The sequence below is a fragment of the Equus przewalskii genome, chromosome 32 (genome assembly GCF_037783145.1).
Source record: "Equus przewalskii isolate Varuska chromosome 32, EquPr2, whole genome shotgun sequence".
Lineage (NCBI taxonomy): Eukaryota > Metazoa > Chordata > Mammalia > Perissodactyla > Equidae > Equus > Equus przewalskii.
Genome location: NC_091862.1, coordinates 9,273,498 through 9,561,199, shown reverse-complemented (window position 1 = coordinate 9,561,199; position 287,702 = coordinate 9,273,498). Strand labels below are relative to the sequence as shown.

General features: G+C 46.5%; 4 protein-coding genes and 1 long non-coding RNA gene across 20 annotated transcripts; 2 read left to right on the top strand and 3 right to left on the bottom strand.

The window, feature by feature from the left end:
* The first annotated feature begins 25,114 nt into the window (after positions 1-25,114).
* TMEM181 (transmembrane protein 181) lies at positions 25,115-98,322 on the top strand. 3 transcript variants are annotated; one of them, XM_070602856.1, is made up of 18 exons: positions 42,990-43,092; positions 46,826-47,124; positions 55,388-55,491; positions 63,623-63,678; positions 65,702-65,792; positions 68,316-68,437; positions 71,741-71,851; positions 82,528-82,608; positions 83,799-83,898; positions 84,470-84,600; positions 84,845-84,936; positions 85,931-85,988; positions 88,862-88,964; positions 89,549-89,600; positions 92,208-92,290; positions 93,503-93,592; positions 94,485-94,551; positions 94,969-98,322. In XM_070602856.1, exons 2-18 carry the CDS (start codon positions 47,045-47,047, stop codon positions 95,045-95,047), a joined length of 1,500 nt encoding a protein of 499 aa, XP_070458957.1. In that variant the 5' UTR covers positions 42,990-43,092; positions 46,826-47,044; the 3' UTR covers positions 95,048-98,322. The 3 variants fall into 3 exon arrangements, with proteins under 3 accessions (XP_070458959.1, XP_070458958.1, XP_070458957.1); XM_070602858.1 differs by lacking the exons at positions 42,990-43,092; positions 46,826-47,124 and adding an exon at positions 25,115-25,434; XM_070602857.1 differs by lacking the exon at positions 46,826-47,124 and having other exon boundaries at positions 42,948-43,092.
* Positions 98,323-99,030: 708 nt separating this feature from the next.
* On the bottom strand, positions 99,031-105,816 carry DYNLT1 (dynein light chain Tctex-type 1). 2 transcript variants are annotated; one of them, XM_070602859.1, is made up of 5 exons: positions 105,701-105,815; positions 103,144-103,185; positions 100,234-100,357; positions 99,755-99,832; positions 99,031-99,457 (listed from the first exon to the last, which is right to left on the bottom strand). In XM_070602859.1, exons 1-5 carry the CDS (start codon positions 105,725-105,727, stop codon positions 99,387-99,389), a joined length of 342 nt encoding a protein of 113 aa, XP_070458960.1. In that variant the 5' UTR covers positions 105,728-105,815; the 3' UTR covers positions 99,031-99,386. The 2 variants fall into 2 exon arrangements, with proteins under 2 accessions (XP_070458960.1, XP_070458961.1); XM_070602860.1 differs by lacking the exon at positions 99,031-99,457 and having other exon boundaries at positions 99,757-99,812; positions 105,701-105,816.
* A 7,556-nt stretch (positions 105,817-113,372) lies between these two features.
* On the top strand, positions 113,373-199,630 carry SYTL3 (synaptotagmin like 3). 12 transcript variants are annotated; one of them, XM_070602848.1, is made up of 20 exons: positions 113,399-113,443; positions 116,889-117,054; positions 117,888-118,075; positions 121,514-121,610; positions 123,076-123,138; positions 123,219-123,702; positions 125,743-125,961; positions 141,264-141,328; positions 159,753-159,804; positions 161,070-161,139; positions 162,885-162,963; positions 165,184-165,308; positions 172,213-172,347; positions 182,964-183,142; positions 190,349-190,451; positions 193,228-193,398; positions 195,022-195,127; positions 196,138-196,243; positions 197,053-197,258; positions 198,277-198,664. In XM_070602848.1, the coding sequence occupies exons 6-20, from the start codon at positions 123,593-123,595 to the stop codon at positions 198,384-198,386; spliced, it is 1,836 nt and encodes a 611-aa protein (XP_070458949.1). In that variant the 5' UTR covers positions 113,399-113,443; positions 116,889-117,054; positions 117,888-118,075; positions 121,514-121,610; positions 123,076-123,138; positions 123,219-123,592; the 3' UTR covers positions 198,387-198,664. The 12 variants fall into 12 exon arrangements, with proteins under 12 accessions (XP_008523158.1, XP_008523153.1, XP_070458954.1 ...); XM_070602849.1 differs by lacking the exon at positions 117,888-118,075; XM_008524935.2 differs by lacking the exons at positions 116,889-117,054; positions 117,888-118,075 and having other exon boundaries at positions 113,385-113,443.
* Positions 198,972-249,771, bottom strand: EZR (ezrin). 2 transcript variants are annotated; one of them, XM_070602855.1, is made up of 14 exons: positions 249,590-249,771; positions 248,023-248,110; positions 223,328-223,411; positions 219,556-219,651; positions 218,390-218,664; positions 217,373-217,456; positions 216,333-216,479; positions 208,643-208,739; positions 204,350-204,513; positions 203,738-203,868; positions 202,862-203,022; positions 202,434-202,526; positions 200,665-200,916; positions 198,972-200,432 (listed from the first exon to the last, which is right to left on the bottom strand). In XM_070602855.1, the coding sequence occupies exons 2-14, from the start codon at positions 248,032-248,034 to the stop codon at positions 200,268-200,270; spliced, it is 1,761 nt and encodes a 586-aa protein (XP_070458956.1). In that variant the 5' UTR covers positions 248,035-248,110; positions 249,590-249,771; the 3' UTR covers positions 198,972-200,267. The 2 variants fall into 2 exon arrangements, with proteins under 2 accessions (XP_070458956.1, XP_070458955.1); XM_070602854.1 differs by having other exon boundaries at positions 249,490-249,659.
* A 9,572-nt stretch (positions 249,772-259,343) lies between these two features.
* Positions 259,344-265,880, bottom strand: LOC139080749 (uncharacterized). The gene is made up of 2 exons (XR_011535490.1): positions 265,774-265,880; positions 259,344-260,741 (listed from the first exon to the last, which is right to left on the bottom strand). It is a non-coding gene; the product is annotated as an uncharacterized lncRNA (long non-coding RNA).
* Positions 265,881-287,702: the final 21,822 nt, after the last annotated feature.

Sequence of the window (287,702 nt, the reverse complement as noted above, 5' to 3'; positions counted from 1 at the left end):
ACATTGTAGGTCAGAGTTTTCACATATAGTCTGGCCATTGTCCACTTGTATATTCAATTGCTCAGTTTAAATAAGCAAATTTCCAATTTTCCTGAATATTATCATCATAAGAATGAACCTACGCCCAGTGAACAATGGGTTAATTGACATAATAAGAATATCTTACAATTGTGTGCTCTTAAATACACAAGAAGTTACAAATGCTGTCAAGTCAACGTGCATCTTGCCTCAGTGTCTAATTTGACCTTGCCAAAGTGGGAAGGGCATGCCGAATGATAGGCACATTCGGAGACAATCCTGAAGGGAAAACATTTTAGAAGCCACTAGAAGTAACATGAGAAAGATAATTACAAAATACTCTGTAGATCATATTCTAGGTACGATAACATTTTATCACAAACCTCATTTTCATTTTATTGCCTTGTTTGCCCCCAAGGAACACAGAAACAGTCCCTGCAGTGCTCGTGGTGAGTTCTCGAAATCTTCGAATTTTCCGTGCCAGAGTTGGAACAATGCTTCTCTTCACTAATAGAAATTAATTCAGGAAAAGCCTGCTCAGCCAGTCACAGGGCGTGCTGTTAGCTACCAGGTCACTTGCTTTTGAAATGTTTAAAGAGGGATTCGCCCACCTCTAGATAGTAAATACCATTCTGAGGAGGAAAATGGATTCTGAATCCCACTGCAGGGAGGGAGGGGAGGTGGCATAGCAGCTTAGAGAGAGCTTAGAGCACCTGAATGTTAGCGCCAGCGTGTTCTCAGAAATTCGCGGAGCATCTAATTCCCCACCGATCCAGTCACCATACCTGTGACTCTCTCTGTAGAAGGGATGGTAAGGATGACATATAAAGGGCGACGTTATCAGAGCTCTGACTTCTCAGTCTTCCCATTGCAGTAATTCAGCCCCGCCACGTCCTGCTGCTGGATTAACACGATCCTCTCCACCCCTGCCCGTGTGTGTTCTGTTGTTTGGGCATTGTCCCCTTCATGGTACCCTCTTTATGAGAACAATACTTTCAGCAAGGGTCGAATTCAGTGGCCTGCTGGTACATGCTGAACCAGCTGTCCAGAAACAAAGTCCTGAATGCATAAATATACAGACATAAGCGTTATAAATTATCACAAAATAAAGGCTGTGAAGCACACCATTACAAATAACGGAATATGCAATATTCTTTGTTACGACTCCAAATAGCCAATTGATTCTCACAGAATGCTATTGTTGATTTTTGCCAGACGCTTGGGTCCACAGCCAATCTATAGATGCAATTGACAAACGAGTATAATTCCAACATGAATGTTGATTGACATTTTCATTTACCTTTATGAACAAGACAATAGTGAAACGACCAAGACGTATGTTCAGTGAAATGTCAGAACTTTACTCGTACATTAATGACGTGAACAGTTTCTCTGCTGAGTTGGGTAATAGTTTTTGAATAATGGAAGAAAACTTCCTCAATTTTTTATGCTACTCACAATATAATGGCTACAGACATGATACACTCTTCAACTTAAACTGCATTGTTGACGTTATCTCCATCACTTTCTTAAGTCTAGAGCCTGGACTTAAGACAATAAACAAAACTAAATCAGCCCCCGATTGTTGGCTTTTGCTGAATTCCGTGGTGGAAATCTTCCCAAGAGAACCAATTTCAAGCCACCAACGTAGTGTCACCGAATGAGGAGTTGGAAAGTGATGTGCAGTGAGGAGCGATTGAATGTTCAATGATGACTGAGTTTAGCAATCAGCTCTCGAGATGCCTGGAAATTTATCCATCAGCCGTCGTGAGCTAAGTACCGGCCAACTCCAGCACATCACTGGTTGCGTGTGTTGTTTTCGGAACACAGAAGAAGCCCAGCGTCAGACTGGGTGACACCATGGGGATGGTTTCATCCAGGGCAGCGATAGGCTTCACCCAGAGTTACTCAGCTGGTGGGTTCAGAACATAGAATTTTTATTGTTCTTCCATTAATTCAGCCAATATTTATGGAACATCTACTACATACCAGTCAGTAAGATGCCTGTTGAGCCAGGTGATCCCATGGGGAATCCAGCAGGCACAGCCCTCCCTCACGGGGTGCACGGTCCCCACTAGTTCCCTGTCTATCAGATTCTGCTGAATCCCTTCTCTCCCAGGTCGACTCACGCTCTCCGATCAGGGCCTCATGTTCTGGAGCCCAGAGGAATGGCTTACAGTTGCGCCAGACAGCAAGGAGCCAGCCTTGACCGCTCCCTCTCCTTCCTTTTCCGTTGCAATTCACCACCAATCCTGTCCGTTTCTCCTCTTACCCGAGCTCTCAGGCCCTCCCACTGCTCTCCACTTCTGCTGCCTGGAGCAGGCACAAACCATCATCATCTCTCACCTTGACTTCTTCAGGAGCCTCCTAACTTCCTGCTCCCTCTTCCCCGAGTTGTCTCTCCACTCAGCAAACAGGGTGATTCTTTTTTAATAAAAACCCTGTGTTTATATCATTCCTCGCCTTAAAACCCTTAAACGGCAGTTGAGAACTGTCGTGAGAGGCATCACCTCTGGATCCAGCCTGCGTGGGTGTGTTGCTCACCAGCTCGTGACTTGGTACAAGATTATGTAGCAGCGCTGTGTCTGTTGCCCCATCTGCAGAATGAGGATGATGTAACACCCATTGAATAGGGCATTTTTGAGGATTAAATGATGAGCATTTATGAAGTGCTTGGAACACTGCTTCATCTTTATCATCATCATCATCATCATTATTAGGATAAAGACCAAACCCCTTACCTGCTCCTGGCTACTCTTCCAGCCTCAGCTATCAACACTTGCCCCACTGCTCTGTGTTCCCGAAACCCAGTCCCTCTCTGCAAGGTCCTCACCACACTGGCCCTTGCCCAAACTCATCTCACTGCCCGCCATGCCTCCCCTCACCCACCTTTAACTCAATTCATCCCCCAGAGCTCCTTCAAGATCACGTCTTCAGTGAAGCCTTCCCTCAACCCAGTCTAGATCAAGTCTTTTGTTACATTTCTTTGGAGCATGTGTTCCACTGGACTCACACATTCATTAGGATACGTATATAACAGTTCACGTGCCATATACACTGTGGGCTCCCTGAGAGTTCCCAGTGCCTTATGTAGTGCCTGTAATATGGTAGGTGCTCTGTATATATAAAATCTCTGCAATGAATAGGGCTTATCTAAGACCCATCTGAGAGCCCATTCATCACAGGCAATGCCTCATTCAGCCAAATTCCAGTATGAGTTAGAAAGTTTGGCTGTATGCCTGGATTTGACTAATGATGGCATTTGGCATCAACTCTTCACCCTATTACTCTCATTTCCCAAAACTTCCAAGGGCCCTGCTTAGCTTCTGCCAAGTGCTCAGCATGGATGGGAAAGAGCCAGGATGATATCAAGACTTTGGGGGCCTTGTCAACGTATTTGACCCTATAGAGTTGCTAGCTGTTGAGCAATCTCGACTTCCCAAGGCCATTCCTAGAGATTCCAGTGTGTAAGTAGTTATCACAAACACTCCTGAACACCCAGTGGATACAGGAGGTCATAGCAGCTGCTTCCGACGAGAGACTGAACTGGAGAGGGGGTCAGCTTCCCAAAGGAGAACTTGAAAACCATGGAAGTTCACCTTGCTAAGATCGAGCAACTCTTCCCTTGTGGGTGCCTGACATCGTGGCTGCAACATATTTTGTTGTGTGTTTTAAGTCCTTATCTATTAGAGAAACATACTAAAGTATTGAGGTGAAGTGTTATCTGGGATTTGCTTTAAACTCTCCCAACAAGAATGGCAAAATGTTGGTAACAGAAACTGGGTGAGGGGTGATGGCTGTGTGGACAGGAAGTGAGTGAAGGGATTCATTAGACTAGAGTCTATTTTTGAGTGTGTGTGAAAATTTCCATAACCAAAGTTTTTAAATAGCCTCAAACTATATAAATCAAAAATTGATAAAATATAGGAATTCATTGGCCAATTCACCACTGTGGTGGGAGCTTACAACACACTTCTTTCAATTATAGATAGATCTAACAATCAAAAGCTTAATTTCATGGGAATAAACTTTGGCATTCAACAACTAGAGAATTCAAAATATTTGGAAACACACATGGACCATTTATAAAAATTGATCATATACTTAAAAAAAGCCATAAAGCAAGTATCAACAAAGTTCAAAGACTCTGTACCACATAGACTATGTTTTTGGAACACAATGCAATGAAGGTATAAATCAATAATAAAAAGACAAAACTCTAAATATTTGAAAGCTTGAAATGCATTCTGAATAACCCATAGGTCAAAGAAGAAGTGCCTGGTAATGAATGAAAACTTGTGAAATGCCATGAAAGCAGTACTTGGAGATAAATTTATAGCTGTAAATGCTTGTTTTTACCTGAAAATTAGTGAGCAAACCCACATCGTCAGACATTGGAAAAGTAACAGCAAAAAGGTTTTTTAAAAAAGGAAACAGATAAAGATAAGAACAGAATTTTATGAACATAAAAACCAAAAATATGTTTAAGAAGGTTTATGATGTCCAAATCAGTTCTTGGAGGGAGTGACGTCAGCATCATGGCAGAGTGAGCTCTTCCCTTAGCCTCTCCCTGATAAGACACAATGAAAAGGACATTCATAAGTCAACAGAGGACATTCACACAACACAGTAGACGTCTGAGAGACCCACGCAGCCACACGTCTCAAGGTGGGGGTGCTGGACCCCCCAGGAGGCAGTGGAAGGAGGTAAGCAGATCTCCTCTCCCTCCCACAGTGGCAGCAGGAGGTGACCTAGGGGGTGGGACCTCACAAGGCAGCTGGCGCACAACCCTGAGAGGAGAAGGGGGAAAAGGAAGCTGTCTGCAGGATCGCTTTTACTCTCAGAGCTGCCTCCCAGCCTGCAGGAACGTTCCACACTGAGGCAGCTAGGCAACTGTGGGGGCATTCCCACCAAACCAAGCTTCCCAGGCAGGCTGACAGGGAGTGCAGAGTGGCATTTATATACTCTAATAACAAACTAACATAAAGAGAGCTCAAGAATACAATCTCACTTACAATCACAATGAAGAGAATAGAATACCTAGAAGTAAATTTAACCAAGGAGGTGAAAGACCTATACACTGAAAACTATAAGACATTATTGAAAGAAATCAATGATGACATAAAGAAATGGAATGATATTCCATGCACATGGATTGGAAGAATAAACATAATTGAAATGTCCATACTACTAAAGCAATCTACAGATTCAAAGCAGTCAGAATCCCAATGACATCCTTCATGAAAATAGAACAAAGAATCCTAAAACTCATATGAGGCAGCAAAAGCCCTAAAAGCTAGAGCAATCCTGAGAAAAAGGAGCAAAGCTGGAGACATCACAATCCCTGACTTCAAAACATACTGCAAAGCTACAGTAATCAAAACAGCATGGTACTGGTACAAAAACAGACACACAGACCAATGGAACAGAATTGAAAGCCCAGAAATAAAACCACACATCTGTGGACAGCTAATCTTTGACAAAGGAGCCAAGAACATACAATGGAGAAAAGAAAGTCTCTTCAACAAAAGGTATTGGGAAATTGGACAGCCACATGCAAAAGAATGAAAGTGGACCATTGTCTTTGGGTATACATAAAAATTAACTCCAAATGGATTAAAGACTTGAAGGTAAGACGTGAAACCATAAAACTCTTAGAAGAAAATGCAGGCAAATATAGTCAAAGAGTACACTCTTTAACTCTTTGAATGGAAAGATGTGTTATATATACACAATGGAATCGATGTGTATATACCAATGGAATACTACTAAGCCATAAATGGAATACTACTAAGCCATAAAAAAAGACAAAAGTGTCCCATTTGCAACAACATGGATGGACCTTGAGGATATTATGTTAAGTGAAATAAGCCAGATAGAGAAAGACAAACACTGCATGATTTCACTCATCTGTGGAAGGTAAACTATCACATGGACGAAGAGAACAGATGATGGTTACCAGAGGGGAAGCAGGGTTGGGGGTGGACGCAAGGGGTAAAAGGGCACATCTATGTGGTAACTGACAAATAATAATGTACAACTGAAACTTCACAATGTTATAAACCATTATGACCTCAATAAAATAATTTAAAATTTTTTTCTTGGAAAAGATTGATGAATTTTACAAAATATCTGGCATGATGTATGAAGAAAAAATAGGATAAATCAATGGTATTGAAAATGAAAATTGGACATAACTTCAGATAGAGATTTTTAAAAGCTAAGAGAATAAGAATACTATGAACAATTATATGCCATTAGATTTGAAAACTTAGAAATGTAACCATTAGTAAAAAATCTTGCTACAAAAAAAATACCAAGCTGATTGTGGTAAGTGCCATCAACTCTCAGGTAACTTTTCCCTCCACTCTTATACAAACACTTCCAGAACATTTTCTTTAAACAAGAGCAAACACTTCTCCCCCACCGTGAGGCTGATACATTGATACCCAAACAAGACAAGGACCAAATCAAAAAGGAAAATTCCAGGCCATCTCTTTTAAGAAATGCCTGGCACATTTTCATTTCGTTTTTCTTTCTCCTTCCCTCTAAAAATTGGTATTTCAACAGACAAATTTCATAGCAGCCAACATTTAATCACTTAAGCGCAAATTTCCTTGTTTGGATTAACTCAGAAAAACTTAGGCAGACCAGTCTAACGCTTAAGATTGGTCTCAAGGTCCCGTTTATTTCGCCTACCTAAATTATTCTTGGTTTAGCATTTTTCACGCTATTCTTGGTTTCAAGCAAAAGGAGAAACAAGTTAAAACAAGTAAAAACAAGTTAAACTAACCAATTTTGGTTGTCAGTTACCCTCTGCTTCTATCCTGCCTGGACTGTCTGGATGGGCTAGCGTCCCTTCCCAGAGCAGGAGTGGCTTGGAGGGGACCTGGCTCAAGCGAGTGGAGTAAAATGCCTCTTAATTGAGTAAAAAGGGCATAACTGCTTTATGAGCCCAAATACCAACTCCCAGAACACTTCCTTGCCATTAGAAAGTGCCAGACCCATAAGTCTCAATAAATATTTGTTGAATAAATGCAGTACAAGGCAGATTTATTTCTTATTTATTCTCTCCTCTGGGGAAAATTAATTCATAAGTAAAGTCTGTATTTCTGAAAAATAGTTAGATAACACACATTTCTGGGGAGGAAAAAAATGCTTAGCTACGTTATATAGTAAGATACCTTGATGAACTCATAATTTAATAAAATCCAAAAAAAGAGAGGGAGAAGGGAAATTTAAACCTGTTAAATGAAAATGCTTCTTAATGTTTTCTAGGAATAATCTAGAAATCCATTTTCTATTGCATCAGAAACAAAAACCACAGGATGTTAAGCATTCTTGCTTAGAACGCCAGTGCACAATAATGTCAAATTAAACAGCTATACATTAACTAGTCTAAATTAAATGAAAAATCAGTCTTCAATTGCATGCCTAGAACTTTATGGATGAGAAGGTATCAAGGAGGCAGGTAAGCCCCAAGTACAAATGCTGTGGTTGACGTTATGAACTGACTCTCCATCCATAATGTCAAGATAAGTGGGTAGGAATGAACGGCTAAAATAAAATGTATGTCTGGAATTAAATTTTGATGTGTCACTGCCAGCAGAGATATAACACAAATGAATCAGTGAGCTAAGTTATGTATGACTTGGAGAACTGAGAAGAATGTTTTCTCCTGAGTCTTGTTTCCTGCCATGAAATAATTGGCCCCTCATTTATTGGCGTGAAATAGAGATTGGGCATAGAGCTAATCATCGGAAACAAGCCCATTCTATTAGGTTGATGTGAATGAAAGTCATTTTTGAGGGTCAAAATGACTGACTATTGGCAAATCTGCCTGGTTCAATATAATACACCCCTGAGCTATTGATCTGAATGTGAGCCATGTGGCATTGTGTGTGGCTTATCTGAAAGTGGCGTTTAGCTGTCTTCACATCTAGAAGAGCATTGAGCTGTGGACAGGGAGGCCCCAGCAGAAAGGAGCTGAAGAACCAGACAACACAGAGCACAATGTGACCAGAGCACAAACGACCACAAAAACCCAGTTAGTAATGGCTACAAAGGCCAAACACAGGGTTCAAAAGCCAAGATGTACAAAATAAGTAGAAGAGAAAGAAGCAAAAAGAGATCCAGGTGAAAGAAAACAAAAGGATTTTTTAAAAATGAACAGGAAGGAAGGGCAGACGGAGGCAGCCACAGAGGGTGGAGAGCCCCAGCCCCACCACAGTGATGAGAAGAAACAGCTGAGACGGACGCGAGAGGCCAACTCCAACAACTCTGGGGGCTGGGGCAAGTGGCGGACACATCCCTTACTGTCTTGATGCCACACTAATTGTCCAATTGCTCGTAGATATATGGGGACATTTGGTGACTATACAAGCTAAGCCTGCCCCCTTCAGTGGCCTCTGGGGGCAGGACATGTCTCACTGATGCCCTGTGGTAATAGCTGGGGGCTAAAATGAGGCTGAAGTGACCCAGACCAGGCAGAGGGCAGAGCTCTAGTTGGCCACATATGGCTTCCACTCCTCCTCTGGGGAAAGCAAAGGGCAGAAGCACAGGAACACTGCCAACCCTACAAGAGCAAATGGACCGCTCTCCAATCCTGGAAAATGGTGAGAACAGGAACACATCTCTCAATACATCGTCTACTATGACATTCCGTATCATAAAGATAAATAGTCAAGTCTTTTAGATTGTCTACCAAAGGCATAGATCCCTGCCTCACCATGGCAGAGGATGGCACTAGAGCACCAGGCCACGCTGCCTGACAGGGGTCTCCTAAGAGGATCGGAAGCACAGTTCTGTCTCTGTGGTGCAGCTCACAGATGCTGCCCACCTGCAGCATCCAAACCAAAGTCACCATCATCCCCAACAACTGACACTGCACGATCAGTCACCCAAGCCGGATAACAGAATCGCCCACGATATCTCCTCCTTTCCCACCCAGTTCCAGTCTTGTAAAGTCCACCTTCTAAATGTCTTCCACACCACTATCCACTGTGTTCCATCACCACTTCTTGCCTGGACCACTCTAACAGCCTCCTAACTCACCTCCTTGCCCCTGTTCTGCCCTCCTGCTCCCCAGAAACTTTCTTTCTCAAACTCATTTAATCCAGCCACTCTCTTGTCCGAGGTTCTAAAATGGCTCCCACTGCATTCAGGACAAAGCCCAAACTCCTTATCATGGTTTAGGCCCCCCATGGGTCCTCTGCCTACTTGACTACACTCATCTCTTGCCACTCTGTAACAGACCCTGCATCCACCCGTGCTGAATTATTGCTGATTTCTGAACACATTGCTCTCACATGAGCTGTGTCTGTACATACTCTTCCCTTCTTGGAATTTCTCCTCCCCTTATCCACTCAGTGAATTCTTCATTCCTGGTTTCTCAACACAGGCATCACCTCCTCTGTGAAGTCTGTCTAGATTCACATACCCTGGACTCACCTTCACTATAGACTTAGTCACGTCACTTGGATCCATTTACATGTGTCTCCTCCACCAGACTATGAATCCCTAGTGGGCTGGAACTGATTCTTACTGGATTTTGAATTTCTAGTACCTCATATTGTCTGGAACAAATGAGCACTTAATGTTTATCAAGATTAAAATGAAATTAAAGTGCTCAGTTCTGCCTCAATATTCAATTGAAAAATCAAGACTGATCTTTTATCCAATGTTATTTGTGCAGCTGCCCGTGGATTCCAATGAGTCGCCTGGGCGTTTCAATGTGAGAGATGGCGTTCGTGGTGATGGCTGATGAGAAACGATCAGCAAACCATGAAGTCAGGGAGCTTCACGTACTTTACATGATTCAGTTCTGAGCCCACAATCTCCCTTGGCAAAGTGGTGATGTCAGAGTGTCTTGTTCTGCTGACTAACAACCATCTCAGCCGATGGCGCCCATGAATCAGTCTTTGAGCCTCAGCTGTAAAGAACAGATTGGCTAGAGAGCGCTTAAGTTAAACTTCAGTGGGAGGATATTTTTATTCCTCTCGATCTTTCTAAATTGTTCCTTACGAACAACCAGTCAAAGCATAGCTAGACGAAGGCTATTTTCTGTCATCTTTGCATGCTGTCAGTGAAAGATCATCTGGGGACCACACACTTACCTCGGAACGCTGCCCTTTCCTGCAACAAGGAAACCACAGAGCTCCTCTGAGAGCTACGAAAGTGATGGCAATTCCTTTACCACCTCCTTGCCCACCAGTGTCTCTCAGTGATTGCATCCCCAAACCAGAGAGCTCGTCCTTCTGCAAAACATGATTAGGTAAAACTTCCCTGAGGAGTTTGTCATCACAAAGCGCCATTGTTAATTTCATCATAAGACACATGGTGCCATTTTCCTGTTGCTTGTTGCTGAAACTGTGCTAAAATGAAATGTAACAGAAACTTTAGGGGAAACTTGGCTTTGCCAGAGGTGTCTGGTGATGGTGAAGAAGAATGTGAAGCCTGATGGGGCCTAGATATGCCTCGAGCGCTTTTCGGAAAGAGTGGAGTATTAGCAATATGTTAACCATCCTGCAGCGGGAGTCAGGGAGACGGGGTCTAATCGCAGCTCTGCCACCGACTGTGCTCTCGTATGAGCCACTTAATCCTGTTGGGCCTCAACTTCCTCATCCTGCAGTGTTGATCTTGTATTCTATTCGATGGCTTGTAAGCCTTTCTTCAAATGCTCCAGCACAGATTCATGAAAGGGGACAATAGCTCTACTGTGGCCCCAGTGCTGTCCTGGCTCAGCTAGCACCCTTCCCTCTGAGCTGAATCTACTCCTGGGGCTGGAAAAGGGGGCAGGATTTTATTCTTTTAAATCGTATGTACTCTCTACCATCAAGCAGCAAACCTCATGGGTCCACTGACACCGGAGGAACATTCTGTGAGCAGGGTATGCTGAATATTCTCTTTGGACCCCTCCCCAGATCCATGTGCGCCCCTTCTCTGTCTAGTTCTGTGTCCCAGGAGGCTGGCATCTATGAACTGCAACACCCAACTCCCTTGCTCCCTGGATTGCTGTCAGGTTTGGTCAATGGAAGGCACTGGCATGAGATTGGCAGGCCAGAGGGCATGAATACTGCTGTTGATGAATGCATATGCATGACTATCACTATCTGTTCCAACTGTAACAAGACTCTAGAACTTTTAGCCGCACTTGTCCTCAGTCATAGGGTATATCTTCAATGGATTGTGTGATGCTACATGAAATCAGGGAAATGGAACCATTTCTTAATGGAGCTACAATACGTCAATCTCCAAACACAACTGGTCTTTAATGGGGTGCCTCAGTAGAGGCTGTAACCTATGTTGGGTGAAAGTAAATTCACTGAAGTCAGACACATTTGGGATTAAATATCACTCCTGTTACTTGCTGTGGAATTAAGAGCAGATACTCAACGCCTCTAAGCTTCAATTATTTCAAAATGGCAGTAAGAGTAGTAGCCACTTGTGATGGTTAATTTTATGTGTCAACTTGACTGGCCACGGGGTATCCAGATTAAACACTATTTCTGGGTGAGTCTGTGAGAGTGTTTCTGGATGAGATTAGTGTTTGAATCGGTGGACTCAGTAAAGTAGATTATCCTCCCCAGTGTGGGTGGGCATCATTTAATCCACTGAGGGCTTGAATAGGACAGAAGTTGGAGGAAGGAGGAATTTTCCCCTTTTTTCAGCCTCCCTGCTCAAGTTGGGGCATCTCATCTTCTCTGGACCTCAATTTAGCACTTAGACCATTGGCTTTCCTGGTTCTTAAGCTTTAGACACAGAGTGGAAGTATACCACCAGCTTTCTTGGTCTCCAGTTTGCAGAGCAGATCATGGGACTTCTCAGCCTCCTTAATCATGTGAGCCAATTCCTCATAATAAATCTCCTTATATGTTTATATATCCTATTGGTTCCTATTGGTTCTGTTTCTCTGGAGAACCTGACTAACACACCACCTCATAAAACTGTTGTGATTACTGAATAAAACAATATCATCTGTGCTCATTACAGTGCCTAGCACATAGTATGTGCTCAATAAAATAGGCCTATTATTGTGGTTATTGATAATAAAACTACCATTAATAATGCATCCAGGGAGTATCTCAGTTAATCGCCAGAAAACTTACTGTGCGATTTCTTTGAGGAGCTGAGAAAGAAGAGCACATTTGGCTGTTTGTAATTCAGCAATAATAAATTACACCAACCATATTCATTGCCCTTCCCATCTCATCTTCTAGTTAGATTTCCTTATGACCTTGCTTTACTTTATCCCTCTCAGAGGATGAAAATGATCTGAAGAGTATTTTTGATTAGAGGATTCTCTGCAAAGGCCCTTACACTCCCAGAAGGAGCACTGCCCTTTAAAGCTAATCAACAAAAATCAAGCCAGTGACCACAGGGAAGTCTGCACAGAACATAAATATGTGTCACTCTGAGGTCTCTTATGATCTCATATTTCAAAAGGACAGTGATGCAAAGGTTTAATTTTAAGTGGTATTTCTTCTCTTTTGCTACCAACATCTTTTAAAGATACATCAAAATTGTAAAGATTTACAAACTGTATATTCACTTCATTTTCATTTAGATGAACGAGGTATTTCATTTAGACAATGTGTACAAGTTGCTGGTCTCAAATATTTTTCAAAACCTCATTAACATGACTTTGATTTTTAATTGAACGTTGGGGCAGAAGTGGGGCACTTGAATTTTATTTTGATCTTAATAAACATTAAATCCTCATATGTCTCAGACAGTATTAGGTACTGAAAATTCAAAATTGAGTAAGAATCAGCCCCTGCCTTCCAGGAGTTCCTAGTCTAGTGGGAAAGACACATGTGTGATCAGATCCCAAGGATGTGGTTAAGTCTAGAAGTCTACCCTGTCAGTATGCTAGGATGTTTCCACCAGGTTTAACCAAATCAGAAAAGGAGCCCACTAGCTTTCTAAGGGTCTTTAAGGCAGCATTTATGTTTTATTGATGGTCTTATGATAACTCGTTAGTCTGCATCCCTGGCTGAGACCTATTGTCTCATGTCCCCAACCCAAACATGAGGCTTGAGTATTATTTAGGTGGAAAGAAAGCATGGACATACTCTTACAAGCCACCATGCTCACTCAGCTTCCTGGAGTGGCCTGGAGTTCACTGTAATCATATTAAAAGGTAGATATTAATAAAATGCCTAGCCAATTGACTTTCTGTATGCCTATAAACTAATTTTCATTGGTATTTGCATAAATCCTTTTAGTGTCTCCTATTCCTGGCTGGATGTCTGTTTGCAGATAAAGTTCAAGGAGTGTTATATTATTCAGCTAATTGGCAGTGTTTATTGAACACCTGCTTTGGGGCCCAAAGATGAAGGGGCAGCCTTGTTGGTAGAACAAGTGGTTACCTATTTTGTGTCACTTGAGAGGCATTAACAGGAAGCTCCCTCTGCTACAAAAAAGAGCCTCCTTTCCAATGCATTTTAAACCAGGAACATTGCCCTAAATTCCACCATTAGAGATTCATTATTTTGGTTTAGCAGGCATGTTCTTTAAATGTCAATTCCAGGTTGAAGCTGGTTGATAAGCACACAGGGTCCATTAACTCTCCTCTCTCTATGTTTGAAATTTTCCATGATAAACATTCTTTTTAATGTTTACACTCTTTTTGACCTAGTAACTTCCTTTCTGATCCTAAGGGTATAATCTGAAATTCAAAGATTTGTGCACGAAGATGTTTATTGCAGCATTATTTATAACAAAAGCACCAAAACAACTAAGCGGCCAAGAATAGGGGGACAATTAAGTGGATTATAGTCCTTCACTGAGCTAGCACACTATACAACATTAAAAACTATATTTAAGAAGGGTGTGTATAATGGTGTGTCACTTATATTCATAAGTGAAAAAGCAGGATCTCAAATAATTTAAATGATATGGTTCCAATCATGTAATATGTTAAGGATTGAGGGAAAACAGAGTTCTAGGAGATAACAGCAAGCCCTGGCTGTGACATTTGGAAAGTAATACGTATGCTGTTTCTATGCTAGATTATACAGAAAGATGCGCAAGGACCAGGGACGGAATGAATGAGGCCACTTAGACACACGCTGCCCTAGCTTGAGGGTGAGATGTATTTTTTTTGTTCTGTCTTCTTCTTAAAAGAGAAATTGAATAAGTGGAGTGGCAAGTGAGAGTTGACCAGCCTGGTGACATCCATATTAATTATAAAGAGACTGGATAGGGGCGGTACTAATAATTATTTGAATGGAAATGACCAATTCTAAACCTGCCATGTCCTGGCTGTAGAGAAGATGGTTTCGGCTATCACGTTAGCAATGAGGGGCTGGGTATTAATGTTGGCATAGAGAGTTTCTCTAATAAACCAGTCAGTATGGTTTGAGTTTGTGCTTTTCCTAAGACATGGAGACATCCCAGCCAATCACTAAAGACACTTGGGCAGTAATTTAATGTATTACACGTATGACAAGAAAGATATTTTAAAATGTTAGCAGTTATCGCTCAGTTATAGAAGTAGGGATGATTTTCATTCTCTTGCCTAAGCTCCTTTGTGTTGTGTAAGTTTCTGTGATGCTTTCTCATCAGTAATCTCGGGGGTGGGGGGCAATATATGTAAATACCCCTGGGAGAGTCAGCCCATTAGTGAGCACTTACTATGGACCAGGCATTGTATTAAGAGCTCTCAGAATCCTCTGTACAAACCCATGAGGCAGCCAGCATGGTCAGCCCCATTTTAGACACAAAAGCAACCGAAATTTAGAGATATTAAGTATTTAGCATTAGCTCACATTACTAAAAAAGTGGTAGAGACACATCTTTCTGATTAAAACCTGTGCCCTTAGCCACGCCTGAACGAACATGCTTTCTTTCTCCCAGGTAGATAAGAGCATGACTGTAAGGTAATGGTCCTTTTGGTGGGTGAAAAACCAGAAGGGGTAATTTGAGGGCATTCAGTCAATGTGTTAAGTACCTATCCGAGCTGGGCACCAGAATCACGTTATGAATAAGACATGGCCAAGATGAAGGTGGACTGTTGAACACACATCACTTTTGCTAAAACCCCCATAAAACAACAGTAAAGAGATTTTTTTAAAAATTCATAAACCCGGGGTGGGACCAAGATGGCAGAGTGAGTGGTCATCTTTGTCTCTCCCCTGTCGAATCCACAACTAATTGGACATTCACCGATTAGCAAAGGATATCCAGATAGCATATCAAGATGCCTAAGAGTCTCATGCTACTATATATCAGAAGGCAGACGGACTCCCCCCCGGGAGGAGGTGGAAATAGGTGAAAACTCTCCAACCCCCGACCCCCGACCCCCGGACAGCTTAGTTCCTGCAGGAGGCTCTCTTCCAGCGGACTCCCCCATAGCATCGCCACACACCAAGGGCGGGAGTGTGCACTCACCAGCGGAGTGATGGTGGAAACAGGTGACAACAGCCCTACCCAAGCCCCCTGCAATTACACCTAAGCCCAGGGGGAATCCCCAGGGTCCTGCACCCACCAGCAGGGAAGGCCTCTGCTCACCATTAGCAGGGAGGCCTCACCCAGAATCCAGAACAAAGGGAAGCTCCTGGTGGGCAGATTCCCTGGCATGGCACCAGACCGCAAGCTGCTGCTGGGCCCATGGTTTCTGGCACACGGGTCGGTGCAGGGGGCACCCGGACTTCCTGTGGAAGTGCTTGAGGACAGGGTTGGAGCTCCAGTGCCCGGCTCTGCAGCTCGGGGGGAGGCTCCAGGGTCCCGCACCCCCCCGGCAGGGAAAGCCTCTGCTCGCCATTAGCTGGGAGGCCCCGCCCAGAATCCAGAACAAAAGGAAGCTCCCAGCGGGTGGATTCCCCAGCACTGCACCAGACCGCCAGCTGCTGCTGGGCCCACGGTCTCCGGCACATGGGTTGGTGCAGGGGGTGCCCAGACTTCTCATGGACACACTTGGGTACTGGGTGGAGCTCCAACACCTGGATCTGCGGCCTGGGGGGATGCTCCAGGGTCCCGCACCCCCCCCCCCAGCAGGGAGGGCCTCTGCTCCCCATTGGCAGGGAGGCCCTGCCCAGCATTCGGAACACCTGGAAGCTCCCTAGAGCAGAATTCCCCACAAGTCAGCAGCTTACAAGCCACCGCCAGGCCCACGGATTCTGGCCGTGTCCCAGATGAGGCAAGGGGCTCCCAGAGATCCCGTGAGAGTGGAGTGGGGCAGAGTGGAGCTCCAGTGAAATGGCTATGTAGTCCAGGGGGAACTCCAGGTTCCTACAGCAGCCTCAGCGAAAGCCTCTGCACAGCACTAGTGGAGAGGTCCCGACTGGCAATCGCAAGGCGGGAAGGCCCTGGGGCAAAAGTAGCACAGCTAGGTGAGCTAATGACAGACTGCAGAAGATACCCATAGCTCTGCTGGGACCTATAGTGGACAAGTGTGATCTTGTGGGCTCTGTTAGGGACAAAGCAGCGATTATAGGTGATCCTGCTCCTGGCTACTTGGAAAGCCCACAACACCGCTGCAGACCACAAGGAGGGAGCGCGTCTAAGTGGGCTGCAACAGTAGGCACCAGCAGCCTGAGGCCCCCTTGCGATTGCCCCCACAACTGACGAGGGACCCCACAGGACCACTGTGACTACGAGGAGGGGTCCAGGTCCAGTCAGTAACAGCTGACAGGGTTCCTGGTTGGTGCAGTCTAAACAGCTGCCCCCCCCACACACACCAGTCGCAACAAGTGGAAGCAGTGACTAAACTCTATCTCTATGCGGAAGCACAAATCCACGGCATCAAGCAGTATGAAAAAATATATTAAATCTCCAGAACAGAAGAAAAATAAGCACCCAGAAAACAATTCCAAAGACAATGAAATCTATAACCTAAATGATGATGATTTCAAAACTGCCATTATTAAAAAGCTCAACGAGTTAAAAGAGAATTCAGATAGACAACTCAATGAGTTCAGGAGCTATGTCACAAAAGAGCTTGACACTATAAAGAAGAACAATTAGAAATACTGGAGATGAAGAACACGATGGAGGAGATTAAGAAAAATCTGGACTCTCTGAACAGTAGGGTCGATAATATGGAGGACAGAATTAGCAATTTGGAGGATAGGAATATAGCAATGCTGCAGACAGAGGAGGAGAGAGAACTAAGACTGAAAAGAAATGAAGAAACTCTCCGAGAATTATCCGACTCAATTAGGAGATGCAATATAAGGATTATAGGTATACCAGAGGGAGAAGAGAAGGAGAAAGGGGCAGAAGGCCTGATCAAAGAAATAATAGCTGAGAACTTTCCAAACTTGGGAAGAGAGATGGAACTTCGTGTGACAGAAGCCAATAGATCTCCAAACTTTATTAACACAAGAAGACCAACCCCAAGGCATATAGTAGTGAAACTAGCAAAAGTCAACGACAAAGACAAAATACTAAGGGCAGCCAGGCAGAAGAAAATAACTTACAAAGGAAACCCCATAAGGCTATCAGCAGATTTCTCAGGAGAGACCTTACGGGCTAGAAGAGATTGGAATGAAATATTCAAAACTCTGAAGGACAAAAACCTGCAGCCAAGAATACTCTACCCAGTGAAAATATCCTTCAAATACGATGGAGAAATAAAAACTTTCCCAAATAAACAAAAGTTAAGAGAGTTCATCACCACAAAACCTCCTCTTCAAGAAATGCTCAGGAAGAACCTCATTCCTGAAAAATCAACAAAAGGAAAGGGGTTACAAAATCCAGAACAAAGGAGAAAAGCAGAAGGACAATAACACAAAGTAACAGCTCTCCATCAGGACAAAATGCAAAAGAACCGGAATACAAGTGATAAAATGGCAATGGTAGGCTCCCATGTTTCAATAATCACTCTAAATGTGAATGGATTGAACTCTCCAATCAAAAGGCACAGAGTGGCAGGATGGATCAAAGAACAAGATCCAACAATATGCTGCCTCCAGGAAACACACCTCAGCCCCAAAAACAAACACAGACTCAAAGTGAAGGGATGGAAGACAATACTCCAAGCTAATAATGAACAAAAGAAAGCAGGTGTTGCCATACTTATATCAGACAAAGTAGACTTCAAAGCAAAACAGATAAAGAAAGCCAAAGAGGGCCAGTATATAATGATAAAAGGGATGCTCCACCAAGATGACATAACACTTATAAATATATATGCTCCTAACACAGGAGCACCAAAATTCGTAAAGAAACTATTAACAAAACTAAAAGGAGACATCAACAGCAATATAATAATAGTAGGGGACCTAAACACCCCATTAACACCAATGGACGGATCATCCAGACAGAAAATCAACAAGGAAATTATAGAATTAAATGAAAAATTAAGTCAGATGGACCTAATAGATATATATAGGACACTTCATCCAAAAACAGCAGGTTACACATTCTTCTCAAGTGCACATGGAACATTCTCAAGGATATACCATATCTTGCGAAACAAAGCAAGCATCAATAAGTTCAAGAGGGTTGAAATAATATCAAGCATCTTTTCCGATCATAATGCTATGAAACTAGAAATCAACTAGAAGAATAAAGCTGGGAAAGGGCCAAAAATGTGGAGACTAAACAACATGCTACTGAACAAACAATGGATTATTGAAGAAATTAAAGAAGAAATCAAATATTATCTGGAGACAAATGAAAATGAAAACACACATTACCAAATGATTTGGGACGAAGCAAAGGCAGTCCTAAGAGGGCAATTCATTGCAATACAGGCTCACCTCAATAAGCAAGAAAAATCTTACATAAACAACCTCAAATGACACCTAACAGAATTAGAAAAAGAAGAACAAACAAAGCCCAAAGTCAGTAGAAGGAGGGAAATAATAAAAATTAGAGCAGAAATAAATGATATTGAAACAAAAAAGACAGTAGAAAGGATCAATGAAGCAAAGAGTTGGTTCTTCGAAAAAATTAGCAAAATTGACAAACCCTTAGCCAGACTCACTAAAAAAAAAAGAGAGAAGTCTCAAATAAATAAAATTAGAAACGAGAGAGGAGAAATCACAACAGATACCAAAGAAATACAAAGGATCATAAGAGAATACTATGAAAAACTATATGCCAACAAATTGAACAACCTAGAAGAAATGGATAAATTCCTAGACTCATACAACCTACCGAAACTGAATCAGGAAGAAATAAAGAATCTGAATAGACCAATCACAAGTAAAGAAATAGAAACAGTAATCAAAAACCTCCCCAAAAATAAGAGTCCAGGACCAGACGGCTTCTCTGGAGAATTCTACCAAACATTCAAAGAAGACTTAATACCTATTCTCCTCAAGCTGTTCCAGAAAATAGAGGAAGATGGAGCACTCCCTAATACATTCTATGAAGCCAACATCACCCTGATCCCCAAACCTGACAAGGACAACACAAAGAAGGAAAACTACAGGCCAATATCACTGATGAACATAGATGCAAAAATCCTCAACAAAATTTTGGCAAACTGAATACAGCAATATATCAAAAAGACTATACACCATGATCAAGTGGGATTTATACCAGGGACACAGGGATGGTTCAACATCTGCAAGTCAATCAACGTGATTCACTACATTAACAAAACGAGAAAAAAAAACACATGATCATCTCAATAGATGCAGAGAAACCATTCAACAAGATCCAACATCCATTTATGATAAAAACCCTCAATAAAATAGGTATAGAAGGAAAGTACCTCAACATAATTAATAAAGGCCATATATGACAAACCCACAGCCAACATCATACACAATGGACAAAAACTGAAACCCATCCCTCTCAGAATAGGAACAAGACAAGGGTGCCCACTTTCACCACTCTTATTCAACATAGTACTGGAGGTTTTGGCCAGAGCAATTCGGCAGGAAAAAGAAATAAAAGGAATCCAAATAGGCAACGAAGAAGTAAAACTCTTGCTGTTTGCAGACGACATGATCTTATATATAGAAAACCCCAAAGAATCCATAGAAAAACTATTAGAAACAGTCGACAACTACAGCAAAGTTGCAGGGTATAAAATCAACACACATAAATCAGTAGCATTTCTATATGCTAACAATGAACTAACAGAAAAAGATCTCAAGAACTCAATCCCATTCACAATCGCAACAAAAAGAATAAAATACCTTGGGATAAATTTAACCAAGGAAGTGAAAGATCTATACAACGAAAACTACAAGACCTTCTTGAAAGAAATTGACGACGACATAAAGAGATGGAAAGACATTCCATGCACATGGATTGGAAGAATAAACATAGTTAAAATGTCCATACTTCCTAAAGCAATCTACAGATTCAACGCTATCCCAATCAGAATTCCAATGTCATTCTTTACAGAAATTGAACAAAGAATCCTAAAATTCCTATGGGGCAACAAAAGACCCTGAATTGCTAAAGCAATCCTGAGAAAGAAGAACAAAGCTGGAGGCATCACAATCCCTGACGTCAAAACATACTACAAAGCTACAGTAATCAAAACAGCATGGTACTGGTACAAAAACAGATGCACAGATCAATGGAACAGAATTGAAAGCCCAGAAATAAAACCACACATCTATGGACAGCTAATCTTTGACAAAGGAGCTGAGGGCCTACAATGGAGGAAAGAAAGTCTCTTCAACAAATGGTGCTGGGAAAACTGGACAGCCACATGTAAAAGAATGAAAATCAACCATTCTTTTTCACCATTTACTAAAATAAACTCAAAATGGATCAAAGACCTAAAGATTAGGTCTGAAACAATAAGTCTTCTGGAAGAGAATATAGGCAGTACACTCTTTGACATCAGCTTCAAAAGAATCTTTTCGGACACCATAACCCCTCACATGAGGGAAACAATAGAAAGAATAAACAAATGGGACTTCATCAGACTAAAGAGCTTCTTCAAGGCAAGGGAAAACAGGATTGAAACAAAAAAACAGCCCACTAATTGGGAAAAAATATTCACAAGTTATTTATCTGACAAAGGGTTAATCTCCATAATATACAAAGAACTCACACAACTCAACAATAAAAAACCAAACAACCCAATTACAAAATGGGCAGGGGACATGAACAGACATTTCTCCAAAGAAGATACACGGATGGCCAATAGACACATGAAAAGATGCTTATCATCACTAATCATCAGGGAAATGCAAATCAAAACTACACTAAGCTATCACTTTACACCTGTTAGAGTGGCAAAAATATCCAAAACCAAGAGTGACAAATGTTGGAGAGGCTGTGGAGAAAAGGGACCCCTCATACACTGTTGGTGGGAATGCAAACTGGTGCAGCCACTATGGAAAACAGTATGGAGATTCCTCAAAAAGTTAAGAATAGAAATACCCTATGACCCAATACATATATATATTGAATAAACATATATACATGAATATATATATGAATATATATAATTTCCATAATCTATATACTTAAAATTGTGCACTTTATGTATGTTACACCTCAATTTAAAAAAAGAGGCTTGATTGAAAGTCTGAGAAGCAGTAAACTTTCCAAATCTTTTCCCACTCTGTGCAAGTAGACAAATTCCATTCCCTAACACTGGCAGGAAGCTAGAGGTTGATTCCCAGGGACTGTAAAATAGAGGGTATCTGGACTGGGACAAACTGGCCACAATCATGGGCAGGGAAGCTGTGCTGAAAACAGGGTATAGAAGATCATCTTTGAAAATGGCCCCAAACCATCCCACTCCTCCCTCTGTGGGCATGATGCTACTGCCATCATGTTGAGTCTGTAGAATCTGGGCCGGGCCTATACTGCTTCAACCTATAGGATGCAGGAAGTGACATCCTGGGACTTCCAAGCACTGGCATTAAAAAGGCCTGTCAGCATTCACTATCTCCTTCTGAGAACCTACTGCCATGCTGTGAGGAAGCCCAAGCAGCTGCATGGAGAGGCCGACATGGAAGAGAGTTGGGCCCTTCTCCCAACAGTCCAGCTGACCTCCCAGCACCAAACTGCCAGTCATGTGAGTGAGCCATCATGGAACTGGATCGTCCTCTGGGTGAGCCATCCCAGCTGATGTCACAGAGAACAAACATAAGCTGTCCTTGCTAAGCCTAGCTCAAACTGCAGCATTGTGAGTAAATACATGATTGTCATTTTAAGCTGCTAAGTTTCACAGCACAGCAAGAGATAGTTGCTGTTCCTCAGCAAATCAGGAGTTCAGGAGTTCCTCAAGGAAGTAGCTCAGCCATATTACGTACAACAGAGCCCTCTTCCTACACACACTCACACACACACACACACACAAACACAGAGCTTTTGAACATTTTAGCGTTCCACTCTTAAATAGGAGCATTCAACCAAATCATAGGATAGATGATGAAAACTTCTAATATAAAAGATAGAGATGCAAACAAATGTAAAAAGCAACTTGGAGAAAATATTATAAAGGAAGAAAGAAACATTTCTTAACTATCATCAATATCCTCAGAGAGAAAGAGAGAGATGATATTGCTTTCATGAAACAAGAGCAGGATGTTCTCTAAGAAGGAACGTTCAGTGAACTAATCAAGGCTCTTGGAAACTAAAAGTCATCATAGTAGAAATGAAAATCTTAATAGAAAGATTGGAAGATAATGTTGAATAAAAGTAAATAGACAAAAAATGTGAAAACTAATAAAGAAATTAGAGAACCAGTTCAAGATGACCAACTTCCAACTAATAGAAGTTCAAGGAAGAAACAACAGACAAAACAGAGAGGAGGACATTATCCAGGAAACAAGTCAAGAAAACTTGTCCAAATTGAAATACTCGAATTGCCAGGGAAAAAAATCGTTCCTAAAGTCCAGTTGAATGGATAAGAACAATCCCACATAATCTTGAAATGTCATCACACCATGCACAAAATGAAGCTCCTACATGCTTCTAGAGAGGAAAAAATTGATCTATACAAAAAGGATCAGGATTTATAATGGCTTAAGACTTCTAAACAGCAACACTAGAATCTAAGAGACAATGGAGAGATGCCTTCAAAATTTAAAGGGAAAATTATTTCCAACCTAGAGTTCTCTTTCTAGCCACACTATCAAGAAAGTGTAAGGGTAAAAGAATTACATTTTCCTACATTTAACACCTCAAAAAACTTGCATCCCATGCACCCTTTCTCAGAAGGCTCCTAGAAGATGTGTTCCACCAATAAAGAGTGAGCTATGGGATCCAAACAGAACAGAAGGGAGAGAGTCCCCAAAATGATGGTGTGGAGATCGCTTAGATTTCTCAGGCAGCCATGCACCAGGCATCGGACAACCCATCCACAGCTGGTCAGAAGGCCAAGAGGAGCCTTTACAAAGATGAAACTGATAGAATGCATCATGTGCCTGAATATCTTAAGAGAGGAATTACACGATTGATGTGGGGCCTGAGGTTGAATGAATGATCAATACACAGAAAACTAAGCCATAAAAAAGACATTAATTCTACAGGAAATAAAATGTACAGAAAAGATCAAGTAATTATAGTATACTATATGGCTCGGCTGTGCATAACATTTACAGAGTCATTATACATGTATATGCATATGTGTACAAGTAACATTTTATCTAGCATTTCTAGCTCTTTGTGGTGAAAGAGGTAACAAAGTAGATTAGTACCTACAATGCTGGAGCCAGAAGACCTGCACTGTCCTCTAGAGGCTACTGTAGTTCAAAGGGAAAAAAAGTCTAGGCTGGAGAAGCTAGGGAAGGCTTCCCAGAGGACTTTTAAGTGTTCTGGGGTATCTTTGAGATTGGTTAACATTTTCCCTAACGATAAGCCCTCTGTAGCCAATTATAAAATATTTGAAATATGGCACAGGCTGGTCTCACAGTCTGTATCTTGTTTTAGAAAACAAATCTGTATTTGTGTTTTCTGAATGAGCTCATCTTAGCATGTCTCTCTCTGCACTTTGTTTTGGGTGTAGCCAGTTCCAAGTGCCAATTTTTGTCCTCCTGAGATGAGTAGATACAAATGTGCACGTTAATGAATTAGTGCTAAAACCTAACTGCACAGTGGAGGATGAGCAGAAGTTATGGGAATATTTGCAAAGCCTGACAGGAGAGCTTGACTAGCGGACAAAAAGTTGCTTCAGAATGTAAAGGGAGGGAGGAAATAAAATATACCATAAAAATAAAGAGCAAGGCAGAGTGGGTGACATTAGAGCGTAGCTAAAACATGGGAATTCTGAGAATGTCTAAACGTGAGTGATCGTTAGACTCACCTGGGGAACTTAGAAAAAATACAGCTTTCTGGGACCCATATTCTATAATTTAGATTCAATAGTGTAAGTTGAGCTCCCAAAACGTATAATTTGTAAAAGGTTCCAGCATCGCATACAAGATCAGTCTTGCACGGAAACCTGACCTGGCTTTAGGTGGAAACGCACCGACATCACCCAGAACAACTGTTTCTGCACTTACTATCAGAAAAATTCACAAGAGGAGACGACACTATCTTTGGCTAAGTAGTCCCACGGAGGATGTGTTGATTTGTGAGTTTTTCTTTTGCACTCTAGTGATGAGCTTTGTAGAGGATGAGAAACTGCCTTGCCCGGAATTTCTTTCTTTCTTTCTTTTTGTGTGTGTATGTGGGAAGAGACATCTCATTCGGGCACATTCCTTTATCTTGAAAAAATAATATTTATTATGGTATAACCATAATGGGCTCTGTTTTAAATGTTTTTGCATTAGGCCAAGTGTAACCCTAAAAGGAAGGGGTGGGGGGGGGGGCAGGGGGCGGTTGGAGAAGCATCCAGGGAGCTGTCCGTGGTGCTGAACGAAGGAGCCGCCTCCAAGCCTTGGACCTTCCCAGCAAGAAGGGGCTCTCGGGTCCGTCCTGCATTTTCCTTTCTGCTGTCACCTCCAGTTTCTTCTCTTCCCCAGGACGAGCAGGATCGAGAGTGGCCCTTTATACTTTTTCCTGGGCAGCAGATGACCTTCTGTTGGACTCCCCCGCTCGTCTCCCTCTCCCTGGGCGGCCGCAGATGCGCCCGGCCCCTTCCCCCACTTAGGCCCCTTCGGCGGGGCGGGGCCAGGACCCCATCCCCCTTCTCGCGCCCTCCCCGGGCCAGCTTCCCGCATCCCCGCGTCGACGCGGCGGCGCCCTGAGCGCGCCCGCCGGCCCCACCTCCCTCCGCGCCCCCTCCCCAGCTCCCAGCCACCTGCTCCTCCTCCTCTCGGTCCCGCCCAGCGCGCCGGCAGCCCCCGATCGGGAGCCGGGAGGAGAGAGCGGGCGAAGGCAGCAGCACAAAGGGCGGAGCGGCGGAGCAGGGGACGCGGGCCCGGCTCCGGAGGGCGGCGGCGTCTGGCGCGGGCGGGCGGGCGCGGGCATGGACGCCGAGTACCCTGCCTTCGAGCCCCCGCTCTGCAGCGAGCTCAAGCACCTGTGCAAGCGGCTCCAGGAGGCGTACCGGGACCTGAAGGAGGACCTCACGCCTTTCAAAGATGACCGCTACTACAGGTAGGGCGGAGCGGGCCGCGCGGAGCGGGGCGCATATCCGGCCTTCAGCCGCCCCCCCGTCCCGGACCCCCGCTGCGTTCCCCGGCGTGGCGGGCTCCCGCTCCTCGGCCGCCCCCTGTTCCTGGCGGGCGCGGAGGCTGGGGAGGGATGGGAAGCGCGGAGAGGGTTGCAGATCCCCGGGTTCTGGCTGCGGCGCTCGCATCCTGGGGGTCAAGGGCAGATCGGGGAGCCGGGGTGAAGAGCTGTTTTCCATTGCCTAGAAACCTGAGCCGCGATTCTCAAATCCCGAGAAAGGGACCCATGGGCACGGTCCCTGCTTCGCTCCTCCCTCTTTCCCTTCTTTTGCTGTCATTCTCCCCGCCCTCCTCCTCCGCAAGCCTACCGCCACCGCGGTCTTGACTCAGGCCTCTCTGAGTCCTGGTTTGGGGAGACAATCAGTTCCCCCCAAGCGCCTGCTAGGAGGGTTCTCCTTGGCCTCTCCTCTGAGTTACTCAGGCCCCTGGGCTTTGGTGGAAATCTTTGAGGCTGGGGTGCTGCTGAGGGTTAAGGCAGGTGGCCTCAGGGCTGAGCGTGGCACCTTGGTGAAGATGCTGTGGGAAGCCATGTATCAGCACTCCCAAGGAGCTGTTGGTTTTGGCTTGTCTCTGTTCATCTCTGTCGCCCTCTCCTGTAGCCAAGGTGAGAGCAGTGGGGACCTCTGGGCACCTGCCACTTCCTCCCTGTGCTTTGCGGTTCTGAGAGGGAATTATGTCCGTTGCCCATGGCTGGACCTAGCTGATGTGTTGTGGTTTAAAGAAAGGACCCTGTCAGCAGCCAGAGACTGGAGCTGGATTGATTTTATTACCAACCAGCTCTGTGAGCCTGAGAAAGTTACCTGCTAACTCTGCACTTCACGCTCTCTCATCTGTAAAATGGGAAGCTTGGGCCAGAAGGTTTCTGAAAGTCGAGAACTCTCATAACCATTTACCCACTTCTAGGCTTAAGGATGGCAGGTGTATTGCGCGGCTATCTTTGAAGGGGTGGTAGTCATTTTTGTACAGCCCGCCCTGTGCTACGGGTCATATATGCATGGTCAGAAGAACATGTATCACATTTATCATCAAATCTTTTCAAAAGTCCAATGGCTTCTCAGGGGCTAATTAGCAGTATATTGCTGAACAATGTATTGGTCACAATTACTGAGTGGAAAAGCCCATTTAAAAAAAAAGTAATCCCAAGATGACATGATGTTGCTTTTGGAATAGCCTCACAATCTATTTAATGCAGCCCCCGGAAGACCTGACAGTATAGTAAAAAACAACCCACAGATAGTTTCAAATCATTATTTTTGGTATATATTCCAATCTCTTTTGCCACTAATTTCCCCCCTCACTCTCGTTGGTTTTTTTTTTCCCCTCCATATTTTGTTTTCTTGGGAATGTTTCTTTGGCAAAGCAGCTAGTGAATAGGGAAATGGTCTTAATTCAGGCAGCAGAGAAGAGAGCAACGTCGCTGTTCTCTTAACCGCATCTGAGTAGCCACATCACTGGTTAATCCACAATTGGATTATCCTTTATTCACTCACCCATTTATTCAGCTTAATAGTTAACTGAGCATCTCCTATGTTGCTGCTGTTCTAGATGTTGAGGATACAGTGGTGAGCAAGACAGACAGGACCCCTGCTGTCATGGGGCTTGTAGGTAATAAATAAGTGGTTGCATAGTGCAATGGGTATTAGGATGATAATAAACTGACACGATAAAGAGTGGGGGGTGCTATTTCAGAGAAGGCGGTCAGGCAAGGCTCTTTGAGAAGGTGACATTTGACTGTGAACTGAAGAATGTGTTGCTCACTAGACAATGAGCTGGGGAGGAAAGTTCCGGAAGAGGAAGGTCAAGTGCAAAGTCCCAGAGGCTGTAAAGACATGGTGTGTTCAAGGAACAGACAGAAGACCAGCATGTTTGGAGCAAAGTGGTCAGAAAGATAGAGAAGGCCCAGTCATATAGGGCCTTGAAGGCCAGACTGAGGAATATGGATTTCATTAGAATTCCAACGTGAAGCCACTGGAGGGTTTTAAGTGGGGAAAGTAACATGAGCCCTTTGACGGCCTGTCCTACAGCAAGCATTTGAGTCTTTGCTGCAGGTGTAACTTCATCTGTTGAGCTGGATCCTGAAGACAAATTCACCACGGTTGGAAGGGGACAGTAATGAATTCTGTCCCCCTGCCACGAGAACAAGTTGACTGCAGAATGCTTTACAGTATTGTGTGTTGGCAGAGCAGTTAGGCTGAATCACAAAGACTATTTTAGAGTGAGGAGGTTTTAGGTCACTGAACTATCTTCCACTGTTCCATTGAATTTTCATATCAATGGGTTGTACCTTTACAAAACTAGGTGAAATACTCTTGGGTTTCGAAGTTGGGAAGCTGATAGTTACAGCTCCTGCATCTGCCTAGCTGGGAGATAAACTTGCTACTATAATTTGTGCTCCCACTCTTCTCACCATCTTCATTTCCTCATTAACGATTTCTGACTAAAAGGCACCAATCCTTTTTTCCATGGAGGACTGGGGACTCGCCTCTTGTTGCCGACAGTTTCCTCATAACAGGCCCAGCAAGGAGACAGCTGCTAATGCTCCATTTTCAAAAGATGGTTGGCCCTTCCGTTAGCTGGCATGGCTATTTGCATATTAGCCACGTAATTTGGCATCAATGAAAAACAGCAGCTATGTGATCAAAGGACTCAGTCATTTTCACAAAATGAGAGATGGCAGTTGTACTGCATAGTAGGAAAGGGGGAGCCAGCATGAGGTAAATGGAAAGCAGTAGGCTGGGCATTTGAAATCCTAGGTTCTTGTCCCAATGCTACCCTTTGCTAGCTGCCTTGCCTTGGGGAAATCATCAAATTTCACTGGTGATCAGTTTCCACATCAGAAAAATGAGGCAAGGATGTTGTGAGGCTCACATGCTTTATGAAGATAACGCTAAAGATGCTTTCCGATACAGATGCAGAAAAACCAAAGCAACCAGCCTAAACAGTAAGGTAATGGATTGAGTTGTTGATCCAGCAGCTTAATGATGTCATCAAGTTCTTTCTTTGTAACTGAGTAGCAACTAGCTGCTAATAATCATTTGGGCTGTTGCTTCTCATTCACATTCATGGGGAGAACTGGCTGGCTTTCTATAGCTCTGTCTAAAAGAGAAGGAATAACTTGAATTCCACAGCAAAACTCCTTGAATCTTCTCTATACCCCCACCAAAATGGAAACCATGAAGAAGACAGATGTGTGTTGGCAAGGACATGGAACTTTCATCCACTGCAGGTGGGAGGGTAAATTGGTGCAAACATTGTGAAAAGCTGTTTGGCAGTATCTACTAAAGTTGAACATACACATTCCATTTGGCCCAGCAATTCCTCTTCAGTATAAACCCTACAGAAATGTAGACATTGGTCCAGCAAAAGACAGGGACTAATGTGTTCATAGCAGTACAACTTGCAATACTCCTAAACTGGAAACCAGCCAAATACTCATCAACAGTAGAATGGATAAATTTGGCTTATTCCATAACAGAATATTACACAGCAATAAAACTAAACAACTACACACAACAATAAAATGAGTCTCACACACACACATAATGTGAACAAAAGAAGCCAGACACAAGGAGGCCATCCTTTTTGATTCCACTTATATACAAAAATATAAAATTGACAAGATGACTCTACACTGTTAGAAGTCAGGAGAGTGGTTCCCCTTGAGGGGACAGTGACTGGAAGGGGGCAGAAGAGGGTTTTCTGGGTATTGGTAATATTTTGCTTCTTGATTTGGGCTCTGGTTACACAGGTATATTCAGTTTGTAAACATTTATCAAGCTGTGCTCATGATGTGTACACTTCTCTGAGGATGTATTATGCTTCAATAGAAAGCTGAAAAGAAAACCAACTCCTGTGTCTCATTGATGAGACCCGGGCCCTTGCCCTTGTTTGAGCACAGACAGTCAAGAGGATGGAATTAGACTTGGGCAGCTCAGAGAGCCCCAGGAGCTGAGGGTGGAGCCAATTTCCCCTAAGCCATAGGTCTTCAAGGGAGGAGGGGTAAACAGCTGAACCAAATTGGGGTTCTGTTAGGAAGAAGATGTGGAGAATGGATGCCTGGTGGGCAATTAACTATGTCCGTGGCATAAATGGTAAAGAGCTAAAGAAATGTGAAGGACAACAGAAATGTTCTTTCAAAGCTCAGTTCTTGGAGAATTTGTGGTTGGCCATTTTGCTGATCCATCCTTTGTTTCTCGTGTTATTACTTTACCTCTGTAAAATATAGAAGCAATCAAGTTGGACTTGAGTTTTCTTGGCCAGTGAAGTGATGTCCAGGGGTGTCCTCATCCAAGAGCCTTCTGGAAGCAACATTTCAGAGCCTCAGTGAATTCATAGAGCCCTGGGGCTGGCCCTCAGTCTTGCTGGCTTACTTTAGCCAGCACATTGAGAGAAGAACCTTTGAGTGAAGTGAAGTCTTCACATTTACCAAGCTCTGGACTAATGGAGAGAGTCAGAATACCATTTTAGTTAATTGGCTGATGCAGACCCATGAGAACACAGATAATGGTGGGCCTGGCAGCAGAGCCAGGGGAATTAGGTTCTCAATGCTGGCCACACATCAGAATTACCTGGGGGAGCTTTTAAAAATACAGATGCCCAGGCCCCACCCTCAAGGATTCTGATTTAATTGGCCTGGGCTGATTCTCAGCCAGGATGGAGCACCCGTGAGGGGTGAGCAGAATGTTTCAGAGCATCATGCTGAGAGAGCCTGCTGCATCCATCTCCTCAATGGGATGGATATGCCATGGGCACAGAAGTATTGGAAGTCATTAGTCAAGGCTCCCTCCCCGCTACGCAAAGCTGAATGGCCACTGCAGTGGTCACCTTGGCTAGTTTTCCCTTTTCTACCCTTCTAGGCTGATTAACCTCCCTTTTGGGATTAATACATCTGTCATGTTATGGTCAGGTTTAAAGGTCTGAGAACCATTTTTTCTATTTAAGGCAAACGTGCATATCTCTACCATGACCCATCTGTACTAATTTTAATGTTACTGTGTCAAAGGGCTAATGTTTCTCTTTGTTTGCAAGTTATTAGAGACAACGTACTGTAACTACGGTTGTGTGTCACTTAACGATGGGGACACGTTCTGAGAAATGCGTTGTTAGGCGGTTTTGTCTTTGTGCCAACATCGTAGAGTATACTTACACAAACCTGGATGGTACAGCCTACTACACACCTAGGCTGTATGGTTCGCATCTTGTGGGACCACCATCGTATATGCGCTCCATCGTTGATCGAACCATCATTATGGGGCGCATGACTGTATTGAGTACTAACATCTCTGTCTGTCTTTTGTTTCCTTTTTGGTGGGAGGAAACAATGCGTGTCCCTGATGAGACTGTGATTTTAGAACCAGCTTCTCTATCTCTTATCATTTCAAAGTTGGAAAAATAATTTTATTAAGCTTAAATGCTTGAGAATGTAGACTTAGGTACAAATCTGGCTCAGTAGGGGAGGCTGGTTTTCTACTGGGGGCAAGATAAAGGCTCCGGATGGGCCATGGACCAAGGGCCTGAGCAAACACATGTGTGAGGGTGATGGTGGATGCCAGGACAGGTCAGTTAACCCCAGATGGATCCACGTCTTCATACAATCTCCCAGAGCAGCCCCTCCGCCTCCTGACTCCTCAGTGCTCGCCTCTCCCATCCTCTGGGATCTTCCTCCATCAATTATCCCCCCTCGTTCTCATGTCTCAGTCTTTCCCTCGATTCAGACTTCTTCCCTTCTGCTTACAACTCTTTGTCCAAACTTCCCTCAGCCCAGCCTCCTTTGGGAGCGACCACATCATCTTCAACATATGTTGGTCTGGCTTCTTCCCCCACCACGTTGTCATTAAATGAGTTAAAGATGGTCCCTGCATAGGAGCTTCCGTATTGCCTACTTCTTATTAGCTCAAAGCCCACTGGCGCCAAACTCAAATTACTACACATCCAATTGCTTTAAATATAGCCCAACTAATTTTAGCCCGCTTTGCATACCCATGAAACTGCATCCAACACCTGCTAGCCATAGGTAAGACCAGCCCTGTGGCTATAAAGGACCCCAAACTGCTGCTGCTTTTGGGAGCTCTCTGTCCCAGAGACTCCCCACCTGCCTGCTGAGCCACATCGCCTGGACATGTAAGCCCCCTCTCCGGTTCGAGTTCCCTTGCCCACTTCCCCTTCTGGGTGGTGGCCCTGAACATGTCTCTGGAGGGTCTCCTGCTCTAGGCAACTCCCACCCCCCTGTATGCAAAAGCTTCTTGTGCAACACTGCCACCTCATGGTCCTGTCTTTTCTTTGCTCAGCCTCACAGCCCTCAAACTTGCCACACATGTCCTGGAGCCGCTCTTGCCCAGGTCACTGGCCACCTCTCAGCATCAAATCCAGTGGCCCCTTTCAGGCCCCTGCACTGAGTGATCCTGAAGGATTAGGCCCTGGAGCTGGGACTCTCTCCTGGAGCTCTTTGGCGCTCCTGGGGCTCCAGTGATGCTCTTCTCTCCGGTTCTCCTCCCACTTCCTCGTCCTCTACATGGTTTCAAAGCCTCTTAGGCAGAGTCTCTTCCTGTTTATTGTTTGAACTTAATTGGACCCTACATTTTCCCAAAGTCACAGTGCAGTGATGGACACCAGTACACATCCCTGGCAACAGTCCTTGGGAACACTGTTATTCAGTGCTTCAAACCACCTGCTGTGGGGGTTACACCTACTACGAATCACCCCTTATTTCCTCCATGCAGTATTGTGGTGTGAATTGAGAAAAGTTGTATCGTGTGAACCAGACACCGGCAGCTCTCATCGCCTGTCTGGCAGCCTTCCAGGTCCAAAGGAGACGGGGAGCATAGGTTCCCAGAGGCCGGAGGTCGAGTTGGATCTTTGTCACCCCTGAAACCCCCAGTTAGGGCATCAGGACCTGCCCCTTGTCTTTGCACAACTTGTGAGAATTCCTGTTCTTTTGTCCTTGGGATTGTGTCTTGATGTCAGCTCAGATGGAAGGACATTTGGGGGTGTTTCTCCATCAGCTATATGATCCACAAAATAGAATACTCCTGGGATTCAAAATTGAAGTCCCAGGCCAAATCTTTTAACCTCTGTTGTATTGGTCACTGTGAGGGGAAGACAGTGTGGCACCTGCTCTCGGCATCTCACCGCGAGTCAGAGGAAGATCCGAAGCTTGGGGAGGCTTCTGACATCCTTATCTGGCCCTGGAAGGACATGGATGTTCTGTTTCTCTGGAGTGAGGCCCCGGGTGGGAATGGAGGTGTGCGTCATTTCCAAAAGACCGAGTCGCCTTCCTCTGCCTCTGCCTGTGAGCCGTCACTGGTGGGGTCTGAGTGTGCCTTCCGGTTTTCAGTGTTTCAATTTTTGTAGTTAAGGCTTGAGCTTTGTTTCTCTTTCCTTGGCCCTGGGCTGCCACAGGCATGTTCCAGAGGACGGCATGGTGACTTACAGAGGGTCTAAAGCAGGGGTTCTAGGGAGATTTCTTGACACAGGGCAAAGACCACATATTGAGTTATGAATGGCACTAAAGATGGGATCCATGGTTTATACAACATGAAGACTCATCTCTGCATTCTTTAGGTATGAGACTTATTTTGGGGGGATCATGGGATCTGAGAATACGCAAGGTAGAGGGTGTTTTCAATGTCTGTACTTTACAAGGAACCCCTATTGAGAATATATGAAGAAACATATATTCACCACCACCACCACATGGCAAAATATCCAAGAATGGGCAAAACATCAGAAGAGAAAGTTTACAGATTAGGAAACCCAAAAGGCATATGAGGAGATGCTCCAGGAAACAGGGAAATGCTAATGAAAGCGTTAAAACTAAGAGACGAGATTGACAGTTCAGTAAACACTGCATTGGATGCTCTGCTTTTAAGCTTCACCAGGATTCTGGCTGATACCTGATGCAGGAAGGCCCAGGGCCGTGTCCCAGAGTGGGAATCGGTGACCCAGTGGCACCAACCTCCGTCTCTCCTCGGCCAGCCTTGGGTGATGCCCTCCCACCATCACATCAGCGCCATTTTGTTCCTCTCACTCTGGTGCTCTGCACCCTGATTATGGATTTCCAAACACACCGGGTACCTTTTCAGCTGTAGAGCTAAGACCCCCTTTTTTAAGTGTTGGACAAATGATTCCTTTCTAGAGTCCAGCTTTCCACCAGGTGCTTTGAGTACAATCCCAAGAGGCCTGGGAGAGGGCCAGTTTGCTGGGTGGCATGAGGTCTCACCCCTGTGTTGTGTACTTGTATGCACCATGTCACTTTCTTAGCTGGGACTTCTCTGCTCAACAGCTGTCTACTCTGTCCCCGTCACTGAGGCATGATGAAGGCATAATTAGGCCAGGCTTGAAACAAACCTCCCCAGGGGAGTGGTAGCCTTCTTGGACCCACAACACCCACCAGACCCATTTCACGGTGCTTTGTTTCATTCATCATTTGTTGTTTCCAGGTGGCACAACTCTGTGCTTGCAGGACGTCCAAAATACCTTGAACTGGCTGCTGGCATCTGTATTGCATCTGGAATTCAAACAACAAAGGTGCTATACACTTATCAGAGCTCTTCTTGGTGGCTCACCCAAGCTTAATTATTTTTATGTGGACCTTAATGTGAGCAGAGCTGTGTCCCCCTCGGCAGAGTTGTTTAGTTCTCTTTTCTTCAAAGCTCTATCTTGCTCTGAATCAAGAGGAAAAGATAAAGATATTCATTTCCTGGAGAGCAGAGCGGGTATAAGCACCCCATCGATTCTCCAGGGCCCCGGTCGTCCCTGGGCTGCAGCAATGGCTCAGCTCTTGCAGCAGAAAGAGCATCATCTGCCAGATGAGGACAGGCCTCCGAGCTGGGGCAGGACGTCCGAAGCTTGAAGCGCGCCTCATCCCTGAAATATGCACCTGGGGATCCAGATGCGTTTCCTAGTGCCATCGCAACACAGTGCCACACACTGGGGGCTTCAACAACAGACATTTTTTCCCTCACAGTTCCGGAAACCAGCATTCTGAGATCAAGGTGTTGGCAGATTGGTTTCTTCTGAGGCTGTGAGGGAAGGGTCTGTTCCAGGCCTCTCTCTTAGCTTCTGGTGGCCTCAGATGTCCCTTGCCTTGTAGATGGCCATCCATCTTCTCCATCTCCCAGTGTGCCTACCACATCTCTCTCCCTCCCTGCCCAATGTTTCCTTGAGTGTGCGATTTAGGACACACTTAGAAAATCAGGATCAAACCCCTTGTTCTATACGTGCAAAGCCAAAGCAGAGGATTTCTTTAGCCCAGTGACCCACCCACCTGCAGCTGGACAGCCCCATCACGTGTCTGGAACTGGCCCCGTCTGCATTTATCCTAACTTGGCTGTTTACGGCAAACTGTGGCCCTAATTTGAGCAGCTTGGTTTGTTTTGTAGGAAGTGGCTTGGGTGGAGGCCTGGTTCCCGGGTGAAGCAGAGCTCTGAAGGTGACAGGCAGGCCCTGTGGTGAGCCATGTCCCCTTGTGCATTGCACACAGGATTAGGGGGACGTGGACAGGTGGGGGCGTTGTCCTGCCCGTTCTGTCTCCTAGAGGATGAGGGAACCAAATTGAACCTGGACAAAATGCCATAATGTGGAGACAGCTGTGCTCTTTCAATTCTTTTTAATACACTCACATGGCTGGGAAAGTGCCCTTCTGCTGTATTCATGGGGCAGTGCATCTAACAAATTACGTTCATGTTCAACCATCAAGCCTGGGAGCACTTGAAGTTGGGGTGATGTTCCCATGTGGAAATGTTTACCACTTTCCCCTGGGTTGTCTGTCTAGTATTTCTGACGTGTAACCCCATGCTCTGGGGGAAAGAGAGCCCTCAGTTTCGGATTCAGGCCAACAAAGATTACTTACAAGTCAATTTGGAAAGGGCAAGTGCCTACTGCCCAGTGGGGACTGATCTAGGAGCACCGGACCTGCCATTCTTCTAACGGCAGCCCATACTCAGCTTCCTGTGGGGCAAAATGCAAAATCAAACCCCATTCCTTCAGGTTGCAATAGGAATGATGACTTCGCTGTAGTTCTCATTGTTGAGAGCAATGTCAGGGACACTTAGGGACATGAATTGTCACTTTATAGAGATATAGTATGATAGCACTTAGGACTATTGGTGGCAAGTATTAATTTCAGTCCAAAAAGAAGGAATTTATTCCAGAGATACAGGGATAATTTATAGAATCAAAGGGCAAAAATGCAACTGAACCTCAGGAAGGAGCTGGAACTGAATCAGCATAGATTCTGTGGGTCTATCTTTTTAACCTCTCTTACCATGTCCAAAACCACTGGTTATCAAATTTCCTGCACATTAGAATCCCTTTGGGGACCTTTAAAAGTGGCTGATGCCTAAGTCCTACTGAAGATTCGGATTTAACTGGTTGGGGTTCAGCCTGGGCAATGGGACTTCTTTAATTTCCCCAAGTGATTCTAACTTGAGCAAATTTTGGGACCTGTTGTCCTAAATTGAGCTGCTCCTCTGACCTTTTGTCTCAGCTTCCAGGGAGCCCTCAATCTTTGATCAACACCAATATTCTCTTCTTTGTGCTTATGCCGCTCATTTGCAGGAGGAAATCACCACCAGGCAGGCGTTAATGGGAGTCACCAGATGAGATCAGGGACCTCAGCTGGGGCCTTAATGAAGTCCTAAAATCCTGCTAGGTTTTCCCAGGCTGCTCATTTCCCCAGTCTTTGCCATGATTTCAAACCTTCTCCACCTCTTTGTACTGGATCCAGTTGACAGGTCCCCCGAGATCCACTGGGCCCTGCCCATATCCACCCACCCCCACCCCCACTGTCACCTGGGCCTTGCTTCCCACCTGAACTGTCCTGGTGAAGGTTCACGTAGTTTCCAGACTCTGCTGCCTCTGCCCCACAGACCAGGGAGCCCCCCGTGCTGACTGATAAGGGCAGCTAGTTTGCCCCACACCCACTGGACTGGGGCCCGCAGGCCCGGGCTCCCCATGGCTGCTTGAAGGGGCCAGGGACCATAACCTGGATTTGCAGGTCAGACTCTGACCTGTGGGAGACAGACGGCAGCAGAGAGCCAACAGATGGTTTCCAGACACCCTCATTTCCCTCCGTCTCTCTGGAGCTATCCTGCAAGACTGAGCAAGCAGCTGTGTTGGTCGGGAAGCTGTGGGCAGCTTGCACGGCCTTGAATTTCCTCTTCTGAGTCCCTGCCACGCTTCATTCTCTCTCTTTCCTCTTTCCAAGATTGTACTTGCTCCCCATAAAGTTTACATGGAGACTTTCGCCTTAGGTTCTGTTTTTGAGGGACCCAAGCTCAGACAGTCTATAAACGTTAAGACAACTTTGCTCAGTTAACTCAGAGAAAAAATATGAGCCGGAGATAAGGTGACCAACAGTCCTGGTTTGCCTGGGATGCAGGGGTCCTGGGACATAGGACTTTCAGTACTAAATCTAGGAAAGTCTCAGGAAAACTGGACCAGCTGGTCACACTCACCAGAAGGCAGGAGTGTGCCCAACTTCTCCCTTCCAAATGATACACCCATGGTCCCCGCAGCCTCCTTCCCTGGCCTGCCATGGGAAGGCGCTCCCCCATTCTCTAAACTATGGGAGAACACACGGTATATTACCAGTCGTCTAACAAGGCCGGTTGTCATTCGTTCAATACACATGTGTTGGATGTCCTCTGGACCAGGCTGGGTGCCAGGCCCTGGAAAGCTGAGGACAAAGGCCAGCATAGTGAAATCAGAAGGGTGGTGGAGGAATGGTACTGCCGAAATGCTGGGAATAAAATGAAAGACATGTTTCCGTCTCATAAATTGGGACTGATGCTTAAAAACTCCTAAACTTCCACAGGCAGAGAAGGTGAAGGGTATCGGTATGCTGGGCACTAATTCCTGGTGAGTGGAAGCACCGCAGCCTGTGAGTAAGGGATGTGAGAGCCAGGGATGGGCACGGGCAGGGCGCTTCTGCTTCTACGCACTGGGCGTCGTTGCAGATACCAACAGGTACCAAGGAAAGAGAGGGTATTTGTTTTAATGGTGCTAAGAGGCTAGAATGAGATAATATACATAAACTCCTTACCATGGTAGTAAACTTAACAGTGATTCTGAAAGTTCTGTGAATAGTTATCTTACCCTTGGAGATGAAGAAAGGAGAGGAAGCAAATATTATGTTGCAAGCCCATGGCAGCTAGTCTCCAAAGATGGTACCCAAAGAACCATTCCTCCCAGGATTCAAGCTCTTTTCTTGTCCGTTGCCCATGGATCTGGGCTGGCTCCAGCTCTTTGTTTGCCAACGGAACGTGGTGGTAGTGATGGTAAATGACCCCTGAGCTAGGTCGTAAGAAGCCCTGCAGCTTCTGCTTTGGTGTCTTAGAGCAGCATTTTAGAAGAAACCAGCTACCACGTTTGAAGTCTGACTTCCCTGAGACCTATGAGGAAGCCCAAGCTAGCCATGTGGAGAAGCCACATAGAGAAGACTGCCTGGCCAGCCCCCAGCTTTCTAGCCGTCCCAGCTCAGGCACCAGACATGCAAGTGAAGATGCTGTTTCGGATGTCCAGCAGTCAAGCCTTCAGATGACTGAAGCCCCAGAGGTCATCTCACTGCATTCACAAAGGAGACCCCCAGCAAGAAGTGCCCAACTGAGCTCAGTCAACACACAGAACCAGGAGAGATGATAAACTGTTGTTTCAAGCCATTGTAGTAGGTACCATCTAAAATGGCTCCCAACAATCCCCACCTCCTGGTATTCACACCCTTGCATGATCTCCACCCTGTCAGTGTTGGATGGACTGGTGGCTTGCTTCTAAAGAACAGAATAGAGCAAAAGTGAGGGGATGTTGCTTGTGACCTTGAATTATAATAGATCGTGACTTTCATCTTGCTCTCATGCTCTCTGGTTCTTCTCACTTGCTCACCAGATAAAGCAAAGCTACCATGTTGTAAGCTGTCCTATGGAGAGCCCCATGTGGCAAGGAACTGAGAGTAGCCTCTGGCCAACAGCCCATGAGGAACTGGATCCTGCCAACAGCCAAGTGCGTGAGCTTGGAGGCAGATCCTTGCCCAGTCGAGCCTTGAGATAACTTCAGCCCCAGCTGACACCTTGACTGCAGCCTATGAGACACTCTGAGCCAAAGGAGCCAGTTAACTGTGCTTGGATTCCCGACCCACAAAAACTGCAAGATAATAAATACTGTTGTTTCAAGTCACAAAATTCTGGGGTAAATTGTTATCTAGTAATAGATAACTAAAACAGCTACTATATGTTAGGGTAGTTTCTTATTCCACAATAAATAATGGGAACAAGCACAATGATAAGAAAGCAAAAACAACAGCCTCCTATTGTCAATAACTACTGAGCTGAGTTTCCTGGTATTGCTAAACTTGATAAGCAAGATGAAGCATTTGAATCAATAAGAGACCCTTGCTTCTAATGGTCTGTTCTTAGAAGGAAAGAAGACGGTGAGAAGTAAGCTCCCATGTTTGATGCAGCAAGTGGGCCAGAAGGCTTGTTGAAGGAAGGAAGGCCAGAGGCAAGTGAGCCTTCCTTCAAATGATGGGACGGGGAAGGCAGACAGTGAGAGAACTGAGCCACGGATGGGAGTACCTTAGTTCATGCTCTGCTTATTGGAGAGCGGAGGAGCCAGCTGAAGATGGGTGTCCAGGGGCTGTGAAAACCCAGGCCAAGGGATGTCACTAACGTCAACTGTCATCAACTGCAATCAGGCTTACGGGGAAGTCCAGACTGAGATTTTCCTGCCTTGGAACGAAGAACAGGCAATTAGAGTTGTTAGTACTGATTCCTCTATTCTCTGCACTGAATATATAAGTCAATTTTCCTTTTAAAGAAATCTTCTATTTAGGGGTGTTATGGATAGAATGTTTGCATCCTCCCCAAATTCATATGTTGGAGCCCTCACCTTCGGTGTGGCTGTATTGGGAGTAAAAAACTAACTAAGGTTAAAGGGGAGGAGATCACAAGAGTATAACTACAAAACGCGAGATGAATGTCAGTCATTAAATTAGGAAGGGAGTTTGAGTCCCTTGGAACAGACTGTTGACTTCCTAGGGTATCAAGACACTTGCAGACGAGCCTCTTGAGTTGTCGCTGTCAACTGTGAAACATAGTGGTGAGTGGGAGTCAGCAAACTACAGACTGGGGGACTTGACGTTGGTCCTGTTCTAGAAGGAAGTTGTTTAAAAGGATAGTTTGTTGGCCCTTAGAAAATGAAATGACTGTTAGGTATGAATAGGAGTTCTTCTAAGAATAGGTGGTGTCGGACCAATCTTATTTCTGACATCATGATCCTTTTTGAAACAAGGTTGGTTGCAAATATGTACACACTCACACACACATCAAATTTCCAATCCAATGGGATTACTGGGGAATGCTGTGGACATAGTATATCTGGATTTTAGAAGGCTTTTTAATAAGAACAAAGTTGATAAATGTGGGCTGAGTGCCTCTGAGGTTAGAGAGACTACAGCTGGCGGCCCATTTGCACCCGGCCTCTGCTGGTCACCATGTCCCTGTCACATTCCACAATGCTTGGGACATCAAATGGAAGAGCATGGGCTTGGGTTAGGTCGTCATGAGTTCTTATCAGTCATCCCTGAGAAAATCACTCAACCTCTTTAGGCCTCAGTTTCCTGTCTGTAAAATGAGGATTGCGACCATTGATGAGTCATCAAGTTGTTAAGAGAGTTCCTTGGCTCAGGCCTTAGACTTTGCAGATGCTCAGTAAATGCTAGTTATTCTCACTGAACGGCATGACCCTGAGCCCAGAGCCGAATAAGTGTCATGAGAGTGGAATACTGGGCCGAATGGGTCGATGCTGCCAAAATATGAACTCATTCTCAGGCTGGTGCAGCCCTCACCTGAAATGTGTTCCATTCTGAAAGAGGAAGCTTGCCAAACAGGAGCATGCTCTGAGGAGGGGAGCCGGGAGGGGGACTGGAGGAGTGTCACATGAGGGATGGCTGACGGACCAGACAAGCCTTCTCAGAGCCCCAGAATATGTGGGGTCCCTCTCCCTTCGTCACATACATGGTCACAGCACCTTCCATGTCCTTTTCCATCACAGTTGTAACTATGCCGTTATTCGGTTAGTATTTGTTTGCTGGCGGTGTCCCTCACTGGAAGGTCGGTCCCAGGAGGACAGGGACTTGTCCGCGTATTCACGTCATGTTTCCACAGTTGAGAAGAGCGCCTAGCGTGCACTGAACACTCAGTTAATGTTGGAAGAACAAATAAGTGAGAAAAAGTGATCTAAGAGACACTGGACAGCAGCCCAAGGGAGAAATTACCAGGAGGCAGTTTGGGCCTCAAAGATGTGAACTCTTTTTAAAACCTGGAGTCATAGGATAACAGCTAGGGCTCCGTGGGGGCGTCTCAGGAGAGGCCAGGCAGCTGGCACCTCCTCGGAGCAGGCATTTCTGCACCAGGTAAGCCCATTTCAGATCGGAGGTAAAAACTGGCTGCCTTGGGGCAAATGTAGCTGGCAAATGTGTTTTGTTTAGTCCTCTCGGAGTTTAAAATATTTTTCAAGTTAGTTTCCAGCATTTCAGAATCAGAATGTATCCCATAAAAAATCATATTTGACGTCAGACTCTTTCAAAGCGTTGAGTGGCAGCTGCCCATTTAGACGATGCACACTGTCTAGTCCACAGTACCCACCTGACCTACGTCCCTGTCACCCACCTGTGCCCGCAGGCACTGGGGCTTATGTTTCTTGTTCTTGTGGTCATGAAGAGCCCTTTGCCTCCAAGTGTCTACGGAAAGAATTCAAGAAATAATCTTTTGTTATCATTCCTTTAAGAGCTGCGGTTTAGGATGCAGAGTGCTAATGGAATTTCTTGTTGTAATTATTTGGTATTCAGGCTGTTGCTTTGCCTGGCATCCTCGCTTCCTTCCCACTTCCCAACCTCCCGCTCCCCCTGGAGATCAGTCCAAACATCACGGCATTCTCTCTCCTACTCCCCCCAACCCCTCCCCAGGTGAGTTAGGCGCCCTTCCTCAGTGCCAGTGTAGCAATCTGTGCTGGTCACATTTGGTTTTGGTAACATATTTTGTAAGTTTGCTGAGGGCGGAAACTGTATCTTATTCATGTTAGTATCTTCCCCCCAATACCAAGCTTGTTGACAGCTTAGTGACGAATGAGGATACACTAGGAAGGAAGCTTGAGTCTTTTATTTTCCTCATTCATATTGACTTTAAACCCACAGCAGCGTGGGGAGAGGGGACCTTTTGACCAATGCTCCAAAGAGAATCTCGGAGACATCCAAACCGTGGCTCTCATCTGTTCTTGATTACAGAAATGTAGAACTGTGAGCCAAGGTCCTAAATCAAGAAAGCGCTTTTGGTCAGCTGATCCCTTCACGCTGTCTGGAAACAATTTCAACAGCCATGGGCCCCTGACATTTGCTCCTGTTGCAGCACCTTGGCAGACCCAGGAGGCACCATCAGTTACATCTTCAGCTCTGTGGGATGCTGGATGTGGGATCTATACCAGCATCCTCCCTGAGGGACAGTGCTTGTACCAAGGATGGAGAATCTGCACAGCATGGTAGCTGGAGTTTAGAAAAGGTTTGGGGGAGAAGCTACCAGAAAAAGCCAGGAAAGCTCTCCTGTCATCACTCAGCCGTGTCAGAGGTTTGCCCTGGCTTTTAACCTCTTTGAGGTCACAAACCTCTTTGGGAATATGGAAGGTTGTAGATCCTACCCCCAGAAAAATGCAGACACCCAGAGTGTCTTTCAGACAACTGCAGGGCATTCATGGACTCCCACGGTCCATTCTTATGCCCTGGTTAAGACACCCTGGAAGCAGGGGGGTGAATGAATTAATGTGCTGTCTCCTCAGCTAGGGACAAGGGGTAAAGAGTGTAGTCATTCATTCATTCATTCATTCATCCACTCTATTGTGAACCCTTGACTAAGCCCCAAGTTCAGGGCCGGCCTCTGTGCTCGCGGGGTGCAGGGGAGGTAGATGCGCTGCTGCGCCTCCTTCCACGGGGCCTGGCTGTGCGCTGTCTCCTGCTCCCAGATTGCCCGCACCGCACGCCCCGCCCCCGGCTGGTCGTCCCCATCCCCGGCCTGTCGTGGAGGGCGGGGGGGGGGGGGGGGGTCCCCTCACTTCGCTCTTGCACCGCCTTCCCCGGCCACGCACCTCCCACCTCCCCTGGGCGCGCCCCACTTTCACCCGGGCCGACAGTACCCCCAACTCGGGCCATGCGCCCCGTCCACTGTCCGCGCGCCACCCCCGTCGCCCATGCGCCCACACTCCGGCCCCTCCCCTGGCCACCTGACCCCCTTCCCCCCGGCCGCCTGTCCTCGCTTCACCCCTGCCGTGCGCCACCGCCTCGCCCGTGCGCTCCACCCCGGCCCCTCCTGCGGCCGCGGCCCGGCTTCCCCCGTCGCGCGCCCCCCGGCCGGGGCCCCTCGGGCCGCTTCCGCGCACGTGACGCGGCCGCGCGTGCTCGGACGAGGCCAGGGGCTCCGGCTGCGGCTCCGGCTCCGGCAGCGGCTCCGGCTGCGGCTCCGGCTGCGGCTGCGGCGGCTGCTGTGCGGCACCGGGCGGGCTCGGGGCGCAGGCCGGGCCGAGGGCCGGCCGCCGCGATGGAACCGTGAGTGCTGGCCCGGCGGGCGGGGCGGGGGTCCCCGGGCGCGTGGCCGGAGTCGGGAGCCCCCGGCGGGGGCCGGCCACGTGGAGCTCGGGGGCCGCGGGAGGAGCGCCGCCGGGGCTTCGTGGGGGCTCCTGGCGCAGGGCTCCGAGCCACCGGCTGGAGGGAGCAGCGGAGACGGGGTCGGGGTTCCGGGACCGGCCTCGGCCAGAGCGCGCCCGGGGAGGGCCCTTCGAGGCCGGCTCTGGCCCTGCTGCTTAGGGGAACCGAGTGACCCCCGTCCCTCCCCAGGGCAGCCTCATTGGGATGGCCTGTCCTTTCCGGAGCCTCCTCGCCGCCTTCCTTCTGGCGGCCCAGCCTCCCCTGGAAAGGCGGTGGCCCCTGCCCCGGGCGGTGGCCCTATTCATCAAAGCGCCCAGAGCGCCCCGCTCTGCGTTTTGCGAGGGGGCCCAGCTCCGGGGAAAGTGAGATGCTTTCCTAGGGCTTTTTGATGATGTTGGCACGTTGGGAGGCAGCCACAGCCTCTTCAGATCTCTGGGAGGCCCAGTTTATGAGTTACAATCTGCTGACTTTGGGCCCTTCTCCCTCTGTGAAGTTCAGGGGTTTTAATGAGGAAAAACCTGTCCAGGGCCCCATAGACGCTGTCCCTAAAGCTTGCTTTTGACGCAAGAGTGTCACCTGGGTGTCCTCCAGGGGCCATCCGGAAAAGAAGGAGAGAGAATTAGAAAGAAGTTTAGCTCTTGGGTTGCAGTCCCGGAGGAGTGCCTGGCGTCTCTGCTGCGTGGAGCAGCGGCTGTGACAGGTTTGGAGGGCAGGTTCCCACAATTGTAGGCAGCCTTACGACGGTACCGTGTGAGTGTCTCTGTGTCTTTGGGGTTTTAGAGGCAGAAAAGGTTTGCAGTGGACCTCTGCTGATTTCCCTGAGGACAGAGGGAAGTAAGGTCCGGAGGTGGTGCCTGAAAGCAAACACAAATGATGTGAGGAGAGTTTTTTCCTCCTTCCTCGGGAGGTTCTGGCTTTGGTTAATCACTTTAGTACAGCATAGAAAACCAGACTAGTGTAAAATGTCAGTCCGAGATCGATGTTTTAAAGGTCTTTCTTTTGATTAAACCCCAGGCAGAGATGGGTGAGCAGTCGCCTCTCACCCATCAAGTGACACGATTCCTTTGTGGTGTGTGTGAATAGCACCTTTGGAATACTTTGCGAAGGTGCCTTTTGGAGTTGTGCCAAGTTGTGACCCTGTAGCAGAGTGACAGTCAGCATGTTTTAGGAGTTTCCCCGTGTTGTCCCTTTGACTCAGACTAGAGAGGCAGAGTTTGAAGTTGGTGTGGGCGTGAGCCCGGACTTCAGTCCGGTCTCCTGCGGGAGTCCTGTGCTGCCTGTTACACGACGGGGAACTAGACCACGCGGGGGCTATTAACTAAAGGAGGATTTGCAAAACCACAGTTCGAATGAAGGATTTTAGTGGAGCATTCGAGTTTCTCCCGCTGCAGAGCTGTAGGCAGCACGGATGGTCTCCTGGAAGCGGGGCTGCAGGCTCTGCTGAGCAAGGGGCTGGGGTGGTGGGTTGTGGTGACCTGGACGTCAGCCCCCACATCGTCCAGCGTTCGGAATGGCACGGACCTAGAAATCGGAAAAAGTCTTTGGCAGCGTATAAAAATCCTACAAGAAAACAAGCCTGACTATCTAAAGTGTGTACAAGACTTAGGTGCCTGGTCAAAGTGCTCTTGTTGGCAGGTGTGAGAGAGGGTGTCACGGTGGGAAAGGTAAGAAGTGACAGGGGCAGGGAGAGACGCCAGGGAAAGAGTGGGGTGGGGAAGACTGGAAGAGAAGAGAGGGGTCTGGGGGAGCGGTGGCACTGGTTGGGGTGGGGGTCAGTGTGGGCTCTGTCGCCCTGCAGATCCTGGCCTTGTGACCTCACTGCTCACATGAGGCCCAGCCTCCTCTTTTTAAAAGGGCCATTTAAAAATTGCCATCAAAACCTGTCAGAGTATGGAGTTCTCAGTTCTTAAAGCTTTATGCATCAGTTTCCTGCTGACTCCATTCGTTTTCTGGTAATGCTGGGGAAGGGAGAGAAGCCAGGAGTTCGGGAGGAGAGGATGGTGCCGGGCGGGTCTCAGTCGCTAATGGGACTTCCTGTTTGAGCTGAGGGCTACCCCTGGTTGAGGGTGCCCAGGTTCCTTTGTTGCTTTGCTGTCACTGTAGCATTGCTCTGCAAACTTAAATCAGGTTGGCATTTTGTGTGTGTCTTGCTGGTTCACCCATCTTTTAAAGAGTGTATTTTACGTGTCAGTTTTCTCCAGGAGCATGTAAGTGTAGAAGTGTATTAGTTCGACTCCTCTTCTGCCAGCAGTGAAGGGGTGGCACCGACAAATTAACATAGTGGAGCCTTGCTATGGTGTCTGCGTCCTGGTCCTTGAGGGGACACCAGGCCCGGGTCAGTACCCTATTCCTGCAACCAGAGTCATTTAGGATTGTGTCTCTTAGAATTTTTTTTTTTCCTGAACCAAAATGATCTATGTACCAGGTACTGTTGTAAGTGCTTGATATGCGTCATTTCATGTAATCCTCACAGCCGCCCTCCCCATAGGGAAGTTTCTTTTATCGTTCCCATTTCACAGATGAGGGAACTGAGGTGCGGAGAAGTCAAGTGAGTTTCCCAAGGTCACAGCTTCTAAGTCGCACAGCTGAGACTGAAGCCCAGGTAGTCGGCTCCGGAGCCCACACTCCTGATGTACAGTAGTCCCCCCTTCTCCGGGGGGAATGCGTTCCAAGACCCCCAGGGGATGCCTGAAATCACAGACAGTACTGAGCCCTATGTATGCTATGTTTTTTCCTGTACGTAGATACCCAAGATAAAGTTTAATTTGTAGATCAGGCACAGTCAGAGATTAACAACAGTAACTAATAATAAAGTTGGCTTTGGGGCCTTTATTAAGTAAAGTAAGGGTTACGTGAGCACAAGCCCTGTGACACGGCGACACTTGATCTGATAACCGGGATGGCTGCTGAGTAACCGACGGGCTGGTAGGTGTCCAGCGTGGATCCTCTGGACAAAGGGCTGGAGCAGGACGGTGCGAGATTTCGTGACGCTGCTCAGAACAGCATGCAGTTTAAAACTTATGGGTTATTTCTGGAATTTTCCATGTAATATTTTCGGACCACAGTTGACCGTGGGTAACTGGAAGCGTGGAAAGTGAAACCTTGGGTAAGGGGGCACTACTGGGTACTCTGCTGCCTCTCAGTAGCAGCTGGCGATGATGGGCGCTTAGCACGGGCTTTCGTGTCACAACTCCCTTCACTGTCCCAGCAACCGTAGGTGGTGGGGTCCCTCAGTTTCCTGAATTTTACAGGAACCAGGGTCCCAAGAAGTAAAGTGTCTTGCCCCGGGTCAGCCTGCTGGTCAGGGCTGGAGGGGCCTTCCAGCCCAGACAGACAGCCTCCAGAGCCCCAGTTCATAACCACTGGGCTACACAGCCTGGAGCTGGGTGGGGGTGCTGCCTGAGCTGACCAGTGTGTGGCCTGCTTCCCTGTTCTGTTTGCCCTGGGAAGGGTGTTCGATGACCCAGCCAACACGGTCGTGGGGGTGAGTCACTGGGCTTGCGGCCTGGCGGGGATCCAGGTGAATTCATGGTTCTTTGAGGAGCTTAGAACATTGTTCATTAAAATGCGTTAGGAGCTTGTTGGGCTTTGAGTGCTTGCGCAGTGGCCTTTTTTTCTTTTTTTTTTTTTTAAGGGAGATTGGTCCTGAGTTAACATCTGTGCCCATCTTCCTCTACGTATATGTGGGACGCCTGCCACAGCATGGCTTGATGGGCGGTGCCATGTCCACACCTGGGATCCGAACAGGTGAACCTCAGGCCGAGGAAGCGGAACATGAGAACTAAACTGCTGCTCCACCCAGCCGGCCCCTACACAGTGGCTTTTTTGAAGTGCTGAAGATAAATTATTTGTAATGTATTTAAGTTGGCTGATTGAAATGTCAGAGTTCTTCTGTTCTTCCCCTCAGAGTGTCTTCTCAAAACCCACTAAATGGTAGGTTATTTAAAAAGGAAAGATTTTGGTGAGGGGTTGAAGAGTGAGTGTGATGGGCCTCTTTTCCCCCCTGACCTTGTGGGTACAGATCCCACCTCCACCTCCTGCTGACCAGGACCTCAGAGTGTGTCCTGCCCCAGCCTCTGTTTTCCCCTGTGTGAAATGGGCTGATCGCCCCAGGCTCCTGGGGAGCCTCCTGGCCTGTACCAAGCAGGTGCTTAGGGAACGCGAAGTCCTCCTGCCCTGCTGTCAGTTGGGTTCTGAGCTGGAGTGGGAGATTGCACAGTGGGTCTTCAGAGATATTGGTGGATGTAAACTGAGATTCTTTTAAAAAGAAAAAGTACGGGCCAGCCCGGTGCCACAGCAGTTTAGTTTGCACGTTCTGCTTCGGTGGCCCAGGGTTCACTGGTTCGGATCCTGGGTCTGGACCTACACACCGCTTGTCAAGCCATGCTGTGGCAGACCTCCCACATATAAAGTAGAGGAAGATGGGCACAGATGTTAGCTCAGGGCCAGTCTTCCTCAGCAAAAAGAGGAGGATTGGCAGCAGATGTTAGCTTAGGGCTAATCTTCCTTAAAAAAAAAAAAGAAAGAAAAAGTAGAGGGAGAGAAAAACACAGCTATTACTCCTGAGAAGTACCTTGGTTGAGCTCGTCCTGCCTATTCACACTGTTCTGAGCACGTCCTTATTCGCTGATGCCCGTCCACAGTCCTGTGGGTGTTGTGCTGTGTCTGACTCCCAGATGAGGAGACAGACCCTGCGTGGTCCTTGGCTTGCCTGCCGTCGTCTGCCCAGGAAGTGGGGGAGCCGGGATCTGAACCTGCCCGACAGGCACCAGGCCGGTGCCCTGGCCACGGGAGAAGAGATGATTTTTATACAGCTTATGAGAAAAAGAAAGTCTCAGTGAAAATGTGAGAATGGACCGAGAGATTGAAGGTCCCTTTCCACTGCCCAGATTCTCATTTTTTCATTCGGAAGTGGGAAATCCGGGTATGAGTCGAACAAGGGGCAAAATTTGTAATTCTGGAATATTTTCTGTCTTGTCCACGTACTGTATTTGTGACTCCATGACACGAGATAAGTACATGTCAATAGAAACCCGTCGGTCTCCTGGACACCGTTGTCTCCTGCTCCACCGCGAGTGTGGGTATCCCTGGGGTCCTGGGAGGGGCAGAGGCTGTTGGTGCTGGGTTTTCTTCCATCTCTGCCCCATTGCTTAAAGACAGCGCCCCGAGGTGTTTTCTCGCCTTCCTTGCCTGCTCACATTTGTCCATTTCCTGGTCCTTCTGCTTCAGGCCCATGAGGAGTCAGGCACAGGGAGGGCGGCCTCCCCGCTTCTCCTTCCAGGGCTGTGTGAGGAACTCTTGTGAGGCCTGCGTGGAGGGAGAAGTGCTTAGTGGGAAAAGTGGTGTTGGCTCCAGTGGCCCTGGAGAGGAAGGGCATCCCGCTGAGGTATGTGGCCTGGACTGTGCCCACAGAAGGCACTTGCTGAGAGGACAAAGGCCAGAGCCACAGAAAACGTTAAAGGGCAATGGTGGGAGAAAAAGGTTAAATGTGCAGTTCAGTGGTCGAGAATTGATCATAGCAGGAAGATACGAGAACATGGAGGAAAGCAGAGTCAGACCAGGGAAGTGGGCGCAGGAATGGAAGGAGGCAGTAGTTGTTGTGCACCTGCCGTCGTAAGGCACAGAGAGGAGCGTGGAAATGTGTGAACAGTCGTCACCCGCGATGAGATCTGGAAACGGGCGTGTGCCTCCTGACCTGCAGTCGAGGAGACATTGCTTCCTCAGGGTGGTTGGGGTGGCTTCATGGGAGGCAGGCCCACAGCTGAGGACTACGGGAGGGCAAGGATGCAGTGACTCGGGGAGTAGGCAGGGCAGCGCCCAGTGACAGGGCTGCTTGGTGACTCTCACGTTCTGAAAGGACAGGTGCAGGTGGCTGAGCTAGGAGGCTTCCATGCCTGCGTGACTGGCTATCTTGAGTTTCGTTTTTAATCTTGGTCTGTTTTGGGGGTATGTGTATTGATGGGAAGCATTTGATGCTAATAGAGTATCTCATGAGAAAGGACTTAAAGCACAAGAGTGTCCAGAAGACCAGGTCGGCATGTCCAGGGTTATTCGACGGCTCTGGGTGCCTGTGACCTAGATGGTTTCCGTCTCTCGGCTCTCTGTCCTGGGCTATTGGCGGTGTCCACCCTCTTAGGTGTGGTGTGGCTTCAGTCACTCGGGCAGTTATGTCCACTGAGGTCAGAGAGGGTTTTCTTCTCATCCATCTCTTCGTTAGGCAGGAAATCCTTTTCTAGCAGCGCCTGGCTGAGTTCCCTCAGGTTCTGCACCCTAGTTGGGAGGAAAGCTGGGAGGGCGAGGGTCTGGCATTTTCAGCCTCTGTTACAGGAGCCTGGTCTGGTGGGCAGGGGATCAGGGTGGGAGGGCGGCAGGAATGGCCCTGACAGACAGCACGTGTGCTTCTGTCCCACCCCCAAGAAAATCCCTTTGTCTCCCGTGGCTCCTGTGCCTTCTTTGGAGTGAAGTGGGGGTGATAGTGGAACAGTTGTGTCAAAACAAACAAGCAAACACCCATCCACGTGTGACAGGCATGCCAGTGACAGCTGGTTGTGAAGTGTTTGGCTGTCACTCTGAGTGACAGGGAAGTCACTGGAGAGTTTTGAACTGAGAACGAATGCACTGGCTTTCATGGGAGTGGCTAGAGGGAGAGCAGAGCGTGGGATGCTGAGGGTGGAAGCTGGAGTAGGGAGGCTACTGCAGTCCAGGGAAAGAGGGCAGAGGCTCCATCGGAGAAGTGAGAAGGGTTGAGTCTCCATGTATATATATATTTCTTTTTAAAGCTTCAGTGTGTGGTTGTGTATCCTGGCTATTAGTTTAGTTCTCTATGTGAGCCACTGCCACAGTATGACAACTGACAGACACGTGGTGTGGTTCCACTACCGGGAAATGCACCGGGGCCGTGGTGGTGAGAGTGCCATATCTTAACCATGAGACCACGAGGGCTGGCTCTGGTCTCCATATATTTTGGAGGCCTTGTTGATGGATCCTATGTGGGGAGTGAGGAGAAGACAGATGTCAAAGGTGACTCCCCGGTTGTCGGCCTGAGAACCCAGAAGGTTGGGAAATGGTTATGAATATGCATAATGAAGGGAAGGCAGGGTTTATAGTGATTTGGATTATGGCTGCAATTTTTTGGGTTGGCTTTCCATTAAGGTGTTTTTAGTTTCTCTAGGAATTATTTCCGTGATATTTTAAATCACCCATGAAATAGAGATTAATTTAGAAGGGACCTGGAGAGTCCAAGGTGATGCTAAGGGAACAGTCTGTTCCATTGCATTTGAAAGGTCTTCCGAGGACCTGGGGGCTCCAACTGGGCCAGAATTTTAGAGTGTGTATTAGATGCCTGAGTGTGAAAAGATATATGGACCTGGAGAGAAGGCTGGTATATGGGTCCCATCAAGAAAAGAAAACAGGAGAGACACTCATTGTGAACTGGCAAGATGTTGTAGGAAGACATCTTGCCCTGGTTATTCAGAGAGATTTCATCAGCTGCTGTGCTTGACTTGGCCAGGGTGTATGGAGCAACGGGGAGCCCTTTCCTGCCCCCTACCATCTCACCACCAGCTTGAGGGAACCACATGAACACTTTTGAGATAACTGATGAAAGTCGAGCTGAGTAGGTGTTTTCTGAATGCCTCCCATGTGCCGAGCCTGGTGTCCATGCAGATAGATCGGTACCTTGTCTTTGGGCACTCAGCTGTGTAGTGCAGACCACATCCATTGTCGTGGTTTAAAAACATGGGCGGCGTGATGGAGAAGTGAGGGAAAGCTTCATGGAGGGGGTGGGACGTACAGGTGACCCTGAGTGCTGGGTCAGATTTAGATGGTTTGGTGGGGAGAAGAGAGAGCATTTCATATCAGGAGAGCAGTGCGGGAATGGGCTGGTGTGGGGTCTGGCTTGACTGTGTTGGGAAGCGTTACAGAATTTAAGCACTAGAGTCTGATGCTTGGGTTTGAATGCTGCGTCTGCCACTTAGTACCTTTGTGATCTGGGGCAAGTTATCTACTTTTCAAAGCCTGAGCTTTCTCGTCTGTGAGATGGGGGCACTAGTGGTACCTACCTCAGAAGGTAGTTGTGATGACTAAGGGAGGCAGTAACTCATGTAGGATATGTACAGGGTTGGATTTGGGGGGACCTTGAAAGCTGTAAAGGAGGAGTTTGAATTTGATCAAGTGGCTCTGGGGAGCCACATGGGCTTTCTGTGCAGGGGTAGCATGTTAAAAGTTCTGTACCACCCCCAGAGGAAGATGCGTCTGGAAGGCTGCTGCCTACTTGTGGTGGGAGTTACTGAGGGCTTGGACCGCGGGACTGGCGTTCTGAGATGAAGAGAAGTTAGGACGCAGGGCATCACCTCTTCCTGGCTGGCGGGATGGGTGGGATGCATGAGAGATGGGCGTCATTCATCAGTGATGACTTCATGGACGGGCATCATTCATCAATGATGACACCATTCATCAGTGACTCCAAGACTTCAGGATCGGGGCTGGAGAAAGGGTAGAGGCAGGAAGGGGGCAGTGAGAAGCAGTCTTTCATTTACGTTATTTTATTTTTTAATGGGTTCAATTTTAAACCTATCGACTGTAACGTGATGTGAAAGACATTCTAAGTGAAAATGTCTCGGGAGACCCTGTTTTGGAGGGAGTCAGGGCGGGCAAGAGGTTGGGGATGGTTCCTGGAGGCAGGAAGGACTGGTGAAGAGGAAGCAGGAGGTCCCCAGTATTGGAAAGCCTGTATAGTGTGGGGTCTTGAATCTGGCTGGAGAGCTGCCGGAGGAGGACGGGTGACAGTAGAGGGGCAGATGGGGGATGGGTTAAGGCCTCTGGGTCCGAGACCTCTCAGTGGCTGGCTGTGTATATTTTCTACTTCACAGTCTTGCCTCTGAGCCTTTACACAACTATTCCTCCTGTTGATGACCAAGGCTTTCTGCTCACCAAGACTTGCCCGGGCTTTGGTTAGTGTAGGTTCACTGAATTGTTAGAAACACGCTGGCATTTCAGCCAGGAGGTGAAATGGGAAGTAGGCAGAGAAATCACCGTGCGCCGGGTTCAGGGCGGGAAGCAGGCTGGGAGGCAGCTGGGAGTGTGAGGTGTGAAATCCCGAGCTCACCTCACGCCGTGGCCCGGACTCCTGGCTGCTGCCTCTTCCATGTCAAAGTTTTGTTGTTTTGATCAACAGTGTAGATGTGCGATTTGTCTGGAATAGGGTGATGTTCCTGAGGTTTCAGAAGTCTCTAGTTTGGCGGTGAACTGTTTCAGAGCTCTTAGACACTGAGAGCAGGACGAACCGTGGAGAGGAGGGCGGCATCACGTCTCTGTGCTGTCCCACGACCCATGACACCCTGTGGCTGGAGAGGGTCTGCGGACCAGACCTCCCAGAGCGAGGATGCTCAGAGAGGTTACCGTCTGCCAGGGGCCTCGAGACAGAGCGGAAGGGGGCTCCTTGCCCACCCTGTTCCTGCAGGCCCAGGTCCGCGAGGGTGGCCTTTTCTCAAGCAGGGGACTGAGTTTCCTTTCTCTGTGTCTTTTTCCCATCGAGGTGAGTGAGGCTTGATTGTTGAACTAGGAAATCTTCTAATAAATTGGATTTAGGTGGATGTTTTAAGGAAGGGGAAACAATGGATGTTATCACGCCCTCCGAGGAGAATTGGATGCTGCCCTGGGCGGGTTGTATGCTGCAGAAATTTGATCTTGTGCCGTCGTTCCCTTTCTTAAGTCTCTTTTTCAGTGTTCCTGCTCGCCTGCCAAATAACTGTGCTTTATAATAAACCATTGGTAATGTGTTTTACCAGTAATATGTTTTAAAAATCAAAATTTTAAGTATTCTTATTCTTATTCTGTTTTTCTTGCTTCCAAGAAGCACTTCTGTGCTCCTGCGTCTGCTGGGGAGCCCTTGGTGCCCCAGGCCCTCCATACCAGGCCCGCTCCTGGGGTGGGTGGCAGCAGAATGGGGCGCCGTGGATGACTTTGTGCAATGTTTTTAAGCAACTTCAGATTCACAGAAGAATGGCAAAGATGGTGCAGTGTTTCTGCGCAGCCTTGCCCAGCTTCCCCTCGTGTTCGCGTCTTGGAGCCATGGCCCGTTCGTCGGAGCTGAGAGGCAGCGTTGGTACAGTACTGTTAACTGCAGACTTTACTTGTGTTCCACAGCATCGAGGCGTTTGGCTTGTGTAATGTTTTTTCAGGGTGACAGTGCCCTGTGCAGCTGTGTAGAAATCTTCCCTTCTGCAGAGTGTATGAAACAGGGCATGCAAAACAGCCACATAACAGCCTCCACGCCTGGGGATCACAGAGGAGTGACCAAGGAGGCCTTGTCTTGTGCCAGCCCTGCCTTCCACAGGGCTTCCCCCAGGAGGGAGTCCCGGAGGTGGGTCCCTCAGCTCCTTCCTGCTTCCCAGAGTGTCCTTCCTGGGGAGGGGCAGCTACCACCAAGGGGCAGAGCTAGGACGTCTCAGGCAAGTGTCCTGCCATCTCTGAACCTCAGATTCCCCTTGTGCAGATCAAAGGTGTAGGGCTTCCTCCGTGAGGTAGTGTCTGGCTCTAATATTTTAAGGCTCTCAGGCCTCTTATACAATCTTTTGGGTCTAAAACCTGAGTTGGGATCAGGCCACTTGATCCACCAGCTCTCGCTTCTCACACACGGCAGGGTCCGTGGTTCAGCGGCTGGACTCGAGTCCCAGAGGAGAGGATGGAGGTGCTCGTTCCTTCCGCTCCTCGCTGGCCTGTCCTTCAGGGAGCACGGGCCTGGAGGTTCACCCACCGAGGGCCTGCCAGGTCCTGCTGGTGAGAGACAGCTGGGTATCAGCAAAGCCACGTCAGGGCCGCGGCGGCTGGGGGGCCCCACCCTTGCCCTGTGTGCGATAGCGCCAACTGCTTTCCTGCTCAGGAGCTGGAATCTTCCGCCGTGTAAGGGAGAGCTTGTGTGTGCACACATCCCGTGTGAGCTTCATACCACAGAGCAAATAACCTTTCCCTCTGTTTCTGGCTCGGAGCCTGTTTCTCCCCCTGGGTGTGTGTGTGTGTGTGTGTGTGTGTGTGTGTGTGTGAGTGTGTGAGTGAGTGTGTGTTGCCTCCTGTTCGTGAGGCATGAGAAATTCCTTCCTGCTATCTCAGCTGCCAGACCAGGAAATGTGAGGGGGATAAAAAGAACGTGGAAAGCAAAGCAAACCAAAACCCCCACTCGCTCTCATCTCTGGGTTTCTGGGTCTTTCTTCAGGTTGTAGGGTAGGGGTCAGCCACCGCGGGCTAACCTGGCCGGCCCCCTCTCTGTAGGAGGGTTGAACGTTTATGTTGTGTCTTGGACTGCTGACAGAGCAGCGTCGAGGATGTGTGACAGACTGTGTGGCCCGCAGGGCCTCAAACACGTATCATCTGGTCCTTTGTAGATCTGTCTTTTGTTTGCTGGCCTCTGAGGTGGGGAGTTGTGAAAGAGAAGTGATCTCGAGCCCGCTGCCGTTTTGTTCTGACCAGAGGAGAGAGTAGGGATGCCCAGGAGGGGCCCTGATGGGGGAGGGGAGGATGGATCCTTGAATGGGTTTTCAGATCGGTGTGAGGCACGGGAAACCGCGGGCAGCTTGCTTCGTTGCATCAAAACCTGACTCTGGGCTGGGCGTCACAATGACGGGGTGATGCAAGTGAGGGGTCTTAGACTGTGAGGGTCCCTGGACAGGAAAAATAAAACTGTGGGCTAGCGGGAAGAGTGGATAGAAGAATGTGATGCTGGTGGCACCTGGAGTTCGCAGGCTGGGCCTGATGGTGACAGCGAACAGTGAAAGCTGTGTGTGTGCGCATGTGAGTGGGGCAGCGTCCTCCATGCACCTGGGCTCTGCTCTGGCAGCTGGAGGTGGGATGTGTGTGGAGGGGGCCCGGCCACCACTGATGTGGTGTGCTGAAATGTGTCCTAAGGGGGCGTGGAAGCCACCACGTGCTTCCCGCCATCAGGAGAGGTTTCACTGGCCCTGTGCAGACCAGGGTGGCAGGGGCCCTCTCCACCAAGCGCTTGACCCAGAACATACCAGAATGTCATCCCCACCGCCGTGGTCACTGAGCCCATTGGGACTGTTTTGTCAGAATAGGTCCGCGTCGGAAACGAGGGCTGGCAGGTGGGGAGGGGTGGCCCAGTGTGGCCTGTGTGCGGTGGTGGTCTGGGGACCGAGCCCTCTGCCTGCCGGCCCCTCACCCACGGGCTTCTGCTCCGCAGGCTGGCGCCCATGCGGCTGTACACGCTCTCCAAGCGCCACTTCGTCCTCGTGTTCGTTGTCTTCTTCATCTGCTTTGGCCTGACCGTCTTCGTCGGGATCAGAGGTAAGGTGCAGTTTTTGATCATTTTATCGTTTACGGTGACCTTGGTGCAGCACTTCTCAGCCAGGCCCAGCCATACCCACTTGCTCTCACCTGCCAAGGGCCCCGTCGTGGAGGGTGAAGCCCTGCTTCTCTCTGAACCCACTGGGCGGAGGGGTCCCCCTGGTCCTGCCCCGCACGGCAGCTAGGGCCTGAGTTCAGCATGACAGCACCAGGAAGCCTTATATTGGACATCAAATATTTCTGGAGAGTCTTCTGTGCACCAGGACCAAGCCTGGGTGCTGGGGAATCCAGACATGCTGGCTGATGGGGGAGACGGGCCATCTAAATGGTTCAGGTGCAGTGAAAGGTGGGGACGGTGTGAGATAGCCGTGAGCATGGGGCTGGGGTGGCCGCAGAGGAGCGGGGAGGCTGCCCTGGTGACGCCCGAGCTCTTGGCAGGAGGGAGCCTGCAGGTCAGCTTTTGCCCTGTCTTTGGGGCGCCAGGTGCCCTGCGGGTCCACAGCACGCAGTTCGAGGGGAAGAGCCATGCCATAACGATTTCAGCTTTGAAAATGCCTTTGAAATTGTCCAGTCCCACCCCCTTTCTCGCAGACAGAAAACTGAGAACCTGAGAAATGAGCTGTGTTTTTAAGAGTCCCAGAACCCCGTCTCTTCGGTCCTCTCCCAAGGGGCCAGAGACCAGGAACCTGACTTAGGCTGTTCCTTCTTTTCCTCGTAAAGACCTTTTTCAGTGAGGGTGGTTCCTGGTAGGTGTTTATTTAATAGAGGCACTTAACATTACCGTGCAAGTGACAGTTAGGCTTAACCTGTCCCAGAGGCGTTTGTGCCTCAAAAGGCTAGTTTCTTAACCTACACTGAAACCTGGGTTGGTGAATGGACTGAGGAAGCTGGGGGAGAGTGCCGCTATTCGGGTGCTCTTTGCCTGATGATGGTGAAGATGAGATGGTGACAACAGCAACCGCAGCCAGCCTCTTCTCTTCCTTCCTCGGAAGTCACCAAGGAGTAACAGTTACGTTAATCACAGCACAAGACATCTCCATTATCTGACTTGATTTTTACAACTGTCCTTTAAGATTGGGGGTGGGGGGGTGGGGGGAATTAATAGGCTCATGGTCTCCAGTCCCAACAGGACCTTAGCCAACCCTTGTTTCTTTAAGCCACTGTCTGTCTCAAACGGCCATGATTACCTTCAGCCTTCTCCATCCTTGCAGAAATGAAAAGTGATGCACCAAGGCTGAGATCAGAAAAACAATGTCAGGATTCCCACATCCCTTTCCTTCTTCCCATAGAGTACTGGTGTTAGTCAGTTCTCCGGAGAAACAGACCAACAGGATGTGTGTATATATATATATGGAACTGAACCAATAGGATAGTAGGGAGGGATTGTAGGGAATTGGCTCACAATCCTCTTTATTGTAGGGAATTGGCTCACACAATTATGGAGGCTGAGAAGTCCCAGAGTCTGCATTCGGCAGCTGGAGACCCGGGAGAGCCCGTGGTATAGTTCCAGGCCGAGTCCCAAGGCCTGAGAAGCAGCAGAGCTTGGGGTCTGAGTTCCAGTCTGAGTCCAGGTGTGAAGGCAGGAGAAAAGCCATGTTACAGCCCGAAGACGGGCAGGCAAATAGAGCAAATTCTCCCTTACTCAACCTTTTGACTGTCTTCAGGCCTTCAGCAAATTGGATGAGGCCCACCCGTGCCAGGGAGGGCAGTTTGCTTTCCTCCTCTGTCCGTTCAGTGTTCATCTTGTCCAGAAGCGCCCTTACACACGCTGGGAATAATATTGAATAATAGTGTTCAAATGTCTGGGCACCGTGTGGCCAGAGACTCACCACTCCATCCCCAGAAGAGGAGGTGGAGTCTTTGAGGGGTGTTTACTCTCCTCTTTGGTGTCCTATAATTTAAATACTATGATATAAAATTAACAATACTTAGGAACTGTGATATAAAGTCAATACATCTTATGTTACTTGATAAGGGAATAAGAGAAGGAAGAAAACAAAGATATTTGCTTAGAATGTATATTTATATGTATGTATGTACACACTCATGCAAACATATTCGTGACAAAATAAGGAAGAAATGCTCATGACAATTACAGTCCTCGTGTCTATAACTGGTCACATGGTCGTAGCTGGTACTTATAACTGCCTTCTTCCACTACCCATCCCATATTCCCTTCGCCTTTAGCAAGCACTTCAGCTGGTCGTGGTTCTTTACTGGGTGGGGTCACCCTAACCTTCATTCTTGAAGGATCTGAGCCATTCATAGTCCTGCCTGGATTGGGATGTAGTTTTGCATTGGCCGTAATCTCAGGACATGGAAATACTAAGAGAGACCCTAAAGGATCTCCTATAATCCAGACATGCTCTCCCTTGCTTCCACTGTGGGGTCGCACTCCAGTTTCCCCTGTAGTCAGGATCACTCACCCCAGCCAGCACAGTCACTCCCTGCTTTGCCGGTTGATTCAGAGGCATGAGGAGCCCAAGGTGGCCGGGCGACAGCCTTGACTTCCGGTTCAGTGGAATCATTGTTGTATCTCCTGGTGGAAGCATTCCTCCCTTTGGAACTAAGACTTCTAGGCCAGCAGAGTGTCAGGGCACGGGGGCAGGAAGCAATGTTTTGCTACTGGATCACTAGGGGTAGTAGTGTGGTGCCACTCCCATTTCCACCCTTGATTCCTGGATCCACGAATCCGGGCCGTGGGAGAAACAGCACCATACGTAGGACACTGATTCAAAGCACATACAGCTTCGTAGAAAACCCTGCCGCAGGCCTGCAAGGTGTTGCCACCTTCAAGAGGCCATTTCACATTCTGTCAACCAGCTGCTTCAGGATGATGGGGAACATGGTAAGAGCAGTGAATTCTGGGAACATGGGCCCATTGCAGCACTTCTTTTGCTATGAACTGAGTGCCTCGATCAGAAGCAATGCTGTGTGGACACCAAAAATCAGTATATAATCGCACATCTGGCTATTTCTCTTTCCAAGCCAGTGAACGACCAGGTGCACTGCTTCAAGTCCTGCCCAATTTGAGAGTTTCCTGTTACCATGACCTTCAGGGATGCCCCAGGCAGGGGCTGTAGTGCTGCGGCTGTCCGCTCCCGGGTGGTCAGCTCTTCCTCTGTCAGCTGATCATGGGGACTGCCCGTGAGGCCGTCGGTGCAGGCTGGGAGGAGAAGGTGTAGCAGGAGGGGGGACCGGGGGCATTTGGGCCACTTCTTCACGTGACTCACTTGTGCCTTCGGGCCTGCTGGGCCAGGCCCGCATCCACCACTTCCACTTGGTGATGGAGTGCTGCTGTGCACGCGCAGCTTTACGGCTTGATGGGTCAGGTGATGCCCAGGTTGTGATGGCAGCTCTGGTCACGTGGTAACTTGATGCCCAGGGTTAAGCGCTCTGTCTCTGAGGAGGCCCAGTAGGAGGCCAGAGCCGTTTCTCAAAAGGAGAGTAGTTATCTGTGGGGGGCAGGGCTTTGCTCCAGGATGCCAAGGGCCTGTGTTGCGATTCACCTGTGGGGCCCGGCAGAGGCTCCCAACAGCGTCCCTTTCTGCCCTGACACTTCGGGCACCAGTGGATCTGCTGGGTCCACGGCCCGCGTGACAGAGGAGCTCGCACGGCAGCCTGGTTCTGTCGTGGAGCCTCCTCTCGTCCTGGGCCCCACTCAGAACCAGCGGCTTTTTCGGTCTCTAGGTAAATGGGCCAGAGTATCACACCCAGATGAGGAATATGTTGCCTCCAGAATGCAAAGGGGCCCATTAGGCGTCATGCCTCTGTTTTGGTTGTAGGAAGGGTCAGATGCAACAACTCATCCTTCACCTTGGAGGGGATAGCACTACAGGGCCCACACCACTGGACCCCTAGAAATTTCACTGAGTTAGGAGGCCCCTAAATTTTAGTGAGATCTATTTCCTGCCCTCTCATGTGCAAATGTCTTACCAGTAAGTCTAGAGTAGTGGTGACTTCTGGCTCACTGGGTCCAGTCAGCATAATGTCGTCAGTGTTGTGGACTCGTGTGATCGCTTGTGGAAGGCAAAGGTGATCAAGAGCCCTGCGAGCTAAATCATGACACAGAACTGGAGAGGCGCTAGGCTCCTGAGGCGGGACAGTGAAGGCGTATTGCTGGCCTTGCCGGCTGAAAGCACACTGCTTCTGGTGGGCCTTATTGAGAAGGGTGGAGAAGAAGACATTTGCCAGATCGGCAGCTGCCCATCAGGTACTAGAGGCTGTGTGAATTTGCTCACGCGGTGAAACCTCATCTGGTCCAGCAGCTGCAGTTGGAGTCAACACTTACTTGGTTAAACTTATCATAATCCACTGTCATTCTCCAAGATGCGTCTGTCTTCTGCACAGGCCAAATAGGCGAGTTAAATGGGGATGTGGTGGGAATCTTTCATGTCCTTAATGTGACACTAATGTTGGCAGTCCCTCCAGGAATGCAGCATTGCTTTTGGTTTGCGATTTTCCTAGGTAGAAGCAGTTCTAGTGGCTTCTGCTTGACCTTTCCCACCATAACAGCCCTCACTCCACAAGTCAGGGAACCAATGTGGGGATTCTGTCAGCGACCGAGTATGCCTATTCCAGATATGTGTTCTGGAGCTGGGGAATTAATCATACGATGGATTCAGGGACCCACTAGGTTCACTGTGAGAAGGGCCCAAGCTAAAACTCCGTTGATCTCCTGACCTCCATAAGCCCCTATCTGACTGGTGGACCACAGTGATGCTTTGGGTCTCCTGAAATTAGTGTCACTTAGAGCCAGTGTCCAGTAGTCCCCGAAATGTCTGATTGTTTCCTTTCCTCACTGTATAGTTACGCTCATAAAAGGCCATAGGTCTCTTTGGGGAAGGCTGGGGGAATGATTAACAGTATAAATTTTTGGCAGTGTACCAGGGTGCTTTCTTACAGGGACCCCATGTCCCCTTCATTCGATGGGTTTTGGGTCTGTAAACTGGCTCACACCTAGAAACGGATCAAGAGGCTATGACTGTGTTTTTATGATTCAGGTTGGACTTTTGTTCACGTGACCTAGCACTCTTCTCTGTATACACATCAAGTGAGGATTGGTAGGCTTCCTGTGTATTTCACTTCTAGGAGCACCGTGATCGACTAGCCAGTGCCCTAGGTCTCATGTCACACTGTTCTGTTCCTCCTTTGACTTTGCTGTTCCTTTCGGTAACCACACCCACCTTGCCTTGGCGGTTGAGTGGGACCACTGGGCCTGCCATCCTGGGTTCCACTCACTCCCATTGCATTTTGGTTTCCCAATTCATTGACCACAGTTCCCACGGTAAGGTCTGGCCTACAAAGAGGGGCAACTGTAGAGCTCTTTAAAGATGCTGGGGCTCCCCTCACAAATTTATTTCTCAGAGTAGTAGTGAAGGTATGTCTTATGGGCTCTCCCAAAGGTCTTAAGTGACAAATCACCCCAACATCCCAATCTCCCTGGGCCTCTGCATCCCTTGCTCTACATTAAACCGAGGCAGGTGCAGCATTTCTGATGCACTCACGAGGGGCCACCTTTTGGTCCATGTTTTAGTCAACCCACCAGTCAAGCTGTTGGAATCCTTCCTAACTCCGCGAGCTACAACACTCAGTGCAGAATCTCTGCTTAGTGAGCCCATATCCATGGATTCGGCCTGATCCAACTTTATGTTCCTTCGACCATTATCCCACAGCCTTCGTCTCCATTCCCACACGTGCTCCCCAGATTTCTTTCTGTGTAAATCAGAAACCTCAAGTGGTTCTTCAGGAGTGTAGTGTGCCTCCTCATGGGTCACACTTGGTACCTCCCCTCTAGGGGCCTGTGGGAACTTGAGTCTGGCTATAGTTCTGGAAGCAAAGAGCGGTGATGAAGGTGGGTCCTGAGCAGAATCAGCACTGTCTTGGATGGCAGCTGCCTCAGGGGGGGCCATTGCTGTTTGCTTAGGCAGCGCAGGGTTAATCCCTCAGACAGAGGTGGAGAGGCCTCCTCCAGAAGGAAGAGACAAGGGAAACTCATCAGAGTTTAGGGGCTCAGTGTCCCCAGCTTCGTCAGGATCTTCCCGCACATCCCCACCCCAACTTAAAGGACCCCGTTCTTTCCCACTCAGTGCCCTCACTCCACAGGGAGGCACTGTGCAGGCTGCAGGGTCAGCGTGCCTCATGATCCAGCCAGTTGCAGCTTGAGGTTCTGGTTTGATTTTCGGCAGCCCCGGCCCTGGGGCTGTCAGAGGTAAAGGTCTCCTTCAGGGCAAACATAGAAGCTTTCCCGCCATTTCTGGGCGCCTGAGCTGGGAATTCAAATTCCTGAGCTCATCCTTTTCTTTCACCGCTTTGTCAGTGACTTTAGGAGTAACCAGCCACCCTCATTATATTCGTTAGTTTTCCAAAAGTGTTCTAAAGTATCATAAACAGAGTCACTTAGCGCCTTGCTTCTGATAAATGGTTGGTAAGGAGTATCCAGTGGAGATGTTTTGCATATTTTCATGGCCTGTCAGTACTCTCCTTACTACAGGACATAAGAGTCATTAGCTTCTTTAAATCTAATCAGATTAGAGAGACAATTCCAGAAACCCCAGAACCAATTCAGAAAACTCATCCTTAACATTCTGTTCCTCTAGAACCACTCTTGGTGCCAGAATCTGTGTTAGTCAGGGGTCTCCAGAGGAACTGAACCAACAGGAGATACCTAGCTATATCTCTGTTTATCTCTCTCTATTTAGAGAGAGAGAGGTTTATTTATTATGAGGAACTGGCTCATGCGATGACAGAGGCTGAGAAGTCCCGTGCTCTGCATTTGGCAGCCCGGAGACACAAGAGCTGATGGTGTTAGGTCCAGTTAAGTCTGAAAACAGGCAAAGACTGATGTCCCAGTTTGAAGACAGAGAGGGAGCCCAGGCACCGGGCACAAATCCTCCCTCACTCAGCCTCGTTTGATCTGGTCAGGTCTCCGATGATTTGGATGAGACTGACCCACTGTTTACTTCGTCTGCTGATTGAGATGGTGATCTCGTCCCCCCTCACAGACACGCCCAGAATACCGGTCAACCAGGTATCTAGGCATCTGGGCCCAGGCAAGCTGACACATGAGATCACCCTCATGGATCCTTGGCTCCCGCTCACTGTAAGAATATTAGGATCTCAGAGTTAAGAGTTCCTTAGGGACCACTGGGTTCATCATCCTCATTTTGCAAATGAGAAAATTGAGATCCAGAAAGCCAAGTCAGCCGAGACTGGAGTGTAGATTTTTCTGGCTCCCAGTTCTTAATTCTTTCTGAGAAACCAGACTGCCTTGCTCCCTGGGATAAGAGAGCACTGAGATTGTGACTCTGTTTATAATAAGCCTCCCTGTGGGCACGAATCTCCTTCCGACTTGGAGACATCCCCCTCTCAGCATTCACGAACGCAGCCCGAGCCGTGTTACCACCTTGGCTGGCGAGCATCCTCGTGTGTCTCCTCCTTAAACAGAGGATCGTTGGTGGCAGGCTGCGCCAGGTCCCTGAGACAGCCCAGACGACTGACGTCACGAGCTGGGAGCGATAGGTTTTAGGACAAGTCCTGCTCCACGGTAGATTAAAATCAGAGTCACAGTATTTCCTTTGACTACTTCTTGTAAGAATTATGCTGTGAGAATCTATGAAGACTGTATATCTGTTATTTCAGGAAAAGCCTTGAGTGTATGTTAGTATGTATTATGCTTCTTTCTCTCCCCTACTTAATAAATATTTTTGGAAGATTGGGTTAATTGGATGAATAGATGTGTCTTAATTTTGTAGCAGAAATCTTTATACTTTCCAGAATATATAGACAATGTCTGCATCATCAATGTTTTCTTTGATCCGTGCCCTGCAGAGGGAGCCCTTGCCGAGAGCAGAGGAGAGGTTTCTGCACACACAGACCCCATGGAAATTGTGTGCATTGTGTGGCAGTCATAGTGGGCTCCCCTCCGTTGGGAAGTCAGTTGAATGGATATTGTGTGTCTGTGTACGTTTGTATGTTTTACTGAAATACATAAAACTTCTAAAGACAGACAAGGAAAATAAGACCACCTCCATTAAATGTATGAGTCTTTCTTGGCATTTGAAAAAAAAGTGAATGAATTCATTATCAATATAGATAAAACCTGCTTTTTTCCTTCTCTGTTACACTTTAGGGCCCAAAGTGATCCAGACCTCTGCAGCTAATTTTTCACTAAGTAACAGCAAAACGGTAAGACTGGGTCTAAGTGGCGGCTGGTGGGGATCATAAACTTTCCGGTCACTAAGAAATGGTCCCGCTCAGAGGGTCTTGAGGTGGACTTCAGGCAACGTGCATTTCTAACTCCACTGTCAGCCCTGGGCCTTGGGTTCTTGTTGCTAAAATGGGCTTCTCTGCTGTAATAAATACCTCGGTTCTGAGAAGGGATGGTGGGTTTAGCTCTTAGGAAGCGGCAATTCGTTTCCACACGGTGGTTATTTCGTCCTGATTCCTCACGTCTGCAAGTCTTATTAGATTCTAAGTTCTAACAGCAGTCGCTTAGGTATCTAACCCTTCTTGTTCTATTTGCCCAAGTGGACACGTGGTCTCCATGTCAGGTTTCTAACAGAAACAGTTCTTTCTAATCATTGTTTGGTATTACTTGCACGAACACGGTTTAAATGAAAAACGCTCTTTTCTTTTCTTTTTTTTTAATGTGCCTTGATTCTTCACCATCTTTAGAGAAAAAAAGATGCTTCCAATCAGAGCATTTTGGTATTCTTTAGTAAATACTAACTTGTGAGAGCCCAAACAATGAAACCCTTTTATTTTCCTGTGCATCAGACATAATGTCTTTATCTATAAACTGGACACAATTGTCCTACATTCTCATGAATGCACAACATGTGCAGTTTAAATCTGATTCTTTGGCCCCAAATATCTTGTCCTCGTCTCCATTCTCTTAGCTCTCTGCGAGTTTCTTCCCCTACCCCCTGTTTTCAAAAAGGCAAAGGGAGAAAAATCTCCTAAAACTTGCACCTTTTAATTCTTCTTTTCACTCTTTCCGGTTTGGAGGGGCCTCTGTTTAGCTTATTTGCCCATTTTCTTTGCATTTATTTATTTTCTTCAACTCTCGCACTGAGGCTCTGATTTGAAGAGGTGCGACCATCAGCTTTCCTGACCGTACTTCGGTTTTTAAAAATTTCTGTCTCTCAGGATGTAAGTCTTTTTTTGACACTGAAAATAGCAGCCGTCCCACAGAACTGACTTGCTTCCAAGAGATCATCCTCACTTCTGAAAGACTGTAGCTTGTCCCGACATCCTTCATTCCTGGGTGGCTTTGAGGCAAGTCTTGGGTCGCAGGAGTTCCATTGAGGCTGCAGAGTATTAAAGCACAGAACCACCCATTTACATTCAGAGACTATGCAGTCAAATAACGCTTTTCTTCGGAACTGTGGGTGAGCTCCTTAAACAACCTTCTCTGCTGTTGTCCCACTGCTGTTCCACACCCATGTTCTCTTTGTCAACAGACCCTGCAGAAGTATCATTGGCAACATGGTCCCCTCTAAATTTTTCTCGCCAGGGGTGTTAAGACTTTCCTAAAGCTGAAAATAGCAGATGCCAAACAGCGAAGTGTCTGGCGTATTGGTACTGAAGGATGGTTCTTGAGACACATTATCTTGTAAATATGAAAATATTTCCTTTCTTGGCCTTTATTATCTTATTAAATGTGTCATCTGTGCTTTTTTTTTTTAAAGATTTTATTTTTCCTTTTCCTCCCCAAAGCCCCCCGGTACATGGTTGTATATTTTTTAGTTATGGGTCCTTCTAGTTGTGGCATGTGGGACATCGCCTCAGCGTGGCCTGATGAGTGGTGCCATGTCCCCGCCCAGGATCCAAGCTAGTGAAACCCTGGGCCGCCAAAGCGGAGCGCATGAACTTGACCACTTGGCCACGGGGCCGGCCCCTCATCATATGTGCTTTTAATTTTTTCTCCAAGAGGATTTTTTTCTTGGTATTTAAGTATCTGTATTATCTGAAGGTCCAGGTGGTAGAAGCCGTCTGCTTAGAGGTTTTCATGAGAGACAGAAGTGAAAGTCCTTTCTTTTTCTGGAAGGCAGAATTTCACTTATGTCGTCAAAGGGAAAACTACATGTTGTTTCTATCGTAGCAATAATGTTCAAACCAAGTTTGCTAAATGTAAATTTGGTATGTTAAGGTGAGGTATTTGGTAGACTTGATGAAAATTACTCAACTTTTCTTTCTTTTGCCTCAGCTAAAGCCAATTCAGATACTTTCAAATCCACTGTCTACATATAATCAGCAGCTCTGGCTGACGTGCGTTGTTGAGTTGGAGCAATCAAAAGGTATGAAGCCTGACATCGTGGAATGATTTTTCTTTGTACCATGCACCGTATTTTAAAGGTTGAAAGAGGTTTAAAAATCTTTGAACAGTGCTCAAGGGTGATATACGAGAGTGTTCATTGTTCTTCATAATGGAACAAATGGAAGCCCCTTAAATGTCCTCCAGTGTCCTGCAGAGTAAGATACGATGCAGCCCTCAGGGAGTACTGGTCTGCCCTCAGGGAGTACCGGTCAGCCCTCAGGGAGTACCTGTCAGTGCTCAGGGAGTACCGGTCAGGCCTCAGGGAGTACCGGTCAGCCCTCAGGGAGTACCGGTCAGGCCTCAGGGAGCACCGGTCAGTGCTCAGGGAGTACCGGTCAGGCCTCAGGGAGTACCGGTCAGCGCTCAGGGAGTACCGGTCAGACCTCAGGGAGTACCGGTCAGCCCTCAGGGAGCACCGGTCAGCGCTCAGGGAGCACCGATCAGGCCTCAGGGAGCACCGGTCAGCCCTCAGGGAGTACCGCTCAGCCCTCAGGGAGCACCGGTCAGCCCTCAGGGAGTACCGGTCAGCGCTCAGGGAGTACCGGTCAGCACTCAGGGAGCACCGGTCAGCCCTCAGGGAGCACCGATCAGCCCTCAGGGAGCACCGGTCAGCCCTCAGGGAGTACCGGTCAGCGCTCAGGGAGTACCGGTCAGCACTCAGGGAGCACCGGTCAGCACTCAGGGAGTACCAGTCAGAACTCAGGGAGTACCAGTCAGTGCTCAGGGTGCATCGGTCAGCCCTCAGGGAGTACCGGTCAGGCCTCAGGGAGCACCGGTCAGTGGTCAGGGAGTACCGGTCAGGCCTCAGGGAGTACCGGTCAGCGCTCAGGGAGTACCGGTCAGACCTCAGGGAGTACCGGTCAGCCCTCAGGGAGCACCGGTCAGCGCTCAGGGAGCACCGATCAGGCCTCAGGGAGCACCGGTCAGCCCTCAGGGAGTACCGATCAGCCCTCAGGGAGCACCGGTCAGCCCTCAGGGAGTACCGGTCAGCGCTCAGGGAGTACCGGTCAGCACTCAGGGAGCACTGGTCAGCGCTCAGGGAGTACCAGTCAGAACTCAGGGAGTACCAGTCAGTGCTCAGGGTGCATCGGTCAGCCCTCAGGGAGTACCGGTCAGGCCTCAGGGAGCACTGGTCAGCACTCAGCGTACCAGTCAGCACTCGGAGTACTGGTCAATGCTCAGCAAATACTGGTCAGCCCTCAGGGAGTACCGGTCAGGCCTCAGGGAGACCAGTCAGCCCTCAGGGAGTACCGGTCAGCACTCAGGGAGACCAGTCTGCCCTCAGGGAGTACCGGTCAGCACTCAGGGAGTACCAGTCAGGCCTCAGGGAGTACCAGTCAGCGCTCGGAGTACTGGTCCACCCTCGGCAAATACTGGTCAGCACTCAGCGAGTACTGGTCAGTGCTCAGTGAGTACTGCTCAGCGCTCAGCGAGTACTGGTCAGTGCCAGGCATCCTGGTCAGCTCAGTGGCTGCACAGTGTCTGCGCTGCAGCTGCAGCCTTTTCATTGGGGTTCTGGGAGAACATTAAGACCTGATGCCCTAAGGCAATGGTTCTGCTCCCCAAGGGCAGTTGACAATGTCTAGAAACATTGTAGCATTTTGATTGTCACAACTGGGGAGGGGGGGTGCTACCAGCATCTAGTGGGTGGAGGCCAGCGATACTGCTAAACACCCTACAAAGTGCAGGACAGACCCCTCAATGAGAATTATCTGGCCTCAAAACACCAGTGGTGCGAGGCTGAGATACCAAAAGCATACCCAGTTTACAGTGAGTCAGCTCTGTCCTCCAAAGATGGCACAGTGTGCACTGTCCCAGGGACAGTGGAGAAGGCAGGCTCTCACAGTGGGTTCTGTGTTCTGTGATTCCGATGAGGCACTTTGATCAAGAAAGAATTTGAAAAGATAACCCTATGACCACAGTAGGTTAAATGAAAAAAATGCATATTACATAAATATTAACCCCTTTCTATAACATTTTTAAAAGCATAAATAAATTTGATATCACTGTGTATTTGTATGTCTAGAAAATGGTTTGGAAGGGCAGACACAAACACGTTAATTATGGCTCTTTCTAGGTGGTGGGATTATAAGTGTTTAATGCCATCTTTGTATTTTTTGTTCTTTAATTTTTTTAACAATGAGCATATAATCAGGAAAAAATACATATAATCAGAAAAAATAAGAAGTCTATTTGGTATAAAGTTAAATTAAAAATTTATGTAGGGAATTTAAAAATACAGTTTCGTTAACCATGAAGTATTTATCCTTTTGTGAAATGAAACTGATGGATCTGAAACATGGGTTTTTACACAGGCCACCCGAGGAATGGGAAGTAGAACCTCGTAGAAAGGCACGGCTTTGCTGGCAAATGTGAGGTTCTTAAATATGCTGAGGCTGGTGTGGTTGAAGACCCTCCCGGGCCGGCACAAAGCCAAGCAGGCACCTTTGTGGGTGTGGCATGCCTGACGTGGTCCGTGACGCTGAGTTTCTTTCTTTTATAGAAACATCTATTCAGACGCCCTTTCCCATGACTGTCAAAGTGGATGGTGTATCACCCGGCGGGACCACGAGGTTCATCCATAACAAAGTTCACAACCGGACGAGGACCCTCACGTGTGCAGGGGTGAGTGCGTTTGCGTGGTCCACGATTATTCAGCATGCTGCGCTGTTACAGGTTTGCTTTCTCGAGTAAACAAATTGAGTTGTACCAATGATGGCATGGAAAACTCACTTAACTTTACACACTGATGGCCTTGTAGATGCTTATAAACTTACACGTGTACATGCACACACACACGTACATGCTCACACGTGCACACATAATACACACACACACACCATGATACCTGTTCTCCTGTTCGTGTAACTTACTGCCTGGCATGTCCACAGATGACTGGTGATGGGCCCCTGTCACAGGAAGCTCTGCCACTGTTCCACGGTCATTCTCGATCGCTGGGGCTTGCTGCTGTTTGCATGCGTGTGACGAACACTCTGATCCGTTGGCGGGGGCTGAGACCCAGGCCCCTTGGGAAGACTGGCCTCCTCTTTTGAGTGTCTGCCTCAGGGTGCAGGTGTGGCTGTGGGACAGGAAACCGGGGGGCCCAAAGTGGGAAAGGAGGCCTCCCTGTTGACTGTGTCGGCACTGTGTTCTGTCAGAATCCAAAGACTCAGACCCAGCCCCCTGCTCCAGCGAGGAGGTGGTGTCAGGACTCCATGGTGGCGTGGGGACCGTGGGGAGCATCAGAAAAGAGCATGCATTTGGTTATGGGATTAGAAAGTGGTTTCCTGCTAGACCTCACGCCGGGTCCTTTCCATACCACATCTCATTCAGTCCTCTCAGCCGGCCCAGGGAGCAGGAGCTGTTGTTAGAGCCTGTATAAACTGGAAGAAACTGAGGCTGAGAGAGGTCAGAACACCTGCCCGAGGTGACACTGGTAGTGAGCGAAGGGGCCAGGATTTCAGCCCGTGCTCTTTTATTCCTACATTTGTGGCCTTAATACCCACGCACACCACCTCATTAATAATAGTTAAATACTAGGCCTCTTTATCCTGGTGAGAAAGAGTTCAGATAAGGAAGGATGCCTGTTGAGTGGCAGGCCACTGGCTGTGGTCCCTCTCTGTTGATGGCTTCTAGAAGATTCTGAAAAGGGTCAGAACCATAGCCTGAAGGGGCCTGGGTTGTCGGAGAGGTGTGCTCACAGTGCCGTCTGCTCCCCTAGCTCAGCAGCGGCTCTGGCCTGCTGGGTCCGGCAGGTGGACCTGGCTGGGTAGTGCCTTAGGGAAGCACCAGGAGTAACCGGACTCTCGTTCTGCCTCCTCCCTTTATCACCTCTGTGAGCAGGGCTGGCCGGTTTCTGAAATGCCTTTTCCTCGTCCTTCAGGTGGGGGTTATGCCTCCCCTGCCTGTCTGCGGAAAGTGGCGAGGATCAAGTTGAGTACCGTACGTGAGAGCGTGCAGTGTTTGTGTGCACCACACCTGTGTACAGTAGGTCTCCATTACTGCTGCTGGATAAACCAGAGGGACGACAGGTGCAGGGGTCTGGAAGGACCACTGCCCAAGCAGCAGCCTCTCCTCCATCCCCAGGCAGACTGGGCCTGGAGTCCAGCCTCAGCAGTAGTTCAGCCCCTGGCATTGCTGTTTCTCGGACTGAGAGGTGATGCACAGGTCGTCAGTGACTTTATTCGAGGGGTGGTGTGACTGATCTTTCTGGTTTGCCTGGGACCAGGGGGTTTCCAGGACACGGGACTCTCCGTTTTAGAATGGGGAAAGACTCAGGCTGACTGGGACGGGTTGGTTGCCCCCCTGGAGCCTGTGCTGTGAGTAGAGCCAGACTGTCCAGAGGCTGCTCGTCTGCACTGGTGCTTCTTGGAAGCACCCGCCATGCTGCGCACCTTGGCAGTGGCCCTTCGCGCATCGCTGCGTTTTCTCTCCTCTTCTGCTGGTGGCCCTACGTCAGTTGACACTGTGTCACTTTCAGGGATTTCTCTCTTCTGTTCTCTCTCTGCTCAAGTCTTTCCCTAACCCCTCAAGGGACATCGCCCTGATGTAAATTTTTGTCTTACAGAGATACTGACCACCCTTTGATATTACCTTTTTTTTTGATGTAAAGAAAGCACATTGTCGCCATTAGGCAGCAAGGTTGCCTGCACCTTACAGGTGAGGAGGCTGTGGTCCCCTCTCTCAGTGATGTTCAGAGGGGCATCGTGACCAGTGTCAGAACTGTGGCTTGAACTTGGGATCCCCAAATCCTCAGGTGGTTTCACTGTGGGTTTTTTTAAACTTGAAGATATGTACAGCCTGAGATACAGCTCTTTTGTTAATTAAAACATCCCTTAAAAATCCAGATTCTTAACCTGGAAGAAGTGCTTCTCTTTGCAGCACAAACCTATTTACTCATGTAAACCTGTTCCCTCCTGATCGTGCCAAGGCCTTAGCTGCCCCCCTCAACGTGTCACCCTATGACCCGACTATCGGAGACAAAAGAAGCATTTGGTTTGGTTGAGACCGAGGGCCCCACTCTTGCGTGCCCTGGGGGCAGGAGGCCACTACACATGAGGGAAGCTGATAGAGTGGAAGAGAAACCGCAGCTCAGCTGTGATAAAAATAGCAACTGGCTTGTGCTGCAGATGTGGGCGAGCCGGGCCTGTGGTCGTGGACAGCTCCCGTCCCCTCTGAGCCCATCGCTGTGGGCTTCAGTGCAGGCCCGGCAGTGCCAGGTGGCCAGAGGGTTTGAGAGATTTTGACTCCTACCTTCCTGTTGCCGCGCACACTTCCCACTTCCCTGCCTTCTTTCCTGTCCCGTAGGTGAGCAACGCCCTCCCCGCCCAGCGCCCTATCTTTTTAAGGCTTCTTGTGTAATACCCAGATTTGTTTTCCTCCCTGGCCTCAGGCATTCCTGCCTTGGGAAGCCTTTCATCAGTGGCAGGACTGACTCTGCCCTGCTCAGAGCCACACTTCTCCCAAGTACAGGGGGAGGGCGAGTGGTCTCTCTAGGGAATGACAGGCTAATAGGAGAGAAAGAAAATATGTAATTCACTCTGAATGTCATTACAGCAGTGGCAGGAGTGGGCCACTTAGCTTACATTCCCCCCATGCCCTCCCGTATTCGTGGAAATGTCAGGTGTGCATCGCATCGTTAACTTTTTATGCGGGTGATGTATTATTTGGAATCATCCAAAGCAGAAAGATTCTAATGATTGTAAATCGCATATTATTTGTTTCTAAAAATATCCATTTTTTCTAAGAACTGTTCTTTCTAAGAACTGTTTTTGGCCGACATCTGAATTTTTCTGGGCTTCTGGCGAGTTCCCTGGGGATGATCAATTCTGATCGTCTGTTGTTGAAATGTGTTCTTTCGTGGGTCACTTGGTGGGCGGGTGAGTCTTGCTTGCTTTAAAGACACGAATCTTCCTTGTGTGTTTGCAGAAATGTGCAGAAATTATCGTGGCTCACCTTGGCTACTTGAATTACACTCAGTATACAGTGACTGTGGGATTTGAACACCTGAACCTGCCCATCAAGGAGATGAACTTTATAGTAAGTATACCACCTGACCTCACATGTTTTCATGGCTCATTTGTTTAGCTCCCGTTCTTTTGTGGAAGGACCGAAATAAATCACAGCTTTGAAGTCTTGTCATTTTGGACAGTGGGAGATGTGTACAGTTTTTAAAAGCTGTAGGAAAAGCAGTTTCTTAAGTATGTGGGACCAAGAGAAGCTTAAAAAAACAGCAGGAAGTTGGTAGTTTAGTGGTGTGCTGAGATTGAGAACAGAGAGGGGAGAGTAGCCTTCAGGGGGAAGGTGATTAAGAAGTTACCAGGTGCACCCCTTCTCCAGTCCCTGCACGTGGTCTTTAGGCCCTGCCAGAACCTCTGGTGAGGGGTGGGCACCACTCTTCTGTGGCGAGCCCCCAGATGCACAGCTCTAATTCTTAGATTTTCCTGACTCGTGTCCAGCTGGAATCAGCCTCCTTGTTCCTTCCACTCATCGGGAGTCAGAATACTCAGCACAGTGACTAGGAATGTGGGTTTCAGACTGGACAGACAGAGGAGCTGGGTTCAGATCCTGGCGCCATCGTTTATAGTTTCACATTGTTGCTTCCGTTTCCTTATCATGAAATATCTCATAAAGCTATTAAATGAAGGTGCTAATGGGTCCCTTTTTCACAATAACACTTCATTGAGATATAATTCACATCCCATAAAAGAAACCTGCTAGTAGTCATTTCCCATTTCTCCCTCCCCCGCCCCAGGCCACCACTAATCTGCCTTCTCTTGCTATGGATTTGCCTATTATGGACATTTCCTATGAATGGCATCATACAGTATGTCATCTTTTGTGAATGACTTCTTTCACTGAGCATAGTGTTTTCTACATTCTTCTAGTCTGTTGTGGGTTTTGGTTCTTCCTTCCTTTTTTGCTGAATCATATTTCATTGGACGGGTGTACTACATTGTGTGTATCCATCCGTCAGCTGATGAGCATTCAGGTTGTTTCATTTTTCAGCTGTCGCGAATAATGCTGCTGAGAACATTTGTGCACAGGTTTTTATTTGCACCAGCGGGTACCCTTCACTAAGACATTATGGGGTGTAGACACTCTCTTGTGTGCCTCACATGCCCCGTCCCGTCCACTCACCTCTGTGGTGGCGCCTGCCGCCTCCCTTCTCCTGGGAGGCTCTGGTCGGCTGGAGCTGGGATCGTGCACAGTGCCTGCTCATTGTCCGGCGCTCAACAACTGGCAGCTGTTGTTACATACATACTGTTTTTGCTTCATGTTCTGTCTCTAGACTCCCCAAAGTGAGTTTTATTCTTTATCCACCTGATCACGCTACAGATGCTTGTAGATGGCTGTCTCCTCCCCTCCGAGGCTTTCCCTTTCCTTCACTCCCCTGGGGCTTTGCCTTCTGTACCCCTTGGCTCCAGGTTTCCTTCCCGCGGCTGCCCCAGTCAGCCTGGCCGAGGGGCGGGTGCTCCCCATGTGGAAGGTGCAGGTGGCCCTCCAGGCGTTGCTGGGGCCCAGACAGCTGCCTCCTCTGGAGCCTCATCACCCGTCGGCTTATGTTCCGCCAGCTGGTAAAGACCCCTTGGATTATTCTCCGAAACTGCCATGAAGTCTGGGCTTCTTCATTCTCTGCTTCTGGGGTTGGTTTCTAACAGTTCTCACACGTTGCTCAGACATCACACTTCACTCTTGGGTTTCCCCTCGGTGGTTTTGGCTTCTTGCTCCAGCCTCTCTGGATCTTTTGAGCTTGAATCTGGATTCTGTTCTTTGTTGTGTGAGCGACTTCCTAGTGCTCTGTCCTCAGTAAATCTGATCAGCGTTCTGCCTGAGTCCTCAAGTTCGTGATACATAGTTTGAAGCCAGACGAGGTCTGAGACACGTGCCCTAGGTGAGGCGCACTTTGATCTCGTCCTGCACTTACCAAATCTGCGCTTTAGACTTTGCTATTTTGGCATCAATAAGAAAGAAAAGAGTGCCACGTTTCTCAAACAAGGGACCTGCCCTTTCCGTTGTCTTTATCGGGAACACCGTCCCCTAGAACCCATTTGTCAAAGTTCTCAGCAGGTTTCCCTGTGGACTTTAACCTCACCCCGGCTCTGTTACAATAGTTTGGGTCACTGTTTTATTGGTTTTGATCATGGTTCTCTCCTTCCATCTTTGACATCTGTTTACATTTCCTCTTAAACTTATTCCTAAATAATTTGGTGGGTATTTCAGATAAACTTGGTACATGTCACTCCGCCATTGTTAATGGAAGGCAGCTGCTGTGATGTGCTCTTACCGGAGGGCTCACCAAGGCAGTCACCATCAGAACAGCTCACCTCGAGTTATGCCAGTGGCTAGTTTCCCTTTGGGTGGCACTCTTCAACATCTGGAAAGCTAACACGTAAGACCCTTGGGATTTGCAAGGGATGTCACATAAGATTTTTCTACGTTTTTGGTACATTCTTATATTTATCCAGCAGAGTGCCTGGCAACAGTTAGGACTGTAATAAATATTTATTGGTTGAACTGAAGAATAACACCATAACTCTTCACAAGTTAAGAAATTCAGATGGCCAACAGACTTAAGAAATGATGTTCATCCTTGCTGTAAACCAAATAATTGGAGAATACAAGAAGGAGTTTTTTTTTTTTAAACCTACCACTCTGGCAAATAGGAAAAAACACCAACAAGAAAAATACCGTGTAGGGTTGGTGAAATGCAAGTTCTCTCCTCCAGGTTGATGGGGGTTCAAACTGATTGTTGTTGGCAGTTTGGGGGCAGTTTGGCAATGTATCAAAACCTCTATGTACATGTTCTTTTTGACCTAATAATTCTACTTCTAGGAATTTATTCTAAAGAAATAATTGGAAATGTACACAAAGGTTTATGTTCAAACATGTTCCTTATAGCAGGAAGTTGGGAGTGATCTATGTGTCAGCAGTAGAGTTCTAGTTAAATGAATAAATTAGTTCCTCTGTAGCTGTTAAAATAATAAACTGGTCACAAAATGGGATAGATAGCACAAACCACATACTGATTAAAAAAATGCATGAGTTAAAAGTGTTCACAAAAATTTTATATTATGGAAAACTGTCTGGAAGGCTATCTCTGGGTGGTGGGCTTAATGTTTAATTTCTTCTTTTTTTCCTCTATTTTTGATAATGAGCTTTTATTACCTTTATAATCAGACGAGAAAATTATTTTTAAAAAAACAGCTCCAGCTCCTAAGACAACTGATATTTGAGAGAGCAAGTCCAAGTCACACTCTAGCTGTTCACTCTGAGCAGCTCAGTTTTCGAAGAGCTATCTCAGAAAAATTACAATCTAATTTTATGTCTGCAGCTTGTATAAAGATGCAGTAAGAAATTAGAGAGCCTTATGCAAAGTGTTTCCATAGCTTTTATAAAATTGCTGTTGAAGACAGTATCAGTTACGTTGTGACCTCTGACCCTCCAAACAGAATTTCTTTTGACTATTTGTTATCATGCCTTTTGTTAAAGAATGAAAGCTATAAACTCATTATGTTTCTCTTTTGGTATTAGCTGCTAGAAATTTCAGAAATAAGTTGTAGGTTGAATTGTAGTAATTACTAACATCCTGGTATAGTTTTTTGGCATAATTATTTACCCTCTTTCTTTGTAATTTTACCTTTTAAAAAACTTTAAAAAATTGTTTCTATCTTATCTGGCTTTTTGTTGTAAGCTACCTTCATTCCCTTTTGTAAACAAAGTGTAATGAATGAAATATGTCGTAACAGTATTTTAGTGTTACTGTAACACTCCCACCAGAATGGCTAAAATGGGAGACAGAAAAATGCCAAAGTCGGCAGGGATGTGGCACAACCAGAGCTCTGGCACCCGGCTGGTGAAAGTGTAAATTGGTGCAACACATATATTGATTGAAAGACCTGCATTTAAATGTTCGTGTCATGCAGCACAATTCTTAATAGCTGCAAATTGTAAACTCCCCATCGGCAGTAGAATGGATACACCGATTGTCGTTTGTTCCTATAGTGGAATGTTATGCAGCAATGAGAATGAACGATTACAGCTACATGCAACATTAGGGGTGACTTTCCCAAGCATAATGTTGAATGAAATAAGCGAAATACAAAATAGTACGTAGTGTAGGATTCCATTTATGTGAATTATAAAAACAGGCAAAACGAATCTGTGCTGTTCAGTCAGGATTCGTGTTGGTCTTGGGTAGGTTAGCGACTCAAGGGCACATCAAGGGAGGGGCTTCTGGGGTCAGAATACAGTTTACAGTATTGTGTTCAGTTTGTGACGATTCATTGAGCTGTATACCTGGGATATGTACACAATTTTTTGTAGGTATATTATCTTTCAGTAAAAACTTAACAGAATATGTAGTGTACTTTAAAAATCAGAGCTCATCGGGATGCTGGCTGTGTAACCACGTACATTTCTTTAGACAGTTCTTGCTGCTTTGACAGAATTTGACTGAGAGTTTCCATTCCTTTTGGTTAGCATTTCCTTGGAAATCTTTGGCGTTTGGAGTTTGAGTGCTGGGTTCTCTCGCCGTGTGTGCTGGTGCTCTGGGCTCTTCTGCAAGAGCTCGGGGCCACACGGTCACCTTCCCCTGGGCTCCACCGTTTCTCCCACTAGCCAGCTCCTCCTTGTCCATGAACATCAAGTTCAGGGTGAAAATTACCCCACTTGGTCCCCAACCTCCTGAGAAAGAATTGTCATGAGGACAGGCCCAGCGTGTTCCGATGGTCTGTTTTTAGCAGACCGTGTCTGTGCTTAGCAGACGTCTGCATAGCTGATGCTCCTTTTTCTGTCTCGGCCTGTGTGCAGGCTTTACGTTCTGTCTGGTGTTGTTGCTGATGCTACAACCCCTTAATTGGAGAAGTTCGGTTTCTCTCCTCTGGTCCTCAATCCCATATTCTATGAACATTTGGTTCATTGATTTATACTTACATGTATATCTTTTTGAAGTCACGTGCAAACTTTCCATCTCTTCCTCTTTTCTCAACTCTTATTCCTTGGATTGCATCTTGCCCACATCCCATTGCCATGGTCCAGTCAAGACTACCCCAGGGCTTGTAGGTACTTAGGAGATATTGCTCATCTCCTATGTTTTTGAAAAAGTTTGTTTCATTGGCCATGCTCTGCGTTTGCCATGGGGCATAGACTTTAGACACCAGGCAGATTGCTTTCCTTCATTTTTCTGTCATTTTCTCCTGAGCTTTATGAGCACCTTCTGTACACATCACATCAGCTTCCTGTGTCCTCAGGGCCAATCTGGACATTTTTCTCTCTAATTAAATGCTCTTTAAGTAGATTCTTGAGTGACGCTCTCTAGCCAGCTCTTCATGTCTCATTTCCTCTTGTTTCTTCCTAAGCCGTGACCTTTCACTGGGGGCTGAGATTAAAACAACAGCCCATGTCCCAGAGTCCTTCAGTTTTCTCTGCAGTGGACACTTGGGGTTTCCCTGTGAACCGAGAGGACTGGCAGCAGGTGTGCGTTAAGAAGTCCTGACGGGCTTCCTGGATCGCACTTGATAACGTGGGTCTCATAGGACAAATTGCAATAGCGTATGTTAGGCTTTTTATCTCCAAATATTTCTGTGTAAGACCTTTCAATGTTTTTCAAGTCTTGGAAACCCAGGCTGTGAATCTGAGCATGGGGCCCTAATTCCAGGCGTTGCCTGGGGTGGCACTGATCTGAGGACCCTGTACTCTGAAAAACTCCCACTCGTGTGTGTTCTTGTGGCTTCCCTATTCAGAGGACTCTCTGAGAGTGTCATCAAATATTTGTTCTCTGCCCCCAAGTTCGTCAGCTCCTGGAGGCAATTTTACTGATCCTATTTTTTTTTAAGTTCTGTCGTCTCATGTCTGCACAGGATTAGACATATTTGCTTGCATGTAACCAAAGTTGGTGCTCAACAAATGTTGAATGGAGGAACTGGACCAAAAACCTGTAGATTCTAACTGGGGAGAAAAGATCGAGGGTATGAAATGAGCACTTGTTCCAAAGGTCAGTTCACGGTGTGGCAGGGTGAGCCAAGTCTCTGAAAGGACAAAGGCGGCTTTGTGACTCCAAGGAACCTTGACACAGAAGCCTGTAAACAGATTGATAGGTCTTAAGATTTCAAAGTAAATGTCTAGAGCCGGAGTGCTCCCTGGGATTTTACTCTAAGTTTCTTTTACTTTTTAATTTAAAATATGCATTTTGATGCTTAAAAATAAGTGCAAAAACAAAAACCCCTAATTCTGTAGAATTAGGTCCGTACAGTGGCTGCCACCTAATCATGGTGCTGGTGCAGGCACCGGCCAGCTATTTGATAGAATCCCTGTGACCTTTCTCCTCCTGGCCCTGGCATCATTGGATCCACGGTGACTGGAGGGCCACTGTCTGCAGTGGAGGGGCCAGGGCCCTGCTCTCTGAGCTTTGTGCGTCCTTCTTGGGCTTGCTCAGGGGAAGAAGAGAGACTTTTCAAGCCCTTGGCACAAAGGAACGCCAGGTGGAGCTGTGAGGCTGGTCTAGCCTCAGAGGACCACAAAGGTGATTCTTCTGAGCTGCTGCGAACAGCGGCAGCCCCCCAGAGAGACATCCTATGTGGAAATGGTTTCCTCGGATCAGGAAGGACAGGGGAAGGTGTGACAGGAGGAAAGTGAGGCTGGACGGCACGTGGCAGGTTCTGAGTGCCCACTGTGCGTCAGGTCAGCTCCTGCTCGGATCCAGTCCTGAAAGCCAGAACGTAGTATTACCTTTCTTCTCCTTCTCAACTCATCTTTCTGCATCTCTCTCCTTTTAGTTCATACTTTAGAACTGAAATGCATGTTTTAGGTTTACCTATATTTGTTGAATAAAGCATTGTTTTCTAGGGCTAATTTATGAAGTGGGTGAGCTGCTTGTTTGCACAGCTCTGACAGAATCTTAAGGCAGAATCCTCCCTCCTTCAGGGGTGTCCATGGTTCTTTTTTTTCTTGAGTTGCAGTCCCTTAAGGGTAAAAAAATACATACTTCCTCCAGTGTTACTTTAAACATATTTTGTGAGTTTTTTCCTGATGGAAACACTTTTTTCTCTTCTTGATTATGCCTTAGAATCTGGTTTTTCAACTAAGGTATGTATTATACTTTTTTCTCTTTGAGTATTGTGTTCACGTCAATACCCCCCCAATCAGTGCTCATAATCTCTACCCTGATTATTTGTAAATGATGCAATTGTAAAATGTAAGCACTGTAGCAATAATCACAATAGTTGTATTGTGTTTTGGATTTATAAGTGCAGCTGCTCTTTACTGAACTCTTGCCATTTGCCAGACACTGTGCTAAATTTCTTATATGCATCATCTTATTTAAATGTCATGGTAATTCTCCAAAGTAGGTAAGAGTAACCCCATCTCATGGCAGAGAAATCCAAGGTTTAGTAAGATTAAGTAAGATGCCCAACTAGGAGATGGAAGGGCTGGCATTCGAACCTGAGTCTCTGACTTCAAAATTCATATGCCCTTGAGGCAGCCCTGATGGCCTAGTGGTTAGAGTTGGGCACACTCTGCTTCAGTGACCTGGGTTGGGTTCCCAGGTGCAGAACCACACCACCTGTCTGTCAGTAGCCATGCTGTGGCAGCAGCTCACATAGAAGAACTAGAAGGACTTAAAACTAGAATATACAAGCATGTACTGGGGCTTTGGGGAGGAAAAACAAAAATTCATGTGCCCTTAATCACTAGGATCTCTACTTTCCTATTAATTTCGATTATTCATTGTTGGTTTTTGTTTGTTAGCTTTTTTGAAGTATAATTGACATACAGGGATGTGCATGGATTTAAAATATAAAATTTGATCCATTTTGACATGTGTATATACCTGGGAAACCATCCCCACAATCAAGGTAACAAGCATGCCCATCACCCCTAAAAGTTTCCTCATGCCCCTCCTCCTGGTACCTTCTCATCCCCAGGCCCCCACTGATCTGCTTTCATTACAGACTCCTTTGTATTTTTTAGAATTTTGTATAAATGCCATCATACAATATGTTTGAGTTCTTTCACTCAGCATAATTCTTTTGAGATTGATTGATGGTGTTGGGAGCATCAATAATTCATTCCTTTTTGTTGCTGAGTAATATTCTACTGTGTGGATATAGCAGAAATTGTTTATCCCTTCACCTGTTGATGGACGTTTGGATTGTCTCCAGTTTAGGGCTGTCATAGAGAAAGGTGCTGTGAACATCTGTGTACACGTCTTTGTATAGACACGTGCTTATATTTTTCTCAGGTAAATACCTAGGAATGGGGTGGCTGGCTCATATGCTGGGGATGTGTTTAGCTGTTTCAGAAACTGACGGACTGTTTTCCAAGCTGGTGATATTGTTTTGCATTCCCATCAGCAGTGTCTGAGAGTTCCAGTTGCTCCACATTCTTGTCACCACTTGGTTAGTCAGTGTTTTTAATTTTGGCCACTCTGATAGAGGTGTGCTGGTATTGCATTGTGGTTTTAATTTGCAAAACTTTGGAAATGTCTTCTGGCTGGCATTTTCTGACAAGAAATCTGCTCTCATCCTCATCTTTGTCTTCGGTAATTACGCTCCTCCCCTCCTACCCCCATTACCGTCACTTTTAAGATTTTTCTCTTTTACTTATTTAAACAATTCAAGTATGGTGTGCCTTGTTCTCTTCTTTATATTTCTTGTGCTTAGCATTCATTTGAGCTTCTTGGATTTGCAAGTTTGTAGTTTTCATCAAATTTGGAAACATTTTGGCCATTATTTCTTCAAATATTCTTTCTCTCCTCCTGCCCCGTTCCCTCACAGAAATTCAAGGACTCCAAACACACGTCTGTTCGGCCACTGGACGTTGTGTCATAGCTTCCTGATGCTCGCTTGATTTTTCCCTCCGTTTCATTTTAGATCATTTCTATTGCTGTCTTCACGTTCCCTGATGTCTGCAACGTCTGCTCTGCTGTTGGTCATTTCCCAGCTCTCCACTTCATATATTCACTCTTTCCTCTGGCTTCTCCTTATCTGCTAGTTCCATCATCTGTGATGTCTGGGTCAGTTTCAGTTGATTAGTTTTTCCCTCATTATGATTCATATTTTCTTGCTTTTTTACGTGTCTGGTATCTTTGATTCAGTGCCAGGCGTTATTGGTTGTTAGATTCTGTGTTCTTATGAATGTTCTTGAGCTTTGTTCTGGGATGTTGTAGTTGCTTGGCCACAGAGTGATCTTTCCAGGCCTTGCTTTTAAACTTCGCTAGGTGGGACCAAAGTGGCATCGGGTCTACAGCAGATTTTTTCCCCCAGCTGAGTGAAAGCATTCGGAGTGCACTCTCCAATACCCCTTTTTTTTTTTTTAAAGATTTTATTTATTTATTTATTTATTTTTCTTTTTCTCCCCAAAGCCCTCCGGTACATAGTTGTGTATTCTTCGTTGTGGGTTCTTCTAGTTGTGGCATGTGGGACGCTGCCTCAGCGTGGTCTGATGAGCAGTGCCATGTCCGCGCCCAGGATTCGAACCAACGAAACACTGGGCCGCCTGCAGCGGAGCGCGCGAACTTAACCACTCGGCCACGGGGCCAGCCCCTCTCCAATACCCCTTTGATGGTGCATTTTTTCTCTCTGCTGTGGGAGCAGGCACTGCTGCTGGCCCTCTGTGCGTGCCAGTGATCCTTTTAGGGATTTCCCCCGGCCCTGGGTGCTTACTCACACGCATGCTCTGGTCAGCGTTCAGGTGAAGACAGGAGGGGTTGACGGTGGCAGGTGTCCAGAGCTCTCTCTGTACAGCTCTCAGTGCTCTGTCCTGTGAATCGTGGCCCGTGTACTGTTTCCCTGGACACTTGGCAGTTATGTTCACGTCTCAGGGAGACCACTGGGCTCAACTTGGGTTCCCCCCATGGCTTGGGGCAACCAGAGGAGGGTGCAGCTCTTTCCCATCAGCCAGAGATTCTTGTCTTTCATTGCCTCGTGTCCAGCATCTTAAACCATATGTGTGTGTATGTATTTTTTTAATGTTTCGGGCAAGTAAGGTAAATCCTGTGTCTGTAACTCGGTCCGTTCTGAAGTGCATTTTTTAAGTGGCTCAGATGATTTTAATTCAATGCATTAAAGTGATAGGGCTCTTGGCCGAGTGCAGGGCAGTGTCCTGGGGTGTGTGGCCGAGGTTGGAAGGGCCGCCTTTTGCCTCCGTCAGTACGTGGTGCCTGCATCCTCGGCTGTTGGGTATACACTTGATGTGAACGAAACTACCCAGCAGCATGAGAACTGACAACTGTAATTGTACTGTACTTTTTTGGTTTCAGATTAATATTTATATGTCTCACTTAATCTTTTTTTTAGAACATCCTACCTACTCACATTTTTGCATCTTTTAAAAATCTGTTTCTTCTAGTGGAAAGCATGGCTTCTTCTAATAAAGAGTTTGACAGTATTAATTTTTTTTGTATGAGACTTAAAAGCCAATTGCGCGTATCATGATTATAGAATAATTTATGTGCCAGATCCATCATTAGTGGAACCCTATTTAAAACTGTTTTCAACTCTTGGTAATTAAGATTTTCAAAGTCTGTGTTCTTTAATATAAAAATAAAATATACTAAGTGCGAAAATTTTAGAACATGTAAGAAAATATAAGGAAAAAGAACATTTTAAATTATGTGTGGTCTTACATTTAGCGATAACTCTTATTAATAATCTGGTGTACTTCCTCTTAGATGCATTTTTGTTTCCAAATTGTTTTCCCGCTTTCCATTTTAGTGGAAGACTTATGACCCTGCATTTTCCCAGTTGGAAATTTGGTTCCGGTTCGTCTTCGTGGTGCTCACCTTCATTGTCACTGTGAGTGCCATTCACCTGGCGGACCACGTGAGGACACTGACAAGGGCAAAGCTAGTTTATGAATCGTGGTTATCTACGTGCAAACCACATGGGAGATTTATCAGAACTCTGAGACGCTCCATCCAGTGGGCCACCCTGATATTACCAAATGTTGTGTGTGTCTGCTAGGATGCTTCCGTGCAAAAGGAAGCATGTGGTATGTTTCAGTAAGGACTTCTGCGGAGTGTGATACCAGTCACTGGCTGTTTAGTCACTTCTCATCAGTGTGCAACGACAAATGCCATTTATCCTGTGGAAGGGCTTCTGCCTTGTGCGAGCGGCCTTGAGTGCAAATAAAGCACATCCTCGGGTTTTTACGTTGGGACAGTCATGCCAGACCTCCCGTCTTTGGGTTTTTCAGGAGTAAGGCCAGAGATGAGTGGGTTTGGAGGAGCAGGCTTTTGGCTCATTTGGGATCCAAGTCCAGCGTCCACAGGGACACTGTGACTTTGGGGTACCCTTAGAGTACATGTGATCTCGCAGAGGCCCAGTCGGTGGAGTGGAAATTGATAAATTGTAGGGAGAGGCACTGTGCCTCCCTTAGTGACTTGCTGCCATCTGAAGGGTAGTATTCTGCCCACATCAGCTGCTGGCCTGTACTGATGCAGAGGGTGACATTTAGTACATAGGTCCACTCTCCGCTCCAGTCCCCACCCAAGGAACACCTGGTGCTTCACAGACTAACCGTGTACAGGACACAGGCTCATGGGGGACGTGGGAGGAAAGTGCAGATGTGGTGACCTGGACCTGGTGCGGTGGAGGGCAGGACACGGCCCCTAGAATATGCAGGGTGCCCAGGGTTGTAGTCTCCGGCCACGCCCAGGGCTCCCCCGTGTGAACTTACTAAGGAGCAGCACCCCCGGAGGCGGTGGGAGGGGTGGGTGCTCTTTCCTTCTGTGGAGGGTTGATGGCCGTTACATTCCTTGTCCCCTCCTGCCCTGGTGGGAGCAGCTTGTGCCCTTCCTCTCCGTGGCCTCTTTGCGGCCATTTACCCTCTCATCTCAGTTGTCACTGAGGGTCTCAGGAGTCGGTTCAGCAAGGGCTTAACTCCGAGGTCTTGGCTGGCACCTAGACCATCGGTTGTGGAAGACGTCACACGATGCTAAGCCGGCTGTAAGCCAGGACGGTCACGGGGCTGCTCTGGTTTGCAGTGCCTGTTTGCACACTCCCTCCGGAAGTTTTCCATGAGAGACTGGGGCATCGAGCAGAAGTGGATGTCCATTCTTTTGCCTCTGCTGCTGCTTTACAACGGTAGGTGCCATTTTTATTTTGGAGCTTTCCCCTTTAAAATTTAAACCTGGAGGGCATCCTAGAGGTGGCCTGGCCTCACAAGAGCCCAGTGACCCCAAAGGAGCAGGTGGTAGCGCCCCTCGCTGCGGCGTGAGCGATGCTGCCCCAGGACGCAGTGGGGGCCCGGCAGCCTTCACAAATAAGTGAGTGACTAGTCGCTGTGGTAGTTAGAGGCTGGAAGGGCTCCAGGCACAGGCGTCTTGGAACTTGGCTGAAGGTGGCAAACGCTGCCGTCTGTTCCTCCCTCCTGCGCCAGAAAGCGTTTGCCTCCAGAGCGGCCGCGTGGATCCCCAGGCCCGCGGGGAGGAGCGGATGGCAGGAGCAGACGGCGCTCCATAGTGATCGCTGGAGCAATCTGTTCATGGGCTTTTAGGTTTTTTGAAAAACAAAACAGCCTTTAGTTCAGCACCTTCCCTTTGGCTCTGGCTGGGGAGAGAGTGACTGTGAGTTCTGCCCTCAGGCGGGGGCCGGTGCCCTTTGCTGGCCGCTGGCAGCCCGCCTCCATCAGGCTTTTCTGCCTTTCGTGTTCCAGATCCCTTCTTCCCCCTCTCCTTTCTGGTGAACAGCTGGCTCCCAGGGATGCTGGACGATCTCTTCCAATCTGTCTTCCTGTGTGCCCTGCTGCTCTTCTGGCTGTGTGTATACCACGGGATACGGGTCCAGGTGAGCCATCAGCTCCCAGCACTGCCGGACGGAGTCGGAGACTCAGTCCTCTCTTCCATACTCTGGTGGTGATCCTTACGATGAACTTGGCCTTGAGAACCTGTATTCAGCCTCAGAGTCAACAGAAGAATGCACGCTATGTAGAAAGGCTTTGAGTGTCTGTGATCCAGTGTGGTCTCTTAGGGGTTAATCATTTGCTAGAATTACTACCTTCTTTATTTCTTACCTTTTTTTTGCTTTTTAGGGAGAAAGGAAGTGTTTGACTTTCTATATGCCCAAATTCTTCATCGTTGGACTGTTGTGGCTGGCCTCTGTTACACTAGGAATATGGCAGACGTGAGTAATTTTATTGTGTATGGAACTTTGGTTGTGGAGAGCATTGACCAAGGGGCACAGATCCAGAGTGTGACTGTATTTTGTGAACTCATCCGGAAAGGAATCCGTCACCAGTGTTTCAAGACTTGGTCGTGTGACCTGAACTCAAGATTTGTGTTTGCTTGAGTGGCCTGTAGACGTATGCCTGATTCTTCTAGTCTAAGATGGAGAATGAAAAAGACCACGTTGTTTTAGATTCCTCATTTGGGGAGGTAAAGACTTCCTTTCTACAAATGATGCTCAGATCGCCTCCTGGCTCCCTACTGTCCACCAGATGTGTGGTTTCTCCGTGGTCTCGTGTCTGTAAACTTGCCCATCCTCACACCTGCCCCAAGGTTTATCGTTATTCTCATTTTGTCCTTGTATGAAATGGTAGCACCACGGAAGCCTAATGCAGTGACAGCCTGATTCCCCCGAATAGGATTTTCTGCAGAAACGAGTTCCATTTCAGGCGTATGATTTTGGCACCTGGCACATCTCATTTCATGGCCCAGTAATGACAGGACTTAGCTCTCATCTTCTCCACTTCCCTCTGCCTGCCTTCCTGTCATCTCAGCTCCCCAGTTTCACTTTAAAATGAACTTCATAGAAGTTTATATCTGCTGTTACTGCTTTCTCTGTGCACTGGTGTATTTCCTCGTGCCCATGCATGCAACTGAAATGGTACCCAGAAAACAGCTCTTAAAATCGCAAGGAAAATGGCATAGGGATTTTCATAATTAAAAATACTGCCTTCACAATGCTGTTGACTGGACAAAGAGTTAAGTTAGTAGCATTGTGTGTATTTTCAATGTGAAACTTAGGATTTCTCATAAATTCAGGATTACTTTTTAAAAATCCTTATTGTTGGTCATCAAGTAGTTTATAAGTTTTTTAAAAAGCCAAGTGAGAGAAAGTATCAAATACAAAGTGAACTTGTTATTAATCTCTGATTTTTGGTAACATCATGTTGTAGAGTCAATGAACTGCACGACCCAATGTACCAGTATCGAGTTGACACAGGAAATTTTCAGGTGAGGATTGTCAATGAAGCCGGAGGATTTTTTTTTAATGTTGTTTAAAAAAATTACTGAATTTTATAACTTGTGCTGTTGATATGAGCTTGCTGACTGGCTATTTGGGAAGGGCTATAGAAAGTTCATGGTTAGAAAATTTGGAAAAAATGTGTTTGAGTAGTATGAAAATTAAACTTTTAAAAACTATGTTGGCACTCCCAGTCCTTGGTTTATGGTTGACGGGCACAGAGGGTGTGTCAAATTTGAGAAACATTGTAGAACAATTAGGAAAACATTTTCATTCATTTTATTCTCTAAAGTAGCAGGGAGGTTTCCAGAGAGTGAATGGTGTGGCCAGGGCCATCTTCATGGGCTGTGAGCCCACAGCCACAGGGCCTGGAGGTTGGGGTGATGCTCTGCTGTTGCCATCCTGAAGTTCTTTGTACTTTTTTTTTTTTTTTTTTGGTGAGGAAGATTGGCCCTGAGCTAACATCTGTGCCAATCTTCCTCTTTTTGTTTGAGGAAGATTGTCACTGAGCTAACATCTGTGCCTGTCTTCCTCTACTTTGTATGTGGGACGCTGCCACAGTGTGGCTTGAGGAGTGGTGTGTAACTCCACACCCGGGATCCAAGCCTGCAAACCCCAGGCTGCTGAAGCAGAGGGCGTGAACTTAACCACTGTGTCACTAGGCTGGCTCCTCTTTGTACTTTTTGAACAAGGGGTCCAGCATTTTTATTTTACCCAGAGGCCCGCAAATGACAGTCAGTCCTGAGGGTGGCTTTCTCTTGAAAGGCTTTCCTGTGAGCTGATAAATCAGTGGTTCTCTGTGGGAATGGCCTCTGAGGAAGAGGGAAGTTTGGTGAATGATGATGTGTTGCAAAGAAGGTTAACTGGTGTTGACACTGTGTGAGCTCCTGTCTCCACCGAAGCCAGTAGAGGGGACCGCCAGCCTTTCCATTGCATTACTGATAAGTTTGAGGAGCTTTGAAGGTCACTGGATATGTGCCTGAAGAACGACATGCCATGACCTCTGTCCTCATAGAATGTATGACCTTGTGCGGGAGCAGAGGCTTAGAAAATAAAGACAGTGTCCCCGAGTGTGTGGTGTCCTGCCAGATGTGTCCTTACGGACAGCAGGCCCAAGCTACTGGGGGGAGGTGGGTCTCTATTTGCCTTTTGTCCTTTTTAATTGTCATTTAATTAGCCTTAATTAAGGCTAATTGAATTTATAAATAATAATGCTTTTTTATTTTACAAATAAACTTATAATGCTTCAGTAAGTTTTTGGGGGAGGGGCTGCACCTTGAGCCGAGAGGAATCAGGAGGAATTCTGGGCCAGCAAGAGAGACACTGTCCCAGAGTTGGGTGGGGACGGCCGCGAGGAGGAGGCGATCGGCGTCTGCCGGGCAGGGAGACCAATTCAGGGCAGACCCCCGGGCTGTGCTTGAGAAGGAAGTCTGGACGCCCTGGCAGGCCCCGGCCACGCTGTGTGAGGGGCAGGGCCAGTGAAGGAAGGGAGAGGAAGGACAGCTCCAACACCCTCCCCGGGCAGGGGCTGCAGACCCTGGTGACAGATGGCCTCTGAGCTACTGGGTGAGCATAACTCCCAGGCTTAGATAAAATAGTACAGATTCATGCTAATCTACCGTTATTGGAGCTTTGTCTAGTACAGTCCCCTCGTTTCACGTGAGGAAACTGAGGGGCGGCGAAGGGACCCCCGGGCCACACCGGGGAGCAGCAGAGCAGAACCTCAGGGCCAGTAGGGGGCTAGTGGGCAGGCTCCCCAGCCAGCCTCGGGGTGGGACCTGGTCCCGATGGCATCCTCCTCCCTCCCTAGTCCTCTCTTCTTCATCTGCAAGATGGGGAGGATCGGGGAACCCTCCCTGAAGAATCGTTGTGAGGACCGAGTTTGGGATGTGGAGCTGGGCACAGCGCCAGCACCTGCCAGGACTTGGGCAAGGCGGCTGCCCTCTGTCCCCTTCCAGGCCGTCGGGGAAGCCAGCCGCTGGGGGCTCGGGAGTGGTCGCAGCCTCTGGGAAGAACAGACAGAGTCTGTTACTAAAGGAGACACTGGAAATCAGAGACTTTGAGGAAGCTGAGACCCACGAGTGATGCCGTGAAATCCCTTCCTTTTACAGAGGAGAAAATAAAGCCCAGACTAAAGTTAGGGTTCCCCGTTTCCTGACTGGCAGTCCTGGCTCCGTCCTTTGTCCCCAGAGGGGGATTCCGGCTCTGAGAGGAAAGGGCAGGGATGGGAAGATGGGATGGGGAAGGCGTGCTCCATGGAGGGGAGCCTAGAACTCTAGCGGAAGGTTCTAGTAGGAGAGGGCACATCGCTCATCCTGTGGAGCCTCGTCTCCGTCAGCCCGACTTCCCTGTCCTGCTTCTAACCTCGGAAGAAAGTTCTCATTCCTCCTGTAACAAAATCACAGAGCGGTGTCATTTTAGACCTGACGCCTTCTAGATGATCCAGTTCAATCCCCGAATTCCACAGATAAGGAAATCGAGATCCAGGAGAGTTGACCTTGCCCGAGGGTGTCTCAGGATCCAGTCCTGGATTCTTCCTTTGACACGTGCCAGGGTCTTCTGAGGCAGGGCAGGGCGCCGAGCCCTCGCCCCAGGAGATGGACGAGTAGTAGCCACTGCTGTTTATTGAGCGCCTGTGACTGTGCTGGGAGCTTTACACGTGTCGTGGAGGTGTTGGGGTCCTTGCTCATGTGACTCGGCAGAGTCCGAGCGGTGGGCGTGTTCCTGTTCTGTTTTGTAGAGTGACCCTCGGGGTCCTGGGTCTCTGTATAAATGTGTGGCTTTCCTGTGTACGGTGCCATTGGGAGGAGAAGCGGCACCGAGTGCCTGTTCTGACTCCAGCGCTGGTCTTATTTTGTTCCAGGGAATGAAGATTTTCTTCATGGTGGTGGCAGCTGTGTATATCTTATATCTGTTGTTCCTGATCGTGCGGGCCTGTTCGGAGCTGCGCCACATGCCTTACGTAGGTAAGCGCCACTTCCCAGACTGCCCGGTGCCTGGTGGGTCAGGGGGTGACGTCACCTGGCAGGAGGGGTGGCTGGAGTCCACCAGGCAAGTGGCCTGACCTGGAGGGGGAAGACCCAGAGAAGTGTCTTGTTCCCACAGGCTGGGGACCAGTGCCTGTGGTCCTGGGGACCCTCAGCAGGGCTGATGGGTAGTTCTGGGCCGTTTGGACAGTGCCTCAGGCCAGCACTGGAGAGAAGCTTGTGGACTGGAAGCCAGCCAGGGCCCCGGGGCCAGTGTGGCTGTTGGAACTGCCTGGATCCTTCCAGAATCGCACCTTGCGGAGGAGCCAGCTGGGGTGGTTTTCTGAGGCCTTGAGTCAGGACAAGTCACCTGATCTGTCACAACCAAATAATAATGGCCATGGCCTTGCTGGGGACCCTCCTGGGCTCTGGGGAGGTGGCGCGGCATTTCTCCTGGGCTTCAGGTGGACACAGGTTTAAAGTCCGGAGGGAAGAGAGTTTTTGTCGAGGGGGTTTTGCTTTATTTTTGTCTTTATGTTTAAGGTCTCTGAGATGATTAACAGGGGCATTCATTTCTTTTCCAGATCTCAGGTTAAAATTTTTGACTGCGTTGACTTTTGTAGTGCTTGTCATTAGGTAAGAAGACTTTGTTTCTTTTTTTAAAAATTACTTTATTGAGGTCATAATGGTTTATAACATGGTGTAATTTCAGGTGTACGTTATTTATCTTATTTGTCAGTTTCTGCATAGACTGCCTCGTGCTCACCCCCAGCAGTCTAGCTTTTATCCGTCACCATATACCTATGAGCCTCTTTACCCTTTCACCCTCCCCCCAGCCCCTTCCCCTCTGGTAAGCGCTAATCTGTTCTTTGTCCGTGTGCTTATCTTCCGCGTATGAGTGAGATCATGCAGTGCTTGTCTTTCTGTGTCTGGTTTCTTTCACTGAACATCATACCCTCAAGGGCCATCCATGTTGTTGCACGTTTTGTCTTTGTTTATGGCTGAGGAGGAAACTTCATTTCTCGAAAGAAGCAAAACTGTGACTTTTTATTTTACTTTCATGAGTATCTTTTCTCGCCTTTTACGGAGTGAATTTTAGGGTCCTTCCAGCCAAATACGTTCATGAGGGCTCTGAGGCAGGGCGGGGCCCTCGGTGTGTCCCTGGCGAGAGCACCCATCTTGTCGTGCGTGCCCCGAGGTGGGGAGCCTGGACTAATGCTCACCCCCGCCCCCCGGCGCTGGCTGAGCTGCCTGCCCGCTCTGTGTGCCGCGTAGGTGTGGCAGAGTCAGACGCTCAGAGAGTTAGGACCCTGTGCCATGCACCATGCTCCTGGTCCTCCCGATGCTCCCAGGACAGGACTGTGGGCAGGAGCTCCTTTTGTTTGAACTCAGTACGACAGACGTCATTGAGCAGCGCCCACTGGTGACTGGTGAGATCGGTGCCAGGCCAGAGGGGCAGGAGATGCTGTGCGCCGGCGAGGCCGTGCCCGAGGCCTCCCCCAGGCAGGCCAGGGCCATGCTGCGACAGCCACAGGCTCCAGGGCGGCCGGGGTGTGCTGGCCTGGTGATCACGGAGCGGAGCGTGCCCGGGAAGTTGTTTCTTTGAGTGAATTCCAGATAATTGTTTGGTTGTTGATGGTTTGTCTCTTTTTCCTAAAATCAAAATCCGGAGGGAAAAAAATTCTAGTTATCTGCACTTCTTTTTGGGTTGTTGAGATGGCAAGTAAATGGCTGTCAGCCTTCTTCCTTGGTGGGAGCCATACGGGGACTCTGAGTGGCTGGCTCTCCAAGTCTGCTGGGGGCTCCCAGCCTCGTGGAGTGGGAAGACCCCTCTCGGCAGCATCCAGGCCCAGCCACCACCCTCCAGGAGTCGCATGCATTACTTACCGGAGTGTGTGGCTCAGGTGGACCTGGAAGGGAGCCTGAGTTTATTCAGCAACTAAATTCACCTGAAAATAGCAGCACGTGTGTGTATGACCTAGTCTCTCTTCAGCGCTTGGCATCCAGGTTGTCTCTGTAACTTCTCTCACACTCCCTCACACACACTCTCACACCCACACACTCTCTCCCTCCACACACACACACACACACACACCCCTCACACATCCTCACCCTCACACTATCCCATCCACAGGTTGGGAGCCACTGTCTACCAGCAGTGACCTCTGTATGGTCTGTCTTGGAAGGTGTTATGCTTCTGTGATCTTTCTCTACTTACGTTTCAAGGGGATCGCTTATTTACCCGACAGCTATTTCCTGAGTGCCTGCACTGGTAAAGGGCAGACAGCTTCCTCCCCATGCTGGCATGTACATTCCAAGGGAGGATGCGGTGACCACAGTAAATAAATAGCCTAAGTGCCATAATGGAAATACAATAGATGTGACGATGGCAGGAGGGAAGTGGCCACTTTAGATGAGGCTGGGTAGGGGACATCTCTTTAAGGAGGTGATGTTTGTCCTGAGGCCTGAAGGAGGAGCCCTGAAAATACGTGGGGCTGGCCCCCCAGGCCGCGGGGACAGCAGATGACTGAAGAACAGGGACATGGCAGGAGGAGAGGGTGTGAGGGAGGCGGCCTCGGAGAGGTCAGGTCGGGCCCTCGGGCCACCGTGAGGAGTCGGGGCCGTATTCTCAGTGATGGGAGCCCTGTGTTTAAGCTGAGAGGGGATGGGATCTGACTTCCATCTGTCTGAATCAGTCAGCGGGCTGTGCTGGGAGAATGGAGCACAGGGAGGGGAGAGGAAGGCCGGGTGCCCATCGGAGGCCGTGGGCGGCTCGGGGAGCCGTGGTGGCTGTGGAGCGCGTGCTGTCAGAGGCCTCTGTTGTCCGATGTAGCAGCAGGCAGGTGTCTGAACAGGGGAGTCACGTGCCAAGGAGGGGAAATAGGATGGAGAAGCAGACTTTGCTCAGGGCAGTTGGTACCCTGCTGTAGGAGATGCTCCTGACAGCATGGACTCGGAGCGAGAGAGGGAGGAGCGGGTGCCGAGGGGGCACTGCAAGACCCCTGAGTGGAGACGGTGACGTGGTCGAGGTCAGTTACCAGATTCTGTCCCAGTAACTGGTCTTCCTGGATCTGAGACCAAAACCCCAGCAACGGGGGTTGTGTGTGTGCGAGCCTGCGTACAAGTTCCCATGCAGAAATAACAGTGACTAGGCTGTGTTAATGGGTGACTATAACAAGCTATAGGAAGCTAGTGCTATTTCTTGCTATATTTTTACATGTTGTTCTCCCCGTTCTTTTCCAGCATCGTCATCCTTTATTTAAGGTTCGGAGCACAAGTATTACAGGACAATTTTGTAGCTGAACTGTCAACTCACTACCAGAATTATATCCTTTCAACTGGAAGACGTCAGGCTTCAGGGAGGCCCTCTACAGGGAGTGGGGAGCGTTTTAGGTCTGTGAACATCAGGGAGGCAGGTCACCTCCTCATGGCCTGTGCTGCAGAGCCCCTGGGGGCCCCGCGCCTGTCTGCGGGGCTGTGCTCACACTGGCCCACCGCGGCCCTGGGAAGCGTCGTTCCTCTGTCGGCAGCGGCTCAGCCTCGTAGGTGAAGCAGTCCCCAAGGTCAGTTACAGGTGGATTCAGGCCCAGGGACCCAGCGTCTGCAGCTGCTCTCCAGCCCCCACCCCGCTCCTTTCTCCTCACTGGGAGGTGGGGACGGTCAAGGAATCCAGTTTCGGTTCCAGGTCCGGACCTCATGTGGGTCTGGGGTTGGCCGTTTCTCCCTGCAGAGCACTGTGGAGAGCCCGAGGCCCAATCGGAGGGTCCTCCCTCCCCCAGTGACGTCTCTTAGCGTCACCCAGATGCATCGAGCCGCAGTGTCCCCAGGGTTGTATGATCGGGGTGGTTGAAGCTGTGTCCCCAGGAGGGGCTCATACAGCAGCGGCACCTCCCTCCATCCCCGCGTGTGCCTGAGGCCGTGGGGCAGGCTGGTGCCTGCGGGTCAGCTCCTCTTTCAGACGCGTGATCGGACCGGGCTGTGCCTCCCGCTGCCCCTGTCAGTGATGGCACCCATCAGGGGACGCTTCGTGGTTAATCCTTCACATCTTGACTTATTTCCTTGGGGCCTCTTACATCCTTAGAATTAATGCACTGTTTTTCAAATCTTTGTCACTGAATTTCCCACTAAGCTTTTATCACATTCTCAAAGGGGTCTGTAATCTGGAAAAGGTTAAGGACGACTGGTTTGAGTAGTGGTTCGAGTCCCTCATTTCATTCTTGATTTGCCCATATGTACGTGGCCTTCCGGCCCTTTGCGTGTAACTTGACACGTCAGGTCCTGCCACCTCCAGAGGTTTCCATGGAGAGAGTCTGGTTCACCTTATCATCACGGGTGACCTTGGGAGGTTATTGTAAGCTCTGGCTGTGGGCTTGCACTGGGCGTCCTATTGTCTTAGGATCCCCGAGGGACTAGCTGGTGGTTAGCAGTAGAAAGGACTAGTGGTGGTGAGAAGGGGTGGCCAGATTGAAAGCAGACACTGACTGGTAGGTCCAAATACATAGTGTTCCGGGATTGCTTATTTCCTTGACTGGTATCACCAGCTGAATTCTTATCTTTCTATGGCTTGTTGAACTTTTACCTCTACACTTTGGCCTTTGTGTATTCTCCATCGAGGAACGCCCTATATGGTAAGCCACCCTGGGGTCCGGGGTGCTGGCCAGATAGAAGTTCAGGACCCTCTCCCCGGGGTTCCCACTGGTGCTGGGCGCCATAATTCACAGTGCCTTCTCTTTAGCAGTGAGAGAAGAGGTCAGTTTACCTGGTGAGCTCTGAGTTTTGGTCAGAATACAGCACATGTTGTGTTGTTACAGCACAAGAGGAAAGAGTTTATCTTGTTAGGGGGTCCCAGCACAAGCATCATGCCCATCGGCCACGTGAAATTAAGTCTGTTGACTACTAGTGCCCTGACTATTCAAAAGAAAGCCAAATGTACAATCCTGCCCCCACAAAACCAAAACAAAACAGCCCCGTGGCACAGGGAATGCAGAGGAGGGCTTCTGGAACCTGGGCGGGGCATGGAGCATTTCAGGACCACCACCTGACTTGTTTGTTGCGCGAACTCTCCAGCACCTTCATGAACAGGGTCTCATCTGAGCTTCCCAGCAGCTTTAGGATAAAGTTACTCCCAGCCACAGGGGAAGACCCTTAGACGGAGGGGCTTGCTGCAGGCCCACGGACGGGAGGGAGCCAGCAGGCAGGCCCCGGTGGCCTGGGCTGTTTTTCGGTCCTGCTCCCTGTGTGGACTCAGAAGAAAGGCCCTGGGCGACAGCTGCCACGTGCCTGCTCTTTCCTCCAGCTGCTCCCACTCCGTCTTCACAGCAGCCTGCGAAGTGGAGATGCTACCCCTGGCTTGTAGATGAGAAAACGCTCAGCAGATGAAATACTTGTTCGGGTCACACAGATAATAAATGACGGAAGCTGTGATTAGAATCCAGCTCTTTCTGACTCCTGTCCTTGTTCTCGGACAGCATCCTGCCTCTCCAGGCTAATAACAGAAAAAATGCTTTTGCTGGTTTTCAGAGTCCCAGCTGAAAGACAATCCTGCGTTCTCCATGCTGAACGACTCCGACGATGACGTGATCTATGGGTAAGTCACTGGCCCTTCTGAAGGCTGTCCCATGGGGAGCATTCAGCCTGGTTTGGCATGTTTACTGAACAGGTTGTTTAGTCTTTCTAAAATTATTTTCAAGGTATTATAACATGTCTCTCACCTGGGAGTGTCCCGTGAGGGCCTGGTGTTGTTCCCATTATTCCGGCTTAGGTTGGGTGGTATTCCTTTTGGCTGAACGCCCGCAGGGAGTGATCACAGGAAGAACAGTTCTGTCGGAATGACGCCGCTGCTGAGTGGGGGGATGAAGGAGCGGGCAGTATCAGTTGGCGATAGAGGCTGAGAGAGCAAAGCTATGAAGCGTGTTCTTGTTAGAAAGGCGTGAGCACGTGGAAGAGAAGAATAAATAAAGAGCCATCACAAGCTGAGTGGTATCAGAGGTCTCTCTTGTAACAGGAGTGACTATGAAGAAATGCCCCTGCAGAACGGCCAGGCCATCCGGGCGCAGTACAAGGAGGGGTCTGAAAGCGACTGAGCCCCCGGCGGGTCAGCGAGACGTCGTCGGGGAGCCTGGCGGTCTCCTGCAGCCACCACTCCCTGGCCTTCCCTGGACCTGCCTGTGTTCAGACATGTCTTATAAGCGGAGATTTCCTGGTCCTTATTTGTTTACATATTTTTGAAAGGAAAACCAAAAGTGAGGACAAATTTAAACATCGGGCCCAATTTATTGTTAGAGTGGCTGCATTTATTTGAGAAGAGGTGCTGACAAAAAGTTCAGACAGCCAAATCCTTTTTCGAAGATTTCAGACAGGAGCGAGCTTGTTCTTAGTGGTGAGGAGGCAGTGACTCCTGTTTTTAGTAGAGAGAATTATGTACTTTAAAAAAAAAGTAATTTACTAACTCCAAGTTCATGGCAAGCCCTTAGGAATAAGGTCGGAAGCATGGGATCATTCCTCTTCTTTCTTCCTTGCCCCGTGGGACGGTTTTTTTGACCCTTTAAACTCAAAGGGAAGCCTGTCTGTGTGGCTGCCTCACGAGGGCAGTCCTTCCCCACTGAGCGGCCCCAGCTCTGGGTCACCGGGCATCTTAAGTGACTGTTGACTGTCGTGTGAAACATGTAAGTGATGGCTCATCAGGGAAATGACGGGTGGGCAGGCTCCAGCACGTCACTGCTGCCAACGCAGAGCTGGTGCGCTGGAGCTCCATCAGGTTCAGAAGAAAAGGGTAAGGTCATCGACGAGCTGCTGGCTCGAGGGAGAGGCCTTGCTGCCATAGTTTTCCAAGGGCCTGTGTGCGTGCATGTGAGCATGTGTGTGCACGTGTGTGTACAGACATGAAAATGACTGGATGCCCCTGTGGTTGGGGTGGGGAGGAGGGTATCCATCGCAATTCCAGTAAGTAGTAGTTTCTGCACCTCTGATAAGGATGACACCCTGTAGAGCTTTATTATTTTTTTAATAAAAGCTACACAAATGATTGATATAACATTATAGATTCTTTATTGCCAAAAAGCTTTTCAGTTTCACATTTGGAAACTAGATTTTAGATGGCTTGGGGAAGAACGCCGTTGAGTAGAAGGGGACGTGTTGGGAGTCGCCCCTGCCCTCTGTGTCGCACACAGTAGTCCGTGAGCAGATGACTTGCTCGTGGAAGAGGAAAGTTGTCTGGAGCTGCTCAGTCTGTGGCGTCCTCGAAGGCCCTGGAGAGTTTCCAGTTCGTTTTTGTTGAAGACAGAGTATAGAAAGAAGTCTGGCAGAGAGGTCTCCTCTGCTTTAACTTTGGTGTGCACGATAATGTCTTTCTTGAACAGTTACTGTATGGTCACTGCCGACGTGTCCTGATTTCTGCCATCTCGGCAGGTGCCGAGGTATAGGACCTGACTGTCCCAGTGTGCAAACAGCACCCACGTTTCTTCATCTATGCATTCACTCTCAAATGACCATTCATAGGTAAAAATTACCTTCCACTTTGGCTAGTGCTGGGACCTTCTAGAGGTTCACGAGACTATTCACTATGACTTCATATCTCTTTTTGATTTAAACTTTAATGATAACGTACCTTTAATATGAATTCCATTTATATTTGTTTTTAAAACCTTGTAAATATGAATGTTTGAATTAAAACAACTGTATTGTTGCAAGGGTAATTCAAGTTTACATGGTTTTTACATTTGTAATGGTGTGATTGCTTTTTTTTGATTCTATGTCCTCAGAAGTATTGAAACAAATTTTCTGTTACCAAATTTTCAACTTTTATTAAGACTAACTATAAGTAATTTTATGTAAATTGATTAAAACTTACTTGTGTTGATTAATGTATTCTAGTATGTGATACAGTTTACAAGTTTTAATCATTCTAATTGTCCATGGTTTGGAATGCTCTTATTTATCAGTAAATGTAAAATATTTGAGGCATTTAGTCATACACATTAGAACTTTTTAAACTTGCCTTTGTCCTCTAGTGTAATCATAAACTATGACTGCTATCTTCACTGATGCACCATGGCATCAAGGCAATGAAATGAAAAGTATGGGAGGATTTCTTTGCTTTTTGTAATTAAGTTGGAGATAAGTAAAACAATTACGTAAGTACCTACTTTAGGGGAAAATGTTTTTTTATTAAATCATGCATTTTCAGTTTCTCTTCTCTGGTGTATCGTATATATCAACTTATTACATACTCCATGTAAAATTTTGCTTAAAGTACATAGCATTTAGCATGTATCATATGTGTCATAGGTATTAGTTAAGACACTAAAGTCTGCGGGAAACTTTAGACAGTAGCAAGAAAATTGGTTTTTTTCTTCGAGGGTATTAAAGTTTTGCAAACTTAAATGATCAATTCAAAGGGCTGACTTTAGTTCTTCCGTGATAATGGCTTGAATAACATCATCTTGGACTAATTTTTATACTGGTCCAGTCTAGGGGAACCTGGAAGATGACCACAGGATTTCAGTTTCCCTAGGGAGAGCTTCATTATCCATGTGGATAATAGGTCTGCTTGATTTATTATTAAATCATTACGGCAGTGAACGGACGCAGTTTTCTCTCTCTTCGCCCCATTTGAGAGGCTGGAGAAGGGGAGACATGAACTATATTTAAGGTTTGTAAGGTTGTTCAATTACTGTACATAATTACAGATTGCAAGAAAAGCTTAGATTGTGTAAACCCAGCCCACTAAATGGGCAGGTTACAAGATGAATGTCACCAGCCTTGAGTATTTCATGAACTATTTACTGAAGGTACGGTTATGTTAAATAGGTTATAATGTGGTAACTTACTTTCACAGGGAAAAACACAGAAGCTCAGAGAAGGGATGATTCAAAGGGACATCTAGTGAAGACTAGGCTTAAAACACTAAAGTATATTTAGGTATTTTGAGGATTTGAGAAACTGGTTGCCTTAGAGGTTAGACTTTTGAAAAAAAAGATACAAATCTTTTCCCCAGGCCAAAGGGAAGTGGCTTTAGTCTGTGACATCTTATCCTGTTTATCTTGATTTGACTTTAGATAGCCTGGTAACTATAATACCATACTATGAAACAGAAGGATTTTCTGCTACTGAAAACTGCCTTTTACAAAACGCCTGTAAATATTTGTAAAATAAAACAACTCTAAGCTCAAAAGGAAAGCTGTACATATGTATTAGATCTTGGGGCTGTCAGTGAGCACAGTAATGTCGATGATAGAATGATCATCAATCAAAAGTGAATAAATGCTTATTTATGGCAAACTTACACTTTGGGAATGGCTTCATTCTGAGACTGCCTTTCTGGTACATGTCAATAAATATTTAATATTCCATCCTCCTATATATATCTGGATTTGCTTGCTCTCTGCGTGTGGTGTTATTCCAGCCATTCTAACACGAGTGCTTCAATAAAGGGCTTTAGGGACGAGCGCTGGCTTCTCATTTCAGCAGGTGGACACACAGGGGTCTCTTTATCACGGTGGCCTGGGGATGAGCACTGAGGACGAGGTCACCAGACCAGAGTTTGGGGCCCATATCTTCACTTACTTGGCTCTTGGATATGACTTTTAATCAGTCAGACAACCTCCAAACACATTTTCTGATTGATTGAGAAATAATTGTTATGAATACAAAATGAATGATGTGAAAGCAGCCTGTCAGCCCTAAAGTGCTAAAACTTCTTTTTGGTGATTGCTACTAAAAAACAGAGAATGTGGGAGTAGCTGTAGTGTTGCAGATTTGTGCCATGCGTGAGAGTTAGAGCTCTCTGGCTAACAGGAATATAAATCGGCTTGCCCACGTCCCACCCGCCAAGCTCTAGAAGAGGGAAACCTAAGACTGAAGGCTGGGTGCCCTTTCTGACTAGAAATCTAATCAGGACACAGCAAGCCAGCAGGATCCTGGTCCCATGAATGAAATTAGCAAATCACTGTACTGAAGAGGACCAAAGCCTTTTCCTTTTTCACAGTTTTATAGATTCCAAAGCTACTACCTAAATATGAAGAATTCATTTGTGACACTATTTAAGACCATCAAGAAAAACACAAACTTTAAGTTGGAATAATTTATTATTCTAACAAAAGTACAAAGTATGGAAAATTAGTGTGTTTGAATCATTTCAGAGTAGAGAAAGTTTCACACCAACAGATTTCAGTTTTTAGCACCTTTGAAAAGAAACATTCAGTTAAGACAAGTGGCGTGCAGGCCTGTGCCTGTGGTGGCTGAGTCCTCTGAGTAGGGTGTGTAGTTCGTACAACAGTGCGGCCACTCGGTTCTTCTCTGCATTTTGAGAGTGCCACAAAAAACACACTTAGAGAGAATGAGAAAGGTGTTCACTGAATTCATGGCTGGTGGTTAGAAGATGGAAGAGAAAAGCTGACAAAAGGAGATCACGGCTGGACGAGGTCAAATCGAGAGCCCGAAGGCGCTGACGATGCAGTACATGCTCTTGTTCTCCCACCGCACGGTGCAGCTGCCTGCGGGACGAGGGAGGCGGGCGGGCATTGGACATCAAGAAAGCAGGGGACCCGAGCTTCCCCTTTCTCCAACTAAGGCCAAAACACTCAAGTACTTGCCTGTTTATGGTACACAAATGAAGAAAGGTGGCAAGTCTTTTCCTATGAGTGTATTAAAAGGTGACTCAAATAAACATGCATTCAGACATGCAACATGCAAGCACAGAGTTCATAAAGGCTGCTCTGACTCATCCAGATCTCAGCAGGGCCTTGGGGGAAACACCCACGACCAGGCTCCACAAGACAACAGACACCTACCGTCAGTAGAGCTGTCCCAGAAGCAAGAACTCGCCGTGTGTAATCCCGCTCCATTCTTCTGCATAATTACACAGGTCACTGCGATTACAACAAACTTTTATTAGAGAAATCTACTTGGCAACACCAATTTCTTTCTGCCCACTTGTAGCATATGTATGAAGATCGTGTGGTTGACGTTCATACTACAAATGACAGGGGTAGACTGTCTGGTCCCACGACACTGACAAGCCCACACTTCCTTTCCTACACCGCACTTGTTCTAAAAGCAGCTGATCTGAAAGGCTGTGGAGTCTGTGCCATGCCTGCAGCTGGGCCAGCAGCCAAACAGGCCAGGTGGGCGGTCACCTCCACAGGTGACCCACTCCTCCTGGGAACTCTGACGTTAGGCACACACTGCCACACTCGCTCTCTCCTGCTCTGGACGGCCTCTGATCAGGAAAGCACCACCACCACCATATACAAGAACAGAAATCCATTACCAATGTATTTAAACGGTTTTCCCAGCTTGGTAAGTTGGCTCAAAGTCTGTTCCACCACATTTGTGGTCCACTGATTGACTTTGCTGTGCTGGTAGGCGTTGCCACCGATTGCACTTTCTATCGCCTAGAAAACAGAGCACATAGGGGTCACTGTAGGCAGACACACCCAGCACCGTCCAGGCAGCCCTGAAAGGCAATCACCCTGACAACTGCTGAATACAATTTATATGCACTGCAGGCTTATTTGTCTCCAGGACTCCTCCGCAAACGCACCTTTTGTTTCACAGTGTACATTTCATTCAAGTCAGTTTCATAGTGTTTTTAAAGATCCATAATCACATAGGCTCTGTCATATTTCTCAAACACTTTGCCTGGATGCAGTGTCCACTGTTGCTTTGAGTACCTGGAGATGAGCAACACACTTTTCTCCTGAGACTAGAAAATATTTCACTCTGCCTGCTCCTTTCTTCAAAGCAGAGTAGATGTGGGAATCTTTATCAGCCGTCTGTACAATGGACAATGTACAAAACTGTCCAGATAATCATGTATTCAAAAAATACTTCCTTTATCCAACACTGCCTGGGAATATGTTACCACTTAGTGCATTTCTCAGATAACTAAAGAACAACTCTGTATATTCCAAAATTTATTTAAGTTTGTGATGGATTTTTTTCTCTATTATAAAATTCCTGGTCCTCTCTTTCTGTGTGGTGTTCTGGGGAGGGTTCAGCTGTGTGCTCAAGGTTACTCAGGTCTGTAATGCTCCCTGCCCCTACTCTCGTTGAAGTTTATAGTCAGGACAGTCTCTTTTATGATTTTCTGGGCCTCTTATGCTGATGCAAGTGTGCCCGCTTCTAAACAGCTTTCTTCTTTACCTCTTTTTAACTTGCTGTGCTGGAAACCAGAAAACTGAGTTTTTATGACAGCTTTGATCTAAAATGAAAACATTCAGTGAAGGCCAACTTCTGTCCTCAGACATGCAGAGAAAACTAGTCCTGGGATCTGAGTTGTGCACCTTGGTGATAGATGGGTCTACCGCCTGAGGCTTACGCCCAGCGACCTTGCTTTTGAGGAACAAAGAGCTACCTACGGTCACACGCTGATTTCTGCCTGTAGACATTCCTTTTTATCCCAGGACTTAAGAGTTCACATTCAACACTTGTCATTTGGTATCCTGTTCCCTCTACCCATTATCACAGCTCGTTTGCATCCTCTGCCATGTCCTGCTCCCCTCCCCAGCTCAGGGCATAAAATGGGGCTGGTGGGGGAGGGTGGGGGAGGGGGACAGAAGCTCCCAGTTTACAGGGACCAGGGTATTACTAGATCTGGGGATTGTCAAAGAAGGGGGAGCTCCACTCAAGCTCGACCTCGAACTCCGGCAACTCTGCACACACACTCTGAAATTCACTGTTTTTCAGGGAGGGAGGAAAACCTCCTCCAATTTTGGACCCACCTAAATCTACTAGTACCCAGTACTTAAAATAGCTCGAGTGCAGAATTAACTTACTGCCAGGGGCAAAAACGCTGTCGAGGCTGGTGAGACAAGTGACAGTAACACCTCAACACCTGCCATGTCACTTCATGCCTCCACAGGGGCTGGAAATTCAATTGTCCTTGCTGCCTGGTAACCAAGTCAAAGGTAAGGCAGACAACTAGCAACGCTGAAGGGGCCTTTCTAACAAACCAACTCCACTTCTCCCAGCTCCAGCGTCATTCCCCACCTTCCTGCTCCCCACTGGTTCCATAGGAAACACTATATTTAGTAGAAAAACTGTGAGAAGCAAACTGTTATAGATCCTGCAAAGGAACCAGAAAATCCTGCCTGATGGTGAATGATGCATACGGTAGAACAAAGTCATTTTGCTTTTTGATGTTGTTCACAAAAATAGCTTGCGATTCTTCATCACTCTGGCATTAGTCAGTAATTTGCGTTTAACAATACTTTGCATTAGTGTCAATTCTAAGTGACATACATAACCTCAAATGGTAAAGATCATCTAGTGACTTCCTCCTAGCCAGTGGCTCCCCTTCCTGGGCCCCATCTCCCCGGGGAAGGGATGCTGACCAGGAACCCCCTTCTGGCCTCGCTCCGGCCCCAGCTCCCCCAGCCCTCTGCCTAGTCCAGTGACACCGCCCCCTTTCAGTCCCTCAAACACGCCCCCCACGCTCCCCCCACAGCCTGCGCACGTGATCCACGGCCTGGGACGGGTGCCCCCCATTTCGCTGAGTGAACCCTACTGCTCCTCATTCTCCAGATTCCAGCTCTGAAGGGGCCCTGCACTCGCTAGGTGGGCCGAAGCCCCCACAGCGCACACACTGGCATTGGCCACACGGAACGATTTGATGTCCGTCTGCCCCTGCCCCATACAGTAAACTCTTTGAGGGGCAGCCCCCTGCAGGCCCCCTCAATATATATTTTTTGAACAAATGAAGGACAAATATGCTTTTCTGTCTCCCATTCTCATCATCTAAGCGAGGTACCACAGTCAATAACGCTAAAGTGGGTAGTTTCGGAATGCAAGAAAAATGAAGAAACGAGTAAGCCCCAACGGGAGCACCAGCTCTTGAGTAACCAGAAGTTGTTCAGTTTCTTTTATACTCACTCTTTCTTCATTAAACACTGGGATATTTATGTGTATACTATGAGTCTTTTATGCTAAAAGGTTATAGAATCGAGCTTTAGTAACATTCAATAATAATGCTAGTATAAAAAATTTGCTGATTTAAAATCTATAATTTACATAATATGGGAGTAATTCTTATCTAGATATTCACTGAAGTAAAACCTGTTATTTGAAATGCCCAAACACACAGGCTCAGTTGAAACAATTCCAAGACAGTATTTAAAACACATTATTTTCACTCATATAAGCCATTAACCAAACATTTAAAAAGTACTTCTCCTCTTACCTCTTTTACAATGTTGCTCACTTCATCTACCACAAAAGCCGTCTGTAAGGAAGAAAATCAGTTAAGTTCGATCGATTTCAAAGATCCATTTCCATGCGTTGATTAATGCAAATTTAGGTAATGATCCTAAATTTAATCGTGCCATGATCCAAAAGACTGACTTCACTTTAAACCAGAATTCCGTCTCTCAACCAGCTGCTAGGATCATTAACAAACACAGCAGCTTCATGCATTACTTGACTTTGGTGGAAATTAACCGACGCTTTCCCTGATGGAAACTGATGAGGAGGCTTGAAATTTTGTTTTGTTTTTTTACCACCATTAGTGGTAAAAGTTACAACGATTACACTATTTCCTGATAATTATTTTTCTTTCTCAATGCTGTCCTACTTCAGGACTACACAGCCAGCTGCTTGCACAACTGTCCACCAGGGAGTCAGGATGAGCTGGGGGTGGGCTGCCAGCCGTGACCTAGCGCCAGCAATTTATAAATGGTCTTTTTTTTCTTTCTACATATGGTACATTTGAATGGGTACAAGGTTCCGTCTGAGTCCTGGGAACAGTCCTTAGCTGTAGACATGACGCCCCGCCCCCCGTCAATATGCATCCTGGAGGAATAAAGGCAGAGGGCCCTGCTCTGGGCAGCAAGTCCTCCCTGCGGGGCGGCTGACCACGGCAGCCCTGTTCTAGCGATGCGCCTTTCCTTCCAGGAGGATCCCGAGGCGACTGCCTGAAGCCCTCTCACTTGCTGTACGCAGAAGTCAGCCTTGGAGACGAAGCCAACTCACTTTGGTAACCAAAGTTTGCCTTATCTTCGAGAATAAATCATTCCTGGACTCCAGTGATCCTAAACCATACAGGAAAGTGCCTGTATAACTTTCCATGGGGTTAAAGAGAATAGGGTGAGGGCATTTGAATGGACTTTGAGTTGAAAGTAGAGAAGTTGTACAGAATCCATAGGGCAGTTCAACGTCTACAGAGAAGATGAACAAGGAGTTGAGAAGAGAGTTACAAAGGCCCCGGTATCTATATGAAGTCAGAGGATGTGCGGAAAAGGCTTGGTTCAGAGGCTGTCAGTAGGACTGGCAGGGACAATTCAGTAAATACCTAAGGCACACCTGCTAGAAAGAAGAGAGTCCTGGTGTCAAGCACTCAGGGCTTTATCTCCTATAGAATGCTGGCCACCACAGCCCTTCTCTTCACAGATGTGCACCAGAGATCTGGCATAAGGAAGTCACTGAGCCACCGCATTGGCGCGCACCAGAACTAGGACGCAGAGTATCACAATGCCAGGATTAAGGGCTTTCTCCTACACTGTCGTTTCCTTTTTTAAAGTTTTACTCAATATTCCTATAATACAAGCCATTTTCCAGTATCACATTAGTTAATAGTTTACAGGGAAAAGCTCCTGTCTACTTTCAATAGCTAAAAAGAAAATAGTTGACAGTGGCTGCTCCTGAACCATGTCTTCTCATAATTATTCACTTGGTTGCCACCAGCTTCCAAACACTAAAGATGATACTGCCATAGAAAGTGTCCGCTAGTTAGGAAATCAGATCAAAACTGAAACTATAGAATCGGTCCTTAAGCCTTAGATATTTTTCCTCAAAACATTCCTGCTTAAACAATTTCAAAAATTGCAAAGTAGCAAACCTTACAAAATTTATCTACAGTTTTTATTTTGGACATGCTGCAGAATACATAGGACTCAATCTATTTGAATTTCAACAAGAATAATTATTTAGCAAGAAATAAAAGGGCAACTATTCTTCTACAGTAGCAGCACCCACCCGCTGTAGTCCCTGAATGCCTGTTAGCTGGAAGGAAAGCCCCTCTAACAGCACACCGTTACAATGAACGTCTCCTGCTTGGCAAATCGTTATATGCTTTACCCTGCTTCTTCACTGTGGCAATAAGAGATTATTTTTTTCCCACACATATGAGCTGTCCTACTGGCACCTCAAACAAGCTGAAATGAAATATAAGTGATGGTGGCCACGGTGGACCGGCCTGGAGAACACGGTGCAGAGCGGAAGACAAAGGCGGAGTCTCCTCCTGTGCACGTCTACATCAAATCCGTGATGGACAGGACCTGAGAGAGGTGCCTGGAGGTGCGTGTCACGCGTGCATGTCACTCTGGGTTCCCGGGTTAAAACATCAGGCAGCAGACGCACGAGCGGCCTTGGGTCTTCCCCACCCCAGGACGCGGAGCATCTTTTCCGGGGTGGGGGTCTGCATCCCGGAAGAAAGGGGGCGGGGCCCGGGCGGGGCAGGGATGCTCCCGGCGCGGCCGCAGGAGGAGGACGTCCGGGCTGCGGAGCCCCACCCGGAGGACGACAGGACCACGCCCCGCCCGCGCCCCACCCCCTGGCAGGGACACGGAGCCCGGGGAGGCCAGGCCGGGGTCACCGCCGAGCGCTGGGCAGCCTGCGCCGGGCCCGGCCGCCGCCCTCGTCCAGACGCGGCCCGGGGGCCCACACACGCCCCTGGCTGCCGCCGTCCACCCGCGCCCGCGGCTTCCGGCCTCCACCCTCCCCAGCGCCGCGCCGGCCGTTACCTCCTCCCCAGCCTGGTAGTCTTCCATCTTTCCTCCTGCGCGTCGCCACCGCCTCCCTGAGCAGAGCGCACTGCGCAGGCGCGCTCGGGCCCCGCCCCGCGCCGGCCCCGCCCCCGGATCGCCCGGCCCCGCCCACCTCGAGGGCCCCGCCCCCCGGGTCGCCCCGCCCTTCCCTGGCGCGTTCGGGACCCGCCGGGGACTCAGAACTAACACCTCCTCCCGTCTTCCTGGAGGTGGCGGTTTCCGTGGTAGCCCGGTCGCTCCCTAAACCGCCGCAACGAAAACGAAGCACGTGTACAAAGCCCAGTCCAGGAGGGGAAGTGTCGTCCGGGCCCCTCCCTCCAGCTTGTACTGTGTGCGTTAATTTGAGCACTCGGACGGGCTCGGACACCTAGTAACAAACTGTAAAGTGATTTCTGAACGTGATGGGCAGGGTGAGACTCGTTACAGTCCCCCTGCAGGTCTAGGCTGAGGAAACTAGCTCTCTGAACGAAACCTTCCTTTTGGGAGGTAAAATGAGAATTTTTCCTTTAGCACCGTTAAAAATAAACCATTTGGGGTGGAAAATTTTGTAAAATGCTGCACACTCCCCGGCTGCCTTACCAGAATGACCTACACTTAACGTGTCTTTATGAAAATAAGCAATGGCACTGGGCTCCGGTACCGCGCCTTCCAGGAAGGGCGGAGGTATGTGCACCTTCCCGCCTGGACTCTGAGGCTAAGGTCTTTGACTTTGGGGGCTGCTTCTTCTGGTTTGACCACACCCTTGAAGTCAGAGTGTCACTTCTTACCTCTCCAAAGCCCAGTTGCTAAAACCCACTTCCCAGCCCCTGAGAAGGGGCGACCACAAGCCCAGGGGCTTGGTCGAATTAGGCTGCTGAGCCCACATTCACTCCATCAGCAACCCTTGTTGTTTCTATTCTTCAGAGTCTAAGTTCCATCCAGGCCAAATCCATTTATTTACTGATGTATCTCCCGCCCCTTCAGTTGTCCCTGGCGCACAGTAGGCACACAATAAAAATGTATGAATGGATGAGTGATTTCCCCAGGCGTTAGTTCTGCCTCATACCCAGCTGCGGAGAATTGGGGCGTGGAGGAGGATGCAGTCGGAGGCAAGAGGGCTGGCGAGAGCAGTACGGAGCCGTGAAACCCCCAAGGCTGCTCTGCCCCGACGCCTGACCAGAGCAAGGAGCCCTGCTGCGTGGGGACTGCTTGCTCTCCCACACCTGGCCTCTGGTCCTTGGAGTCTGAATCTCATTTACCTTTGGAGTTTTGTTCCCTTCCTGTTGTCTGGCTTCAACTCACCCGTTCCAGCGTTTCAGTCGTGCGCCTCAGTCCACATGGGATTCTGATCCTGACGTTTCTTATTTTGTTTTCCTGACATTCCTAGTTTCACCTGGGATCCCGTTTTAGGTGTCCTTCTACAACACATGACCCCGCCTGCCTGTGTCCAGGCTGTCAGTTGCACCACACTCCTGAGCCAAACAGGGGTCTTTTCACTCCCTTCTAATTTTCTTCTGCTGCTCTGGGGTGGACCTGCAGGCCCACTAGCTGAATCTCTTAAAATTATGTGCAAAGCGAGAGTAACCAGGTTCTAGGGCCAGCCCGGTGGTGTAGTGGGTAAGTTTGCACACTCTGCTTTGACAGCCTGGGGTTCACTGCTTCAGATCCTGGGCAGGGACCTAGCACCGCTCATCAAGCCATGCTGTGGCAGCATCCCACATAGAAGAACTAGGAGGACTTACAACTAGGATATACAACTATGAACTGGGGCTTTGGGGAGAGAAAAAAAAAAAGGAAGATAGGCAACAGATGTTAGCTCAGGGCCAATCTTCCTCACCAAAAATTTTAAAAAAAGAAAAAAGAGTAACTAAGTTCTGAGTGAACATCTGCAACTGAAGAGTATGAGGTTTGGGGCATCTTTTTAGTTTAAATTGTTCCATAGCCTTTCAGGAACTTCCTGATTCAAATGAGTGTCCTGAATGGCAGCTGGGATAGTGCATTAGTAACGCGTAGACCTGAAGTTGTATTGTAACTGAAATCACCTGCACATGCATAAACCAACAGAAAACATGTCAATGTGAATTTTTAAAAATTTTACATGACTTCAGCTTATGCAGATTGGGTTCCACTCTCCAGGGGTTTTTTTTTTTTGCTTTTTTTTTTTTCGCTGAGGAAGATTTGTAACATCTGTTGCCAATCTTCCTCTTTTTGTATATAAGCTGCCACCACAGCATGGCTGCTGACAGCCAGACAAGAGGTGTAGGTCTGCACCCCGGAATTGAACCTGGCCCGATGAAGTGGAGCATGACAAAGTTAACCGCTTGGCCACTGGGGCTGGCTCGCCACTCTCCAGTTTTGACTATCCAAGAACATTCATTAAATGATCATGGTATATGGCTGGTATACGGCATATTGAAATGGTCCCAGAAATGGATAAATTGGCCTGTTTGTCTTCAGAATTATTTGGCCACTTACTCAACACACATACTTTGAGCCCTCTCTGTGCGTCAGCCTCTGAGCTGGAGTGGAGGCTACAAGGCTGACTTAAGATATGGTCTCCACGGAAAACTTTTAAAAACGAGTTTTCTGTGAATAGGAGGATTTGAATTCTCTAGGCTCATGTGATAGAGTGCTTGGAAAAATGCACTGATGTTGCACTGTATTCTGCCCAACTGATGGACACTCTGTGGGGCTGAGGCACTTAAAATCTCTGTGGCATTTGGCGGTTCACTAGCTGCCATTTCCGGCATCTCTGAGGTGCCAAGAATGAATGTCCATCAGAAGCACTGGAGTGTAAACACACAGACTCCGAGCGGCCCATAAATCTCTGGTATTCAGCCATACTTTAGAATAATGTTTAGTTTCTTCAGCAAGCCGGTGGAGTGAATCTTGGGTTTGTTTTTGAGTTTGGGGGTTAGCCATGTTGGCAGATGTTGTGTGCTTTCTTCCTTTGAGTCAAGTCTCTTAAACACACTCTTTAGAAATAGGAATTGGCACTGCCAACGCCTTCATTTAGCAAGTGTGGGCCTAAGAATCATAGCGCTGCTGCCTCAACAAATAATCGCGACAGCCACAGTTGGGTCTCACAGTGCTGTCCTTCGTGATGCCAATCCAGCCCTGGGATGTTTGATTTCTCCTTCCTTCCCCTGTGCCCGGGAGTGTGTTACTGAGATGCACCACAGAGTCATGCTAAGTCAATAATAACAATAATACAATGACGAAGATGGCAGTGCCAAAGCACTCAAGTCGGATGAATTTAGTGCGCAATGGAAAAGAAAATAGACTTGTAGCTGACACGTATCTAAAGTGAGGGCTCTATGCTGAGAAATCACACACTAATGAGATTAGCTAAGAAATTCCGGGGCCGTCCCATAGCAAGTGGTTAAGTTCGTGTGCTCTGCTTTGGCAGCCCAGGGTTTGCTGGTTCGGATCCTGGGTGTGGACCTAGCACCACTCATCAGGCCATGCTGTGGCAGCGTCCCACATAGAAGAAGCAGAGTGACCTACAACCAGGATATACGACTATGTACTGGGGCTTTGGAGAGAAAAGACAAAAAAAAAAAAAAAAGAGGAAGATTGACAACAGATGTTAGCTCAGGGCCAATCTTCCTCACCAAAAAAAAAAAAAAAAAGCCTATGCTTAGGTTCACTGTCAGCAGGGAAGCGCGGGCACAGTTGGACTGAAATGCCTCTGTACCATCTGGAAGAAGCTGTTGCTCTGAGCCCCTTGGATCCCTCTTCCTCCCAATCCTGTCTACCCCCACCTCTTCCCCAGGACCCCATTCCCCAAATCCAACAATTAAAGGATAACTCATGGCACAGCAGGGGCCTCCAGCTGGCATTTCCTCTCACTGGTTGATTTTCACGCTCTAGTAGTTATTAAATAGTTTATCAGTTCTGTATATATGAGAAAAATACACACACCACATCAGTCAGTGTAGGCTAGGTTAGCTGCAGAAAGAAATGACCCTAGACCCTTGGTGGTTGATCACAACAAAGACGCATTTGTCACTCACACTACATGACCGCTAAGGGTCTGCCATGCTCTGCCCCATGTCTTCTCCACGCTGGGACCAGGCTGATGGAGCAGCCTCACTCTGGAATCATCGTGGGAGAGGGAGTGGCAGCCCAAGTGCTGGCTGGGGAGATGCTGCTGATAAGTGCTAGGCATCACCTCTGTGCACATTTCATCATCCAGAAACGGCCAGCCTGAGTTACGGGGCAGGGACACTTACAGGAGAGGAGTTCCAACCTGCCACACACAGAATTCTGAAGATTTCCCTTGGGGCAGGCCCGGTGGCACAGTGGTTAGGTGTGCACGTTCTGCTTCTCGGCAGTCTGGGGTTCGCCGGTTCAGATCCTGGGTGCGGACATGGCACCGCTTGGCAAAAGCCATGCCATGGTAGGCGTCCCATGCACAAAGTAGAGGAAGATGGGCATGGATGTTAGCTCAGGGCCAGTCTTCCTCAGCAAAAAAAAAAGAGGAGTATTGGCAGTAGTTAGCTCAGCATTAATCTTCCTCAAAAAAAAAAATTTCCCTTGGTGATTTACCATGTTCACACTCTGTTTGCCTAACGCCTGCCCATTCATCCTCTTGGCTGCTCCCCCACTTTCACAGCTACTCGGGCCTAATCCCTGTGTCAGGCCAGCCCTGTATCACTTCATTGTAGTTTCAGATGTCGTCTCATTTTTTCCGGCTTGATTTCAACCCCCAGATACGTTCTATCTTTGCCAACTCTTCTCTGCTGTCCACCGTAGCCTGAGGCCTTAGAAGGTGGTCTTCAAACTTCTTTAATTATGCCCTGCTGGCAGGAACAACTTTTGAGCATGTGTCCCAAAGGTATGTTTGTTTCAACTATGATATATTAAACTACAAATTCATTCATTAAACATTAAGTTTTAGCTTTTTTTTTTTTTCTTGAGGAAGATTGGCCCTGAGCTAACACCTGTTGCCAATCTTCTTTTTTTCTTTTCTCCCCAAAGCCCCAGTACATATTTGTGTATCCTAGTTGTGAGTCCTTCTACTTCTTCCATGTGGGTTGCCGCCACAGCATGGCTTGATGAGTGGTGCGTAGGTCTGTGCCCAGGATCCGAACTGGCAAACCCTCGGCAACTGAAGTGGTGTGTGCAAACCTAACCACTACACCACTGGGCTGGCCCCAAGTTTTAGCTTTTTAAAATAAATAGGAAAAGTTCTAAACTTTCTTAGCGTATCCTACTGATATGAGCTAAATAGTGTGCCTCTCAAAATCTGTATGTCAAAGTCCTAACCACCAGTACCTCAGAATGTGACCTTCTGTATTTGAAGATGGGGTCTTTAAAGAGAGAAGTTACAATGAGGTCATTAGGATGGGTGCTAATCCAATATGCCTGGTGTCCTTATGAGAAAAGGAGGTCAGGACACAGATGCCTACAGAGGGAGACCATGTGAGGACCCAGAAGATGACCATCCACAGGCCAAGGAGAGAGGCCTCCAGAAGCAACCAAGCCTGCCAACGCCTTGATCTTGAACTTCTAGACTTCAGAACTGTGAGAGAACAAGTTTCTGCTGTTTGAGTCCCCCAGTCTATGGTACTTGTTACAGTCGCCCCAGCAAAGCTATGTACCTACCCTGGACGTAATTATTCCAGGGTACCCTCATTCCGGAAAACTTCTCTTCCAACAGTCCTAAATGGGTTCACTCCATATCTTATGCTACACGATAGTAACACTACTGCTAAATAAATAGCAGTTAGGATTTATTAAGAATCTTCTCAGGCCAAGGGTCCTCGACCATGGTCACTATGGCAGTACCTGACATAGTAGATGCACAATAAACATTTGTGGATGAATTGAATAAACTGTGAACTAAGAGGGAAGCCTTGTGACCCTCACCAAGAAACAGGCTCAGAGAGGCCAAGTGGTTTGCTCAAGGTCGCTCAGCTCTGTCTCAGCCCAAAGCTTGCCCTCTTAAGGCACTCTTCCCTCTTGTCATTCTAACCCTTCATGGCCCAGCACCACCTCCTGCCCACCCCTGCTCCGCCCTGATGGAATTCACCATCTCAGGCTGTCATCCGCAGGCTGCCGAAGAGTGAGATTTCAGAGCTGAAGAGCCGAGGGATGATCAGAGGGAACCTGATTTACAGATGAGGAAACCAAGGCCCAGGAGTGTTCAGAGACATCTAGTGACTCCCAAGGCCACACAGCACACCTTATTCTTGGTCATCAGCTGACTTGCCTGAATCATATACTCTCAATTCGATTTCACACTAGTTTGCCCTCAAGAGTGAGTCTGACACCCTCAAAAGGGCCCATTAAGGTAATGAAAAAACAAGTCCACAGAGTGGGAGAAGATATCTGTAACATAAATATCTGAGAAAGAAATATATATATATCTCCTGAATATATAAAGAACTTCTACAAATCAGTAACAGAAAGACAGAAAAACCAATAGAAAAAGAGGCCAAAGACTTGAACAGGCCCCAAATCAAAGTAGACATCCAAATGACCAGTAAACATATAAAATGGTGCTCAAATCGCTCAGCTACACAAAACATGTGGGAAGTGAAAATTAAAACCATAACATGATACCACCACATACCCACCAGAATGGATAAAATGAGAAAGGTGGATAATGTCAAGTGTTGGTGAGGATGTAGAGCAACTGGAACTTGTTGCTGGTGGGAGTGTCAGTTAGTACCACCACTTTGGGAAACTGGCAGCATCTACTAATGTTGAATATACACCTGAACTATGATGTGGCAATTCTGCTCCTAGGGACGTAACGAACAGAAACAGATACAGATATTCACCCAAGAGACTGTACAAGAATGTTCGCAGCAACACTATGCATAATAGCAAAGATTATAAATACCACCAATGCCCATCGACAGTACAATAGATAGATAAATTTCTTATATATCCATACAATGAAATATACGCCTGCATGAACTAACTATAGCTACAGGCAATGGTATGGGTGAATCTCATGAACATGCTGAAAAAAAGAAGTCAGACACAAGAGAGTTAATATTGTAAAATTCCACTCACATAAAGGGCAAAAGCAGGAAAACTAATCCACGGTGTTAGAGGTCAGGATAATAATCACCTTTGGGGGAAGGTGGTGACTGGAAGGGCATAAGAGTAAGTGGAAGGGCATAAGAGTAACCGGAAGGGCTTCTAGGATGCTGTTAAAGTTCTGTTTCTTGATAGGGGTGGGCTCACTTTGAGAAAGTGTATCAAGCTGAGCCTGTGATTTGTACCGTATTCCAGATGTGTGCTACACGTCGATGAAATGTATCCAAAAGAAAGGCCAAGCACCCATCTTGTTATAAACTGGCTCTTGAGCAGCAGCTGTTCTTTGAGATGTAGCGCGTCATTTACGCTGGAGGTTACTGTGAAACCCCTTACGAGTGCGGAAATATTTGACTGCTTGCAGCCTCCAGTCCCTATGGGGGGTTTTCTTGGCAGGGGTGAAACATCTCAGGAACGTCAGCTTGGTCTTTCCCCCAGCTAAAAATGTAAACTGTTGGCATGCAAGAGCTCCCGGGTGTGGTTTTGGGGTGGCTTTGTTCCTGAGGTCCTTGTTGATGTGGGGGTAACCACAGAGGCGCTCAGGGCCAGCCCCGAGGGCGCGCTGCTTCAGCCCCATGCCCGACAGGAAGGAAAGAGAAATACGTCAGTTGTTCTAACGAGAAGAAAAATTGACTTCCTTCTCTCTAGCACAGTCTCCTGGGCTCTTCTCTTGAAGCTGATGCAAAGGTAAGCTGAGCTTCCAAGTCCAGCCCTTTGGGCAGGTTGTTTTTGGGGTGGGGTGGGTAGAGATGATAATTACTATAATTTTTCTTAAATTGATGACATTGAAAAGCTGGGAAACAAAAACAATGATAACTTAGGTAAAGGATGACATGTAATTTTATTGAATAGCATACATTTAAAAGGTAGGGGAATAGTGACTTAAAGGGAATGGAAGAAGTACTTTAGAGGTAATTAAAAAAACAAACCAAACCAAAAAACACTATCCAAAAGCTGTATCATGGGAATTTTTTTTAAAGGTGGTGTAGAGTGTTGTTTGCTTTCTTCTTTGAGTTATAAATTCTTATACATACAGTTTATTCCCGTTTGGCCCTGAATCTTGTTTTGATTACCCATAATCTCCAATTTGGAGGTGGAACATAAATATAATTCTAAAATAAAAAAATGAAGTTAGCTAGGGCCTAATTTAAATTTCTTTCCATTATGCTTCCTCCACCTCGAACAAATTTCTTGGCAAGAGGAGAGATTCTGAGAGGGAAATGCCCTGTAGATATTAGGGATCTTTTAAGAAGTTAGAATTGGTGTAGAAAGAGATTATTCAGCCAACACTGTGGGAAATTCTAACTTTTTAACTGTTCTGCCTAAACAAAGCATAAGTCTTCGGAGTTAGACCCAGATTAGAGTGTGACTTTAGGTCAGTTGCTTGATTGCTCCAGCCTCACTCTCTTCGCCTGTAGAATGGGTGCACTTCATTGTGTTGGCTGTTGTAATGAGGATTGAGATGATGCATGCAGAGTACTTAGACACTGACCCAGGGTAGGTGCTAAAGAAACAGTAGTGGTTGGGACAATAGTCTAACAACAATTGTGAGTAGTACCTATAACAATGGAATAATATGAATTCTCTTTTCTTCTAAGAAGAGCTCAGGTTTGAGCCACGAAAACCATGATTTCTATTTCAGCGCTTTACTCTGATTCTCCGATAGCGTTCTTTGGTTTTTTGGCAGCAGATGCCTACCTGAATGAGAAAGAATAAAGAGAGCCAGCAGTGAATCACAGTGACCTTTCAGAATGAAGTGTTTTTTCCACTTTCTCCTATCTCAGGCACCCTTCAAGTTTTCTAGATTTAAGCCACATACATGCAACTTCACATATAATAAAGGACAGAGTTTTGAGGGACCCACAGCTTATATAACTTTATAACTTCTTTAAGAAAATGAATACAAAACTAGGTACGCGGCCTTGGATGGGGCCGTGCAGGTGAGGGATGCCAAAGCTTGTGCTTCACTAGCTTCCTGGAAAACGCACCTCCAATTAAGTAACGAGAGAAAAGGAATCTATAAACGCACATCTCCATTTTGGTGTGAGACTCTGTGACAAACACATAGGCATGTCGTCTCACCTTAAAAAACGAAACCTGTCAGGTTTAGTCCTCGAGTCGGAGCCCCGTGGGGGTTGGAACTACGGAGACAGGAGCTGTTCTCTATCTATCTCCTTCCTTGGGTGGACCAGGGTTCTTGGTGGCTGGGACAGGCTTCCATAAAGAATGTACACAAGCAAAAGAAGGATGACATTTTCAAGGAACGCTTCAAGGTCAGTGAGTCACTCAGCTTTTCCCCTGTGTACTAGGCTGTGCAGCCTCTCAAGGAAATGGCTGTGGTAAAGCTTCACAGCAGCCAGGTTGCCTGCCCCGAAATGACCACTCTGTGAGCCGTGGCAAGGCTGCGGCTTCCAGCCTCTGAGAGCGTTCTGTAGTTTCCCTTGAAAGTCGGGGTAGCAATGAGGTCACGTTCACACACACGCACACCGCTGCAATTTGCCACATTTCACTCGGGTCTCATTTCCCCTCCATCGCAGAGAGGTGGTGAAGCTTCATTTCCTTTGATCTGAGGCCCCGCTGCTCAGAGACGATGGATAATTGGATGAAAGGAATAGGGAACTGCTGCCTGCAGATAAGGAGCGCTCCCTTTCCTGGCCTTCTTTTATCTTCTCGCCCTCAATTTGATATTCCTGGTACTTTTCCCCCTTGTCAGATCTAAAAGCCGAAGTCAAGCTTTGCTGTCAGGCTGAGGAAAGCGAGCAAGCGTTGTTTCAAAATTCCAGTACACGATCGGCTATTTGTTTCTCCTGGCAAAGTGGTCCCACATGTTTCTCCCCTGGGACGCCTTCCCCAACCCCCCCAGCCATTTCTGCTCTCTCCGTACGGAGTGAGTCGTGCCTTCCTCTGAGCATTCTGCTTCTCTGTAGATCTTTGGTTTTTATACTCATCGTACTGTGTTATCACTTACCTGTTCGCATGTCCGTTTTCTGGCTGGAATGTGAGCTTGAATGCAGAGATTGGCTCTGACTTATTTTAGATCCTCAATACGTGGCACGTGCTTGGCACACAGAAGGCCAATGAAATCAATGCCGTCAAGTGGATGCTCTAAATACCATAATCAAACTGTTTGTCTGGATGCCAAAGTTCCACTGGGATGCAGCATGACTAGATGCAGACAAAGTGGAAATACGTGGATTGAAGTGCTGTGCTGCGTTTAGGAGGGGACCCGCCGGTCTCTGCCCCTGCTGCCTGCGTCCCTAACAGTCCCAGATAAATGGCTTGGTTTTGGGGCTTTAGGGCCTTCCTGATGGAGAGTGCAGAGGAATACTTCTGAGTCCTGCTTGCTTTGTTCCAGCCATTGCTGCAGGGCTGTACCCAGATGATTCTGGAATTGGGGTTTGATCCCAGATTGTCTGACTCACAGGCTGATGCTGAGATGGTTCGGTGTGGAGTGCTTCTCTCAGTGGCCTTGGGAGACTTTTTGCTTCAGAGTGATGCTCTGGTATAGGTTTTATTTATTTTTTATTTTTATTTTTTTTGAGGAAGATTAGCCCTGAGCTAACTACTGCCAGCCCTCCTCTTTTTTTGCTGAGGATGACTGGCCCTGAGCTCACATCCGTGCCCATCTTCCTTTACTTTATATGTGGGATGCCTACCACAGCATGGTGTGCCAAGCAGTGCCATGTCCACATCCGGGATCCAAACTGGCAAACCCCGGGCTGCCAAGAAGTGGAACGTGCACACTTAACCGCTGCGCCACTGGGCCAGCCCCTGATTTATTTTTTAATGGTTGTATAAAATTAGGCTGGTAGGTGGAGCATTGGCAAACAGAAGCCGTCACTATTGCAAAGTTACACAAATGCAATAGAAAAAGGTGATAGGGGCTACACTCAGCTCCACGTGGGTGAGGACAGAGCCTGACTCCAGTGTCTGGACAAAAGGAACACAGTGTGAGAATTTGTGGAGTGAAAGAGAGAGAGAGTGACTAAATATCGTCCGAGAGAAATGGATCTGGGAGAGTTCACCATTCAAGCTCTGAGATGGTGAATTTCTGCATGAGGTCGTTCAAGAAAATACGTTTCAGTATGCTGCTCAGATCTGGAACTGACTCAGCTATTCCTGTGCTTTTCAGATTTCTGATACCGAAGCACGCCAAACGAGCGCTCGCTCGCTCCCCTGACTATCCTTCCTTCCGACTCTACTTGAATTAACGCTTCCTGCTTGGGCAAGAAAACCACATGTCACAATATTCGCTGGGTTTCTCAACTCAAGCCAAACATTCAGGACCTGCTTGCTGGGTGATGAGGGATGAGTGAAACACGATGTCACCCCTAAAAGGGACACTCGGATGCAAGACAAAATGGAGTCAGGGTCACAGGAGAGAAACGGACCAAGTAGAAAGGGGTCATAGATGACGGAGCCATAATTTTGATTGTAAATAAGGAGAAAGCTCCCGGATTAGGTAGCAATTAGTCTGGACCTTGAAAGATTAACAGTAATATTGATGCTCTACTACGACTAAGAATGATAATTAGTTTATTGATTGCTTATTATATGCTTGTCGTTCTGGTCTCAGTACCTTCCATGCGTCAACGCTTTTAACCCTCACAAAAGCTCTGGGAAGTAGGTGTGTAATTCTCTCCACTTTCTAGGCAGGAAGCTGAGTCCCAGAGGGGCTTAGGTAACTTGCCCTGCGTCTCGATAGCTAGGAAAGGGCAGAGCGGAGCTATTCACCCACAGTCAGGCTCCAATCCCTGTTCCTTGGCTGCTCCCTCAACTGCCTCTGAGTAAGTTAGATGTCGGTAGGCAGAAGGAAGAGCAGGAGGAGATCACGGAAAAGGAAAAGCAAGTGATGTGTTCAGGGAATAGTCTCGAATATGTTCAATATGGGAGTGTTGGAGCATTTTGTGGGAATTGAGAATGGAGACGTAGGAAGAGACCAGATCTGGGAGGGTCAGGAATGCTGTGTTCGTCCTGCTTTGGAATTTTAGGCAGTGGAGAACCTGGGCTCCTGTACTGGAGGCAGAATGACAGATTCCTGCCTCAGTATTGTTGCATATACTGTCCCTCAGCCTAGAGATGTCACCCTCCTTCTTCTTCCTGTTCCTTAGACCACCTCCTCTTTTCCCAGGCTCAGTGGAAGTCACTTCTGCTGTGAAGATTTTCCTGTCCTCTCCTGTCACTGGTCTTCCTCTTACCATCCATTGGGTAGTTTTAATACTGGTACAACTGCTCCCGTTGGTGCCCGCAGCCATTTGCGTGCAAGCTAACGGGTACGGCCAGCTCTGGATCCCATCAGCTGAGCCTGTTACCCACTTTGTGAGTGTTACAAGTGCCATTCTCTCACCTCACTCTGTCACCCCAGACAGTAACACATAGCATAGTGCAAGGAACATGCAAACTGATTTGAATAGATTTGATGTAACTCGTTTACAATCTCCATTTTCTACTCTAAGACGTCACAAAAATCCAAAGCATCCAAGAAAGAAGGTATATTTGTTTTATCCGTATTTTTAAGAATATGACAAATATTCCAGGGGCTGGCCCGGTGGCATAGTGATTAACTGCACATGCTCCGCTTCAGCAGCCTGGGATTCACCAGTTTGGATCCCGGGTGCAGACCTACACACCACTCATCAAGCCACACTGAGGCAGCGTCCCACATAGCAGAACTAGAAGGACCTACAACTAGCATATACAACTATGTACTGGGGCTTTGGGGAGAAAAAAAAAAGGAAGAGGAAGATTGGCAACAGATGTTAGCTCAGGGCCAATCTTCCTCCCAAAAAAAGAAAAAACAATTCCCTCATGATTTCTAATTTCCAGCTGGTAGATGGCCAGAAATGTAATCTGTCCAAGTGTACCCTATCTTGCTAATGCCACGGGGAGGATGGAATTATCTCTGACTTTCTTGGTATTTACCCTGGGCCTGTGCTGCTTATTAACTCACTCCATCTGCCTCCCTAGGAACCTCTATTGACTAGGAAGAAATTCACTAAAAAAAAAAAAAATTTAAAAATAAGTAAATTGTCGCCATGGGTCTGGGGCACCTTGTCTTGGCTAAGTAGCCTATGAGCTAAGAATAGTTTGGTGAATGATTTTTGAGTGATTTGGAAGATGGAATACAGAGTGGACCCTCCCAGCTGTCAGTTGATAGCAAACTTGTAAGAATTTACATGCCGGCCTCCCAGGGATAAGGCACAGAAAGAGCTCCAGATTCTGTTCAAGAGGATCGAAAAGACGCGGCTGAAATAATTTATATGAAAAGAGGGACTCTGAGCCCTCAATTATAACCTGGAAATCAGGCTGGAAATTGCACATGCAAACAAACTCATAACCAAACGGAAGGCCCCAAATCAAAACCCACACAACTTAAAATAACAGCCAACCAGTTCTCCAGTTCCCTCCCCCGTTCTCCTACAAATCCAATAACATGTTGAGAAATGAACAGGAGAATGACATAATTTAATTTGTAAGTGACCTTCGACATTATCGGATCCTCTAATTCAGTGGTTCTTAAACCCATGAGACCCAAAGCTCACTCTTTATAGGAAATATTTTGTAGTTCACCTTTTACTATCTGGAGATAGAATTCATGTATAATATAACCTACCTTCACTAATAAGAATAATACAATGTCACTAGTGTGATAGAAGGAGAAACAAAGGGACAGTAAATTATAATAATATAATATGTACTCGTATGTGTAAACTACACTAGAAGCCACAGGGAGGTTGTCGGACGTTTGCATGCGTAGAGTCGTGTTGCACGTGACGTCTAAAATGCAGCTGCCACCAGTGTAGGGCATTAGTGATGCAAATACTACGAGCAAGATTGCCCTCAGTGACGCAGACTTCTGAAATGATCAACAATTCTTGCTAACGTTCTAAATGAAACACAGCACAGCCTTCCTTCAATTTACACAATAGTTGCATTCTAGAAAACTCAGGAGGATACTAAAAGGCTGCAAGATGCACTTTGTGTTCATATGAGTTAAATTCTGTTATCGAATAATTACGATTTTTTTCCTAATTGAATTATCTGGTGAGATAGTCAGCATTTATATGGGAACGCAAGATAATTCATTGTCACCGTGACAACCATAAACACACCCCACAAATTTCTAAAGATGAAAGTGTGGTGCTGCCCCACTGAAAATCCTGAATGAGCACCAGTGAGATGCATCAACTGTGGCTCAAACGTGTGAAATGGGATGTCCAAACCGCTATGCCAGCTGGGACACTAGGAGGACATTGGAACCAAAGAGAAAACACCTTCCTAGGTTTTGATTCTATCTTGACATGAACAATCCTGGGGTGACACTCTAGGCGCACCACTTGCATCATTTCAAAAAGTCTCCCTTGTTTAGAGAAGATCAGGAAACAGAGATTCCAAGTTAAAGAAAAAAGTACATTTCGATCCAAGAATAGAAGGCTTTACTCGTAGTGGATATTAACCAAGTCTTTGAATGACCGAAGGTTTATAGAAGCTAGAATCAAAATCTCTGACAGTCGAGAATAAAAGCACAGTGGGATGGATGTTGAACGCCCATATCTCTAGTTTTCTAAGCTTTACCCCTGTGTCGACTTGGAATACCAGAAGGCACCATGTTTGGTCTATATTTGAAAGACGTTCAGTGAGTGATAATTTGTGGCTACATCCTTAGCTTTAATTTGAGATCAATATAATAAGGACGCATGAAGCCCAGTTCTGCACTTCTTGCCAAACCGCTGCTCAAATAATTGATCATCTTCTCAGTCTGTGCCCTCTCCACCTTGAGAATGTCCTTGTTTCCTTTTGGTTTATCGGAACGATATATGCCACCTCGAATTCTCGTTTGGTTTCCTTCCGTTTCGCTTCGCTTGGCTACTGGGCAGTCAGAAACACAGCTAACGCCCAAGTACAGTGACTGCTTCCCTGCGGGTTCCTGGTAGAATGACCTCCCGTTTTCCCTCTGGCTGCTGATGTCTCTCTGACTTTAATTGTCCTCCCTGTGCTTTTACTGTAAGTGGCATCACATTCCTGTTAGACGCAGGACAGGGTGTAAGTTACGGTCAATCAAATCGTCACCCTAAGCACTGAAGCAGTGCCTGGCACTTGGAAAGTGCTCAATAAATATTTACCGAATGAATGGATGGGTGGATGGATCCAGAAACAACTGAATTTCACTTTTCTGTAACCAGGAATGAATGGCCACTAGGGGGACGGTGAGCTCCCACTTATCTGGGAAAAGGGCACTCCGAGGCCCACAGGCATGGAATTGATAGAGCATAGCAGTGTTTTTAAATGACATTGAATCCTGTATTTCTGAAATGCGTAAGACCTAGCTACCTGAAGGAGAGAGTATTCGAGCGTTCCAGGATTCCCCCAGTGCGTCCGCTTGGTGGTGTCATTTTCAGCCGAGGGCCACTCTGGCCCCAGTTAACCCAAGAGATGAAGACCAGAGCCAGAGAGTGGAGCCCGAAAGCCACGTGCAGAGAATGCTCAGTGCACAGATTGTGTGTTTTGAGCCACGTGCAAAAATATTCATTTAAAATACTCGAGAATCAGACAAAACAGATAGTTATTGGCCCAGTAGCATAGTTAATAGATGAAAGGATTAGATTAGATTAGGAAGAAAAAGAAAAAAAAAGGAAGAACCGAAGGGCAACTTTAGAAGAAATAGGCTCATAACGTTGGTGGCTTGATGGCCAGTTTGTGCCTTACCACTTAGCACTTTGATTACACGCTGTTGCATATTGCTTTTCTCTTTTCCAGAGACGCAGAGGCTTGGGCGGCTAAGATGTGCTAGTTCCATCTGTTCATCCGGAAACTGCAGACGGACGAGGGAGGAGGCTTCGCCCCTGGTGGCGCAGTGAGTTACCAGCTGCGCTGGGCTAGAGCCCCAGGTCCTTGTCAACTTTGTCATTTTCCCACCATCTATATGGGAAGCCTTTTGAGAGCAGGCACTTATGAGCACTGCACCAAGGACTAGAGGCCAAGAGCGTCCGTCCCCTTTCAGCTCTGAGTTTTCCTGCTTCTCATGCAACCTCCGCAACTTGGATGAGCAAATTATTTGTACTTGATCTTACAATAGAGAAACTGACAAATATAGAATCTTGTATGCCAGGGGTCCTTCACCTGTAGGTCCATGAACTCGGATGTGAACAAAATGACCTATTATCATTAATCTCTAACTAAAATTTAGCATCTCCTTCAATTATGAATACAGACATCAAACCATAGTAGAACCAGCAGGACTTGTGACTGTTACCAAGAGAAATCACAGATATTTTCAGGCCACGTTGTATGTTACAGACATCCCAAAATATTGTTTATAAGCATCACCACTTTGAAATTATGGTAGTCATTAGACCACTGCTACGTTTATTATTTCATGCATCAGTGAACACATCTATTACTATATTATAATGTAGAAATATCTCAGTATAATCGATTTCCTTTGTAACCCAATGTATTTTGTTTTATGCATTTGAATATGGAGGCTTCACCAGACTGCTAAAGATTAAGAAAAACAGGTTAAGAATCTCTGCTTAAAGAGAAGAATCCTTTAAGATTCTATTAACCTCTCATTCACTAATTTGCCATGGATCAGAAATTAATATAATGTGAATTTCTGCTGAAGCCCAACAAAGGGAGTTTAACTTCTAAAGCGTTGAAAGTGGGTCCTATTACTGAGGGATTCGTGTAGATTTGATAACAAAATGGCATTATAGAAAGTATATTGATTCCATTTTCTGCATTTCATTGATATACATCTCTCCAGCGGATTATCGGTTCAATGCCGTCTTCTTAGTTGGGGGGAGGAATAGATGGACGGTGATGTGTGTCAACATCGCTGATGGAAAAAGAACGTAGCAGAATGTATGCAGAACCTTTCAACTGGCGTTAAACAGAAACAAGACCCCATGCGTAAGGCAGCCCATGGAAACAGTTAAAACCCAGAAATAATGGATAGACTGAGTTGTGGTCCCTTCAGACATTGCTAATTGATTAAAATTTTTCTGGGTTTTGAAATTCATTTAAAAAATAATAGCTAACAGTTGAGAACATCATTTTTCTAATATATTTTCAACAATGATGATGTCCATTAAACAGATCTTTCTATCTCTCTAATCACTGGAGATAGAGAATCCATATCAGAAAAACCCAAGTTCAGAGACACAAGAAAGCCAATTTAACAAAACTTAAAATATTACATTATCACCATGGCAGAAAATGCAGAGTTCTGTCTGTGTAGAACATTTGGTCTTTTCTGAAGTGATAGAGAGATACACAGGCCAGGAAACATGATGCTGTATTTGCTGTCTTTCCTATAGGTATTGAACTGGCTGGGCTTTCGGTTATCATTACTGCTGGCCTGAAAACATTGGAAGGGGAAGGTTAGCTTCTAGAAGTCATTGATACGCTTCTTGTTGCTATTTGTAAGTTCCCTCAGACAGGGATTACTTCTGCTTTGCAGAAATTATCTGCTTGGAGCCACGCATGACTTATAACAATCTCTGGCCAAACCTCAGAACAAAGATATGCTTTCATCTTAGACGGATGTCAGAGGCTGCGACAGGACCCTGTGGAAAGGCTCCCCAGGGGGCGTGAGGCACTGGGAGCGACAACTCCAAGAAGAGGGACAGCCTCTTGGGGCTTTCTTCTCCCGGGAGTGTGACACAGTTAAAAAGGAAAAAAAGAGCCACCAGCAGAACAGTTGCCACTGAAATCGGAGAGGGAGCTCTGTCGAGAACGAGGGGTTGCTGCTGGCCTCTCTGAGCTCATCCACAGGACGGGAGCGCTGGGTCATGGAGTAAAACTTCAGCTTGGGTCTAAGAGAAGAAAGAGGACATGGCCCAAGAAGTCAATCTGAATTCCCTCCAGGAGGTAGAGCGCGAGGAGATTCTCCAGGTCCTGTACCGAGACCAGGCGGTTCAAAACATCGAGGAGGAGAGGATACGGTATGTTGCTATCAAATGGGTGGAATTCTTTGGGTTTTTGGCTGCTTCTGCTCGGCACCTGCTGCTGCTTGGCGTGTTGCTACTTGTATACTTATTGCTGCTTGCCTTGCTTCTCAGCTTCTTGTCTGACAAGAGTCCCCGTGAAGGGCTGGAGATGACCGTTGCTGTCTAACTAAACTTTGAAGATGATGAGGGAAACGGAAGGCTGCTTTCGTTATTCATTTAAAATAATGCCTTTTTGTGATAAGTTTGCTGTCTGTCTGTCTGCATGTCCATTTGCCTACTTTGTGGGAATAATTCCAAGGCAGCTTTTCAAGCTTCCAATATACCCCTCAAGGAAAGACCTCCAGCTAAGGGTTTTCCTAAATTATTTTTGGTGGTAACTAAAGGCACAAAGAAAGCAGCTTAGAAACAGCAGATCTGCTGGAATCCATTCCTGTCTTTTTCTTGGCCTGCTTTTTTTCCCCAGTCGGCTTTGAGGAAAGGGGAACACAGACTATGAACCGGCTCAGCCTGTTCCTTGGTCGATTTGTCAACAGGGAGCTTCTTTCCTTGTCTGTCTCTGAGCTGCACAGGCTGCTTGACATTAGTTAAGACTGAATAAGGCGGTGCTGGACTGTATCAAACAGTGTCCGCTGTTAGCTGTCAAGATCCGTCTTCAGGGGCTGGCCTGGTGGAGCAGCAGTTAAATTCACATGTCCTGCTTTGGCGGTCTGGCGTCCGCTGGTTTGGATCCCGGGTATGGACATGGCACCACTTGGCAAGCCATACTGTGGTAGGCATCCCACATATAAAATAGAGGAAGATGGGCACGGATGTGAGCTCAGGGCCAGTCTACCTCAGCAAAAAGAGGAGGATTGGCAGCAGATGTTAGCTCATGGCTAATCTTCCTCAAAAAAAAAAAAAAAAAAGATCCGTCTTTAAATATGGTGATGCTGTGTTTATCGATGTGAGGTCTAGAAAAAAAGTAAACGGAATAGGCTTTTTGATTTTGTTTTGTTTTTGATGGTAGCACTCTTTCAGAGTCTGCCAAGAAAAATACAAGTATGAAATAAAATTTTGGACAACCAAATGCTTGAGCAATGAGAGAACTTTTCTGGTTAACTGGAAGGCACAGTTCTATCCTCCCCTATTATCTATCCCTTTTTTATCCTCCCGTCATCCCAAAGCTCTCTAAATGTCCTTATACTTTCTTCCATTAAAAAATATAATTCACTGAACAAAATTAAATTTTCTCTGATAATTAAGGATCTTTCAGTGATTTAGAAACATCACTTTGAATATTAACAAAGTGACATGGCTACTGTGGGAAGGAACTTTCGTTCCAAAGGGTACTGATTCTAGGGCAATCCTGAAAGCTGGACGTAAGCAAGTTTCTTGGGATTGACCCCTCTCTTCTAAAAGTAGGCAACAGAGACATTTCATAAAAGAGTGTTCACCTTTTTGGGATCCAATGCAATGTCACTTTGTACTAGGGCTATTGTCTGGGGGAAAATAGAGACTGGAAGTGTACTGACCAACCATAAAAAACAGTAGCAAAAGCATAGCATCAGTTAACTAATTGTACCGGGTAACTTACGACAACAGCAGGTGTGTATGCTGTATGTCTACAGACCTTTCCATGCCTTGCATATTAGAATTGATGCCATTTTCTGTGTTTTTTCCTCTTCTCTCACCATTCCTGCTTACCTTTATAACACCTTTTGGGCAGAAAGGGATGAACCTGGAAAAGATCAGCAGTGAACTCCTCTGTGCCAGGCATAATGTTTATGTTTGGCCATTTAATCCTCATAGCAACCCTGGGAGGTAAGGTTTTCTCATCTCTGTTTCACAGTCGAGGAAACCTCTGAGCCTCTGCTCCGAGAGGTTGAGTAAGATCCCTGCTTCACACAGCCATGTTGGAAACTGGGGGTGTTGGATGCCAAAGCCCCTTCTCTCTTGCCATACGGGGTACTGTTGAGGCCCTTGCCGTGTGGGAGTATGTCCGGTATCTGTCCTTCTGTTCGGCCATATCTTATCATTTGACTCTCTGGGTCACAGGAAACTGAAGACGCACCTTCAGCGTCTCCGGTGGAAGGGCGCGAAGAGCGTGAGCCAGGAGTACAAACAGAAGTCCTGTGCCCGCTGCCAGCGGATGCTGGGGTTCCTGCTGAACCGGGGGGCAGTGTGCCACGGCTGCAGCCACCGCGTGTGCTCTGAGTGCCGAGTGTTCCTGAGGAGGACCCACGCCTGGAAGTGCACCGTGTGCTTCGAGGACAGGTGAGGATCCCAGGGGTCCCTTCTCTCCACGGACTCAGGCATCTGACACAGGCCAAGACGAACAGTTGATACAAAGAGCCATCACTCCTCGAATTCAATCAGCAAATGTTTACAGAGTGCCTGATATGGAGCTGCTTTTCCAGACGTGGAAATTATTGTCATTTAAAACGAAAGTTTATTACATAAAACAGTTTTTTCCTTAATTTGTAAAACTTTGTTTGCAGTGGCTAAGGTTAGGTTAACCCAGGAGTTAAGATGCACTGGGATTTCTTAACTAGGTGTCTTAGTTTTCTTAGACCTGAAGTTATCTCTTTTAGACAAAGTGGAGTGGATTTTAACACAGAGAATATTCGAGTGATCCTATGCAGCTTTCAATGAGGCCTTTTTCAAGAAGGCAAGCTGATCTATATAGGTATTTGAATAAAGAAATGGGTACACTTTCTATTGGTGATAGCCTGAAACTACATGTATTTTAATCTTTTGGTCTTGTAAGGTTTAAAAAATTTTTTAACACGGAACTGGTATTTTTGAACTACCCACTTTGAAAATGATAAAGAACGTATTTGGCTTGGACTCCTGCTGTCCAAAGCAAGAATGGGCTGGTCACCGATTCCTTGAAAACACAAGGGAGAGGCTTTCTGTTTGTTAGGGGAGAGGGTGCACAAGGACATCGCGGAACTTACGAGAAGGGAGGAACGTTTGTCTGGTGCAACGCTAGGAGAGCAATCAGAGACTTTGAGGTTTGAAAACAACCTCTAAATATTGCTGCAGATGTGTGAGGGCCCCGGGACAAAGCTTGCGAGGGGCGCTTATACAGCGTGGCTGTGGCGGCTGGGTTTCCTCTCCCCTAAATGGCGCTGATTGTGTTTGTTGGGCACCCTGACCTAATCTCCTTGAATTTCCTGTCCCTTGCAAGGCCTGATGTATTTCAATCACTCATCCAAAGTAAGTGAAGTTGTCTAACCAGATTTCTTTGCTCCTGCACTGCATACCTCTCATTTCCATAAAAGCACGCCAAGTCACACCAACTTGTATCAGTTACCTCTGTGCATCTCAGATTTCTTTGGTTTGTTGATGCCAATGCCCTCCAGGCTGTTCTTAGCTTGAGAGGCAAAGATAAAGAATTACTTTTAACCCTCGCTGGCCACACCTGTGCTCAGGCAGGTCTGAGCTCTTCAGAAAGTAAGTAGGAATTCCGAATAATTTCTAGAAAGGTCTTAAGACCTTCTTCTCCTGTTTCAATCAACCGTATATATTTGAAGGCTAACGATAAACATTGTTTAGTAAGCTATGAAATTCTTCAGCGTTTTTTCTTCTTCTAATAGTTAACTATAAGCTAAAAATCAAAACAGTGGGGCGGGGCTGAGGCGATGCCACAGGACGTTGGCCCTGTTGAAATCCCCACCCTGCAGAGCATCATGCACTGGGTATTGTAACGTTAGCCTCTAAGCACACCAAGTGTGATTTCTAAAACCCCAGCTTCCTTATTTTGAAATAAGGATGTTTTTCAAAATACCTGCGATAATTGCATTACTCTGAGTGAATTAACACAGGAAGTCATATGGGGAAAGCGCTAAATAATTTATAACACATCCCTTCCCCTCTCCTTTCTCTTTGCTTCTCTTTTTTGCAGCCCTCTGTTCCCTCTCTGGTTGTGTCCACCCTGGGCTGCAATCCGATTTTAGGGCCAAAACACGGATAAGGCTTGGTCAAACTTGAGAATATGTGACAGTCATAACAGAACTGGGACCTGGGAAGGATTTTTGACTTCCATCATTTTCCTCTCCCTGCTTCTTCCTCAGCTTGAGACTCATTCCTTAAGAAGTGAATCCATTGTGGGAACAGGAGGAGGGAAATAGATTTTTAAAATCAAGAAAGGGAAAGTTCGGGGCCAGCCCAGAGGCACAGTGGTTAAGTGTGCATGTTCCGCTTCGGCGGCCCAGAGTTCACCGGGTCGGATCCCAGGTGGGGACACGGCACTGCCTGGCAAGCCATGCTGTGGTGGGTGTCCCACATATAAAGTAGAGGAAGATGGGCACAGATGTTAGCTCAGGGCCAGTCTTCCTCAGCAGAAAGAGGAGGATTGGCAGCAGATGTGAGCTCAGGGCTAATCTTCCTCAAAAAAAAGGAAAAAGAAAGGAAAAGTTCTAGGAGGCAATTAAAAAAAAAAAGCAAAACCAATTTATAGAGTGCAGTAGTTGGGGCAAAAGGCCTGTGGAATGTGCTGGCCTTGGGCTCCTGTTGGGGTTCTAGGAGATATCTGAGGTTTCTGCCTTCAGGGCAAGTTTTCTCTTAGAGAATTACTGAGAGCTGAGCTCAGAGGAGGGCGAGGCGAGTGAGGGCTGAGCTGGTGCAAAGTGACTTTCCAGAGCATCATTCATGATTGGAACATTTCTAGAAAAGGGTCAGGATTGGAGAGGAAGATGGACATTGTCAGGGAGACGGAACAGCTAGGGGTTGAGCTGGACCACTTGCCATGTGTGAAGTGCCAGGCCAAGCCTTTCTTTACACCTAGTGTCTTATTTAAACCTTAAAACAGTCCTATGGGGCAGCTAGTACTATTATCTTCAGTTTACATGTGAAGAAACAGAGGCTTAGAGACATCAGATAGTTAGCCCAAGGCCATGTGGTCAGTAAGACTAGAACTCCCTTCTCCTGAATCCCATCCCTTCTTGATCCCTACCTTCTTCTGCCTGCTGGGAGACTCGCCCAGGAGGAGAGAGTCTTAAAAGCCACTTGGAGAAGTTTAGATCTGGGACAGTAGGAAATGGGGTGTGAGCGTATGCGCTTGGCCAGAGGAAAGTCATACAAAAGTGAGCCAGTGCTCTGCAGGGCAGACTCAGGACGGGAAAGATGAAGATGAAGGAGCCATGGGCAAGTCCTTGTGAACGAGGCGTGGAGTGGTGAGGCTGCTGGCAACAGAGATGGAGACCGTGAGCGACGGCTCATCTAAGGGATGATGATGAAGCGGGATGACAGAGAGGGAAACGTGAAAAATGGTTCTGAGGACTGGCAAAATGGATAGCTTTTTATGCTTTCCTGCTCGGAGGGCATCAGAAAAACAAAAAGAAACAGCATAAAGGAGAAGCAGAGAATAGAAAGAAATGAGAAAGCAAAGACAAGTTGGAAAGGACTCAGAAGAAGAAAGTTGGTTGAAAGTTGCTTCCAGTCATGAGGGCCCTGTGTTGTCCTTAGCAGGAAGCTTCAGGAGAAGATGATTTGGGAGAAGAAGTAAAGAAGAGAGAGTCAGGTGCATAAACTCATCTTTGCTCCTTTGGTTGGTATTTTCCCCCTTTGAAACTTATTAACAATTTCTGCAGTGAAATGGCACAAGGTAAAAACTATGTTGAAATATCAAGGAGACTAAGCTTCATATTTGCTTGTTTGTTTCAGCTTCATTAAAAAAAATTAAGATTTAACTTGATGACTTAGGTTTGCATTGATTTTGTTTCCCCTTCAAAATTATTGACAATGCATTAACATCAAATTCCACCCAGGAGAAACCTGCTCACCTGCCTGAAGTTGATTGCTGAGGAATTACACTTGCTCGAGACTTTTTTTTCCTTCAAGTTGTGATCTTTTGTTCTTGCTTCGTAATTGGCTATGACCATAAGAAATCATTTATTCTTCAGCTTCAGATAGTCGTGGGCATGCTTTTCTCTGTTTCATTAGGAAGGTTTTGTTGTTTATAAAATAATTAGAACAGAGATTTTAGGTGTAGGGTTTCAAGCTGTGGCAGGTGGCACTGTTGATTTCAGGGTAATTTCCGGGACTGTTCGAATTTCTCTGATGTACTAAGCCGGATGCTAATGGAGAGAAAGTTAAGTGTGTTCAGATCCAAATTGATACAGACTTTGGTACTTACTATCATATTCTTAGTTCTCAGGTTGGGATTTGAATTATTACTGCATAGCAGTAATGATTAATATAAGGTTTTGGAATTTATCAAAGGGGATTTTTGTTGTTGTTCAAATACCTTTCAGATTAGGACCTAGCTGTAAAGATGTCGTTACAGGATGATGTGTTGTATTTTCCGCATGTGTGAAATCATTTTTATTAAAAATCAAGGGACATTTCAAAAGAAATTCTATAGCAATTATGTTTCCTGCTTAAAACAAAACTTCCAGAGTTTGGAAAATGTAATCTTTTGAATTTCAGACTGATATTCCCAGTATTTTCAAAATCTCATGGTTTGACAAAATACTGAATTACCACTTTATATCCACAAACACAAATAACTACTGTATGAGAATGGAATAATCTGCAGTCATTATTGTAAATACTCCTACTCTTCAGGTGGGTAAATAGTCTAACTCTATGAAAGATTGAAAGGAAATTGAATGCCAGGAATGGTGCAGGAGAGTTGGCCAAAGAAGGACTTTAGCTTGGTGCCAAGGTTAGAATAACATTTCTCTACTGCCTGTTTCTGTTTCAAAACTTGATTTCTTTTTTTTTCTAATCTGATTTTTAACGTTGCTGACAGAAACTACATCCATGTGTTGCACATGAAACAAGTGTATATGGACAAGTTAAATACGTTGAGTAAAATATTTCACAGTCGTACATTTACAAATTTTCAAGAGATTAGCCACTACGACTAATTTTACAAGAGAAAAGTCTTTTGTTCTCTGAAATACAAATTTTTCTTCTTAGATCTGAATTGGAAATGGCATCTGTTTTAGTTCTCAAAATACCGCTTAGCTGTTTCATACCGTGTATGTACACTGCTTCCATAGCAATGCGATCGATGATTATCGTATATTGGATCAGGATGTTCTTTTTATCCATTGGCCAAATGGGAGTAATGATTATTTAATATTCTTTGAAGCCTTCTGTTACCAAAACATATACAGTCATGTGTCATTTAATGACGGGGATACGTGCTGAGAAATGCGTCATTAGGTGATTTTGTCATTGTGCAAACATTGTAGAGTGTACTTAGACAAACCTTGATGGTATAGCCCACTACACACCTAGGCTCCATGGTACTAATCTTATGGGACCACCATCATATAGGCAGTGTGTGGTTGACCGAAACATTGTTATGCAGTGCATGGCTATAGTAAAAAATGGAAAATTATGGGACATTTTTGGAAAAAGTTTGTTTTTGAAAAGTTTATTTCACGCTTATTAAAGGGAAAGCTTTCACAATAGTCTGGGTAGCATCTCCTTTGTCGCAGTTGAAATTTCTTCTGTGATCAGCACTTGATTAGCCATGGCAGGTCTCAATCCTAAAACGTTTATGAGATGGGTAAGCTTTCTGTAGCATTGAGTCTTTTGTTCATACTCGAAGCTGTCGCCTCATTCAGTTCTGCTGAAACCTGTCGCCCACCCTACGAGGGAGGGCAGCACCGGGGGCCAGTTTTCCCAGGCTGGCACTCTATGCGGTGGTGAAGAGCTGCCTTGGTTTACATGATGGGCCAGAGTGTAGGCTGGAGTTAAGGTGTTCACAGACGTGGGGATGCTGGACAGGCTCATAGTTCCCTTTAAGTCATGTTTTCATAAGAATTTCTACAGTAACACACTCGTGTCCATAGACTGAAGGGGATTCCAATGCCAAAGAGAAGTCATGTGTGGATTTCATGATTTTGGGTGATTCAACTCTTATACTGTTCTATTAATGCAGATATTTAAGAATCAGCATTAATAAGCCTTCCTTTTCGTTGAAAGAAAGCTTCCTGTGGGTTTCTGCCTCATGGTAAAGCTGATCTCAGTCTGGTCTCCTCTGAAATCCCTTGTAGCTTTGGGATGCTTTGGTGGTAATGGGATTAGATTTTGTGATATCCGTCTTAGATTCATGATTAATGGGATTAAAAAAAAATTAACAATGCTGCTTCTTTAAAAGGAAAAGAGAATAAGTCTGCCTAATTCTGCTATGTACTTTGCTACCCATATGAATAGTACTTTTATAACTATTGGAATAAAGTCAACAGATAAGAAACTGGTTAGCCCTTCTCCCTTTTAAAATTGTAAAAACTTGCTAACAAAGTGGTGAAACTTGCCTTGAACACAGGTCTCAGAGCCTAGCCTAGTTTTTGCCGGGTCTGAAATGATTACTTTGTGTTTAATTTGAAAAGAGTTCTCCGGTTCCATAATCTAGGGGTGATAAACGTATTACCTTTATGCTAGGGAAAAAGACAGTAAAATGTGCACAACATCCTTTGTAACATATAATCTTATGTGTTAAAGGCATCTGAGTTAATTTTGAGTTCTCTTTAGGAACCACAAGTATTTAAAATTTGAATCTTATTATAAATGCTGACACACCCTAAAAGCTAGCGTATTGCAAAACCTTCTGCTATTTGAATTAAGAAAAGGAAAACATTAATGTTGGTTTTGATAACAACCTTGTAGCTTTCAAACTGTACTTCAGATATTCAAACAATAAGCCAGTGTTCACAGCAATGCTATTCACAATAGTTGCAAGGTGGTCCATCAGCAGATGAACGGATAAACAAAATGCGATATATGGTACATAGGTGGTCTGTACTGTGGAATATTATTCAGCCATAAAAAAGAATGAAGTTCTACGGGTAGCCTAGTGGTTGGGTTCGGCATGCTCTGCTTTGGCGGCCTGGGTTCAGTTCCTGGGTGCAGACCTACACTACTTGGCAGTGGCCATGCTGTGGTGGTGACCAACATATAAAATAGAGGAAGATCGGCACAGATGTTGGCTCAGGGTGAATCTTTCTCAGCAATAAATAAATAAATAAATAAATTCTAATACATGCTAAAACATGGATGAAGCTTGCAAATATTTTGCTAAGTGAAATAAGCCAGACACAGACGGAAAAATATTTATGAGTCCACTTACATGAGGTACCTAGAATAGGCAAATTCATAGAGACAGAAATGTTTTGTAAATAATTGTATTCATTTAGCCAGTCATTTTGAAATATCTATATTCTCATAAATTATTACTTTTTTATGTTTTATAATATCTCCTTCAAGAATTATTTTTGTCACTTGCATATCTTCATAATTATATGAACAATTATTAAACCAACTCTAAATTTTAACCAGTTCAAGTGCTTATTGCCAATCTTTCGAGACCATGATTTCCCAATTTGCAAGTTTTAAATTTTGATTCATTTTCCCCTCAACTGAAATCCCTCTTCAAGGATTTTTTCCCCCGGGAGAGCACGTGGTGGCTTATGTTCTAAGCCATTGCCTATTTGAGGATGCCTTCAGTGCCTTCCCTTGTTAGTAATGACTTCACTGTTTCTAAAATCTTGGGTTCCAGCCTTTTAACCTCAAAGTTCAGTAAATGTGTTCTCACTGTCTTTTGGAATTTAATATAACAGAGACATCTGAAGCTCGCTTTTCTTTAAATTTCTTTCTTGATTATCTGGTTTTTATGTATTAGAAACATTGTTTTTTCTGTATCCTTGTAATTAAAAAGAGTTTCTAGTACATGTCTGGGTATGAGTTTCTCCACATTGATTTTTATGGAATAAAGAAAATTCCTTTGAGCTGTCTATCCCTTGGATTTGCTTGTTTTTTTACAAAACTTTTTAAAATTGTGGTAAAATACACATAACACAAAATTTACCATCTGAGCCATTTTTAAGTGTACAGCTTAGTGGCATTAAGTACATTCACATTGCTGTGCAATCGTCACCACCGTCCATCTCCAGAGCTCTTTTCATCGTGTAAAACTGAAACTCTGTACTCAATAAACAATAACTCCCCATTCCTGTCTCTCTCAGGCCCCTGGCACCCGCCCTTCTACTTTCTGTCTCTATGAATTTGACTACTCTAGGTACCTCATATAAGTGGAATCATATGGTATGTGTCTTTTTGTGACTGGCTTATTTCACTCAGCATAATGTCCTCAAGGTTCATCCACACTCCAGCATATTGGAGAATTTCCTTCCTCTTTAAGGCTGCATAATGTTCCGCAGTATGTTTATATCACATTTTGTTCATCCATTCTTCTGTCAATGAACCCTTAGGTTGCTTCTACTTTTTGGCTATTGTGAATAAAGCAGCTGTGAACATGGGTGTACATCTCTTTGACACCCTACTTTCAATTCTTTTGGGTAATACCCAGAAGTGGAATTGCTAGATCATATATTATTTCCTTTTTTTTTTTAAGGGTATGCTTTTTGGCGAGGAAGATTTGCCCTGAGCTAACATCTGATGCCAATCTTCCTCTTTTTTTTTTTTGTTTCCCCAGAGCCCCCATACGTGGTTGTATATCCTAGTTGTGGGTCCTTCTAGTTCTTCTATGTGGGATGCTGCCACAGCATGGCTTGATGGAGCAGTGTGTAGGTCCACACCCAGGATCTGAACCAGAGAACCCTGGGCTGCTGAAGCAGAGCATGTGAACTTAACCACATGGCCACGGGGCCAGCCCCCATATGGTATTTCTATGTTTGATTTTTTTGAGAACTGCCATGTTGTTTCCCATAGCAGCTGTGCCATTTTACAACCCCACCAACAGTACACAAGTGTTCCAGTTTCTCCACATCTTCGTTGACACTTGTTATTTTCTGCTTTTTTGGTAGCAGCCATCCTAATGGGTGTGAGGGTGGAGTTTCCTTGTTTTTTGACTTGGTAACGTTTTCTTCAGTCAGGTCTGATTGTTCTGATTATTCTTTATGCCACTTGCTCTGGCTTCTTAGAGAAGAACTTTTAATACATAGATTGGCCCCTTTCTCTATTCTCCCTCTGTATTATCTTCTCCTTCAACATTTAGTATCTTTTTCTTCTTCATTCATGTTCTGGGAAAGCATCTCTACTGAGTCAGCATCACTGATTCGACTTTCCAGACTCTCCATTCTGCTCTTTCCTGTTGGTAAGGCAGTTCATTCTGCTTTTGCATTGTTAGTTTCTTAAATCTTCCTTCATTCTAGTCTGTTGTCTCTTCACGTCAGCCTGGTTTTTCCTTATGACTTTCTGTTTCCTTTTCACAGAGGCGAGTCTTAAATGCCTTTGAAGACTAGGTGCTTCTGGAACTTTCCCCAGCTCCCCCAGTGAGGCACATGTTTCTCTGGTCCACAGGACTCTCCTGCCTGTGGCATTGTCTGCGAGGCTCTTGGCTGCCTCTGCAGACATCGAGGTTGAGGGTTGGCCAACAGAGAGCAGATGCTCCATGTTGTCTGCCCTTCTCATTGCCCCTTCGCTAGTGGTGGACCTCTTGTTAGATCTAAGGGCAGACAGGGAGATGCATAGCATCTCACTTGATTTTTACTGTCCAGGCCTTAACAAGTACAGCTGCCTGGCAGCCATAGAATTTTTCTTACTTTTGTTGACTAGCTATCTGATGTAACAAACCAGGAATCACGTACTCATGCCCAATGGGCTGCAGGCAGCCCCCAAGCCTTGTTTTCGGGGCCTGCAAAAAGTCTAATATTTATCATTTTAATGCCTTAAAAGGGAGCATGAGTTCTCCAGTGCACCACAATGCCCACCCCTCCCTATTGTCTCACACCCAGCCCACTTTCCTCATTTACAGTTTCTGCTTGGTGCCTGAGTTTGTGACCCCCGCCCTGCACATTTAGAAGGCATGACCCGCACTAGACCTCAGTGTACACTGCCACAGGGCTCTACCTGTGTCAGATCCCACCTTCGATTCTTAGCTCCCTGCAGAAGTGGGAATATTCATTTGTTTGCCAACCCACACATATTCACCAGCCCCACCACGCCCCTCAGTTGTGCTTGGGGCTGTGGACACAGCACCGAGTATGACAGAGGGAACCCGTCTTCTCTTTGAGGTCAAATAACGGAGAGTTATTAATGTTTTGCAAGAAGTGGTGGTAGCAGCTTGATAAAATCCTGTCTTTATCTTCATCTTGATTGTCTGACTCCTCTCCTGGTTACTTAGAATTTAATCACGACGATCAGTCTTTTTTCCTGTAAGAACGTTGAAATCAGATCAACGGAGCTGGTATAAAAAACTCACTATTTGCTTTGTAACTAAAACCCAGCTTAGCTACAAGATTATTTGATGTAAAAAAATGTTCAACTGTGTGCATGCATGGGACTGTTTTGGCTGGGGATTACCAAGTGGTCAGACGAGCCGGCTCAAAGAAGTCAGGTTGATCTCAGTTTTACAATATTTGGCTTCTTCATTTGGAGTTTTTGCAGCTTGTTTGTCTGTCTGATAAGCTACCAAGGCTCTCACAGGCTTCCTTGCCATCATGGCGTTGGTTGGAGAGCAAATCTGTGTGGAAGATGTGCATCTTTAGGCATTCGGAGAATCTGACTCTGCAGACCCATTTTCCACCTCTTGTCTGTTGAATGGTGGAAATATATTGAGCAGCTCTAGGAACATCGTGCTGACTTTTCTTGGTGCATAAGGCCTGGATGTGACAGTTTAGCCACCTGCAGATGCAATTAATTTGAATGCAAAGCAAAAATGCATTCCAACAGGGCTGTTTGAGTCCTTGCTTGTTGACAGTAATAAGGTCAAGCTATCTTTCTATTAGGGTCCTCCATTCATCGTATTATTGGACATTTGTATGCTAGAATTTGTAAAGTGCTTTTCAACAGTTATTTCTCATTTGCTAATGAAATGACAGCATTAGCAGAGTTCAAGGTTATGAAAATGGATACCGGAACCTCCAGAAGTTTATTAAGGGCCATCTATGCACCCTGTGCTTGGCGTTTATAATTATACTGATCCTCACGCAGAGTTAGTGGGAGGTCAGACACCAAACTCAGGTCTCCTGACTCTGCATCTTCTGCTCTCTCCACCACCCTTGGCTTTTGCTTTTCAAGATGTATTTATCGATTAATTGAAAAGGTTTTGAAGAAGCAAGTCATGATTTTCTATCTGAGAAATGTAAAAGCATTGACCTATTGCTGAGCTCAGAAAATGTTCCAAGAAGCTTTCATTGCCAAATTCTGATTTAGTCATCCGGGCAGAAATAATAAATGCTTACTTTGGTTACTGTGAGTCAGGCTACCCTGTGTTGGCCATAAAAAGGGCAGAGACACTGCAGGTGAGGCCGCTGCAAGATCTGCTCACCTCTGTCTTAGACAATAAGAGTGATAAATGGTCCTCTTTGTAAAACTTGGGGTTGATGTACACAGCCAGCCCTTATGAATAGCATTAGGGGGCCCATCCCGGGGCGCAGCGGTTAAGTGTGCATGTTCTGCTTCAGCGGCCTGGGGTTTGCCGGTGCGGTTCCTGGGTGTGGACATGGCACCACTTGTCAAGCCATGCTGTGGTAGGCGTCCCACATATAAAGTAGAGGAAGATGGGCATGGACGTTAGCTCAGGGCCAGTCTTCCTCAGCAAAAAGAGGAGGATTGGCAGTAGATGTTAGCTCAGGGCTAATCTTCCTCAAAAAAAAACTATTAAAAAAAAAAGTATTACATTGCTGTGCATCAGGGAAATGCAAATCAAAACTACACTAAGATATCACCTTACACCCATTAGAATGACAAAAATAACTAAAACAAATAGTAACAAATGTTGGAGAGGTTGTGGAGAAAAAGGAACCCTCATACACTGCTGGTGGGAATGCAAAGTGGTGCAGCCACTATGGAAAACAGTATGGAGATTCCTCAAAAAATTAAAAATAGAACTACCATACGATCCAGCTATCCCACTACTGGGTATCTATCCAAAGAACCTGAAATCAGCAATTCCAAAAGTCCCATGCACCTCCATGTTCATTGCAGCATTATTTACAATCGCCAAGACATGGAAGCAACCTACGTGCCCATCAACAGATGATTGGATAAAGAAAATGACGTATATATATATACAATGGAATACTACTCAGACATAAAAAAGAACAAAATTGTCCCATTTGCAACAACATGGATGGACCTTGAGGGAATTATGATAAGTGAAATAAGCCAGACAGAGAAGGACAATCTCTATATGACTCCACTCATATGAGGAATTTAAACATGTGGACAAAGAGAACAGATTAGTGGCTACCAGGGGAAAGGTGGGGTAGGGGGTGGGTACAAAGGGTGAAATGGTGCACCTACAACATGACTGACCGACAATAACATACAACTGAAATTTCACAAGATTGTAACCTATCATTAACTCAATAAAAAAAAATAAATAAAAAACATATTAGAGAATGATTGCTTATGAAATGGCTGATTCTGTACGAAATACTTATGGATAGCCAGCTCAAATCTAGTTTTCCAAGGAAAAAGCCTCAAATGCAAGAAGTGCTGGTCGGCATATGGTTTAGGACTGTGGTATTTTTATCCTTCCATTCTTTAATCACGGATAAGCCCAAGAGACCTGCGACTTTGTGTCCAAACCTGTCTGTGCTAAATAAGCTCCTGCTTGAACGTCACAAGTACTGTGGTCCCCTTATCTGCAGGGGATGCGTTCCAGGACCCCCGGTGGATGCCTGAACCCCAAAGGGTACCAAACTCTATATATCCTGTTTTTTCCTACGCGTACATACCTATAATAAAGTTTAATTCATAAACTAGGCACAGTGAGGTTAACAACGATAACTAATAATAAAGTCTGCTTTGGGGCCATTCTTAAGTAAAATAAGGGTTACCAGAACACGAGCACTGGGACACTGCAGTGGTTGATTTGATAACCAAGAGAGCTGCTAAGTGACTGATGAGTGGGCAGTGTCTACAGCGTGGATCCGCTGGACCAAAGGATGAGCGACATCCTCGGCGGAAGGAAGCGGGATGGTGCGTGATTTCATCACGGTACTCAGAACAGCGTGCAACTCAAAACTTATGAATTGCTTATTTCTGGAATTTTCCATTTGATATTTTTGTCTGTGGTTGACCTTGTGTGACAAACTGTAAAGTGAAACCTTGGATAAAGGGGGACTACTGTAATCACTTGGGATTTAATTAGATGATTCCATGGTTACTGTAGACGGCTGGCGCTAGGTGACTAGTATTTTAATTTATCTCCTTCTTGTGTGGGTTCTGAAACCGGGGCTCGTGGAGGCCTTGTCATAGAATGTCGATTTACACAGGCTTTTTCACCTTCCTCTCCTCCCTCCCCTTGGCTGGTTTTCATTTTCCGTGGATGTGTCGCTGTGTGTGTGTTTGCTTCCCGGTGGTGGCCTGTGCCGGGCTAGCTCAGCTGACCGTGGAGAGGGTCGTGGTTTGATTCGCTGCTGAATCGGCTCTGATCTCTTTTCCAGTCTGAGGGCTTGGCCATCCCCAGTTCCTGTCTCATATATGAATGCTTTTGGTCACAAGAGTAACAGCTGGTGAGGGCGAGAGAGTGGATTAACTGAGATGGTCACCACCACCAGAAAAACCCCCAGGAAGCGAATTTCCTTTACTGATGGAGGCCTTCTTGTTTCCACGTTTGATTTTGCTCTTGTACTCTCCTCATCTAATGGTCACACCTTGTCCTGCTTGTAAGGATGGAGGAGGCATCCTGAGAAACAGACAAGTTGGCAGGTGTCGCACTTCAAAGGAGAGCGAGTTCTCAACCCCGCTGTGACTCTCTCCACGTTTCCCCTGGTCTTTGCTCCTCGGCTCGCCTTCAAGCGCCCGAGGGGAAAACTGCTGAGATGCTGACGTTGTGCTCCTTGAAGTGTGCCATTCTGTAGGTTAGATCTTTGAGTTGCTGATTTCATGGACGCAAACTTTTGCCTGTCTCTCTAGACACATATCACAGTTGAACATGTTATGTACTTTTGGCTCTGAATGGTAGTGACTGATTATCAAAACTCTGTTATCAGAATTTACAAATGCTCTGTGTATGTTTTACTTGTTCTAGTCCCTAAGCCTTGGGAATAATCATTCACATACTAATCAGAGAATATAATAGTTTCTAACTGGGGGAAGAAGTGGGCTGATGTCTTCTGACAACTACTAGAACTCCATACAAAAAGACAGGATATTTCTGTAAAAAACAAGTGGATTGGCACATATTTGTGAATTTGTTTACATTAACAGCATTTGGAAGCACTAAGTAAAAAAGTCCATTTGAGTTGGTGTATAGCCTAAAATAACCTCCTGGGGAACTTCTTTGGGTAATTTTTCTTTTTTTTTTTTAAAGATTGGCCCTGAGCTAACATCTGTTGCCAATCTTTTCTTTCTTCTTCTTCTTCTTCGCCCTGAAGCCCCAAGTGCATAGTTGTATCTTCTAATTGTAGATCCTTCTAATTCTGCTATGTGGGATGCCACCTCAGCCTGGCTTGATGAGCGGTACTGGGTCTACACCCAGGATCTGAACTTGTGAACCCCAGGCTGCCGAAGTGGAGTGCTCAAACTTAACTGCTATGCCACCAGGCCAGCACCTAGCACCAGCTTTTGAGAGAAGAAAAGGCTATATTGTGAGTCAACCAGCAAGGAGACAGGAGGTGAGGCAAGGCTCTCAAATCTCTCTCCCCAGTCCAGGTTTGGGGTAGAATGTAAGGGATTAGGGAGGGCAGACTGGGATGAGGACAAGTTTCAGTGGGCAGGACTCCAACTAGATCATTTATGGTAAGGGTTAGAAAGGGGCTTCAACGCTGGATCTTCCTGGACGACCGACCCCTCACTTTCGGAAAGGGTCTTTTGAGTTCTGGTCATGCCCTACTCCTTTTGGCTCCATGCGGGCGGGGAATCTTTGGTTGCAGGTGATATTTCAGGTCAAGATTTTCTGCTCTGCGCCTGCTCCAGCTACACGACTTGCAGTTTTGGTTCGCTGCCCCTGAAGAACCACTTCAACATTCTGTTCTTAATAAGATGGGGTCAGTTTAAACTGGTCCTGTGGTTACAAGACCAGCTGGCCAAGAAGAGGTCCTTTCCTCTGTCTCTCAAGTGGTCCACTCGGACCAGGTCCCCAGATTTCCGCAAGCACATTGATCCCATAGCCCCGACTTCATCTCCTCCCGGGAACTTCCCAGGCGAATCTTCTCTGTCGGCTCTTGGTAAACGCTGTGGTTAACACCGACTAACCTTAACCTAACCTGAGGGTGATCTCCTGCTTAGCCAAATAGATGGCATTGAATTTTTTGTCCATTCTCCTTCATGCCGTTGCTTCCCACCATAAACATGATAGATTGATCATTTTGATGGCAATTTTGTTTCTCCTTGTATATTTATTCAGAAAACATTAAGCACTTCATGTGTATTGGGCACACGCATGTGTTAATGTGTATACAGTACATGTACATGTTACATATTGGGTAAAATTTACCCAATCAGAGACTCCTGTTTTGCTGCTAACTAGTCAAATCACTTCACCTCTATGGGAGATCTGTAAGGTTAGTGGTTGGGCCAGAAATTTGCACTCTGAATTTCCTTGCAAAACGATTATTTTGTGATGTTATCTACCTAACTCTCCTGAGCCAAATACAGCGCCATCCACATCTCGGTCTGAGGCTTCCTTTCTGCTTGTTTTTCAGAAACATGAAAATAAAAACTGGAGAGTGGTTCTTTGAGGAACGAGCCAAGAAATTTCCAACTGAAGGTAAATGATCTTAAATTTTTTGCTAAAGTAAAATAATATATTCCCAGTTTAAAAACAGTTGGTGTTAAGACTTCTGGATATAACAACTGTGCAGGGTGTGGCAGACAGGCCTGTGTCTGCCATCCTCCCGTTCCACTCGTTTACACTTTCCTGCCTCTGCCCCTCCACGCAAGCCGTTCACAATCTTAGCTTGTGGTACCTCCCTCTACACCCAACTCTTTTTTTTTTTTTTTAAGATATTATTTTTCCTTTTTCTCCCCAAGGCACCCCCCCCGCCATACATAGTTGTATATTTTTAGTTGTGGGTCCTTCCAGTTGTGGCATGTGAGACGCTGCCTCAGCATGGCCTGATGAGCGGGGCCATGTCTGCACCCAGGATCTGAACTGGCGAAACCCTGGGCCGCTGAAGCAGAGCACGTGAACTTAACCACTCGGCCATGGGGCCGGCCCCCTCCACACGCATTTCTACCTGCTGAACTCTGCCGGTTGGCCTGGAAGTTTCCCTGACATCCTGTTTCTGGGAGCGAAGTTTCCCTCCCTCAAAACACCAGCAGCTCTGTTTTGTACGTCTCTTCCAGAATTGTCGAAAGTGCCTTCTATTATATGATCGTTTCTGCCCTCCTCTTTCCACAAGCAGCAACGGGGCTTTTAAAGTCTTGTTAGTCCCTTACAGCACCAAGCACAAAACCTCGCTTATGATCCTTATCAAAATGATCGAACGGAGCACTGAAGACCACAGCGTGTGAACAGCACTAGAGTTTAGCGGATGTTGATGATTATGACGTGAGCGCATGTCGTGATCATATGAATGGAGGTGTGTATTTGGCCCCTGTACCATGAAGGTCTTAGGCAGTATCTGCAAAGTTGATGTGACAGTAATCGGTAGCCAGGACTTGAAAGGAGTGAACTGAGTGTGCTTTGGGTACAAAAGTGCCGTGTCAGAGGATGTGAGCTGTACAGACAAGAGAACACCTTATCAGACAAGGGCACACATGTGTCATCAAAATAAAGTGGAGGCAGCATGCTCTGAGCTTCCCATCTGTCCGTAGCTGTAGCGTGGGTGGCACCCTGCTCTGTGATGTGTGACAGTGAGGACTGCACGCCAGGAAGCCTAGACTGACCCAGAGGGAATAGAGTGGCTGGAAACTTTTTTTTTTTTTTGGAAAAAGTGATGGTTTGAGGTAAAGAAATAAGCTATTCGGCCTCGACCAAAAATGTGTTGACAAGTAAAGGAAGCCATTGTTTTGAGGGTTGTCACGCAGCTTTTATAAAAGGCACTGTCAACGGAGGTCCTTGTTGGGTCAGCCTTAGATTCTCCACTGGATTATTTTCCTGACCCTCTTACTCAAGAAAAAGTGATATTTCTGCTGAGTTTATTAGAAATCTGGAGGGAAATGGAATACTAATGGGAGTGCTCAAGCAGAATAATGCAGCCAGTGTACGTGACTTCATCTGGGCCTGCGTTTCGCAACACTCTGTTCATTATCGCCCTCTCTCCTGTCCCCAAACAGCCTTGTTAACATTTTTTTCCTAAATACTACCCATCCATGAAAGCTTAATATCCCAGATACATTGCGTATGCCTTTTGGAGCATGCCACAAACTATTGTAAAATCTATGATTTTTTCATCCTCCAAGTACCAGCTTTGGGGGCTATCATCCCCACTTAGTGTGTACTCTAGGTAAGCAGGGCAGCACGGGGTCTTTCTCTAAGTTTTATTACTTTATTTAGTTTCTTTCTTTTTTCTTTTGAGGAAGATTAGCCCTAAGCCAATCCTCCTCTTTTTGCTGAGGAAGACAGGCCCTGAGCTCACATCCATGCCCACGTTCCTCTACTTTATATGTGGGATGCCTGCCACAGCATGGTGTGCCAAGTGGTGCCGTGTTCGCACCTGGGATCCAAACCGACGAACCCTGGGCCACTGAAGCAGAATGTGCGCACTTAACTGCTGCTCCACCGGGCTAGCCCCATTTATTTCGTTTCTTGAAAATGCTTTTTCCTTGGGGGCCTGGGGTCTTTGTCAGGTGGTAGATCAGCGTCTCATTTTTTCACTTCTGTTCCTAGTTGATAAACAATAAGACTGTAGGGGGTGAAATTTCTGTTCTTTCTCAACACCACCTCCATGAAGGCATCTCCTGGAGTTGTTTCTATACATTGCTGGAAGTTTTAGCATTATTATTTCAGTTAGGGAAATTAATTCGCAGGCCCGAACACACATGTGCGTGTGCACGCGTGTGTGTGCACAAGCACACGCATTCCCATCTCGTCGTCTTTTCCTTCTTCCTCTTCTGAGTAGATAAAGCAGGTTATCACAGTGGCCTGCTTGAGCTGGATGGAGTAGGAAAGAAATGACACTGACCTCCTGGGTTTCTCTTTCTTGTCTGTGACTTTCCCCAAAAATGAAAACATCAGTAAGAAAAAAGAAATTAGAAAATGAAAGTGAGTCAGCCTCAGCATAATTCGTTCTTTTCTCTTGCCGTTTCTCTCAAGGCATAAAACAAATAAACGAACGAAAAAGAAAACAAATTCCTTCCTTCTCTGTGATGCTTCCTCAAATGCTGAGGGGTCTCATTTTCTTATTGTCCGATTTCAGTCCAGTCAGGCTCAAAAAGCATGCAGAGATCGAGAAAAATGCCAGGTTGGGGTGGGGGTGAGGTTACAGGTAGTCTTGTGGCTGGACCACAGGTGGAGTGAAGGTTGGTAGGCAAGTCAGGAAAGGTGAACAAGGGTCAGATGATGAAGGTTTATCTGGACGAGTGGGATCCCCAAGTCACTTGTGTCTGTGCCCCTAACGAGAACCTGGCACAATCATTGATGAGTTGAATTGAGTTCATGTGCTGTATCAGCTCAGGGCCAGTTAGGAAAACAAACCACGTGGAGATTTCAACAAAGGGAATTTAATTTAGGGAACTGGTTAAATGGGTATTATTGGGGGACCGAAAAGGCAAAAAGGGAACCCTGAGGGGACATAGGTGGTAGTGACTACAGGAAGCAGACACCTCCCAGGGCCACCCCGGGCCTGCTGTGTGCGTGCCAGCAGGACCAGCAGGCGAGCAGGAAGAGGCAAGACCCTCCCCTGGCGCCTGACTCCTGGTCTCTCTCTAGCACCCCCGGCTGGGCCCTAATAGGGAGCCAGCTGCAACCTGGGCTCTCTGATGTGTTTGAGAAAAATTGTGATTCTGCGTATTATCTAGTGTTTTTGTTGTAACGGTGTGAACGCGGTACTTTCCAGCCTTCTACATACTAAGTAGAAGCTAGAAAAATGAGATGGTGGTTTAAACCGTGAAAGGGCATGAGATGGCTCAAATCTATATCTCTTTCTATGGATTAGTTATGTATTACTGGATAACAAATTCCCCGAAAACTTAGTGGATTTAAGCAATTAACAAAATTATTTTATATGTTTTCTATCGTCAACTGGAGGCCTGCCTGGGGCTGGAGGATCTCTTTTCTTGGGGGCTCACACGCACCTGCCTGGCCAGTCAGTGCTGCTGTTGACAATAGGCCTGAGTTCCTCCACACCTGGACCCCTCCCCAGGGCTGCTTGAGTGTCCTCACAACATGGTGGCTGGCTGTCCCCAGGGCACGTGATCCAAGAGAGACAAAGGCAGAGGCTTGCAATACTTTTTTATGTTAAAAACACTTTTTATTCTGGTAAAATATACATGACATAAAATTCACCATTTTAGCAATTCTTTTTCTTTGCTGAGGAAGATTCGCCCTGAGCTAACATCCATACCAATCTTCCTCTTTTTTTTTTAGTGGAGTGTGCCCAACTTAACCACTAGGTCACCAGGGCTGGCCCCATTTTAGCCATTTTTAAGTGTACAGTTCAACGGCATTAAGTACATCCACATGGTTGTGCAACCATCGCCATCATCCATCTCCAGAATTTTTTCGTCATCCCACAATCGCCCCTTCCCTCCCCTCCTCAAAGGCCCTAGTAACTTTCTTTCTACTTTCTGTCTCTATCAATATCTTTTATGGCCTAGCTTCAGAAGTCGCACCCTACCACTTCTGCTATATCCTACGGTCACACAAGTCAGCTCTGTTCAGGGTGGGAGGGACCACACACATGGATGTGAACGTCGGGAGGCAAGCATCACTGGGGACCATCAGGAGGCTGGCTACCACGTCCTGTCTTCCTTCTCCAACCCACAAACCGGAGCATCATGCCTGCCTCCTCTCTCTTCCTCATGCCCCCAGCCAGTCAGTCCGCAAATCCTGACATTGCTGCCTCCCCAGTCTCTTGAGTCTTCCGCTTGCCCTTCCCTGCACCATCCAGTGCAGCAGTTCCCGGCTGGTCCCCATCACTCCACCTGCCTCCCCCGTATTCCATCCTCCATTCATGAAAAGGGAGACTTATTTCCTCTTTTAAAATAATTTATTTATTTTCTGATGATAGAAGTAACGCATACTCATTGCAGAATATTTGGGAAACACAGGACAGTATACAGAAGGCAATAAAAATCCCATCACTTGGCAAACGTACCGTTCATTACACACATGCATATTTCCGGTCTTCCTTCTAGACGATGCTGTGCATATGTGTGTGTGCATACAAACATCAATTTTTTAAACATATTTGTGATCAGACTAGGTATAGGTTTTTATCTAACTTTTAAAATTCGACTTAGCACGAACATTTCCTTATGCTATTAAGATTTTTTCCAGCATATATTGACAACTGCATAAAATATGTCAGATGGATGCACTACTGTTTACACATCCTGTTCCCTCTTGTCAGGGGGAGTATCATTGTGTTCAAGTTTGCATATTACAGATAACTCTATGATGAACATCCTGCACGGGTATCTTGGCATCTCTGTTGATTTCCTTTGGATAGATTCTTAGAAGAAGAATGACTGGTTGATGAGTGAATACTTGAAAGCCTTTGATTTGTTTTGCCAAATTACCCTCTGGGATATGTGTGCTCATCTACATGACCCTGGCAGGGTAGGCGGGTCACCCTCTTGCCACACTCTGGCCCCCATTAAGTCCTGTCACTTGAAACATGATTTCAAATTATATTACCGATTTTGCTCTGAATGTAAAAGTAATATATATTCATTTAAAAATTGAAAAATAAAGAAAAGCCTAACATGTAATGTTGAAAATACAGTGACCTCACCCTGAGAACTATTGTTAACATTTCAGTGTATATCTTTTTTGTTCTTTGGTGAATATATGTGTCTCTGTGAGTGTACATGTATACATGTGTATGTGTATGTATGTGAATATATACATATGCATACATATTCATGACCCTGTTCTGCATATGGAATACTTACACAGACACATATATACACACACATGTAACTATATATACACACACATTTTAAAAAGTATTTAGATTAAACCATAAGAAATTGATGTTTTTAGGTAAAAAAGTGATTGAATAGAGGTAATTTTATGTGAGTCAAACTAAAATGTTTACACAATTGGGATAACATTGTATATATGGTTTTAAACTGATATTCTTTCACATAATAATTTACAAAGAACGTATTTCCATATCCTTAAACATCATTGCCTATATGATGTCTAATAACTGCATCTCATTCTGTCACTGGAACGTGACATCATTTATTTAACCAAATCTCTGTGTTGTATAGTTGGGGAACTTCTAGTTTTGCTGTTACATTTTCGGGAATTTATAGTTTTATTAAAATAAATAAAAGTTCAATGAACATCCTTGTAGATACATCTTGGGCACATCTCTGAATGTTTCTAGAAACGGAAGGACAAGATGAAAGATTAGGTACATTGCCTCCAGAAAGGATGTGCCCTCCTCACCAGGAGGAATTATCCTTAAAAACAAACAAACAAAACAACTTTGTCAGTTTGGTAAAACCACATTGGTATCCAAAATGATTTCTTGTTTTAATCTGAATTCGTCTAATTACTAATGAGATTGCATTTTTTCCACCTTTTGACCGTCTGTGGATGTTCTCCATAGGTTAAGGTTGTTAGCCCTGTTATTTACACACATCTCTTTACTTTTTTTGACATCCAGACTTTTTTCTTACTTGTGGTCAAATTTACCTTTTCCTGTATAATTTCTTTCTTTGCTCCTTATGCTTAGAAACTCCTTCCTTATCCTACAATTGCTTAGAAATCCACATTTTTCTTCTCGTTTTTATGGTTTTATTTACTTTTAATTCCACAATATATCAGGCTGCCTGATATAATTTTATTTTTTTCTCCCAATCACCAATCTTCCCACACCATCAGTTCCATTACTGGTCCCTCTCCCATTGGTTTGTAACCCAGGACCCTTGATTGACACAGCCTCGGGGCACCGCTCACCTTGTCCCCCAGCCCTGGGCTCCAGGGGCTTGGCCCACAGAGGTCCCACATGAATGCTGCTCCCTTCACCTGCAACTCTTGGCAGATCTGTCCTAACCAGATTTTAAATTGAGGGTAGGAGCTGTGAGTAAATGAATGAGTAAGTGAATGAAGGATGTAAGGATCTAGCTGTTGGGAGATGTAGCAGTGTCGGTTGTCAGTGCCCAGCGTGGAGTAAGCACCTAAAAATGAAAATTTATAGTCTTTTCATTTTTGGCATCCAGAAACCTAGGCTAAATTTAATGTCCAGTCAAAGGAATTCCAGGAATCGTTCTGCCCTCTGTCATCAATTTTCTTTTTATCGCTTTTACTTATCTCTATTTTAATGGTCCTATTGGATACGTGCTATTTAAGATAAATACTCCCCAAATTTCCTTGAAAGCAGACAAGGTATCAGTAATAATCCAATGAAGAATAATAGATATCAATTGTGACAGTTCGTTCTGCTAATTTTCCAACCATTGGAAAGACTTAAAAATAAGAAAAATGAACCCCAAGTCTTCCTTTTGCAGGAAGATGGTACAAAAAGTATTTTAAATATTTTGCTTTCTTTAAAAGTTTTTTTTTTTTTTCTGGGACTGGCCCAGTCGTGCAGCAGTTAAATTTACACCTTCCACTTCAATGGCTCCAGGTTCACGGGTTTGGCTCCTGGGTGTGGACCTGTGCACTGCTTGTCAAGTCATGCTGTGGCAGGTGTCCCATGTACAAAGTAGAGGAAGATGGGCACGGATGTTAGCCCAGGGCCAGTCTTCCTCAGCAAAAAGAGGAGGATTGGCAACAAATGTTAGCTCAGGGCTAATCTTCCTCCAAAAAGAAAAAAAGGTTTTTTTTTCTGATTACATGCTGGCTTTTTTTTAATCTAAGATTTTATAATTCAACATTTAGTTTTGTTGTCTTAAAATATTTCCTCATATGCCATAGTTGGGGCTCCTCTGTGGTGCATCAGATGATCGCACAGACCTTCAGAGAGTGTCTTTGGAGAGCTCCCCAGCCGTTCTGGCATTGTCGCCTCCCGCCCCTCCACCCTCAGCTATTGCACAGTCTCTGCACAGGGGTTTTTCCTGTGTCTTCTAAGACCCCTGCTCGAGAATCAGCTGTGAACTATTTCAAATTCAACATTCCTGATTCAGTGGGACCAGGGTGGGCCCAAGAGTGTATATTTAAGTCCCCAAATAATTCTTTTTGTGCACTTTAAGTTTGAGAGCCACTGGTGAAGCAGCAAATTTAATAAACCGTTATGATGGAAATTTTCTACATCACTAATAACTAGAAAACTGAAACTGAAAACTGATTTTCACTTACTCTTTTGGCATCTGCTAAGCATATAAAGATACTGCCCTCTTCTGGCTCCTTATTGTAAATCCATATATTTTACTCCCCCCGCCCCCCCAGCTGTAGCGTTTTATTGCTTGGTATTAAAGCTTAAAAGCAGAAAGATGGCAGTACTAATACTTTTAATACTAATACTTTTTTGTGTGTGTGAGGAAGATTAGCTCTGAGCTAACATCTGCTGCCAATCCTCCTCTTTCTGCTGAGGAAGACTGGCCCTGGGCTAACATCCGTGCCCATCTTCCTCTATTTTATGTGGGATGCCTCCACAACATGGCTTGTTAAGTGGAGTGTAGGTCCACGCCGGGGATCCGCACTAGCAAACCCTGGGCTGTGGAAATGGAACGTGCAAACTCAACCGCTATGCCACCAGGCTGGCCCTAATACTAATACTTTTTTAAGTTTAAAAATGGTTAAATGTAATATATAAACAATCGGCTGTGATTGTTACTCTATTGTTAGTAACTGGGGAAATAAAATAATTTAAGAAGGCAGCACCGTACCACAGCCTCTGATAATGGTCTCAATGATCCATTATATATATATATAAGGACAATACGATGTCTAATAATTATGAAGTAAAAAAACTTTTATCACCCCCTCCCACTAGTAAATGTAATTTAGTTCTTCCCGTGACTTTTTCAGAGTTTTATTCTGTAGTCCCTCTGATGACAGGGCTATCAGGACACCATCCGCCTGGCTGCGTGGGCTTGAAAGACTCAGGCTCATGAACTAAAAGAAGTAGATACCCAGTAAGGATGTAGGGACTTGATCGCCTCTCTGGTTATGGCTCAGTAAAGACCTCCCACCCCCAATTCATGAGTCTACAAGGAGGGTGCAGTAAAGCTTTCTGTCAGTTACAAATCAGTAACGCTTTCTGTAAGTTACAAATCGAGTGCCTAGTGCTTGCTTTTGTGACAGAGCATCCTTATGAAATCACGTTTATTTCCCACATATAAAATTTTTGTATATGCTTTTGTCTTATTTTAAAGAAAATATGGCATTTCACTCTGCTGAATATTTTCTCCTCGCTACTCTCCTTGAAAGGAAAGACAAAGTGAACACAAACCTGCAGAAGGGAGTGTGCACCCTGGAAGTGATTTCCCAGCTTGTTGCGTCCCTAAGAGATTTTTAGACGGGTCTGTTCCACCTGGTTAGAACAGAGACTGTCAAGTCAGAGCTTAGGATTAATGCAGTGAAGGAGTACCTTGACCTTCAAAGCGTTTGTTTCCCTCTTGTGTTTCTAGGTAACACTCTTCCAGAGGCAGATTCTTGAGTTTTGTCATCTTTGATCTCGTGATGCCTTTGGCTTTGTTCACAGTGGCAACTCAAAAATTGAATTGCTTAGACTGGCCAAGGTGCTTTGAAGACACCAATTCAACCCAGATTTATAGTTTTTGTATCTCAACTCTCTCACCAAGAGATTGGGGGTTCCCTGAGGCCTTCTGAGCTCCAGAGTCCCTACCAGAACCATTTCTTATCTCCACCTCTCCACCGTCTTCCGTGCCCTGTCCACCACCCTTTGATGATGAGGCTGTCTTAGGCAGCCTACATCTTTGGCCCTGGATTGTCATGGCTACCTCACTATCCACTTGCTTCTTTTGGGTTTTGAGCCATTGCTTTTGGCATAGTGGGGAACCACGATTAAGTAGGCTAGGTATGAGGATAGTCAATATTTTATTTCACCTCACACTCCCTCCTCCATTGGGGGTTCGCCAACTATTTAGCATGCAGGACAAATATGGCCCACCACCTGTTTTTGTAAATAAAGCTTTATTGGAACACAATCATGCTCACTGGTGTCTGTGGCCACTTTTGCAATACAGTGGTTGAGTACATAGCTGCAACAGAGATTGTACGGCTGACCAAGTCTAAAATTCTCTGCCTGACTTTTTGCTGACCTCTGCTCTAGATGATCAGCAGATCAAATACAACAATGTTTTGATGATCATCATTATTTTTCCTACTTAAATGAACAGATCGAGGAACCAAGGGGAAATCATTGAACCGAATAGGATTTCGAATTGAGAATTCGTATGTTTAGACCAAAGTACCGATTAGGGCAGTTTCCAGGGATATCTTGACAATTGGATGTTAAACCAGCTCTTTATACGAATACATTTTTTAAAAGACCAGACACATGTATTCTTAAATCAAATAAGAAATCATTTTGAGTTTGAGAACTCCATGTTCATCTTATCGCTGTGTGGTAAAATATACATAATATAAATTTACCATTATAACCATTTTTAAGTGTACAGTCCAGTAGTTTTAAGAATATTCACACTGGTCTACAACCATCGCTGCCATCCATCTCCAGAACTTTTTCATCTTCCGAAACGGAAACTCTAGACCCATTAAAAAACAGCTCCCCGTTCCCCCACCCCATCCTCTGACAGCCATCGTTCTACTTTCTGTCTCCATAATTTTGAGTCCTCTAGGTAGGTACCTCATACAAATGGAATCGTAATATATTTGTCCTTTGGTGTCTTTCTTGTTTCAATTAGCATGCCTTCAAGTTTCCTCCAGGTCGTAGCATGTGTCAGAATTTCATTCCATTTTTAATACTGAGTGATATTCCGTTGTATATATATATACACCACATTTTGTTTATTCATTCGTTATAAATGGACACTTGGCTTGCTTCCACCTTTTGGCTATTGTAAATAATACCACTCATATGAACATCAACGTGCACATATCTAAGTTCCTACTTTCAATTCTTTTGTGTTTATACCTAGAAGTGGAATTGCGCGATCAAATGGCAATTCTCTGTTGAAACTTTTCAGGAATTACCATGCCATTTTTCCATAGAAGTTGCCTCATGTTGCGTTCCAACCAGCAATTCACAAGGGTTCCAATTTCTTCACATTCATGCTAGCACTTGCTGTTTTCTGTTTTTTTGATAACAGCCATCCTAATGGGCATGAAGTGATATCTCATTGTGGGTTTTTTTTCAGTCATTCAGTCAGTATTTATTGGCTGTCTACAAGCCTGACATTTACTCACTTCTGGCTATGGATTTTTTGTTTGATGATTTGATACACGTACATTTTGTGAAATGTTTACCACAGTAAGGTTTGTTAACACATCCTTCCCCTCACGTAATTACCATTTTGTTGTGGTTATGGTGAGAGCTTCACGCTCTACTCAGAGCAACTTTCAAGTATACAATACAGTCTCGTTGACTCTGGTCGCCATGGTGACTATACATTAGATCCCCAGAGCTCATTCATCTTATAACTCAAAGTGTGTGCCCTTTGACCAGCATCTCCTCCTTTCCCCCACCCCTTAGTCCCTGGCAACCACCTCATTCTACTCTCTGATTCTATGAGTTTGATGTTTTTAGATTCCACATATAAATGTTGTCATACAGTATTTGTCTTTCTCTGGCTAACTTATTTCGCTTAGCCTAATGCCTTCAGGATCCATCCATGTTGTTGCAAATGGCAGGATTTCCTTCTTTTTATGGCTGACTAATATTCCATTGTATAGATCTACCATATTTTCCTTATTCATTCATCTGTCAATGGACACTTGGGTTGTTTCCATGTCTTGGCTACTGTGAATAATGCTGCAATGAACACAGAAGTGCAGATGTCTCTTTGAGATAGTAATTTCACCTCCTTTAGATGTGAAAGGAGCCTCCCTGGGATGGCTGGATCATATGGTAGTTCTATTTTCAATTTTTTGAGGAACCTCCATACTGTTTTCCATGTGGCCATGTCATTGTGGCTTTGATTTGCATTTTCCTAATGACTAATGGTGTCAAACATCTTTTCATCTGCTTATTGGCCATTTGTATATCTTCTTTGGAGAAATATCTATTCAAGTCCTTTGCCCGTTTTTGAATTGAGTTATTTTGCTTGTTTCTTGAAAAAGAAGAGGAGAGCTCTAAGACTCATACTTCCTGATTTCAAAACTTACTACAAAGCTATAGTAATCCAAACAGTGTGTCACTGGCACAAGGATGGACATTTGGACCCATGGATGAGAATAGAGAGCCCAGAAAAAATCTTGTGCATATATGGTTAGATGATTTTTGACAAGGGTACCAATGTCATTCAATGGGGAAAGGACAGTCTTTTCAATAAAAGGTGCTGGGAAAACTGGATATCCAATGTGAAAGAAAGAAGTTGCCTCCTTACCTAACACCATTTACAAAAATTAACTCAAAAGGAACCAAAGACCCAAAAATAAGACCTAAAACTATAAAACTCTTAGAAGAAAACATAGGAGGGAAGGTGACATTGGCTTTGACAATGATTTCTTAGATATGACACCAAAGGCACAGGCAGCAAAAGAAAAAATGGGCAAATTGGACTTCGTCAAAATGAAAAACTTCAGCGCATCAAAGGACACTATCAGCAGAGTAAAAAGGCAACCCACAGAAGGGGAGAAAATATTTGCAAATCACATATCTGATAAGGGATTAATACGCAGAATCTTTAGGATAGATAACTCCTAAAACCCATATTGAATTTTAAGAGAAAATCTAAGGATGCTGATAAGCAGTTTATACACTGTTGTCCTAGGTCCTCCACAAACCTGGGCCAGTTACCGTCAACTTCAAGTGGAAGAGCCCCGTCGAGCTCTTGACAATGATTATTAACATGGCAATCATCCAGACTTTCTGCTGATAGAATATAGAGAGCTTAATTAAGGGGAAAATTTATTTTTCTCTCTTGCAGCTAAGCAGAAGAGTGATGTCTAGTGGCAGAGGGACACTGGATGAGAGATGCTTCCTGCCAACAAGATTATAAATCTACCATTATTAATTTTTGTTCTCCTGGAAGGCACTGGTTGCTGACTCATAGCCACGCACTATATCTTCTTTCGTGTTGGGTTAGGGTCTTGGCCCCCGTATATCTAAGCTCAAAACTTCTCTAAGGACTAAAATATACCTAAACTGGCTCTGGAATCCAGCTCTGAAACCATTTATGACAGGATATCATGATTCTTTACATGCTGAGGGATTTTTAGATCAAATATTTTCAAGTTTTTTCCCTTTTGCCTATGTGAGCCAAAGATGGGTTTAAAACTTTATTGTTCTAAAACACACTGTAATTGTCCAACACTCCCTCCAACCTTTTCTAGCATTTCACCACTCAAGATCCAGGGTGGGCCAACCCTCAGGACTGTCTCATACAGTTGTGCAGGTTGGGCACTACACCAAGGAGCCACATCTAAGAGAGTACTGTTATTATATCTAAGAGGTACTGCTCAATTCTGACATCCTACATTTGTGTGTTTGTTGTGATGATTTTTCTGGAAGATGCAGCAAAATGTGTTGACCTAACAAAATCCATATGTTATGACCAACTCCTAAGGGTGGACAAAAGCATCTTGAGGAAGGCGCACATTTGCAGAGTTCCCAGGGGGGTCTCCGTGCGCGTGGTCCTTCCTGTTCTTTCCTTTGGGTCACCCCGGAACTCCAGGGGTTGGTTTCCTACAGAGGATGCTGCTCCCACTCCATGGGCACCAGCAGAGAGGTGGCTGTGGGCCAGGCCAGCTTTCTGCTCCACAGCTGGATCCACAGCTGGCTATATGGGTGTGGGTGACTTTTCTAACCGAGGGCTGCTGTGGGGCCTCACAGGGGAGGAGGGGAAGTTAACGATGGAGTCTTGGAAGAAGACCCACCCACATGGATCCTACAGTTCAGGTCGTGAGGCCCCTCAGCCGCCTATGACGACACGTCTGGCTGGTTGACCGACTTGCACTGGGGCGTGAATATATAATGACTTGCCACAGACATGCTTGTACCAATTGCAGGAGCAGTTTCTGATCTAGAAACCACAGCTCCGTTCTGTAGTTCGGGTGGATCCTTACAGCTCCTTAAGCTCCTGCTTATGACCAGACGTTGTGCCCCTCTCATTCTTATCTCCGTAAAGTGCTGTGTGTATTACACACAATTAACATGGATGAGTGGATGAAATTACATGTAAGCCCAGTGTGAAAGAACGATGAGCTTGTTTTCTTACATATTTGGCCGTGCGGCTCCAGTGAGGTAACGCCTATCGTATTGTTGAAATTGTGTTGATTGCTATTGTTGTGCTATTTATAAACACCACCTCTGCGTGGCAAGCCCTCTGCTGGGTGCACCGAGATGCACGAGACGAGGCTGTGTCCTCAAAGGGTTCACCATCTGGTGGGAGAGACAGACACGTGTGCAGAGGATGACAGAGTAGTCAGAGGAGTGTTAATGAAGTGCGCATGGCAACTACGAAGAGACAGGTACAAAATTCCCGAGAATGAGCTCCTAGAAGGGCTTTGAAGGCGTGTGACCAAGGAGCATGGAAGGAACAGAATCTACTGGGCGTGGGGCGTCTGGGGAGTTCAGTTTGACGAGGACCTACGAATGGGATGAGGGTGGAGAAGGTGACACTGGAGAGGAAGGTAGGGACCAAACCACAAAGGACCCCGTAGGAGTTTCCCCCAGCTGCTGTGACAAAGTCCTGCGATCTGGGTGGCTTCACCCAGCAGAAACGTATGTCCATTCTGGAGGCTGGAAGTCCAAAATCAAGGTGTCGGAGGGGCCACACTTCCTCTGCCAGCTCTAGGGGAGGACCCCTCTCCCCGCTTCCAGTTTCTGCTGATTCTCAGCAATCCTGGGTGTTGCTGGGCTTGTAGACACATCACTGCCATCTCTGCCCCTATTCTCACGTGGTCGTCTTCTCATCGTCTGCCCTCTGTGCAGGTCTGCCTCTGGGTCCAAATTCTCCCTTTTTCATAAGGACACCAGTCAGAGAGGATTAGGACCCACCCTGACGACCTCGCCTTAACTTGATCCGCAAAGACTCTATCTCCACGGAAGGTCACACCCCCAGGTGCCAGGGGTTGGGAGTCCAACACATCCTTCCAGGAGAGGCCTGGAGGCAGTTTCATCTGCATCCACATAGGCTGCGAGTTCCAAGCAGGGAGGGAGGGCCAGGCCCTGTGCTGGCTGGAGGGTGGGTTGGACGGGGGAGTGGAGGCGGGGCTGGGAGAGCAGCCCGGAGAGCTGAGTGCAGGCAGGGGGATGGAGGGGTGAGGGGCTGTCGCACGCTAACTGCCCACCCTCTCTCCCCACGGCCCTCACATGCCTCCAACAGACACACACAGGCCTTGTTTCCGGAAAATTTAAGCAGGATAAGATACATGTGACAAATACAAAAAAAAAACATGTAAAATTAAGAAATCTTACAGTTTTCAGGAACTTGGTCATTGGTGTGTATGTGGTCGTTTTTCCTCCTTGCTTTTAACAATGACTATTTTCAAACCTGAGCAAAAGCAGAAAGAACGGTACCTGCCTCCCGCCACATGCCTGTCACCCATCCGTTACCCCATTTTCTCTTTTCCCCGGTCCTGCCCTGTCTCATTTGTGCGTGACTTTGTAGCAAGTCGTGGTGCAAAAGCCAGCTTTGTCATGGGTAAACTTTGTGACTTGGGGCCCATTATGCAATGTCCCTGAGCCTCGGTTTTCCTTTATAAAATTGGGGTGACAACCCAGTACAGTCAGCCCCTAATAAATGTCAGCTGTGCCTCCGGAATGCACCCTGGAAGCCGAAGATAGGGACCTCTGACCCACAGCTGCTCCCCCGTAAAGCCACTTGCCTAGCGATGCTGCCAGAGCAGAGAGGCAGGGCCCCACTTCCAAGCAGCCTGCCTCTCGGGAGACCTCGGGAGACATCGTGCTATGAGCAGTTTCTTGTGGGATTTACGTGAATTTTTTTTTTTTTAAAGATTTTATTTTTTCCTTTTTCTCCCCAAAGCCCCCCGGTACATAGTTGTGTATTCTTCGTTGTGGGTTCCTATAGTTGTGGCATGTGGGACGCTGCCTCAGCATGGTCTGATGAGCAGTGCCATGTCCGCGCCCAGGATTTGAACCGACGAAACACTGGGCCGCCTGCAGCAGAGCGCGTGAACTTAACCACTCGGCCACGGGGCCAGCCCCTTACGTGAATTTTTTTAATGAATTTTTTAAATATGTTAACGAAAAGTAAATAGTGCCTTTTAAGGAAGACTCTGGTAAGAAACAACTGAGGGATAGGAGAGAAGAAGAAGTAACATGGACATGAACAGCGTATGGGCAGAGCTGCTCGGACTTCAGTGCTCAGGTGGCGGATCTGCAGGGCTGGGGTTGGGCCTGGGATTCTGCTTTGCTGTCAAGCTCCCAGTTGGTGCTGCTGCTGCTCGTCACTGCCCACCCCTGGAGTAGCAAGGACATGAAGTCAACTAGGACCCAGGGGCCAAACCTGTCCCTCTGCCTGTTTTTGTATGTTCAGTTGAGCTAGGAATGGATTTTACTCTCTCTCTCTCTCTCTTTTTTTTGGTGAGGAAGATTGGCCACGAGCTAACATCTGTTGCCAATCCTCCTCTTTTTGCTTGGGGAAGATTGGCCCTGAGCTAACATCTGTTGCCGATCTTCCTCTGTTTTGCATGTGTGATGCTGCCACAGCATGGCTTGATGAGTGGTGCATAGGTCCACACCTGGGATTGGAACCCGCGAACCACGGGCCACCTAAGTGGAGCACGCAAACTTAACCACTACACCCCCAGGAGGCCAAATTTTACCTTTTTAAGTGGTCAAAAAGTCAAAAGAATAATATTCGTGACATAAAATGTATATGAAATTCAAATTTCCATGTCTATCAACTTTTCTGGGCACAAGGACACGCCCACCCTTTAGTGCTGTCTGTGCCTGCTGTTGCAAGGGCAGAGCTGGGTACTCGGGACAGAGACCCAATGGACCTAGAACGCTTACTGTTTGGCCCTGACAGAAAGGCTTGGTCGACCCCGTACAGCGGCCAGCCAGCGTCAGTGTTGCGACAGCCGGCAGGGGGCAGCAGAGAGCCGTGTGCGGGCCAGGGCTTCCCGGGACCTCAGGACGGGTATTTAGAGATGTGAAACGTGACCCACGGGGACTAAGCTGAGCTTTTAGGATGGAGATATGGGGCCTGAGGTAGAAATGCCTGGGCAGTTAGCACGAGGAGATGGGGTGGGGGTCGGGGGGGGGAGGGGAAGGAGACAACGCCCAGGGTAAGGAGCTGTTGCTGGAGCAGACAGGTCTAGACCCACAGGTCATGGGAAAACCGGCAGGAAAGGTGGGCCCAGGTGGGGTGTGGAGGCCCAGAGATGCCAAGTGGGGCTTGGACTTAAGGCGAAGGCAATAGGGAGTCACTGAAGGCTTTAGGCAGTGGAGTGATAGCATCGCATTTGTGGGGAGGGACTGTAACTCTGGTGGCTGTGCCTGGGGGACATTGTTGCAAGGATCCAGGGGCAAGGTGATGAGGGGCAGAAGACGGCGGGGCAGTGGGGAAGGGGTGGAAGGTGACAGTCAGCTGTGAAACAGCCCACAAGAAGGCTTGGAATGCACGGTCCCTTGGGGTCTGCGTTTCCGCCCAGGACTGCTGGATAAACAGTGTCGTATTTTTCTTTCTCTTTCCGCTGTTTTTCTCTGCTTTCGTGAGGGCCATGATGCAGTGAGGGTGGTTCTTTTTTTGCTCCCGGCCTTGCCCCCGTTTTTTCTGGTGCCTCCTGCAGATGTAGGATTTCACCACCAGGAGCTGGTTCTACCAGTCTTTGGGCGAGGCCTTTCTGTTCTGTCTTAGAGATTAGTATTTCTCAGTGGGGGAAAGGAAGGGCTTGCAGACTCCTTTTAGAATCGGGTGAACTCCAGAAAAATGCACGGGGGCAGGTAGGCTCAGAAGTGGAGCTGTCATTCCAGGGCTCCAGCTCCCTGAGGCCAGTGCCAGTGAAGGAACACCACCCTGGGGCTGCACTGCTCAGGGTCAGTGAGGGGTCAGCTGCTTCTGGCTTTAAGGTTTGGGGCTTGCTATCAGAGCCCTTTGCCCCCCACCCCGCCAAGCCTCCCTGTGCATCCTGATCTTCTTACTCTCTGCGCCTTCCTCCCGTCTTACGGAGATGATGCAAATGCGTAGGAGTTTCTCTGCAAAGAACACACAAGACAGGAGCTAGTGGGTCCTCCTAGGATGGCAGGTGTGTGGTTCTTGCTGCCTGATGGGCAGCGTGGGGCCCTCTGGGGAACTTCCCTGAGCAGAAGAGTGGCCTTCCAGCCTCTGGGCTGGGCGGGCTGGGTGGGCTGACCCCTCCCTATGCACTGGGCCAGGAAACACTGTGTTCACAGAACTCTGAATACGTAAATTTCTATTTTGAGATCTTGATGTATCATAAAATCCCCTTTCTGGAAATAAAAAGAGTACTATCTCAGACGCAGTCTTATTTAGGGAATTATTAGCTTCTCTAACGAGAAATAAGTAGATTACATTTTTTTAAAGATTAATTTAATCTCCATAACAAGGAACATTTAAAAGAATATAGTCATTTAATTGTGAAATGCTTCCAAAGGAACAAATGGAAGCTTGAAAACTTGAACTATTGTTCAAGTTATCCAGATTTAAAAAATCTAATCCAACATCGACTTTTAATAAAAACAGCCCTTCCCAGCAATTATGTCTTTTACTGTGTGTCTGTGTGTTTAACAATAGCTTTAGTGGAATATAATTTATGGAACATAAAATTCACCTGTTTTAAATGTACAATTTAATGATTTTGAGTAAATTTACAGACTTGGGCAACCATCACCACAATCTAACTTGAGCACGTTTCTAGCCCCCCAAAATGGTCTCTTTCTTTTTAACTGCAAGAAATATTAGAAAAATAATAATTTTAATTTATTATTTCCTGTATTTGCATCATCTAAGTTATATTCTTACTAATAAGTGACCTTTATTGATATCTCTTCCAGGAAAACACGAGACAGCTGGAGCAAAGCTCTTGCAATCTTATCAGAAACTGAGGTGAGCATTGAGAAAGGACAGGCCGTCCTGGGCCCTCTGGCACTGGTGCACAGAGGACATGCTGAAAGAACTTATAGATTGCTGACATTCAGATGTCACCACTTTGGAATGTCACTTTTTTTTTAATGATAAAGTGCCTGCAAAAGATTCAAACAGAGATGTTTCCTGATTCTTATGAAAAGCCTTCTAGGAGCTAGCATATTATTTTCTCACTAAATGTTTTATTTCTTTGTTTCTTTTTTTTTTTTTTGGTCAGGAAGATTGGCCCTGAGCTAACATCTGTGCCAGTCTTTCTCTATTTTGTATGTGGGACACTACCACAGCATGGGTTGATGAGCATTGTGTAGGTCCATGCCCAGGACCCAAACCTGCAAACCCCGGGCTGCCAAAGCAGAGCGCATGAACTTAACCACTATGCCACCAGGCCGGCCCCTGTTTCGTTTCTAAAATTCTCCTGAAATATTGTTAGGAAGCTAAATATTCTTTTTGAGGGCACGTTAAAGGAAATTCTAAACCAAGCATTTGCTTTTATGAATCAGCCATCCCTCCAACGTCTTGCTCAAGAGCCTGACACCTTACAGACGTTGTGGATTAAACATTGGTGGAATTGACTAACGGCTTGAGAGATGTTAACTTCTTGTCACAAAATTCTAAACACCAGCAGTCTCGAAGCTGGCAATAATTTACACACCTGATTACACTGAATTTATTCAAGTGTTATGGAAAGCTCCCCTCTAGCAGCTATTTTTTTGGCCCTTGATGAGATTTTTCCAATCTCAGGATTTTTTCATTCTTTACGCCCTCATTTTTTCCCGCTTCTTTTAGTGTGAACTTCTAATTCCTCTCATGGTCGATTTTTACATCTGCAACAATTTTGGGCACTTCTGCTAGCGTGGTTTCCACTGAGAGGACACGCAAGCCCATAAGCCACACACGTGTGGAGTCTGAGTTCCAGAGCAGGCAGACGGCAAAGCTGGGTTCCGAGCCCCCCAGCTATTTTAGGACACATGGATGGAGCGCGATGCGCAGACGTTAGACCCTGTGACGCTTGTTTCCCACATTCAGATACTGGGAAATAATGCCCTGCACAAAGGAGCAGATCCAAACAGGGCTGCTGGACTTTCTGCTAAAAAGTGAGGAGCTAAAAATAAAAAGCAGAGAACTTGAATTACAGGACAATGACGAATCTCACGTATTTGTAAGATGTGTATTTAATATTTATGTGGTTCATAACCTATTTCCTTTTCCTGTATTTTTCCTCGCAGTAAAATTTCTGTGGTTCCTCCTACCCCGCCTCCTCTCAGCGAAAGCTGGTGCAGTGGCAGCCCTGGCAAGGTAATGTGTCTGTTCTCTGTGCGTCCCTAGGGAAGGCGAAATGGGAGAGAGAGAGAGAGAGGAAGAAGGGGACCTGAGTGGTTGTGCCAGGAACCTCATGGCAAAGGGGTCCAGCTGTGGCTTGAGCGGGTCATGAATTGAAGCAGGGAATGCCGGCCCGACTGCTGGGCCCTGTCCAGTGTCTGTGCCGCCACCATGCTTTGGGGGCCATAGGACCATCCGTATTGTCAACCGACTCACCTTCTGTCTGCACCCCGTGTCCTCACCTGCACCCGCATCCTCATCTCTTTACTCCCGTCATTTCATTGAGTCTCTTCCCTAACTGTGCGCTGTGCCCTTGAATGGGGTCTGGCTGGGCTGCAGTGTGTCTGGGGGCAGGTTGATTCACAGGTGTGTGAGAGTAGGGGTGCCTGTGGAAATGTGTGTGTGTATCTTTTGAGTGTTTGTAGGTGCTCATGGAAAGTAGACCAGGGCCAGGTCCAAAGAAATTAGCCAGGTGATCTTGGGATAGTTACCCGGCTTTCCACCTGAGAGATGGAAATAATTATGTTCCCCTGGCTTGCCTCCCATGGCTGGTGTGAGCAATTGATGAAATAATGTCTATGCTGGTACTTGGAAACTATAAAGTACCATGAAAACAATGCCCTTAATTATTTTCATTATTATTATTCTGTGAATGAAAGGAGTAACCATATCTGTACATAGGAGAATGTACGCATCTGCTGGTGAGAGGGAGAAAATATATACGTTCTTTTTCCAATTTCCAATTGAAATTGGAGTGACCATCTACTTCCTTCTTGAGATTTTAAATTCTCCAAAGTTATTCGAGCACTGTTGTGCTCAAGACATATTTAGTGGATGGATGGATAGATGGATAGATGAATGGATGGATGGACGGATGGACAGGTGGATGGACGGATGGAAAGATAGAAGGACAGATGGAAGGATGGATGGATGGACGGAAGGACAGAAGGACGGATGGACTGATGGACAGATGGAAGGATGGATGGAAGGATGGATGGATGGATGGTAGGATGGATGATGGGTGGATGGAAGTATGGATGGATGGATGGAAGGATGGACGGATGGATGGGTGGAAGGATGGATGGATGGAAGGATGGAAGGATGGATGGAAGAATGGATGGAAGGATGGATGGATGGATGGAAGGATGGATGGAAGGATGGATGGATGAGACTTGCAGAGGGAAGTGATCTCATTTTTGTTACTTTATCTTCCTTCCTTCTGCTTTGGAAGGCGGAAGTAATCTTTGGCTCCAGGCCAGTCACCTGTGCCTGGTACCACCATCAGCCCCTGTGTCACAGGCATCCTGCCTGTGTTGGCATCCCCTCCATATTGAGTTGGGATGGGTTGTAAGAGAAAGGCGATTAAAGAAGCAAGAATTTACTTGGGTGCCATCCTTGAGCCAGGAAATGTCAGTCATTATTTCTAAGAGGTAGTTATCTTGTCAACATCACTTTGATGATGCCCCTGTCTTTAATGCAGTGTCAGAACTCAGAGGAGAAAAGCTGAGCAAAGAGGACCCCTGCCTCTTGAAAGGATGGTGCCCTCCCCTAGACATGCATGCACACACACCAGCTGCACCCCGAGTGCTCATGCCCAGATGCACACATCCCCACACGCCTGCACACACCGGCCAGTGTTGGGGTTGGTCCTGGAGGCTGCTGGGGCAGACACAGGTCATCAGACATAACTCTCATTGTCTTTCCTTCTGTCTCTGTTTTAGTTACAAGAACTTGGTCAGTTTAAAGGATTTAATAAGTCCATGGAAAATTTGTTTCTGTCTGTTACCACCCACATGAAAAGTAAGTGGATGCTTCTCCATGTGTTCTTGCCCCACTGCTTGGGCCAGCGCAGCCCACTGGCCTAGGCCTGGCTGATGACCTCTGTCTGTGGTTCCTGGGGAAAGCCACAGCCCCCTGCCCTTCTCCCGTCTCCCCACAGAGCAGGGCTCTGGCTCCCTGGGGAAAGAGGAGACCCCTGACCTGCCGTAGCTCAGCACCGGGGGGAAAGGAGCTGGATGCAGACCTCCGGCTAGCACTGGCACCCATCGCAGCCTCTCCCAAGGAGCAACAAAGAAAGCAGAATGGTCTGATTCCAATGACTCAAAAACCAGAACCTTTGATACGATTCCAGTGAACCGAAAATCAGAACCTTTCAGGCAGGGTGGGGCCCAATATCTGTCATTTGTATAGAATGACTTGTCCACTCTCCTTTTCTCCTCGGTGAATTTATTTTCCTGGATTAGCAGAATGCGTGCAATTTGCACATGCAAGGAACCCAGAACTGCCGCTGCTTAGAATCTTGTCTCCTTCAACGTTCTTTCTGCTCAGATATTTTTTCCTCTTTATCTTAAAATGCGAGTCCTAGAGAATAGCCCCATGGCAGGCCTCCTGAGGTGCCCAGAGCGACCCAGGTCCTTAGTGGGCTGGGGTGTCTTGGGCATCCGTTCTGTTCCGCTGTGCTTGTTTCATTCCTCATCCATTCCGCAGCCCTCGTTCTGCAGGTACGGGTGGACAGTCTCCGTGCTGTACCTTGCCTCTGAGACAATCTCAGTACTCGATCTTAATTAGTCCTCTGTATTCCCCATGAGCCCCGTCTAAGCTGTCCCGTGACGAGAGTGGAAATCAAAGCACTGCTTTTCAGATAAGCAGAGAAGTGACGTCTCATGCGACAGTCTTCCCTCCTCTGCTTCCGAAGTGGGGAGCAGCCAAATTTCATGGCCTCTTTGCTCATAAAGCTTGGAGGTTGAAAACCACCCCTGTCGCTACCCCAGGCTCTTGGAAGATGTCACGCTGCGTCCACATCAGCCTCGGACACGGTTTCCAGTAGTGCTACCCACGCCCTGAGCAGCTGGCTCTTTCCCGCTGATGCTTCTTATGGGAACTTCTCGGCATCTTTTTCTAGATTCACAGCCTCTACCCAAATTCGTGTGCCTTCTGTGAATTCCCTCCCACCACTGCCACTCTGGAATCACTCCTTGGAGTTAACTCCGACCTTGGCATCCCTCAGTCAGGCTCCCAGAGAGGCAGGACGCACGTTTCATCTTGTCCCACCTCCCACTCGCCCTCCCACATGCACTGGGACACATGCACGGGTATACTTGGGCGTGCTTAGCCCCATCGCCTCCCTGTACGTACTCACACATTTGAGATTTGTCAGTTTACTACCTGAGTATTAGGACCATGACATCATAATAGAGCCCCAGACCCGGGTGGACAGCCAGAGCTGATCCTTGCAGGGGACTTCACGAGCAGAGCAGCACCCCCTCTCGGCCACCGATGTTGACTGAAACCCCCTAACCTGCGTCCCCCCATATCTCTGTGCTAAAGAGAGTGTCGAGGCCCATTTTTGAGAGAGACAAGGCTCTCCTGGGAAAAGCCAGGCATTTGGGGAGGACAAGACCATCTTTGAGGTGGTTCCCTCACTCCTGTGTGGGGGTTGCTTCCTTCTTGCTTCCTCATCTTTATTGTGGACCATGGTTAGCCTGAAAAACAAAAAACGTTAAAGTCATCTTTTCAGGGTTTGCTTACTAAAATAGTTGTAAGGATACCCCAGATCTTGCTTTCACCACCAGAAATGGGGTTTAGTTATAAAATCTTTGTAAAGAACCCTACAGTGCTGGCTGCTTTGTTAGGCTTGTCTGTGTTGGACAACCACGCGTTCATGACATGTGGCCCAGAATGCAGAGTGACCGGGGTCCGGTCTCCCGGCTGACGGTGGCTGCCCACCTACAGAGGCATGTGGCTGCACAGTCACCTTTTAGGAATCCAGCTCTTCTGCCCTGTGCTCAGCGCAGGGTGCCCCGAGTCTAGCCCGCAGTGTCTGGGGCCTCTCTGGGGGCGTCCCTGCTCCCCCACACCCCAGAGCTCGGCCCTGGGCACGCTACCTCCCTCCTCTATGGTCTTGCCCTCGTGGGACCATGGGCTCCTCCTCGTGTGGTCGCACGAATCCTGGAGCCAGGCTCCCTCGAGCCCGGCAAATCTGTGCCCCGCCACCTGTCATCCCTTGTATTTCTTTTCTAGAGCTCTCCAAGTCCCAGAATGACATGACTTCTGACAAGCAACTCCTAGCCACGGGGCCCAGGCAGTGCACGGGCCAGTCGGAGAGAAGGAGCCAGTCTGACACTGCCATCAACGTCACCACCAGGGTATTCCCCGAGGCCACCAGGCCACCACAAGATCACCTTCTAGCCCATTCTCGCTATAGATTTATTTTTCCTTTTATTTTGTAGCAAAACATTAAGCAGTCTGAAAGCGTGATTTGAAGCCCCTTTATATGGGGAGGCCAAAGGAAGGTCAAAATTCAAGGTCGATTTGGAAAACGGTTCAGAATAGGGAAAGGTTTCAGCCTAATTGCGAGCCCCTGGGACTTCCACGTGTCCACAGGAGCTCCAGCTGGCTTCAAGGCCACAGCAAAGGCAGAGGGCTTGCCTGCAGGGCCAAGACATGCCAGGTTATTCCTGGGGTCTGCGAATACCCTTGCTGAGAGTCGAGGGGCCTTTCCACTTCCTGTTTCCAACTTCTCACTTCTGATAACCTCTGCTGGCACTCCGTCCTGGTCTCTGCTGGGAGCTGCTGAAGACACAAATACAGCATGGTGACGGGCAGTCCTGAGGGAGGTTCTCTCCAGGTCTCGGAGCCGCGAGAGCGACCTCACCTCATTGAGGCTTTTAGGGAAATCGTTCCTCTGGCTTTCTAGCGGGATTGAGCCAGCCTGAAGCAGAGGCACTGGGTGTGAGAGAAAGCCGACTTTTGGATCAGAAAACCTGGGTTCTAGCCCAGCTGGGGTGACTTGGCTATGACAGGTGCCACCACCTGGCTGTTTCCAGGGTTGATATGACTGCTTTAGTTGGCTGGACAGGACAGGTGCCCCGTCTCTACCATGGTGGGCTCTATTTGAGATGTCCCCAGACACACTATGCTTTAGTCTCACTCTCCTGCTGGGACTTCCAAAACACCCTCTCAAGATTTCAAATCCTGCCTCCATCCGCTGCCCGCCACCTTGGGCACGTCACATGAACTCCCTGAGCATCAGTGTGCCCCCCGTGAAATGAAGGTGATAATACGTGTTCTGCCCATAGCACAGGCTTCTTGTAAAGATCCCCTGACATAATATAGTATCTAAATTGCTGTTTAAGTTATCTAAATCGCCAGCATTTCTTATTATGTGCCAGACTCTGTACTAAAAGCTTTACTTGGACTATTTCCTTTTATCCTCACATCATCCCGTGAAGTAGGTATTACATTTGGCCCTATTTTACATTTAGGGAAACTGAGGCTTAGAGGGATTAAGTCACATGCCCCTGGTGACATAACCAGAAAGTGGTGGGCAGTCTCAGCTTGGAGGGTGAACGCTGGAGCCGCGATTCTCAGCTTTAGGATATATGTGAGTCACCTGGGATGCTGTCGCAATGCAGACTCCGAACCAGTACCTCTGGGGCAAGCATGAGATGCAGAATCTTGGATATGTTTCTAAGGAGCTCATGGGTGAGCAGGTGAGGTGATGCTGGTGGCCCTCGGACCTCACTTTAGGAGCAAGGTGTCTAGAGAAGTGAAATGTATTTGGAAGGTCTTTGAAACCCTAAAGCGCAAACAAGAGTTCGTTCCCTCGGCTCCCCAGGGTCCACAGCAACACCATCCCAACCACCGTCCCTGAGTCAAGAGATGGAGGAAAGGGTTACTATCTCTTTAGAAAATGATATGTTCCAGGAATGATGGCAGCTTTTGTTACATACTTTGTCACATTTAATTCTCATAAAAATCCAGAGAAGATATTGTTACTCCCACGCTAAAGATCTAGAACCTGTGTTTTCGTGAGAGGTTAACCAACTTGTCCAACGTCACATATGCAAGGCGGAGCTAGGGGCAGAACCTAAGTTTCTATCATTCTAAATTCTAAACTCTTACCCTCTTCATCATATGCCCCAGATAAGAAGGATAAATAAAAGCCACTGAAGAAAGAGGGTTCAGGATGGGGGTTCTGAAAGCTCAAATAATTCTCTTCCTCGCCTGGGTGGGCTGAAGCCACTCTGATGCTAGCACTGGCTAAGAGTTGACAGAGTACCAGGCACTGTTCTTGGTGTAAAGCCCTGAGAGGCATTTAACTTTTTCATCCTCAAAACGCCCTGTGAGGTCTATACTATTACTGTCCCCATTAAAGATGACACTGGGGCAAAGAGACGACCAAGGAGTAATGTGGTCAAAAGTGGCAGGGCCGGGTGGAGCCTGCTTCAGAGACCTCACCTGTAACACCTGCTAGGAGAGGTGGCAGCGAAGTTAGAGACTGGCACATTTCCCACTCTGATGTCACGTGCCCTGTGATGGGGCAGCTCAAGTATCCACAGGCTTAGCTTTTGGCATATGGAAGCTGACATAACGTGGCATCCGTGGCACTCACCCTCCCCTGCTGCATGTGCATGTGGAATGAGCCTGCTGGGCAGTTGCAAGGTTGTCTGATGGGACCGGGGAGCTCAAGGGTAGAAGCGAGGAGGAGCAGGGGAGGCCGTGGCTAGAGCGTCCCCATCGTGTAGACACTCCATTACCTGTGTGTCCACTTCACTGCCATGCTCTTGGCCAGACAGGCTTACAACTTTTGCAGGTGTTCTCTCTCCCCACCTCACTGGAAGATATGGCTGTTTTAAGGAGAATTTAGCCAAATGTTCATAAAGTTCTTAGCAATCGTGGCATGATCTATAAAGGCTAAATAACGATTGGGTTGAAATATGGAGTACGTCTTTAAATAGGACGTTTATCAGACTGCAATTACACATGCCTTAGCTGGTGAGCTCACAAAAATCACACATTTTGTGGGGAGCATCTTGCCAACATTAAGCACACAAGGTGGTGCCCTTTGGAAGTAGGAGATGTGGTGACCACTTTGCAGGTGGCAACACTGAGGCACAGAATTATCGGATACTTTTCTTAAAGCCACATGGTGACTCCGGGGTGTTAACTGGGAAAAGAGCTCCGGATGTCTTCCATGTCACTTCTCCATTAAGTTTGAGCTTCATGTTCTGAAAATGCTTCTGCAAAGACCCTCCCTTAAGCAGCTGGGTTAGGATTCTTCAAGAAGTGAGTTCTTCTTCCTTCTCCTTTGAGATTTCGCGTGCACCCCAGTGGGATTTTGTTTCACATCTCTTTAATGTGTGGTTGATCCATATGGGCCATAAAGACACACTCCTGTTATCCAGGAAGGAGGCATACAAAGTGGTTAGGAGGGGCCCTCTCTGAGGAGAGAGATCGAGGACAGAGCTGGAGAAGAAGGCCTTATATCATTCTGTACCCCTTTGTATGATGTCAAGGTTGCCATGTAGCCTAAGATCTAAAGAGACAGCCCACCCCAGGGCGTGGTGCTCCCTGCCCATCTTCTCTTTCCCCACCTGCTGGCCACACCTCAGAGTCTGAGCAGCAAGAGAAGGGAGGCAGCAGCGTTGGGTTTCAACTGTTAAAACACTTGGTCCTCAGATTTAAGGGCAGTTGATCCTGCCAATGGTCCCAGGAGAGGTGGTCTACTCGTCGGCTGAGATTCAACATGGCTCAGAGCATGTGTTATTGGCCAAGCCCAGCCTGGGTATTTTCCTGATACCCGAGTGAATGTTTCTGTTAAAAAGCAACCCTCAGAGGCAGTCTCAGAGGCAGCCACAGTTGCTCTTCCTTCCCTTATCTAAGATCAGAAAAATCCCAAACGCACATATTGCGTGGGTCGAGAGTCCATAATTTGATCAAGTCAAATCTGATGTTTGTTGATCTTCCAGCATATAACATTAAACTTAATACTCTTTGCAGAGTAGGTTTCATTTGGGGCAATCATTTTTTTCCGTAATCTGGCCCAAACTAGATAGTTATTGAAATACGTTAAAAATCACAGGGAAAAAAATGCCTTCTGTTTGCATCTTGATGCCCTTTAATAGGACACTGAATCTGACAAAATCATTCAAGTCCTTCTGAATTTACTGGAGAAGAGTGGGACACCAGATTTCAAGTTGGATTCCTTAGTCAATCAAAATAGGCATATTTTTTAGAAGAGTATCGACTTATCAAATAATTTCAAAATATTTATATTTGTGTTTAAGCTTCATTAAAGGTTTTCCAGGATCCTGATGCATTTAGAAGCACGGTGGCCCCTAGAGTAGGAATTTGACCTGCCATGTGATCGCTACTAAAAAGATAGTTCTTTGTTCCTTTTTGGAACTTTCCATCATCAGTTTTTTTGTGATTCAAAAACTATGTTCCTTTAAAGAAGACTGAATTAAATGGTTGTATATTGAGCACCTAGGAGGTACAAAGCTTTATATTAATATTTAGCTCCACTTTATTCTTTCTATCTGGGCCTGACTACTTATCAATTTCCTTATATGCTGTTACCAGTGGAATCTTCCATGTTCCCCAAAGCCTCTCCCCAACACGCTCAGAAGAAGGAGGGCTTGCGGGAGGAGAACCCTCTGACGTCTTCCTCCCACTTGAGTTTCTCTGGCTTCTTAGTCATCCTTTCCTCCTGCTTTAGAAATGGACGTTCCTTCCCAAGGCGGTGCCCTCCACTGGGCGTTGGCTCTCCTTTCTCTTTGCCCTCCTCCGGGACCTTGTTCCATCATCTTGCAGTTTTCCCCCTCTTTGACCATTTCTCCTCAACCTACAAATATGTCCCAATCTTCCTCATCTTAAAAAATAAAAACAGCTTCTGAAGGATTCCCCATCAAGCTGCCCTTCCATTTCTTCATCAAGGCCAAAATTCACGGAAATGTCGTCAGCTCTCGCTGCCAGTGCTCTTGTCCTCACCCTTGCCCTCCCTCTGTGCGCTCCTAACTTCCTTGCAGCCTGCAATCCCCCCGTTACCAGTGTGCAGCCCCCAGGGACCCCCTGATGGATGAGCCAGGTGGCTGATTTGCAGGTCATCCTCTTCAATCATTTTGTCGAATTTGACTCAGTTGACCAGAATTCCATTCTTCTCTTTAATTAAAAGGAATGACTTTTATTGCTTTTCTGTATAACAAAACCCATGCCTACTCACTGATGAAAATTTAGAAAACACAGGCTCCGGGGACAGCCACTTTGACTATGCACATACACTCATTTTACAAAAGTGTCACCCACTCTTATAATTTGTTTTTTTAAGAAAATCTGGGATTGGCCCCGTGGTAGAGTGGTTAAGTTCACACACTCTGCTTTGGCAGCCTGGGGTTCGCCGGTTTGGATCCTGGATGCGGACCTATACACCGCTCATCAAGGAATGCTGTGGCAGCATCCCACATAGAGGAACTAGAATGACGTACACCTGGGATATGCAACTATGTACTGGGGCTTTGGGGAGGAAAAAAACAAAAAAGAGGAAGATTGGCAACTGAAGTTAGTGCAGGGCCAGTCTTCCACTCTAAAAAAACAAAAAAAAGAAAAAAAGAAAAAAAAAGAAGATCTAGCATTATGTTTTAATTCTTTCCATGTCAATAAATATACATTGCCACTTTTAACAGCTACTTTTTAGGGCTTTTAATTCACGCTGCCAAATTGCCCTCCTCTGAAGGCACTCAGAAGGAGAGTAGCCCACTTTCCGGCACTCCAGCCAGCACTAGAGTTTATACTTTTTATTTTAACATTTGTTAATTTGATAGGCAATTTTGAAAAATTGCATTTCTTTAATTTCAGGCGAGCCTTTTCTCATACATTTTTCTCCTCTTCAAACACCCTTCATTCCTGAAATCCTCATCTTGGATCTCCAGCTCCTCCAGCCTCTGTATCCTCCCCTGTGCCCACCCTTTAGTGTCCCCGAGCCACCTGGTCCCTGGACAACCTCACTCATCACTGTGTGTGCATGTTCTCGTGTCCCGTCTCTGTCTAGCCTCTTGAGTCTCTGAGGTGGCACTGGTCTCTAGCAGGTCTGGGAACAAGCTCCGTACTTGACCGTCATGACAGCCCCTCCACCTGGGGTGCCTTACGTTGGGTCTTTCCCCAGCCAGCCTTCAACACCCCTCTCAGGTCACACTCCCACTGAAGGTCATCCCAGATGCCCCTTTCCGCTTAAACCCTCCCTCTCCTCTTTCCCGTTGACTTGGCTCGTGGCTCCATTTTAATGGCGTGTCTATTTCCTGCCCTCTAGTGAGTGCCTGGAGAACAGATTTTGTATCGTCTCCTCCTTCCGCTTCTCTCTCTCCTTCTCTCCTCCTCCTCTTCCTTAGGACTTAGAGTGGTGGATTGAATATAGTGTTGCTTAGAAATGTCTGGTGGAATTGAGTTGACATTCTGGGGACTGAGCATAAACAGTAATTTCGAGGTAATCATTTCTTTCATTTGTTCTCTAACATTCTCACTTATGAAAATTATGAAATTATGACTATGGTGCATCTGTTATATTTCTAAGTTCTGCTTCCAACTCAGCATCAAAACCTAAAGTCTCAATTGAGAAACTTTGTATTTTTAGCTAATAAGAGGTTTTCCCAGCTTGCCCATGGTGTTTATTGCTCTACACTAGCACTGTCCAATAGAACCTTCCAGCCACTGCCACTTGTGGCTACTGAGCACTTGAAATGTGTCTAGTGCAACTGAGGAACTGAATTTATTAATTTTATTTGATTTTAATTAATTGGAATTTAAATAGCCATATGTGGCTAGTGGCTACCATATTGGAAAGCTGTATATATTCAAAAAGGTCTACAACTTTTTAACAAAGTATTTTTGTAAAATTTAGAGACGTATTTTGATTTTTCCCCTTTTTATGAGCATATTGGAGCTAAAACTGCCTAACAGGCTGAATACTGTATTTCATGTGATTAAATGCCAGGATCATTATGAAGGCTAAAATGTGGACTTCAATTTCTTTACGACTTATACTAATCCTTAACTAACCCACTCATCACCGTTCATAAATATCCCAGGGCTTGAGGATTTGTGCCTCGGGGTCCCATGGGTGTGTGTGTATGCATTTATCCAAACGGAAGTGCGCCCTCTTAGCACCAAAGTTTGCATATTGGTGGCATCGGGTAATAGATGCGAGCTGTGCTTGCTGAAGTCACCATAGTTGGGGTGCAGCCTGTATTATTAACTCTGTGTTTCTTTTTTCAGAAGGTCAGCGCCCCAGATATTCTGATACCTCTCGATCAAGAGAGTCCCAGACGCTTTACTAGCCCTGTTTTGAAGCAAGAGGATCTCTTATTCAGTCCAACGCCCGACACTTTATTCTCAGGAGGCTTGAGACACGTGAGTCTCATTTAATACCCTTGATGCATGACCAGGGGTTGTTATCGTGATGTCCAGTTGGATTGGTAGGCTAGGATAGGAGTGAAGTGTGGTTTGGGGGATAAACTGGAGCACGACACTAGAGTGTGGAGGTGATATTTTACTTAAGTTGGGAGCTGGGTAAAACCTTGCTACACTTTGATGGTGGTTTCTCTTTTTTACAACATCTCATTGTGAACATTTTCATACCTACAGGGCGTAATTAATAATAAATAATGGTGGCTTTGGATGAGCAGCTTTTAATTTTGATGAAGTCTCATTTATCAAATTTTTCTTTTATGGTTATTTTTCTGTCTACTCACAAGCCATGAAGGTCTTCTCCTGTGTTTTCTTCTAGAAGCTTTATAAAAGTTTAGCTTTTATAGGTAGGTCTATGCTCCAACTCATTAATTTTTGTGAATGGTGCAAAATAGAGGTTGAGGTTCATTTTTTTCCCATATGGATACACAGTTATTCCAGCGCCATTTGTAAAAAAGACTGATTTTCCCATTGACTTTGGTGTCTTTGTTGAAAGTCAAATGACCATGTAAGTCTGATTTTTGTTTTTTGGAGATTCTCTATTCTGCTCCGCTGGTCTCTTTGTCCCTCTTTACGCCGAGACCACACCGTCTTGGTAACTGCAGCTTTGTCGGAAGCCTTGAATTTGGGTAGTTTAAGTCCTCCAACTTAGCTCTCTTTTTCAAGATGTCTTTGTGATGTTTTAAATGCGGTCTCTGGTTATAGGCAGACATTTTTATTCATTCATTCATTTATTCAAAAACATTAAATGAATACTTTATGCCTAAATTTGTGATATATGGTATAATAGCACCTTGGATGAGGGGTCATGAGACCTCAATTGCAGTCATAGCTCTTTAACTAATTAAATGATCTTGAACAATCACAAAAATCTCTCCAAACTTTGGAGTCCTCATCAAGGAAACGAGCATCAGTTGTTCCTTTTATTTCTGAATTGCTTTGAGAATCAAATAAATGCACACATTCTGCAGTGTAATATAGTGGGTTAAGAACTCAGCTTCTAGAAGCCAACTTCTTGGGTCACGTTTGCCTCCTTTAGTGGCAAGGAGTATGACCTAGGACAAGTCCTTTAACCTCTCTGTGCCTTGGGGTGATTGTGTTTTTATGGAAAATAGTGCTTACTTCAGAAAATGATAGACTTTCCCCTCCTTTACGTGAATACCCAGTGGAACATTCAGAAGTCATGGCAGAAGCAGGCCAGATCCGTGCATTGAAGGATAGCGAATACCCTTGACTCAATCTGCTAAATGCTAGCAGCTCCCAGCCCAGCCCTTCGCGGGCCCTGTGGGTGGTCCTGCTTCCATCAAAACCACTGCTGTACACCCTCACTACCCAGAATGTGGGGCCCAGGAGCATTAGCATCTTCTGGGAGCTTGTCAGACCTGCAGAATCTCTGGCCCCATCGCAGACCTATTGGGTCAGAATCTGCAATTTAACAAGATCCACAGGAGATTCATACGCACGGTGAGGTTTGAGAAACCCTGATGGAGCCCTGGCAGTTTCACACTTGAGTAAAGTAGGTCACCTCTTAAGAATTTTTTAATAGTCTAGGGCTGTGCTGTCCAATATAGTAGTCATCAGTTGCATGTGGCTATTGAGCACTTGAAATATGGCTAGTCTGAATTGAGATATCCTGTGAGTGTAAAATACACACGGGATTTTGAAGACTTAAATATGAAAAAAATGTAAAATGCCTCATTAATGATTTTTATATTGATATAGGTCAAAATGATGGTGTTTTGGATATATTACATTAATAAAATACACTATTAAAATTAATTTCACCTATTTCTTTTTTTCTAATGTGGCTACCAGAGAATTCTAAATGACGTATTTCGCTCCAGTTCTATCTCTGTTGGACAGCACTGGTCTGAATGCTATGATTGTGCATTAAATAGCACCTGGAGTTCTCTGGAACCATATCCAAAACGTTGTATCATGTGCCTCTGTGCCCTTTGCTGGGAAGAAAGCTCATGTTTTCATCCAGTTCTCAAACGGGTCTGTGCGTGCACATGGGTCAAGGACCAGAATTCGGCTCTCAAATGCAAATCAGTTCACACAAGTCCTCTTGTGGACCCTGCCACCCCCCTGTTGAGTGCACCCACCTGCTCCGGGTCACACAGATGGTTGAGGCAGAACCAGACGGAATTTCCGACTGCCGAGGCCCTGGCCCTCTGCTTCTCGGATGCCCTAAGGTTGTGAGAGTCTGGGGATGGCCCTGCCAGGATATCTCAGAGGGCTTGTGTTGGAGGACGGCTCAGCATCTTTCTTTACAAGTAGGTGTTGTTTATACTTGAGGATGGTTCAGGAAGGTGAAAGCACTGAGGAAACACTTTCCTGAGGGCAAGGTAAGCAACGGTGGCTCCAGAACATTCTCTCCTAGGATTGAACCCTGTCCTAGGTATGAGACAGGGAGAGCAGAGGGGTGGCCTCTGGGAGGCTTTTCCAAGACTCTTCTGGAAGCTTTGCCTCTTCCCAGGTGACAGAAGGACTCCAAGGATGCCAACCAACTTGAGCCTTTATTAGGCTGGCCCAGGAGGATGGGGCTAAACCTTCGGGATTGCTCAAGGGGCGGTTTTCCCTGAACCACCCAGGGTCCCGCTAGACTGGACTCTAAGCTCCTTTGAGGGCCAAAGTCATGTCGTTGTATGACCAGAAACCAACATGTAGGCAGGGACACGGGCTGGGAGCCACCCCACAATGGTCCACGGGGCCCTATACCACCTGTGCTGCCCCCAGGCTGCTATCACTTTCCCTCTTGCTCTCTCTCCAGAACCACACTGGGCAGACTCAGGCCCGCCTTGGGGTGTTTCTGCGGCTGTTGCCTCTCCCAGGCACCAAGCTCATTCACTCCCTTGCTTCATGTCTTTCCTCCAAGGTCACCTTCTCAGGGAGATTGGCCCCTGTTCTGCACTCCCATCGCCCTTACCTGCCCTGTGCTTATCCGTAGTCATATCACCTTCTGTAGCTATATAATCGGCTTATCTGTTGTTTATTGTCTGTTGTAATTTTCAAGTGCCCAGGGCAGTGCCTGATACTTAAATGGCACTCAATAAATATTTGTGGAATGATTGGCTTAATCCTTATCATAACTATGTTTATTGAAAACCTACTATGTGCCAGCTCCTGAGCTAGGCGCTTCACCTCTCAATCGTACTTTCAACGATAATGTCCTGTGGATGCTATTATCCCATTTCACAAATGGGAAACCTGAGGTTCACAGAGGTGAGGTGACTTGCTAAGGTCATAGGGTAACTGCAGAACTGGTCCAATGCTCGGGGCCACGTGAGTCAAGCCCAGGCTTTTTGTACTATCCCACGGTACTTGTTAAACTCTTAAACTGAGTTGTCTTCCTGACCCCAGCCCTGGTCCAGATTCGCTCACTTGGGGCTGATCCACCTAGAAGCTGACCTTTACGAGTTCGGGGGGATGAGGCTGGGGTAAGGGGATGCTGTGGGTGTGTTCATCTTACCCAGACCCTCTTTCTTAGGATTGTTCCTCCAAACCCCAGTGCAAATTCACCAGGGCTGTCCATTGTTCCTTCTTCTAAGGTCTCTGATTTATGCCCTTAACCTTTATCATCATGAGATTGAATTATTATGCGTTTAATCCTAACCTGTTCCCTTTAGATTGAAGCACTGTTCATTTGAGAAAACTAAACTCCCACAAAACAAATAACTGATTATGCTTCTTGCCCAAGGATGTTGCCAACCCCGGAGAGATGTTGACAGTCCCCCAGAAACGGGAAGTTGGGGCTAGAAAAAGCTTATGAAATCTCTATTTGTTACCAAAGGAGAACGATAAATGGGCGATTAACAGGGGAAATACTCAACCTCCCCCGGTAGTTAAATCAGTGCAAAATTAGAGCAAGCACTATTTTAGGACGATTTTAGCAAATTTTTGAAATGATACAGCTCAGTGTTGGCAAGGTGTGGAGCAGCGGGCATTCCTGTAAACTGCTGGGGTGACCTGGAGGGCAATTAGCAATATAGATCAAAAGCCTTTAAAATGCGTGTTCTCTTTAGTCCAATGTAAGTTACAGGAAATAGTCTTTAAGAATGATCGTGAATGTTGCTCAAAATGTCTGTAACATAGATGTCCAGGCACCATCATTGTTGTTTTAATTTTTAAAAATTGGAAATGACTGAAATGTCCAAAATAAGGTTAAATAAATTATAGTACATTTATTCAGGGGACTACTTTGCAGCTATTAAAAAATAATGTGGGGGCCAGCCCAGTGGTATAGCAGTTAAGTTCCCACGTTCTGCTTTGGCGGCCCGGGGTCTGCCGGTTTGGATCCTGGGTGCAGACATGGCACTGCTCATCAAGCCATGTGGTGGCAGGCGTCCCACATATAAAGTAGAGGAAGGTGGGCATGGATGTTAGCTCAGGGCCAGCCTTCCTCTGCAAAAAGAGGAGGATTGGCAGCAGATGTTAGCTCAGGGCTGATCTTCCTCAAAAAAAGAAAAAACAAAAATGTGGTTGGGGCTAGCCCAGTGGCATATTGGTGAGTTTGCACACTCTGCTTTGGTGGCCTAGGGTTCACAGGTTCAGATCCTGGGTGCGGATCCAGCACTGCTCGTCCAGCCATGCTGTGGCAGCATCCCACATAAAATAGAGGAAGATTGGCACAGATGTTAGCTCAGCCACAATCTTCCTCACACACACACACACACACACAAACAACAAAAAAATGTGGCCGAAGAATATTAATGGCATAGAAAATATGTTATTGATAAATGAAAATATAAGGTTACAAAACAGTATTAGCTCATGTTTATAAAAATAAAGTGATTATATTATAGACATTGCAAAACAGCTGGAAGGATTATACCAAAATGTTGATGCTGCATTGTGGGATTATAGTTTTTTTTGGCTCATGTGTGTTTCCGGTATTTTCTCTATAAGCGTGTAATGTTTTGTGAGAAGAAAAAAGCCCAATTTGTTAAAAAAAAAAAAAAAAAGAAAACTCCAGTCATCAGAGGGAGTTAGAATGTGGTGGAGCGCAGACCTCCTCGGTTAACTCCCAAGCACTTCCATGGGAGAAAAAAGTCATATCAGAGTTCTTGTCTGAGTTTCAATTTTGTTTATACTTCTGTTTTAAAAAAAAAAAAAAAAAAAGCTAATGGGCTGGCCCCGTGGCTGAATGGTTGAGTTCACGCGCTCCGCTGCAGGCGGCCCAGTGTTTCGTTGGTTCGAATCCTGGGTGCTGACATGGCACCACTCATCAAACCACACTGAGGCAGCATCCCACATGCCACAACTAGAAGAACCCACAACGAAGAGTATACAACTATGTACTGGGGGGCTTTGGGGAGAAAAAGGAAAAAAATAAAATCTTAAAAAAAAAAGCTGAGAAGGAATATATTTATATCAATGTTTTCTTGTAGTTTACATTTTCTCTCCCAGTGAAGACGTTGTGATTGGCAGAAGTGACCACATGAATTACATATTCAAGCTTCTTCAACAGGGATGGGCAGGAGGGTGGCATAAGTTTGAGGGAGAGCAGGTTTTTAACCATCAAAGGAAAAATTCAACTCCCCAGTTGTTTCCTTTAAACATAAGTTTAGGACATTGTCATGGTGTTTGGGTCACTTGTAAGTAGGGACTGGCTCAAAATGTTTGCCCTGTTCATCACACACAACTCACTGAGGTTTTCCTTCTGTATTTCAGAATTCCTCTGGCTGAAGTGATATATATATTTTTTGGGGGTGTGTGGTAGGTTAGCACTGAGCTAACAGCTGTGGCCAATCTTTTTTTGCTTGAGGAAGATTGTCACTGAGCTAACAGCTGTGCCAATCTTCCTCTGTTTTTTGTATGTGGGACGCCACCACAGCATGGCTTGATGAATGGTATATGGGTCCACACCTGGGATCCAAACCTGTGAGCCCCAGGCCACCAAAGCAGAGTGCACGAAATTACCCGCTATGTCATTGGGCCAGCCCCTGCACTGATATTTTTAAAGAGTGTTGTGTTTAGCTGATGTCTACCCATATTTATGTATTTTGATTCAAAAACAGTGAAAAAAAGGAAGTAAATGTATGGCCTGTTCATCTAATGGAATACTGTTGGGAGTGACAATGAACGAACTAAAACTACACCTGACCGCATAGAGGAATTTAAAAAATCGTAATATCAAGAGAAATTAAGTTATAGGAGAATATATACACAGTGTGATTCTAATTTTGTAAATTCCAAAATCAGGCAAAACTAACCAATATATTGTTTGGGGGATATATACTAATTAATAAAACCATAAAGGAAAACAAGGATGACTAACAGAAAAATTTGAAACAGCGTTTACTCAGGGACAGGAATAGAGGGGCCTGGATAAGGGAAGGGCCCCTGGGCGCTTCTGAGGTCCCAGTTTTGTTATTTTACTTGAGTGGTGGGTACACGGATGTTCATCTTATAATTATTATTTAATCATATTTATCCATTACATGTACTTTTTAGTATATTATAATTTCACAATAAAAAAGGAAAGAAAGGAGAAAGGAAAGAAAAACAAAGGAAATGATTTGCTCGCCCCATTGGGTGGCATCTTCAAAAGGTTAATAAACTTGCTGTGTAAGGCGTAGTTCTCAGTCTGTTTAGACGCGTTGACTCGGTGAGGCTCATATCAATCCTACGAATGGATCTCCATTCTACAGGTGAGGAAACCAGGCTACGGAGGGTAAGAAAATTGCTCAAGATCCCACTGGTGGCCACTTAGTGTCGGGGCCCGGAGCTGCTAGGCTGGCTCCATCGCCCCCAGCTGGACCACTGCGCTAGGAGGCTCTGGGGGTAGCTCTCAGTGATCAGGATTTCTTTCTTTATTTTTACTATAGCTGTGGTTTCAGTCGGCTCGTTGCTTTCTGCCTTTGTAAAATAAAAGGGCATCCGGCCTCGCTTGCAGTTAGAGTAGATAAGCTGTGACCTTTCGAGAAGGTCGCCGAAGGCTCCCTGCCTGCCTTAAGTAGGTAGGTCTCCCTTGCTTGGGTTGATTTTTCTTTCACACGCAGACAGCACCCATGGCTCTACCAAAGTCGGGCTGAGTTCTCAGCTGCTCTTCTGGGCCAGGACCTCTTGGTGGACTCCACACGCTGCTCAAAGTTTCGACCTGCTTGAAGATTCTGGTCTGGCTACAGGGAAAACAGAACCAGAAAACCCTCCCAGGGCGATGGTGATGGAGTCATAGTTATCTCAGAAGGAATGTGCTTGACCAGGGGACCTGCTCTGCTGTCCTCTCATTCCCTGAGGCTGTCCTTTCCCCTGGCTAAGCAGGCACAGCAGGTGGATTACTCAGAGACGCCACCATCAGTGGATGGCCCGAGGCATTAGGAGCCCAGGTCCACTTCCAGCCCTACTTCTGTTTGCTCTGCAATTTTTGGGTGGGTCTCAACCTATCTTGACCTCCAATTATTTACTTACAAAATGAAGGAAGAGTGACTATAGTGTTTCCTGGATGGTTTCTAATTCTGGGCATCAGGCTGGATGAACCGGGTGTAACCTTCTCTGTCCTTGCACCTGAACAGCTGTGCACACAGTAGGGCAGACCTAATGCCCAGTATGAGTGTATGGGGATTAGGTCTGCCCTATTGTGTCACCAACTCCAGATGTGCCCCTGCCGTGCCAGCAGTCCTGATCCTGATGTGTTTGTTTCTCTGGGGAGCTCAGAGTCCTGCTTTCCGCAACAACCACACACCACACCTTCTCCAGTCTTTCCAAACCTCTTCAAAATTCTCCCCTACTCTTCCTCCTCATTCTCAACAAATAAACCTCCCTTCCTACTTTACAAAAAAAGTAGAACCAGCTTGGAATTCTCTAATCCTCCTAATACCAAAATTAACCTCCCAGAGTCTGCACCCAACCTACCCGCCTTTCCCCACCCAACTAGAAGCCAGTCGCCCCGGCCATGCTTTGGATTCCATCCTCTCCTGCCTTTATTGTTTCCTCCATTGAAGGTAACATATCTTTTTTTCCTCTGCCTTTAAGATTTTTCTTTTTGATTTTCAGTAATTTTATTATGGTAGTCCTACATGCAGTTTTATTTTTAAATAATTTTGCTCTGGAATCTGTGATTAAGTGACTTAACGAAAGTTATGCAAGTTTAGGACGACCACCTGAATCTTCTCACTGGATTCTTTTGCTCCTTCAGGCACGAGGCAGCGCATCCTGCCGTAACATTTACATAGAGAACTTTTAAAATCAGAATATTTCAAGTGCTTTCTTTATTCACTTCATAAATATTTATGGAGGATGTACCAGGGGCCGGGCCCTGAGTTGGGTGCTGGAGATGAAATTGAGGGCAGACACATGCAGCATCCCTGCCCCCACAGAGTCCCCAGTCGAACCGGGGAGGCGGATGTTATCTTCCTTCAGAGAGAATTTTCTTTTGCTCCCAGCAGACAGCTAGCGTGGAGGCAAACAGTCTTCACCCATCTGGAACTGAGCTCTTTCAAAGCTACGTTTCAGTCTTTGCGAGGACTGGTTCATTTCCAGTTGACTCCTACTCCTAGGAAGAAAGCCTTTGAGGGGTCCCAACTGGAAGGTTGAAGCTTCACCGAGCCCTTCTCTGTGGTGGGCTTGAACTCCCATTTTTTCTGTCTAGTAAGAAGAAACTGCTAAAGCATTTTTAAGCTTCCCAGCCTCTCAGTGACAGCTTCCACTTCAGCAAACACCTCGAGAGGACAGGCAGCATCTCGTGGCAGGCACTCTCATTCCAGCGATTGCTCTTTTCTCTGGGCTTAGCGACTCAAGTTCTGCGTGCCTTCCTAGCCTTGGATGCTAGTTTTTGTCGCCCAACCCTGTTAGATTGCTGAAAAGCTTGCTCAGCTTCTGAACCTCATTGCTGTTGTGTTTGGCTTGACTTCTCAGTCGTCCAGCTCTGTGCTGCGTGCATATATGAACAAATGCCCAGAGGGAAATGCTGCTCACCTCACTGTGCTTCTCTTCTCTTCAGTATCTCGGACCCTTGGGTCCTGGCTGTCTCGGTAGCTCTATGCTGCCTTGAAACAGTTTGCTGTTTAATTCAGTTTTTTATTTGTTCTTGGCAGAGGAGTTGGTGTAATACGATTTAGTCTGAAGTGAAGTCCCACAGTGAATGTCAGTTTAATTATGAGAATTTTTCCTTTTTTGTGGAAGATTAGCCCTGAGCTAACAGCTGCTGCCAATCCTCCTCTTTTTGCTGAGGAAGATTGGCCCTGAGCTAACATCCGTGCCAATCTTTCTCCACTTTATATGTGGGACGCCTGCCACAGCATGGCTTGATGAGCGGTGCCATATCCACACCCGGGATCCGAACCGGTGAACCCTGGGCCACCGAAGCAGAACGTGCGCACTTAACCACTGCGCAACCGGGTTGGCCGCTAATTATGAGCACTTTTTAGCACCTTCCTACATCCACCTCATTCCTCCTTCAAGCGGCTCACGCCATTTGCCAAGCTTCCCTATGCATTGTCTTCTATCTTTGCTCTTTTGTAACTCGCTTATTCATGCTGTCTCACCCCTCCATGCCTTTTTGAGTGTGAAAATTTTTTAAATGGTTTTCCATTCTAACCCTTGTGTGGGTGTTGACAGATGACATTTTTCAGAGCCGGTGACTGGGTGTGGTGGCGTTGGTTGTGTTCCTGGCATTAGTTAATTCAGGTCCGAGTCCCTCTGATGAGTTGTTGGTGCTGTTTTGTTTTTCTCTCTCTCCAGTGAGACGGAAAACCCCAGGCTTTCTTCTTAGTTTCTTTTCAGGATGCTTTCCAGCGTGGAGGAACTTGTTAGGAATTAGAAGTGGAAATCACTTAGGGTTCCCTATTTCTGTAGAGTCAGCGTTGAGATTGGTTGCATGCAAATGGGGGCAGACATTTAAGCAAATTTAACAGTGATAAGGCAGTCTGTTCTGTGTTTCGGGCACAGGCATTCTATGCTACTCGTCAACATCACCTAAGCTTAGAGCGCCCATCTACGTGCCCTGACTTGTGATGGCGGTTTTGTTTTTCATCCTAGGTCCCCATAAAAATTTAAAGACATTTGATCGTTGTCTTTGGCTGCGTATTTTACCCACTTTATTCCGTTTGCTCCTCGCCGTAACCCCGTGAGGCCAGTGTTCATTCTTCCATTTAGACTTTGACGCAGTGAACGAGTAGCAGAACCAGCATTTGAATGCAGCTTTATCTGATTCTCGGTCACAGGCACATAGCCCCACACTCTGCTGCTTTCCACGTGGCTGGTCCTGCCATGGATACCATCTGCCCTCCGAGAGCTATCTTTGCAGAATTGCACAAGAGACAGTCCACTTCATTCCAAGTGATTTGTGTTAAAGAACGAGATTGTGTAACCTTTATTACTAAGCAAAGCCCGTATCTGGTCAAGACAGGACCTTCTGAAGATTTCCCCATCTCCTTAGGGCAGAATATGTGGCAACTTATTTTGGGAAAGTACAAACTGGTGCATTATTAACTGAATGTGAGTCAGGATGCATGCTCTGTGTGAATTTTTGATTTATTTGATGTCTTGAAACCGTAACTGCAAAAAAATGGATTAACTATGAAGTAATTTATTCCATCTGTCATTCTTGATTTCAGGGAAGTTTAATTAGCATTAACAGCACTTGTACAGAGATGGGCAATTTTGATAAAGCCAATGTCACTGGAGAAATAGAATTTGCCATTCGTTATTGCTTCAAGACCCACTCTTTAGAAATATGCATCAAGGCCTGTAAGAACCTTGCCTATGGAGAAGAGAAGAAGAAAAAGTGCAATCCGTAAGTTTCTTTCTCTAAGTTTTGACATAAGATGATAGACTCATTGATTTTAAAGTTTATATGGAAAAGTGAAAGTCCAAGAATAACCAAGACAATTGTAAAAAAAGAACAAAACTAAAGGGACTTATATCAAGAATTATTCTAAAGCTGTAGTGATTCAAACAATGTGTAATTGATACAAGAATAGACAAGTAGGTCAACAGAACAGAATCGAAGTCCAGACACAGACCTTAGCATGCATGGGAACTTACATGATCAAGAGGCTATTAGTAATCAGTGTGGAAATATCAACTTCAATCAGTGGTGTTGGAAAATTTGACTTTCCATATAGGAAAAATAAAATTAAAATCCTGTGTCACACAATCTAGGAAGATTAAAATTTTTTTTTTCAGTTGATAGATACGAAGTGGTATCTCCTCATTATTTTAACATGCCTTTCCCTGATTACTAAAAAGATGAACAACTTTATTTATTTATTTTTTTTGAGGAAGATTAGCCCTGAGCTAACACCCATGCCCATCTTCCTCTACTGTGTACGTGGGACGCCTACCACAGCATGGCTTGCCAAGCAGTGCCATGTCCGCACCTGGGATCCGAACCAGCAAACCCCGGGCAGCTGATGTGGAACATGCGAACTTAACTGTTGCACTTGGGCTGGCTCCTGAGCAACTTTTTTTAAAAAATAATTTTTTTACTTTTTTTTTTTTTTTGGTAAGGAAGATTGGCCCTGAGCTAACATCTGTTGCCAATCTTCCTCTTTTTTATTTTCTCTCCCCAAAGCCCTAGTACATAGTTGTATATCCTAGTTGTACATCCTTCTAGTTCTTCTATGTGGGGCGGAGCCTCCGCACGGCTTGATGAGCAGTGCCAGGTCTGCCCAGGATCTGAATCGGTGAACCCTGGGCTGCCAAAGCAGAGTGTGAGAACTTAAGCACTATGTCACCGGGCCAGCCCCAAGATGAGCAACTTTTTATAGGGTGTCAGCCACTTAGGTTCCCCTTCTGTGAACTTCCTAGTCATAGCGTTTGCCCATTTTTGTACTGAATTTTTGTCATTGTCTTACTTATTTACAGGAGTTTGGTTTTTAAATCCGTTTTTAATACAATTCATCATTATTTATATGTATTCTATAGATCTTCTCCTGGCTGTTGCTTGCTTTCTAGCGTTGTTTATGATGACTTTTCTTGTACAGAAGTTGATAATGTCAAATTTATTAACCTTCTGCTTTAAAATGTCCGCTTTTTGAGCCTGTAGAAGAATTCCACCTGAAGGTTGTAGATATATTCTCCTCTATTTTCTTCTATTAGAGTTTTTTCACACTTAGGTCCTTTCACATTAGAACTGGAATTGATTTTTTGTGCCTGGTTTAAGGTAAGGACCACATTTTTCCCTCTCCCTGCTGAGAAAACTTTTAGCACACTGTTTTAATTACCAGCTGAGGAAAAAGAATGAATTGTTGGTCCAGTCAGACCCTCCTCTGCTCTGAAACCTTCAGTAGCTCCTCAGCACCAGACAAGTTCCGGCGTTGCTGTGGCTCTTATGGTTCTCTGTAACAGGGTCCCTCCTGTCTTTCCAGTCTTAACTTCGATTGCCCTACCTGTACCATACGCTCCAGGGAAACTGGAAATTGGAATAGCTATTGTTCAAAACTATCCCCTGACTTTTTCCAAATACAGTCATGTGTCGCTTAATGATGGGGATACCTTCTGAGAAATGCATTGTTAGGCAATTTTGTCCTTGTGCGAACATCACAGAATGTACTTACACAAACCTAGATGGTACAGCCTACTACACGCCTAGGCTCGATGGCACTAATCTTATGGGACCCCCGTCATATATGGGGTCCATCATTGACCAGAATGTCGTCATGCGGCACATGACTCTGTGAGGCTTTTCTCGTGTTTGTGTTGAACCACTTTCCTTACTCTACTCCCACGATAGAAATCCCAATCCCGTCCATTCTTCAGACTCATCTCCATTCCCATCAGAAACGTTTATTCAAGCCTTGACCTTCCAAGCACGTTACCTCTGCTATAATTCTCAATAGGACTATAGTGATGTGGTTGAGAGTATGGACATGGGACCCCTGGCTCCACTGTTAACATGGTTTGATCTTGGGCAAGTTACTCAACTTCTCGTGTCTTAGTTTCCTCACTGTAACACGGGGGTGATAATGGCAGCTACTTCAAAGGATTGTTGTGGTGTTTCCCTGCATTAGCCCATGTGGAGCCTTCAGAACAGTGTCTAGAACATCGTAAACCTTCGACAAATATTGCTCTTCAGCAAGTGAGGTGGGAAGTGCACAGAGAAGGTAGGCCTAAAGATCCATATAGAGATCCCCTGGAGGCTTTGGCCAAATACTAACCTGCTCACATGCAGGACAAGATTTCATGAGGTCTGTCAAGGGACAGCCACTGGGGGGTGAGAGTTGAACAAAAAATCCGGGAGTTACACCCGGCTGGGAAAGACTGGTATTCTGACCATCCAGAGTGGAGACTTTGCTGGATACCCGGGGCATTCACTGGACTCTGAAAAAGACATACCTTAATAGTAAGGCTTCTCTAGTCCTGGGTAAAGGCTACTGCAACCCATCCTAACTAGGCAAAATCAAGCCTTGATAGGATCAAACTGAGTCGCCAGGAAGTGAAATGCTTGCTAGAACAAAACTCAACCCTTTCCAAAGGAAAAACATAGTCCAGTGAGGATTCTGGAAGATGGCAGAGTTGGAAGCATCAGGAATCCATCTCCACATGTAGACAATGATTGCATTGGCAAACTCTATCTGGTGTAACTATTTTGGAACTCTGGCGTCTTTTTTTTTTTTTTTTTGCTGAGGAAGATTAGCCCTGAGCTAACATCCATGCCAGTCTTTCTCTATTTCGTGTGTGGGTCACCACCACAACATGGCTGCTGATGAGTAGTGTAGGTCTGTACCCAGGAGCCAAACCCACACTGCCGAAGCAGAGCACACCAAACTTAACCACTAAGCCATGGGGCTGGCACCTCTGGAGTCTTTCGAAGGCTTGCAACTTCCAGGGGAAGGCTTGCATGGTATACTGGGGTTACTATCAGTCAATTTCAGCTCCTAGCACAGTCGCAGTGCCCGTCCCCCACCCCAACTCTTTGGCACGCATTCCTGGAGCAGCTTGCACATGGCTTGTAGGAGCCAGGGTGGGAAAAAGGATCCTGTCCTCCAAATACGAGGGGTCTCTTCTCTGATTGCTGCTTCTTATCACAGAGGTGCAGACAAGGAGGCAGCCACTGTTGTTGCATCTCTCCCTATTATTGCACCCCTCTTCCCCACTGGCTGAAGTGATTTTCAAAAGATTTAAAGGGCCAGTGCCCTTATTTGTCTTCTCTCTTCATTTTTCTTTTTCCCTTCTTGGGAGCCAGATACTAAAGACTAGGACATTAAAAAGTAACTGCGTATACAAGGAAAATTAGAAAGTGACCATGCATGCCCAGGTACAGGGTCAGAAAGGATCTGGAAAGACCTTAAGTTTACACCTCATGCTGATCCTTGGCACAGGGACTGTCTGCAATAATAAATTTAAAAATAAGAATAAGAAACAATAACAAAAAGCAGCAAACCCTGGGGAAGGGAGAGAATCTGTTTTCCAGGGTCAACACATTATTAGAGACAAGTGTCCAGTGTTCAACAAAAAAATCATAAGGCATGTAAGGAAACAGGGAAGTCTGGCCCATTCAAAGGGAAAAATAAATCAACAGAAATTGTCCCTGAGAAAGATCCAGGCGCAGGTTTACTAGACAAGGACTTTAAAACAACAGTCTTAAAGATGGTCAAAGAACTAGAGGAACTGTGGAGAAAGTCAAGAAAACGATGTACGAACAAAATGGGAATATCAATAAAGAGATCAAAAACCTAAAGAAAAAGCAAAAGGAAATTCTGGAGCTGAAAACTGCAATAAGTGAAATGAAAAATTCACTACAGGGACTCAAAGGCAGATATGAGCAGGTGGAATAAAGAATCAGTGAACTTGAAGACACAACAATGGAAATCACTGAGCGTGAGAAACAGAAAGAAAAAAGATCAAAGAAGAGTGAACAGAACCTCAGAGACCTGTGGGACACCATCAAGCGTACCAACATACGCATCGTGGAAGTCTCAGAAGGAGAAGAGAGAGAGCAAGGGGCAGAGAGAATATTTGAAGAAATAAAAGCTGATAACTTTCCAAATTTGATGAAAGACGTGAATATAAATGTCAAAGAAGCCCACTGAACTCCAAGTGAGATAAACTCAAGAAGACCTGCATTGAGACACATTATAAACAAGCTTTTGAAAGCCAAAGACAAAGAGAGAATCTTGAAAGCAGCAACAGAGAAGAGAATTGTCACATACAACGAATCCTCAATAAGATGATCAGTAGATGTCTCATCAGAAACTGCAGAAGGCGGTGGGTCCGTATATTCACAGTACTAAAAGAAAAACCTGTCAACTAAGAATTCTACATCCAGCAAAACTGTTCTTCGAAGGCAAGAGAGAAATTAAGACGTTCTCAAATAAACAAAAGCTCAGGGAGTTGGTTACCACTAGACGGTAGACTAGTGGTAGACTCGACTTAGTCCTGCAAGAAATGCTTAAGGGACCTCCTGCAGGGTGAAGTGAAAGGTTACCAGACAGTAGCTCAAAGATGTATGAAGAAATAAAGCTCTCAGTAAAGGTAAGTACACAGGCAATTATAAAAGCTAGTATTATTGTAACAATGATATGTAATCCACTTTTTGTTTTCTACGTGGTGTCAGTGCAAATAATCAATAACCTACCTGCAGATAAGAAAAATATTTAAGGAGCTAATGTTGGGGACCAGCCTGGAAGTATTCTCTTCCCCAGGGAAGAAAGTACTCTGGTGAAGTGTGGTTTACAGCATGGTTAGATACCGTTTCAGAACAAAGAACATACATCAGGCATGACAGGAATAGAATTTTTTTCCCAAAGTCACAAGGAGATGTTCTGGCGCACATCCACAGCAGGTCAACTTGACCTTGGTTCTCTGGCAAGGAAAGCTTGTCTTCAAAGAAGTATTGGTATTGGCATCAAGGAAAGGGAGACATCCATCCCTATCTTTAAAGAGGGCATTCTTTGCTTTGGGAAAATGTTTGAAGCAGACGTACAATGCATATTCAGTGGGCCATAAATCCGACTGCTCTGGGAAAAACAAGTTTTAGGCCGAATCAGATTTAAACCAGAATGGCTTCCCCATATGCCTCAATGTGTGAAAACTTCTTATTATTCTTATTATCTTCATCAATGACTTAAGAGACTAATGCATTAAAAAAATTACTAGTTTCTTCTTATTATTGTGACTTTTGTTTGTAACTCCACACTTTGTCTTTGACATAATTTAAGAGATTAATGCATCTTAAAAATTATTGTTTGTGTTTTTGGTCACCCAATGTATAAAGATGTAATTTTGTGACATCAACAATGTAAAGAGGTGAAGACGGAGCTGTTTGTATGTTATTGAAGTTAAGATGGTATAAATTCAAAGTGGAGTGTTATGACTTTAGGATATTAAATGTAATCCCCTTGGTAACGACAGAGAAGACAGCTATAGAATATACACAAAAGGAAATGAGAAAGGAATTTAACATTTCATCACAAAAAAATCAACTAACCAGGAAAGAATCCATCATTGCAGGAAATGAGAGACACAAAAGCTCTTCTAAGGCATAGAAACAAATAGCAAGTCAAGTCTCTCCTTATCAGTAATTATTTTAAATGTAAATGGTTTAGACTCTCCAACCAAAAGACAGAAATTGGCAGAATGGATAAAAACGTAGGTCCCAACTACATGCCAACTACAAGAGACTTGCTTTAGACCCAAAGACACAAATTGAAGATATTCCATGCAAATGGGAACCAAAAGAGAGCAGGGATGGCTATCCTAATATCAGACAAAATAGACTTTAAATCAAAAAAGGCTATAAAAGATAAGGCAGGACATGATGTATTAATACAAGGTTCAATACAGCAAGATGATATAACAGTGATAAATGTCTATGCACCTAATAACAGGCCGTCAAGACAGATAAAGCAAAAACTGACCTAATGGAAGGGAGAAATAGATAATTCTACAGTAGCAGGTGGAGATGTCAGTACCCCACTCTCAATCATGGGTAGAACAACCAGACAGAAAATAAGTAAGGAAACAGGGACTTTACCCAATAAACCAGCTAGATACATGGGCGTGTATTTTATTATTATATAGCTGTAAGCTATATAGGTATATTTTATGTATCCTGTTCATATGTGTGAGATCTTATGACGATCAACAATTTAAGAGTAAATGAACGGTGAGGAATTGGTGACAGTGAGCCTCGAGTACCTTTTCCAAGAAGTTTGACTAAAAGGGAAGAAGAGGCCTGAGACTGGGGCTCCAGGTGGGACCCCGATCAAGAGAGGGCTGCTGTTCTATTTTGCTTTGGGAAAGTTGAGCCTGTTTCCAGCCTGTGGTCATCTGGTCTGGGCAAGCAGGGTCATTGCCATGAATAAAGCTGCCAGGGGAGCCAGAAGGGCAGTCAGTCTCGAGACCTGAGTGGAGGGAGGGGCCTAGAAGAGGATTTCAGGGGGTGGGCGGAGTACAAGTGGAGAGATGGTCTCTGTCGTGCTTCCTCTACCAGCTGCGGCCTCCAGACTCAGCGGAGGTATTTCCTGCTGGTCCTCGGTGACGGAAGCTGGTCCTCAGCATCAGGAGGCCAGGCTTTAAGGCCCCACAAGGGAAAAGCAAAGTGTGAGGCATACCCTTTCCATTTCCACTTTTTGTTTTTTTTGCAGGTTGAGGGGAAGTGATAGGTGGAGGGAGGACAAGCTGGCACATGGCCTCTATATCCAGGCAGCTTAGAGCACCTGCCACCCACGGAGCCCCGAGACCCTCTGGTTCCACGGTCGTCCCCAAATGGCAGGTGATGAGTGATGTGGATTCCAGGAGTAAGGCATGGGGACAGCAGGGGAGCTTCATGCCCCCAGGAACGTTCCAGAGGATTACAGCTAAAGACTGTGTAGCCCAGAAGCTGTGTAGCCAGCACTGTCATTGTTCCCTCGCGGTGGTGGCCACTAAGCCCTTTCCATCAACCCCATATTCAGCGGGGAGCAGGATAAAGAAAATGCTGATGCGCAATTCCCCTCCTGAACCTCTGCCCGCCCCCCGCTGAGCTTTCACCTCGCCCTCTGTGTTTGGCCACCAGGTACGTTAAGACCTATCTGCTGCCTGACAGATCCTCACAGGGAAAACGCAAGACTGGAGTCCAAAGGAACACGGTGGACCCGACCTTTCAGGAGACCGTGAAGGTACTTGCTGGACAAATATTCATGTGCTGAGTCCCCCCATCCCAGGCTGAGCACAAGGGACCGGAGTCCAGCCGATGTTTCTTCCAAACTCTTGAGTCAGTTAAATATAAGTGCAGACACCTATACATTTCTGCGGGCTCTGTCAATCAGTGGCAAGTTCGTAGAAAATAAATCTCAGCCTTTGTCCAGGAAAAGTGCCGTGTTGGCTGGACGGGAGAATAGCTCTTCATTAATCATTTCCAAGGAAATGGTGAAAAAGAACCTGGCTGCCTCTCAATTTCTAAAACGGGTTTGTCCTGTTGACTTTTTATGGCGATCGGAGAGGGATCCCAAGCACATTAACCTACTGAGTTACTATCTTCACCAGGGTGCTCCTTTATCATAACAGCTGGCAAATCCAGGTTTCTTCCTACTTTATGAAAAAAACAGTCATTTTATGAAAAACAATTTTATAGAGGAATTGCTTGGGTTTTCACTTTCTTTGGTGCTAGGAAATATGATTAGAGACAGGGAGGGAGTGCCTCACGCTCGGGTTGAGAGGGGAGAGTCGGAATGATGTCTGGTGTGTGCAGATAGCTAGGAAGAACAGTCCAGATGGTGGAGATGCATCCAGTCAAGGCTGGGCAGCCTAAGGATCCCATGTTTCAAGACTGCAAAAGGAGAGGGCTTTGCCTTCCTTGACGAGAGGGACCTTCTTGAACTCCCAGCCAGAGGCCATCCGGGCAGCTGTCACAAGAGTCCCATTCATGAAATAATAAAAGCCATTGTTTTCTGCGCCCCTGCTGTGGCCAAGAGTTCATATACTCCCGACCCAAATATTAGAATCTTCATTTACCAATGGGGAAACGGAGTATAGAAGTATCGCTCTAATCTACCACAGACTAGCAGCTCTTCACAAAATTTATGTTCATAGGAATCCCCAAGGGATTTTTTTTTTTTTTGAGGAAGATTAGCCGTGAACTAACTGCTGCCAATCCTCCTCTTTTTGCTGAGGAAGACTAGCCCTGAGCTAACATCCATGCCCATCTTCCTCTACTTTATATGTGGGACACCTACCACAGCATGGCTTTTGCCAAGCGGTGCCATGTCCACACCCAGGATCTGAACCAGCGAACCCTGGGCCGCTGAGAAGTGGAACGTGCGAACTTAACCGCTGCGCCGCTGGGCCGGACCCAGGGATATTTTTTAAAAAGTAGATTGTGGTTCAGCAGGTGTGGGCGGGGCCTGAGGTGCTGCTGGTCTGAGACCAGGCCAGTATCCGGTCACTACAGCCTAGACTTCAGATGGTTCTGCTCACGTACCTGCTCAAAGAATTCTGGAAAGCTGTGTACCCCTCACACATTTTAAGTGGATATCTAAAATTCGTCATCCTAAGTTTAATTGAGGTATTCTGTGCTAAACAGAGGTGAACCAGTATTTCACATTTTATGAAATAAGACAAAGATGAGGATTGACTATAGTTTAGATAAATATTTAATTATACAGTTTGATTTTTAAAGTTTTAACTACCTTCTTTAAAATGCACTTAGAATCTCAAAGAAATCACTTGAAATCTTTATCCATGGATTTTTATCCAACATATTGTGAATATTTTGGTTATCCTGGAAAACTGTCCAGATAGATTGAAAAGAATCCATGTCCCTAATCTATTTTTAAATTCAGAATATCCCCACACAGGCCGAGCCTTATCCTTCATAGAAATGTGTCTAAGACAGAAAAGATGGGAAGATGGAGAGGCTGAGCCATCATCAAGAGATTGGCAGAAACCAGTATTTCCCGTTACCCCTTTGTTTAGCGCAAGGGCAGGGCTGTGCAACCTGGGGCAGGCACCAGAGCGGGGTTCGGGCTGTGGAAACTGTCTTCTGCCATCTGAGAGAAGGGCCTGTGAAAGGTGAGGATCTAGATATTGAGCCTCCAAGCTTTCTAAGCGGAGCACCCCTTGGTGCGCAAGCCGGGTGTGCTGGTACCCCACTTGAAGACCACTCTATGGGGCCGATGGGAGCTAAGAGTTCAATAACTTGTGCTTTTGCTCATTATTGAGAAAAGCCAATGATAGGGTCAGAAGGAGGCTCTGAGAGGCTGAGGTGGGTCGGCCAGCTCTCTTGGAAAGCCTGGCTCAGTCCCCTTACCTGCGAGAAGGGTGCTGGGTCAGGCTCACAGGGGGCTCTGCCCTGCAGTCTCCCTGGGGGCAGGAGCCCACCATGGGCTGGGGGATGGGAGGGGAGGCTCTCTCATCCTCCTGGGGCTGCTGAGATCTCCGAGTAGGGACATGAAAGGAGTGCCTCTGCAGGACCCCCAAGCCCCAGCTCGGGCCGGCTCGTCCTCCACATGCCTTGTCCCTCAGGGTGAATGCCGGCCCTAAAAGCTCACGCTTTGCAAGTTTTAAAAATAGAATTCTTGTTTTCTGTATTTTTGGACAACCCTGGCGGGGGCAGTGACAGCCACATGCAAATTCAGATGTTCAGTAGCACAGGTCTCGGCTGGATTTCCAGAGCACCTTGCGCTGGACAAAGACTTTCATCCTTGTCTTGGGGAGAGAACCTGACCGTGGGAGGGGGGCTCGGTGGCTGCCCAGGCTTTTCCCCAGACCAAGCGCTGGGCCCTTGCAGAGTGGGGGAAGTCTGTGCTTAAGAAGGGAGAGGCCCCTCACTCCGAGCAGCCTGGCCCACTCTCAACACACCAGGACCCTGGCTGCGCCTTGTGGAAGGGAGGCCCCTGTGGCCCCGGAGCTGTGGCCCTGGGAGCCCAGCTGACTGTCTCTGTTCTGCCTCTGCAGTACCAGGTGGAGTCCGCCCAGCTGGTGACCCGGCGGCTGCAGGTCTCAGTGTGGCACCTGGGGATGCTCGCCCGGAGGGTGTTTCTTGGAGAGGTGATCATTCCTCTGGCCACGTGGGACTTTGAAGACAGCGCCACGCAGTCGTTCCGCTGGTATCAGCTCCGGGCCAAGGTAACGTCTGGTTTGGGACTGAGCAGTCCCCACCCCCGCACCATGGGGACTTTCAGAGGCATCCAAGAAGAGAAAACCTACCCGGGAAGCCTTGGACCCAACACGGATCACGCACTTGTCTGGCTGTGATCTTAAATAGGAACTTCCTGGGGAGACGAGGCTCCACGTCGGGCCCTCCTGGTGGGGTCAGGCTGAGCGGTTTTTACCTGCTCAGGTTTGTACTCGAATAGTCCAGCTCTCAGTGTAGCCCAAATTCCAGCGTGGATCCACTTGCTTCAGGGTCCCTTGGCCTCAGCCGGGTGACAGCTGCTGCCAGCCAAAGTCCATGACCTGTAGGGGTCAGGCTGCTGGGCAGCTGGGACCACGCCTCAGTCATGCGGCTACAATGCATTGTTTCTAGTTTCCCACCCCAGGCACTCCCCAAACAGTGATAGCTGACAGTGATTGGGCCAAATGCTCTGGGCAGGCAGAGGCCGCCCTGACCATTGGGATTTCCTGTCCCTGCTCTGACCCGGCGGCCTACCTCAGGGCGGGGGTCGGCTAGGCCGGGAGAGGAGAAGCTGGTTGATTTAGGGTCTGCTCACAAGCCTTGCAGGTGAGAGGAGGGGCTGGGGAGAAAGGTTAACTTCTCTTGGGATGAGAAAAAGTGGGCTCCATCATCTACGAAATGACAACAGGACATGCCAATCCCGGCGGTGGAAGTCTGGCAGTGAGGCCCCGTCTCCACCAGGCCTGGCCCAGGTCCCACGTGCCGTTCTGCCTCTTTCCTGTCTGAAGCCAGGGGTGCTCTGATTCACGATGCCTCCGCATGCAAACGTGTCTGGTTTCCGGCCACTACAGGGTCAGGCCGAGGGTCCTCAGCCTGGGAGATGCCCAGTCCCACCTCTCCTGTCCCACCTCTCCCGTGGTCATCTCTGTGTGGTCTCCACAGCCCCTGTGTCACCATCCTGGTGACCTGTGCCTTCTCTTCTCAGCGCCTCAGTCCATCTGCAGACCCCTACTTAGGAATATCCACTTGGAATGCTTTCTGCTATCCAAGTTCTGCCAGAGGCTTTACTTAATCCCACCTCCTCCGTGAAGGCTTCCCTGATTTGCCGGGGAGTTGGGGACAAAGAAGTGACCGACTCACCCAGACCGGAGAGCCACTCCTGGGCCGGGGGCACAGAGCCTGAGACGCTGCTGTCTCCAGTGCCTGCGTTAATCCCTGGCATGGAAGGGTAGCTTGACTCTTTACCAACCTGGATGGACTTGGTTGGGGCTTAATTTTACTGGAGTTTTCAAACTCAGGTTGTTCGCAGGTTCTCTTAGGAACATCCCATGGGAAAGCGCCAGGGCCTTTGAGCCCCTCTGCCTCCGCAGCCCATCTGCCTCGGGTGGGCTGTGTTTGCCTGGGTGGCTGAGCTGGGGGTGGTGAGGAAGGGAGTAAAGAATCACCATGAATGGAAGACCAGTCCTGCACGGGCATGTCCACTCCACCTCCGGGCTCTCCCAGGCCTGCAGAGGCTTTGCCAGGGCGTGGAGGTGGGAAGGGATATTTATGGACAGAGCTGAGGCAATCAGAGGAACCCAGAAGGTTCTGGGGGCTGGGGAAGCCTGCTTCTGAGTTCTGCCTCTTGCCCCCAGACAGAGAAATACGAAGACGTTGTTCCTCCAAATAACGGAGAACTTGCAGTCCGGGCCAAGCTGGTCCTCCCCGCAGGGCCCACACAGCTCCAGAGGCCTCACGAAGGTAGGTGGCTTCCAGCCCCATGAATGTTTGTCTGTCCCTGTGTCACCACCCCCAAAGCCTGGAGCAGCAGGTGGGCTGAGAGGTGGGACAATATTTTCCAGCATTTCCTCTGCCGCCCGCTGAGCCTGCACACTGCACTCTCATCAAGAGCTGTGAAGTGCGGCCTGGGGAAGGGTTCTCTGGAGTCCACGCTTGGAAGGGAACTGAATGGCGCCGAACGGGACCAGCCCTTTGATGCCCCCTTTAAAAGGCTGTTAGGACACCAACCCTGGGGCTTTCCTCCCAAGGGGCTGCTCAGATGGGCCCCCTGGTGAAAACAGGCCTGCTGTGGCCCCTCTTGAAGAATCACGCCCTGCATTACCGTTGGGAGTCTGGCTCCTGGAGAACCGAGAGTAGGTCTCAGGGCTGCAGGGCCCACAAGTGAATAACTTCCTGCTCCCGAGTCACGTGAGCAGCTGCTGCCCAGCAAGAGAACAGATCAAGGACAGGTCCTCGAGGAGCTTACAGGAGATTTGACCAACTTAGATAACACGGGGCGTATGGAAATAAGGATGGAGAGCGCGCAATCCCACCATGTCATTTACTGATTTCTTATTGATTGGGAGGGGAAATTCTGCTGCCGGAGCCCCCAGGGCCACCAGCAGAGCAGCAGCATCTGTGGGCATCACCAACCTCCTACAACAGATGTCTCCGGGCCCCCACTTTCCCCAAAATCACTGGCTACAACTAGACCAAAACCTCTGCATCCTTCCTCTCCTTGGGTCCCTCTGCAGCATCTGTGTGTAGGATTTTAGCATCCTTCCATGTTGCCATCATGCTGACCGTTCAGTGGAACAGCATGTGAGCAGGGCCAGCAGAACCTTCCATGACAGGCGTGCTCCTCTTCCTGTCTGCTCCCTCGGGGCCCGAGGGTCCTAACACATCCTTTCATTGAGCTGTCACTTTTGGGGTGGCGGAATTGCGTGCCAACATGTGGTAGGGTTGACAGTAAATGCTGGCTTTCCTTCCAGGGACAGGCGACCACCCATCACCTAATGGTCAACTCTGTTTGGTAGTGCTGGGAGCCAAGAATTTACCTGTGCGGTCAGACGGTACCTTAAACTCATTTGTTAAGGGGTAGGTATTCGATTTAATCAAATATTACTTATACTATTACTTATACTGTTCCGTAAGGGAACAGCAAAAAGTATGTCATTTTAAATTCGCCTTATTTTAGCCTTCCTATGAAAAGTCAGCAGAAGGTGTGTTAAAGACTCTGATTTCCAAGACCTTATGGGATTTGGACATGTCGAGGCTAGATTTGGAACACAACCTTTTAACCTGAAACCCAAATCTTATCAGTAAATCAGCATTTACCGACATGGCACGGCACAGAAAAGGTAGTGTTTAGTAAATATTCTCTTAGCTTAACATCTCCTCTGGGATTAACAGTAAGATGGGTGACTCTGCATAGTTCACTCTAATTCATTACAAGTGTGTCAGTGTTTCCAAAAGTAAAGCAAACACATTAATTATTATACAGCATTGCGAAACCCCCAGTCAGTGACAATGGAAAAATGATGGCTTACTGTGTTAAGATAGAACTGAGTTCATGTTCCCACTGTCACGTATCTGCATGGCCTCAGGCAAGTTACCCGGCCCTTCTGAATTTATTCTCCTGAGGAGAACAGGGTTAAAAAGAGATAACCTGTGTGTGCAGAGTCCTGGGTAGTGGGTCTAATGAGCCATGCTGTCACCCGCTGGACGCAAACAAGAGGGAGATTAAGGCAAAGGGCCGTGTGGCCTCAGGATCCCAAATTACCCTCAGTTCCTGGTTTAGCTCTTTCCTTGGCACGGATGGTCTCTCTGATGAGCCAGTCCCGGGAGGGCAAGGGGGCCGTGTGGAGGGCGGTATGACACGGTTTGTGTCGTTTTCCCCTCTGCAGCTGTCTCACTCTGCCAGAACAACAGAAACTGACACTCAAGTCCCCCGTCCTGAAGAAGCAAGCCTGTCCCCAGTGGAAACACTCCTTTGTTTTCAAGGATGTAAGCCCCTCTCAGCTGAGGCAAGCGAGCCTCGAATTAACCGTCTGGGACCAGGCCATCTTTGGTGTGAACGACCGCTTGCTGGGAGGAGCCAGGCTCGGGGCCAGTAAGTCTGTCAATTTTTATTGGGCCCAAGACACAAGGTTTATCCTTAGTGACTGTCTTGCGTGGATACCATTAAAAGGAAAATAATGCTGCCCTGATGGCGGGTGCTCTCATGGCTCTGAAATTGCCTAACCCGCCATAAATGGAGATTACCATAAAGTCTCGTTCTGACTCTATAACTGACGGATAATACAGCAAAGTATTTCAGCAATTTAAATCAGATTTAGACCTGCTCAAGAAACAAAAATTACAGGCCTCAAAATCGGCTGGGTACACTGTCTGCTTTTGTTTCTGGTGTTAGTCATAAAAGGATTATTTTCTTAAAGGAAAATACCTTCTTAACCCAAAGAAATGGCAACGCAGAAAGTATTTCATTAAGAGTGGGACAAAAGGGTGACGCTTTTCAGTCTTGCTCAACAGGGGTGCTCCTGGTTTGTGGGGGGCAGTCCTTTGTTCGGGAGGGCCTGCACACCCTGGCCCTGCCCGCTGGTTGCCAGCAATATGCTCCCCAACACTGTGACAAGCTGAACACCTGCACATGTGTCTCCAAGGCCTCCAACCGAGGATAAACAAGACTCACCATGAAATTACAATTTGTTTTAAAAGGAACACTGTCCAAAGCACACCCCGTTCCTCTAAGGAACTCCTTCCCATGAACAAACCTGGCCCCTGGTCAGAGACACCCCGACCTGTCCACGGCCACGGTCATGTATTAAGACGGGCGACTCCCTTCTCAAAAAACCAACCCACCAAGCCCGTTCTCTCCTGGAGGAAACTGAACAGCTTCAGGCTTTTGAGGCCTCACAGGCCCTGGGAGAAATTCCTGAGTGTGTTCTCTTGGGGGTGAGGGTCTCTCTCTTACTCACCAGTGGATGACATTTTAATACGGTCTTATGCTGAAGTGAAAACTTCCTTTATACCTTTCTTGCCGGTCCTCATTTTTAAAAAGCTCAGGAGAGGGATGGGAAAGTGGTGTGGGGACCCACTGTTGCTAATTTGTCATTTCACTCACGTCACAGAGGAAGATCCAGCTGGCGGTGCTGACGCATGCTCACAGTCAAAGCTTCAATGGCAGAAAGTTCTTTCCAGCCCCAATTTATGGACAGACATGACACTCATCCTGCACTGACGCGGAGGTTCCAGTTTGCAGTGGGTGTTTCAAGGGCTGCGTGCCTGAAGGTGGGCTGAAGGACTGGGTGTGGACGCACGGCTGGAAAAGGCCCTCTGCACTGTAAACACTGTCCATCTAGTTGTCATGTAGCTAAAACGTTCTTCTTTATCCCTCTGTGTATAGTTAAGTTAAACAGAGCAATTATTATGTTATATAAGTAAGACTCAGGTTGGTTACCTGTGCTTTGAGAGATGTGGAAAATGGCCAGATTTCAATAAACGTTCAAGTTACTTGTCTCCCAGTGCTTATAAAATGGTGAAAATTACATTGCACAGTATGTGCATTTCAGAGAGAAAAAAGGAGCCTGGCTGACTATTTGATCCCTCCCACTCTGCTGTGGAAAACTGTTTCTAGAAGCAGGTCAGCCAACCCTGTGGAGTGCTGTGAGGACTGGCATTGCGGGCTGGTAGGCGCTAAGGTCCTGGAGGGCCACCTGGCCCCACAAAGCATCGCTGACAGGTGACAGGGCTGCACGGACAGTCGAGGCGAGAAGGGCCCTCCCTCCCGCCCAGACACATGCGCGTAGACATCCAGTGGGGCATCTTGCCTTACACATCGTTTATTTCTTAAGTCTGCGGCACAGGGTTCCTCTGCACAGGACGACCTGACCAAAGAGGAAAAGGACAAAACAGAACACGAGAAGGAAGGATATGAATGAGCAGGACCGGCGGTGTGTGAGAACTGACATTTTAACGGCTTTTCAAGGATGTGGGAGCGAATGGAAATAGGTCCGGACAGGTTCTTCTTGCGGAAACAAGAGCCGATACCCAGGTCGCAAGAGTCCCTTCATGGCTGGAGTCTGAATTATCAACATAGTGTGTGTGTGTTTTTCAAACAAGAAGCTCTGATAGAAAACTGGAATGTGCATAGCCAATTACACGCACAAAGAACATGGAAAGTACAAAAAGGCATTTTTACAGAGGTGATTCTACCAGTTAATCAGCTTCGTTCCTGCCCTCACGTCACACCAGATCAAGTGCCGTGGTTACATGGTTTTTCATATGCAATTCTTTTATTATTCTGTAAAAGGTAACAAAATATACAGAACGAAACTTTCCCTTTTTTAAACTAAAGTTACAAACCCATTTTATCACTTACATATAAATACTATGCTCTATAGCTGATCATTCATTAGATGTATAAGTCCAACAACATAGCCCTCTAACTGTTAGGCAAAAAAAACAAAATAAGAGAAGTTTATCCAAGAGTGTCCTCCTCCTGGATCGTTTATCCTGGACAGTCCCAGGATTCTGTCAACTGCACTGAAGGAAGAAGGAAATCATTGTGTGTGTGCACATGTATGTTAAGAGAGCATCAGACTCAGTTTTCAAAATAATTTTCACCCCTCAAAATACATAAATACACAAAGATGGATCCTTCATAGAAATCAAGAACAAATCAATCAATTGGAGCTAATTTCAAATCCAGAAAAAAGTATGGCACAGAATATAAGCCACGATGTGGTTTTAATTATACTGAATCTCGTATCATACATGCCGGCATGGAGTTTGTTATCCACACTTGACAGGCATCTTTCCTTAATCCAATCAGTCCTGCTCTGAGCAGAAAATAGGAAGTGATCCAATAATAATAACAATATTAATAAAAATCAGGCCTGTTTGGCACTATGATACAACTGGGAAAAACAACCCAGGGAAGCTTCCTCTGGTCCCAGCCCCAGAACGTTCCCATGGAAATAACTACTCTCTTTTTAAAGGAACTGGAATACGACGAGGGGTCTAGATTTGGAGAGCTACAAAGACACGTTTTAGCGCCCGACAGTGACCCTGCGCAGAGCCCCGGCGCGAGGCTCGGCTGCCCACAGTCCAGGCGGGGCCCTCACAGGGCCTCGAACTCGTCGATCCTCTGCTTGGTGTTGCCCTGCCGGATCTGCCGTAGCGTCTTGTACTTGTCTCGGCCCTGCCTCATGTTCTCGTTGTGGATGATGTCATTGTGGGTCCTCTTGTTCTCGTCTCTGGCCTGGGACAGCTCACTGGTCAGAGTCTGCAACATTAAGAAGCACCAGTGAGACGTGACCCCTTCCACCAGTGTCACAGCGACCCTTTGGCGAGGCTGGGAGACGCAGACCCCTCCCCTCCCTAGGAAAAGTGGGTGCTGGTGGGATGGCTCATGCCGGTGCCTGTCTAAAGCCCGCTCGCTCCGGCTAGAAGCCAAGGAAGCCAGAGACCTAAGGAGGGGATGTGCCCACCACCCTCGACCCCCGGCACGCCCTCACCATCAGCTGCCGCTGCACACGCTCGTTCTTCTCGGCCTCGGTGATGCGCTTCTCCTCGTTGCGGTCGCCCAGGATGCCCTCGCTGGAGAGCTCAGCGCTGTAGCCCAAGTACTCGGTGCCCTCCTCCTGCGGGTTCTCCCGGACGTGGTAGCTCACCGGCTCGTACACAGGGGGCGGCGGGGGCGGGGGCGCAGTCATCACCAGGTGCAGCTCCTCCTTGGTCTTCACCAGGTCATCCTGCGCCTCTTTGGCCTTTGAAAGCAAATCAAGACAGGTGAGAACTCCTCACACAGAGCCTCGTGCTTGGGCCATTTTCTGAAGAACCACCTTCTCTTTCAGAAGGAGGCCCATTCTCCCTGCGGAGAGAATAAGGATTCTGCACCCTCTCCCGCCTGTCCTGGTGGCTGATGCATGTGGCCTGAAGCCGCAGGGAGGGGGACATGGACTACAGTCCATCAGAAGTGTCCCTGTGCAGGGTCTGGCTCCAGACCCTCTGAGTAGTTACCAGTTGTGTCCACAGCACGAACAGAGAAACTGAGGCCAGGGGCTCGACATTTCTAAGTACCGTAACTTCTTTTTTTCTGTCTATAATTCTACTGTCCGCTCACAGACTTGTGAAAAACAACCCTTACTCAAGGAACAGAAACCCTCCAGCCGCTGGAGAGCACAGCTAACGTGCCAGTGTGCAGTCTATTCTTCCTCGTGCGGCCGCTGCTCATCGAGCTCCTCGCCGCCTGCCGGCTCTGTGCTCAGCACTTTCTTAGCCGTCACCCCTAATCCTTCCGGCAACTTCTCAGGAGGACACACGCAATCCTGCCCACCTCATCGCCACCCTGACCCTGCAGATGAGCTTAGTTTGCACCTGTTTTGTAACCAGTTTTATCACTTAATACCTTATAATGGGTACTTTCTCCAAAACCCTAAGAAGACTGAAGTTTTCGCATGCAACTCAGGCTGGGGGCGGGGATGGAAGTGAAGATAATGAAGGGGAGGCACCAGGTGTCTCCAAAAGGGGTCAGTGCAGATGGGGAAGCATGGAAAAGGACAGGCCAGGGTGGGGAGAGCCGCCCACAGCTGGGCCGAGGTCTGTACTCTGAACTACACCCCGAGTGCCTCAGGGACCACGCTCTCCTGCTGGGTGTCAAGGCTCACAGATGAACCTCTCTGAGCAACCTTACAAGTTGGGTATTACTCCCAATCTGCAACAAGGCAACTGGGGCTCAGAGAGGTGAGACCACCTGCCCTGGTTACACGGCAAATTGAGTGGCAGAGCCCAGACCCTTGTGCCAGCCTAGAGCTCTCCATGTTCCAGATCTTTCCTCGGTGCCATGTGGCGTCTGCCAGGAGTCAGAAGGGACATGACGGCTTGCTTCAGGCACAGCCACACGTTGCTGGGGGCACCCACATAATCCGATTTACAGCTGGTTCCTGATGGGGCTGAACAGTCCGGGGTGGCCAGGGCTGGCTGGGTGGGTATGAACAGTCCGGGGTGGCCAGGGCTGGCTGGGTGGGTATGAACAGTCCGGGGTGGCCAGGGCTGGCTGGGTGGGTATGAACAAGGGGCTCTTTGTTCCCACTAATCCAACAACGTATTGCTGGCGCACAAGGGCAAGCCCATTCCCATGGGGATTTCTGCTTAAGTACAACTGGTGTCGGCAGAGGATTGCAAAACGTCCCCGAGGCTTTCGATGCGACCTGCCAGCCTGGCCCAGGCCCGCCCCCGCCCACCAGGGAAGGGCCCACGCACGAGGACTCAGCCGCGGCCTCACCCTGTGCTGCCACTCCTCCACCTCGCTCTCTTTGCGCCTCCTCGCCTCTTCCAGGAGGGCGATCTTGGCGGTGTACTCGGCGAGCTCCGCAGCCTGGCGAAGGAGCGCAAAGCCACAGTTATTTCTGGGATCCTTTCAACAGGGTCCACTTGTGAATGAACGTCACCTGTTTCAGTGAGCGGCCTCCCTCGTAACACGGCCACATCCCTCCCTCCTCTCTGGCCAGCAGTATCCATCGCCGCCCGCCGTGTCTGCCAGAGCGCGCCTCGCCCCGACTGCCACGTCCACCTCCCCACCAGCCACTTTACACCCTCAAGTGGATCATTTTACAGCCCCAGATCCAAATTAGGAGGAGGCAGGTGTCACTTTTTCGATGCCCAGAGGCAGCCACTCCATAATTCAGCATCGTGAAACTCGGGGACTCCTACCAGCTGCTCCTGGCTCTTCATCTGGTCCACTGCCTGCCTCTCCAGCTCCTCCTTGGCGCGCAGCGCGGCCACACGGTCGGCCTCCAGCCGCTCGGCCTCCTCTTGTGCCCGCTTGCGCTCTTCCTCCAGCTGCAGGGCCCTCTGAATCTGGTCCGAGAGCTCTGAAGGGAGCACAGAACCAGGGCTGCTCGCAGGCTCGGGGACCTCGAGTCCTGCCCGAAACCCCCAGCCAGGTGGATCGGATGGGATCACAGACAGGACTCAGACCAAAAGCTGCAAAGCCTGGAGCCAGTTAGGGGCTGACGGGCCTCTTCTTCCAATGACACCAAAAGGAAAGCAGTCTACTGTGCATCCCTACTGTTTCGATGACACGTCCTCACGATGGTTAGACTGCTGTACAGAGCTGTGAAATAGCCAGCCTGGGCCCGGCTCGCACACCCTGGGACTGCTCTCCTGGGACACTCAGAAACTGCGCTATTCGCCCCACCTTCTAGTTTGTAAGGTGGGGGCAACGGAGCACGCCCCGGGCACTCACTAGATGTGACCTTGGGCAAATTATTCCACCTACTAAACCTTAATGTCCTCATCAGGGAAATGGGGATAACTCAGTACCTCTCTCATAGGACTGAGGGAAAATTTAAAAAGATAACGAATGTGAAGCATTCAGCACAGAACTAGCACAGGTGTTAATAAAGTACAGAACTATTTCATAATCCACATAACCGGTGCTATCCTCTCTCTCTACAAGTCTCTGTTTCGGGTGATGTGTTACACTGAGATGCACATTCTTAGATTTCCTTCCTGGTTGTGTGTGTGTCTGACCGTCTGTCTGTCCCTCCACAGACCGACGTCTGCCCGAGGAGAGCGCAGACCCACCTTTCTCCGCCTTCTTGGTCTTCTCTTCGTAGTCCTGCAGCCTGAGCATCAGCTCCTCCTTCTCCCGCAACATCTGCTCTTTCTCTCTCTCCACGGTTTCTCTCCTTTTCTTCTCAGTTTCCAGTTGCTGCCTGTTTGGGGGGTAGAAGCGGCGCAGGAATGTTTAGACTCTGGCAGGCAAGCGTGGTGTCAACACGCTTCAACAGTCAGTCAACCGAGCAAGACGCCCTGGCCGCCACCAGCCCAGAGGCCAGCATGTCACCAGCCCTGGCAGCTGCGTCCGGGTCACCTTGAGTCCCCAGCACCTAGTCCAGGCCTCGGGCCTGTATCTGCAGGCAGAACGAAGGGCCACAGGCCTGTCCTCTGGATGCTCTGGACTAAGGAGGTGACAGCCCTGACCCCACCTCCTTGTCCCAGGTTCTGCCACTGCCCAGGCCACAGCAAGGCAGCTGCCATGGCTTCTGAAGACCCTCATGCATTTACTAGGTTACATTCCACTGGCTCTTCCTACGGGGAACAGCTCAGGCGCTCCGAGGCCACCTGACGGGCCCCGCGTCCCGCGGGAGGGCTGGCCTGGGACGTGAGCCGGGGAGAACGTGCCCACGCGCTCACCGCTCCAGCTGCTTCTGGTGCTTCTCCTCCCGGGCCTGCGCCTTCATCTGCTGCACCTCGATGGTGTCGGGCTTCCTGCGGCGCATGTACAGCTCGTGGTTGCCCATGCACAGCTGCAGGATCCGCTTGTTGATGCGCAGGCGGGGCGCGTAGAACACGAAGTCCTGCGGGACAGAACACGGGACTGTGACTTGCGGACGCCCTGGTCTGGCCTTCTTCCTCCAAACCCGGCTTCACAATGTTCTAGACATCTTTTCTAAAAGGACAAGCGGTGGGGCTGGCCCCGTGGCCGAGTGGTTAAGTTCGCGCGCTCCGCTGCGGGCGGCCCAGTGTTTCGTTGGTTCGAATCCTGGGCGCGGACATGGCACTGCTCATCAGACCACACTGAGGCAGCGTCCCACATGCCACAACTAGAAGGACCCACAATGAAGAATATACAACTATGTACCGGGGGGCTTTGGGGAAATAAAGGAAAAAAACAAAATCTTAAAAAAAAAATAAATGAATAAAAATAAAAAAAAAATAAAAGGACAAGCGGAGCAAAGAGTAGGGGGCCAGAAAGGGGCTTCAAGGTAAAGCTGCTGACCCCAAAGGACAACAAGATGCCAGACACGCAAGTCCTCGGTGCCATGGACGCGGATTCTCTGGGACAAGCAGAGGGAGGGTGTGGGGTCGGCACGCGTGTGGTTGTGCACATGTGTGCCTGTGTACATGCAAACTGCAACCCCACGGCTGGATGTAAAGCTTCTCCAAGGCGAGGGACTTAGGCTCTTGGGAACCAGGACCCCCGAGTCCCAGCCAGCCTGGCCTTCAGGTTACCATCCTTTCTCTGTCCTCGCCAGCCCCACCCCCACTGTCCCCGATTCTTGCCTGGGCCACCACAACCTCTCCTATTGAACTTCCTGCCTCCTCTGCCTGGGCCTCCACCTCTCACACTGCTCCCAGCACGTGGATCCGGTTACTGCCGGACCTTCCACACCACCTGTTCACTCCAGGACAAGGTACAAGTGCCCTGGCCTGGCACATGTGAAGCCCTCCAGCTCTGGCCCTGACCCCCACCTTGTTCACCCCCACTGAGCTCTTTCATTCCTGTGAGCATCTCCTCCAACAGCCCCTCCTACTTGGAATACGTCCCTTCCCCTATATCCAAGGACACTGGCACGCCTACAAGAGGACGTTAAGGCACCATCTCCCATCTTCTTGTGACCTCTCCTCCTCCTGTGACTACCCAGCCCTTTCTCTGTGCCCGCCGCACTCAATGGAGACGCTGGCACTTTGCTGACATGTTTGGGTCTCTCTCTCTGACTAGATGATCGGCTGCTTTGAGAACAGGGCCATGTCCGTTCATGAACCAAACCAGTATCTACTGGTGCTTGATCCACACCTGCCAGGTGACTGACGTTTACACAGTGCTGCCAGATTCGAGCCCTGTGACCTTGAGCCAGTGACTTCATCACTTCAGTCTTGGGGTCTTCAACTATACGACGGGATGAGAGAAATCTAATGGGACTGTTATGAGGATTAAATCAGATAATGTTTCTAAGGACTTAGAATAGCTTCCGGCACAATAAAAGCTGGCTGGCACACAAATGCTCACTCGGACCGCTGGCTGCCTTACAAGACCGCTAGCGGAGATACCCAGAAAGGAGAACAGACTCGCAGCATCCAACAACTTTATGACTAGAGACTGAGAAGTTTGGGACACAGAGGGCAAACGATCTTGTTTCCTGGCTCCCTGCTACCGCTGTGATGAATGCAGGTGACAGAAGGGGGAATGTGCCTTAGAAACTCCTGCTAAAAGTGATCTTAAAATGCCCGTCTGCTGCTTCTTCCGTTTTTCCTTTCTCTTCTCAACCACGGGACCCTTAGCATCCAGATTCCGACCATCAGAACAGGGAAAGGGTGGCTGAAACAAAGTCACAGAGCCACCTGTTCCACAGCGACTTCTGGAACCTAAAGGAACGTGCTGGGTGAGCTCAACATGCCCGAGAGAGATCTACGTAGCTTCTCGATCTTCTCATCTGTTCCAGAAATGCTGGGGAGAGAGTAATGCCAAGCCCGAGAGCCCGAGGACTTCCTGGGTGGGGCTCTCCTTGGGGTTTCACACACTTGTTATTAAGTCATTGGGTTTCCCAGGGGAGGTGTCTGTGGGGCTGGGAGAAACAGGTATTTTTATTACCCACCTATCTCTTATTACACAAGAGAAAACCACAGTGTGTTATGTGCACAGGCAAACTACCCAAATAGATCTTGACTGTGGCTCCTGAGTATTTGCAAAGAAACTCTGATTAGCACCAATCCCCCTTCAGGAAAACGTCAAGGACAGGAACGGCAGGCACCGTCCCCTCCTGGGGTCCCATCGCCCGGAGCCAGTGGGAGCATCCAGCACGTCCCCCTCTTCTCGGGGAGGCCGAGGAAATCCCTCAGGCTGCCTTTGAAGGAGGCCAGTTTCTGACTCCAAGTTAAAAATAAAAACCAAAAACTAATATTTATTTAAAGATTTCCAAATGCAAGTCCCCAGCCCACGCCTCCTAATGCGACACCACAACACGGACGAGAGCAAAGGCAGGCTTTCTAAACTCTGGCAGAGAACGGACGTCCTGAAAACTGAAACTGGGCACAAGGAAAGTTCCAGGAAATAAATCCAAGACCCTAAGAATACAGGAGGGGAAAAGGAGGTGGAAAAGCAAGCTTTAAAGTTGTCAAGGAGCTGAGAACGGGAACGAAGGAGCTGAGCACTGAGCTGGTCAAAGTCAAAGGCAAGTTTTCATTTCTTCAACATCTCAAAAGCGGTTGGAGAGGGAGGCGCCTGAGAGGCTCCTGCCTCTTCCCGGAGGCCGAAGGAACAAAAGGCCCTCTGCTCACAGGGGAGACAGCTTGTCTCGGCCCCCCACGGGGCTACTTGCCTGGTGAGTTGTATTAAATGCGAGTTTAATTGGAAATGACTGTGCAACTACCATGAAGCAGGAGTCGAGAGGCTGCAACAGCAGGAAATGTTTTCAGTGAAGAAGAAAATACTTTCACAGAGTCAAGACCTCTGGTTTCCACTTAGGCGAGACGAAGCCATACGTGGGGAGCAGCAGCTGCACAATAACGCCACACGCTGTTCCCCGTGGGTTAACCACTGCCCAGCGGTGCCCAAGCCCAAGAGGGCTCCCGGCACCGAGGCCTGGACCACAGCCCATGTTTGCCTCTCGAAGCCCAACACTGTAACTAAGGAACGAAAAGTACAGGGGACACAGAGTCCTTCCCAACCTATAATTTTGGCAAAATTCAGAACAGGCTCCAAGGGGGAGAAGAGAATTTTCTCAAGTGGCATTTTTTTTTAAAGAACCAGATTTCTCATTAGAAAACACACTGCTCAAACATTCTACCACACTACAGTATATGTCTTAAATTTTCTGGGCAAACAATAGCTGAAAGTTTAAATGTTAGCAGAATAAATAGGAAAACCAAAAAGAATTTCCGTAATGCACCAGTCTTGGCAGCTATGAGCGAACAACCTATATTCTTCAAATTCCAGGATATGAAGACGAGTTTCTAGCTAAGCCTCCCAGGATGACTGCCCACCAGTCGTCTTTGTGAGGGGACGTCTCCCACATCAGCACCAATGTGAAGGTGCCTGCGCAAAGATCACTTGGGAAGGCCGGGGGCAGTCAGAGAAAAGCAGAGGCGTATGTCTGTCCAGGAGGAGCAGGTGAGGTGCAGATGAACTGGGGGGGGACCTGCAATGCTCTGGATGTAGGTCTGACGTCTCCTAACATTGCTAAGTTGCAAGGAAGACTCTGAAAGTCAAATTCTGGCCCTTGAGGACTGTAGCAGACATTGTCCGTACTCCAGCCGGGTACCAGGGAGATGCTGCCATGAGCCCCCACACTCCTGGTACCCCACCTGGGGGCAGGCTGGTTTCCCACATGAGCATGACGGACATTTCACAAGCCCAGAAATGGAACATCTGGTGAAATGCTTATCATTTGGCAAAAATCGATGACTCAGAACTGCCCTTTTCTTCATAAGGATTGAAGACCCATTTGAAAACTTAGGTGACAGAGCCAGCTATCTTTTGATGAACGCCTGGGCTCCACCATAATCTCCCACCGCTATGGTCAGTCGCATGGCCCGGGGGTCCTGACCCTCAGTGTAACCTACTGGCAATTCCTTCCCCCTACCACACAGGTAATTCCGAGTATCCCCAGCGCCCTGTCACACCGACAGAGAGATTTGTTCTCCTGAAAATGCATTCGGCTGTGAAGAAGAAACAGCGACCCCTGTGTAGCATCCACATGAACTTACAGGCGCCTTCTTGTCGATGGGCTTAATGACAAATTTTTTGTCATTGAAAGAGATGTTCCTGATTTCACTCCACGGGAAGCCAATCTTTGGGGTCAACCTGAGGTTAAAAGAAGAAGTGGCATGGTTAGATGTGTGCCTGGATTGGCTAAAAGAGGTTTGCAAATCTATTCCTTTTTTCTTAGTTCCATTTTAAAAAGTGTAAAGCTAGCATAGGAAGCATAATATAAAATGTATGTCATTAGCAAACAGTTCCTACCTGCCCTAAGCTCAGTCAGGTGGCTGCAAGGTTCATGCTCCAGGAAACCCCGATACGTTCCCATTTACTACTATTAGTCTTTCTCGGTTTTGGGCAACTCACTGCGTCCAGTCACCCTGGCTTCTAACCTTGAGGTCAACTTTTTTAGAGTGATTTCCATAATGGATATATACTTACTATTAATTTTTTAATTGAAGTCACATGGGTTTATGACATTATATAAAATTCAGGTGTACATCATTATATTTCGACTTCTGCACAGACTACACTGTGTTCACCACCAAAAGTCTACTTGCCATCTGTCACACTGTACACCGTGCCCTTCACCCCTCTTGCCCTTCCCCGGGCTCTTCTCCTCTGGTAACGACCAATCTGTTTTGAGGTCAACGTTGATTCCTAACCAGGCACATCCTTTCATCCATTGTTTGAAATCTCCCACAGCCATTTTTTGCAATCCACTCCCACAATACCACCCCACCCCTAACTCTCGCGTGCCCCTCTGCTTGTGTGAGTAATGTCCCTTTCAGTCCATCCATTCCACTCTTCAAAAATGCCAACACCTCCTCCCAGTTTCTACCAGAAACCCACAGTCCTTAACTTAGCACCCAAGAGCCTTCTAATCCAGCCCCAGCTTCCTGGTTCAACCCATCCTTTCCACACAGGTTTCACCTGCCGCGCCTTGCCTGGGGCTTCCTCCCTCCCCATCCCAGGACCTGCCTGGGACAGGCCAGCTCACTCTCCCTCCTTCAACAGTCTTTCCCCCTCAACCTGCAGTCTCTTCTGCTACAAAATGATTCTCTTCGTGTTACTTAAATTATTGTACTACTATTTAGCTCTTTGAGAACGAGGCAGGTGAGCTTTCTGAGGGCAAAGATCGCATCTTATGTTTTCTGGACAGGCTACACTCAGAGCGGCTGCGCACTGTGGAAACGGCAAAGGGCTGGGGATGGATTCTGTCCTTCAGGTTCTCACCTTAGTGACGCTCGTTCTCCTGGCTGGCCAGACACCTTCCCATGTCATTCCCCCCACCTTCTAAGACAGCACTCTGACAACACGCCCTTAGCGAAGCCCCCAATATTCTCCTTCTTAATCACCGCTAGTCTACCACTGCTGCAACGCTGGCTTTTTAATTAGCATTCCCCGGAAAGTTCATAGGATTTTCAAGACCACATTTTCTATTTACCTCATGTCGCTCTGTTCCTTCATCTCCTCCACCCTGTTCTTTCAATGCATTTTACCACGGATACCATTCTAGAAGTTGACGACAGATTCTCAAACCACCATTCAAAGATACTGCCATCAAAAATAGTCCTTTCCCGCAAGCCATAAAAACTTTCAATTTAGAAAATAGCAGGGTTGGGAGGACTCTATTGCCTAGCAACATGTCTAAATAAAAACGGACGGGCAATGTAGGCCTTGCTATGACACCATAGGCCAGGCCAAGGCAGTGAGGGTAGCCTCTGAAGGCCAAGAGAGGCCCAACAGATGGCTCTCCTGGGACAGTGGTCATGGCACACATGGGGGAACGACATCAGGGCACTGGCCTGTGATGATGAGTGTCAAATCTTTTTGGTGTACATCCTTTTTAACAGCTCTGTCCTATAGGATCGTCAATGACCACTGTAACACCTCTGGCCAACATGCTTACAGCACTTGAACATGCAGGGAGTTCGTTGTGTTATTTTATCTTCATATGTGGGTTACAGAATTTTTAAAGAGGTAATTTTGTGTACAGGTCTCTGAGCAGTAGAAAGGAGCTCAGGATATCAGCTGGTCCGGCCACCGATATCAACCTACGTCCTTACCAGGGAGGCTGTTAAGAGTGACACTGGGTAGGCATTCATTGTTTCAGAGTACTTTCCTCCAAAACACAAGGGCAATATGCTGGGAGCAACAGAGGAGCAAAGAACCAAGTGACCGTGGTCAACTCTCAGCCATATGGCCAACACTGCGGGCCAGATTTCCGACTCCCAAACTCCAGAGGCAAGGTTCTATTCTCTGCCTACTGGCTGACAGCTCTGATCCTGGAAAACTTGGACCTTTAGGCTGGACAGGCATCTTTCTTTCAAGAGTTGGGCACTGTGTCACACAGCCCTCTGCTCTCTGGCATGTCTGAGAAGTTTGTCTTTTTAAGACCCTGAAATCTTATCTAACAATTCACAGCCATTTATGAGTACGACTGCAGGGTCAAAAGATGAGGACTAATCATCAACATTTCTGACTCACTTCCCGGTTAAACCACCCCCTTTAATTCTTGACCGTAGCTAGAAAGTTAAAATCTACAAGGATTTCTTTCTCTTTTTCTTTTTAAGGGTTCACATATAGGACATGAACAGAGAAGGCTCCACAGGGAAAATTTCTCAAGGATTTATATCCTAAGCCTGTCCTTGCTTAGGCCAGACATTTAAAAAAAATGTGTGATTCCCAAATAACAGGGACCAGATCTCTTTGGAGAAATAGCTGCCTCCAGGGTGGGAGCAGGGTAAGTCCAAGACGATCCTGGAACGTCTTCAGGTACCAAAAGGAAAGAAGTCCTCAGAAAACAATGGGACCATGTATCAAAAGGGCACAGGAACCAACTTGAAAGGGCTCCTAAAGGCAAATCTCTAACAATTTTATTATTTATTATTATTTTTGAGCAACAAAATAATAATAGTAATAAATTATATCCCAGAGAATAAAACAAAGATCCATGAGTCCACATTAATCTAAATAACTGAACAAATAAATGGAGGAGAGAAATTGGCTCCTTACAGTAGAATTCCAATTAAGACATGTAAAAGGAATGACTTTAAAAAAAAAAATCACCATTTCTCAAATACCACAACAATAACAGTTTCATGCAAGATGTATCAATGGATGCTAGAATTAATAGATGGAAGGATGCTAAGAAATAAGAAATTCACAAGGTTTCAGAGTGTTTCCCTGAAAAACTCTTATCAATTACAAAGGGAAGGATAGTAACTTTGCAGAGGTGAAGCCGGGCAACACCACCTTGCCCAGAGATTGGAGTTAACACCATCCGTAACAAGAGATTCTGACACCATGTGTCCCTGCACGAGAGGCCTTGGACGGTGCCATAGCACTTCTGAGGGATTCTTGCCGAAAGTGCAAAACTCGAATTTTATCAAGAGAAAACATCACACAGATCCAAGGTGAGGGACTTCCAAAGAGTCAATGGCCAGGACTCCTCGAAAGTCATGACAAAGACAGCCTGAGGAACTGTCCCAGACAGAAGGAAACTGGAGAAGCATGACAAATGCATGGAGGTGTGATTTCAGGCAGGACCCTGGGCCAGAAACAGGACATTAGTGGGACAACTGATTAAAATGGGAATACGGTCTAGAGATTGTCAAGAGTATCATATCAACGTTAACTTCCTAATAATTGGACTATGGTTATGGATGATGTTAGCATTTGGGGAAGCTGGGTGAAGGGCATATGGGAATTCTTCTATTTACTATTTTTGGAAGCTTTTAAAAGTCTGAAATGATTTCAAAATGAAAAAACAAATGGTTAAAAAATTTTAACACAGGGCCAGCTCCCGTGGCCTGGTGGTTAAAGTTGAGTACATTCCACTTAGGTGGCCTGAGTTTGTTCCCGGGCGTGGACCCACACCACTTGTCTGTCAGCAGCCATGCTGTGGTGGTGGCCCACAGAGAACAAGAGGAAGATTGGCAGCAAATGTTAGCTTGGGGCAAATTTTGCTCAGCAAAACAAAACAAAACAAGACAAAACAAAATTCTAATTCAAAATATGCCACTGAGGGTGATGATGACGTTCTACATCTTGATAGGAGCTTGGATTTCCAGGCATAGGTGTTTGTCTAAACTCAGCAACTGAACACTTAAGAATTGTGCATTTCATTATATTTAAATTTTACATCAAAAGCAAAACAAAACAAAACAGACTGAGCTCTAGTAAATAATACGTGTTTTGGGGAAAGTATACAGATGCCTGCAAATTACTTTGCGATGTGTCTGAAAAAGAGAGGGCCAGAGGGTCCCATGAGGTGTGCACGGGGAGAGACGCGACAAAGGAGTGAAACGCTCATGGCAGAACCTTGGCTGTAGGCACACGGGCGTTCACTGCAAAATGCTTTCCATTTTGCAGTTTGTTCGGAATTTTTCATTAAAAAAGTTTAGAAAAGGTCTGGGCTGGCGGATGGGCTGGAGATCACCATGTGCCACACAGACAGGAAGAAGAGCTGAGTCATCACCCCAGGCAGTGATGGGCAGTGATAACTCGGCTGGAAAAGCTCTGCCTACTTCTACAATGGAACAAAACACTCATTGGCTGATCGGGCTCTGCCCTCCCTACAGGGGAGGAGGGGCCTGTCCAGGGGGCACTCCGGCCTCTCTGCGGGGCAGGCCCACAGGGGACTCTCCCCACACTTGCCTTCTCAACCACCCACTGCTGAGCCATTCTGAAAAGGCTCCCCGGCTTCTCCTCGGCCCCTCTAACATGCCCGAACATGTCACAGGCCAAACTCGCCTCTCGGCTGGAGTCCCTGCCACAGCAAACTTCTGGAAGAGACCAGGTCATTCGGAAAATTCTGCCTGTTCCACATTCCAGTTAGGGTTCCAAAGACCAGAGAAGAGAGGATGGTCTGACACATGCGATCCCAGCATATCTTGTAAAACAAAACTCACACCCATTAGTAGAAGTGCTTTTTGCTCTCCTCTCTCATCCAGCGAAGCCACTGACAACAGGGCACAAAGATGGAAGACCGACCAAAATTTCAGAAACTGGAAATAATTTATTTAGATGGCTGGTTGACTGTAATATGCTCGAAACATCCTTTCTACAAGTGAATAAAATGGAACCGTAAGTCAGAGAACATCTGATTTACAACCGTGAGGGATTTAAGGGGAAGGACACTTGGCTCTTGTTTTGGCCTCCAACTCGTCTCTTTCCAGCGTCCTCTCTGTCCCTAAGAGGGTGCGTGGAGTTGCCTGGCAGGAGCTGCATCAGAAACTCCTCCCACAGAAGCACCTACGAGAGGCGAGCCCTGGAGGGATGGCACGGAGGGGAAACCTGCTTTCAAAGGACCAAAGAGCTCGGGAACAGGATCAGGTTCCTCTCATTTCTGTATTGCTTTGGTCTGCGGATGCCAGGGGAATTATAACACCGCTAATCTGAACTTTCTCTGTTCCCAAGCTGAAAATGCCTTTCAGAGAGGGGGTCTGCCATTTCCTCCCTTTCTCTACTCCCCTCCCCTTTGGAGCTAAGGGTTTACAGAAAGCAACAGAAAAGAAATGCTTTCAGTCCTAGATGCTCCCACTTAATGGTCACGTACAAAATGAAAAAGGGCCCTTAAGAGACACTTCCCATTTGGAGCACATTTAATACTCCAAAGGATAAATATTTTGGTAAAATAAAGAGGTATTTGTTTATTTGCAGGGTGTGCTAAGCCTCTGACCACTTGACTTACATACTCAATACTGTATAGCCGCTCTCTCACTTGAACAAGGCTCCAAGAACATCCAAGACTCCACTGTCAGGGCCACAGCTGAGGGCAGTACATCAACAGGTGACAAGAGTTGTCACAGCATCCTTCAGACTCGAGCCACGGTCGCTGGCTTATCCTGGTCACCAGGTTATCAATATTTGTTTAAAAGGAGAAGAACTTCGGCCTACTGACAGATGTAATGTTAGGGTAAGTGTTTTTTTATCATTGAAAAGAGGGGTGCTTCAGGAACGGGAAGAAGAGAGGCAAGAAGTGCCCCCCTTTTTGGGGAGAAGACCCCTTTGAGAGGATTGTCAGTTTCACTGCTAAATTGGGGACAGGAGAAGGAGAGCAGAAACAGGACTGAAGGAGCCACGAAGCTCAAACTCTTACTTGGAAAAACCCGAACATTTACATGGACTGGGGGTAGGTACAAGCCGACAGGGGTGAGTTCCTGCCTACGGCTGTATCTGCAGCTCGAAAAACCTGTTTGGACAGCCTGGCTGTGGCTACATTACAAAATCTGGTCATTCAAGAAATGAGCTCAAAGACAGAGGCAGGTCCCCACACCCATTCCCATGAGGCCGCTGTGTCCTCTCACTTCGTGGGCTGCCCCTCGGCACGGCTGGGCCAGCCAGCCACCATCCCCCAGCCCAGGGGCCTCCCGAGTCCCCCTTCCTCCCCACACTGTTCACGGTTCTCTGCAACACTGGATCTAGCACACTTGCGGAAGGAGCAAACCAAGAGTCCTCAGTAATTCACTTCTAGGTTCTCGGAAGAGTTCCTGTGATTCTCATGCGTGCATCGTCATTTGTGTAACCAGAGTCATCCCCGACTAGCAGCATGCCTTCTGGGAGAGAGGGACCCCTCCTCGGGGGCTCCTAACCAAGCGTGACTCCATCCTATTCAGGCACGAAGCAGAGGGCTGGGGATGTCTGAGCCGCGTCCCTGCCCCGCCCACAGGAAACGTATCTGTACTGGTTTCTGGCAAGAGTACACATGGCTCGGATTATAGACAGACGCTTTATGTGATACCATTTGTCAAAAGCAATGCCACGCCCCTCGTGAATGCCAGAGAGGGGGTTTCTGGGGAATCTGGATGTGGGTGCTGAAAGCATTAACATCTGAGAACAGGTAAGATGGGTGAGGTGCAAGCAGGAAATGTGGGAGGAGTTGTCGCTCGCAGAAACGGGGTAGAACTGTGGAAAACATGCCCTCACTGAATTTTATTTTCTTATTTTTATATCTAAAATTTTTTTTTCCTTCGCTGAATTTTAGAATGATTTTTTTCTGTGTATCTAGATCCTTGGCAGAAAGATGCAGTGTTTGTCACCAGGGGGATGGGCAAAGGAAGCCAGTGGGAGTGGGGAGCCCGGCCGGCTTGATCGCGCCTCTGCATTGCAGACCACACCCGACACACTACGGAATGTGCGGCAGCTGGAGATCTCCCGCAGGTTCAGAGGATTTTGCTAAACTGTCTGTACGTAAGGGCTATTGTTTACAGAATCCTAAGGTCTCTGACAGCACTGTAAATATTCTTGGTTGGATTAGCACTGACCTCGAGCCGCCCAGCACTGCCAGGCTGCCTGGGTGGCAGCTACGGGTGTGCTGGTGCCCAGAGGCGGCTGGCGGGGGCCTCAGTGGAAGGTGAGGGGGATGCCTTCCTGCAGCTCCCCTTCTGCCCTCTTTTCACAGGCTCCAGAGTCTGTGAGGTCAGAGACCCTCTCGGTCACCCAGCTGGGCCCCTCAGCACAGGCGACACGTGCTAACGAACGGGCTACAGTGACAGGACAGAACTAACGCACACCTCTGAAAACTCTCCAAGATGGCCACGTCACAGTCGAAAAGCCCTTGAAGATTCACACACAGGGCCAGTAAGTTGCTAGAAAAATACTTCAGCAGTAACCCACATGCATAATTGCCATTTTCTCCACTGTTTCCAGACCTGAGACCCTACCCACTGAAAATAATAAAGTTCAACTCACTTATCATCTTTCTCATAAATATTCAGTCCAAGGGCATCGACTCCAAGCCAAAGGTCTGTTCCTTTCTTATTTTTTATCTCAAAATAGTTGATTCCATACATTTCCAGGTCCTGGGCAATCTTCAGATACTCCAGCATAGCATTATCTCTGGTTGAGGGAATAAAGATTGGCATCATCATTAGCACGCTACATTCTGACCAGGACCACTGCCAGAATCTTGAACGTAAGGCAGATCACACAGGACGGGCACACAGCTACGTGCTGTCCCTCTGCTGGCCATCCACGCCTGAGCCCTGAGTGGGCCCCGGGCTGACCTCTGACACATTCTACACACTCGGAAAGAACTGAACTGACTCACACTGGTTTCTCTGGATGCAGAAGAGTTTCCTTTTAAATTTTATTATGAGGCACAAGCTTCCTTTCTCTTGCCCACACGGTGCTTCAGGGACTCCCACAGTTCCCTGCACCATGTCAGCGCTTAGGCTTGAGTTATTTCCCTCCAGAGAAGACGCTGGGGTCAGCCAGGAAACGAAGACAGCGTCTCTGAGGCCCCAGTGCAAACGCACTTCTGAGGCTGAGGCAGTGCACAGGATCGCTGCCGACGCCCGAGAGGAGGATCCTAGGACAGCAGAGAATCTGGCAATGTCTTCCACGTAACAGCCACCTGTCACAGCATGTCCCTCCTTCATGCCTCGCTTGTGCTACTGAGCAAGTGTTTCTCACTTGGGATCAATTTCTTTCCATTTACACACTTTTGAAGGCAACCACCTTCCAGACAATGAACAAACCAGCTTCTCTGAGACAGAGAGCAGGCTTTAGGGCCTGAAGGCGTAAATGAAACTGCTTCTTGCCCCAGGCAAGAACACCTGGCTTTGTTTAAGGAAAAAAACCTCACTTGCAGCTCTGTGCACTGCTCCACCAGACGCTGGGACGGGAGCCTGGTCCAGCGGCTCCTGAAGCTGACCACCCTGAGGACCCTAACTGGGGTCACTTACAAAGAAGACAAGAGAACGGGCTGGAGCGGCCAGCCCAGCACTCACTTGAGCATCCCGCGGTGCTCCGCGTGCCACACCTGGATTCGGTCCTCCCACTGGTCCCGGGTCAGCTTGTGCTGGTCCATGACTCTGGAGTGGAAAGGAAGATGGCACAGGACTGTCACCCCAAAGGACCATGAGAGGTGAGCAACAGGCCACTGCCCATCCTCACACAAACCGGGACTTTTCTTTCAAATAAAATCACCACAAAGAAGAGCATTTGTTTCTACTTCCTAATGTGCGGGTTTTCTATTTATTTATTTATTTATTTATCTATCTATCTTTGGGAAGACTAGCCCTGAGCTAACATCTGCTGCCAGTCCTCCTCTTTTTGCTGAGGAAGACTGGCCCTGAGCTGACATCCATGCCCATCTTCCTCTGCTTTATATGTGGGACGCCTACCACAACATGGCTTGCCAAGCAGTGCCATGTCCCCACCTGGGATCTGAACCAGCGAACCCCGGGCCGCTGAGAAGCAGAACGTGTGAACTTATCCGCTGTGCCACCGGGCCGGCCCCCGAGTTTTCTATTTATGATAATTAACAATCTGGAAGATTTAGAGTCAGGACTGGGACAAACCCAGGCCTGCTGGAAAAAACTTTAAAAAGGTATTTTACTTTAAGAGGTCTCTTCTTCCAAAGGCGGCAATTTATGTGACCATTAGGGAATAAAAACAGATTTAACAGAGGCCAAATGATTACAACCAGGGAGAGCTAAGTGCTTTGATTATGTTATAGGACAGGGGCTCTTCGGTTCCCGTGAGGAGGAACGGTCCCCTCCCTGCCATGTTTCTTCGTCACAGACCCTGTTCAGGTGGACCACGTAGGGGAGACGGTGTGCTGGGCGAAGGCTGGAGCACGTGATGCAAACACACAGATTAGGAAAGGACCAGAGCCCCAGCTCAGGGAGCACTGCCCTTTGCCAAAGTCCTTGTGCTTCTGACCGCTTCTTCTGACACACCACCTGCGCCTTTCGAGGATGCCAACCACTGCCCTCACCCAGGCCTGGCCGCCTCCTGCTCACCTTTGGGGGATCAGCCGCTCAGAGCCTAGGTACCCAGACTTGTGCGTTTCTTTGTTATAGTCTCCAAACTTGGCCTGCACAGCGTAGGAGCCGAGGAGCACGGCGGTCTCAGGGGGGCAGTAAATCTCATCGCTGAGAATGCCGTCCTTCACTTGCAGGAAGAAAAGCTTCTGCGTGATGTCCTGGATGAGCTCCTCGGACACATCCTCGGGGTAGAACTTGGCCCTGAACTTGAATTGGAGCGGATTCTCCTTTCTGACCTCCTGGGCGGACACCTGGACAACAGAAGCCAAACTCTCATGACAAGTTCGGAAGACGAAGACCTGCCTTCCCAAACAGGTTTCTAACCACTCACTCAAAGGGTCCGTTTTCAGAAGAGAATGTTTATTCTGAAAGTCACCTTTTTAGCGTGTGAGATAAAAAAAGGCCAAAGTCCTATTACCCTCCCACACTCAGCTGAAGTCTGGCAACAGCCAGTTACTGGCCACCAAGCCCACAAGCTCTGGTTTTCGAGGATGATGCTGGCAATTCCAGAGAACTCGAATTTGGGGACAATCTGCCCTAATGACCTGTGAACCCAGCACCTGTCCACGTGGCCAGTCCAGCCCTCGACCACAGATCATAATTTTAATGATTCCTCATGTTCCCCCCCTTTCACATCCCCAACTACCATCCTGACTTGTTAAGAGTAACATAAGAGGAAAGCAGGGATTTAGGAAAATGGACATTTTCAAATTGTTTGCAGAAAACGCAGAGCTTACTGCTTTTCTTTATAACTGTTAATGGAATTATCCAGTCTTTGGAGTTGGAAGATAATCTATCACAGGTTCAAACAAAGCAATAACAGGTTCTTACCAAACAGTGGATGATTCATGGTTTATGAGATTAACAATCTCATTGAAAAAAAAAATACCTAAGGTCAACCAAAAGCTAAGCAATTAATCATCATATGCTCCAATGAGTGAGCAGTAAGGAGAAATGCCAGGATCTGATTTCCAACCAATATCCCCCTTTACTGGAAACCTGCAACCTTTTCGTGTATAAAAACTCTTACACAAATAAAAAGGAACAAAAAACAAAAGACAGAGTGAGGTGCTCCAGTTTCAACGTCAACGGAGCAGACCAACACCCAATTAATAGCCTGTAAATAGTTAACTCTAACTTACCTTTTTATCAAGTTTCAACCAGGTAGGAAATCCTTTATTATCCACATACTGGAGGCCAAAGTACCACACTTCCCGAAGGCCGATAGTCTTAACCACCTGTGAGAAAGACAGAGAGAGGGGAGGGCTGGAGCGGCCCCAGAAACTCGGAGGGGCAGCTGCTCTGGAAGCAGCCACGGTCATGTGGTTCAGCCGACTTGCCAAGGGAGCCAGGCGCCAGCTGCTCGGCCACACCGGCCATGCCTCACCCACACTGTCTCAGGGAACTTGTTCCCAACAGAGGCTCTTACCCCAAAGCCATGAATGATTTACTTTTAATATAAACTTGAGCAGATTCAGGGTTAGCTCTAAATCTTCTAAAATCTTAAGATCTGATAAAACTTCATTCCTGCTCCTTGGTCCCCCATTCTGCTTTCCTGAGTCAAGACAACCAGGTGAGTTGTAGAGAGCACGCAAGAATCGGGCATTCCCCAGGTATACCGGTGAAAGTGTGTGTCACAGGTGTGCAGTCACCTGTCAGGTGTGTCTGCATGGAAAGGGGTGGAAGGTTACCAATGTGAAGCCAAGGGACACCCGGGCGTCTCCTGGCTGCCTGTCCTGGTGTCTTGGCGTCTCAGCCGGCTGGCCCAGGACTCTGTTTGACTAGGAACAGAGACACGGCAGTCCCCGGAAAGGCAGGAGGCAGGTGATGGCAAACTTCCAGGGAAGGGAGAGGAGCGGGGTGCTAGGCCTCACACATGCCAAGGGTCGACTTGTGTTCCTCCAACCTCCAGAAATTTGAAATTCTGATACAGTACTGTAGACTTCAACCCTAGGTCATTGTGAGGATTTCATATTCTAAAATTCCCACAGTACTGGAAAAAAAGTCTCCAGTGGTCCATTACAGGGAGAGCCCACAGCTGGTTATGCCTGTGTCTTGGAGACAGAAATGCATCTCGCTGTGGACACTTGTCAAACATCATCAACTGGGTCCTGGTGCTTTGCTATATAGTTTTAAATCCCACGATATATGTTAAACTTCTTTAAAAAAGGTTACCATTCTTTGAATACATGGCTTCCATCATATTTAAAGAGAAAGAGGACTCAACAGACTAGAAATGACAAATGAGGGAACTGGAGTACTTGCTTAAAATAAAATCTGAAATTCCAAACAAACTCCTGCTCTGGGCCTATTTCCTCGTCGGTGGGGACCAGATGCTGGATAGACCTCGAGGAGTCTGTTTATTACAGGCCAAGGACTAATCTGTTCACCTGCTCCCTCCACTCACCCCAAAAAAGGCGGGGGGGGGGGGGTGGACTATAACCAAAACCCTTCACCATGGGTGACATGAAAGACATTTTTACTTTTACACAGTGCTTTACTCCCAAGTCTTTTGGGGAACCCCGTGTCTTGTTTTTATGGTAGCTAAGTGCAGAGAAGGCTAAATTTGAGGACCAGGTTTTTATACCTGATCTCACAAACCTCTATCTCATCACTTGCACATAAACCCTGCCTTGCCTGCCTCTTTGGGGTGTTTCAAGGTTGCAGAAGAAAACCCCACAACATCAGCAATCACTGTCTCTCCAGTCTAGTCTCTCTGCCTCATCCACGCTGCCTGGATCTGGGTCTAACCAGTTTGAAATGATTTCTTGTACACTTGACGTCCCTTCCCCATCCCCGTCAGACCCTCAGGGATTTTCAGGGCCACAGCTCAGACTCCTCTTCTCCATCTGCTACAGTGCGGCCAGCACCCTTGACAGATCACAGACCCTGGAACCACGCCGTGGATCTAAGCCAGGACCCTTGCTCTCTCGGTGAAAGCCTGTCCCTGGGTGGCCTCATCTGCCTCGTGGCTTTACATGCGAATCTTCCATCTATTTCCAGGATGACTGTCCTCAACGTTTCGAAGTCCTACCTCCTCCGCCCCTACGGCTTCTCCAAAACATGACAGAATCGAACATTAGCCTTCCTTCTCCAGTCCATTCTAAAAACCAACTGGTAAATCCTCCCAACAAGGGCAAGCCAACACTCCTAGAGAAACGCCCCTCACTACTCCCGACAATGTCCTTAGCTTAACCCAAAGCTGATACACGGCACGGGAGTGGGATCTGAACGTGTGTGGGGTCTATTCCTTTATTTCTGCCTCAGCAGAGTTTTCAATGGCAGGTTTTGGGAAAGGAAAAGGCAGTGGTTTGTCCACTCGATCTCAAGCAATAGCTGGAAAATACTCTTTGAGGCCGGAAACAAAGGGCACCCAGAGTCACCCCCATAGTCATGCCTCAGGGACCCCTTTCTTGCCACTCGGCCCCATCAGGACACCCGCCTCACCGTGGCGCCTGGGCTCTGCAATGCCCTCCGCCGAGTCAGAGCCCTGGACTAGAATCTAGTCACAGAGAACCTGGAAGATGCAGGTAAGGGAAGCTAACTGACTGACACATCAGAACTTTGTAAGGACCCTAACGAGAGCGGCTATCTCTGCTTTAACAAATTTGCCTGAGGACAGCCCAGCATCATTGACAGACAAGGACTCTGGTGTGACTGAGGGCCATGCTGGCCACAGGCAGAGCTAACACTTGCACCTGTGCCTCCTGCCCGGTCCGTGTGCCAAGCACTGTGCCACATGGCACTCAGCTGGCTCCACTTCACTTACTTTAGGACTGTCTTTGAGGAGAAACCTTTCGATGTTTACCCTAAGTCCAGCCCCAGCCAGAGCAGGAAATGTCTTTATCCTTATTGGGTGAGGAAGAGCCAGGGAGCCCTGAGGAGTCGTTCGCACCTGCCCCTGAATTAGCACCTCCACCTGCCCCTGAATTAGCACCTCCACCCGGCGTCCATGCGCCTCTCACCAGTGTGGGCTTGTGGGGCTGCTCAAGCCCAGCGCCCGGGGGAACTAACCTACTAGGTGCTCACTTCCCGGGATGAGAGGGAGATCTGATCAAGCACTGGGGGGGTCACCCATAGCTTCTGGATTTGCTAAAATTCTACATCCCAGCTTTCCCAATCAGCACCCACTCCCATTTCTGAATTTCGTGCCAGGATGCAGAATGCTACCAGGGGGCCCCGCAGGAAGGCAGGCAACGGTTCAAGCGACTTGTAAACTCAGATCCGGTCCAGCTGCCCTCCTGGATCCTCGGCCCCAGAGCAGACTTTACTCAGCCCTGAAAAGTGGATCTCACTCTCTTGAAGGCTCGGAGCTGTTCTGTGGGAGTTACCACAGCCTTCATGGTGGCTCGTTGTTCTTACTAAAATGCTCTGCGTTCACCCTCAGGTTTCAAGAAGAAACACACTGGACTGTGGATGTGCTCCATGTCACCTGGCTCAAGGGAAGAGTGTCTGCGGCCACTTGAGTGAGGTCATGGATGCTGCAGCGGGCGGAAGAGCCCGGGAGGGGCTGATGCTGGAAACTGTGGCCTGCTCAGTTCCAGTCGGGCCCTCAGGCAGTCTGACCCAAGGCACCCTGGCCTGCAGACCAGCCGGCTATTGGCAAGAAAACAGCCAGGGGGACCATGAAGACCCAGGGTGGAAGAGAGGGCAGCCGGAGCTTCTGGGTGTGGCACTGTGCTGAGGAAGATGTCACAGCACCCCCTGAACTTCCTCTCAGAGGGCTGTGGACAGGGACCAGCCCTGGAGTGTTTACAGCAGTGTGAATCCCCGGGTAGGAGGGGAAAAGGGTCTGCTCCACACAGAGAAGCCAGCAGCAAACCAAGGAACGTGCTTAGCAAACCCAATTATTTGAACGTTACAAAAACAATTTTCTGAATGGGAATTCTCTCCCTTGAGTTCACAGACAGCAACCTGATCAAACAGCTGTTTTCCCGTCGTGTTTGGCTGGATGGCGAATTCCAGCTCCGCATCCATGGTGGTGACCCGGACATTGATCTAGAAAAGAGAACACAACAAATTACCCTTAACTGAGTGCTCTTTTCTCTTAATTGTCTCCTGAGCCTTCCACGTGAACTCAAAGCCACTTAGCAATATGGCAAGTGTGTTCCTCTTCAACATCCATTTTCATGCTAGTCACCACACGCACACACACACGCACGCACCCCCAGTTGATTATGAGACAGCAGATGAGACTCACATGCGCACACAGTTTGGATTCAAATGTATGCCCTCTCTGCTTTCATACAGCACATTCACACTTAGGTCTAAGCTGTTTTTCTACAAAAATACTTTGATAACTGTTGACGTATTTTCCCATACACCCGCCCACTCTGACCCTTACAACAGCTAAGTGAGGCACCAGTGGGGGCAGCGAGCCTCCTCTGAGAATTCAGACCAAGGCAGTGAGTGAAAGAGAGAGGAGGACACATATGCCAGAATGTTCACAGCAACATGAGAAACCATCTAAATGGTGGAGAGAGAAATGGTTAAAAGACTACAGATGCATCAAAGAGGATAGAATATTATGTGGTCATTTGAAAGGGTAATGATGAAGACAGTAGAAACATGGAAAATTGCTTCAACAATTAAAAATGACAGGAAAAATGGTGTGCATCCTCTCAATGCAAATATGTGAGATCTAGCTAGACAAAGGATGAAAGTAAAATGCAAAAATGGAAGTATTATTAGGATGGCGAGACCACAGGAAATTGAGGTGGTGGTGATGGGAGGGCCTTAAAATGGTCTCGAATGTTGCCACATAGTTGTTTGTTCAAAAAAAATGTATTTCAAGGTAGTTTTCAAATTTATCACTTGAGAAAACCCAGATCTACTAGCCTAGGAAAAACAGACAAATCTACTTTATGTCACTGTCCCAAAGGAAAAGACCACAGCCGCACAGCAACTAGACGGCTTAACATAAGAAATGCTTGCTTCTCACCATTTTTCAGGCGAAATATACAGATAGCTGGATAGACCCACATCCTGAATTCTTCTAACCCCAACATAAATGTGATGAAGACAGATGAGCTGCTCTGACAGTCGGCTGACCGACGTCTCGGTCTCCCACACGACACACTTCTAGCACCCAGCACACTGGTTGTTACTCCAGGAGCAAAACTAGTCTCTGCAAATCATTTTCTTCCTAACATTCAAGACTGTGATAACGGACAGAGACTCTGAGACACACCCAGCATGTCTTGAAGGTTCTCTGACCACGATTACTAGCAGAGAAGTGCGCCTTCATTTTCCAGTCTTAAAAAAACTTTCCCCTCCAATCTCAGGCCTACAAATCAAAGGACTGAAGTTTACTGAGAAGCAAGATTAGGCATATTTTAAATTCTTCGATTATATTAAAATATAAAAACCTAGTAAGTTTCTTTCTCCTAAATTATTTATAAATAATTTATTTTAAAAAAATCACAAAAGAGCTGTTATGAAGCATACAATAAAGCAGATATCTCTCTTAATGAGAGAGGCAGCCCCAGAGTCGAACATTTCAGAACAAACATAGCTCCAAATTACACACTCAAAAGCCCACGATGACGTATCACACTCAAAACTAAAGGGGGAGGCGGAGGGGCTGACAAATGTAGGGCCTCAGATAAGGCTTTTTTTTTCTTTTTTCTTTACTGATTCAGAAACTGAACCACCCAGTAATTTGTCCTGAATGCTACCAGCCTGGTGAAGACCAAGAGGAAAGAGCAGAGTCCACGCACAGGAGACTTCAGACTCAACTCTGAATCTTGATCACTTCTCAATTTGACAACAGCAAGAAAATGTCACCTCCTGAAACCAAAGCTATTCACATCAGAAGGTGACCATCGCACCATTATTAGCCATTCTGCAAACTGATTAACGGGAATTCAGAAAAAATGACTTGAAGATTCTAAATCAGGTATATATTTGACTCAAAGTTCACAGAACTCTTTGAAAAAGCAAATAACCAGTAAAATGAATACTTTTACTGAGGTTGGATGTAAGAAGCCAGCAGAACGTAAGTGAACTTCTTAAAAAAATTAAGCATATTGAGAAGCTCTGTATAAACTACACCTGCCGTGACAAGGACCTAACTGGAGCATCAGTAGCTCCAACAGAAGCCACTTTGCCAAGTTTGAGCTGGTCTGCTCTTTCCACAGACTTCTTTCCTCGTGCTCCAGCACCCTGGGTGGTCATGAGTCTGGTATATAACCTTAAACAAAGATGGCAGCCTAAGGATCAGGTTAAGTTCCTCTGGCACTGCAGTAACAAATAAAATCAGGACAAGCAACAGGAAGCAAACAGCCTTTTCCTCCCTTGTTGGGTGCGCCGGCCCCAGCCAAAGGAGTACCTCACAGTTCTGATTTGGCGATGCACCACAAATTTTATCTTCAGAACCCCCCCTAAAATTATAAAGTCAATTTTAATCAATATATGTGTATACTTGTATACAGTGCATGGTCTACTGTCTTTTTTCTGATATTATTTGACAAATATACAATATATTATTCTCGAAACTGAATTTTTTACAATCCTTTTTTTTTTCTTTTGAGGAAGATTGGCCCTGAACTAACACCTGTGCCCATCTTCCTCTACTTTATATATGGGATGCCTGCCACAGCATGGCTTGATAAGCAGTGGGTAGGTCCATGTCTGGGATCTGAACCGGTGAACTCTGGGCCGCCAAAGCGGAGTGTATGAACTTAACTGCTACGCCACTGGGCTAGCCCCAACAATCCTTTTTTTTCGTTCAATCTTTATATATTTCTATTTTTATAGTCTTATTTGTTCAATGTATATAGAGTCATCTCATTCCATGGAAAATAACTTGTCTTTGCATCTCATTTTCCACATTTGCTTTAAAGTCTCTATCATTTATATATGTTTGTATTATTTCTGCACCTCTAGGGTTCCTCAGTGATTTTCTAGGCCAAGAAGCTCGACTGCATGATTCTGGTCAAATATTAAACATGTTTTGCTGTAGACGATCTGTTTGGTACCAGACTTGATCCCAGAAAACTGACATTGTTTAACTTTTAAATATCCTTATCTTAGTACTTTCTGGCCTTATTTCCAAGGTAATTTTAGTCAACAGATGTATATACCATATACAGTGCATGCTCTACAATCTTGATATCGAGGTTGAGATGGGAGAACCCAAGAAATCTAAATGACCATGAGTGAACAGTATGTTAACGATCAATGGCTGAGCCGCTGTGCCTCCACGGGTGTGTATGTTACTGGAGTGGTCAACACCCTACTAGTGTTTCTTCCCGGGGGTGCTCCTGGCATTCCGGGCAGCACGTTCATTCCGCAGAATGTTTCGCATCCCCGGGCCCGCCCACTACACACAGCTGTCCCCAGTCACTGGGGCATCTCAAAGTGCTCCCGCACGCACACATTTCCAAAGGCTCTGGGGAAAAGGGGCCGCTCCCACCCAGATTAAGGAGCACAGCACAGCACTGACTTAATCAACAGTGAGGAGTAGTTCCATATTTAGAAAGTCTACTAAGATTGTTTTCAATTGTACAGATCTTTAATAACGTGCCGAAACGCAGCACAAACTTTTATCACAGTTTAAAAGGAAACAATTACTCAGACGACAGGACCATTTATATACATATCTTGGTCCACTTATCCAGGGGCTTTAAAAGAAATCAGGCCTTGGCAATTAAAGAAACACATCTAAATCCCAAATTTCCTTTCCATTATCTGTGTTTTACATTTCCCACGGTGAGCAATTGTTTTTTACTGAACTCAATGTACTTGGATGAAAGCCGGCGCTCGTATTTGCAATGGTGCCACAGAAATAAAGTGGGGTTGCGTGGGTATGCCCGATAAACATGGGGATGGTCCCACAAAAAGCGGGGGGGCCATAGGCTTAAACATAACACCACACGAACCCAGACCACGTGCAAAGACTGGAGAAAAGAGCGCACACTTGGCAATTTTTATGGTCTTGGTACGTCCCCCTGGGTCACATGCTTTTATCAGAGGCAATATTTGCTGAAGACAGCAAAGCCACCCAGGAATGTGGGATACAGATGTGTACAGAGAACGTGAGTTAGTCATTTAAGTCCACCCCCAAAAAGGCAGTGCTCACGTCAGGCTTGCCAAATACTAAAAACCTTTCTAACATCTTTTGTTTGGAGGGGGCGGTGGTGATTAAAGTTTAATTTTGCTTGTGCACCCCCCGCCCCATACATACGCACAAAGAACCATGTGGTTGATGATGTAGATGATAATTTAATAATTCATGTCTCCCCTCCAAATGCTACTCCAGTGAAAGCTAAGACACAAAGCCACATTTAGAGTTCTTAAATGTCAGAACACATAAGGAACCGGACATAATCATACTCCACTATTTATAGCGGGAATTCATAAATAAGTGTAGATATGGGAGTGAAGTTAGCACTCTACAGATGAAAACCAGTGAGGTCCTTCCACAGCTACATATCATGTTAGTATGTTATACTAACTAACATACTATGTTAGAATAAGATGACATCTTAGACACAAGGCAGAAAAACTTGGTATTGAAGATGCCTGAACCCCTCAAGGGAAATGAGGCTCTCATGTATATTTTTCACACTGACTGGTTACTCAGCAGAAAAATCTTCTTTTTTGCCCCAGATAGCAGCCTAGCTTAGCAGGTGAGTTGTGTTTTCATTTCAGGAGACGTAAGTTTCTGATCTATTACAAGAATATCAGTATACGCAAGAGACAGAGGCCAAAAAACAAAAATAGGAACGAACGTAGTTTTATTTCTAAAACAAGAACAAAACTGGCTAGTAAAACGTCTTAAATTTAAGCAACACGTGCACTTTTTTCACGAATAACGATTAGAGTTTCACAGGTATTTGCACCAGACACCTCGACTATATGATGCATATATTATTTAATATCAGGATTCAACACTTAAACCTAACTGTGCCTTAATGAAGATAATGAAACCTAATTGTAATACTCTCTCTCCTCCCTCTGCTTAACAATCTGTTCTTTAAAAAATTCCATTTGCTGTTCTTCCTATGGGTTAGCTCAGCTCAAACTACCATACTACATGCTGCTGAACACAATAGCCGTATTCTTCTGTTCCTGGCCCACCCCAGCTAGTGGGTACCCTGCATGCCTTCCGGGCTCACTCACTCTACAAACACCAACCAGATGCCTACTGGGTGCAGTGACGCCACGTGGGGTGGGGGGAGCCAGGCGCCCCTGCCCTTGAGCTGCTTATGACTTCTCCATAGCGATGGACCTCAGACAGCTGTCACACAGAGTAGTCCTTCCCAAACCAGACGAACCATTTGAATCCCGGGAGCGGCTTTTCAAACACGAGTTTCTGGGCTGCAGCCCAAGAACCGGAATTTTTTTTAAAGCCACTCAAGTGATTTTGAGGATCAGCCAAATTCACAGATCACCGGAAGGGTGGTGGCCCACAGCATGGCAGCCGGGAAGCCTGGGTCTGGGACCTCGCGCTGTGGCCTCCTGAGGACCTCAGGCAGATGGCTCCCTGCCGCTGGACCTCAGCCCCCTTATCTGCAAAAAGAGGGTTTGGACTAGATGATCGGAGGCCCTTCCCAGCTCTGAAATGCTGGTCTAAAGTCCAAAGGCACAAGGTGAGACGTGATAAGAGCCAGAGTGACAAGAAATCCTGCAAGACAGACTCCTTCAGGGACGTGGGCAGACGGAATGGAAGATTCCGGAGAAAACGGCAAAACCATTACGAGCTGGCCAGGAGAGGGTTTCCACGGACAAGTGAAAAGCTCACACCTGTTTTCACATTTTCAGGAGGGGGAACGGAACTCTCCAGCCGGACACACGGGAGTACAGGTTTCATTGTTCCAATGCAACTGACATCTCTTCTTCCAACAAAAAGGAGAATTCAAGGTGTTAAACTCTGATCTGTTTTTATAGAAAACAGACTCAGTTTAACAATTCACCCTATTAAAACAAAATAAATCCACTGTCCCCTTTGGTCATTCCCTAAAGCAGCTGAGGAATCCTGAACAGACAGACCTGCCAGCAGGGCTGTTGACAGGACCCACCTTGCTGGCCCAGGCGGCCCGGCCACCGTCACCCTGGCGGGCCCACGGTCTGAAGAAGGCCACTTCCCTGCTCGTTTGGAAACAACTTTATCTGTCAGGGATCTTCCAACTCTAACATTCTACAACTTAAAAATCATCTGAGTGGCTTCTGACACCATCCACATCAGCGGCTGTGTATTTCTCACCAAATTATCTGAATTTAGAGGGGGGGCATATTTTGAAGTCACATAAATTAAGGTTCTCTGTTTCTTTTTTTCTTTCTCTCACTGAAAGGCTTTCAGCGTCTTTGCTGTGTTAATGCAAATTGTGAAACCCCAGGATGGCGCCAGACTGTTCTGCCCATCCAGCTTTCTCCCTGGGACATCCCAAAGGACTAGTGTTTTTCAGAATACACTTTGGAAAAGATGATTTTTGAGTCTTCTTAGATTAATTCGATCAAAATGGCATCTAAAATGCCTTCTAAGAGTCTGAGAGATGTGAAAAATATTGAGTTGCCTATGAAATACTGTTACTGTACTTCTAACCCACATACGATTGCTGAATTTTTAGCTGTCAAATGATCTCCCTTTTTCCTCATTTTAGTAAATAAATCTAGTTAGGCAATTTTTCCTTCGGGAAGTGTTCATTTCCTCCTGAAATACTTTAAACTTGGTTTAAGATTACTTCTCCAATCACAACTTTTACAGAATCAATTCAAGCTGCCTTAAAGACCAAGATGCGAGGGAAAAGTCTAAGACTAGTTCCTCCACAAAGCTCACAGAAAGCAACCGTTGATACCCCCCTAGACAAAGCCACCAGGTTTAATTTTCCTAGCCAGAACGCTACAGGGGGAACAAAAGCTGGCCGTGATTTTCCTACATGCTCAAGAATCGGGAAAATCATTTAAAATAGGGAAATTCAAATGGTAACATCTGAATGTTTGAATTTCGGGTAGTAGATTCAGCGATAACAGATTAATCCCTGTATTATCACACCTGCATTTACTCAGAATGAGTCTGAGAACAGCGACCCACGCAGCACCAAGACATTAAGAGTGTGACCTTTCACAGGCACCGAGAATGTCAGCGCTGTTTTCCAACATTCCAGCCCTCTTGCGAAGGTGCCACTCCAGCAACTTCTAACAACCTTCAAATATTTGGATAAGACCTTTCAAATACCTCGAAACGCTCTCACAGGAAGTAGGCACAGTTAACTTTCTCCCACAGATGGGGGAAGACAAGCAGAGGCGTATGACAAGGAGAAGTTCGCACAACTGACAATACATGAATTAGGAAAGCCTTTTCAGAAGCTATTTGGGTTCACCTAATTAAATAATTAGAGACAATGCTGTATTGTGATTTTCACATTGAGTCACTATGTGCTTTTTTTAATAACAGTTTTGTTGAAATTTATATACCACGAAATTACCCATTTAAAATGTGCTATTCAGTGATTTTTAGCATACTCACAGAGTTATGCAACCAACACCACTATCTAATTTTAGAACATTTCATCACCCCAAAAAGAAACCCCATGCCCATTAGCAGTCATTCTCCAACACTCCTCGCCCCAGCCCTGGCAACCACGACTCTTACTTTCTGTTTCCATAGACTTCCCTATTCTGGACATTTCTTATAAACAGAATCACATAACATGTGGTCTTTTGTGACTTGCTCCCATCACTTAGCATAACGTTTTCCAGACTCATCCATGTCGTAGCATGGGGCAGTGCTTCACTCCTTTTTTATTGCCGAATAATCTTCCGCTGTCTGGATCTAACACTTTTGTCCACCCATTCACCAGCTGATGGACCTCGTGGTGGAGCATCTTACTTATTACTTGCTGTGTCGCTTTAGTGATTGTAAATATGAAACAGGTGGAAAACAATGTCATCGAACTAGATTATCTATGGTCAATTTGGTATTCAAATTGATAAGACTAGAAAAATTTTAGGGGGAAACAAAGATGGAAGACAATGAATGTTTACAAACTAAAAGTCAATTTAAGTTTACTGTTTTCACTTATGTTGCAGTAAATGAAAATATTCTATGTTCTCAGGAGGAAGGTGCCAGCTGCCAAGCAAACTGATGAGAACACAGCAGAAAACAGAGCCCTGTACTCCCACGCTCACACTCTGCTGCAGCCAGCAGTAATTTTAGCCGCCGAGAATTCTGGCCGACTCCTTTGCTCTACAGACAGGCCACAGCCCTGGGGAGCTGCCCCACCACGGAGTAGAGGTGTGAGCCCAGGCTGATGGGGTTCTGCCAAGCAAATCATGTTCTTCCCCTAAATTTTAAGCAGAGACCGAGTCATCTGTTCCACATTTAACTCCGATGGTACTGAGCACGCCACAGGTAGCACTCAATTTAAGTACCAAAAAAAATCTTCTTTAACTGAAGACTACTTTTATATTTGAGACTTTTCTTGGATTAACACAGACCCCTTCAGAGCCCTGGCTACTGCTGGAAACAGGGCAATACCAAACATGTTTTCTGCCGTCTGGTGTCCCTTAGCAATTGCTCAGGAAATACGGCCAGTCACACCTTACATGCTGTGCCCTGGGACTTCCATGCTCCTAAGGCGGTGGTTCTCAAACTGGAACATGCCAGAGAATTACCTGGAGAGCTTGTTGAAACAGTTTCCTGGGCCACAGGCCCAGAGACTGACTCAGGAGGTTGGGATGGGCCCATAAATCTACAGCTCTACCCAGCTTGTGGGTGAGGCCACACCCGGCCAGCCCCTGCTCTCAGTGAAAGAGGCGAGCATCCTGAACGTGCAGAAGGCCACAACTCCTTTAGGCAAGATGCATGTATCTACTGCTGGCTTTCATACTCCACCATGTGGAAACCTCTTTCCTCAATTTTTGTTCACCAGTCCTGGAGTACAGTTACAGACCTAAACTTGCAGAGACAGGTTTTTCTTAATGAAACTCCATTATCTCGACACACGGAACCCTATTTTAGTCTCTCTGGATTCTGATCTCCTTGTCTTTGAGAAAGATAAAAATCGGTCCCTATGAACAATACTCCAACTCAGTAAATCACAGCATTGGCTCCGACACGCAGGGGTCATTTTTCACAAATGCTGGCTAACAAATAACCAAGCTCCGTAAAACATTACCAGTAACTTAGCGAACCTTAATCAGCTTAGTGTTAGAAATGCAGACAAAGCCCCAAAGGCAAAGGGGTGTTTTGTTTTTAGCTCTTCTCCCTCCTTGTCACTTTTTAGGGTGTCCCAGTAATGGTTACTATTTAAAAGATAACTTTGTTTCTAAATACAGTCATGTGCTGCACAATGTTCTGGCGGATGGTGGACCACACACAGTGGTGGTCCCATAGGATTAGCATCATAGAGCATGCGTGTGCGGTAGGCTGTACCATCTAGGTTTGTGTACGTGCACTCTATGATGTTCACACAATGACGAAATTGCCTAATGACGCATTTCTCAGAACGCATCCCCGTTAAGTGATGCATGACTGTTACAGAAAATGAGTGTCTGCCTCAGTTAAATGTGCAGTACTGCTGCCAGTAACACAGTTTATACAAACAGTCAAATTTTATAAAAGCAGTTGCCACTGAAAATCCAATCACCGTATTTTGCAATGTTATAGTTTCTAATAAGCATATAATCAGAAGTGTCCAACTTTTATTCAAGAAAGGCAGCCCAGACATGGACAGAGAGGCCAAAATAAAAACCAGTATGTTGCTTTGGGAAGGTTATTTATCAAAATATCAGCACAGGGCCAGCCCCGGTGGCCTAGAGGTTAAGTTCAGCGTGCTCTGCTTCAGCGGCCGAGGTTCAGATCCCCAGTGTGGACCCACAACGCTCATCTGTTAGCGGCCATGTTGTGGTGGTGGCCCACAAAAAAAAAAACAGAAAAAAGGGGAAGAATTGAAATGGACGTTAGCTCAGGGTGAATGTTCCTCAGGGGAAAAAAAGCAAATCAAAACATTATTGTAGAGAGAGGAGACAAGTAAAATAGAAATGTGATCCTTAAAACAGTTTTTCATTAAATGTGCCACAATAACTTGATACCATACCGGCAAAGACATCGACACCACCTGTCAGTCAAGAGTTGGGAGGGAGTGGCCCCTCTCTAAAGGGGTCCCACCAAGAGTAGCAGCAACAGGTCACCACATGCCCGAAGGCAAGCTGGCCTCAAAGTGAGAAATCCCAGGGACAAGCGTGTAAGCTCTGGCTCTTAACAGACCTCTTGAGGTTTACTGACCTTTAGAGAAGGTGGAAATAACAGTACAAACACATCTTACTAATAAAATAACCATACGGCAAACCTGGATTAACACTTTTAATATTGTTATTCCTTTCTTTCAAGCTCCTCTGTATCTTAAGTTTAAACTATATGCAATTACATCATTTTATATTGTCTTCTCTTTCAAGGTGAGAGACAGAGAATGAAGGTGAAGAAACTGGCGTGATGGTTAGGCTTAGGAACATTTTCAGATGCCAAAGAACACTGGTCATCTAGGCCTGCAAATCTTATAAAAAGCCTGTGGAACTAATTATAACAAAAATTGCAGACAATTCAGTAAAAATTCCACGCATCATCATTTTGTCTGTAGCAGAACAAACCGACCAAGACAGATGGGTAGGACAGACACAAAATTCATATTCTGATAAAGTTTTCATAGGATTATACAATACTAGGATAATAGTCTAGTCTTTTATTGCCTAGTAATAGGGACAACAAAATCATCAAGTGTTAGAGCTGACAAGAGTCCACTCCAGACAACTCCTATAGAGGCCAAAGTGCTGGCCCACTGTTCTCAGATGCTTCTAGGACTTTCCGAGGAATCACGGATGGGCGGTCCCGCTATTCCTCGGAATATGAAGTACTGAGAACAACTGGGTGATGCTGGTGCTGACTGCTCTCTGGTCTCCTGGTACCCACCATGGAGCTCCAGACATTCCATCCTTGTGAGGGTGGTCATGCCCCCAGCAGGAAAATTCAAGCTGGGCTACATGCAGATGGATGCTGACTGTCAATAGAATGACTTTCAATTCCCTTATATCTATCAAGAAACTAAATTAATCTTCCACAATCGAGTGCCTCTGGCTAGGTCATTATCTTCTGGATTGAAATAATCCTGTCCTCCCCTCCCATCCCTTCTGATGGAGGTGGAGAATGGAGGTCATTGGTTGGTGTTTGCCCAGGTGCTGACTACCAGGGAAAAGCAAGGTTGTAAGGACAGAGTTCGAAGTCAAACTAGCCAACTTAACTCTACTATAAATCAAGAAGTGGATTAGTTCAGGTTCAGCACAAACCCCTTTATTTAGTTTTAGGAAACATAAGCTAACTTGGAGGAGTGGGGGTGTTCGTGCCAGGCCCCTGCCTCTGAGCGCCACAGAATCATGACACCACAGGGTGGGCACCGACCTCATTTGACAGAGAATTTGACGTCACTTTAAGGAATTTTGAGGGTCACAAAGTTAGTCATGAAAATTAACACTACATAGCCCTCACCTCCTTTTCTAAGATGCTCTCCTCCATCCGCCATAGGCTAAGCTTGCAACGTAAGAGCTAAATTCTTAATACGCAGTAAAGGGCAGAATATTAACATTGAGAGCTGGGTCTTAGAATTTCCAAGTAACTTTAATGTTGTGGGTATCTACATTGTCACATTTTATACCATATTTCTCTGGCATATACATGTATATGTTATGAGTAGAAAACTGAAACAGTGACCAGGTGTCCCTCTTTTGTAGGGTGACTCTGAGGGGGTACTGCTTGGTGAGAGGTATACAGTTATTCTAGTCTGACCACCTTCTTTCAAAGGCTGAGGAAACAGGCCCAGGGAGGTTGATACAACTTTCTCAACCTCTGGTAACCAGCCCCTAAAAATATTTATATCTGTACTGCTCTTAAATGTTATTCCTCAAACTGTACCTTTCAATAAAAGTCAATGCTTTTAAACTTTTGAAAAGTTTGTATTCCCAAATTCCAGGGTGATAATTATGTAGAAACAGATATATAAATGACGGAAGCACCCGGATCAACTAATGTCCATCCCATAATTTCAAGAACATGTCATGAAATCCCAAGTCTTTCTCAACTGCTCCTTTTGCCTCTGAAAATAAGCCACTTCCTGCCCCCAGACCCACTTCCTGCTTAACACAGAAAGCGGACAAGCCAGTCCTGTTTGTACTGATTATAACCAGAGAAAAATCATGATCTGAGAGCTAGAAGGGAACTTTCTGAGCAGTCAAACTAAATAGAGAGCCAGTTGCCTCACTATAAACAGTTGGGACCAGCTTGTGCCAAGCCCTCCCCACTGACTACAGACCGTACAGCTTCCGGAAAGAGGGATCCGAGGCAGTAAGAAACTGCTTCCAGATGTCTGAGCATCCTCCCTTTTACCCAAGTTCCAAGTCTGTGGTGCAGAGAAATGCTGGGGGGCATTTTATGAAAAATATTCCTGCTACCTGTCAGCTGCCCATTTTTAAGATCCTTTTGTGAGTAGGAACTGACTTCTCCTACACTGGGAATGACATACACTATGTGTGTAAATTTAATATGGGAACTAAAGTAGAACGCTTAGACATCACTTTACATAGGAAAAGGGAAAGAGAACCAAAGAATGCTACTTTCTGCAAAGAAACCATTCCTTTCCAGAAACACAAATAATCTACATATCCTTCTCTCTCATCCCAAGGCAGGCAAGAGAAACGATCTGTCAAGGTCACTTTCTCTTTATCTAATAAACTTGTGAAGTCTTGATTCTGTGACAGGTGATTTGAGTTTTACTAAATGTGTCATACATACTTCAGCACCAATTTAGTTCACTGAAAAGTGAAGTTAATTATATGCACAAACTTAGGATGCCATAAAAACCAAAAAAGGGCCAAGACGGCCATCACATGCTACAGTGGTTTTTAATTCTAGGCTCATAAAACAGAGGAAATTAAAGACCCCATAGACTAAATTTCACTACCCACCTGGAATGCACTATTTCCTCTGTAAATTTAGAAGTCTGAGTTTTTCCCTTCTAATCTGGTAGGGGGAAAAGCCTACGAAAGAATGAAAATGTCAAAACAACATAATTCCTTTGCTAACTTACTGTTTTAAGGAAGGACATAAAACTAAACCATACTTAAATCTTCTGCCATTTCTGACACAAATCTTTGCCCCTAGTTAAGATCACACATGCAGTAATACTTTGCAGTGTTAAAGAACATTTCTCCTATAAGCAGCTTAGACAAGATGTATTTGAACTTGCCCAAAGGTCTTTACTTTAGAAAATAGAGAGTAAGACCCCAATAGCTGTTTCTAATGCAAACTAAATCAGTAAACTTACAAAATTTGCTTGAAAAAGCAAACTTCAACAAAACGTTATGCTTTAAACTACTCCGTGTTTCTGAAATTATACTAAGTTAAAAAAAAAGTAGCTCTTCAATTTATACTTTGTAACAATCAAGTGTGTTGCATCTGGAGTGGGGTTATAATTATGTCCATAATGACAGGATGGGAGCAAGAAGACCAGGTGTGCACTTCACCGTCCTATCACTCAGCCAACTCCTGCAGCTCGTGGTCTGCTGTCTCTCCTTCAGGTCCCACCTCCGCCCACCCGTCCGCAGCCCCAGTGCAGACTGCACACGGATCTCTTAAAATGGGTGCATGAAATGCCACTCAGTGAGGCCCCACACTTCATTATGCTCACTTCCAACTTGCAGCTTTGAGAAAGCTGCTATTGAGACAATGACCTATCTCCATTCGGGTCACAGCACCCTCCTCCTCCTCCACCAAAAAAAAAAAAACAACAACAGTCGTGGGAATACAGAGTAATAGTGGAACTGGCTGGGAACAAACAGTTCTATGTGTTTCCAAGTAAACTGCAGTCCTGACTCGAGATCTTTAATAAAACACGTGTGTGGAGGGGGAGATGGCCCAAGGAGGGTTCATGAGGCACTCCTCTGATCAGAACACAAACGGTCTCCCAGGGAGGCGTGGTTCCACTCCAGGAATCCACGGAGAACTGCTTGCCAGGAGCCACGGGTGGGCAGGACCCCCCGAGCAAGGGTCTCAGCTCTCGTGCCCAGGACTCCAGGTCCCAGGGGAAGCAGACGGCCCTTCCCACCTTCCTTCTCACAGACTCAAGCATCTGGTGATTTGGAAAAGTGACAGTGTCCTTCCCTTTCACCCCTATAACACGCTTTTGAAAAATAAACTCTTTATTTTGGAAGATTTGAAACATTCACAAAAGTAGAAAGAGCAGTAGAATGAACCCCCAGGTACTTTTCACCAGCTCTGACATCATTTACGTTCTAGCACTCGTAATTCATCTACTCTTTCCACCGCTTAAAAAAAATTTTTTTATTGCTGGCATATTTTAAGGCCATCATATATCATTTCACTTGTAAAAACTTCAGCATGCAGCCCTAATGGCCTTTAAATATATATATATTCACATACACACACACGCCATACCACTTATTATCATTTCTAACATAACTAAAAACTGCTCCTTAATATTTAAAATTCAGTCAATATTCAATTTTTCCCCATCACCTCGAAAGCACTTTTTTTCCCCCCAAAGATTTTGTTTTTCCTTTTTCTCCTAAAGCCCCCTGGTACATAGTTGTGTATTTTTAGTTGCGGGTCCTTCTACTTGTGGTATATAGGATGCCACCTCAGCATGGCTTGATGAGCGGTGCCATGTCTGCGCCCGGGATCCGAACCGGTGGAACACTGGGCCACCAAAGCACAGCGTGGGAACTTAACCACTCGACCACGGGGCCAGCCCTCGAAAACATCTTTTTACAGCTGATTTGTTTAAATCCTGTAAGGCACTTTGCAGCCTTGTCATCACACTCTATTTCCAAACTGCCCCGTGTGGCCAGCTTCTTAATAAACATCAAGTCTTCCCCACCTTCTCTCACCGGCCTAGCGCCACCTAAGAGTGTCATCCAAAGGGCAATGGATTATGTAAGCAGATACTTGAACGAGGAGAAGCAACGTCCCTAATTATTTAAACGAGGCAATGAAACACTTTAACAAGGATACTATACTAACATACATATTTTCATAAATAGAGGTGGTTCCAATCTAATACATATGTTCTAAGCTTTTACCAAGTGATTTGTGGTTCAATTTCCTCTTTAAAAACACAAGGAACAGGGCTGGATATGGTTCTAAAACGTCTTTTAAAAGAAACCTACAGATGCAGTAATGGTGCAGTAACATTACTCAAAAGGAACAAATTCCCCTGAATCTCAGTGCCTGAGAAACGATGGGAGAATCTAAGCGGGGATGGCAAGTGGGGACGTGTTTCCCACCAAATCTATTTGAAAACAAGCTCTTGGAAAAATATCACCTTGGCTCATTGTCCAACACAAGAGTGATTTATGAAAAAGCAAAAAATAAACAGAACATGTCACATTCTGCCCATTCATAAGTCACTCTGCCCAATGGCTTTAACTCTTCACCCAATGGAGTCAAGGACAGGGAAGTACCTTAGCCTCTTGGTGGAGCCCGGATAAAACGGATAGCAGCCCTCCTCACTCCCTGGCATCCTATTAGCTGCCGGAAAGCAGTATTTCCCCCTTTTTGTTCACCGATGTAACCCCAGGACTAAACACTCAGCACACAGTAGGTACTCTATTTTCTGAACGAACAAATGAATTTTATGGCGGGATGTGGGCAGTGGTCATCGTGGTAACAAAAGGACAGAAAATAAGGAAAAAGTCTACTGAGTCAGAAAAAAAAAGAATGCCCATCATGAGACGTGAAAGCTTGTAATCAGATTAGAATTTCCTAGTTACAAGTCGAGTTCTACATTGACTCTGTCTGCTGTGGTGCCAGCAGGAGCTTCCAGGGGCTGTCCCGCCTCCAGGGTGGTCCTGGGGATCCTGTTTCCCCACGGGGAGGTGGAGCAGCTCGCCCACGATCACCCACTGAGGTGGGGGTGTGTGTACCCACTTGGTCCTCCTCCTGTTTATCTGCCACTAAAACAAGAATTTCAAGTTTGCTCTAGAAGCAGATAACGATGCTTTTTTTCCTCCAAACCACTTTGCCCCCGGCTTTGTGGCCAGGAAAGACAGAACCTAAAGAAACAAGTATCTAACATGGTTCTAAGTAGAAAGAAGTTCCATGGAGTAAAATAAAGCGGGTGGACGGTTAGGGGGCGCTATTTTGGATCTGTTGTTAGTGCTGTCGAATGGATTGCGACTCCTGGCACCCCTGTGTCCAGCAGAGCGGAACCCTGCCCAGTCTTTCTGCACCATCCTCTCCCCTTCCTGTGCTGCACCAGACAAGGCTCTCCTGCTTTTCACAGGGTTTTCATGGCCAGTTTTTGGGGAGTGGGTGGCCAGGTCCTCCTTCCTAGTCTATCTTAGTCTGGAAGCTCCACTGGAACTTGTCCCCCATGGGTGACCCTGCTGGCAATTGAAATCCCAGTGGCATAGCTTTCAGCATCAGAGCAACACACAGCTGCCACAGTGTGACAACCGAGAGACGGGAGAAGAGACTCCCTCATCAGGACAAGAACCTGGCTGCGGTGGTGAGGGCGCAAATTTTAACCCCCAGACCCCCAGGGCTGGCTCTATTTTAGATAGAGTGGTCTCACTCACTCAGGGATTGAACCATAAAAACCATCTACAGTCAGAAATTCATACACAGATGACAGGAGGTCAAAGTTCATTCTAAAAGATCAGTGGTAAAAAAGCAACCCGTTTATGTAACATTCTCTTTCCAACTCAAATATCAGGTACAAATTGCTTTCTTTTAGCATATGCCAGAAATCTGTCATTCTATAATGGCTTGCGAGTGTGACACGAGATACTACCACTCTCTCTATAGAAACAAAGACCCACCAGAACAGCAGCCGTGTTTAAAATATTACCTCAGTGCCAGCCACGCCTTCTCCTTGTGACACACAAAACAAGTCCCTGCTCAGAGCCTGCGACGCGCTTCATCCTGGCTAACGAAACCGATTCTTTGTTCTTTGAATTTTTTAAAAATTGGAACCACTGTGGTGGATCTGCTTCTAAATACTATTAGCTTAGTCATAAAATATATACAAGGTTATAAAAAATGCTTGACAATCATTATTTTTATCCCAAAGCAGGGGCTGGCAAATTTTTTTGTAAAGGGCCAGACAGTAAATATTTTAGGCTTTGCGGGCCATATTTGGTGTCTGTTGCATAAAACTGCTCTTGTTCTTTTTAAACAACCCTTTTAAAATGTAAAAACCATTCCTAGCTCGTGGGCCACACAAAAATAGGCCACAAGCAGATGTGGCCTTTCCCTACCTCCTCCTAAAGTAAAAACAATTATTCACAATATCTGAAATGACAATTTTTTGGTACAGTTTTAAACTGATCTTCTCTCAGGCAAAAATAGAAAATTGGTGTGTTTTGCTGTTGGAGCTCCTATGCATCCTTCAACACCCACCTGAAGCATCTCACTAGCTGGGAGGCCTTCCTGGATCTCTCCAGGGCACATTTAATCTTCTGTTTGTCACTCTACTACCACACTTTCTATACTTCACTTCAATTCTTTGTTTAAGTATCTGATTCCCCTAGTAGACTGAGAATCCTTCAAGTCAAAAACCTATCTTGCTTATTTTTACAGTCCCAGCATCTAGCACATAATGGCATCTAACAGGACTTCAGTAAACGAGGAAGGAACCCACATGGCCTACGAGGGAATTCTGACAACTAGACGACACAGAAGACAAAAAGGAGATAGAATGTTCCCTTTTACTCAATAGCCTGAACATTTCTTGTTGTTCTTTCCCATCAAAGATGTACTGACAAACTTTACCTGGCTTATAGCAACTCGCAAACTAAAACCCTTAGTTTTAGCTACAGGTTACACTGAAAAGTTTGTAAAACATATTTCCAGGGAAAAAAGCACACAAGAAATACATAAAGCTTACAGCACTGAAGAGAAATAGTTTGGATCCCACAGACACAAGCTTTGTCTTAGTTTATTTTACGAAACATTCTTTTCATTTAAAAACTTTTTGCTGCCATTTCACAGATGACAAAATTGAGGTTCCCAGAAGCCAGATGGTTTGCGGAAGGACAAAGGAAGTGGCAAATGTATTATGAAACTGCTCTGTTTACGGCTCTTTGCATTTTTATTTATTTGGAAAAATAATAAACATTAACTATATATCAAGCATTCTATTTTAGTCACAAGTCTCTCAGTCACCGATAGCACAATGCTTTTCTTTTTCTTTAAAAAAAACTATTTACGGAAGTGTGGAATAAGATCTTTACTCTTTATGTCAACAGGCATGGAGGGTAAGTATGTTAAGAAGGAAAATAATGCAACACTCTGGTCTCTTCAATAAATACTCCGTATTTAATTAGTAGTAGCAAACACATTTAGTGCTTTAAATTAAAAACTAATTGGAACAACTGGGGAATCCCAAGTGAAGTTACTTCTGAAATGAAATAAAATATAAAGCATATAACTCAAAACGCAATCCCTGATTTTGAAAACAGACTGAATTTCATTGCTTCACATTAGAGAGTTGAAATGTCAAAATACTAAGAAAGCAGGCTCACTGAATCATCCCCCAAAATCTCAAAATTGTCAAAGATACACAAGAGTTTAAGCCTGTTAAAAAAGAATTAAAGAATTATGATAATTCACTAGGAATAGTGATACTATTTTCTTTTCCCAAACTATAAGTACTAATAAAATTACTCCAAATTTTATTAGAAATCACAATATTATTGTTTAGGACAGTAACGAACAAGAGAGCCCAGTGTGGAAGGACAGAGACACAAAAGAGAAGTGGGATCTCCTTCTTCCCTACCATTTAACAGAAAATGTCTACCCTCTTTCTCCCCTTTAAAAAACAAAGAGAAGAGGAGGATTGGCAGCAGATGATAGCTCAGGGCTAATCTTCCTCAAAAAAAAAAAAAAAACCCCAAAAAACAAAGACAGCCAAAATTTGAGAGACCACTTGGTCACTGCCAAATTAAGCTCTGAACTGGACTCCTTGCAGAGAGAAGCTCAAATCAGAGCGCTTCTATCGTGCATCTTCGAGGGTCTTGTCTTTCTGGAGTCTGGTCCCCGTGCAGCTATCTGATTTTTCCCACCCCAGCCACATTCCAAATACCAGTGATGGCACCCACGGCGTTTAAGCTGCAACGTGAAGAAGGCAGCTGTGTTTCCACCCCCGACCCGCGGAAGCATTCGTCTGAACGGCCGCTCTGGAATCCCACGAGGCTTCGATGCTCCCTGAACACAGCACAGTCTCTGCTCACACACAGCCACCAGTATCAACCCCACCAAGAGGGCCTCACTGCATTGCTGGGGTCTAAGCAAAAGGATTATATAAAAACTGCTCTTTTCCTATGAAACTGGCGGTTCCCAAACACTGGGGTACGAGAGAATCGTCTGGAGAGCTTACCTAAAGCACATCCCCTAAGATGGGGAGTCAGCAGCACTGAGTCCTGAGGGACCCAGGAATCTTTAAATCTCCAGATAATTATGTACACCAAAGTTTGAGAACACGGCCCTACATGAACCCTACCTTTTAACTTTATGCGTGTACAGCATGTACATACACTCAGGAGAAACATAACCAGCTGCTGGATTACTTTTAGTTTATGTGGATTTAAAAATACTGTAAGAAGTCTGGTATCTGTACGTATTTGAGGGGGCAGCAGCTATGATAACGAAAGAAGCCAAGCACTTCCTTCATCCATCACAGTTGCAAATGTATTAACAGGTACCAACCAAACTCTCAAGCTGCCCTCCCACACCTGGGCCTTTTCCAGACTCCTTATCTCAGTGAATGGCACCACCATCCATCCAGTTATGCAAGCCAGACACCACAAGTCAGCCTCGACATCGCCCTCTGCCCTCACACACCCATCCATCACCAAGCCCTATCAACTGTACCTCCCAAAGACACCCTCTTCTCTCCATTTGCACCACCTTGGTCCAAGCTATCATCATCTCTTACCTGGGCGACTCCAACAGTCTACCATCTCCATTGCCTCCTACTGATTCTCATCCTGCAGCTGCAGTGACCTTTCAAGAGGCAAATCTGATCAGGTCACCTCCTTCCGGTGGAAACTCTTCAGTGCTGCCCCCTGAGTTAAGCTCAGAAATGTCCGAGTATGGCCTATAAGGCTCTGCAGAGCTGGCCCCTGTTTTCCTCTCTAGTCATACTGGTCTTCTTCTGGAGCCCTTAACTCATCCTACTCTCCCCTACCACAGGGCCTTTGCACAAGTTGTTCCCTCTGCCTAGTATGTTCTTTGCCTCCCTCCTTCACCTAGGGAACACCCCTTCATTCTTTACACCACTCAACAGTCATCACCCCCGCAGGCGTGCACTTCTGACCTCCCTCTTTTGCACTCCCCCCAACCAGCACCATCACCCACATGTCATTATATACACTCAAGTCATTCTGTGATTACTGTCTGCCTCACCAGACTGGAAATCCATGATGACAGGGACTATTTCTGTGCCTGCTCATCGTGGTAGCCTCAACATCGAGCACAGTAACGGAGCAACGTCTGCTGGACTAATGGATGAATGTACAAATGGATCCATTGTGCCTCACAGTGTGATCATGACAAATGACTAATCCTAGCCAGCACTTCTCACCACCACATGGGAAAATCTTAGACCTAATTCCCCATCTGCCCATGGGGAAGGAGGGGTACACAGAAAATAGATCCCATGTGTCCTCCTCAACTCGGGGGGCGGGGATGGAAAATGTACCAGCATATTCAGTAAATTCTGCCCCTATTAAAATATTTAGTGGGAAAGGCGATGCATTCCCAGAGAGGCAAAGTTATCTCAGAAATTATCTTAGAATGTGGGCACAGGGCAGAATTTTGAACACACGTTCAGAGTCTTCCTATTGAAGGGAATATCTTTTATTCTAGAAACTTCCATAGCGACGCTTTAGCAACGAATGGCTAAGGCATCGGCTGGTGCCACTTAGAGGCAGTTCAGCTCTAAACTTCCCAGAAAACAGCTTGAAGAGAGCCAGGCCTTGAAGGCAACACCCGATGCATTCCTGAGCTGGCCAGCCCTGGTTTTTCTTTCTAACGCCCCACGCCTCCTTTCTATCCCAATGAAGAGAGCAAGTGTGGGGGGAGAGAGGAGGCAGGCACTCCAGTCACCCTCCGCTGAGCCGTGGGCACAAGGCCTGCTTCCTGAGCCAGCTCCCGGAGCACAAACCCCCACCCACGCCTCTCCCAGAGGACAGGGACCCACAAGGCCACGGAGACCAGCCGAACAGAGGGCGTGGTGCCTTCTGGATCTCAAATCATCCTGCTTGGAAGTCTCCCAGTCACACATGAGTAGAGCCCCAACGCAGCTGTGGGAAAAGCAAAACCAGACAATGGGCCACAGCAGTCCCTGAGGCCCGGGAGGATCAAATCCACCCACAGGCCTCCAGCAAGAGGCAGCTGGAGCGTTACTTCTCCCATTTCCCCATCAGGTTTTGTTCTTCATTGTGGCGCCTCCTGCCCTGTTTGATGGCGCTCAGTGAGTTTTCCAGCTCCTCTTTCGGCATTTGCGGGCGTCTGGGCTCGGGTCCCAGGCTATAAGCTCCTGGAGGACAAGACCTGTCTCACCTACCTGTGGGGTTCCCGGTGCCTTGCGCTCGGAGCTTGCACGACACCTGCTTGCTGAATGAGTGAACAATGTTTTCAACAAGTGGTCAGCTGAGAAAGCGGTATGAAGAGAAAAGGCAGCAAATAACTATTATTTCATTGAAACCGTTTTACGAATAAAGTCACCCACTGACTCACTTTAGACAAATCACTCAAAACTACTTTGCCCGCCCAATGCGAGGGATCAGGTAGAAGGACCAAACTGCAACTCTTCAGATGTATCACCTTCATAGGTAAGTGTTTGCCCATAATCCTGTTGTTAAAAATGAAATCACACGAAACCACTCAACAAAATTCTTAGCGTGGCCTTGAACAATAAGAACCAATAACTCTGTGTTTAAAGGACACATCTGTCGGAAGCTTCAGCTGTAAAGTCTACTGAAGCAGCAAAAAACATCAGTAACAAGAACCAGATACTCTGTAACCGCCTTAGAAGTACCATACGCAAATGTGTGCAGACCGCTAAGCCCTTCTCAGTGACCTGTGGGGTGGCCCTAATATAATTCTCAAGAAAGGCTTTAGTATATTTCTTTTACAAGGCAAAAATCTCCAACACCCTCCCCCACCACGAAGGGGAAAGGTAGGAACTTTCCATGGCACACACCTGCAGCTCACCTAAAAGGAGACCTCACAACACGGTTTGGAAATGCTAACTGTAGATATTATATAAAATATATAGTCTTCCCAAATGTTCCTCTGGTCATTGGAAACCTAACATAGAAGGTGATAGCTGCTACTACCTTTCTTAATAGTATCTTCACTTTGTCAGAACATTTTCTAAGTTTTTGATCCACCATAAAAGACCTTTAAAGCCAAATGAAACTAAAACACACTTGCTCTAAGAAACAGAAAGAGAGACTTACTCAAGGAAGGAAATTCTGACACATGCTACAACATGGATGACACTTGAGGACATCATGCTAAATGAAATGAGCCGTCACAAGAGGAAGCATACTGTGTGATTCCACTTATATGACGTACCTAGAGTAGTCAAACTCATAGAGACAGAAAGTACAGGGCCAGCACGGTGGCGCAGTGGTTAAGTTCGCATGTTCTGCTTCGGTGGCCCAAGGTTCTCCGGTTCGGATCCCAGGTGTAGACATGGCACCGCTTGGCAAGCCATGCAATGGCAGGCATCCCATATATAAAGAAGAGGAAGATGGGCACGGATGTGAGCTCAGGGCCAGTCTTCCTCAGCAAAAAGAGGAGGATTGGCAGCAGATGTTAGCTCAGAGCTAATCTTCCTCAAAAAAAAAAAAAACCCAAAAGAAAGTAGAAGGGTGTGTGCCCGGGGCTGGGGAGGAGGAGAACAGGGAGTTAGCGTTTCATGGGGACTGAGTTTCAGTTTGGGTAAGTTCTGGAGATGGATGCTGTGATGGGTGCAGAACAATGTGAATGCACTGAATGCCCCTGAACTGTACACTTACGAATGGTTAAGAAGGCAAATTGTATGTTACGCATATTTTACTACAATAAAACAAAAAAAGAAATGAGAAAAAGAATAAAAGAAATTACAGTTCATCATGAGAAATAAGTAGTGACTGCAAACTGGTTTCCTAACTTTTTTCTCAGTGCTATCTTAAAATCTGAACTCTGCATCTTTTCTTTTCGTGAAATGAAGAAAACCACACCAGGAAATGGCAGCCAATCTCTTGACCACTCTGCATCGTCCTGCTTAGGGCTGTGCCCCGAGTAAGGGGAGGTATTTGGGTCAGTTTTAGATCACAGGCATTGTAAAGCCTGGATGTCATGCGCCACTTGCAAGTTGGAAATGAAAAGAATTAATTGTGTGCAGGAAAAAAAATTTTCTGCATCATGAATGAATCACCTTGAGGATCTAAGTTAGGCAAAAACTATACCTGCTTCTGAATCTTTTAGTATATTAACAGAATAATTGATCTAATCTAACAGTAAAATAAGACTTCACTAATAAAAACCTTTCAGAAAATCTGACATTTAATGGTAGAAAAGGCACATAAAGCATCGACTACGGGACCAATCTGTTTGAAAAACTAGATAGAAGTGCCACACAAATCTTTTATTGCAATTTCTAATGAATCCACGTATTTTCTACACTGTGCTTCAAAACTCGATTAAAGTTTAAATTCTCTTTCTAATGTCTAGTCAGCAGTTTACCTGTGTTAAAAGCAGGCAGAACAGATACAACTTCCTAAGAAACGTGGGTCACAAAGAACCTGTCTGGGTCCCATAACTTAAATGACAGCCACAACACCCCAGGCCTGGCCAGCAATCTAACCGAGAATGCAACAAAATCAGATTGAAAGGGACAGAGGTGCGGGCAGAGCGGCACAGACATCAGCTGATGTTTATGCTATTTACCAGGAGGGCCCGACCAGAGAGGGGCCTCCTTATCACCCCGCAGGGCTGCCCGCCTTCATGTGCAATTCAAGTCCATTAGTACACTCTCTCAGATAGGAATCCTGCTGCCACCAGCGAATTCCCGGGCGAAGAGCGCAGCTCCACAGGCTGCCCCGGGGTACAATGGCCTGGAACGAAGCTACGCGCCAGAAAGACCGCGTCTCCTCTGCCAGATGTCCTCTAGAGCGCCAGAGGAAGATCTGGGGTGCCTCTGGCTCCGGACACTTGAAGGCACTCCGAGTTGGTGTGCGCCCTCGGACGCCACCTGACTCTCCCGCGATTTAGACAACTTTTCAAGAAACTTCCAAGTTGCATTAGAATGCACTTTTGAAACAGACCGAAGCAGTGTAAAAGGGGATTCTGATTTTTACAGAAGACCATAACTACGGGAGGGGCGGGGCTCGCAAAGAAAAAGACTGCAGAGTGAAAAGCATCAAAACCGTGTCTTCTTCAGGAGTTCCACAGAAGGACCAACAAATCACAAAGAGGGGAGACAACTCCCTGCTCCCGCCCTCTTAGCCGTCTGCAAAACCCTGCCCCCACACCTCGCCCAGGTAACTCCCACTGGAAGCGGAGCCCGAAGCCTCCGAGCCAGCCCGGAAGCTGGGTTGCTTACTGGTTTCGGCATTTTCGGTTCCTGCTGGGTTTTCCTCACTCCCCTGGAAACACTACTCTCCAGCAGCGGCTGAGACGGTTCTCGGGACCTGAAGGCACAGGAAGCCCTTCAGAGCGCGCAGCAGCCTCCTCCCGCGCCGCCGCGCCCCGACACTCGGCGCCCGCCCCGCGCCGCCGCTTAAGAACCGGCCGGGCGGGCGCCGGGATGAGTCACCGCCCAACCTGCAATTACGCGGGCCGGGCGGGCCGGGCGGGCGGGCCCGGGGGGGGCCGACGGGGAGGGGGCGGGGACTGGGAGGGGAGGGGAGGGGAGGGGAGGGGTTGGGGGCGCGGGGAGGGGAGGGGGAGGGAGGGGGAGGGAGGGGGTGGGGGCGCGGGGAGGGGGATGGGGACCGGGAGGGGAGGGGGCGGGGGCGCGGGGACCCGGCGGGGAGGGGGATGGGGACCGACAGGGGAGGGGAGGGCGAAGGGGCACGGGGACTCGACGGGGAGGGGGCGGGACCCGGTGCGAAGCGGGAGGGGGCCGGCGGGGAAGGGGACAGGGAGGTAAGGGGGAGGGGACGCGGGGACCCGGCTGGGAGGGGGCGGGACCCGGTGCGAAGCGGGAGGGGGCGCGGGGACCTGGAGGGGAGGGGGCGCGGGGACGGGGCTGGTGGGGAGGGGGCAGGACCCGCTGAGGAGGGGTAGGGGGCGGGGGAGACCCGGCAGGGAGGGGGCAAGACCCAGTATGGAGGGGAGGGGGCGTGGGGACCCGGTGGGGAGGGGGCCGGTGGGGAGGGACCCGGTGCGGAGGGGGAGGGGGCGGGAACCAGGCGGGGAGAGGGCGCGAGGACCCGGCGGGGAGGGGAGCACGCGGGTCGGGGTGCAGGGCCTGGGTGGGGGACCTGGGCGGCGGGAAGGGAGCCTGGTGGGCGGGCCCGGCGAGAAGGGTGCGGGGTTGGGGGGCGCGGAGCCCGGCGGGAGGGGTCGGAGGACCGGGGCGCCGGGGCGGGGGTCCCCCGAGGTAATTTTCGGGGCTTCCAGGAAGCCAGCCGGGAGCCCAGCAAACAGCAAGTTTCACTTTGTGAAGCAACCGTTTGCCCCAAGGCTGAAACCGCAACCGTCAAGCCTTTGAGAAACACTTTTAAAAAACTGTCCCCGCCCGGGAGGGGCCGAGGACTGCCCGGCCGGGCGAGGCTGGGGGGCGCGGGCGGGGGGCGCGTGCACGCAGCCCAGGCTCTGCTGGCACTTTGGAACGGGGACATGAGGGGACAGAATGGAGAGAGAAAGGTCGCGGAGCAGCGGGGGCGGCCACACTCGGCAGGTTCGGCTTCACCTGCCGTTTCTTTGGGCCGAACGGGAGAGCCGTGCGCGGAGGGCTAGGCGGGGACCCCACCAGCCGGAGACACCGGGACCCTGAACCCCTCGGGGACCACCGGTCTGGGGCTTGCGCGCGGGCTGCCCCTCCGCCAGGCCGGCCCCGCCACACCTGTCGTCGAGTCCCAGCCACTGTCCCCTCCGCGCGGCGCGAAGCCCCTGGCCCGGCCCGGCCCCTCCGCCCGCCAACCCCGGCCACGCGCCGGGCTCACCGGCGGCGCCTGCAGAGAACGGCTGCTCTCCCCGCTGTCGGCGTGTCCGCGCAGTGCGCCCGCCGCCCGCGCTCCCGAGAGTCCCTGGTTGGGCGGGGTCCCGGGGCCGCGCCCCTACCCGCCCCGCCCGACCCGCGAGGTGCGCCTGGCGCGCAAAATGGCTGCAGCCGCCGCCCGCGCCCGGGGCGCCCTCCGCCTCCCCCGCGCCCCCCCGAGCGCCCCCGAGGGCCTTGGAGACCCGGGCGGGGGCGCCCTCCGCCCCCCACGCGCCCCGCAGTCCCTCTCCATCGCGACGATCTTTCCCTCCCCTCTGCCTGTCCCCTTGCCCTTGGAGAACTTTGCCGAATTTGGTTCCACTCCTGATTGCAGATGTAAGATGTGAGATTATTCGCTCCACAGGGGACAGAGGGAAAACAAGAAAATGTAAATAAACCTGGAGGAGCAGGCGGCCGCAGGGGAGGTGCTGGGCCGTTTTGGGGTGAGGCTGCCTGCGTGGTCTGGGCATTGGGATGTCCTTGCGCCGGGATCGAGGCGGGTTCTGAGAACCCGGGGCCTGGGGCGGCCGTCCCTGGCCTCTGTGCCTCGTTGCATGGGGCCGGCCGGCCTTCGCGTTCGGATTCGGCCGAGAAGGACACAAGCCTAGAAGACGCTCCATCGCCGAACACTCTGGTTAAAGGACACATCTGTGGCATCCTTTGACTTGACTAGCACAGAGCTCTAGCAAAAGTCGCCGTAGGGAGAAATTCTAGGAATTATTTTTAAATTTTTTGCAAATGGCTCTCAAGAAGAATTTTTAAAAACACATAGGCCTTGATGGCCGGTAGCATTTGTCGCGCAGTGATTACGAGAGCCAGCTCAAGAGTAGTGGTTCTCGAAGCGTGCTTCCCAGACTAGCAGTGTGAGCATCACCTGGGAACTGGCAGAAATGGAAATTCACAGGGCCTGCTCCCAAGCCTAGGAGTCAGAGTCTGTAGGGCTGGGGCCCAGCAGTCTGTCTGCAAACCCTCCAGGGGATTGGGATGTAGGCTAAGGGTTGAGACCACAGCTTCTCCGGAATTCCTTTCTTGGGCTCGCCACTAACTCCGTGTGTGAGTTAAGCGCGTTATTAACTCCTTTGTGCGTTGGTTTTCACATCTGGCAAACTGTGGCACTTATTTCCTAGGGTTGTTATGAAGATTCGAGGAATTAACACGTGTAAGATGCCTAGAGCACAGCCTGACACGCAGTACGCACTCAAATCTATCCTGGTGCGGAGAGTAACGAGTGGCTTTGGGCAAAGCACCAAACTCTCCAGGACTCAGTTTCCCAATTTGTAGCCTGGGGGTACTAGTAGCACCCCCTACATGGGCTTGTACACATTAAATGAGATAATGCATGCAAAGTGCTTAGCACAGGCTGTGCCTGCCACTAATGCCTAGTCTGTCTTGGGGGTAGACTGCTTCTGGAGATCCCTTGTCAGCCAGCACCTGTGACCCTCTCGCAGCGGCAGATCCAGGGCATTTCAGGGGTCCAGGCAAGAAGGGAGGCTTTTCCTGAGATGTCCTGTATCCAGGCAAGTCTGTTCCCTCTGACTTTCCTTTTTATTACAATGAAGATGTAAAGTTAACTTCAGTAGGAAGGAAACTATGAAAGATATTTAAATAAGCTACAGGGATAATGGTTCAGGTGGGACAGGTTACCCCCAGCCTGCTCTCTCCCCCCTTATCACTGCCTGCAGCCTTCTTAGCCATTTCTGGTCCCCCACTCTGCTGATAGGGTGTGCCTCTAAGAAATCTTTTATCGCACCCAGTTGATGGTATATTGTCTTCCAAACTGGATGTTTGAAATAGCAGTGGCCCAGAGACCTTCTGGAGCATTTCTGAACTTTCCCCTTCAGGGGAATGGAGAAAATGAGCTGGCCGGGGACAGGGTGGTAAAGTGAAAGGACCTCGAGTTTCAGAAGCGAGCAGAGCTAAGTCTGGATTCTGCTTCATCTGAGCTCCCACCTCTCCATCTGTAGACTGGAGATGATAATATCTGGTGTTCTTGTGTTAGAATAGCATCAAGTCATATTTTGCATATGCCTTCCTCAGTTATCTGACATTTCTGTAAGCATTACATATTATATTTAATGCTACTGTACAGGGTCCCCCCACTCCCCCAAAAACCTTTCCACTGGGGGCCGCCCCGACCAAGTGGTTAAGTTCACAGGCTCCACTTCGGCACCCCGGGGTTTCACTGGTTCGGAGGGATCCTGGGCGGGGACGTGGCACCGCTCATCAGGCCACGCTGAGGCAGCGTCCCACATGCCACAACTAGAAGGACTCACAACTTGAAAAAATACACAACTATGTACCAGGGGGCTTTGGGTAGAAAAAGGAAAAATAAAATCTTTACAAAAAATAAAAAAGAACCTTTATACTGTATTTTAGGAGTGTTTTCAGGGGTTTTTCCAAGGGTAATTTATTTTTACCTAACTTTAGAACTTAAACTTTTCTCCAGCCCTCCTCACCCCCAACACACACACAGGGGACTGAAGGCCAGGGAATCTCTGCAAATTGCTTAGGACAGTGGTACTGAAACCTTGGTGTGCCTTAGAATCACTCATGGAGCCACCTCTTGGAATCATGGGTCTATAAGTCTCAGATGCACCCTGGGATCTGCATCTTCAGCAAGTCCCTGGGTGAGTCTGACACGCACCCAAATCTGAGAACCGCTAACTCAGGGTGTGGCAGGATCCTGACAAATATTCCTTAGCTTGCCTCTCCCTTTACCCCTTTTGTGTGAAGTTCTTCCCATGCTGTAGTTTTGCTCACATTTGATAATCAACGCCGTGGAAGGAAGTGAGGAAACCTGGAGCTGAATGTCTTGGATACCATTCCCTACTCTTGTTTAGACTGGCTATTGACCTTGAACGACTTGCTCCTCATTTCAGGGTTTCAGTTTTTCCGCTACAGGAGGGAAACCCTATGGCGACCATGAGCCTGGCACAAGGCTGTTGGGAAATTGCTTGGGGTTCTTCAGGTGAGGTTACACTAAGGTGAGGCCAGGCAGCCCTCACCGTACCCTTAGACACGGCGTCAAGGACAAGGGCAGTCACACAGAACATCCACATCCCCTGATTGCAGGCTTCCTATCAGATCAGCTTGGAGCCTGTCTCCGCCCTGGTGCCAGGTTAATCTCCACCAATAAATAAGAGTTCACAAAGAGTAGGACAAGCTCTGGCCTCAGCCACTTCAAAAGAGCAGTCAATAGGCCATAGGGAAATATATAGAATATTCTTGGCAAAACAAGACTTTAGCTTATTTTTCAGGACTCAGTAACCTTGGGTAGAAATTCAGGACAGTGGCCATATGGAGGACTGGGAGAATGATACCTCCACGGAGGCCTCGTTGGCGGTAGGAATGTTTTATTAAGCTGAGTGGTGGCCGCAGTGCCCTTTCTAGCGTCCTTTGTACCTTTTTGTGGGTCTGAAATATTTTATAATAAATATGCTAGATGTAACATTGAGTAGGCTTTTCACTGGCGGAAATGATCGTTTAAAGAGAACTAAGCATTTTGTGTCATAAAGTCCCATGAACTCAATATGCAAATCCCTGGTATGATTTAATGTTCCTTCCTGACCTCTGGAGGGGTGACGGGTCCTTGCTGTGGGTGACAGAGCACAGGAATGAATAAGGACTCACACAGCCTGACAAGCAGCCACTCTGCCTTGTGTCCAAAATTAACTTTTAAGGGTCTTCAAGGGACAACATCATAGAAGGAGCCGTTTGGTACGATTTTGATGGTACAGCTTATATAATTTGGGTCCACTGGGAAGAATTCTAGCCACTAGGTGTTGTATTTTCATTGTTTCCTTGGCTTATTTGATAATTTGCATAAATAGCTATAATACTTTTTGTGTGATACAGTACTCCTGACCACAGAACTTCTTTGACCAATAAACTCCCAAATACCACAGTTTCTTTTATTACCATTTTCTTATTCCTGGTCATTTTATGAGTTTTTTTGAACAAATTTTTGGCCAGCTTAAAAATACATGATATGGTGAGGTAGTGGATGGGACCTTAAACATCATCTCTTCTCGTGCCCTCATTTTACAGAGGAAACAGCCCCACAGAGATTAAATTAGTTGTCCTCACTCCTGCACCCAAATTTATCTTGTCAAGATGGCGGAGACCTCCATCTTGCTAAATGCGGAGGCCCAATTTCTCTGCCTCATCTTACCCTTCTCCTAAGCAGCCTTGGACACACTCCCTGGGAACATTCTGTTCTTAGAGGTTCTGTTTTCTCCTCTCTCCCCGAATCCTGCTTCCTCCTCCGAGAGCCTGGCTCTCCTCTCCGGTTCCTCCGCCCCCAACCTCTCAGGCTTAGCTCAGAGCTCATTCCTGGGCCCTTATCTGTGTACACTCTCTTCCTGGGTCATCTCATCTGATCCTAAGGCTTAAATAACATCTCCAGCCCTGACCTCTCTCTTGAGCAACAAGTCGTACTTGGTGTCTCCAGGATTCTTGATGTTTCGAAAACGGCTTCTCTCCCAGCCTTCCTCTTCTCAGCACACAGCACCACCATTCACCCTGTTGCTTGGCCTCAAACCTAGGAGTCAACCTGAATTCCCCACTTTCCCCTGACTCCATCCTCCATCCCTTGTGTGTCCAATCCAGCAGACCTACCAGGCCGGGTTCAGAATATATCAGCTTGTGTCTGCCCCACCCCCATCCCGCCCGCAGGTTTTAGCTTTTGTCCTGTGCCTCAGGGCTCTCATACTGGATCTTTCCTCTGCCGGAATGCGCTTCCCCGCTGTCTGCCAGCCTGGGCTTTTCTAGTCTTCTGGGCCTTTGCCCAAACCCCACCTCCTCTGAGAGCACTTCAGCCTCCCCAGGTGAAGTGTTTCCTCCCAGGTCACTCCCTGCCGTGTCACCTGATTTACTGTGGTCTGACACTTAGCACTCTCTGCTCTAGTCTTGCTGTTTGTGACTTTATTTTCCATCTCCCCCACAAGAAGTGAAGCTCCTGTCTGTCTCGTTCACTGCTGTGCCCTCAGCAGCTAGAACAGTGCCTGGCGCCCTGGTACATGTTCAATAAATATTTGTTGAATAAATGAATGAATGAACACTGCTAGTTAGGACTCAAGCCAGTGTACAGTACTCAGGTTAGTTTTCTCTCCAATATACCAGACTGCTGCATGCTGGATTGCTAACCAGGGAAACACTTTACCTGCCTAGATCCCAACTGTCCAAAACACCATCGAAAACCAGGTGATGGTGAAAAGAATATATTAAAAAAATTCATCTCTGTAGATTCTTCCTGGGTTTCTTTTATTATTATTTTTATTTATTTTTTTGAGGAAGATTAGCCCTGAACTTCTGCTGCCAAGCCTCCTCTTTTTGCTCAGGAAGACTGGCCCTGAGCTAACATCCCTGCCCATCTTCCTCTACTTTATATGTGGGACGCCTACCACAGCATGGCTTGCAAAGGGGTGCCATGTCCGCACCCGGGATCCGAACCAGTGAACCCGGAGCCGCTGAAGTGGAACGTGTGAACTTAACTGCTGCACCCCCACCCCCACCCCCGGGCTGGCCCCCTGGGTTTCTTTTAAAGTTTACTAATTCCAGTTTTCACTGGGATTCTAACAGGCTTGATTAGCTTTTTTCCAGGCACAGCAGGTTAGGAGGGAGGGAGCAAGGTACAAGCAGACACCGTGACAGCAGTGAGAGGCAATGCTTGACAGCAAAGAGGCTGAAAAATTACACAGAACAGACAATAACTCAAAGTACAGCCAACTGGAGTCACGTAGCCTGGACAGACAGCTCTGGGTTGCTCGGGAGCCCAGAGGGCACGAAGTAGAAGCCAGGCCGTTGATCCATGTTCATAATGATCATTTTCTCAGGAAAGTTCAGAAAACATGCTATTTTGTAACTTTTAAAAATTATAAAATGTTTGAAACCTTCAGAAAAGAATTCAATAGACAGCTATGTACCCACTGTCCAGATTTAACAAATAGTAATATTTTATCACATTATCTTCAGATTTTGTTTAAAGGAAAAAAAAAAAGAAGAGAAAGAAAGCAGTAAAGCGCACCTACCCCCAGCCTCCCAGCAGCCCTCCTCCTGGAGTTCCTGTCTCCCCACTGTGTGGTTTAATGTTTTATATGAAAAAAGATCCATTTATGTGAAACAACCTGTCTCCCAAGTAAATTAGATTTATTCATTAGGTGTTTGGTTGCAGAACATAAACAGTAAACATTTAAAAATCATCATAAATTTCTTTTTCTTTCATCTTTTTCTTTTTGAATGGTCAAAAGCTAACAATAAAGCAAGCAGTTCGTGCGCCGGAAATGCCCAGCGTGACACAAGGGTTTTAGCATCCGTTTGGATTGCCGTTGACTCAAAAACTGTGAGCTCCTTGAAGGTGAGGCTAGCGTCTGCTTCTCGGTGTCTCGAGTTCCTAGGACACAGCCTTGCACATAATGGGAATTCAGTAAATATTTATGGGACCGAATAGAACACAGAGCCCTGTGTGCTCTCTGTTGTGACTACGATATTTCACTGAGCTTTAGATGTCTGGATCCTAAAGATCTGACATGTAAACTGGAGAACCGGCGCCTAACAATTTTTTTTAAAAAGCCGTTTGCGAATCGGGCAGACAAATTTCTGTGGCAGGTGATGAATGTTGGCTGACCCGGCTGGATCTTACCAAGTAGCAGAAGGACTCACTCCAGAATGTACTCAGCTTTATAACATCTTGAGCAATGCTTTAGGCTGAAACATGGACCACATACTTCACTCAACAAATATTTATTGTCCTCCAACTCCTTGTCAAGCAATGAGCTGTATTGGGGAGCAAGACAGATGAAACCCCTAAAGTTTACACTTCATAAAACTTGGCCTTTGGCTGTTGGGGGTTTACAAGATTTCCCATGAATTTCCGTGAAATCGGCATTGTCACTTCGCCAATCTGCAATGCCAAGCCACCTCTTTAGACTGGGTCCTCAAGTGACCCCCAACAATTTGATCGGGAATGCATGGATGGCTGGGTGGTGGAGTCCAAAGACCACTGTAAGATCTGGAGCTGGTCCCGACTCCGCCATTAACCATGACTGTCGGCACATGCCTGCAGCCCGCGCTGGCAGACACAGAGCTAGCGGCAGCCGGCAGTTTTGTCCTAGGAGGGAAGCAGCCAGACTGAAGGACAGTGGTCAGTGAAGAGGCAGGACAGTCTGGCTGCCTCTCAGCTTCTGCCACTGGCTGTTGCCATGCTGGAATGTGGGCCCTGTCCTGCCACACATCTAACTTTCAAGAAAAGCTTGAAATCCAGATTTTACTGTGAAATCTCCCACTTCTTAAACGCTAGCAATGAGTTACAAAAATTTTCAAAACACCCTGCAAACCAGACAAAACACGTCTGCAGGCTGGGTGTGTACATCCACTGCCAGGTGCTGTGTTTATTTAGAGGTGCTTGATTATGCATCGTACACATGGGATCAACCTGGTGCCATGTGACACCCCACTCAGTTCTCAAGTGCTGTCACAGCCGGCATGACCTTGCTGGCAGGGGCTGCTCTCCACGTGTCTGGATGTGGTGGAAAACACACAGGCTGGCCCCAGGCCTTGCCACACCATCTTTCCATTCTGTGCATACATGAAGTCAGTCCTTCTGGTCATGCTTTCCATTTTGGGAATTGTCACAGTTGGTAACTCAATGTCTTAGACTTAAGGGATGTTTGAGGAAGGGGTCCCCTCGTTTGTGGTGGACACTACACCCTGAGTGATTGGCCACAGCTTGTCCTTCCCAGCAGGCCCTCTCCGTGCTGATGCCCTGGCGCCATCCCAAGCTGTCTGCACAGCCCCTCTTCTGCCCTTTCTTCCTCACGCATGCTCACTCAATGAGAAAGAGTGGCTTCCAGTTTCTGCACATTTCCTTGCCAGCACAGTTGTGTTTTGCATCTAGACTGGCAATGTCCCACCATCTCAGTCAATGGCCAATTCTGACTGCTCATTGCTGTTGCCAAAACCCCCCTCTGAGGGTCCACAGAGACGACCTGGAAGACTGCGCGGGTAGAGGGCACAGAGTCACCGTCATTCCAGGCAGCTTTCTTCCAAAGGCACCTGGCCATCTTAGAGCACCTTTCTCGTCCTGGGCCCACCTACAGCAAGTGTGGGCCATCAGGCATGCATTTCCTGAGACTCGCTTTCATTTCGTAAGTACTTTTAAGAAAGAAAAAGCAAAGCAGCCCATCCACAATCAAAAGGCTATTTGAAGTCCCAGAGTGGAGTGACGCAGGGTTGTCATCCTCTGTTTCCTAGACATTAGGACGAGGGCTAACTGGCAGGTGGGGATGAAACATAGGAATGCTGACAAACTGGGTTCCGTGATTCTCCCGGAGCTCAGAACTCTGGTGTCACCTGTTCTCTTCCCTTTGTCTCAAGATCCGGCCATAGCTTTCTAGAACTCGCAACTGAGAAGATCCCATAACTAAGGAAGACTTTGCTTCCACGTGGAAGACAGGCTATTTCCTTCCCTCTGAGGGGGCTCCATGAGGGTAACACGCCAGGCGCCCGCGTCCCCTCAATGGAGAAGGCCTCACATGATCTGACCAATGCTTTTGGAAGGAGGACCCAGTCACATGCAGTCTGGCCCTTTCTCTCTCTTTCTCTGGGGAGCCAGCCTGCGGACAAAGAGGACTGCTCTGCCCCTGCAAGCCGTCTGTGTTGTAGGGCCTGGCCCCATCCTGGAGACCCTCTGGGGCAGGGCTGCCTCCTGCAAGGTGGCACATTCGGTTTAATTCTGGGATGCAGTTTTAGGATGTCCACAGATCTAGGCCACAATACCCAGTAGTGGCTTTGTCAGCAATAAAGCTTTCAGGTTTTTTTCTCAGTTGTTTCAGAACTGGGATGGGGAAGAAAAGCATTATTTACTAGGCTCCATGAAACTGCAACAAATGCCTCTAATCTCTCTGCCCCAGGCTGTTCCATGCAAGCTGAAGAGAAGGATCATCCTTCAAGTGTCATTTTGGTGCCATAAATTTCCTGCTCTTGTCCTCTGAGTGCCTCCTGAAACAAACGAAAACTTCCTTTTATTAAGGATTTCAAGGTGCTCTCAGCCAGGAAAGCTTTTTATCTCTGTTGTTGATTCCTGCAATATCTGAGAGAGGCTGGCCTTTGCTCTAGCCAGGCAGGTCCTCTGTTACCCTTCACTCCCATTGCTCCCGCCGCCCCTAGAAACACTTCCATTCTCTCCTGGCTTCTCTCATTTTCTCAATCAGGAATATCCGTCTTCAGCAACTATGTCTTCCTCCTCTTTTAAAACACTGCTCAGGAATCAAGCTTCCCCTGCGTGATGAATGGACTCTATTCTCTCTGAGTACTGCACCAACTCGCAACACATTTGAGACCAGACTTACTGGGTCCAGATATTTACGTTATGGTTAGTTACATCAAAGAGAGACTTTCGTTAGTAAAAGTGTTTTAATTTAAGGCAGGAACTTGGTTATGGCTCCTTGAAGACATTTGCCCTTATTCCCTGGTGTCTGCCTCAGTGTCTGACACGGAGCAGGGCTCAATCAACATCTTTATTCCATCAATGTGGTTGAATCAACCAGAATGTTCTCCTTTGTGACTCTGCATAGCACTGAGAGTTCTTAGCAAATGGTAGCAATGGAGAGAGAGCAATGGATGACTCACTGAACATTTATCCCAGAGAACTTTCACAGAAGATTCTACCTGTTAACATTGAATCCAGCTCTTTATGTTGTAATCACTCCTTTTTATTCCCATTTTCTGTTTCCTCATCATCCTAAGGTGATGAATGTGTATCTCTTTGTTTATAGGTATTTTCTGCAAAATGCGTATTGTTTTACATACGCGTACTTTAAATTTGTATAAATGCTATAAGGTTGTGTATCTCCTGATTCTTTTCTCCCCCACTCAGCGCTGCTTTTATCATCCACCCCTGTTGCTGCACGTTCATCTAATTGCTTCCTCCTCTCACCTGCACAATCCTCTGTATGTGTATCTAACACGTGTCGCCTGCGTTCCCTCCCAGGATAGATAATCCAGTTACCTCCACAGATGCCGTGAATATTGCATACAGGTCCCTATGGACCCAAGGATTTCACTGGGATGTATAACCGTGAGTGAAATTGTTGCATCCCAGGAAGGTGGCCCCAGAACTTGTCACCCAAAAAAGGACAATTCATAGAATGAAAGGGGCTACTATTAATAATTACACCAGGACAAGAGGCATAAACTGGACTGTCCTGGGCAAACTGAGATGTGCAGTGACCCTAGTCAAAGGGGCTGAGTAGGCATAAATGGAGTAAGGAGTACCAGAATGGCTCCCACACCTGCATCCCCCAGCAGGGCATGGGGGTCCCATATCTCCACATCCCGCCACGCTGGATTGGTGCCATGGCAGTAACTACAAAATACCTCATAATTGTTTTAATCTGCATTCCTCTGATCACTAACATGTCTGAGTATCACTACTATGCTTTTTCGTGGTCCTCTACTATGCTTCCTAGTGGTTAAGATCTGGCATTCTCACTGCCGCAGCCCACGGTTTGTGTCCCTGTCGGGGAACCACATCACCCATCTGTCGGTTGTCATACTGTGGCAGCTGTGTGTTGCTGTGATGCTGAACACTATGCCACCGAGATTTCAAACACCAGCAGGGTCACCCGTGGTGGACAGGTTTAAGCAGAGCTTCCAGGCTAAGGCAGACTAGGAAGAAGGACCTGGCCACCCACTTCTGAAAAATTGGCCATGAAAACCCTATGAACAGCAGCGGAGCATTGTCTATGTAGCCCCAGAAGGCGAGAGGATGGCGCAGAGAGACCAGGCAGCGTTCAGCTCTGCTGTGCACATTCTCCTCATTTTCTTCCATTAACTTTTTAGTTTTACCGTCCACATGTAGGTCTTTAATCCCCCTGGGAATGTAGTCCGCTCTTCCGTGGAATTAAGTAGGATGCAGTTTTATTTTTCCTCATACAGAGAGGCATGCGTGTCACGATCCATCCTCTTCCCATTGATTTGTTATGTCACTTTTATCATGTATGAAGTTCCCATGCGTACCTGGGACTGTCATCCAGTCCTCTGTTCAGCTCCGTTGGTCTGTGCTTTCTTGTCGCTTACTTGCTTGTTGCTATTGCTTTGTCGCAAGCATATCTTAATATCTGAAAGGGCAAATTTCCCCTCATTATTCCTCTTTTTTTCAACATGGATCTTTGTGAGATCCCTTTATAAACAAACGTGTGGATAACGGGCAGAGGAGCCTAGCCCTGTCTACATCCCGTCACTCTGGGAGTGGTACAAGAATCCCTGCTTCCTTTCCAAGGCCTCTGCCAGGCAGGCCACAGGTCAGGTTCCCCCTGAAGGCACTCAGTGCCTGCTTGGCACTCACCCTCGTTATAAATGTCTGAATCATTCTCAGTTCCTTCCCACCCACATCCTCTGGTCTAATCCTTGACAACTCCACAACATCCATCTCTTCTTTGCCAGCCCGATTCCCACAGCTATTTTCCCAACCTCCACAGCTCTTTCCTCCCCCAGCTAGAGCCACTCAGTCCACATTGGCCCTCCGCTAGCCCCAAGGGCCAGTGTAGACCCAATACCTTGGGCTTTGGCCCCACACTGTGCATCAGGGTAGTCCAGCTGGCTTTGGGCTTCTGCCTCTTGTTCTTATGTTGCTCCCCAGATCTGGCCATTCATGTAATTGGTCTCTGTTTTCTCAACCATTTGTTACCCATCCTATGCAGAGCTGGTCCTGATTATTAGAGTATTATTTTATTTCCTGAGCCTGCCTGCCTGCCAGGTAACCCCCTTCTCCAGGTGTCCCAGACCCTTGAGAACCTGAGTGAGGCCTTATTCTTTGGATTCCTCCTCCAAGGAATTAGAATCTGGGAGGAGGGTCCTACCACCCGTTAACCATGTCCTGGATGCAGGTCACTACAAACTTTAAAAATCACCTGTTCCACACTCAGGCTTCCCAGTGACTCTGAGAGGTGGATGTTGATACCTCCACGCCATGGGGGAGGAAGCTGAGGCTCAGAAGTGAAGTCACTTCCCCAAGGCTCACGGCCAGAAGGCAGCAGAGCCAGGATTGAAGCCAGACTGCTGAACCCCAAAGTCCGCACTCTCCCCTCTGCATCACAGAGCCCCAGGCCCCACCTCACGCCCCTGTCCTGCTGCTGTCTGTATTTGAAACGGGACGAGGCCACACTGAGGTGCTCTGTCCTGGACCACCCCAATAATCTCCCCATAGTGGCCCTTTTGTCTGTTCATTTAACCAACAAATATTCCTTAAGCCACCAGGTTTGTCCTACATTGTTAGGGTAGCCCCGGGAAACATACGCCAGGCAGAAAGAAGAGTGTCATAACAGAGGTATACAGCAAATGTTATAGGAATTTGTTGGTTATAGAGGAAAACAGACTGGGGAGGCCTGGAAAAGGAAAAAGGAGAGCCTGCTGCCTCTGCACTCAGTCTGAAAGAAGTGGGCTTCGGGAGTGAAGGGGGCGGTGAGAGGGCTGGAGAGCGCATGGTTCCTCCCAGACACAGCTTCCACATGATGCATTTTTCAATTGGGCATTGATGCAGCAGCCGGAGCAACGGCTTGGATCATGTCACCATCCCACTCGCATACCTTTAGGTGGGCTCCAGCTCAGGGCAGGGTCTGCTGGAGCGGCCAGGAAGAGCTGGGACTTGGAACCAGGCCGTCTATGGGGCCAGAGAAGCTGGGCCGGCAGGGCAGAGGTACGGCCAGGCGGGCTAGCATCCAGGAGGCTCGGGGGGCAGTGATCACAGGTGGGATGGTGCAGGTGTGGTAGGCGCCGGCCAGACTCAGGGAAGGTCCAGGGCCTAGACTCCAGGGCAGAGGAAGGACTCTAGTCCTGTGAGGGGACCAGGAAATGAATGGAGGGCCCTGCTCCAGAAGACCCAGCCACTAGGCCCAGCAACATAATGGAGATTGGGGAGCAGGGCTGCACACCCAGGCAGAAAGGGGGGGATCATGGTGAGCATAGTGTGGCGTCCAGCAGAGGAGTTCTTGCTTCAGCGAAAGGTGGCACCTGGGCCGAGAGAAGACAATTTGGGCTGCTCAAAATTGGAGGAGGGGTTGCTGGGCAACATTGGGGGTGAGCACAGTCTGTAAACCGCTGCCCACTGGCTGCCAACCCCAGCATCACGCCACTTGTCTCTCCCCACCGCTCCTGCTTCACTCGCCAGGACTTCTCCCTCTCCAGGCGCATCCCAGACGCTCCTGAGAATGAACCTTCCACCGCCCAGGTGGGCTCTCCAGCCCTCTCACCCCACCTCTTCACTCTCGAAGTCCACTTCTCCTTTCAGACTAAGTACAGAGGCAGCAAGCTCTCTTTTTCCTTTTTCAGGCCTCCCCAGTCTGTTTTCCTCTATAACAGACAAATTCCTATAACATTTGCTGTATACCTCTGTTACAACACTCTTCTTTTCGCCTGGTGTATGTTTCCTGGGGCTGTCCTAACAAAGTAGGACAAATCTGGTGGCTTCAAACAACAGAAACGTATTGTCTCCCAGCTCTGGAGGCCAGAAGGCTGAATGAAGGTGTCAGCAGGGCCATGCTCCCATAGAAACCTGTAGGGTAGGATCCTTGCCTGCCTCTTCCAGCTTCTGCTAGCCCGAGGCGTTCCTTGGCTTGTGGCCGCATCACTCCAGTCTCTGCCTTGTCCTCACATGTTCACCTTCTCTCTCTGTCTCTTTTCTTCTTACAAGAGCACCAGTCATATTGGGTTAAGGGTTCACCCTACTTTGATCTGTCCTCGTCTGACCTTAACTAATTATATCTGCAATGACTCGATTTCCAAACAAGGACATATTCTGAGTCCTGGGGATTAGGACTTCAACATATCTTTTTGGGGACACAATTCAACCGATCAAGCCTGGTAGGAGAGTGAGTCATATATAGGCAAATATCCTTCACAAAACCCCAAGCTCCTTGCCTACAGCTGGGCGTTTTTGGAGTGAAACAGACCTGGGTTTGTCACTCACCCTCTTGCAGAAACCTGAGCAAGATCCTTAAGCCATTTGTCTTTCCTCTTCTGTATAATAACCTCAATACTTAGAGTTATTGTGATATTTTTTAGAGTCAGTTCACACACATAGCAAGTGCCCAGAAAATTGCAATTATTATTATGCATATTGTATGTTGAACAGAGCAGATGCTCAATAAATAGATTATAGTCACCACTTCCTCTGGTAAATATTTACTAAACTGGCCGGACTGCAGAGTACCTGAACTGAGGAGCTTTTCCAAAGGGAGGAAGAAGCAGTGGCCAACAAGCCCTGGAGACTCTGTGCCATCCGCTGGCATCGTGGGAATTGCTGAGGTGACGATGTGGCAGTTGCTCATCCCTGCTAAGATGGCAGGGAGATCTGGCTCTTATCCTTACAGCACACAACCCTGGCTGGCTCTGTGGGAATGGGAAGGTGGAGCAGGCAGGGACTAACACCCTGTTCTTTGTTCTCTAGGCTGAGTGTGTGTGCGTGTGTGTGTGTGTGTGTGTGTATGCACTGGGGAAGGGCCTGGGAGACAGGTGCCCAGGGAATGAAGCATCTTTCTGAAAGGACATATTCAGGCTGGAATGAAAGACAGCAACCAGAGCGTGACCTCCAGCTTTGGGGACCTTTCTGACATCTGTGAAGATCAGGTTCTCCTCCAGAAAGAGGGTGGGGAGTGGCCACAGCAAAGGAAATGGACTTAGGGACCTGGGTCCGAAACAGAACTCTACCTTGGGGTAGCTGGGGCGACCTCAGTGCCTGAAGTTTTCTCTTCTCTCAAGTAGGGCTGATAAAACCTGCCTCATCAAATAGGAACATGATTCAAATGCCAGCTGTTAATATTTATGTCCTGTTGTTGCCAACCCTTGAAGATACATTTCCAGAAAACATCAAAGTTTACAGGGCCCTGTTGTAGCTTTGCTTTGTTTTGATCTTCATTTTTATAACAAGAAGTGAAAAATTCATTAATTACTATGAGAAATAAGAGAACATGTCTAGGACTCAACGTCCATCTGCAGTTTGTCCAGAATCAAACTGGGCATTGCTTATCCTCTCTATATTTCATGAACACCCAAAATTGCGTGCTTCTGTTCCAGGGGTTTCCTTTTATTAGAACAAATTCTGAGCCGGCATACGGCCTCCTTAGACTTTACACAAGACAAACACTTCCACCGTGGAAATTAATCGCCAACTCCTTGAAGTTTATAGGGAAGTTGTTTCAAGGAGATATACCAAAGTGGGATGCAGATTTTTAGGAAAGAATATAATGACGGAATTTCCTCCAGAAACCACATGTTTAAGAGTCAGGCATCATTGCACCAGGCAACATTCGTGGTGAGCAACCCTCAGACAAACTGCAAAACACGGAAAGTTTTATTATTCAATTTACATCTTCCAGCATGGCTGGTGAGTACAAGGATGAGATGCACATGGATAACCAGAACACAGCACAGATCAAGAGGGACTTCTGTGAAAGGTACAAAGTGTGATGAGGTCAAAGAATAGAGAGCTCACATCCTTTGGGGCGATAAAAAGAGTACCTGATGTCCTTTTTTTAATGTGGGAGAGATCAGGGCCGGATAAAGAGAAGGGAGTGAGCTGCAGTAAGCAGGTGATCCAGAGTAAAAGAGCAAGCTCCGACTAGTATGGCCTGGATCCTAATTCATGTGTTGATTGCCGCTTTCAAGTTTCCATTCTAGTTCTGTATTTATTCATGGCATTTGCGCATTTGCATTTATCCAGGTACGGCAACTTTGCAATACAGGGCATGCAATTATCTTGTCTGGTGAACTAGGCAGTCTTCACAGAATGATGTGGAAGTGCTGAATTCTAAGTTCAGAAACCTAGATGATTATTAGCAAAAGCTGCCCAATAATTTCACTAATAACCCATATGACGAATGCAGAGACCATTGGAGAGCATTTAATTTGCAGTAGAAAGTACCTAAAATTTCATCTGTAGCTTGGATGGCAGCCAGGAAATGGATACCACTGTTGGCAGACCCCCACACCTGTTAAATTCGTGACGCCACAGTGATATTTCATGTTAACATGACATCTTTTCTTTAGAAAACTATTTCAATATATTTTCAGCATCAAACCTCTGTGTCTGTTTCTTATAACTTTGTGGTCTGAAATAAACTAAAAAATAACTCAAACTGTTTAATTCCTCATTACCTGCATAACGCAGTTGCTTTAGTCTTCGAGAAAGTCAAGTTTTCCATTTGAGTTCCACAAGGTGCATTCGATGAGGGACTGTCCAGCCTGGGATCTTTCTAGGAAGTGATGTCATAAAGCTCCTTTACAGAAAATCTCCAGAGTTCCAGGACCTCTGCTTCCTGAAACAGGACATAGCACCACAGAGGACCACGCCAGGCATGGTCCAGCCAAGTACTCGCTATAAATGGATCTTGGATGGGGTGCTGGGCTGTGTGATCAAGAAGAGAAATGGGCTAAGGAGAAAACAACTTATTTGAGACCCTTAGTTATTAGGTCTTTTTAAGACATGAAGATTGGGATTTATCTCTACCAAGTTCAGAGACTAGGTGCGAGTGAACTCAAGTTCTGGAAGAAATCCATCAAGAGACTGAAAGCCCCTTAAAATGATTCAAGCTTAAAGGAAAATGTCATAATTATTAAAAAAAAGAAAAAAGAAAGATAAGAGCAATAAGAAAGAACAAAAAAACCCCCCTGAGATTAGTGGTCTTGAGTACTGCCCAGTTGAAATATATGTGTATGTGTACATACACACTCTCTCTCTTGAAATTAATGACTTGTACAGCGTAACAAAAGCATATGAAAATATAAAAATATACAGCTTTCTGGTAAAGGTAAATACATAGACAAATATAGAATCCTGTCATGCTATAATGATGGTGCATAAGTCACTTTTAATTCTGGTGTAGAATTTAAAAGTTAAAAGCATAAAAAATAACTACAGAGAACTATGTTAATGGATACACAATATAAAAAGATACGATTTGTGACATCAATAACTAAATTGGGGAGGAGATAAAAAAAGAGTAGAATTTAAAAGTTTTTTTCAATTATTTTATTGAGGTCAAAATGGTTTATAACATTGCGTAATTTCAAGTGTACATTATTATGTATCAGATTCTGTGTAGATTGCATCATGCTCACCTCCAATAGTCTGATTTTTATCAGTCACCATATACATGTGCCCCTTTACCCCTTGCGCTCATCTTCCAACCCCCCTCCCCTCTGGTAACCACTTGTCTGTTCTCTTTATCCATGTGTTTGTTTGTCTTCCACATATGAATGAAATCATGCAGTGTTTGTCTTTGTCTGTCTTATCTTGATTAACTTAATACCCTCAAGGTCCATCCATGTTGGTGCAGATGAGACGATTTTGTCTTTTTTTAATGGCTGAGTAGTATTCCATTGCATATATACCACATCTTCTTTATCCATTCATCAGTCAATGGGCACTTGGGTTGCTTCCATGTCTTGGGTATTGTGAATAATGCTGCAATGAACATAAGGGTGCATAAGTCTCTTGGATAAATACCCAGTAGTGGGATAGCCAGATTGTATGGTATTTCTATTTTTAATATTTTGAGAAAGCTAGAAGAATAGAGTTTATGTATGTGATTAAAATCAAGTTGTTATCAGTTTAAAATATATGGTTACAGTGATAAGATATTTTATGTAATCCCCTTGATAATCACAAAGAAAATGTCTATTGAAGATACGCAAAAGAAAATGAGAAAGGAATCAAACATGCCACTTCAAAAAAATCAACAAAACACAAAAGAAGCCATCAATAGAGGAAAGGAGGGGCAAAATAACTGAAAAACACCCAGAAAACAATTAACAAATGACAATAGTAAGTCCTTTCTTGTCAGTAATTAAATGCGAATGGGTTAAACTCTAATCGAAAGACATAGAGTGGCTGAGTGGATAAAAGACAAGCTCAACTTTATGCTGTCCACAAGAGACTCACGTGAGCTCTAGAGACACACACAGGCTGAAAGTGAAAGGATGGAAAAAAGTATTCCATATAAAGGGTAACCAAACGAGAGCAGGGGGGCTATGTCTATATCAGACAAAATAGACTTTAAGACAAAAATTGTCACAAAAGGCAAAGGACATTATATAAGGATAAAAAGGTCAATTCACTAGAAAGATATAGCAATTATAAATATACATGCACCTAATATCAGAGCACCCAAATATATGAAGCAAACAGAATTTCTGACAGAATTGAAGGGAGAAATAAACAGTAACACAATAACAGCAGGAGATTTCAATACCCCACTTTCAATAACAGGTAAAACATACAGACAGAAAATCAATAAGGAAACACAGGGCTTGAACAACATTATTGATCAATTGGATCTAACAGACAGATACAGAACACTCCACTCAACAGAAGTAGAATATACGCTCTTCTCAAGCATACAAGGAACATTTTCCAGCATATCACATTTAGGCCACAAAACAAATCTTAACAAATTTAAGAAGATTGAAGTCATACCAGGTATCTTTCTTTGACCACAATAAAATGAAACTAGAAATCAATAGCAAAAGGAAAACTGAAAAAGTCACAAATACATGGAAATTAAGTAACACATTTTTTATTTTTGATTATTTTTTTGGTGAGGAAGACTGGCCCTGAGCTAACATCTGTTGCCAATCTTCCTCTATCTTGTCTAAATGTTTTGATTTTGGGACCAGCCTCATGGCCAAGTGGTTAAGTTTGTGCATTCCACTTCAGTGGCCCAGGGTTTCACCAGTTCAGATCCTGGGTGTGGACATGGCACCGCTCATCAGGCCATGCTGAGGCAGCATCCCACATAGCACAACCAGAGGCACTGACAACTAGAATATACAATGATGTACTGGGGGGCTTTGCGGAGAAGAAGAAGAAGGAAAAAAAATGAAGATGGCCAACAGATGTTAGCTCAGGTGCCAATCTTTAAATGTTTTGTTTTTTTAAAAAATAATACATTTTTGAACAACCAGTGGGTCAAAGAAGAAATCACAAGGGAAATTAGAAAGTATCTTGATACAAATGAAAATGGAAACACAACATACCAAACTGATGAGATGCAGCAAACGCAAAACTAAGACGGAAGTTTATTGCAGTAAATGCCTATGTTAAAAAAACAAGAAAGATGTCAAATCAACAACCTAACTTTACACTTCAAGGAACTAAAAAAGAAGAACAAACTAAACCCAAAGTTAGCAAAAAGAAGAAAATAACAAAGGTTAGCAGAAATAAAAATAGAGAATAGAAAAAAAATTAATGAAACCAAGAGATGGTTTTTTGAAGAGGTAAACACAATTCAAAAAACTTTAGACTAATTAAGAAGAAAGAGAGAAATTCAAATAACAAAAATCATAAATGAAAATGGAGACATTATAACTGATGCCACAAAAGAAAAAGGTCATTAGAGACTATTACAATCATTATGATCATTAGAGACTACATGCCAACAAATTAGATAGCCTAAAAGAAATAGATAAATTCCTAAACATGCAACAAGAATGAATCATGAAGAAATAAAAGATCTGAACAGATCTATAACTAGTAAGGAGATTGAATCAGTAATCAAAACAATCCCAAGAAAGAAAAGACCAGGAACAAATGGCTTCATCGGAAAATTCTACCTAATATTTAAAGAAGAGTTAATACCAATCTTCTTCAAACTTTTCCAAAAAATTGAAAAGGAGGGGGTGCTTTCAAACTGATTTTATGAGGCCAGCATTACCCTGAAATCCAAAACTCTACAAAGATACTACAAGCAAAGAAAACTGCAAACCAATATCCCTGATGAATAGTGATAAAAAATCCTCAAAAAAACCCTATCAAACCAAATTCAACAGCATATTAAAAGGATTATACATCATGACCAAGTGAGATTTATTTCTGGAATGCAAGGATAGTTCAACATAACAAAATCAATTAATGTAATATACCACATTAATAGAATGAGAAAAAAAAACCCCACATGATCATCTCAATTGACGCAGAAAAAAATTTGACAAAATTCAACAAACTATGAATAGAATGAAATTACCTCAACATAATAAAGACCGTACAAGAAGCCCACAACCAACAGCCTATGCAACAGTGACAAACTGAAAGTTTTCCCAATAAGATCAAGAGCAAGGCAAGGATGACTACTCTTGTCACTTGTGCTCAATACAGTACTGGAAGTTCTAGCCAGAGCAGTTTGGTAAGAAAAAGAAATAAAAGACATGCAAATTGGAAATGAAGGAGTAAAATTCTCTCTATTCACAGATGACATGATCTTATATGTGGAAAATCCTAGAAATTCCACAAAAAAACCATGTTAGAACTCATAAACAACTTCAATAAAGTTGCAAGATACAAAATCAACATGCAAAACTCAGTTTTATTTCTACACCAACAATGAACAATCTGAAAGGGAAGTTAAGAAAAAATTCCATTTACAATAGCATCAAAAAAGAATAAAATATGTAGGAAGAAAAAAAGAATAAAATACTTAGGAATAAACTTAACCAAGGAGGTGAAAGACTTGTACACTAAAACATTGCTAAAAGAAATTAAACAAGACACAAACAAATGGAAAGACATGGCGCGCTGGTGGACCAGCAGACTAAATATTGTGAAAATTCCCATACTATCCAAAACAATCTACAGATTCAATGCAATCCTTATCAAAATCCCAATGGCACTTTTTGCATAAATAGAAAAACACATCCTAAAATTCATATGGAACCTCGAAGGACCCTGAGTAACCAAGACAATCTTGAGAAAGAAAAACAAAGCTGGAGGCCTCACACTTCCTGAGTTCAGAACATATTACAAAACTACAGTAATCAAAACGGTATGTCACTGGCATAAAGATAGACACGTAGACCAATGGTGTATAATAGAGAGCCCAGAAATAAACCTGTGTGTTTATGATCAAATGATCTTCTAAGGATACACAGTGGGAAAAGGAAAGTCTTTTCAACAAATGGTGTCGGGGAAACTGGATATCCACACGAAAAAGAATGAAGTTAGACCCTTAGCTTACACCATATAGTTTCCTAACAAATTAACTCATCAAAGACCTAAACATAGGGCCTTGAAACTACAAAACTCTTAGAGGAAAACATAGAGGAATGCTTGATGACGTTGAATTTGGCAATGATTTCTTGGCTATGACACCAAAAGCAAAAATAGACAAATGGGACTGTATCAAACTTAAAAACTTCTGTGCAGCAAAGAACAGTCAACAGATAAAAAGGCAACCTACGGAATGGGAGACAGCATCTGCAAACCGTGTATAGTCATGTGTCTCTTAACGAGGGGGATATGTTCTGAGAAATGCATTGTTTGGCGATTTCATCATCATCTGAACATCATAGAGAGTACTTACACAAACCTAGATGGTATAGTCTGCTACATACCTAGGCTATATGGTACTAATCTTGTGGGACCACCATCATATACGCAGTCCATTGTTGACTGAAACGTCGTTATGCAGCACATGACTGTATTTGATAAGGGGTTAATATCCAGAATATATAAAGAACTCCTATAATTCAACAACAACAAAAATGAACAATTTGATTCAAAAATGGGCAAAAGACTTGAATAGACATTTCTCTAAAGAAGACATACGAATGGACAACATGCATATGAAAAGATGCTCAACATCACTAATCATCAGGAGAGTGCAAATCAAAACTGCGATGAGATATCACCTCACACCTATTAGGATGGCCTCTATCAAAAAGCAAAACAAAACAAAACAAAAAACAGAAAATAACAAGTGTTGGTGAGGATGTAGAGAAACTGGAACCTTTGTGCACTGTTGGTGGGAATGTAAAATGGTGCAGCCACTATGGAAAACAGTATAGTGGTTCCTCAAAAAATTAAAAACATAATTATTAAATGATCCAGTAATCCCACTTCAATGTATACATCTAAAAGAATTGAGGGGCCGGCCTCATGGCCGAGTGGTTAAGTTCATGTACTCTGCTTTGGCGGCCCAGAGTTTTGGCGGTTCAGATCCTGGGTGCGGACATGGCACCACTCATCAGGCCATGCTGAGGTGGCGTCCCATATGCCACAACTAGAAGGACCTACAATTAAAACATACAACTATGTCCTGGGGGGATTTGGGGAGAAAAAAAGATTGGCAACAGTTGTTAGCTCAGGTGCCAATCCTATAAAAAAAATTAAAAAATAAAAGAATTGAAAACAGGACATTGAAGAGATATTTTCATACTAACTTTCATTGCAGCATTATCCACAATAGCCAAGAGGTGGAAGGAACCTAAATGTCCACCAACAGATGAATGGATAAAGAACATGTGGTATATACATAGAATGGAATATTATTCAGCCTTAAAAAAAGAAGGAAATTCTGTCATATGCTACAACATGGTGAACCTTGAGGACATTATATGCTAAGCAAAATAAGCCAGTCACAAAAAAGACAAATGCATATAAATGATTCCACTTAGTCAAGCTTAGTCAGTCTTAGAAACAGAAAGTAGAACGGTGGTTGCGGGGGGCCGGGGGGAGAGAGGAGATAGGGGTGTTGTTGTTCAATGAGTATAGAGTTTCAGTTTTGCAAGATGAAAAGTTCTAGAGACTTGTTGCACAGTAATGTGATATAGTTAACACTGCTGTACCGTACTCTTAAAAACGGTCAAGATGATAAATTTTACATTATGTGTTTTTTAACTATGTTTCAAAACATCTCAAAAAATAAGAAATTTGTAAAATTATTGCCTAATATTAATGGTTATATTTCTTGTCCTTGTCTATTTTTTCTCTGTCATTAAGTGCAAATATGAGAGTATATAATTCTGTCCTGTGTTTGGAGAAAGTTAACTGTCCACAAACCTAGAAAGGAATCGTGTAACTTATAAATGTTGATAATTTCGGAACACACTTAAGATACTCAATCTGCCTTAAAGAGAACCAGGAAGTATGAATTGAAAGTAAGCAAGCCTTTTAATAGCACTTATCTCACTGTTACTTGCCATAAGACCTTGAACAGTTCTTGCTGGTGTCAACTACTATTCATTCATTAAAAAATCATTTGCTGAGTGCCAGCTAAATGCTAGGCATTGTCCAAAGCAGAGAATCAAGAGGGAAGAGGTCGCCATAATCAAATAATCGTGTTCCCGTCTTTCATGGAATTTACAATCTAATAGGGAATAGTAAAACAAAAAAAAAAAAGGACAAAACAGTACAATCAGAGGTCTTGGATCCACAAAGTGCTAGTTGAGCCTATCACGGACATTTCTTGATTTCAGTTACCCAATATTATTTCTCTCTGCTTCCAGTAGCAAAACCAATACTTGCCTTGGAGATCTGTTCACTCCTCATTCTTGGTCCACGGGATCTGGTGAGCTGGCTCAAACCATAGCTCTAAGTTCAGCATGTGACCCAGACATGGCCACTGCGAAGGTGGAATCTCCCTGTCCACAGCGATTGGTTTCAACAGTGATCCGCAGTCCCTCCAGTGGGACTTGATTCTGGGTTATTTATTTTGTTTTTTTAACTCTTGGGAGACTAAGAAGTGGACTTCCAACTCTTAGGATGTCAGCTTGGCCTAGCTGAAAATTAAGTAAAAGGGAAGAAAACACAACCGAGAGAAGCAAGAGAGGTTGGGTCCAATGACATTGTTTGAGCTCCTGAACCCAGTGTGGCCAACCCCCCTGAATCTTTCAGTTAAGTGATCTAAGAAATTCCCTTTTCTCTCCTCTGCCTGTTTGAGTTGGGTTTTTTTCACTCACAGCCAAGAAATCCTGAGTGGTACAAGGCCTTTACAATTCAGCCAATTATAGGTCATTGTGACTGATCTTAACTTGATGTAAATTTGGGCTATCGTACAACCACTGAAACATCAGGACATACAGGGCATTTTTGTAACCTTCTTTTTAAACTCTAAACTGTGAGATGTAAGTAATACATCCTATAGGATGCATATCAGTGCTTTTATAACCAAAAAAAATTGACGTTATTGAAAGAAGACAGTTTAGACATGTACATTAGTAATTTTAAAAGAATTATATTTTGTCAATACTTCCTCCATTACTAGGGTATTTGAAGAATAAAAGTAAGCCAATCCTTTAAAAAATATTCTAGACCTTGAACTTGCCACTCCAACAATAAAAACAAACCTAAGTTTGCGTGGTACTTCGAACGTGTTTGCATCCTTTACACATACTGTTTCAACGTGTGTATGGTCCAAACCCTAGATCCTCTGTGACGTGCTGGAGATTTCACCTTGATTATTTTTTCATCTCAGCAAACAAGCTTCCTAATTTACAACTGGGCTCAGATTTCAGTTAATTTGAATTCTCTAGGTAAACAATGACTGAGCAGTAGGAGAAACTTTTTACAGAGGGTACGACTCATTGAGCATTGCTTATATATTACGTAGAATTTCCAAGAATTTTCTAGACTATTATCTGGAATTTTCTCAGAGGGCTATGCTGACTTTTACAGCATATCTTTCATCTCACTCACTTGTGAGAACAGGCCTTCATTCCTAGTCTTTTCATACGTGGAAAGTTGTGCAAAGGTAGCTTTAAGAATTAAACCTGGGGGTTGGCCCAGTGGGGTAATGTTCAAGTTCATGTGCTCTGCTTTGGTGGCCCGGGGTTTGTGGGTTTCGATCCCGGATGGGAATGTATACACTGCTCATCAAGCCATATGCTGTGGTGGCATCCCATAGACAAAATGGAGGAAGACTGGCGCAGATGTTAGCTCAGGGCCAATCTTCCTCACGAAAAAAAGAATTAAACCTGACAAAAGTGCAATAAGTATCTACACATGTAGCTTCAGTTTTATAACACGTGAATCATATTAAGCCACTGAGCTACACTTAGATACCTGAAAAATAATGGGAGAATTGGGCCTGAGTCATTTTCCCCCGCAGATGGTAAAAATGAAGTCTAGAGTCCATGTTGATGTTGTCAGGCCTTAGGGACCCCTGCTCCCTTGGACCTCGTGGAAATGAAAGACCAAGACCTAGATTCTCTTTCAATGACTTCTTCCTTTCTGCTAAGTGTAGCAAATGAGTTTTGATCCTGGGGCTAAATTTTTTAAGTCATCCTCCCGCAGATTTTATTAATAATCAAGTCCACCATCAAATCTGGAAGAATACATTCCAGTGTAATAGTGTTTCGGTTGTTATCTCACTTGGCCCAGGGTAACAGAACGTCAGACAGACTGGCTTAGCCTCACCAGGGTTCCTTTTGGTTTCTTTTCTGCATGCGAGAACTCTGTGGGTAGATGGTTCTAGTGGGTGAGGGCAGCCCACAGGGCCATCAGGACCCTGGGCTGCTTCTAGCCTGTTATTTAGCAATCCTCTGCGTGTGGCTTTTGTCTCCAGGCTCATAGCCAGGTGGTTGCAAGATGAATGCTCTGCCTTTAGCATCATATCTGTGTTCAGGACAGGAGTTGAGGAAGGGGAGAAGGGCAAAGGGCACATGCCTGGTGAATCTGTCCCTTTGTAAAGAGTTTTCCCAGAAGCTCGACCCAGAAAATTCGGATCCTTCTCATTGGCCTGAAATTGCTCCCAATTCCTTGTCTTCCTCCACACATGCATACCAGCTGCTAGAAGGTATAAATTAGCAGAAAACAAATATTCTAAATCTTTCCAGATTGACAAGTCCATATGGAGCTCCTCTCATAACTGTATGGAATCATTGAGTAACTCCCAAGCTGAGAAAAGTTTGATGTCATACAAAAGGAACTCAGAATATGTTGCTTCTGGTTCGATTAGAAAAGAGAAGGTTTCTACACAGCAGATCTTGGGCATACTCTTGTCTCTGTGTCTTTGCAGTTGCTGTGTCCCCTGCGTGGGAGGGTCTTCCTGCGATACTGAAAGGCCCTCACTTCCTTCGGATCTCTGCTTAAATGTCACTTCCTCAGAGAGCTCTCCTTGCTCACCCTACTGAAAATATCACCTCTCATCAGCTCTGACCTCTTCCTCTGCTTTAGTTTCTTCATAGCACTTAATGCCCCCGGGCATTGAGTATAAGGATATTGGTTTGTATGTTTATGGTCTGTTTCCCTTGCTAGAATGTCAACTCCATGAAGGCAGCACTTTGCCTGCTGCGTTCTCTGCTGTTTCCCCAGGGTCTAGAACAGTGCCTGGCCCACAGAGGGCACTCAGTAAAGATTAGTTGAACGAGTGAATGAATGACCATTTGGTTATCATATAACTCTCTCGATATGATTGGCTAAAGAGACATTGCTGGGGTCCAAGGAAACAGCAACCTAGGGGGCAAAAGAGACGTCATCTCCCCACAGGTCACCTGCATAGCCATCTCTACTCTCAGAATGGGGTGTCTTCTGTTAACTAATTACATAGCCAGAAACTCTATTTTCTATAAATTATAAATGCAGATACTTTGTAATAGCTTTACTTGCTAATATTCTCAGAACTTAATTGGACCTGACAGATTAAAAAATATATCAAAATGTTTCTGAGAATAGACTCATCTGAACAGTTTTACCCAATGGGGTCAGAATAGAAACAGCAAGTTATATTGTGCTTGTAGGTAAAAGAACATTTGCAATGAATTGGGTTAACATTTTTATTTACTATCCCAATTTCCATGCTGTTTAGATAGCTGCACGATATATACCCCAAACCTAATTGAAAGATTGGACCTATATTTTAGGATTCTGATTTTCCCATTCATTCCAAATTCTTAAGTATCTAGAGAGGGAATTAGTTATTTTTGTATTTTTAAGAAAGCCAGAAATCAAGGATATGCTGAGAAGTCAGGTGATTTAGGGAATATTAATTTGTCTCCCTGAGGGAACTCAGTGCTAAAAGACCAACCATAAAGTGAAAAAATAATCGTACACCGGGGGAAGACATTGGCAGACAGAGGAAGGACGAGGAGTACAAAGAAATGACAAGAAGAGAGGAAGTGATTTTCTCATGAAAGCTGACAAAATAAGAAAACATGTTAGCTTACTTTTTCTAAAAAGTAAGGAAGAATGACGACCAAATTATTGTTCTGCTAACGGGCAAACGGTGTAATTAAGTCTTGTCTTATTCAGCATATTTTCTTCCCCAGTTGTGATACTTATTAAAATGTGGAGCGCTGGGGTGGTTGTGTAAGTCCTGTATTTTCCATTTGCCCTGTGAAGTTGATAGCATGCTGTACATTCCTCTGGTAGCACTTATCTTGCTGGCCTGCAATATTTGTTTACATTTTATGTATCCTGGGATAGATCACCAACGCCTCCAGGGCTGGGCCTCTGGACTCATAATCCCTCTTTGCACCAGCACCAGCCAATAAACACTTGGTAGATCAGTTATGGACCAGATGAACCTTTGCCCTACAGTCCTTCACACTCATTCAGTATTCAACTAATTTAAATTAAATTCGGAAGGCCTAGAAAATCCTTAGTCTAGCAATGAGATCTAGTAACTTGTCACTAGTCAACGGGTGTCTGACTGTTTAAAAAAAGGATTAGAATTACTTAAAAATTCTCTAAACATGTATGAAAGATTTTGTAGTGAATAGGATGTTAAGTAAATATCCAGGGAATATATTCAACGTGTGGTAGGAGGAAATTAATTTTCACAGATAAGAAGAGCTTCTTAACAATAAACAACTGTGCAGAAAGCTTGTTTCCACAATAAGACTCAAATCTGTATTGACTTGGCCCAGATTCACTAATTCTTTACTATTTTTCAAATACTATATAGCTTGCTTTCCAAATTGGAAATTCTGGGGGTCAGTATTGACCCATTCAGTCATTGATTCATTTAACCAATATTTATTGAACCCCAACTCTGTCTTCAAACACCGAGGATGTTATAGTGAACCGATATAGACATGCCTTCACAGAGTTGAGTTATCAAATAAATGAAAATCTCAACTGTGATAAGGAGATAGATGTACACAGGGCTAGAGTTATGAGGGAGATTTGCCCTAAGTTGGGTGCCCAAGGAAAACTCTCCAGAGAAATGGTGAATAAACAAGATGTGAAGGGAGGTAGATCGACCAGGTCAAGCGAGAAGGGGAGAGGGACTCAGGCAGAAAGGACAGCCAGCTAAGGTTCTTGCGGAGGGAGTAAGGCCAGTGTGGGTGAAGCAGGAGACCACGCCAGGACGTTCACCATTTTAGCGAGTTAAGCTCCTCTCTGGAAATTGGGAAGTCACTGAAATGCTTTCAGTCAGAGAGGGGTGGGGTGGATTGAGCTGTAGCAAGAACTGATTTGCATCTCCCAAAGACTCTGATTGTGTGTGGAGGAAGGATTGGGGGGTGGCTAGACTGGATGGGGTGTTGGGCGACTGGGGCAGTAGGCAAGACATTCGAGGGAGCCCTAACTTTCTCTCCACCCCACAGAGAATGACTCCTTCTTAGCAAAAGTCAGGGTTTTGCCACCCAATTAAAATAAAAGCTGAAAATGTATTTCCTGACTAACGGGGAAATGGAATACCAGTCACATTGAACCCAAATGACTTTTTAATGTAACTGTTCCCCCTAAAAGCCTACAAGCTTCTCAAGGAGAGGAAATGTACATTATTCATCATTGTATCTTCAGGCCTGGGGCACCATAGACACCGATTAAATGATTTTGTCAAGTAGATGAAGGAAGCGTGGTGTATCAGTGTCTTAGGGCTGCCGTAACAGGCTATCCCAGGCTTAAACAACACAAATTTATTTTCTCACAATTCGGGAGGATAGAAGTCTTAGATCAAGGTGTCAGCAGGTTTGGTTCCTTCTAAGTGCTTAGCGAAGGGTCTGTTCCAGGCCTCCCCCTGGGCTCGTAGATGCATCTTTACATTGTCTTCTTTATGTGTGTTTCTGGTCTAAACCTCCCCCATTTGTGACACCTGTCATATCAGATTAGAGCCCACCCTAATGACCTTTAAACTTGATTACCTCTATAAGGACCCTATCTCCAAATAAGGTCACATTCTGAGGTACTAGGGGTTAGGTCGCCAACATATGAATTTTGGGGAAACGCAGTTCAACCCTGAACACACGAGGCGGTGCCTTTTGGTAGCTGGTCAGTGTGAGAGGATTCCGCGCAGCAAAGCAGCTTTTGCTTGTTCCATTTAACAGTGCCAGCTGCCTCCTGTGCCAAGCCCCGGAAAGCAGCATTCAGAATGACTAGGGCAGAGGATAGAGAATTCCTTTCCCTGGTCTCTTCAAAGCTTCTCTCATTTCCCTGAAAAAGCCCAATCCAAGTAGATAGATTTTCCAAACTGTTACGGTTGAACTGCATCTGTCCCCTCACCCTCAAATTCATATGCGGAAGTGCTAACTCCTAGTACCTGAGAATGTGACTGCATGGCGAGAGGACCCTTAAAGAGGCAATTAAGTTAAAATGAGGTCATTATGGTGGGCCCTAATCCAGGATGACGGGCATCCTTAGAAGAAGAGCAAATTTGGATACAGATATAAATAGAAGGAAGACACAGAGAGACAGCAGCCACCCTCAAGTCAGGGAGAGAAGCTCAGAAGAAACCAACCCTATCAGTACCTTGATCTCAGGCTTCTAGACTCAGAATGGTGAGAAAATAAATTTCTGCTATTTAAGCCCCCAGTCTATGGTATTTTGTTATAGCATTCCCAGCAAACTAATACACAAACCAAGCTGGCCAATACTCCTATGCTTAAAACCCAGTTTTACTTGATAATTCCATACCGTGGTCCATATCTTATCAATAACAAGCAATGCAATGTTCCCTGAGCACTGGTCTTATGTGTGGGGCACTGTGCTAGAGTGTTATCAATCTTATCTTATTTAATTCGTACAAACCTCTAGATGTAAAGACTGTTATGATCTTAATTTTTATGGAAAAGAAACCCGAGAGTGAGATGTGATGTAACTTGCCTGAGGTCATCTGGTAGGAAAGGTACAGAGTCAGGGGTCTCCAAGGCTGTGCCCTTAGCCTCTGAGCCCCTCTGTGCTGGCCAGCCTGAGGGCTGTTCTGGAAGGTGGGGCTTCACTTCACTGTGGGGTTCAGAGACACAGCTAACACACCTGGATGTTTAGGTGATGATGAAATTAACCTACCCTTCACAACTACTTTCCCGCAGCAACAAGAAAACAAACAACTTGATTTAAAAATAGCTGAAATCTTAACAGACATCTCACCAAAGAAGATATACAGATGGCAAGTAAGCATATGAAAAGATGTTCCACATGATACGTCTTTAGGAAAATGCAAATTAAAATACCAATGAGATACCAGTGAATGCCTATTAGAATGGTCAAAAGCCAAAACACTTCCAACATCAAATGCTGGCAAGGATGTGGAACAAGGAGAACGCTCATTCATTGGTGGAGGGGATGCGAAATGGAACAGCCACTCTGGAGGCGTCTTATAAAACTAAACACACTCTTATCGTACGATCCAGAAACCACACTCCTTGGTATTTACCTAAAGAAGTTAAAAACTTATGTCTACACAAAAACTGGCACATGGATGTTTACAGATGCCAAAGCTTGGAAGCAACCACGATGTCCTTCAGTAGGTGAGTGGATAAATAAACTGTGGGACATCCAGACAATGGACTATTATTCAGTGCTAAAAAGAAATGAGCTATCAAGCCATGAAAAGACATGGAGGAGACTTAAACGTATATTACTGCGTGAAAGAAGCCAATCTGAAAAGCCTACATACTGAATGATCCCAACTATATGACATTCTGGAAAAGGCAAAACTATGGAGACAGTAAAAAGCTCAGTGGTTTCCAGGGACAGGGAGGAGACACATGAACAGGTGGAGCACGGAAGATTTTCAGGGCCTTGAAATATGATACATAATGATGGATACATGTCACTAGTCATTTGCCCAAACCATAAAATGGTCAGCAGCAGGAGTAAACCCCTGATGTCAACTATGGACTTTGGGTGATGGCATCAGTGTGGATTCATCAGTTGTAACAAAGATTCCACTCTGATGGGGGATGTTGATAATGGGAGAGGCTGTGCATGTGAGGGACAGGGCTATAAGGGAAATGTCTGCACCTTTACTTGAATTTTCCTGTGAACCTAAAAATGCTAAAAAATAATTTTTTTTAAAAAAAAAACCAAGCTACTTTCTCAGTCTCTTGGGCCAGCTTGTGATGCCAGATTCTTCTTAATTCTTGCGGAAGTCATCAGCCCTCCATTAGCAGGATTAAGATTGTACCAACATTTCAGAGCCCAGATTAAATATTTTTGCCTTTGCTATTATTACAAGTCATTGGACTCCTATCAAAACTGATCTTAAGCAGAGAAAAGAAGATTGGGAGACAAATGACAAAATCATCAAATCAAAATGAAAAATCATCAAATCACAAAGAAACTGGGGGAATATGTCCTTAATGATGGAAGCTGAATGTGTCTGTATTGATGCCACAGTGACACGCCTGTTTATTTGCACAAGAGAACATTTACGAACATTTAGATGGAGCAAACCCAGAGAAGAGTATATAGACCTCTCCTCCTCGTCAGGCCTTCAGCTAGCATTAGGGGTTTCAGCCCTTGGAATGCTGACAAGAAAAACATAGTGTAAATGTCTGTTTCAAAAAGAGCAATGAACGAGGTGGAATAACATGTTTAATCATGTGGATTATTAAGCTTTTCTTGAACGTACAACTGCCTACATCGCTAGAGATGAAAGAGTTATTGCTGTTTTTTACATCTAATTGTTAAACTACTGAAATTTGCATCTTCTCATAATCAGTGCCCCTGTGACGGCTGAAGCATAGACTGAGAAACAAGTAATCCTCTAGATGAGCTCGCCCCCTGTACCATCTTCTCTAATCAGCAGTTTCTGCCTCCCATGAACACCCTTGCCACCCACTCACAAACATTTGGGATGTTGTGGAAAAAGAAGGCAAGTGGAATTACCCCATACTTGGAAGGGTTAAGCACTGAGTCAACCTAAAGCAAATGGCACACCCAGTTTGAGGTCCAAGAGGGTGAAGTAATTTATCTGAGTCATATCACTGAATACACTCTGTTCTATAGAACGTCGGTTAGCAACTCACTTCCAAACATTGTGTCCAGTGGTTCTGTTATACATAACATTTGAAAGTGGGATGAGCTGCTTATTTTGACTTAGCATTAGGTGATGAAATGAATCTGGCATTGAAACCGACTCGGGTTTTCACCGACGGATTTAGAGCCTGAAAAGAAGTGCTGTGTTGCAGGATCCCATTTCCACACCAGGCATGAAAACCAGAAGAGAGAACCATCCCGGGGCCCGTGGCTAAGGGGCAAAACAGTGACTCTCTTGAGAAATTTTCAGTGTAGGAAAAAAAACAAAGGAAAGAAAAGGAACTCAGCCCAGTGGCCCTCTTGTTTTATTGTGTCGTGGCTTTTTCACAGGCTCTGACTCTATGATGAAATTCTTAGCAATTGGCAGGATTTTGTGCTGATTGGTGTTTTAAACTAGAACCGAAAACCCAGTTATCCCAACCACAGACTCTTTTAAAAGAACCCTGTGTTTGTAAGTCGGGCAGGCGGAATGATCAGGCAAGAGGGTGTGGCTGTGTGTCGATGGCTGGGAGAAAGGTGTGATGAGTTGCTGTTTTGTTGCTAGGCAATAGGTTTTATGTGACACAATTCCTTTCTTCTAAGAACCAAAATGCTCCTTTTGTTTCATGAAAGCAATGCATTTTCTTGGTACAAGAAGTACACATGTAGTTTACACTAATTCATGATATTATAGTGAAGTGTTTATGAAAGGGAATGCTATTGTATTTGAATTCTTTTGTTTGCTTTCCATTGCCACCTGAGCAATCTTTCACTTAAGTAGACATGGCTCTTTCCTTTTCTCTGCTCGTTACCAATGTTTGGCTGTCTGGCTGCGGTGTGTGTGATTGCGATTCTCTTCAAGGCTCTAAACTCCCCCAGTTGAGTAGTAAATGTGCCTCTGAGCTTCTCAACAGAGAACACGTCTAGACTCAGAAACGTTATTGGACTGGATTTTCCAATTTCAAACTAGTTAGTTAATCCCGATGTGATTGCGTCATGGTATCTTCTATATTTCTTCTTTTATTGATTTGATCCCGATATGGTGTATGTGTGTTGTGTACTGAGTATAGTCTCCCCAGGATAGGGCCCTAGATCTCTTGTATCCTTAGAGCCTTAATAGCATCTAACATAGAACTTGGCATGCAGTAGATGCTTAATAAACGCTTATTGAATAAATGAATGAATGGATGCACAAAGATTAATATAGTTTTGCATTTTCCAATTACCTAGGTTTTTAAATAAATTCAAGTTTGGCTCTGAAAATACTCAAGTAGCGATTGGTATTACAGGTGTAGTCATGTGCCGAATAGTGATATTTCAGTCAACGATGGACCACATCTTACTTGGTGGTCCTGTAAGATTAGCACAATAGAGCCTAGGCGTGTAGTAGCCTGCACCGTCTAGGTTTGTATAAGCACACTGTGATGTTTGCACAATGACAAAATTGCTTAACAACACTTTTCTTAGAATGTACCCTCATGATTGTATGGTAAAAAGAGACAGAAATCCAAACACACTTAATTTAGAGATGTCCTTCCTCCATAAAACCATATGCTTGACAGAGAAATAGCAATCGAAAACTCTCAAGCATAGATTCAGAACGCCGACATTCTTTTAATTCTAGGAGACCATTGAGTTCATTCTAAAAATGGGAAGTACGTAAGCTGGAGAAGCAGCCCATAGGGTTAGTATTTCTTCCTAAGGGAATGCGTTCTCCTAAAGCAGAGTTAGGGCTTTGCTACCACACTACAACATAATCCGAAATTGCATCCTTGACAAGAGAAAGTGATGCGCTGTTGGTTTTTCTTTTCTTTGTGATAATGTAGAAAAATCTTTGGATGAACACAGTCTCTTGGTTTTCAGAAGGTTGAAATGCTTCCCCTCGTCCGCCCCTGCTACCTGGTAGGACATTGATTTTTGTTCCCAAAGAACGATGGTTAATATTCCTTGAGTGCTTATTATATGCCAGCTACTGCCTTAAGCTCTTTACGCGAATGAATTCCTTTAACCCTCACAACAATCCTATGGGGCGAACGCTGTTATTGTCCGTTTTACAGAGGAAGAAACTGAGGCACAGAGAGGTTAAGTAACTTGCCTGAGGACTCTGCATCTAGTATGTGGCAGAACTGAGTTTGGAACCAAGACAGGCTGGTTCTAGATTCCACTCTCCTAACACTCCCATGACACCATCTCTGAAACAGGAAAAGGGAAAAGGAAGTCCTAACACACGAACCGTCACCACACCAGGTGTGGACTCTCCCCGCAGCTTCTGCCTTCCACATCTGCACTCTCCTTGGCCTTGGGCTAGGCTGGGGCTGGTGGCTCACTTGCGCCAAGGTTCAAGGGTCTTGTAAATGTGAGTGAATGCCAGTGCTGCCTCAGCCCCAGACCTCCTCCGTCCTTAAGCTGCGCTGAGCCAGGCCTCCCTGGGCTTGACTGGAGGCTCACCCCTCCACACCTGCACCCTGAATGCCAGGCACTGGCCTTTGTGGGGAGCCAGGTCAGACCAATACCATCCACCAAGAGCAGGTGCACTCCCCGCAAGGGCAAGCCTGGGGCTGCACCCAAGGAGACGTGCTGATGTTCACTACAGAGAGAACATTCTGGTGCTCTGGCCCTGCCAAAGGCTGCCAGCACACAGACTGCCCTCTCCTCCAAGGGAGGGAGGTGAGGGGCAGTCACACACCACACACACCCACCCGCCCACACACACATAGGTTTGCCCTCCCACAACTCTCCTTTATCAGCAAACACTTCTAAAGGTACAGCTCATACCTGCATTCCAAAGACCACACAAATCACTTCCCTCCCTACCGAAAGGCCCTTACCCCCAGAATGAATCATAGCAACTGCTGAAGAGCAGCCAGCGGTGGGCCCCACCCTTCCCACAGGAAGTGAGAAAGAGTAAATACAGAGCTTTTCTCGGAGGGCTGGTGCACATGTTAAGCAGGTGACTTTTAAAAGACAGAGCTGTTTAAGAGGTGGTGACAATTCTGGAGAAGCACAATGAGGCAGGGGAGGTGGCAGTAGCCTGGGGGAGGCCCCAGGATTCCTATAAACTCTTTTATGAACAGGGCACTGAAATTCCAGAGACTGCAGGAGGTGGCTCCCTCTTCATTCAGTGCTGCTGTGCCTTCAAGAATGCACCGAGGACTGGGGCAATGGGACACCTGAGATGTGGGGTCAGAGAGGCAGCCCTAGGAGAGAATTCCAGAGCTGGGGCTGGGTTCTCTTAGGTTTAAAAAAATCAAAGTGTCGTTTCTTCCAGAAACTTCCTGGCAGGGCCCTAAAAGCCCCTGTGCAAACAGGTGCTTGTTTCTGCACCTTCAGGACCCAAACCAAGGCCAGGGGGAGGTGGGGACTGAGAGGCCACTGGAGTCCTGGGAATAATACTGATGGTCAGAGTGCCATTCAACAGGGCTTATGATGTGATCACTCTGGGGGCAAGGACACCGAATTGCCAGTATTACGAGTATGCTCTTCAGACAGTCTCCAGCGATCGGGGCAAACCAGCATTCCTTTATAACCCCTCCAAAGAGATACAGGGAACACTTAACAAACAGCTCTAGACCCATACAAAACCGGTGATAAGTGAAGAAGACGCAGATGACAGAGAGCCCACGTGCATCGGAGTCACCTGGGGTCTTGTTAAAACGTGGATTTTGGGTAGGGTCTGAGATTCCTCATTTCTCCCTCTCCATGCCAACGCTGCTGGTCCATGGATCACACCTCAAGTATTGGGGATAGGACAGAACACTTGGCGGGGCTTGGTCAGGGGACCCTGCTAGAGTCAGGGGAGGCTTCCTGGGGTGGGGTGGGGGGGTGGGGTTGAGATGGGGCCTGGTGGTCAGATTGGATGGGGAGGAGAGTAAAGATACCCCAGATCCACCTTGTAAGGCAGTGGGTGATGAATCCCCCTGGTGTCTGGCAGCTGGCCACCGTTCAAGGACCAGGATCAGCTGACCAGGTGCCCTTGGGGGAGTTGAAGGGCTGGAGAGGTTGGGAGCTTGGAATCTGGACTCTGCCATTTAGTAGCTGGGACACTAGGCAGGTCTGAAAATAACGGCAAATCCATAAGAATATGTGAGGATGAAATCAGATGGTCTATAAAGGGCTTAGTGTAGGGCCTGACACAGCATAAGTGGCCAGTAAACAGAATACTTGTTGATATTATTATTATTATTATTATTATTATTATTATTAATACCTGAAGCGAATGAGCACTGAGTCCCCTTATAATTCTGAGCCCTGGGCCAACATATTCCAAAACAGGTGGCTCCTGGTTGAGGCACAAGCTCCCTTCTCCCCATCTGTGGCCCTCAGGGTGCAGGGCAGCCAGTGATGCTGGGGTGGAAAGGAGAACTGACGGCCTTGACAAGAGGGCAGAGGGACCTTATTCCCAGGGCCTAGGAAAGACTGAGATGTCCCTGCCTCTGGGCATAAACAGGGGGAAGGATTCAGGGTACTCAGGGCTAACTTATTGGTGGAAAATTTACTTAAAAATATCCTAAGGGGACTGGCCCGGTGGCACAACGGTTAGGTTTGCACGTTCTGCTTTGGCAGCCCGGGGTTCACTGGTTTGGATCCCCCGTGCGGACATGGCACCGCTTGGCAAGCCATGCTGTGGCAGGCATCCCATATATAAAGAAGAGGAAGATGGGCATGGATGTTAGCTCAGGGCCAGTCTTCCTCAGCAAAAAGAGGAGGATTGGCAACAGATGTTAGCTCAGGGATAATCTTCCTCAAAAAAAAAAATATCCTAAGGGCCAGCACCATGGTGTATGGTTAAGTTCGGCGTGTTCTGCTTTGGCAGCCTAGATTTGCGGGTTCAGATCGCGGGTGTGGACCTACACCACTCATCAACGATGCAGTGATCCACATATAAAGTGGCGGAAGATTGGCACAGATGTTAGCTCAGGGCTAAATCTTCCTCAGCAGAAAAAAAAAAAAAATCTAAACAAGCCCGTCATGACAACGAAATGTCACTGCATGGCAGACTCCCTCTATCTTAGCCACAGTGTACCAGGACGTGTTCTAACCCGATTAGAATCTGTGCAAACAGATTCAAGATGGGATTTACTAGTGTGAGGCTTTCTGATGTTGGGTCTCCCAAGGGCTCGCTAAGCCACACGCACAGCCTCCACAACAGCCAAGAGCTGTGCTGAATATAGTCATTCAGGCACTTTCAGCAGAGGGTGTGGAGTTCACCTTTCTCAGACATTTCTCCGTGAGAGATAAACCGAGAGAGACACGGCAGGTGTCATGCAATGCCAAGCTCCAGCTAGGCCGGTCTCTGGAAGAGCAACTGGGAATGTTGATGAAATGGGCAGAATCGAAACAGCAATGATTTATTTTCCAAAGTCTCTGGCATTTCTTAATCCTTATTTTTCTTCTCCTCCCCTTCTCTTTAACAGGGCAGGGCAAATCTTAAGGCCAATTGGCAGTGTTTCTCATTTTCCTCAAATGGATTTCTACAGGAAGCGATGAAGTTTTTACATGGCCGTTGTTTGTGCATCAATGCTACTCCTGTTCTTAGTCTGCTCTTTCAAGGATTTAGCCAACATGCAAAAGATGTTTCCCAATTTTAGAGGTAAAGAGACTCAAGGACACATGTCATCACTAAGCTGTGTGTCCCCTCTCCTCCTTGGCACTGGCTGGAGAGCCCCATCACCTATGGCCTGTTCTCCTTACCCCAACTTGCCCCGCCCTCCTGAGGAGTGCCACTTCAGAGAGCCCCCCACCCTATCCCAGGAGGCCCCTACAGTGACCTCTGGCTGACCCAAGTTTACCAATCAGGAGCCCCGCCCACCCACAGACTTCGTCTTCCCAGGTCTCCGTCCAAATGACAATTAAGTCATCTCAGTCTCGTTTACTGGAGGGAGGGGCCTCCCAGGGGCCCCCCACCCTCTCCCTGGGTCATACAGTGGTCCTCCTTTATCTGCGAGTGATGACTTCCAAGAGCCTCAGTGGATGCCAACCCCATAAATACTGTGTTTTTTCTCATACATACATACCTATGATAAAGTTTAATATATAAATGAGGCACAGTAAGAGGTTAACAACAATAACTGATAATAAAATAGAACAATTATAACCATATACTGTAATAAAAGTTACCATAGATCTTAGCAAC

Bases quoted from the DNA above. Each gene is read 5' to 3' on its own strand.
- TMEM181 (XM_070602858.1), top strand. From the start codon at position 25,304: ATGGACGCCGAGTACCCTGCCTTCGAGCCCCCGCTCTGCAGCGAGCTC. The intron at 63,679-65,701 runs GTAAGACTGGGT...CTTTTGCCTCAG, and splicing joins CACTAAGTAACAGCAAAACG to CTAAAGCCAATTCAGATACT. The intron at 65,793-68,315 runs GTATGAAGCCTG...TTTCTTTTATAG, and splicing joins TGAGTTGGAGCAATCAAAAG to AAACATCTATTCAGACGCCC.
- DYNLT1 (XM_070602859.1), bottom strand. From the start codon at position 105,727: ATGGAAGACTACCAGGCTGGGGAGGAG. The intron at 100,358-103,143 runs GTAAGAGGAGAA...TCTGTTTTCTAG, and splicing joins TGAGCAACATTGTAAAAGAG to GCGATAGAAAGTGCAATCGG. The intron at 99,833-100,233 runs GTAATGGATTTC...TTGTAATCGCAG, and splicing joins AAAACCGTTTAAATACATTG to TGACCTGTGTAATTATGCAG.
- SYTL3 (XM_008524936.2), top strand. From the start codon at position 123,593: ATGGCCCAAGAAGTCAATCTGAATTCCCTCCAGGAGGTAGAGCGCGAG. The intron at 125,962-141,263 runs GTGAGGATCCCA...CTTGTTTTTCAG, and splicing joins ACCGTGTGCTTCGAGGACAG to AAACATGAAAATAAAAACTG. The intron at 165,309-172,212 runs GTATTCCCCGAG...TTCTTTTTTCAG, and splicing joins CCATCAACGTCACCACCAGG to AAGGTCAGCGCCCCAGATAT.
- EZR (XM_070602855.1), bottom strand. The intron at 218,665-219,555 runs GTAAGTTAGAGT...TCTGTTGTCCAG, and splicing joins GGTTGAAACTTGATAAAAAG to GTGTCCGCCCAGGAGGTCAG. The intron at 200,433-200,664 runs GTGAGGGCGTGC...TTAATGTTGCAG, and splicing joins GTGTGCAGCGGCAGCTGATG to ACTCTGACCAGTGAGCTGTC.